Here is a 236,766-nt window from a genome sequence, read left to right on the forward strand (position 1 = left end):
CAGCAGCACCGGAAGTGGGGCTCCCAGCCTGCAGCCCTCTCAGCCAATGGCTGCGCGATGCGCCGGCCCACAGTGGTCCGCACCGCACCAGGTGGGAAAAGGCGGGCGGCCTCTGAGGCAGCAGAGGGCGCTGTCCCTCTGCGTTACTACGTGGGCAGTGTTGCCAGCGACAGGCGTCTCCATATCTCTTCTCACGATTAACCTCCCCAGTGCCTCCACACTAATGACCCGACACCAACCACAAACACACACACACACACCCACACCCACCCACCCACCACGGCTGCCCTCAGTAAAGATGGCTGACAGGCGCGAAGAAAAGGCCGGAAGTGGGCGGGGCTGGGAGGAGCCGGCAGCAGGCAGGGCGGGGCCTGGCTTGAGGCAGGGGCGGAGCCACCGCCTCCACCTGGGTTTGCTGTGTTTGGGGCGCACCCCCTGCCCCGCGGCGTCCTGGTCTTCTTCTGGAGGCGGGTCCGCCGTTGGCTCCGCCCCCTCTTAGGTGCCCACCTCCTAGAAGGTGCCGGCTAAGACTCACGTTTGGGTACGGTCCTGCTGACCTGCCGTCCCTCTGAGGCGGCCTCCAGCGGCGATGGCAGGCGCTCGGGAGGACACCCCTGAGTCTAGCTCCTCCGCTGCCGGATCCGAAGACCGTCCCGGCCCCGCCAGGCTCACCGAGGCGGTGCCTCCCGCGGAGTCAGAGGGCTGCGGTCGGCCCCTGGAGGAGGCTCCCAAGAAACTCTGTGGGTATTTAAGTAAGTTTGGCGGCAAAGGGCCCATCCGGAGTTGGAAGTCCCGCTGGTTCTTCTACGACGAGAGGAAATGCCACCTCTATTACTCGCGGACCGCGCAGGATGCTAATCCCTTGGACAGCATCGACCTCTCCAGTGCGGTGTTTGACTGCAAGGCAGACGCTGAAGAGGGGACTTTCGAAATCAGGACTCCCAGCCGGGTCATCACCCTGAAGGTAATGGAACGGTTTCCTGGGGCGAGTTCCCAGGCGCTTGGCCCTCGTTTCCTCATTCCTACAGGTCAGGATGAGGGACTCGTTTTTCTGGATCAAGAAACTGAGTCAGAAGGACCAAGTGAATGGCCCGAGGTTAGGCATTTAGAAAGGTGTAGTCCACCCTTGGAATCCTGTGGTCTTTCTACATCTCGGTGCTGTATCAAAATTTTTACGTTTGGAACCTGCGTGGTGGCACACTCCTTTAATCCCAGCCATTTGGGAGGCTGAGGCAGGAGGGTCTCAAGTTCAAGGCCAACCTCAGAAAATTAGGGAGACCCTGTCTGGAAATAAAATAAAAAGGGCTGAGGATGTAGCTTAGTGGTAGAGCACTCCTGGGTTCAATTCGCAGCACTGCTAGAAAGAAAAACTTTTACTTTTGGGTGTGCCTTACTACAAAGTTACCTAAATTTTCTTACTTGGGACTGAAGTATAGTCAAGATATTGTCCTGGCAATCATCAAGACCAGGCTTCTGATTCACTTCTTGATATTTTGGCCAACGGGAGTGAATGCTGACATTGGCAGGGATTGGGAGGATATACAGGTAGGTTTCACTGATAAGCCTAGATTGTTCTCCTAGACATGTCTAAACTAGTGGGTACTTAGTGTTTGTTGAGTGAACGCACATGCACACACAGGATGCTGGAACCAGGTAAGAATGCTCATGTCAAGAGGAGGAGTTCCATCACTTAATCAGAGAGACAGATCTGGGCTAAGAGATCTGTGGGCATCAGAGAAGATTGTGCAAGGAGAGAGGCTCCCTGCCCCATTCCTATCTCCCCACCCTCTCCACAGCCTCCAGCTAAGTAGGCATCAGTGGATGCCCACAGGTTTAGTTTTTTCTGGTGGGGTTTGGCTGGTGACCAGGCTTGGAGGCTCAGTTAAAATAATGGAAACTAGGAATTTCAGGCCAGGAAAGGCATTTTAGAGGTCATGTGATTCCCAGGTCATGTGTCTCCTTCCACATGTTGATTGCTGTGTACTGGGCCTTCTAACTCGTGGCATTTCCTATTCCATTGATCCACACATGTGCCTGGCTCTGTGCTAGGTTCTGGGGCATGGATCCATATCAGACCTGCCACCCAGTCCCCTGCCCACAACAGTGCCCAGACAACTTGAAGTATGGTGGGATAGACTGGCAGGGAAACTGGCAGACTTAGTAAATATGCCTTGGAGATACCCTGGTAAGTCTGTGTAAGAAAAGTGTTCTGACAGGTGGGGTCAGGAGCTGTCCAGAAAGGCATCACCTGAGGTTTGAAAGAAGAACTAGGTTTTTGACAAGCAGACAAGAGGAAGAATGGTTCTCCAGGCCAAGAGAGCCCCAGGAGCAAAGATCAGAAAACATGATGCAGCCACGAGTGTCCCGGCAAATCACAGGAGCTTGAGATACATGTGGGGACCCAAAAGATGGAGAGCAGAGGGAGGGCATTTGTGAGTTAGGCTCAGGAGCTTGGACTTTGTCCTGAAGGCTGTGGAAGCTGTCTAAGAGACTTAAGCAAGGAAGCACAGTGATATTCAAATGTTTAGAAAGCACGACCCCTGGGTAGAGAACAAATCAAGGGAAGGCAGGCTGATAGTCATGGAGCCCACAGCAGGTGACCAGGGAGGAATGATACCTGAGTCACATCTGTGGCCCTGGGGAGGGAGGCACATGGCAGTGGCCAGAGATGTTGGGAAAGTACAATGCAGGGGAGACATCAGGGATGGCTTGAGTAATTGGCTGGCTGCCTGGTTTCATCAGTCACTGACAAGAGGGGACTCAGAATGAGGAGGCTGCAGGACTTCCATATGTATGTTCTCTTTACAGGGACCCTAACTCTAGCACAGTCCTTGATGCATATCATAGCACCCAGGGGTACTTAACCACTGAGCCCCATCCCCATCCTTTTTTATATTTTATTTAAAAGACAGAGTCTTGCTGAGTTGCTTAGGGCCTCACTAAGTTGCTGAGGCTGGCTCTGAACTTGGGATCCTCCTGCCTCAGCCTCCTGAGCTGCTGGGATTATAGGTATGCACCACCATGCCTGGCACTAGGTGCTCAATATATATTTCACACACACATGTATATATATATGTCAAATGAATTATGTAATAAAACAGGGTATTTGGGTTTGGCTGGAGTTTATCAGCCTCAAGGTCATGATGAAGCCCTGAGAGGTCTGTCAGGAATGGTGTGTGGAAACAGAGGATTGGTGAGCACCATTTGATCTTAACCGTACCTGCACAACAGACTGAGGCCCCTTTCCTCGGTCCTGCCTCATCTGTGGTTTTCTCAAGAGGGAGCGCTTGTCCTGATTACCACCTAGCCTGCTGCATTCTCACGTGGCCTTGATTGCAGGTCTGTGAGGCTTACCACCCACTCCCAGCACACTGCCCATCCTCTGTGCCCACCCTACCAGATCTATGCCTTCACTGTATAAATCACAAATATCCTGGCCATAAATTACAACAAAGTTCTGGTCTGGAAGTGGAGTCCAAGAGTTCTACCACCACTCACCGGTGCCGCTTCAGAGCCTAGTGTCTCCATCTGTAGAAAGGACTGGTCACTCGTGCCTTGCCTCCCTCTTGGAGGATCCAGTGAATGAATAGATGTGAATGGATGTGGACTGTCAAGTGCTGGTTAATGACCAGCATCTGCCCTTAATTTATTTGGAGTGTTGGGACACATGAGGGTTGGTTGTCGTGTTGTCACAGTGTACATGTGGCTCTCCAGTTCCCATTCATGTCTATGATAGATACGTCTCCGTGGCAGGAGGGATCACCCCCATTCCACAAAACTGCAGCCGAGACTTAGAGATGTCACACAGGAGAGAATGATGGTACCGGCACCCACCCAAGGATGCCAGAGCCCTTTCCCCTCTCATAGCACCTGTGTTCCTCCATCTGGTGAGCACGTCTTGAGCACCTCCCCTGTCAGGTACCGTGCAAGGCACTTTATTTCCCTTATCTCGTTTCATACTCATAACCACTCCGTGATTTCATGGGTGTCACCATAGCACAGATGAGGAAACAGGACTAGAGAGGTTGAGAAACCTGAATGAAAGACCAGAGCTTGAGCTGTGGTCAGGAAGCATGTGATATTTCAGAAGTGGTGTCAACTCACAGAACCAATTTCTACCCCCTGCGAAAAAGAGTTTCCAAGCCTCCTCTTACCTTCCCTATATCACATGCCTGGTGCCACCCTGCAGGCACAGGCCTTGCCAACTAATCCTTGTGCTTCTCAGGCTGCCACCAAGGAAGTGATGCTGTACTGGCTGCAGCAGCTGCAGATGAAGCGCTGGGAGTTCCACAACAGCCCTCCTGTACTTCCTGCCGCCCCCGATGCCACCCTGGCTGGGAATGGGCCTGCCCTGCACCTCAAGCTAGGTATTGGATAGGCTGGCCTCCTGCCTCTGGTGGCCAAGCCTTTACCCTGTTGGGAATGAGTGGAAAGAGCCCTCTGCAGAGGAAGTAGAGCACCAGGATGTGATTTAGGATTAGTTAGGGCAGGAATATGGGCTCCAAGGCCAGCTGTGGGGGCGTGGATCCTAAGCCTGTGTGATTTTGAGCTAGTTGCTTAGCCTGACTGAGCTTCAGTTTCCTTCTCTATAAAATGAGATTAATCAATTATACCTACTTCCTGGGGCTGTTATGAAGAGTAAATGAGTCCATATACCAGAAATGGTTAGAACAATGCTGCACAATGTCAGAGCCCAATAATGTTAGCTAGTGTTATGATGAGACTTATGGGACATCTCAGGAAATGAAACTTGCCCAGAGTTACTGGGAGGAGGGTGGGCGAGAGAACGCGGGCTTAGCCTGGCTCCTCACACAAGTGCTTCTGTGCTGTGAGTTTTAATCAGCAGTTTTATCCCTGGTTCTTCCTTTGCTCCCTGGTGACCCAGAGATAAATGTCTTGACCCCAAATCCTAGAACATCCCAGCATGGGGGAGCCTGGGAGATCACACCTGACCACCCCACAGCTGGCCCTGCAGGAGCATGAAAGACCAGGTCTCGGTGCACAGCCACAGAGATCTGAAGTGCTGCATCCCCAGCTGATGGGGAAGCCAAGTAAGCAAGGGCAGGACTTATGGCCAAGCAACACCTGGATGCTTTGCATGTCCAAAACTGAGTGCCTCTCACTTGATCCCATCCTACACCCAGCTTTGCTTCTCTTGGTAGGAGGCCCTCTGTATCCATTGTTCCAGCACCTGCAAGTCACCCTCCACCCTTCCTCATTCTCAGACAGCTGGTGCAGCCAGGCACTGCACTGCCTGCTCTTGCCCTCTGACCCACACGTCAACCCCTGGTCTTCCTCACTGCCACCACCTGGTTTAGGGCTCATCTCTTAGCCAGAAAATCACAGCAGCCTCCACTGCAGGGTCCCCACTTCTATGCCTGTGCCTGAACCTGTCCTCTCACTGTGGCCTGAGAGAGCTTTCTAAAATAGAAACCTAAGCCTGTCACCCTCCTCCCTGGCTGCCCACCATGCTGGTCCATTCCAGCTCCTTGCATGGCACCCAGGGCTTGTCCCTCCTGATGACATTCCGCCAGACTCCCTGCCTTCCCCCCAGTGCCCACCTCGTGTTTACCCTCAGCAGCACCAGATGAGGCTCTGCTGGCAGATGTCTGCTTATTCTCTAAGGTGGAGTTCCAGTGTCACCTCATCTTGTCAGCCTCCTCTTAGACACACTCTGGGACTTTGCCTACTGGACTCTATGGACCCCAGTACTTTTTCCAAACATTTCCAAGGAGGCATGTCACACTGTATTCTGATTATCAGTGTCCTTGTTAGTCTCTGCCCACTAGCCCTTAAGTGTAGGGACCACTTCTTTGTCACCTGTGTCCTTGGTGCTCTGCTTGGCACCAAGATATTTGTGGAGTGAATATGGGTGAATATATTGAACTCTATGATTAAACAAAGGAAGGAATGTGAAGTCCATGGCATCAAGTCAGGCATCTAGTAAGTGCTCAGTACAAGGGAACTACTGTCCTAATACAATATATTACACTTTGTGAGGACGTATACACACGTACATACACATGCTATTATGGTCATGAGAACACACATGTAAACTACTGCTCTTATATTCACATGTGTACATAATAGTGCACACACATATATGCTATTACTATTATAATAACTGCTCCTTTGATTTTTTACTAATAATCATCAGTAATTCCTTCAGGCAGCCTTTTAAGGGGTTTCTTTGCCCCTGTACTTCTACTTAGGCCCCCCAGTCCTCCTCTGTCAAGAAGCCAGACAACCTTGGCTGCATAAAATGGCAGCCTGAGTTGACATAATGGCTGAAGTCAGCATCAGACTAGAAGTAAGGACAATCCTCCTTCCTGTGTGTCTTGAACTGAAATTTGAAGAACTAGATTGTCCCAAATGTGGCTCTGAGATCCTGAAGGCCTCTTCTACTGTGACAAACCTGGTCTAAGTTCTTTAGTTCTGTGGCTTTGCTTCAGCACACATGCCAGGCTTGCTCAGGGCCACCCCTGCTGAGGCCATAGGGCAGGGGATGTGGTTGCCATGATAACCAGGGCACTCACTGGTCTCCTGAGGAGGGTGTGGGTGTGGGACTAAGGACGCAGAGACTTGGGCTCCCCTTCTGAAGCCTTTCCTTATCCCCTCTCAAGCCTACACCCTCCTGGACGCAGGGCCTCAGTGGAAACCTTCCCCAGGAACCGCAGAGCGATGTTTCTGGAGTCTTGAGCAAGTTGGCAAGCCCTGGATTAGCTGTCAGAGCAGTCTGCCCTACCCCTTCCTGAGGAAACAGGGGCCACTCCCTGGCAGGAAGAACCTCCTGACCCACATCTGACTTTGAGTCACAGAAGCTCCATCTTGTAAAAATTCTTTAGTTGCTACTCTTGAGCAATCTGCAATTCCTGATCTCTACAGAATTTTAGTATTTACAACTTCCTTTTGTACTTCACCTAAACAGAGGTCTCCATAGAGCCAAGAAAGATCCTAAAGGGAAACCAATAGATTTATAATAATAACACATTGTCAAGGTAAGCTCCATTATGTAGATGACATTTATACATGTCTGTCATCATAAAAAATATGTATACCACTTTCTGATGCTGGTCTAACAGTTGACACGTATCTCATTACTAAGTTCTTACAAAAATTTCATGGGTGGCCTGGGGTGTGGCTCAGTTGGAGAGCACTTGCCTGGCATGCATGAGGCCCTGGATTTGATCCTCAGCACCACATAAAAAATAAATAAATAAAGGTTTTGTGGCCATCTCCAACTAAAAAAAAAATTTTAACCTCATGGGTGTTATTCATATTTTACAGAATCAGCAGCTAAAGCTCACTAGTTAGGAAATGTCTGCACTGAAATTTGAACCATACTCTGCAGACTCACAACCTCTCCCAAAGCTGAGGAGACACTCAACCATCTGTCAAGGACCCTCCAGGGAAGCAGTGACCTCCTGGACCCTTTCTTGTCTGGACAGTGACTTCTTCCCACTAGTGACAGGCAACTTCAAGGGCTCAGGCAATACTACTGAGTATGCATTATGTGGTCACCTTGCTGAGGGCATTTTTCTCCCTGAAGAAATGAGGCTAGAGGGGGCAAGGCCTTGAGTCATATGTTCTGTCTCCTATGGGAAGCGTTAACCTCAGCTGGGGCATGGCCACCATGTACGGCCTGTCCCTTACAGCCCTCTGCACTAGCTTTACCCTCCTGGGCAGCCCTTCCCGTTTGTATCAGGCTCTTCCCTGATGAGCCATACAACTTAGTGGGAAAAACAAAAGGAGGAACTGCACTTGAGTCCTCAACTCTCACCTGCTAGCTCTGACCTTGGCCATGAAGCTCATGTTTCTGAGCTACTCTTTCTTTATTGGTAAATTGGTGTAGTTATAAGAGAGCAGATATCAGCAGTTAGGGAAGTACTTGGTAAGATACTAAAATCTTAGGAAAACTAACTTTTTGTTTGCTCTGAATGAGGGAGAAGAAAGTGATTAAAGTATTGATAAACAACAACATTTTGAATCAGCTCAAAGTCTGGATTAAAGACTACTCTGAAAGATTTGGGTACACATTATGGAATTTTATCCTTTTCTAAATATGTCATGTACTGTAACTCTGAAGGAGACAAGGTGGAGAGTATCCTTCCTGCTTTTTTTTAAGGTGATTTCCAACCAGGTCACAGTGACCACCCCATGAAAATGGGTTGGCCTCAGATCTTTCCAACCAAAGCCTGACTTAGTACTTCAGGCTCCCTTGGGGCCTTTCAGACCTCTTAGCCACACCCCCTCCCATGTGACTTTCTCAACTTTATCTCTCCTTTGTCCCTATTTGCATGCTCAGCTCAGGTTCTGGAAACTTTTCCTGCTGCCTATATGTACCCTTTTTTTAAAAATATATTTTTTGTTGTAGATGGACACAATACCTTTATTTTATTTATTTTTATGTGGTGCTGAGGATCAAACCCAGTGCTGTGCACATGCTAGACAAGCTGTGCCACTGAGCTACAGCCCCAGCCCCATATGTATGCTTTGCACAGAGAGATCCTCCCCATTCCTTCAGCAGATTCAGATCAATTCCCGCCCCAAGTCCCATTTCCAGTGTTCCTTCTTCAGAACGTCTTCCCTGGCTCTAGTTGGAAGGGTTCTGCCTCCGCCTCACAGAACGGCCCCCTGCCCTGGCTCCAGTTCACCCACTGTGCCAGACATGTGTGCATTTTCCCCTTGCCTGCTTCTCAGGCTTGGAGCTTCCCGAAGCTATGATTCATCTCACTTTTTCAGCCACACCTGGAAACCTCAGGGTAGACACCGAGTCTAGATTTGATGACAGAGCGAATTGAAGGGAGGACCTCAAAAGAGTGGCCTTTGGTGTTTCCCAAGCCATCCAGTGGAGCCCATTGGGAATTAGCAAATGTATTATCCTCTGCTGTTTCAATGATTGCAGTTTTTCTTTAGTCAAACAACTCTCTCGGGGCTGGGGATGTAGCTCAGTTGATAGAGTGCTTGCCTTGCATGCCCAAGGCCCTGGGTCCAATCCCCAGCACCAAAAACAAACAAACAAACAAAACAAAACAAAAACCAAAAAAAAAAACCCAAAAACAACTCTCCCTGGCCTCCACAATTATACTTAAATTTTGTACCCATACCCTCTTTACAGATGTAATGCAAAAATAAATTTCCTTCACCCCTAAATTTTTCACCATCTCAAAGGACTCCAAATTAAAGATGTCAGCTGCCTGCCCTATAAATTTCTTAATTAGTCAAGATCATTCCAACTCGTAAGTGGTTCTAGTTCTTTTCCACATTTTGTAACACTCGAAATAAACTTCTAAACATGCCACCTCCTCTCTCTTATATTTCAAGTAATGTTTCCTCTGTCTGGAAATGTTCTTTATAATTAAAGATTTTGAAGTCACTCACTATAAAAGAATCCTCATTTAAGCAGACCATTTGGAAAACAGAAAAGCAGAAGAAAAAGTACTTGTAATTTTATCACTGAGAGACAACCAGCGTGGACATGATATTAGAACCTCCTGCCCCCCTTTTATTTAAATGTATTTTGGGTCATATAATAGCACAAAATGTCCTACTTTCCCAGGCACTATGGCACACACCTTTAATCCTAGTTACTCCGGAAACTGAGGCAGGAAGGTCACAAGTTTGAGACCAGCCTCAACAAAATAGCAAGACCTGGTCTCAAAATGAAAAATTTTAAAAGAGGGCCAGGATGTAGCTAATAGTGGAGCACCCCTGAGTTCAATCCCCAGTACTGCAAAACGTCCTACTTTGATTTTGGTACTTAAGATTGTGACCCCGGACCTGTGTTTTAAAATCTCTTTATAAACATTATCTTTTATGAATACATATTATTTTTTCTGTTTATAAAAGTAAGTTTACTGTACAAAATTTGAGAAAAAAATTAATGAGAGTAGCTCACTCCTAATAACATCTCGCAGCTCTACCCTCTGTTAAGAGTATAGAATATGTTTCTTTGAGACTTTTTCTCTACCATTTAGAGCATAATCTAATTCCAATTTTTTAAATTCATCTTTCTCCACTTAGTGTTTTTCATGCATGTTCCCTGTGTTCTTACACAATGCTCATTAATATCATTTAAGTCAAGTAATATTCCATTTTATGAAGACATAATGATTCGCTTAACCTGTTCCTGGGTGTTTTTTGGTTTGTTTGTTTTTGTTTTTGGTACCAGGGATTGAACCCAGGGGTGTTTAATCAGTGAGCCACATCTCCAGTCCTTTTTTGTATTTTACTTGGAGACAGGGTCTTGCTGAGTTGCTGAGGCTGGCTTTGAACTTCCAATCCTCCTGCCTTAGCCTCCTGAGTCACTGGGATTATAGGCGTGCGCCACTGCACCCAGCTGGTGTTTTGTTTTGTCTTGTTGGTTTGCAGTACTGGATCAAACCTAGGGTCTCATGCATTCTAGGTAAGCACTCTACTACTGAGATGCATCCCTAGCCTTTTTAAATTTTACTTTGAGACAGGACCTTGCTAAGTTGCTGAGGCTGTCCTTGAACTTGTGATCCTCCTACCTCAGCCTCCTGAGTCACTGGGAATACAGGCATGTAGAATTATTTAGTATGGATTCTCAGATGTAGAATTGTCTGCAGGTCTGTGTGTTTTTAAGGGGTATCCAGGAAGTTTTCCCCAACAAAATGACTGCAGAACATGCAGCACAAAGTGCTGCTTTTAACCTGCGGTGGAGACTTGCTGTCCAGCAGTTGCATACACCCTCCCTGATGTCACTCAGAGCTGAGCCATAGCCCTGGACTAAGTGTTTCCTAGTGCAGTGTCCTGGGGATTTATTTTCCTGTCCTTGGCTCCCCAGGGCAAGAGGAGGCAGAACTGGAGGAGTTCCTGTGCCCCGTGAAAACACCCACTGGGCTCGTGGGTGCAGCAGCTGCCCTGCAACCTGTCCCTGCCATGCCCTTGGCCCTTCAGAACATCTCCCTCAAGCACCTGGGAACTGAAATACAGTAAGTGCCAGTGGGTCACAGGGCCAGCCAATCCCCAGCAGCCCCTTTCTGTGGAGCCTAACCTGGGGATGTTTGCAAGGAAGTGTGGGGGATAGTCAAGGGCTTTGGTTTTAGTTATTGTATTACTTAGAATACTGCATTTGTTGTTCTGATCTGAAAAGAAGTACAGTTGGCCAAATTATACTGTTATATTGCATTCATGTACAAATATGTAACAACAAATCCCCTGTTATGTATAATTATAACGATTATAGTGCATCAATAAAAAAGGGATAAAATGTAGTACCTGTTCATTGCAGGAAATGAGAAACCTCTGGAAAGAAATAAATGAATAACTTACTCATAATCCTACAACCTAGACAGACATTCACAGCAATTGGTATCTCTATTTCTTCCACATTTTCTATAGACATACATGCAAAATTGAGGCGTTTTTGTTTCTCCCCCCCCACCACCCCATGGTACTGGGGATTGAACCCAGGGCTTTGCTCGTGCTAGGCAAGTTTTCTACCACTGAGCAGCATCCCCTGCCCTTTTTATTTTTTTATTTTGAGACAAGGTCTTGCTAAGTTGCCTCAGCTAACCTCAAACTTGAGATGCACTTGCCTCAGCCTCCCAAGTAGCTGGAACGACGATGTGATGGTTTCACTGTGTCTATGTCAAACACATCAAATTATTATTTTTTAACATGCAACTTACTGTATGTCAAGCAGATGTGAACTGCATTTTTCATTTAATACTGTATTGTATATACCCTTTCCCATTGTCAGGCTTTATTTTAAGCTGCATAAAAAGATAGCAGTATGGCCTGGGCCTGGGAGATGAAGTCACTGTGTTTGGATCCTGGATTGTCAATCATGGGCTGTACTGCCCTTGACAAGTTGTTTGCTTTCTCTGTGCTTTACTGACTTTGTTAGTTCACGTAAGCACAGCGGTGATTTCCTTGTAAGATCAGCGTGGGGGCTGAATGGGCGAATGCATGCAAACTGCTCTAGGACTGAACTTGACAATCACAGTGTGTCATAAAAACTGACTGTGGCTGCCGTAGTGGCTCTAGTTAAAGGAATGGAAACTTTCAGGAATGCAAACTATGCCCAGTGCTGATCCTGTTTGGGCGTCTATTTTCTCTGTGGACTCTGGACATACTGGGATCTCTTAGAAGGCAGAAGAGATTGCTCACTGGACTTGGATCAGGGGCCCGACTGTGTGTGACTCAGGCATGCAGTACATTCCCCGGCTGCTTCAGTGATTTGGGGGGACTTGAGAGGTGGTGATGCCCTTCCTAGGAGAGAAGCAGATGTTAGAGGAAAGATGATGAGTGTCCTTTGGTTCCTGCTGGCTGGAGGTAGAGCTACCCCAAAGGCATTTGGACAGGAGGCCCTGGAGCTTGAGGAGAGATCGGGGCTGGGGCTAGTGTCATGGGTCATGTGGGCCCCCAGATGTTTGGGCAAGGGGACCACCCCTCTGGAGAAGCTAAGAGAAACTGGGTGTACTGGGAGCATGCTGGGAAAAGAGGCCTGCCATCCAGCCAGTGTGCACCCTGGGCAGCTCACCAGGAGTAAGCTGGGCTCCAGCTGATGGAAGCCACAGCAACAGAAATGGCACGGAGAAAATACAGAGACCAAGAGGGAAGGAAATTTCAGAGCACCGCCCAGTCACTTCCCTCCTGTGACTTGTGATAGCCACAAGGTGTGAAGCAATGTCGCAAGAGCCTCGGCAGCCCTTGGATAAGACCCGAGATAAGTTCTGTTATAAGAGCCGAGCTGCCTTTGCCCTGGCAGGTTTTGGAGCTGGTTGTGGGTGCTGCGGCGAGCACAGGTCATGCTCCAGGAAGGGCTTAGGGAGCTTCCTGAGACTGCGCGGGATGCGTTGTGCTCTCATCGGGCTGTCTGGACAAATCTGTGCAGTGGTGTCATTACATGGTCAAGCTCTTGAGCCCTGGAGTTAGACATCCAGGTCTGATGCTCAGCCCCGCCACTTACCAGCTCTGTGGTTTGGATTGCCGTTCTCTTGAGATCTCAATTCTGCTTTGTCTAGTGGGACTGACCACAGTACTTACTTCACTGGGCTGCTTCACAGATGAAATGAGTGAAATGCATTGTAATGTTTTTGCTTAGAACCTGGCGCCTGAGGGGCCCAGCCAGTGTTTGTGGTGGTATGTTCATTGCCTGCTTGGTGACAAGCAAACAGAGGCTCAGAGAGGAAACTGACCTGCCCGGTGTTATCCCTTCTGTATCAACCTGTATGACCATCAGCCTGTGCTAGCCAGGCCCTTCAGAATGGAGCAGACTTGCTGCTCTGCGAATTGCTGCAAGTGAAGTTGGTCCAGGTATGAAACAGAGAGGTCTCCTCCAAGAACACCGGCTTAGAAGAGCGATGACCAGCAGGACTGCCAGAAGGTCGAGCGCTCCCATCCCAGGGAAACATTGCTAGGAAGGCCCGGAAGGTCCCTTGCTGCCCTAAAGTTGGGGGTTCTGTGCTTCCACACCCCAGAGATGACTAGTCACATGCTCTGGGACTTATTAGGGAGGCTGCAATTCCTAGGCAAGAGGAAATGTGGGAGCCGTGACAGTTTCTGCATGCTTCGATGCCTCTGGCTATGGAGATGTGCCCCTGGGTCTCTCTCCAATTTATGTGGTTTCTGGTTTGTGAAATTCACATAACAGGGCTCAGCACAAAGTGATGTGCTGTAAGTAGTAGCTCCCATCATGGTCATCATTATTCTCCATCCATCTCTCTTTTTTTCTTGAAACAGGGTCTCACTAAGTTGCTGAGGTTGCCCTTAAACTGTGGTCCTCCTGCCTTGACCTTCCAAGTGGCTGGGATTGCCGGTGTGCGCCATCGCACCCAGCATTATTATTCTTTTCAGTATGCCTGCCACACCTTTATTTTTAGATGGGGAAATTAAGAACTAGGAAGGGGAAGTAGCTAGCCTAAGGAGTCAGGGCCCCTTAGTAATATAAGGCAAAAGGAGTTTGAGACCAAATTCCAAGGTCAAGTACTAAGAGTGCTGAATTTTAATTTCTTTTCTGCTCATAATGAATTTTTCCTTCCATCAACCCATGAAAGTACAGTCTCATTCTATTTCTTATTCTGGATCCCACTATCCCTAAAACCTGGGTTTTTATCCCTTAAGTTTCAAATAGAATGGTTTTTCTTTGAAAAGATTAACAAAATTGACAAACCTTTAAATAGATGGACCAAGAAAAGGAAGAAAGCTCAAATTACTAAAGTCAGGAACAAAAGAGGGGGTGTTACATTGATTTTACAAAAATAAAAAGGAATATAAGGGAATTCTGTGAACTAGTGTATGCCAACAAAATTGGTAACTTGGATAAATGAATTCTTAGACACAAATTACCAGAACTGACTCAAAAAGAAACAGATTATCTACATAGACCAGTAAACAGAAAAGAGATTGAATTTATAATTTAAAAAAACTCCAGGCCAAGTATGGTGACACATGCCTATAATGCCAGCTTCTCAGGAGGCAGAGGCAGGTAGAATCAAAAGTTTGAGGCCAACCTGGGCAACTTAGATAGAATTATCTCAGAATTAAAAATCAAAGGATCTGGGGGCTGTAACTGAGTGTTAGAGCATTTACCTGGTATGTGTGAGGTCCTGTGCTCTCTGGGTTCTATCCCCAGTAACCACCCCCCCAAAACAAAACCTCAGGACCAGGGGGCTTCACTGGCAAATTCCACTGAACATCTAAAAAGGAGGGGGAAGTACTGTTCTCCTGTTGTGGTGTAGCGAGGGAGTTAATATTTGCAAAACAGCAATCTAATGTATACATTCATCTTCCTTTTTATTCCCACTGAAGTTTCAGGTCCTTGTGGGATTCCCCTTCCTTTTCCAGGACTTGAACTAAGTATTTTAAAACTTGGTTTTGTATTTATTCAGTATCTAGATATTTGTGGAATGAGAGCTTTTCAAAGTGATTCGCCTACCATATTGCTAGAAGTGTGTGTCACACACAGGGATGATAGAACAAAGTCAGGTCCCTCACCTGGCTCTGTAGACTCACGTCCTCTTCTTTGACCACTCTACTGCTGCCCACCTCGATCTCCTAGTGTGGTGTTTTTCAAACTGTTGACCAAGACCTCAGCAAGAAATGAATATTTTTAATACTGAGAATTGAACCCAAGGGGTGCTTTGCTACTCAGCTACATCCCCAGCCCTTTTTATTTTTTATTTTGAGACAGAGTCTCACTAAGTTGCTTAGTCTTGCTGAGCTGCTGAGGCTGGCCTTGGACTTGTGATCCTTCTGTCTTAGCCGCCTGAATCACTGGGATTACAGGTGTGCACCATGGTGCACCCATGCCTAACAGAAATGCATTTTTTTGTTATAGCTTGGTACACATATATGTAATTCACAAAATATAACTTACTAAGTGGAGTGCACTGCTGACATTTTTAAATTTCATTTTAAAAATTCTGGTCATGGCACTGAACTAATTTTATAATCCACCAACAGGGCACAACCTATAGTTTGAAAAACCTGATCTGGTCAACTCCCTTAATCACCTTTTTTCCTTTGCTGTCAGTTTTGGAATATATCTGCTTTTATCTTTTTTGCAAGGGAAAATAAACTCAGAACTGCCTTTTCTAGTGGCTGATTGTGAATTTCTGTGGATTATGCTCTCAGGCAGCCTTCAGTACTGCCTAGCTCCTTCCTAGAAGCCACTGAGCCTGAACTGTGGGCATACCCACCCCAGTGCCAGGTATTTAGTGCCAAGTTCTTAAGGTAATTGATACCATGGGGCATCAACCTAGACCAGTATGTGGCCAAAGCAAGAAACACAGTAAATTCCTTGGGGGCTGAGTCAGTAAAGGTGCAGAGAGGACAGATACAAGAGGAGAAGAGCAAAGGCGGAAGAATGCTGGGAGGTGCTTGCAATGGATCTTAGCAGAACTGGGAGCCATTGATGGTTTTTGAGCCAGGTAGTTCTGAGATCAGATGGAGGTTTCTGGAAAGTTAGTTTAGCAAGTCATTCAATATTCGTTCAACACTTATGTATGAAGCATTCTAGATCCACCTGTGAACGGAACAGGCAAGCATGGAGTGCGCAGTCCAGCTGCAGGGTTGGGGGAGAGGGGGCGGGGCTTATCTAAGTAATGCAGTGTGTGAAAGTGTGAGTGAGAAGGGGAGGGGGCTGGGAGTGGCATGTGTGGGCACACATCATGCGGGGTGCCTGGGGTCTGCGGATCAGTCAGGTGACTGGGGCTGAGGCCTGAGCTCCAGCAGGCACAGGAAGGGCTGTCAGCCTCACGCTCCTCACTTCTCCTTTCAGAAACACCATGCACAACATCCGCGGCAACAAGCAGGTGCTAGGAACAGGCCACGGACCTCCAGTGGAAGACTTTCCACAGAGTGCGGAGCCTCAGAGTGAGGAGCAGGCCTCAGCCCTGGATCCTAGCGCCCCAGGTGAGACTCTGGGTTGAAGCTGCTTTCAGAGACCAGGCCCTCTGGGGCCGGAATGAGATGAGTGTCCTCTCTCTTCCTTGCTAGGCATGTGTCTGACTTAGCCATAACAAAATTCCATAGACTGTGTGACTTTCTGGCACTTATTTCTCACAGTTGTATGGAGGCTGGAAGTCCAAGGTCAAGATGTGATGTCCGGTGAGGGCCCTCTTCCAGGCTGAAAGAGAAAACTCTGATCCCTTCCTCTTCTTCTAAGGGCACTAATCCTATCATGGGGTTCCACTAATCACTCGCAAAGGCCCTGCCTCCTAACACTGTCACATTGGGTATTAGGGCTTCAACATAGGAATCTGGGGGATACTAACATTCAGTACACCAGTGTGTGTCAAAGATAAAATTCTCTAGGTTTCCAGGGATTGAGGAACAGTGATCTATCTTTCTCTCTCTCTCCCGCTTCCTTCCTTCCTTTTTCTTTCTTCTTTTTCTTCTTTTTTCTTTTTTTTTGGTGATAAAGTATACATAGCAAGATTTTATCAGGTGCTGTGACACACACCTATACTCTCTGCTTCTCCAAAGGCCTTGGCAAGAGGATCACGAGTTCAAAGCCAGCCTCAGCAATTTAGCAAGACCCTAAGCAGCTCAGTGAGACCCTGTCTCTAAATAAAATACAAAAAGGGCTGCTATATAAATCAGTGATTTTTCAAACTAGAGGTGGTCCCTGACCTACAATGGTTCAACTTAGAATTCTCATCTTCACAGTAGGCCCAAAGCAATGTGAATTCAGTAGAAACTGGATCTTGAATTTTCTTTTTCCTTTGGAAGAACTGGGGATTGAACCCAGGGCCTTGTGCATGTTAGACAAGAGCTCTACCACCAAGCTACACCTCCAGCTCACAAATTTTGAATTTTGCTATCTTCCCTGGCTAGCAATATGCAGTCTGATACTGTCACTCAACACAGGGCAGTAGCAGTGAGCCCCAGCTCCTGGCCAGCCATATGATCATGAGGAAGCACAGTGCACTGTGTCACTAAGCTGGCATGTGCAGCTGGGATGTTCCCTAGGGCAGGTGAACTAAATGCATTTTCTGTATATGCTGTTTTCAGCTTAGGATGAGCTTATCAGGACATAACCCTATGCATAAATTGAGGAGTGTCTGTACATCTTTACTGCCATTACACTTGACCCCTAAATAAAATCTAATATAAAATGCAAAGTTGAAACGGGTGGGAATCTGGGTTCCTCTGCTCCTGCCACCCTGCCCCACCCTCCCAGTCACTCTAGGGCACTCCCACCAAATCCTAAGGCACTGATCCAAAACCACTGTCTGAGGCCTTGTTAACTCTGACCGCTCCCCAGCTTGTCGTCAGGGTTGTTGGACGGTAGTGTAGTCAGAGGGCCACAGGGCTGCAGGGCACCTCCCTGCTCCTGGACAGGAAAGAGAAGGAGGCACTGCAATCCTCTGAGCTCTGCGCTCTGCTTTGTACCTGGCACGGCTGAGTTTCTCTTAGATCTGGAACAAGATCACTCTCTTGAACCCAGTGAGGGAGGCCAAGAGGTGTGCGGTTCCTGTTACCTACAAAGAGTAATTCCTCATCGGCCTGCCCCCAGCCTGTCTCCAGAAGGACACGAAGACATTTAGTCCTTCCTCCAACCTCTGCCTGTCCCCTATCCTGGAGTCCCACACCACATCCTTATTTTTTTTAACATCTTTAGCACCTTAGTCCAGAAAGGATTGGTGATAGTTTATTAAAATACATATCAGGAGAAATAAATGAGTCATTTAGGCTGGGAAATTTAGGTAAGATCCAAATAAGATGCTAGAGAGCACCTAAGGGTGGGGAACAGATGTGGTGCTGAACTTCCCAGTCAACAAAGAGGAAAATGCAGATGGCTAGAGCGTTCCAGTGTCCCTAAGACAAAAGACGTATTTTCTTAAAAGAATCAAAAAAACTTTACCTGGCCCAGAGGGCTGAGGGGAATTTCTCTGCTCAGACTTCATAACAAGTAGTGACGTTTGTGTCCTGTGTGAACATGCCTTTTCCTGCCCCTTGACCACATAATTGGGCCACTGAATGTCTTGGGTGCAGGCCAGTGGCAAAGTCCCAAAGCATGGGAGTGTGTAGAATGGAACAGCCAATGGGAGTGATTCTTTGGTGTTTGATTTGATTCTAGAATACAATTTAGAGCCAGGTGTGGTGTCGTATACCTTTAATCTTAGCAACTCAGGAGGCTGAGGCACAAGGACCTCAAGTTCGAGGTTGACCTTGTCAATTTAATAAAAATAAAAAATAAAAAATGGCTAGGGGTGTAGCTCAGTGGTAGAGCACTTGATAGCATGCATGAGACCAGGGTTCAATCCTCCATACCTCTACCACCAAAAAAAAAAATGAATACAGGTTAGTGACTTAAAAACAGTCGTTGGCAAATGTTTTCTGTAAGGAGATCAACACTAAGTAGTTGAGGCTTGGTGGGCCATAGTGTCTCCATTGCAAGTGCTCAGCTTCCCTTTGTGAAGTGAAAGCAATGAAGGACAAATGTGACCAAAGGGCTTGGTCGTTTTCTATTACAACTTTATTTACCAAAGTAGGCCGTGGGCTGGATTGGCCGGTGGACTATAGATTGCTGGTGCCGGCTCTAGGAGAAATAAGAGGACGATGCAGGGCTGGGGCTGGGGCTCAGTGGTAGAGGCTTGCCTAGCACAAGTGAGGCACTGGGCTCCATCCTCAGCACCACATCAAAATAAATAAATAAAATAAAGGTATTGTATCCATCTACAACTAAAAAAATTTTTTTTAAAAAGGACTATGCCGCTTTGAGGCAATCAGCTGTGGGAACTGGTCTCCTAACTTAGCTTGCAATAAGAATCAAATGAATTTGAGCTACTGTCTGGGGCAAGAATGTAGAGTAGATGTTCATCCCCAGCTCCTTGCAACAAGTAGATCTGCTTTGAAAGTCACCCAGAGGGTAGAGGTGGGATCCTGCAAGGAGAAGCAAAACATTTTGCAAGGCCTGTGCCTGAGGACCTTGTCACCAGCAGATCCAGCAGGGTGGGATGACAGACCCATGAGGGTCGGGGTCAGAGGATAGGACCCAAGATGGGCAGAATGCCTCGGCCAACAGAGTGTAAATAATGTGTATATAGTCCAGTGCCCCAAGGTGCTGCTGACACCGACTCTTTTAAAACCAGTCCGCTCCTTCGAGAACAGTCTGCATGGAGCCTCACCTCAGCATTTCTCCTCTTGGACAGGGAAAGAGCCAGCGGATTCTCCAAAGCCTGCACCCAAGTCCTCCCTGACCACCTGTCTCACACAGAAAACCAAGCGCCAGAGCAACACCTTCCCTTTCTTTTCTGAAGGGCTACGGAACCGAACTGCCCAGGAGAAGGTGGTAGCCTTGGAGCAGCAGGTGATGGTGCTTACCAAGGAGTTGAAGTCCCAGAAGGTGAGCACAGCTGCCCTGCGGGCCCCCTGGGCTGGGCGCCTTGTGGAGATGGATAGCCTAAGGTGGTGCGCCAACCTGGTCAGTCTGTGGTCTTCAGAGGACCAGCTGCAGGAGGTTGAAAATGCTACCAGGGACATGCTGACACTCAAGCTAGGTGACAACAGGCCAGCAAGAGCAGGGGTCTCTGGACACCTACTTTACTAATGGTCTCTCAGACCACTCCTGGAGAGACAGGGGCATTCTGACCCAACCCCTGAGGAAGGGTGGTGTTTGGAGGGGGTGTTCTGGGTGCAGGGTCTTGGGAGGGGTCACTGACAGAACTGGGGGACCTTGGACCTGATCTGGCAGTGACCTCTGGATGCAGATATCTGAAGGACCATCAGAGGACAGAGAAAACTGGCAGGCTATGGCCCAGGGCTGAGCCAGGACCAACTATACAGTGACAAGGAGGAAGACTGAGACTTAACCTCGTGGAGGTATGAAGTCATGGAGAAGTTCATCACAGGAGTTACAGAAAGGAAGAGCTACAGGCCATTGTAGAAAAGAGATGGCTCACGTGCAGACACGCTCAAATTAGTCAGCAGTTCACCCCACAGTAAATTAAGTATGGGGGCTACTTCATGAAGGAGTGGGGGTCACATGGCAGGGGTACAGGGGGTCTGCAGCACTGGGCAGGAGCCTCTCATTAGCATGGTAAAAGCAATTCAGGGAGCACTGTTGTGACCCTAAATCCTAAGTGGGAGACCTGGGGGCCTCAGGAACTGCTTCACTGAGAACCCAGACTGATATCAATAATGTGTATATAGTCTGGTGCCCCAAGGTGCTGCTGACACGACTCTTTTAAAAACAGTCCACTGTTTTTGTTTGTGTTTGAACTTTGATTACCTCAAGTCTCTTGCTGCTTCACTTACTGAGTGTAGCTGCAGAGCACTCAGACTGGCGAGTTGGGAGAACGTATTTACTAACTGCTGAAATTTCTCTCCTGTATACATTTCTTCTTTTCCTCTCTGCTCTGATTTTTGAGAAAACGGTCCAGAAAAATGCTGTCTCTGCTCTCTTAGTTTTGACCCTTCTCAGCTTTTACTGCCTCAGAGCAGTGACCACTGTGAGCAGATCTCAGGGAAACTGACAGAGGCTTCATTCCTGGTAGGTCAGAGGTTACATTCAGTGAAGTAGCTGGCAGTGGGAGAGGGTCATTCCTGCATTCCCCATTCATCTGTTTATTCACCAGGTCTCTTCTGATGGCCTGTTATTGTGTGTGTAGTGTTCTGGGAAAGAACAGTGACCCAAGGACAGAGGCCCCACCTTTACAGGACCTGCATTTCCTAGCAGGGACAGGTGTTTAAACAAGTCAACACTCAAACACATAATTAGAGTTTGTGAAATCCCCTCTGACACCACTGTGGGCCGTGGCAGTGAAGTGGGAACTCGGGTCTTCCTTTAGCCTTGTCTGTCTTCTCCTCCCGCCATCTTGGTGTTTCTGTTGTGAGGCTGCTGGGTGCTTCTGAGAGCTGAGAGTACATCGAGCTGCCTGGTCCCAGAGCTAGTGTATGAAAGTCCCAAACCAGGACCTGGGAAGGAAGAGACTCGGGCTGCAAATGTTGCCTCTGCCTTCGCCACATCTCCCCTTACTCCTGGAGCACAGGGTGGGGGTGGCAGGTGCGCCGTGCTTGCCTAGCCTTTCCTTCTAAGGCTTGATGGGTTGTTAGATGTGGCCAGAAGACCCTGGCAGACTGGAGGCACTCAGGTTTGCCCCTGACTGCTGTCCTCCGGAAGACTCACCTTCCTTCCATAAATGAAGACAAGACTCTTGGGGTCTTAAGGGTTGTCCAGGCCGAGGACAACTCCCATACGTCAGAGGGAAAAGGTCATGAGGAAGTTGTTCAGGTCTTTTAAAAAATATCTGGATTTTTTTAAACTAGGTAACTTCCCAGTAAACCTCAGCTCTGTTCTGGGACAGGCGGTGGGGAGGGGAATGAGCTTTGGCGTGCCTTTGACTGAGGAGTGCTCTGCTCTCCTGCCCCTCCCGCACACGCTTCAGTCCAACTGGGGTTCTGACCTCTGTGAGATGGCACAGGCCGATTCTCGCCATGAGGCTGCAGCAGCCTCTGTGCTCTCGTGTGAATGGAGTCGAAGCCACATTTACTGGAGAACTTCGTGTCTGGATCAGGAGCCAGTGCCTGGCACCCCGCGGCTGCCCAGCAGAAGCAGGCTGTGGTCATTTGGGCTGTTACTGCATCCTTCCTGGTCCTCAGTGTTGATTCCTCCAGCCTTACAAGGAGTGGGATGCCCCGCTAAGGGGCCCTGAGAAGGTGGTAAAGTGAGCCCATGGGGCCTCCAGGAAGCGTGCCCACGGACCAGAACATGACGTGGGGGTTCGGGTCTTCATTCATTCCTGCCCCAGCAACTGGGCTTTCACTCGTAGCCCAGATGGCAAAGCCAAAGAGGAGAGCGGGAGCCTGGCTCATGCCCAGGGGCAGAGGAGCCGGCTCAACCTGGGTGTCCAGTGGCTGCTCAGACACTGTAAGTGCTGGGGGAGCTCAGGCCAGCTCCTCGGTGGGCACGCAGCCCCCAGCTTTCCCAGCGAGGTGATGGCCTGTGTGTCTGTGTAGGAAAGAAAGCACCGTCTCGTACCACTAGCTTCACGAAGATGGGTAGCAGGGGTCTTGACCTAGTTCAGTCAGTCAGGAGGCCCTTGCCAATGGTCTTAGTGACCCTAAGAATTTGTAGTTCAAAGCTGAGGCTGTAGAGGGCAAATGAGGATCAAATTCCTACCCTCGGGGACGTCACTGTTCAGTGGGGAAGAAACCATCTGAGCATAGTTACTGCTGGCATCGAGCGTGGTGCCAGCACAGTGCTGAGGCCTTCTGTGTGATCTCTAGTTCTCGCCACAGATACCGTCCTTTCCGGAAGAGGAGACTGAGGGTCTGAGAGCTTCTGCATGCCTGGGGCCTCCTGGGGGCTGAGTGAGGATTTGGACTCTGCTCTGTCTGCCTCTAGACTCCTGACCTTTCACCAAGCCACTCTTGAAAGTCTCAGAGAAGCTGGGTGACTTGCCTCAGGTCACCACAGGAAGAGCCAGAACTAGGGCCCTGGTCTTCTACTCTGAGTCCAGGGTGCCCCTCCCGAGCTCACTGCGTCCTTCCCCCCATGACTCATGGCCTGGGATCAGATACAAAGGACTGCTCTTTGGAAAAAATAAGTGCACTCCCGCGCCCCCCCTGTGTCACATGGAACCACGGCAACTCTGATACCCAGGAAGCCATTATCTATCCTGGCACCTGCAGTGCTGGCCCCACAGGAGGTTTAGACTGCAGGAGTCGGTGCCAGATGGCTAACTGGCCAGGTGACTAAAACCCTGACAGAACCGCACCCAGCCATCTGCTCTGGCAGGTGACCAGCTGTTGTCCAGTAGTGTTGGCCATCTGTTTGCTGCCAGGAAGGTTGAACCCTCTGGGACTCTGTGGGGCCACCTTCGCTCACTGGGATTACTTGGTAAACGCATGTAATTTAGGAAACTTGGTGGGGCGACATGTGGTCCCTTCCCTGGAACTCCAGCCAGAGACCTCAGAGTACATGTCCCTGGCTGTGGGCCCATGGAGGGAGGCTTGGGAAGTGCCTTGGCTGTTTCTGCTTGGTGAGGACACATTTTCTTTCTTATTCTTGAGGCAACTCTGCATGGAGTAGGGGGTCTTTATCACCAGCCTAGTTACAGGAAAACTGAGGTTCAGCCTGAGGCCACCCTTGTTAGATAAACCCTCATAGATCTGGAATGGGGACTGTGTTGGTCAGATTGGGTTTTGGTTTTTTGGAGTTTTTTTATACTAGGATGATACACCTGAGACAGGCTACTTTATAAAGGAGAGATTTATTTATTTGTTTACATGGCTGCAGAAGTACAAGGTCAAGGTGCCACATCTAGTGATGGCCTTTCTGGCTGGCAGAGTCCCAACCAATGCAGGGCATCTCATGGCAAGGGACAGGGAGCACTCACATGCATTTGTGTCTCTTTTGGTCTCCCTCCCTCTTATAAAGTCCCCTGGTTTCAATCACAGGGGCTCCACCCCAATCCTTGAGCTAATCCTATGCACCTCCAAAAGGTCCCATGTGGAAACACGATAGTCGGATTAAGTGCTCACCCTCTTAATACCTCACAGTGGGGATTAAATTTCAACACATGTTCCCTGGGGACACTCAGATCATATGTAGACCATAGCAGGATCTGAGATCATGTAACTCCAAAGCTGGTGACCCTTGGCCTGGTCTCTCTTGGACCCACCCACTTTAATTTTAGTGATGAAAATATCAATGCTTTAATGAAATAAAGGATTATTGTTTAAAGATAATTCATTGGCTTTTAAAAATGTAAATAAGGTCCTGGACTGAACTGAGTAACCCCAGCGCTGCCCTAGCTGGGCCATCAGGGCCCAGGCAGGTGCTGAAAATGAGAGATGCAGCCATGAGGGCAGAAATCTCCAGGTTCTTAAGACTGAGAGACCACTGCAGACGAGATGCTGCTAAATAAGCCCCTGGCTTCATAGTGTAATGTGGGGTCCTGTGCGGGAGAGCTTGCCCAAGGGTCGCCTTACATTTCCCAATTTAGGTCCAGGCCACCAATGGAAAAGAATCTCCCCGAAGGCGCAGGCCCCATCCGTGCATGTGCCTTTTGGGCATGTGGTACCTAAGGAGAAGTGGCTCGGGTCTCAGCTGGCACAGGGAATGCAAGGGAAAATTAAACTCGTTTGTGAGATGGCCTGACACCAGATTTTTATCTGTCCGGCAGATCCTGCATTCTTTATGTCACTGAAACTGATTTTGTGGCAGGAAATGGCTACAGAAAAAGACTTGTTCAAGTTAGAAATTCGGGTAACCTTCAAGGGATTATAGTAGTTGAAAAAACACAGATCAACGAGCAGTACTTCCCAGCCATACAGAAGATTACTGTACTGGACCTTGGGGTGCTGTTACTTCCAGTGGCCAACCAGATGGACACATCCTGCTCCATTGTTCAGTTAGTACAAGAGCAATCCAAAGAACCCAGTAAGAACCCTTTCCTCAGGAAGAAACGGGCTCTGCTCTCTGAGCCATACCTCCTTCGAACTGTGCAGCAGATCCCAGGAGTTGGAAAAGTTAAAGCTTCTTTTCTGCTTCAGAAGTTTCCAAGTATCCAGCATCTGAGTAATGCTTCTGTTCAAGAACCTGAGCCGGTAGTAGGACAAGTGGTAGCACAGCAAATCCACACCTTCTTCACCCCGTCCAGGTGACAGCTACCCTCATCTGCTGTTTTCTTTTGACCATGAACTACAGGATCTGGTTTTCATATTTAAAAGACAAGAAAAAACCAGGCACAGTGGCACATACCTCTAATCCCAGTGGCTGGAAGGCTGAGGCAAGAGGATCAAGTTCAAAGCCAGCCTCAGCAGTATAGCAAGATGCTGCCTCAAAATTTAAAAAAGGACTGGGAGTGTGGCACAGTGGTTAAGTGTCCCTGGGTTCAAACCCCCTCACCTCCAAAAAAAAAAAAAAGAAACCTAAGAAAATAGAGTATTTTACAGCATTTAGTGAAAGCTGAGGTAGGCCTAATGGAGCCTGTGGTTATGCTGTTTGGACATTTAAAGTTACCCTCAAGTGGCAATGCCCTCATTCTGCTAAGATGCGGGGGAGGGGGAGCCCAAATCTTCTTAAGAAAGTCAGGGACTCTCAGTAAAAAGCCAGTCAGGGCAGATTTTTGTGAGTGACCCTGGCCTGTATCTGTCATGGAATAGACTTTCAGGTGGTGGATATATCCAACTAAAGGAAATTGACCCACAGTGAAGCAGTGTGTATCAGAAGCCCCTTCCTTCTTCTTAGACTCAGAGCTCCTGTTCTTTAGGTCTGGTCCGCATATACCTATGCCAGTGTAAATAAACAAGTGCACAACAGTTTTTAAAAATGTAAATAAAATGACAACTTGTAACCAGGACAGTGGCACACACCTTAATCCCAGTGACTCAGGAAGCTGAGGGAGGAGGATCGCAAGTTCTAGGCCATCCTGGGCAACTTAGCAAGACCCTATCTCAACCCTGGCCACACCCCCAGCCCTTTTTGTTTTTATTCTGACACGTTCTCACTAAGTTGCCCAGGGCCTCACTACATTGCTGAGGCTGGCTCTGAACTTGTGTTCCTCGGGCCTCAGCTACCCAAGGTGCTGGTATTACAGGCGTGTGCCCCGCACCCCACTCACGTTGTTGCACTACAGGTCTGAAGAACCTTTCCATCTTGCAGACTGAAACTCTGAACCCATGAAACCATAACCTGCCGCTTCCCATTCCCATTCCTGCAGCCACTGGCCCCCACCATTTCACTCTCCATCTGTGGGGTGGAGACTCTAGTTACCTCACGCCAGTGGACTCATACAACGTTGGTCATTTTGTGACTGGCTCGTTTCACTTGGCATATTGTCCTCAGAGTTTCATTCATAATACAGCACATGTCGAAATATCCTTCCTTTTCAAGACTGAATACTATTCCCTTGTATGCACCACATTTTGTTCACCCATTCACACCTCAGTAAGCACTTGAGTTGTTCCCATCTCTTAGGTATTTTGATTAATGCTGCCATGTTCATGGGTTATTTTATTTTCCAAAAACAAAAAACATGAAAGAAGTATTTCACCACGGAATCCATGAACTACAGAGCATGGAGAAGCAAAGGCTTCTAGATTAGGAGTTGGACTTCTCACCTTTTTCCTGTCTGGGGTTTCAGGCACCCGTGTGACAGCGAGGCCACTGGACGAGAAGGTCCCCAGAGCCTTACTGGCCTCCTGCATCCATGATCCATTGCCACTCCTCATCTGCCAGGTCCTCCTGAGGTCCCCTCCCTCTCCCTTGGTTCCTTCCTTCCAGGCCTGTCTTTCTGGTGTAGGGTCCGCGGGGTGGTGTAGGTGTCCCACCTGGCTCCTACATTGTGAGAGCCCGGTGGGGACAAAGGAGAAAAGATACCCACCGGATCTGATCCAGAGCAAGTCCCAACAGCGGTGACAGTTGACCCACCAGGCAGTCACCCAGGAAATCTCCAGATCTCCACTGAACCAGAGAACGTTCTCAGCTGCCAGCCGTCCTGGAGCCACAGGAATGTTGATCTCTCTGCAGAGTCCTGGGAGGCTGGCTGCATTCCGAACATTCCAGACGTGCTGGTTTGGTGTGCAGTCCATCCACACCCCACCTCCCTGCCTCACGCAAGGGCTCCCACGACTGTGAAGCTGCTCTTCCATTTCTCGAAGCCTCTACTCCAGCTCACTGTGAGCTGTCAGGAGCCAAGCTGGAAAGTTAGCTGGCTAAATGGGATTGCATTTGAAAAGTTCCTCCCCCAGGCTGCTGACCTCTGACTCTCCTCCTCCAGGCGTGGTTGAAAGCGCTCTGCCTTCTGCAGAGTGTCTGAGTTTCCCACTCCCTGCTCTGGGCGCCCCTACATTCCTGCTCTCCTCTCTCGTAACAGATCATCCCATTGGTAGTTCCTCTTCTCTCTCACTCCCACCAGCCTTTGCAGTTCTTGGAGGTGGAAACTAAGCCCCTCCACCTGGCAACAGGGCATGGCACTGAGCACCTGCTTGAGAAAGGTTGGACTCATGGATGGGTGGTGGGTGGGTGGGAGGAAAAGAACCAGAGAAGGTCACCAGTAACGAGGCCTCAGAAGACTCAGCTAAGCTGGGCTGGTCGATAGTTTCTCAAAGAGTCATGATATTTGGCAGTTTTCCTCCAAATTTGAATTACTCTTGGCAAATAATCCTATCCAGCTGATCCATTTGTTTAAAGACTTTGGCACAGGTACAGTTGATGTGTCATTAGGAAAAGAGGATTTTCCAAATGAGGTTGTCACAGAGCTTGGCAGTGTGGCCTAAAAGGCCCTGCTCACTCCGTGGGCCTGGCTGTGGGCTGCCTGGCTTCTGGTATCCTGACCCTGGCCCTGGATGAATTCACAAGATAGGCCCGAGTCCTAGGGAGCTCAGGGCTTGAAGGCAGGGGAGGCCAGCAGACCCTGAGTTTCCATGAGAACAGAGAGTAAATTGAGGCCTGTTGTTTCTGAACTTTCTAGCACTTCCTTATACCAGCCTTGCGGGTGTCCTTTGGTGGGCTGAGGGTGCCAGTTACAAAAAAATTGAATGAGGCCCTCTGTGCGTGACTTTGTGTAGGGATTGCCAATGTATTTCCTCTGTAATGCTGTCTTGGTGACTGTTTGAATGCTGTATTAGAAGGATTCTGAGGCTTCAACGTGGCATTGCAGGAAGGAGTACCTAATTAACAATATCTGCCATAAGATGAGAGGGAAGAGTAATATTTTAAGAGTAATATTCTTGTGCCACCCCTGGTTTTATTACTGACTAAGCTTTAGGCTTTGGAGTCCTCATGATTCAAGATTGAATTTCACCCTACTCTCCTGGACCTCAGTTTTTATTCCTGAAATGAGTGTGTATAAGTCAGGGTGTGGGTTCAGCTGCTATAACAAAGAAAGCCATTAAGTATTGTGGCCCAAAACAAATTGAGAGTTCTTTCTCTCTTGCGTTGAAGAATGGAGAGATAGGTGACTGTTCTCATTCTTGCCATTTCCCAGCCAGAGGGAAAGAGAAGGGGCACTCACCCAGAGGAGCATGTATCTAGTGATTTCAAAGGTGACTCAGAAGTTGCCCACCTACCTCACTGCTCATTCCCCTTTTAGGCAGAATAATCACTTGCCACCTCCACCTGTGACCTCCTAGGAATATGGTGTGGAACTGGGGAGCTCTGTGCCCAGCTAGCAGTGTTGGACAGAGAAGAGGAGATGGGACAAGATGTCCAGGGAACTCTTCTGGGCACCTCTCGGGGTTGTTAGGATTGGTGACAGCACATGCCCACCTCTGGCACCTGATAAGCCTCCCCCAAGCTCACTGACGCCTCCCTCTCCCTGCCCAGGAGCTGGTGAAGATCCTGCACAAGGCGCTGGAGGCCGCCCAGCAGGAGAAGAGGGCATCCAGCGCGTACCTGGCAGCAGCCGAGGACAAGGACCGGCTGGAGCTGGTGCGGCACAAAGTGCGGCAGATCGCAGAGCTGGGCAGGCGGGTGGAGGCCCTGGAGCAGGAGCGCGAGAGCCTGCTGCACACGGCCAGCCTGCGGGAGCAGCGGGTGCAGGAGCTGCAGCAGCACGTGCAGCTGCTTATGGACAAGAACCAGGCCAAGCAGCAGGTCATCTGCAAGCTCTCGGAGAAGGTCACCCAGGACTTGGCACAGCCCCCCAACGCTGCTGACCGGGACTTCCTGAGCCAGCAGGAGAGGATGGAGCACCTGAAGGTAGGGCCTCCCTCCACTCCCTGGGCCCCAGGTTTTCAAGGTGGAGGAGGGCTCACCCTTCACCCTGGAGCGGCCATACCGGAAGTAGATGTTGGTGGAACTATTGCTCTTCATGCCTCACTTTCCTCACCAACACAGTTTGGCCCTGTCATGGTGTCCTGGGCTGCAGAAAAGCAAAAGTGTCTCTGTTACCAAATTAGAGGTGAAAAAGCCCAAGACCAGCCTCACCTGGATGGCCTTCTTTGGTGTCATTCTGATGCCCCATGAGCCCCAAGATGCCAGGGCCACCGTCTCCAGCACTCCTACACATGGTGCACATGGTGACCCACGCTGACCATGGCTTGCTCACGATATTGGCAGCAATCGCTGCTCCGCGATAGGGAATTGATGGCATTGTGTGCCTGGCTGTCTGCTCTACCTGCTCTCATTTTGTCCTTGCACCAGCCCTGTGAGGCAGGCACTCGTGCGCTCCCCACTTTACAGACAGGAAGGCAGAGGCCAAAAGTAAAGCAGCTTACCAGACTCCTGTTCTGAGATGGGGGAGCTCACGTCTGCTGACCGGTCTGCCTGCTCTGCCTCTCAGCTTCTCTGCCTCTTCTAGCTGATGCCACCTTCCCTGCCTTCCCCTGCTGTCGCTGTCCCTTTCCCCAGCTGTCCCAGCCTGCAGGGACCAGCCCTGCACTGGGGACAGGAACTTCATTTGAATTGTGATGCCTGCCGTGGGCTGTAGTCTCCTGTCTAGAGGGTGTGACAGGTGCCACCTGACCACCAGGAGCCTGAGACTCGGAACAGATGCTTCTAGCACCCACTGTTCCTAAAGGCAGCCATATGTAACCAGGGCCAGTCTTGCTGCCACTCAGAGCCACATGTACTTCCATCTCTGTAACCTTGGGAAGTCCCATGCTCCTGAATCAAGGAACTGCTGAATGGCAGGAGGTGGAGAAAGAAAGAAAAAGAAATCAGGAAGCTTCTAAGAGAAGCAGTGGGCAGTGTTGAACTGGCTCACTGCCCAGCTTTGAAATGACATGGCCTTGCATCTGAGTCCTGGCTCTGCCTCTTGCTTCCTGCATGGCCTGAGCAAGTTCTCTCACCTCCACAGGAAGTGAACTTGCAACCCAGGTTCCCTTCCCTGTTAGCAAAAACTGAAGAACCACATAACCAGCTAGTCCTGGAATCCCTTATAGTCTGAAATCAGATTCTTTGGGATTAAAACAAAACCAGAGCTTTCGAATGCACATGCAGCTGGACTGTGCACACAGTGAGTGTCCTCCACGCCCCGCCCCAGCTCAGGGTCGTTGCTGTCCATGTGCCCATGGGAGTCCACTATTCAAGACCCATGAAGCAGCACAGGGCTCAGAAGCAGATCAGCTGCATCGGGTCATCTCAGACGCACCTATGAACCTGAGTGTGTCCCTAAGGGCACATCTTAAGGAATTTAGTTAATCAGCGAGCCAGAGGCAACTGCACTGTGAGTCACATTAAAGTGATTGTAACATCTGCAAATCTTTGAGTTTGGCCACAGGGAGTATTTGCATTTCCTGCTTAAATTGTGATCAAGGATACCCCAACTTTGGGGAACTGTCCCCTTTGTTTTGACACTGTCATTTCAAGAATGACATTTTTTTTTTCTTTTTTTTTGGTACCAGGGATTGAACCCCAAGGGTGCTTAACTACTGAGCCACATCCCCAGCCCTCGTTTGTATTTTATTTAGAGACAGGGTCTCACCGAGTTGCTTAGGGCCTCACTAAGTTGCTGAGGCTGGCTTTGAACTCGTGATCATCCTGCTTCAGCCTCCAGAGCTGCTGGGATTAGAGGTGTGTGCCACCATGCCTGGCCAAGAATGACAGTATTGATGCTATGGCATACACCTAAAATCCCAGCCATTTGGGTGACTGGGCCTCACAAGTTCAAGGTCAACCTTGGCCATTTAGTGAGACCCTGTCTCAAAATTTGAAAGGACTGGGAAGGTGGCTCAGTGATAGAGTGCCCTTGGGTTCAATCCTCAGTGTGCCCCCAATCTTGGCCAAAAAAAAAAAAAACAAACAGTCTTGAATATCAAAGCTGGGAAATGGGGACAGTAACTGTACCACCTCTTGAATGTCAGAGCTGGGAAGACTCAGCAATCTAGTCTGCCCACTCATTTTCTGGTAGGGACAATGGAGTCACAGAGAGGTGAGAAGCGGCAGGCATGCAGTAGACCCAGGTGTCCCCTTGCTAGCATAAGGGCCTTGTCCACGAGCATTTCCTGGGGAGAATCCCCAGGTTCCTTCTCCCTGCAAAGGCAGCCAGGCTTTCTTCCCCCAGGCCTCGCTCCCCTCGCTTCGCTGGTGAGTCACGTGGCTTTTCTCTTCTCTGAGGTCTCTCTTTTTCCTCCCTACAGTTCTGAACCAAGAAGAACACTCAAGGTAGGGGCACGAGCTGAATGGGAGGGCGCTGCCCAGTCACCACCCCAACCGCTGCTCCAACAGGCGCTCACAGCCACCTGCCAACCCAGCACTCTCTGCCTTCCCTAGAGCCGGAAGTGGGGCACCTTATGTGACAAAAGCCCTATTTCCAAAGCCTTGAAAATACCTGTCAGCAACTCTAGACCTGGGATGAGGAAGGGAAGGTCTCAAGGAGGCTGGGAGGGACACTGGAAGCCATCCAGGCCACAGTGAAGACCCTCCCAGCAGAGGGCAAAGATCACCTGGGGGCTGCCCATGTGGCCTGTCTCTGAGGGTGAAGGGCCACAGGCCATGAGCAGTGCTGTTCCTGTCACGGTCACTCAGGGCCTGTCCAGGGTCAGCCCTGTAGCAGCACCTCCCCTACTGACCTAGCCCAGCATGCAGCCAGAGAGAGAGGGCTGGGCCACAGGAGTGCCTGGGACGTGTTAGCTGGCTGAGCGTGCGCAGTGTTGAATGGCTTCTGGAATGTCCTTCCTGGCAGAATAAAGACAGAACCACGGCTGCAGCGCAGGTCCCTGGGCAGACCCTCCCAAAACTTGCCCGCCTCTGGTACACCCCAGCAGAGGGCTCTCACTGCTTCCTCGGGACAGTGCGCAGAGGGAAACCGCTACGCTCAGAGCTGCTCCTCAGCTCAAAACACCCGGGGCCCAGATTTAAGAAACAACAACAAAAAAGGTTTATAAGTAAGTTATAGTGTGGTTGTCCATCATTAAAAATCATCCCTGGAGCTGGCAGGGTGGCACAGGCTGTTTGGGACATTGAGACAGAGGGATCATAACTACAAGGCCAGCCTGGACAACTTAGTGAGACCCTGTCTCTTATAAGAAAAAGAAGGGGGCTGGGATATGGCTCAGCGGTAAAGCACATGCTTAGCATGCTTAAGGCCCTGGGTTTGAGCCCAGCACTAAAAAAAAAAAAAAAGAAAAAGAAATTACTGGGAAACTTACATAGCGACATAGAACAATATTTACAGTGACACTTCTTAAAAAATTGTCCACAGCATGATCACAAATATTTGATAGAATGTATTACTTTTAAAAACAAATGCTGCCGGACATAATGGCCCACCTGTAATCCCAGTGGCTCAGGAGGCTGAGGCAGGAGGATCGTGAGTTCAAAGCCAGCCTCAGCAAAGGTACTAAGCAACTCAGTGAGACCCTGTCTCTAAATAAAATGCAAAACAGGGTTGGGGGTGTGGCTTAGTGATAGAGTGCCCTGAGTTCAATCCCTGGTACCAAAAACAAAAACAAATACTATGAGCACTTGCTGTATTCTGTCCCCATATTTGGCATTATCTGTATTACCATTTAGCATCCTAACTGCCCATACGGGTGGTATTTGCCCCTTTTACAGAGGAGGAAACAGAATGGTCAGGGACCTTCCCAAGGTGCAAGAGCCAGGACTTGAACTCCAGCGTCACACTCTTTACCACAGCATGCTGGGAGCAGAATAGCGAAGGAGGCTATGGGTAGTTGTCTTATTTCAGACTTCCTTTTTTTCTTTCTTTTTTTTTTTTTCCCCAGGCCTTTCTATTTTTCAGAAAATAGGGTCTCCTGAAGGGAGACAGGGTCTCCTGAAGTTGCTTAGGGCCTTGCTAAGTTGCTGAGGTTGGCCTCAAACTTGCAGACCTCCTGCCTCAGCCTCAGTCACTAGGATCACAGGCATGCGTCATCATGCACTGCTTAGATTTCCTTTTGGGATGACTCCTCAGGACCAAGAAGTATCTGTGGTCAACTCCTGAAATGCCTTGCTCTCTCCTCCAGGATGACATGGAAGCTTACCGGACCCAGAACCGCTTCCTCAACTCTGAGATTCACCAGGTCACCAAGATCTGGAGGAAGGTGGCTGAGAAGGAGAAGGCCCTGCTGACGAAGGTGCCAGGCGAGAGCTGTCTGACTGTCTCCATGTCCTGCCACGCTTCCAGTCCCCCTGCTGACCCTTCCACTCGTGCTCCTTACCCGGCTGCTCTTTCTCTGGACTGAGCCCCTTGGGAGCAGTGTGTTTCTCCTCCAGCCCCTGTGGTCTGGCTGAGCCACCCAGTCAGTGGTGCTTTGCTGGGCAGCTCTGGGGAAGGAACATCAAAACCAATAAGCTTGGTCACTGCCCCAAGGAGAGTGCAGACCAGTGAGGGAGTTGAACTCAGCTAAGGTGTTCTTGGACTCAGAGATTCTTAGGGCCAGAGATAGGAAGGAAAGTCAAGGTGGGCTTCCTGGAGGAGGTGTCCTCTGAGTTGTGCCCTAAAGGCACATTGGTGTTATCCAGCAGTGGAGAAAGGCCTCCCAAGAAAAGAGCATGTGTGGTAAAGACTTGTGGCCTGAGAGGCCTGAAGCAGAGCTGAGGAGGAGGAGGAGACAGGGCTGAGTAGATTTGAGCGGAGAGGTCCTGGCCCAGACTGATGTTCTGAGAAGACGGCTGTGGCTGCTGGGCAAAGGGTGGGCTTTTGGAGAGGACCTGGACGCAGGGAGGCCAGAATCTGTAGCAGAAGTCTCTGAGAAGGCTGCTGGTGCCAGAACACAGGAAGCAGCCTAGGGCCTGGGTGAGGGTGCAGCGGTGGGAGCCAGGGAGCAGGTAGGAGAGCAGGCTCCGGGAGGTGGGGGTTGGGCTTGGGCAAGTGCTCGGAGATGCCGACCTGGCAGGTATGCAGCGAAATCGGGGCCTTGGCCATGGGGCTCCATGGTGCTACTCTGGTCATGACAGTGCTCTGAGACAGATTTCTGCTGTCCCCATCTCATAGCAACAGAAAACAAGGTCCAGAAAGGTCACCCAACCTGCCCAGCACCATCTGGCTTGTACAAATAGAAACAAGGATTCAAGGCGAGGAGGATGTACAGAAAAGACTAGGTGGAAGGGTGCTGTGCGTTGGGGGAACAGAACCTGGTGGCACAGAGGGCACAGGGCGGCCTCCCAGCCACACAACCTGCAGAGAGGCCCTGGGGAGGCTTTGCGGATCAGCCCGACTCCTCCCTCCAGAACCTTGAGGCTCTTACCCACTGTGCATGTGAACAAGCTAAGGCGCAGCGAGGTTAAGGACTTGCCACCGGCCACACGGCTAAGGGGCTGACCCAGAGTGGGACTGCAGGCCATGCAGGGCCTGTGCCATCCCTGCCACGCCCCAGCCCTGGCCCTCCCTCGCTTCCCTAGCCTCCTCGGTACCCACTGGACTCAGGGCCCATCCTTCCCTACGTGTAGGTCCCACAGAGGGGGACCTGGAGAGGAGCCGCAGGGCTGTGCTGCCTGAGCCGAGCAGGGACCTGACCAGCTGCCCCTCCCCCTGCAGTGTGCCTACCTCCAAGCCAGGAACTGCCAGGTGGAGAGCAAGTACCTGGCTGGGCTGCGGAGGCTGCAGGAGGCCATGGGGCCGGAGGCCGGCGAGTGCTGGGAGCTGCTGCGGGAGCTCGTCCAGGAGGCGCTGCAGTGGGAAGCCAGCGAGGCCTCGGCTGACGGCGTGGAGCTGAGCCCTGTCAGGTGAGCCCAGCGGCCTTGGCGCCAGTCCTGCTGACTGCATGGGTGCCACGCGGTGGTCACCTCCTCTGGCTCCAGATACACCGTGCAAGCCAGCCCAGGAGAGCAGGCTCAGAGGAGCCACCCCTGGCCGGGGCTGCCAAGGGCATCGCTGCAGCTGACATAGGGCTCTGGCGGCAGCCCCACTTCCTCCCTGACATGTTTGTCAGAGACAAAAGGCGGGAGATAAGTCAGCTGCCTCCTCAAGCCAAGCCCTTGCTGAGCACTGGACATGGGCAGTTACATGTAACAGATGTGGGCGTGACTCTGCTTATGGGTCCCTGAGGCTGGGTGGCCCACTGACAGAAGCTGGGCTTTTGGGTCAGACATGGCTTTCATTTTTGGGGGGTTGTGGTGGTGAGGATTGATCCCAGGGTCAGTACCACTGAACTACATCCCAGCCCTTTTTCTTTTTGTAACAGACTTTAAGTTGCCCAGGCTGGTCTGGAACTTGCAGTCCTCCTGCCTCAGCCCCTGAGTCATGGGGATTGCAGGCATGTGCCACCACACCCAGCAGACCTGGCTCTCTTGCTGTGTGACCTTGGACAAGTCACTTTCTTTACCTTTCTGAGCCTTATACTCATTCCCTGTAAGGTGTGGGCTAAGACTTGCTTTGCAGGGTCATTAAGACTAACAGTGCTGGGCACAGTGGCACATGCCTGTAATCCCAGTCACTTGGGAGGCTGAGGCAGGAGGATTGCAAAACCAGCCTTAGCAATTTAGCGAGCCCCTAAGCAACTTAGCAACACCCTGTCTCAAAATTAAAAAAAAAAAAATTTTAAAGGGAGCTGGGGATGGCTCAATGGTTGAACCCTTCTGGTTTAATCCCCGATACCAAGAAAAAAAAAATTGACAGATAGCATATGTAGTGCACATAGTGGAGGCAAATAAATGTTGAATAAATGAGAGGCCATCTGGAATGGGCCCCCTACCTCCTCCTGTCATTGGTCAGTCTGCCCCCTCATCCCTGCGCTCACTGGCTGGTGAAGGGGTCTGCATCACCAGCGCAGCCTCCTTGGCCGCAGGCTCCTGAGGTAGTTAGAGGGCTGTGTCTTTGGACAGAGATTAATCACCTCCCGAGCACTATGTACCAGGCACTTCTAGGCTCCAGCAGTTTACAAGAGGACCTCACTGGGTCTTCAGGAGGCTGGGCGGGGCATTTTGGGAGAAGTGGAGGGGCCTGCCCTGCCCTGAAGGCTGAGCCTCGAAGGTGGGCAGGAACCTGGCCTGGCCGTCCTCCAGGGCCAGGCCCTGCAGGTGTGGCTAACACGGGCCTTTCTTGGCAGTGAGTATGATGAGTATGGCTTCCTGACGGTGCCCGACTACGAGGTGGAAGACCTGAGGCTGCTGGCCAGGATCCAGGTGCTGGAGGTGCGCTCCCACCACCTGCTGGCCCTCGAAGCTGTGGAGCGGCCGCTGCGGGAGCGCTGGGCAGCCCTGGACCAGCTCTCACCCTCGGCAGAGCTCAAGCAGCTGCTGCGGGCGGGAGTGCCCCGAGAACACCGGCCACGCGTCTGGAGGTGGCTGGTCCACCTCCGCGTCCAGCACCTGCACACTCCTAGCTGCTACCAGGAGCTTCTAAGGCGAGGCCAGGCCTGCGAGCACCCTGCTGCCCGCCAGATCGAGCTGGACCTGAACCGGACCTTCCCCAACAATAAGCACTTCACCTGTCCCACCTCCAACTTCCCCGACAAGCTCCGCCGGGTGCTGCTGGCCTTCTCCTGGCAGAACCCAGCCATCGGCTATTGCCAGGGCCTGAACAGGTGAGCCTCCATGCTCGGCGAGGGCACACCCTTGGCCTTTCAGAGCACTGCTGTCTTTTCAGGGCCTCCAGGAACCTGGAGACATAAGCCCAGGAGGCCTGGCCCCACTGGACAGATAGGGTCAGGCAGGTGAGAGGACATGTTTAAGACAGATGGGCCAGAGCCCCAGGTTCCCCTTCTGTGCTTCCTGATTTGTGCTTGGGAGGTGCCACTCAGAGAGCCATCAGGAGTGGTCCCCTGGAGTGTATGGCGAGGGCCCAGCTCACATATGACAGAACTGGCCTGGTCAGGGAGCATTTGCATTGGTGCAAAATCCACTCGGAGGAACCCAAGGAAGACAATTTATAAATGGTACAGGGAACTCAGGGAAGCCAGAGGGAGAAGACAGAGCTGAGGACCAGATGGCCCAGCAGGGCCGCAGTGCTGCAGAAGCCCAGGTTGGCATACGTGCTGCATTCCCTGGAATGCCACCCCAGAGGCAGTGTGGCACCACGCACTGCCCTGCAGCTGCGTGGCCTCTGGACCCTGCCTTACTCCACCATCTGCCCCACTTCTCTTGGCAGACCAGCCTCTGTTCACTCATTCTTTGGGCATTAACAGCCCATCGAAGTTGTCAGAGTGGAGCCCTGGAGTCGCGGGCTACAGCGAGGCTTCCCACCTCGCACCCTGTGTCCTTAACCCTCGTGCCCGGGTCCTGTATTCCAAAGAAGGAATCTGAATGGTGCCACCTGGATTACTTTCCACCTCTGGTCCAATCAGCAGGGGCGGAGAGGGGGACTGGGGATGAGGCTGGGGCTCCCTGGATCACAGGGCCATCCCCTCCAAAAGTGGAAGTGGGGCTTTCATGGACTCCCCATTATCTCTGTAGAAATCGCCTAGTCTTGAATATTTCCCAAAGCAAATTTTGACTCAGTTTCATTTAAACACACATATGTTTGAGTAAAATTTACAAAAGCCATTCTGCTCTTTTTTTCTGAATAGGTGGTGCGTGACATTTATTTAACCGAGAATTGACATTCGGCGTGTCCTTAACTCAAATTTGAATGTCTCCTAAGGGTACATATTTTCAATACTCTTATTTCCACCCTAAATTTAGATGAGATTGAGCATGTATACACACAATTACTGAGAATTCAGAGTTAAACTCTAACAGGAATGCCTCTCAGTTTAAGCCTGAGATTTCATGTTATTCTGCATGTCTGCTACAGGTGATGACTTAGAAATTCTACTCATTCACTATCAGCTGAAAAAAAGCCTGTCAATTGCTTATCTGCTTGAACATGTTAAAATCAAGAAGGAACAAAAATTGCAAAGCCTTTTTAAGAGCAGCTGTGAAGGGAGCTGAAAGCCATGGGATTAGTATAAGTAATGATTTTTCCATTTCTTAAAAAGGTCAGGTAGGAAGCAACACTTCCTGAGGGTGCTGAACATACCTGACATCCTTTAATCCTCATGAAACCCTATGAAGTGGGCACTGGTGCCCCCATCATCCAGGCAAGCCAGGGAAAGTCAGAGAAGCTGAGTAACCTGCCCAGAGCCTCACCATGCTTGGCATCTGGGCCAACTCCCAACCCTGGACACTCACACCAGACCTGCCCACCACCCACCCTCACTCAAAGTGGGAACCTTGGCAGGTGATGAGCTGATGCCACCCTGAAACCTTTTCTCCTGATCAGACGTGACCTCTCTGAGATGGAATCAGCCACATACAGGGCTATCGTGCTTTGGAGTGCAATTTGTGCCAAAGCAGGAAAAAGTCCAGTGGCCAGGGAGCCTTGAGATCAACCTCACAGAAGGAGAGAAGCTCCCTGAGTGGAAGGAGGTGGCACAGGCTGCTTCTAGAAGGCGGATGGGAACAAATGAGGCCAAAGGAGGGAGATACCCAGAGGGTACTTTTTACTATTTCTGTCTGCTATTTTTACCTAATTTGATATGCAAGCACAGATAATTGGTATTCAGGCAAACATCGTGCTATTGTTTTAAGTAGAAAGTTAAGTGTATTAGAAAGAGCCTGTTCTAATGTGGAAAGTGCAGTGTATTCTTTTGGAAGCCCTAATCCCAAACTGTACGCCCTTTACTCTTGCGTGAATTGCCATCTAGTGGCAGAAGTTGGAAATGCATGTGTTGTGCCACCACGCCCCACCCCCACCCCATGTCCCAAGATGACATCCTGCTTCTAAGGCAACAAATCCAGCCTGTTTAGATGGTGAAGATAGAACACCAATGATTTAAAACCAATGTAGAGCAAACATTTTAGAGTCATTTCCCTGTGAAAATATGTGGCATCCTTTCAAAGAGGCCTGTTCTTCCCCCTTCAACCCACTTCCCCTTTGCAGGCCTCCTTGGGCCCTGTATGCCTGAGGGTGGAGCCTGGCTGGAGCCTAAGCAGTGAGCAAGTGCAAGTGGGGACCAGCCTCAGGTAACTGGCCTTCTAATGTGTGCTGTGCAAAATTCTAAGCCAGCACTGGCAGCCAGCTCCTGGACTGACATTCTGAGGTTGTTCTATCATTGGCGGACTGCGTGCAATCTTGAGGCAGTCCCTTTTGCTTTCTGGGCTGTTTTCCTATCTGTGGGTAAGGAGATTGTCTTGACCAGAGGTAGCCAATAGGAAACAGCTGCCTGGAGGCCTATCTTGAGGCAGTGTCTTAAGTAGCCTCAACTCAGTGGAAAAGAGCACCATGATCAATTAGTTATGTCTGCTCTGGGCATAGGTAAGGAGAATGTTGCCATGATCTACTAGTTATGTCTGTCCTGGGCATAGATAAAGAGAATGGCGGCAGACATACCACACATTTGCTATCTTTTGAGTCTCAGTCATGACTCCAGAAGTTCTGAACCTCAAAAGAAGGTGGAAGTCATAAGTCCAGTCCAGTAAGAACCCAGAGAAGCATCACTCTCTGCATAGTGACATAGGCTCCATGACCCACAGTGTTACCCTGGGTTGGTTACAGTCACACAGGTTCTCCTTGGAGGATTTCCCAGAGGCTTTCTGAGGTAGTGTGCCTCTTAAGCCTCCAAAAGAGTCTGCAGCAGGCAGCATCCCCCAGGTGGCTTTGAATATGGGACCCTGTGTTTTCATAGCATCTTAGAGAGTAGGGTCCGTGGAGGATATTTGGGGAAATGCATACTTGGGTTGGCCCTGGATGTGGCCTGCCAGCAAAGGTGGAGAAGTAGAGAAAACAGTGCTTCTCCCAGGAAGACTTCCCTGCTCAGCCCCGGGGCTTGTCCCTGTTTCCCATGACCTCACTGGAGCCTCCTGAGACGGGGTGGTCCAGGAGAGAACTGTGTTGTGCGCTGGTTTGTGCCAGACAGCACCAAAGGTTGGCTTCTCAGTGCCTGATGACCCTGGAGGTGGGTATTCCCTCGCCTTACAGAGCCGAGACTGGGGCTCAGGGAGGGCGTGTACAGAGTCTCAGCTTGTGGACGTGGAGGTAGGACAGCTAACATGTATAGAGCTCGCAGTGCGCCAGGCACTGGGCCAGACGTCAACTGTGTACCTGTGTTCGTCCTTGCTCAGGCTGGCGGCTGTGGCTCTGCTGGTCCTGGAGGAGGAGGAGAGTGCCTTCTGGTGCCTGGTGGCCATCGTGGAGACCATCCTCCCAGCCGATTACTACAGCAAGACACTGACAGCATCCCAGGTGAGCCAGGAGGGAGGGGACGTGGCAGCCATGTAGGCCAGAGCCCTTGAGTTGCTCCTGTAAATCAGTGAATCCTGGGAGAGTTGGAAGTCTCCCAGGCCTCCATTTCTCTGACTGCACAGTGGGCCAGTAGCCCTTCTCTGGGATACTGGGAGGTTCTAGCAAGCTGTTGGCCTGAGGAATTTTGGGGACTCTGCCCAGAGAGTAGACTGCTGTTAGTCCAGTGGTGACATCATGTCACTGGGAGAGGTAGAAGCAGATCTTGTATCATTTGCCATCTTCCAGTCAAATTTCAGAACACAGCAGGGGTTGGTGGCACATGCCAGTGATCCCAGCCACTCCAGAGCCTGAGGAAGGAGGATTCCAAGTTAAAGGCCAGCAAGGGCAACTTAGCAAGACCCTCAGCAGTTTAGCAAGACCATGTCTTAAAATAAAAAATTTTAAAAAGGGCTGGGGATGTAGCTCAGTGGTTAAGTGCTTGCCTAGTATGTGCAAGGCACTGGGAGGCAGGCTGGAGGACGGGAGGTGATGGTGACCATTCCCGCTCATGTTTACTAGTGTCCACTGAGCAGCATGGCTACCTCCACTGTCCCAACACCCCTCTACTGCTCTCTGGCCCTGTGGTCAGACAGCGCAGGGTCCAGGGCCCTGCCCCTCTGCTGACCAGTTCTGTGGCCTTGGCACATGGTATCACCTCTCTGAACCCCAAGCTTGCCTGCTCTAGAATGGGAAGAAGGTTGCTTGTAGGGCTTATTAAGAGGCCTAAGTGCAAAGTCATTCCAGGCCTCCCCTCGCCTCCACCAGCCTTGCCTACTGCCCACCTCCAATCTGGACACTCTCTACTCGCCCTTCCTCTCCCTCCTCCTCGTAGACTGCCCACGCATGTGAAGGGCAAGACTTGGAGACTCAGGTGCAGCTCTGGGGAGAGGAGTGAGCCTGGGGAGTCAGCAGCGAGGAGGTGGGGATCAGGTAGGGGTTGCATGGGAGGGAAGCCGGCTCAGCTTTACCCTCCTCAGATAAAGGCAGGCTGGTTCTGCTCCTTGATGCCCTCCGGGGTCAGGCTCCTTCTAGATCCCTGTTCCGCCATCCCTGGCCTGGCCTAGGTGGAAGAAGCAGAAGGTGAACAGTGGAGCTGGCTCCCCTTCCGGCAGCTTCCACTTAGATCTCAAGTGGCCCTCACTGGGGCAGGGGCTGGGAATGTGCCACACCTCAGCATCTCGGAAACTAAGGCACATTGTGTCACCAGGGTCAAGTTTGCTCTTTCTTTTTAATTTCTTGTTATGGAGAATTTTCCACATTAAAAAAAAAAAAAAAAAAGTGAAAAGAATCCAGTGCACCCCGTGTGTCCAGGACCTGCTTCCCACAACCGTCAGCCCAGAGGCCAGCGTGGTCACTCTCCTCCACCCGCTCCTCCTGCTTTGACCGTCGTGGAGTAGACTTCAGCAGCATGCCAGTTCATCCGTAAATCCTCCAGTGGCTTCCATGGCATCTGCCCACTTTCTGGTTTGTTTGGTTGATGTTTTTGCCAGCCCAGGGATTGAACCCAGGGCCTCGCGCCTGCCAGGTTGGTATTCTCCCACCGGGCTACATCCCCGGTCTCCAAGGCGTCACACAGCCAGCTGGCAGATCTGAGCCGCACACTTGGCCTCAACTGCTGTTCCAGGGTGTGGCTCAGGAAAGGCAGAGCTGCTGAGTGTTTGCCATGGACACACCGAAGCCTGTGGGATCTTACCTGGGGTGAGGGCTGAGCAGCCACAGCCCCAGGCAAGGAGGAACAAGAGGCTCATCACAGAGCAGGCAGGGAACCGTAAAGAACCATGTCTTAGAGCCAGAGAAGAGCCAGTGCCAGGAGTGATCAACACCGTTCAGTGAACAAAGGACAGAGGCAGGACAGTGACTACCAGGGGAGGTCACTGCAGCCACCACCCTGCAGCATCCCACCTTGAAAAGATTCCTCGGTGTCCAGTGTAGCATTATGTGACATCATGGCTCCTGCCAATACCTGCCCCTGGACCTTGCCCCACACATCCACCAAGCACCTAAGGGTCAGGCCCAACAGTGTGGAGAAGCAGCTGCAGGTGTCAGCTGATACACGTTTAGGGACGAAGCTTCCATTTCACCAGGGCCTGTGTTCAGTTTCTCTGAACCACCAGGAGGATCAGCTGGATTGAGGTGGCCAAGAACTAGCCAGCCCGGGGACCTCCATTGTAAAGCCTGAGGCTCCAGCCTGGTGAGCTGGCCTGTGTTGGGAGCTGCAGGTGACATGCAGCTGCACCTGTGTCCCCACTCCCCAGGTGCTCCGCGCTGGGCAGAGCAGGACCCACTCGGCACTCCGGGCTTGCTGTGGACTGCCTGGTCTGAGGGGCAGGGAGGAAGGGCTGCAGGCCATGGGCCCTCTCGCTGCCTTCCAGGTGGACCAGCGGGTGCTGCAGGACCTCCTCTCAGAGAAGCTGCCCAGGCTGATGGCCCACTTGGGGCAGCACCGTGTCGACCTCTCCCTCATCACTTTCAACTGGTTCCTCGTGATCTTTGCGGACAGTCTCATCAGTGATATCCTCCTGCGGGTCTGGGATGCCTTTCTGTACGAGGGAACCAAGGTAGGGTGCTGCTGGGGCTCTGAGCTGGTTCCTTCACCCTCTGGCCTTGACTCTGCCCTTGGGAAAAAAAAAAGACAGTGTTCACCTGTCAGCTGTTGGGGACATCTGAGAGCGTGGCTTTGTAGTTGTAAAGGGCTGTGAGCACATGAGAGGAAGGGGCACTTCTGCCTCTGAAGATGCACCCTGAGGTTGCCCAATCTCATCTTCCTGGAGAGGGAGCCTCAGCATGACTGGGGATGTACATCCCCTGCCACAGTCACCCAGGCCCCTCCTTCCTTCCTCCTGTGGCCTGTGCAGTCCTGAGGGGGTGGCGCCTGGGTCTGGATGAAGCCCTGCCCTGACCTTGTTAGGAGACCCTGGGCAAATGCCCACCTCCCACAGACCCATGTAACAGCACGGTTTTGGGGTTTGTTTTATTGTTGGACTGGGGATTGAACCCAGGGGTACTTTACCACTAAGCTATATCCCCTGCTGTTTTCTATTTTTTATTTTGAGACAGGGCCTCCTTAAGTTGCTTAAGGTCTCACTAAGTTGCTGAGGCTGGCCTTGAACTTTTGATCCTCCTGCCTCAGTCCCCTGAGTCACTGGGATTACAGGCGTGGGCCACCACACCTACACCAGCACTACACCTGACAGGTCCAGCGGGGCAGTGCCTTGCCTCGTCATGGGAGAAGTCCAGGGGTAGAGCTGGAACTTCATCCAGTCCCTACATTGGCAGCTGTGCTCCGCTTGGAGTCCTCAGCCTCCCCCAATCCCTGTGTCTGCCCCCACATTATGCCCCAGGCCTCCCTCTCTGCAGCCTGCCCACGGACTCCAACTGCCCGGCCTCTTGGTTTCCTCCCTCTGGGGAATTCCCTCCACCCCATGCCACACCTGAGCCCCTGCTTTGCCCCCAGGTGGTGTTCCGCTATGCCTTGGCCATTTTCAAGTACAATGAGGAGGAGATCCTGCGGCTGCAGGACAGCCTGGAGATCTACCAGTACCTGCGCTTCTTCACCAAGACCATCTGCAATAGCCGGTGAGGCCTGCCTCTGCCCCGGGCCCTCTGCCCTCCCCGCAATACCACCCCCCAGGTGTGACTCTGATCCTCCCTCCTAGCCTTGGTGTCTGGAGGGCAGTCCTGCCCCTTTGTGATCCATCTGCCCCTTAATCCAGCATTCGAGTTCTCCGTGTAGTTTTAGGGTTTTTCATGTGTGTGCTGGGGATCGCCAAGCAAGCGCTCTTCCACTGAGCCCCAGCCCCACCCCAGTCTCGGTTCTTGCCCATCTGTCCCTCTCTGAGCACCCCTGGCCTGCGAATATGGAAGGCAGAATGTTTGAGTTTCTAGGACCACCCACCTGGTGGTCTTAGCCCTTGCAGTTGCTTCTGGTAGAATGCCTCTTCACACCTCCTCACCTCCTTACCACTCCTCACTTCCTACTCACCTCACCACTCCTCACCTCCTCACCACCTCATTACCTCCTCACCACTCCTCACCACTCCTCACCACCTCCTCACCACCCCTCACCACTCCTCACCTCCTCACCTCCTCGCAGCTCCTCACCACTCCTCACCTCCTCACCTCCTTGCCGCTCCTCACCACTCCTCACCTCCTCACCTCCTCACTGCTCCTCACAACTCCTCACCACTCCGCACCTCCTCACCTCCTCCTCACGTCCTCACCACCCCTCACCACCTCCTCACCACTCCTCACCTCCTCACCACCTCCTCACCTCCTCACCACCTCCTCATCACCCCTCACCATCCCTCACCACTCCTCACCACTCCTCACCACCTCATGACCTCACCACTCCTCACCACTCCTCACTGCTCCTCACCTCCTCGCCGCTCCTCACCACTCCTCACCACTCCTCACCACTCTGCACCTCCTCACCTCCTCACCACCTCCTCACCTCCTCACCACTCCTCACCTCCTCACCTCCTCACCTCACCACTCCTCACCACTCCTCACCACCTCCTGCCAACTCTCATTCGATCTTCAAAACTCAGCTCACCTGTCGCCTCTTCCTGGAAGGCTTCCCTGACCAACCCTTCCCTCCTGGGTTAGGTGCCCTTCTGAGAGCTCTCCCTGTGGCACAGATCCCTCTGCCTTGAAGTCCCACGCCCCAAGGGCAGAGCCAGGGCCCCTGTGGTTGGAAAAGCGTGTGGAAGGTGCCAGAAGCACAGGCACCCACCTGGGCTGACTGTGTGCTCCTCCAGGAAGCTGATGCACATCGCCTTCAGCGACATGAACCCCTTTCCCATGAAGCAGCTGCGGCAGCTGCGGGCAGCCCACCGGGAGCGACTGGAGGCAGAGCTGCGGGAGCTGGAGCAGCTGAAGGCCGAGTACTTGGAGAGACGGGCGTCCTGGGGCAGAGTGGTGACGGAGGGCTGCGCCAGTGAGGACGATGGGGACGGGGACGCCTGACCAGCCGCTCCCCTCCACGGAGGCCTGGCGTGGACCAGTGGTCCAGCTGCCCAGCCCCTCGCCATGTGACCCCTTTCATGGGTACTTACAGGGATGCCGTGCTCTTCTTGGCTCCCACGGAGCCGGCCAGCGGCGTGTCCTCACCTGCTGCCTCGGGCGTCCTCGAGCCACGTCTATAAACAGCGTCTGTGCTGGAAACCGCCTGCAGGCTTTGGAGTCGGCTCCTTCTCAGTGTCCATTTGTTCTTGGTGGGGACCCGGGACCAGGGTGTGCCACCACCAGGCCTTCCAGCTGCTGTTCTTGGGTGACCTTGCAGGGCCAGTCTCCTGGTTCCCGTGGAGCAGAGGCCCCGAGTCCTTAGGGCATCTGTCTTTCTTGACAGCAGCTCCCCTCCAGTGCCCACCAGCTGTGTCCATGCCACCCCTGATACCAGGGCCTGGTTCCAGAGCCTTGGGCCTGAACCCTTCTTTCTGCTTTTGGGGGCTCCCAGGGAAGAGCTCCTCTGACCACCATGGGGACCTGGCTGTAGGGCTGGGCAGAAGCCTGGGTCCGGCACCCACTCCAACCTGCCACTGCCCTGCAGCAGGCAGGACCAGGCAAGTGGGGTCAGCTCTCCTGAACCTGTGGCTGGCGGAGGCATGGGGGTGGCGGTGGTCCCTCAGGGCAGGGCCGGCCCCACACTGCTGACTACTGGACTCGGCTTCTCAGTGCTTTGTGGCACTTAGCATGTTTTCAGGTCTCTCAGCAGACAGAGCGGGCCCACCCGCCCCCCCCACACAGTCCCCACCCAAGGCAGGACAGAGACTGCACAAGTGATTGCAGCTCATTTCTCAGCAGCTCCTGTGACGGTGCAGGCAGACCCCTGAGTCCGCCTCTCCAGCAGGCAGGGGTGGGTCTCGCGTGGAAACCCCCACCCAGCTCTGAGGGAGGCTCCTGTTCAGGTGCATAGGGGGCCACACCCACTGGCAGGGGGGACGAGACCCAGCCCTTCAGCATACCCTCCTGTCACCCAGGGGTGTGCATGGGAGGGGCTGGCACACTCGGCACCCAGTTTCCCCACCCTGTAGCCCTGGGAGGGGCTCTCAGACCCCTCACCCCGCTGGCCCAGGGCACCCTACACCAAGCTTTGCCTGCCTTCCTCAGTTTTGATGATTTTTTACAACCGCTGAGGGTCTTTTACCACCAGTTTCCACGAAGTGTGCTGGTGGAGGAGAGGCGGAGGTCCTGGCAGCACCCTGCAGGTCGGGTCCTGCAACTGTACAGTTGGTCACCAGGCTGGTGAGGGAGCCAGAGGGCAAAGGAGGTGCTGCTGGTGTGCGCAGAGAGGAGCGCCCAGGGCAGCCAGCAGCCTCGCAGTGAAGGAAGAGCCCCGAGGCCCCGAGGCCCTCGTGCTCCGCTGACTCTGCTGGAACTCACGTTCCCTCTCCAGCAACAACTCACGCTTCTCCACCCCAGGGAAGACGGGAGCCACCAAAGCCTGAGCAGGACAGACTCACAGGACAGCACACACAGGTGCGGGTGGAATGCATAGGGACACTAGCTGCTCCATCATCCGGAGCCCAAAGGCCCACCCACGAGGACCATGTGCTGACCTTGCTGGAGTCAGGAGAGCTCAGGGGCTGCGCTGAATTTGCTGCCGGGCCCTGGGTGTCCACTTCTTGACCAATGGTCAACGATTGTGAAATAAAGCACTTGCATTTACATTAAAACACACATGTACACATGGAAAGCAGAGCAGGCAGTGGGCAGAGGCTGCTTCCTCCCCCTCCATCCCTCTGCCTTCCCATTCCCTCTCTTGCTTCTCCCAGGGTCCATTTCCCCTCCACCCTCTGCCCCTCTCCACTCCCAGCAGAGTCCGGACTCTGCAGAGCCAGGAACCCGAGCTGTTCCTCCCACCCTGGAAAGATGGGTGGTGCTCTGCATTGGGCCAGCTCCGGTACCTCCAGGTCCTCCCTGGCTGCATCTCAGAATCCCCTGAGTAGCTGGGACTGTGACTCAGTGGTAGAGCACTTGCCTAGCATGCACAAGGCCCTGGGTTCCACCTGAATTGCCACACACTAAACAAAAATTAAATCACAATATTGGTGCTGGACCCCAGATAGGCTGTTGCGGAGCCCGGTGTTCCAATACGCTGGAGCCTTGGGACCCCGGACAGTGAGGACCGCCGCTTCCTCCAGCCCTGGAGATGGGCACTGGGAGTGAGAACTGCCTGTTGTGCAGCACCTACTCACCCAGGCCACGCTCAGGCCATGGGGCACAGAGAAGCCAACCAACCCGTCCAAGTCACACAGCCAGCTCAGCCCTAGAGGCCCTGACTGCAAAGCCGGGGGTTGGGGGTTCTCCCGGCTCACCTGCCTTCTCTGGAAACTAGAACACCTCCCACAAGGACAGGGCGGGAGGCTAGCCTAGCCTCTGGCCTCCTGTGGGTGCACTCATGGGCCTTGCTCTGAGCAAAGGGGAAAGGAGGAAGAGCTTCTGAATTGTTACCCCAAGCAGGAATTTTGGCACTGTCCCTTAATCAGGGAGGAGCAAAGGGAGCAGACACCCACAGGACAGTGAGGATGCAGCAGGGAGGGTCCCCCTCCCAGCAAGTCTGAGCCCCATGCTCCCCTCCCCCTCCTCTTCCTGGAGGGTACTTGTGGCCCACCCCTGGTGTCAGGTTCCTGGCCCCGCACCACAGCTGTCCCCTTCCCCAGGGGCTGCTGCCTTCCAGGACTGGAGGATCAGATCCCCCAAAGCCCCTCCTTCCTACCCCAGGGATGGGACTTCCGAGCATCCCGCCCCCAGCAGGCCCCGTTCTACAAGGGAGGGGAGAGCTCCGGGGAGCATCCTGAACCATGGAGCGGGGCAAAGGAGGAGGGGGACTCGGAAAACCCCAAAGTAGGAGGTGCACACTTGCACAGATCACACCATCAGGGCTTCCATCCCCCAAGCAGAACCTCGCCCCAGACGCTGACGCCTCGCTTTTTCAGCTCCCTCCTCTGTGGACACAGTCACACTGTACAGGAAGCTCCATGAGAACAGATAGATGGAGAGCTGCCCCTTCCCCACATGCACCTGTCCTGGTCCCACACTAGCTGTTGATCAAGCAAAGCTGGCCAATACGGACACCCTGGGAGGGGAGGGCTCCTGGCCCCTCCCAGTCGGCACCGAGTTCCCCTGGAAAGTGCTGCTTTGGGAGTCAGACCCCCTCTGGTATTCTGACTAGGCAGGCCCCTGATGGGTCAAGGCTTGCTCAGGCCTTGGTTTCCCCAGGTACGTGATTCAGAGGATGGTGGGGACAGCCTTCGGCGTCTAGACCAGGGTTAGGGGAGGGCCCCCTGTTGCAAACCCCCACAGCAACCCTAGGAAGGGTCCCAGGTAGTGTCTTGCAGAGGCCTCCTCTCTGGCTTATGGTCCATATGCCACCATCCCCAGAGAGGACCCTGTCAAACCAGCCTTTCCCCAAACAGTGCGGGTCACCATCCATCATGGCACAGGCTGGGAAGAGGCTGATACAGGCTGGAAGGGCACATCCACAGCACATCCAGGAAGGCTGGGCAGGTCAGATGTGGACGAGTGGACAGGGAAGTAATGATGGCGGAAGACTTCCAGGTAGAGGCGATGGTTGAGCAGCTCAGAGATGTGGGTGCCAGGGCAGTGGCACTGAGGGAAGGAGGGAGGGCACCAGACCCTGCCAAGCCCTGCCTGAGGCCATGAAGACATTCAGAACCACCGCCTGGGAAAGGTTATGGGAGCCGCCCCAGGTGCAATACCAGGAAATTCCACACACAACCATGAATTTGCAGAATCCCCACATTCAGATTCCATCCACACGATTCTCTGAAACGTCCAGCGCTCAACTCATACTCGCTCACACCTGAAGGGTGCGCTGTCTGCCACCTGGCAGTCCACCTGCTGGACACCTACCTTGAGATGAGCCCCTCCAGCTCTGGACAGGGGAGTGGGCTGGTGAACTGAGTTCAAAGCCTGAGGCCTTGGCCCTGGCTGTCCTAAGATCATCAATAGACCCCACATCCCCACCTGCCAAATACTTAGCCATTCTGTCTCTATTTTCTCATCTACGAAATGGGAGTAACAATAATGGCTAAGTAGAAAGGTTGGTAGGATTGACAGTAATAATGTGTGTAAAGTAGCATAGCATACTCTCCTATTCATTAAACCACATACTGAGTGCCTACTATGTACCAGACACTGTTCTAGGCCTTCAAGATGTCCTATTGCACAAGAGCTCTTCTCAAGAGAGGTGGTGGGGTGAAATAGCTGCACTGCCTATTGGCTGTGTAATCTTAAGCTAGGTACCTAACCTCTCTGTGCCTTAGCTTCCTTGTCTGTAAAACAGGTAATAATATCAAACTTACAGGCGTGTATGTAATAAGTAATTCACATCACAGTGCCTAGTTCAATAAGTGTTAAGTAGTGTTATTATTAAAGGCAGGGCCTCCCATCTCCACCCCACCATTGCCTAGTGTCCTCATGGCTCGAAGTTGGCGAGGCTGAGCAGCAGCGCCCCCTTCTGGCTACGGGGGAAAGGAGTCTTCCCCGACGCTCAACGGCAGTCCAGCTCTCTTCCTCCCCGGGCGTGGAGAGCCTCGGGAGACCCTCCAGCAGTCCAGGTGCTGCAAGCGCCTGTCTCTGAGCACGCACGGTACCCGGCAGGGCTCTTCCGATCTAGTTCTCAACCGGCCTCTGAGGCAGACGCGGTTACTGCTTCCACTTCGCCACGGGGGAAACTGAGGCTCCGGGAGGTCGAGTCCCTGGCCCCACACCACGCAGCGAGAAGACTGCAGGCGGCTCTGACGGTTCCGGCCTCCGCAGGGTCTCGGGCAGCCAGCCCCAAGCACTGTGTCGCGTGCGCGCCGGGGCGCGCGCCTGCTTCGAGCGCGTGCGCGCCCGGAGACCAGCCCCGGGCCAGGAGCGCGGGCCGCGGCAGGCGAGGGGCGTGGCCTGGTCGGGACCCGCCTCGCCCCGCCCACCCGGCCCCGCCCGCTGGGCTGCAGGGGAGGCGGCGGGGCTGCGCGCGGGGACTCGGCGGGTGGCGCGGAGCGCGGAGCCGGAGCCGGACGCTGCTGCTGCCGCCGCCGCCGCCACCACCTGCGCGGCAGTCAGCAAGGTAGGGTGGCCCGCGCCGCTGGCCGGCCGCACCTCCGCCGTCCACGCGCAGGGGCGTCGGGCGGGACGTGCGCGATGCACCTCCGGCTGCAGCCCCGGGAGGGAGGGATGCTGGGCTCGGCTCACCGCTGGGGACTCGGCGGGACGCGGGGACCAGGCTACTAGCCTCTCGGCGTGACCTTGCACAAAGCCCTGCGCCTCTCCGGGCCTCAGTTTCCCCATCGAGATAGCGGACGCAAGGTGGCCCGCGCCCTGGCGGGCTGTTGGGAGCGGCCGCCCCAAGGTGCGGGTCCCGACGGCTTGCGGCCCGCACGGGCACGGTCTGCACCGCCCGCCGCTCCTCCCCGCCCTCCCGCGGTGAGGCGGCTCGCCCTGGGCGCGGCCAGCCGGTCCCAACAGGCCCCTGTTGTGGCCCGGGTGCCCCACAGAACCCATGTCGTGACCCTTCCTCTCTTGGCTGGATGACTGGGCCTTGGCTTCCCCGCACGGGAAACGGTGGGGGGATAAGACATCCCCAGGTCCCTGCCTCGCCGGCCTGGGAGTGCGGGTGGGGCGGGCAGAGTGCGTGCCAAGACTGGCTTCGTCGTCTGAGGCTGGAGGTGGCCAGACTCAGCCACAGAGCTGCCTGGTCCAGACCCACGCAGACACCCACCTGCCTGTAGGAAATGGTGTAGGATGAACTCCGTGCCCTGACCGTCTCCTGGAACCCAGTTCTGCCCGGGGCTGACCCGGCCACACCTGGACTCGGTGACAGCATAAGGAGTGCTGTGTCTGAGTGGGATTGAGGGGGAGAGCTCAGGACAGAGGGGCTGTGGTTCCAGGCTTTCTGGGTGTAGACCTCTGGCATGGTCCCAGCTCCTCTGGAAGGTTTTGCTGCTCTGTTGCACACTCCTGAGGATGGGGAGCTCATTATCTGCAAACTGAGCTGAGCTGTGCTTCCCAGTCACTGACCCTCCTGCTGGTCTTGCAAGGGGCCCAAAGACACCATCTGACCCCTCCCTCCTCACCAGGGGCAATGGTCGCAACCCTTAAATCCGCCCACTTCCAGGCTGAACAACCCAGGAGGAGCAGTGTCTGTGGTCAGAGGCAAAAGGAGCAAAGGCAAGAAGAGAGATCTGGGGTGCCTACTGTGCCCTGCAGACTGTTCTAACCCCCCTGTGCATCTGCATCCTGGAGTTTCTTGCACCTCCTGCGGATCTCTTGGAAAGGCTGGAGTGAGGAGAGGAGTCCAAGCCCCCTCCAGACCTTTCCAGCTGGCACATGGTCCTCCTCCCCATTTCTCTGATTTCTGAGAAATCAGAAATTTCTAGAAATCAGACTTCTGGTCTTTCCGGTCCCCTTCATGACCTGCCCCCCACCCAGGAGTCTTGAGGCCATAAAAAGGGAGGGGCGGCCTGCACAGGTGGTTTGAGGCTGGGTGGGCATTTTTAGGGGGCAGCAGGTTTCCTGGGCTGAAGTGCAGTGATCATGACTTTGCCTGCAGCCTCAGTGGAGCTGGACCCCGGATGAGTGTTATTATCCCCTTGTAAAAGCAGACTAAGTATACATGCCGTCGCAGGAGCCTCGCTCCAACGCACGGGCCTAAGTGCTACCTAGGTCTCCTGTTGTCTCAACACAAGTGTTTATCTGGGCCCCGTTTTCTTGCTAGGCTGGTTCAAGCCATTTTGTCTTGATTTGGAAGCATGGCAGATTCTGATTGTTGAAAAGTCATTCTATACTAATACTTTCGGTTGTTGTTGTTACTAAGGATTGACCCGGGGGCTCTCCACCACCCTGCTACATCCCCAACCCTTTTTCTTTTTTATTTTGAAACTGGGTCTGGCTAAATTGCCCAGCTGGCCTTGAACTTGTGCTCCTCCTGCCTCAGCCTCTGGAGTGGCGGGATCACAAGTGTGCACCACCTCACCCAGCTCTCTACTGATACCTTTTAAATGAACCACAGGAGAGCACACCTGAAGACAGCCCTAAGAAACCATCTCATTCAACCCCTTTATTTTAAAGATAAGCGTCCCTTGTCCCTGGAGCGGAGGTCCTTGGCCAAAGGTCTCACAACAAACCCTCCACTTAGTCCAGGGATCCTAATGTCAAGACTAGAGTGGTTTTAAAAAAAAAAATGTCTCATATAACAAATGAAAGCAGCCTGCATTTTTTTCTATGAAATTAGCAAAATATAAATGGATAACTGCCAATAAGGCTGTAGAGACTCACCAATGGCGTTTGGTTTTTGTTTTTTTTGTGGTGCTGGGGATTTGAACCCAGGGCCTTAGTGTGTGCTAGGCAAGCACTCTACCAACTGAGCTCTATCCCCAGCCCTGGCGTTTGGTTTTGTAGGGTAATCAGGCAGCCTGTTACAAAAGCCCATGAAAATGATCCTGCCCGCCCTTTGTTCCTAGGCTTCTACTTTAGGGACTTTACGCTGAGGAAGAAACTAGAGAGAGACAGATGTGGTACTCCTACCTGTAAGAAGTTGTCCTGCAGTGAAGTCACTCCCCATGTATCCTCTGAGGCTTCCTAAACATTTCCTTTGAAAAACAGCTTAAAAAGTAGCAAGACTACAGCTGAGCTTACCAGAGTCTGGCTGGCATAGAAGCAGTGTCATCCAGGGGAAAAGGCCCTAAGACTAAGCCCACAGACGAGATTCCAGGGTGGGCTCTCCCTTTCCCCGGCTGATAACCTTGGTTCAGTCCCTTCCTCTCTCTGGACCTCACTTCTCCCATCTGTGCAATGGGCGTACACTCAGCGATGGCTGAATCCAGGAGTTAACCTTAGTGAATATCTGTATCAGAGCCTTTTACTAAAGGGAGCAGCGAGCGGCGAGCAGGTGGCAACCAAGGACATCTAGCCTCCCTCCCGCATCACTAAGTGGATTCCCTCAAGAGTGGACAACTACTGCCCCCACCAGGAGTTCCAGCCTTAAACTTACTTTCTCTTTTTTTCTTTTGGTACCAGGGATTGAACTCAGGAGTGCTTAACCACTGAGCCACATCCCCAGCCCTTTTTATTCAGAGACAGGGTCTTGCTTAGTTGCTTAGGGCTTCACTAAGTTACTGAGGCTGACTTTGATCCTCCTACCTCAGCCTCCCGAGCCACTGGGATTACAGGTGTGCCCGGCAGTTTTGCTGCTTTCTAATGGCCAAGACCTGGCTCGGGGTACAGCGGGGTGCCATTCTCAAGAGCAGCCAGGATAATGCAGCCACAAGCCTTGTAGTTTTCCGACTGCAGCGGGTGCAGGAGGAGCCTTGCCGTCCGCCTGCTCTGAAGGGCCAGGTGACCTCACTCTGGTGGGCAGACATTTTTCTGGTGTCCCCTGTACCAGGCCGTAAGTGCCCCCTGGGGCCTGCACCGTGCTGGGGGGAGCCTGTTGGGTTAAACCAGTGAAACAGACAATATCTGACCATTTTTGACTTACAAAAAAAACAGCAATTTCACTTGGTTCAAGCTTAAGTGGAAAAAGATATAATTAAAGATGTAATGACGGTTTCTTGCTGTAATTGGGAGACGGGCGGGTGCGGCCAGGACTGGGAAGGTGTGATTACGAGCTGGGAAAAGTCAGGAGGGGCCTGGGGCCTGCCCGGGATCCGTGTGGGATGGTGCTGTCCATTCACTGAGCACCTCTGCCCCTGTCCCAGGGCTTCGCCCCACCCCTGAGCCATCCAGCCCTACTTCCTAAGCACCTCCATTGTGCTAGGAATTTGCTAGGTGCTGGGGGTAGGGGCGAAGGTCTGACGGTAAACAAAACAGCCGAGCAAAGCTCTTCCCTGCAGGCGCCTAAGATCAGATAACGGTGAAACGCAGACAGAGAACAATGAGTGCACAGACCTGGGGTGCGTGAGGTGGAGCAGGCGGAGGGCCTGGGGGAATGGAAAGAGGGGTTGCAGTGCGGTTTTCAACAGGGTGGGCTGGGGGGCTCTTTGAGAAGGTGCCTTGGGAGCGAAGGCTTACAGGAGTGAGCTGGGCTGATTTGGAGGGGAACAGTTTCAGGTGGAGGGAATAGCCAGTGCAAAAGCCCTGAGCTAGGAGGAAGGGAGGTGAGGTCAGAGAGGCCCCGGCTCAGATCATGGGAACCCCACCCAATGTACAGCATGGAATCCTACAGGGTTCTGAGGGAGGCACTATTTTTAGCCCTCCTTTTCAGTTAAGAAAGCAGGTACAGAGAGGTTAAGTAACTTGCTAAAACTGTCTCACAGAAGCTAGGACTTTGGTCCAGGGCAATGGGGAGCCATGGTAGGCTTTTGAACAAGGCGGGGGCATGACCATGCTTGGATGTTAGTGTGATTCCTCTGAGGTCGCTGCGGTCTGGATGTTTGTGTCCCCCTAAAACTTTGGCTGAAATCCTGAGCCCAGGGTGCCAGTGCTAGGAGGTGGGACCTGAGGGAGGTGATTAGGTCACAAAGGTGGATCCCTCGTGATGAGGTTAGTGCCTTTATAAAAGAGGTCCTAGAAGCCCTCACCCCTTCACCACATGAAGGCACGGGAGTCGGCCTCCTTCTGTGACCAGGAGGCAGGCCCTGACCAGACACAGAACCTGCTGTCCTGTCTTGGACTTCCGGCCTCCAGAACCATGAGAAATGCATTTCTGTTGTTTCGCAGCCACCGGTTTGTGGCATGTTGTCATAGCAGCCCTCGTGGACTGAGGCAGGAGCAGAGAGAAGGCTCTGGAATGGTCCCGCCCGGAGCAGTGCGGGTGGGCTCGGGTGGTGATCCTGGGGACAGGGGATCTGCTGAATCTGTTCTAGGGGAGCAGCTGGGGACCCCAGGTGGGCTGGGGAGGAGGGGGCGGCAGGCCGGCCCAGGGCTGTGCCCTCCACCTGAAGTCTGAGACCTTAACCCACGAATCCTCATGAAGCCTACAGGGCATATACTGCTATTTCTTACTGTTCCCTTTTTGAATGGGTGTATTATGTTGTCTATGAATTATATCTCAATAAAGTTGACTTATAAAGAAAGTATATCTGATTTTTTCGATGATAAATGGCAATACTGGAGAATTTTTAGAAAAAGATAAGAAAGCACAAAATAAATTTCCCATATCTTCTTTCCCCATCCCAGATAATCAGTATAAACACTGAAAGTGTTTTACTTGCGGTCTTTTTTTTCTACTCTTAGCCCCATTTGACAGATAAGGACACTGAGCCCCGGCTGGGCGGCCTGCCCAGGCGCCCACCTTTGCCCCCGTGTCATCTGTCCCCGGTGGCCCAGGATCTCGCACACTGGGCTTTGTTGACTGCAGGCAAACCTCGGAAGGTCGCCTCCCCCACCCACGCCCAGCCTCCTTTCCCAGGGAGGGACTGTGAGGCCCTGTGGCAGGTGGGGCCTTGCCCAGCACCTGTCGCCAGTCAGATGCGGGAGGTCGCAATCCAATAGGAAGAGATCAGGAGCCCAGAACTTGCGCCAGCTTAACTGACAGACGGTCCATCCTGGCCTCCAGCCGGGGCTTGTGGGGGCTGGCAGCCCGCATGCCCCTGCCCACAGGAAGTGCTAGGGATCCAGGGCAGCCTGGGTTCCCTGGCCCCAGAGTCCGCCCTCAGCCAGCCCTGGGAGGTGGCCAGGCCGCGGGGAGGGAGTGTCCGGGGCTTGGCCGAGGCCACCAGCCCGCTGGAGATGTCTCCTGTGCTCTGACTGCATTTACTCCTGGCTCCTGTGCTGGCAAACGCCTGGGGCCGCCTGCTTCCGGGGATGCGGCGCTGGCTTCCAGCCCCAGCTCAGCCGTGGCCCTGGCCGAGGCCCTCCCTGCCCACTGGCTCTGTGGCATCACAATGCGCCACCGCAGGGGAGTGAGGTGCTGGTCAGCGCCTGGGCGTGGCGCAGGGCAGCGCTCAACAAATGGGCAGCTCCTGTGGCTATTCCTGAGGCTGCCCCAGGTGTCCTGCTGGGGGACAGCCACCAGAGACAGAGCCTCTGCCCACCTCCCTCCACACCTGGCTGGACCAGGTAGGGCCGGCCAGTGCACGAGGAGACAGAAATGAACCTCAAGCAGAGGTTTGGAGTCCAAGATTGCAGACAAGGAGGGACACAGTGGAACGGAAGGACCCACCCTGCTACGGAAGGAGGCCCCCCCCTGCCACCAGCCTGCTCCCTTGGCAAGTCCTGTCCCTTCTTTATGCCTCAGTGTTCTCATCCGTAAAGTGGTAAAATGGGGAGGATACTTCCCGTCTTACTGATCATCTCCCAGCCTTCGAGGCTCCCTAGGGAGCTATAGTATGGTAGGGAAGCCCAGCAGCTGTGTCCTCTAGGAGGGGCATCCAGTCCGGGGCGTGGGGTCCAGGAAGGGTCCCTGCAGGACGTGATGCCTGGGGTTGTTTGTGGGATTTGTAGGCACACCTATGAAGGGGAGGAAAACAAGGACGGACATTGGGTACATTGCCCCACCTCTCTGACCTTCAGTCTCTTCCTCTATAAAATGGGGATAATGAATACCTGCTCTGCCTAATTTATCCGGTTGTCGTAGGGCTCAAAACTGGATAAAGGGCATGGCAGCATTTCATGAACTGTGAAATGCCGAGCACCTGTGCATCGCTATGGTTTCTGGAGCCCTTGAGGATGCGGGGAGGGAAGCACCAGGCCAGCTTCCGGGGCGGGGGGATCTTCCGATCTGTTGAAAGGCCTACACTCAGATTGGACAGGGACAGACAGCCGCCTCTAACCTCACGCCCCTGGGTTTAAGTGCTCCAGAGTATTTCTGAGCCAGGGTGTGGCTTTGCTCGAAGGGGACCAGGATGAGATCCAATCACAGATGGCAGATCTGCTGGGGCAGCGGGCAGTGTCCACCGACGCCCTCCAGGCCTGAAGCCCTGTGTCCCCGGGCTGTGGGCAGGTCTTGGGGACCTGAGTGGGACCTGACTGAAGGGGGCTGTGGGGTCGGGTCAGGTGAAGGCAGGGAGCATGTGGTGGGGGTGGTGGGTGATCAGGGGCCTAAGGAGAGGTCCCAGATATCAGGCTAAGTGGAAAGCAAGTAAAACCGCAGTCCGCGTGGCGGGAGCCTGTTTGGGTTGAAGTGAGAAGAGAACCTCCCCAGCACGTAGAGAAAGCGCTCGGCTGGGAGGCGGCAGCCAGCGGCGTTTTCCGCAGTCCTTGCTGTGTTGTGGGATTTCCAGGCACAGTAGACACTGTATTTCTGCAAAGAATGAGGCGCAGTGTATACAGGTGGCGTAGGTCACAGGCAGCTGCCCGGTGGCTGGCTTGGCTCTCAGGCCAGCCTGGGTCGCCAGGCCAGAGGGGAAGGAGGCAGGCACAGAGGGAGGACGGGGCAAGGCCCGGATGGCGTCCAGGGGACGTTGGGAGCAGAGTCCAGGGATGGTTTGAAGGAGCCACCCTGGAGGAGAGGTCAGGGCTCCCCGGGGATGGGTTCCAGGCTCCTCTTGCAGCAGCGTTTGGGGTTTAGGTGGGCTACACACACGGCCTTGTAAGAGTGCCCAGCCAGGACGCTCAGCATCCTGGGGAGCACAGGGTCGAAGCAAGAAGGCCAGGGTCTTGCTGGAGTTGGGGCCGCCCTCCGTGTGGGACTGGGGCAGATCCAGGTGGGCGCAGGCTGGGGAGGGGCCCAGCCTTTGGATTCTGTGGTGCTTCAGGGCCCCGGGTGATGTGCAGGGCAGGTCCTGGGGCTTAGATCCCCTGGGCTCTCACACCCTGTCCAGCCTCTGAGGAGGAAGTAAAGAAGCCAAGCTGCTGCCATAGTTCATGGAAGGCCGGGTTCTGGCTATGACTTTATAATCCATTAAGAAGGGAAAAGCAGCAGACAGATTGTAAATCACATCCCATTTTTCAGAGACGCCAGATGTAAAAGCTGTGGTTTGGAATCCCGTGACGTGTGGCAGGCCCCACCTAGACACTCAGGTGACTCCCCATGCCTTATCCTCACAGCGGCCTCCTGGTTGGAGATCTTGTTCTCTTTTTACAAGTGCGAAAGCAGGGGCCCAGAGAGGTTAAGTGATTTTTCAAAGGGTTACACGGCCCACAAGAGGCCAGGCTGGGCTTTGAACCTGTTCTCACTAGATTCCACCTCTTCTTCCCCATCTGACCTCACCCACCCCCCAAAAACAAAATTGCTTGCGTTTTGGCTGTTGGAAAGAAAAGACGCTCACACTGCAGAGCAGACGTGTGCCCGTTCAGAAATGCTCTGGTGGACTCGTGGTGAGCGGCAGGTCTGTGAGCCCCGAGAGGACGTGAGGAGGGCAGGGGGCTTGAGGAGGGCGGGCTCTCAGCAGCTTGTTGCAGGCACTCCCCAGAGTGACCTGGCCTCTGGCCTGCCCTGAAGAAAGTCCCAGAGATCCACCCCACACACCTTACCCTGGAACCTCACGCAGACTGGCCCATTCATTCATTCATTCCCCAAAACACTATCTTTCCATTTGACTTTTTGAATGAGACCTTGGTTCATGTATTGATCCCTTTCTGCATGTGAAGTACACACCCCCGTGCCAGAGGTACAGAGCAGAGCAGAGCAGCCCCCCTTCGTGGGCTTACAGGCCAGAGGGGACTTGGACAGGAATCGTCTCCCCACAAAACCTGGAGCAGAGAGGGGGTGAAGAGGGAGTGCAGAATAGATGCTTACCCAGGGTCAGAAGAGAAGGCTGTCCTAAGGAAGGAACTGTTGAGCTGAGCTCCGAAGGATGAGCAGGGAGTGAGCAGGTGAGGGCGAGGAGTGGGGCACCCTGGATAGAGTAAACAGCCTGTGCAAAGGCCCTGAGGCTGGAGGAAATGGACCTTCGAGGAATTAAAAGCCCCATGTGTCTGTAGCTCAGATTCCTGGGCAACAGGCCAGCCTGGAGAAGTAGAGCCCTGGCCAGGAAGTGGTTTGCTCAGATTTTCCTATTTTGAAAATATCTGGGGCAAGAGACTTGATGACTGAGACTGAGTGACCAAATAAGAGGGCATGGCCCAAGGAGCAGGGCTGGAGCTGGGTGGGTGGTCTGAAGAGTGGGAGGATAGGATTAGGGACAGGCTGGCTTTGGGCACAAAGAGAGGGACCACGTGGCACCCCTGGATCCCAGCTGGTCCGCAGGGCTCTTCACAGGCCTGACTTGCAGAGGGCGGCAGGTAGGGGAAGAGCTGCCGCCTCGGCAGAGTTTGGTTCTGGCCCCCCACCCAGCTCAGATACCCTGGTTCACCCAGCTCTGGGGTCTGAGGTGGAACACAGTGTGGAGAAGGGTCTGGGGTGTTGGTGAGAGCCAGCTGACGCAAGAAATGGGCACCGCCAGCAAGTGGGCGTCCCCTGGCCCAACACCCTCTCGGACCTGGCCTCCGAGACAGCGGAGCCCAGCAGGGTGGGGGAGTCGGGCTGCCTCAGGGACAGTCGTGCTGGAGGGTCCCGGGCCCTGTGTTAGGATCTGTCCTGGATGGTGATAAAGGGCTCACCCCACCTAGCAGGTGACAGGAGGCTGGAGGCGGGCGGGTGCTCAGGTCAGCGGGGGTCGGGGGCTTCCGTCAGTGACTCTGGAAGCAGGTGCAGCGTGTTTGCCTCAGGGTGGAGCCGAGAGAGGGGAGGGCCCGGGCAAGGGAAGGAAGCCATGTCTTCCCAGAAGTGAAACTCCGGCCAGAGAGGCAGCAGGACCTGGCCGAGATCACACAGCCTCCTGTGGTGTCTGTGCTGTGGGCTCCTTTCCTGAATTTTCCTATAAAGACAGAAATGAGAGGCCACACCTGGGGGTCAGGAGGCCTGGGAGAGAGTTGTGGAGTGAGGGGTAGGCAGGTGGGCCTGAGGGCTTCCTGGAAGAGGGAGCGTCGCCCTCGCCTGAGCCTTAGGCGCACCCAGCTCTGGAGGAGTCACTGCGAGGACGGGACGGGGAGGCGCACGGGGCCCATTTGGGGTGTGACGAGTGCACAGGCTGACGCAGCCCCACCTAAGGGGACAGGGCCTGGCGCCGGCCGACCCGAGGGCGGGAGGGAGTTCAGGCCGCCTGGCAGGCAGCAGTACTGTGCTTCTTTATTATTTATTTTTGATGCTAGGGATTGAACCCCAGGCCTCTCACATGCTAAGTACCCTCTGCACCACTGAGTCTCACCACGGCCCCCGGAGGGACCCTTTCTCCTGATGGCGCTTAGAATTGCAGATACCTCATAACAATGGAAAGTCAGATCCGTCAGTTTTGTTATTGGTTTGAAGTTCTCTGTAGAAAGGCAGAGAACCCAGGCTGACTGCTCGCCTCTCTGCTTGACGGAGGTGCTGTGGAAGGTTCTGGAATGGAACAGATGAACGCTGCCTTTTTTTTTTTTTTTTTTTTTTTTTTTTTTTGGCAGTACTGGGATTGAACCCAGGGGCCCTCTATCACTGAGTCGCATCCCCAACCCTTTTTAGTTTTTATGTCGAGACAAGGTCTCACTAAGTAAATTGCCCAGGCTGGCCTTGAACTTGCCATCCTCCTGCCTCAGCCTCCTGAGTCTCTGGGATCACAGGCGTGCGTCTCCATGCCTGGCATGGATGCTGCCATCTGACACAGGTGGGGGCTCAGCTTGGAGGAGTCGGGGAAACTGGAAGGGGGCGGGTTAGAGCCGGGGTTGTCAGCCTTGGAGACAGGAAGAGGATTTCAGGCTGCTGCTTTGTGAGGCCCAGGGCCACGTCCTCAGCTCCACACCACCTTGCCAGGCCTGGGGTGGCACACGCCGGGACCCCTGAGCTGCATGGGCTCAGTCCTGTAGGGTCCACTATTCCTTAGGTCCTAGGAGCACCGATACCCAGGTCTCAGACCCCCAAGCAGAAGCTTCCAGGGTGTAAGGAAGGGTTATTTCCAGACCCCATATGTCACTGGGACCTGAGGGCGCACCAGAGCAGCCCAGGAGCTGGGTTTGATTCGTCCCAATTTGCAGGTGAGGAAGCGGAGGCTTCACAGAGAGCCAGAGTGAGAGGCACCGAGAGAACAGTCGGGAGCTGGTCCTCGGCCAGACCCAGGGGCAGCCTGTTTTTGCATCTAGAACTTTCGTTTGTTTGGTTTCAGTACCGGGGATTGAGCCCGGGGGTGCTTAACCACTGAGCCACATCCCACCTCCCCTATTTTATTTAGAGACAGGGCCTCACCCAGTTGCTTAGTTGCCGAGGCTGGCTGTAAACTCGTGATCCTCCTGCCTCAGCCTCCCAGGCTGCTGGGATTACAGGCATGCGCCACCGCACCCAGCCCAGCACGGACCAGCAGGTGGCCGTGGACACGTGGCGCCCTTCTGGGGTCCTTACCCGTGAAGTGAGGGTGGACTGCTTGCTGTCTGCCCACTGCAGCTCGAACATTCCCACTCTCTGTTCCCAGAGTTCCCAGTGTGAGGTGTGCACAGTGCTGTCTGGGGTATGGGCACAACGTGACCCCCACAAACCAGAACAGACTTCCGCGTCACTCTGGTCGGTCAGGTGTGGGCAACTGACGCTCCCCAGTGAGAGATCAGGCAGCCATATCTCAGCTGGTCCAGAAGTCTCTGGGAAGAAGGGGAGACTCTAAGAAAAGGGGTGACGGGGACTCCTGCCTCCACCACGGGTTATCCCGATTAAGTAGCCTGGTTCCTGCATCCAGGGGAGCCCAGGCTAACCAGTCCAGGTGGGCTCTACAGGTTAATCGGCCCCTTGCGACCGTCCCGCACACAATGGACAGGGCGGCCTGCTGAAAACCCGCGGGTTGCTGGTCCCCACGGTGCTGGCCCCGTGGACGGGGATGCGGGAGAGTTGACGCTGGTTCTCCTGCTGGATCGCTTCACTGGCCACCAGAGAGGAGAAGAGTGAAGGGAAGGCAGCCTGAGATTGCGTCTTTTGGGGGGCTGGGGGGCGCTCTTTGAAGGACAGGTCGAGGGCCGCCTGGATAACGGTGCGTCTCGCCTGTGTCTTGAGGCTGCTGGTGGGGTCGTGCGTAGGTCATGGAAGATAACGTGGGGCCAGGGAGGGACACCCAGTTCTTTATTTCCCTTTGGAAGAAGTAAATGATCAAAAAAGTGGAGGGCCCCCTGCTCTGAGCTTCTGGCTTCTTCTTTGCTGCTGTTACCACCGTGACCGAGGTCCGACTTGGTTCCGGTGGGATGTGCCTTCTCCCCAGGTCCGGCAGAGGACTGGGAAGCAGAACAGACCTGGGTCTTGTCCCTCCTGACCCTCAGGAGCCCATCCGTCCAGCCCAAGCCACTCTCCGGGAAACAGTTCACCGTGCCCAGGTGTGAGGCTCGGGAGGCTGGGCAGGGCGTCCCAAGGCCTGCCTTCTCTTTCTGGCCACCCTTGGAATGTGTCCCTCCACAAACCAGATTCCACAGTTCAGCAACACAGATAAGGAACAGAATATTTGGTATGGAATCCAGGCAAAGATGAAAGGAAACCTTGTTCCGTGTCTGGAAGGCCCTGGGACTCCAGGCGGGAGACCTGCATCTTGTTCCAGGTTCTGCCCTGGGCACGTGACTCAGTTTCCCCTCCCGCACCCCACCTTCTCTTGGCGTCTGGTGTCCTTTGGGGCCCCGGCTCTGCTGAGGGCTTGAGGATGGTGGGGGATCCAGAGGAGGTGGGCGTGGAACCAGACGGAGATGGGAAGCGGAGCCATGCTGGGAACCCAAGGCCAGGGTCAGGTCTGCGAAGGGCTGTTATGGGGCAGGAGCAACCCAGGTGGCTGAGAGCTGAGGCCGGGAGGAGACCGGAAGGGGAAGAAGTTGGGCCTTCGGGCCCTTCTTCCCCAGAAGGGGTGAGTCCCTGTCACCAGCCAGACTCTGACTATTGAGATGGAAAGGGGACGGGGAGTTGGGCTGGGTGCCCACCTGGGTCCCTGGCCCCGGGCAGCTCTGGGGTATGGAATCGGGTTTTCGCTCCCAGATAGTTTGAGAGAGAAGACAAGCGGGTCGGACTGAAAATGGGGTTCCAGAAGGCTGGGGGCTCCGGGTGCTGCGTCAGCACGGAGGGCCGGCTGGGCCCGGGCTTTCTCTGCCCCGGGTTAAGGGGACACTGGTGCCTCCCCACCCCCTTCTTCAGGCCTTTTGGGCGGAGCGCTGCTTGGATGGGACTGAGGGAGCGTGGGCGCTGCCCTGTAAGCCCTGCTCGGAGCCGCGGCTGCTCCGCTAAGTGTCCCTTCCGCCCTGAGTGCAGGCGGTAGCTTCGGGCCGGCCTGGCTCGCGTGGGCACCCAGGGGAGTCACCGTCACGTCCGTGTTTTGAGTTTCGTTATTTACCAGGTATGTAGCTGGAGCTGCCCTGTGCCAGGCAGGGTTCCAGCGCTCGGCAGATGTTCACTCGTTTCCTGTCGCCGTCCCCAGGTGCACAGAGGAGAAAACCCAAGCTCTGCAGGTGTGTGAGCCCAGCAGGGAGGCCCTAGCCAGGTTCCTCAGCATTTCCAGGTGTCTCTCCCTCCGTGGGGTCACACCACGTCCTAAATCAAACTAGCATGTGGCCTGCATTGTCCCTAGAGCCACCCTGCAGCCAGCCCCAGGAGGGGCACAGGCGGGACGCTCCCATTCTATAGACTGGGGGACCTGGGGGCCCAGAAAGGGATACTGACTTGTGCAGGGTCACACAGCAAGTCGGGGCAGAGGTGACTGGAGCTGGACCCCTTCCTTCACCAAGAGGGAAGTCGGTGGCCACCCCTCTGCCTGGGTCTGTGGGAAGGTCACCCAGGCATGTCCTCAGAGGGAGGCGCCTCCCCTCCCAGGTCCCCCAACAGCCCAGAGTACTCGGGTGGGGGAATAAGCAGTCAGGGGCCCTGTCTCTACATAAAACATGAAGAAGGGCGGGGAGTGCGGCTCAGTGGTCAAGTGCCACTCCCCGCCTGTACAGCCACGCCAGGGACCAAGTCTAAGGCCAGGGCCAGGAAGGGGTGAAGAGTGGGAGCCCCCTAGGGAAGCAGGGGAAGGAGGGCCACGCTGCTGCCGCCTAGGACAGGAGAGCTGTGCCGGCACCGGGGCACTCTGCCACCTGCCTGCTGCCTGTGTGTCTGTGTTCCTCCCTCCCTCTCTCCCTTCCTCTCGGCTCCCTTCCTCTTCTCTCCTCCCCTCCTCTCTTCCTTTCCTGTACCAGGGATTGAGTCCAGGGGTGCTCTACCACTGAGCCACATCCCCGGCCCTTTTTATTTTTTATTTTGAGACAGGGTCTCACTAAGTTGCTGACACTGGCCTCCAACTTGTGATCCTCCTGCCTCAGCCTCCTGAGTCACTGGGATTACAGGTGTGGGACACCACGCCCCGCTGCCTCTTTTCTTTTTAAAATAATTTTTTATTGTGGTGAAATATACATAACAATTTAGCATTTTAGATCGGGTGAGGTGGCTCACACCTGTAATCCCAGTGACTGGGCGGGAGACTGAGGCAAGTTCAAGGCCAGCTTCAGCAACTTAGTGAGACCCTGCTTCAAAATAAAAATTAAAAAGAGCAGGATGTGGTGATGCACTCCTGTAATCCCAGCACCTCGGGAGGCTGGAGCAGGAGGATCACAAGATAGAGGCCAGTGTCAGCAACTTAGCCAGGACCTACCACTTAGCAAGACCCTGTCTCAAAATAAAAAACAGAAAGGGCTGGGGATGTGGCTCAGTGGTTAAGCACCCCTGGGCTCAATCCTTGGTACCAAAAAACTAACTAAAAAGGGCTGGTGATGGGGCTTAGTGGTAGCATGCCTCTGGGTTCAATCAGCAGTACTGAAAAAGTAAAATAAAAAATAAATAAGTTCACCAGTTTAGTGGCATAACCTGCATATGGTTGTGCATCCACCACCACCATGATTTTTGTATGTTAATGAGGAATTTGTGCTAGTGCTAAAATATGCAAAAAAGGACCAGGCCTAGGAGACTGACACACAGCTCTCCCCAGACCAGTTGTGGCACAAAGGTGTCTTCAATGAATAGATTCATCAATTTCACCTCCCCTGCAAGATAGGTTCGGTTATTGACCACATTTACAGATGGGTCAACTGAGGCACAGAAAGGTTTAGTAAAGATACAGCTCTGGAGGCTGAGGCAGGAGGATTGTGTGTTCAAAGCCAGCCTCAGCAACTCAGTGGGAACTTGTCTGCAAATAAAATATTCAAAAGGGTTGGGGATGTGGCTCAGTGGTTAAGCGCCTTTGGGTTCAATCTCCAGTACCAAAAAAAAAAGAGTCCGACCCAGTGGTGCACACCTGTAATCCCAGCTACTCAGGAAGCTAAGGCAGGGGGATTGCAAGTTGGAGGCCAGCCTGGGCAACTTAGTATAGACAGTCTCAAAATAGAATAAATAAGAGCTGGAGGTGTAGCTCAGTGGTAGAGCACTTGCCTAGCATGTTGAGACCCTGGGTTCAATTACCAGTGCCAGAAAAAAAGATACTCAGATCCTTCGTTGGCTTTGGGACTTACTGTTTGCTACCGTTTATTGAGAACTTACTATGTGGAAGGGCTGGGGCTCTAAGCTCCTTGTGCCCAGACCTCGAGGTGAGTCTGGATCTGTAGCCCGGTCTCTGACTGTGAAGCCCAGGTTTTAGGCACCCGCCTGCTGTTCACCCTGGGGATGCCCATCTCCGGCCGGAAGGGCTGCAGAGCTCTGGAGAAGGAGGACCGGACAGCCAGCTCTTGAGTGCAGGCCTGTGAGCAGGCAGTTTAGATACTAGGACAATGTTTGAAAGAAAGCAAGCCAAAATCAGCCCGAGGGCTCCCCAGTCAGCAGGCGGTTGTGTCCCGAGCATCTGGAGTCTGACAGTGGGGTCCAGCTGATCACAGGTTGCATGACCTCAGAAAAGTGACTCCACTCCTCTGGGGTCATGTCTTGAGCCGCGTCTGTGAAATGGGGATAAGGCTCCTCTCCCCAGGGTGCTTGTGAGGAGTCAACTGAGCCGTGAACAGAAAGGACTGTGCGAATCACAAGCAGGGCTGAAAAGCAGTGGCCCTCCGGGAGTGGTCCCGGGACCTGCTGCTTGCTGGACCCCTGGGAACTTGCTGGAAAACCCAGATCCTCAGGCCCTGCCCAGACCTGCTGAGCCAGAAGCTGTAGGGTGGTGTCTGATGAGGCAGGTGGTAATCAGCCGTCCCGGGGTCTCTGACCCTCTCAGACCCGATGCTGTAAAACATTAGCAGACACAGTGAGGGGCTGGCATCTGTCCCAGCGGCCAGTCCTGGGGCAGTCTTCCTGTGGGGCGCGGGGGCCCGGCACCTCTCCTCTACTCCTATCCCCATAACCCCTGGCTTCTGGCACTTAAAGTTTTAGGAGAATCATCGTGAGCCACTGCGCTCCCTGGCCTGCAGGCTTGGCCTGAGCCAGAGGTTTGGGTGGGCGGGGAAGGCTGGCGACTGGAGGAGGCCTCCCAGGGAACTGATTAAGGTTGAGCAGCGGCATTTATCTCCATGGTAATAAGCAGGTGAAAGAGGCAGAAGAGAATTTCCCATCATCCTCCTGTGTGGGCTGGCCCGGGAGATGGGGTGTTGCCTGTCTGGCCTCCGCAGGAGTGCGCAGGCCCTCAGTCCTGTCTGGGGACTCCAGTCCCGGCAGGCACACTCCTGCTCTCCAGAGGCCAGCCAAGGAAGCCTTCAGAATCCTCCTCCTCCTCCTCCTCCTCCTCCTCCTCCTCCTCCTCCCAGTGCTCCCGAGCACCTCCGGCCAGTCAGAGCCAGGCCCCAGATAAAACCCGTCATCTCTTCCTTAGATCCCAGCCCAAAACTGAAAAAAGAAAATCTTCCCTGGGCTCCTAAATGGCAAGGGCTGAACCCGTGTCTGCGCTGACCATGTTGCACCCCGCGTTCTGAACTCTGAGGACTCCGGCTGTCTCAGGTGCCAGCTCCTCGGCTGGCATTCAGAGCCCCTGCCCAGCCCCCTGTCCCGCTGCGGCCCTCACCCTGACGCCCAGCTTGCCACCCTCGCCCCCCACTCTGCAAGCCCCTCGCCCTCTCGGCACACCACCAATGGCCAGGCGGCTCCCTGGCTTCACTACTGGGCTCGCTCCACTCAGCCTTTGAGGCTTCCTCAAACATGCCCGGCCAGGGGTCCCCAGTGGCCCCCAGGTTTCCATCCCCTGCACAGATTCCAGCTCCGGTGGCTTAGCCCTGTTGTCCCTGCACTGAGCACGGGGTCCCTGCTGGCCTCTGGATTCCCTTGATCTCACCCTGTCTGGGTTGTCCTTGTCTCTGCCCCACAGTGCCCAGCATGGTGCCAGACTCAGGGCTCCAGTGAGCCTGGGGCAGCAGGGGGACTGACTCTGGGCTGCCAGCCCCTGAAACTGGCAGAGTGGGGGCTGATGTGTGGGTCCACCCAAGGCTGGAGCTGCAGGGCCTTAGCCCTGAGCTGGGTGCTCTCCCTCTCTGGACCTCAGTGCCTCTCCCTGTTCAGAGACAGGTCTGGGCCCTCTGTCCCAGGGAGTGCACGGGGAGCAGGAAGTGCAGCCTCCAGGTTGTCAGCTTCCTGGAGGAGCCCTGGGAACCCCCACCCCGCCCCCGTGACCCTTGTTGCTCGAAACTCCCAGATAAAGAGCTTGTGGGGCAATAAACCTGCATGGTGCTTGGGTCAGAGCGTCCTGTGGGGAATGAACAGGAAGAACTGCTGTGCTGGGTCTACAGAAGGCCCAGTAGGAAGGGGACCATCCCTCCAGGGGCAGGAACAACTGGCAGGTGGACAACTCTGCTGCCCCAGTGGGTCTCGGGAGGGTCTGGCCCGTGCAGGCTGCACATCATCATCCTAACAGGTGGGCAGGGGTGTTACCAATGTATGGATGGAAAACCAGAGAGGGCGTGAAATTTGCCCAAGGTCACAGGGCAAATTGGTGCCAGAATTAGGACACTCCAAGCTGCCGGGCCCCTGGTTTTCAGTGCCCAGGGGAGGGTTTGGGAGAGGTGGGTGGTGAGTGAGATCCAGCCGGGGGCAAGCTGGCCTCCTCCTGCGACCCGGAGTCTGTCTGTGGGAGAACAGAGCGGGTTTTGTCCTCCGGGTGGGAGGGTAGGTGGAGGAAGCAGCCAGACACGTGCGAGGTATCTTGCCACGTTATCTCACTTACTCCCCAGACCCCCAGGGAGATACCAAGCCCCCTTTTAAGATGCACATGCTGAGAGACAAATGGGGGCCACCGGACTTGAACCTGGGGCTTCTCTCCTGCCCTGGGCCACATCCCTGAATCTGAGGGTGGGGCCTTCAAGGGGCGGAGAGGCCCCTGGAGGTGGAGGAGAGGAAGGAGCACCCGAGGAGCCCGCCAAGTGCCAACCAAGGGCTTGGCCTGCGGGGTTCCAGCAGGGAGAGGCGCGTGGGGCGACGGGCACCTGGGAAGCTTGGTGACTGGCGGGCGTGTGGAGAGGGCGGGGGGGGAGGGGCGGCCGGGCCTCCAGACCCTGCTCAGCAAGCGCTTTACTCTGAACCTGGGCAGGGGACAAGATAGGAGGCCTGGGGCTGGTGGGGGACAAGCAGAGTCCCCAAGAGAGCCGGCCACTCAGACCCCTGCTTGAGGGGAGGTGGGGGGCGGGGACCAGCCGGCCTCGGAGCAGGTCATCCCGAGGTGCCAGCCCCAGGCCACTGGCTCTGGACAGTGTCAGACGTCAGGAGGAGGCCGCCAGGCCTAATCTCATCAGGGGGAGGCCTGCGCTTGGCGGCTGCCTGACCGGGTCTGTATTTGCCGTGGGCCTGCAGGGAGGCATCTGTGCTGGACCAGAGGAGGCAGGCGGGTGGAGGGGTGGGAGGCTGGCAGAGGCCCAGCCGCCTGGAGACAGGACTGGTGTCCTTTGCGGGCTGCAGGAAGGCGCTGCCTGCATGGTGACGTTTGAGGCAGTGGAGGGTCCTGGGCAGCTCTGCCTGGCCCCTGCCCGGGCTGCGCTAACGGAGAAGCCAGAGGGCTTCCCTACTCCGGCCCCCACTCAGGACAGAGCAGGGCACAGCAGAGCAGCCTGGTCCTCCGGATTCTCCTTCTCCTTTTTGTACCAGGGATTGAACCCAAGGGTACTAACCACTGAGCCACATCCCCAACCCTTTTTATTTATTTTATTTTTATTTAGAAACAGGGTCCACTAAGTTGCTTAGGGCCTCACTAAATTGCTGAGGCTGGCTTTGAACTCGCAATCCTCCTGCCTCAGCCTCCTGAGCCTCTGGCATATGCCACCACATGCTTGGCCCTCTGAGTACTTGATGGGCAGGGATGGTTAGCTCTCCGCCTGTGTGTCTGATCCTCACCGCGTGGTGAGCCCTGGGGCCAAAGCGATGGTGAGCTGCCTCGTACTTCTGATTTGGGATTTTTTACTCTGATCCCCCAAATGTTGGGCCATTAGCACGAAACCCTACCTGTCGTGTCCTAAATCCAGTCTGAGCATCCTGCAACCACTGGGACCACAAGCAGTCTTGCTGGCTAACATATGTTGAGCACTAAGTATGCACCAAGCATCCCCCCTTGTTTAATCGCCAGGGCGGCCTGGGGGAGAGTGGGGGCCTGACTGGACAGCTGGCCTTCACGTCCCAGCTGTGTGATGGTGGGCATGTTCCTTAACCTCTCTGTATTCTGGTTTCCTCATCTGTAAAAAATGGGGAGATGATTGTACTTGTGGGGCTGCGGTGAGGGTCGAGCTCACATTCGGAACCTCCTTAGCACACGTAGCTAATAAAAGTGGCGTGCGTTCTTCGTAGTCATCCTCACACCTGACGTTCCTGGTAAGGAAGCAGGCGTTAAGTAACTCACGGAATGTGACAGGAAGTGACAGTGGTGTTGTCCAGCAGCATCTGCTGCAGGGAGGACCATGGTCATACTGTACCCCGTGGCCACACGTGGCTGCTGAGCGCCGGGAGACGTGGCTGGTGCCCCTGAGGAGCTGGATTCTCACTTTTGCTTAGTTTTAATTGGTTTTGACTTTAGAAGGTGCGTGTGTCTAGAACCTTCTGTCTTGGGCAGAACAGGCTGAGGCCACGATGGGAGCCTTGCATTCAGGCCGCGGCACCTGGGCCACTTTGGGGTCCCCTGCCTCTTCCTGGTTCAGCCTTTTCCTGTGGAGACGCGCACACACAATCACAGGGACGCTGAGCAGCGCCTGCTGCCCTCTCTCCGGCACGGATCGCGGGCACCATGACGCTGAGCCCGTCCCTCGGAGAGGGGCTCTGGATCAGCACGGCCTTGGCACCACTGTCACCCGCGGGTGCGCAGCCCTTGGGCCTGGTTGGCTGTCCACCATGCACACCTACATGGGCCCACCCGTCCGCGGGCTGCTGGCCTCTTACCTGTCCGGTCTCTTCGCCTCTGCGATCCTTCCTTCTTTCCCTCGTCTGTGAAGAAACCAGACCTTCTTTTTAAAAACGTGTGTCATTGTGGTCGAATGTCCATGACAGTGGTGGTAGCCACTTCCGGCCTGCAGTTCAGTGGCATGAGGTACATTTGTGTCCTTGTGCAGTGATTGCCACCATCCTCCGGAACTTTCCCACTTGTAAAACGGAAACTCTAAACCACTAAGCCACAACTCCTCACTCGCCCCCACCCCCAGCTCCCGCAGCCTCTGTTGGACTGTCTGTCCCTATGACTCCGACTACCTTGAGAAAGTGGACTTCTGCAGTGTTTGTCTTTTCACGACTGGCTTATTTCACTTGGCATAATGTTCTCAGGGTCCACCCATCTTGTGACATGTTGCAGAATTTCCTTCCTTTTTACAGCTGACTAATATTCCGTGGTTTGTCTGTACTACCTCTTGCTTAATTACCCTTCCACCTCTTGATGGACACTGTTTGCATCCTTTTTTTTAGGTAGTACAGATAACTCTGTTAGGAACATGGGTATACTGATGGCTCTTCAAAATCCTTTTCTACTGGGCATGGTATTGCATGCCTATAATCTCAGTGAGTCAGGAGGTTGAGGCAGAAGGATCACAAGTTTGAGGTCAGCCTCAATAACTTAGCAAGATCCTGTCTCAAAATAAAAAATTAAAAGGGCTGGAATGGTAAATCACCCCTGGGTTCAATCCCCAGTACCTTAAAAAAAAAAAAAAAAAGCTTTACGTTTCTTTAGGATATATACCCAGAAGTGGAGGTGCTGGCTCATATGGTAACGTTATTTTTAGTTGTTTTGAAGAAGCTGAAGACTCCTTACCACAGTGGCTGTGCTGTTTCACGTTCCCAACAGCAGGGCACAAGGGTTCCAGTCTCTCCATATCTTCATCAACACCGGGATTTGCTGCTTTTTTGACAGCAGCCGTCCTGATGGGTGAGAGTAGGCACATCTCATTGTGATTTTTATTTGCTTCTCTCTAATGATTAGTGATGTTGAGCTTATTTCATGCTTAGCGGCCATTAGGACATCTTCTTTGGAGAAATAGCTCATCAAGTCCTTTGCCCTTTTCAGATTGTTTGGGTTTTTGTTGTTGAGTTTTAGGAGTGCCGTATATATTCTACTTATTAATACCTTATCAGAAATACTAATTGCAGGCCAGGCGCGGTGGCGTGTGCCTGTAATCCCAGCAGTTCAGGAGGCTGAGGCAGGAGGATTGCGAGTTCAAAGTCAACCTCAGTAACTTAGCGAGGCCCTAAGCAACTCAGTGAGACCCTGTCTCTAAATAAAATACAAAATAGGGCTGGGGATGTGGCTCAGTGGTTGAGTTCCCCCGGGTTCAATCCCCAGTACCAAAAAACAAAAAAAATCATTATTTGCAGATATTTCCTCCCATTCTGTAGGATGCCGATTTACTGTTATAATGTCCTTGATGCACAAAAGTCGTAATTTGCCCGAAGTCCAGCTCGTCTGCTTTTCATTTGTTGCCCGTGCCTACGCGTCAGGTCTGAGAGATGATTGCCAAATCCAGTGGCCTAAAGCTCTTTCCTTCCAGTGCTGAGGATCCAGCTCAGGCCTTGCAGGTGCCTGGCAAACACTCTGCCTCTGGGCTCCCCTGGCCGGTCAAAAGCTCTTGCCCTGTTTCTTTATAAGGGTTTTACCAGCTCAGCTCTTTGGCCCATTTTGAAGTAATGCTATTAACCAGAATTTGATGGAGAGGATTTTATTTTTTCAGTGTTGGTCATGGAACCCAGGGCCTTGCTCAGGCCAGGCAAGCGCTCTATCAGTGAGGTACCGCCCAGCCCCGATGGGTAGGATTTCCTGTGTTTTAGAGTTTGCCTGGCACATCCTTGTGGTTAGATACATTTCTCCGTATCCTGTATGCATGTCACATCCAAAGATTTGGTCAACATTGGGTTTAATTGTTTAGCAAGACCACTTCATAAATGGTGCTGTATTCTTTCCGTCGCTTCACGGACTGAGGCACATCACGAGAGGTCATCTCTTCTAGTGATGCTGAGGTTCGCCAAGGGGTTCAGGTGTTCCCGTCCCACCCACCCATTACGCTGCAGCTCAGGTTTGACCCCAGTGCCTCGGCACCAGAAAGATGGTGAAAACTGAGTGTGGGGGGCCCTGCCTGGGTTGGGGGTGTTGGAGGGGCTGAGAATTTGCACTTAAAAGAGGTGGCCAGGTGATGCTGCCCTGGGAGACTCCACTTTAAGAGTACCTTTAGAAGTTTCTGTTATCCATTAACCTGATGCACCTGGGGTCCCCAGGGAAGCTCTGGAGCGCCCCACACCCAGGGTTGTGATTTAAATGATTCCAATGTGCAAATTTGGCAAACCACCAAAGGCTCCCATCTCTTCCTGCACTTGGCCATTTCCCTGAGAGGAGCCCACACAGGGAGAGCCGCGACAGAATTGCTCATCCCACCCTCCAGACTTCACCCAGCCCCAGGCATGACACAGAATGAGGACAAGCCAACAGTGGAAGCTTGGTGATTGAACCAAATGATCGTCACCTCCCTCTACAAACCTGTTTGCACATTTAGGCTTTGAAGTGCTCTAATCTCTGGTTCAGGAGGTTGTTGTTCATTTAGTTTTGTTTTGCACGCTGAGGATTGAGCTCAGGGCTTCGCGCACGCTAGGCAAGTCCTCCACCACATCCCCAGCCCTTTTTATTTTATTTTGCACAGGCTGGCTTTGAACCTGCGATCCTCCTGCCCCAGCCTCCCAAGTACTGGGATTGCAGATGTGGGCCACCACACCCAGCTAGATGTTGGCCTCTTTAGAAAATCAGTTCTAGAACTTTCTCTTTCATCGTCAAAGTCAGGACTATTGGGGATTTAACAGAATCATTACATGTGGTGTGTGTCCCTGTTTTTCTGCGATGTTCCCGGTTTTAGCACTAAAATTCCTGTACTCAGGGAACCCCTCCACAATCCCAGGCAGACAGGAATGGGTGGCCACCCTCTTTGTTCAGAGCTGCTAGGCCTCTTCTTGAAGGAAGGAGGAAAATTAGCCCTGTGGAGAGCGAGCCTGAGTTCTGGCTCCCTGGATCCTACTGTGTCACTTTAGACCTTGTTGCTGGCCTGTGGTGGCCAAAGTAAAGACCCTCTGTGCCCAGGAGTTATGGTTGGCACCAGAGCCTGGCTTAGATCGACAGACCACTGTGGATAAGACCCTCACCGAGATTGGTCGTCTCTTTGTTCTGCTGGGGAGAAAGGAAGGCTCCATGAGAGGCTGTGGGGAAGTAGAGGGCTGGGCTCCAGCAGGGTGGCCTTGGCAATGAGCCAGCCACCTTGTCCACATGAGTCTTCAGAGGCCCTGTTCAGAATTCTGGTTTTGGTTTTGGTACTGGGGACTGAGCCCAAGGGCACTCTACCACTGAGCCACACCCCGCCTTTTCTGTTTTTTTTTTTTTTGTTGTTTTGTTTTTTTTTCAGACAGGGTCTCACTAAAGTGTCAAGGGTTTTGCTTAATTGCTGAGGCTGGCCTTGAATTTGCCATCCTCCTGTCTCAGCCTCCCAAATCACTGGGATTATAGGCGTGCGCCACCACACCCAGTTCCCGTCAGAATTCTGGATGAGTGAGAAAGGAGCTTTGCCATCAAGTTTGGGGTGAAGGTCAGGATCAGGATGAACTCTAGTCGGCCAAGGACCGGAGTCAAGGTGAGGGACCTGTGCCTAATTAGGTGTTGGCTGTATTAATTCATGGTCTCTGCAGATCTCTCTCAAGCCAAGTGCTACATTCCTGCTAACAGTAATCTCTTTTCGTTTTTAAAGCATCGGGGTAACTTGCGGTTTCTCATCTCCCTCTACAAACCTGGCCCATGACCTAACTGTGGTGGCTCAGAACCTCCCAGGAGGTACTTATGGGGCGGTTGTCTGGGCCTACGCCGTCCAATTTTAAAGGGGGCGGGGAGACTTCAAATATTAGATGTGCAACCACAAATTGACAGAGGGACAGTGGTAGCCAGCAGTGCCAGAGTCCTACCCAACCCACATGTTCAAAGACCAAATCAGGTAATGTCATTCTTACCCTGCGGCCCTGGGCGCTAAGGAATGATCTACTCTGCCGGTTTGTGCCACACCCAGTGTGGGTTCAGTTTCGGCCACCCTGTCACTGACCCTTGCCCTGCAGTAATGTGAGGCCCGGGTGGGGAAGAGGGGCCTTGGGGACAGGCAGGAAAATCTGTGTCTTCCTCTCCCTGGCACACACCCACCGCACCACCAACACGGGGAGCACGTGGCAGAGCAGGAAGAGCACCAGCCCGCCTCCACCCCCACGGCTCAGAACAGCCTCATTTCTGTCCCCGCACCTCAGCTTTCCCATCGTCGCCTGGGGACAGCAGCCCCCACCGACCTCACAGGAGAGTTGTAAAGTAGGGGACAGGCCAGAGCCGGCCATGACCCAGTGAGCTCTTGAGAAATAAGCCCCAGGCCAGGTTGAACCCCAAGATGAGGAGATCCTCTCTGGGGCGGGGAACTCGCAGCCCCCAGAGCCTAATCCCATGGCCTGAGGCCAGCGAGCGTGCCTAGGTGACCGCAGCAGAGTGGAGGCCACCCCTGTTCTGTGTGTGCCCCTCCCGGGAAGGCAGCCCTGGATCTGCTGGGACGCGCCGGGGTTGGGGACAAGTGCCTGCCTGTAGGGACGGGAAACTCCTGCTCTCTGAGTGGCTGAGTCATCAAAGTCTCGGGGCTCCGACCCTCCCCGCTGGAGCCCGGGCGCTGGGGCACAGGGGCCTCGCCTGCACACCCCAGACCGTGTGCGCACGGGAGAAGGCCGGCCTGGCACGGCGCCGCCTCCTCCCCCCTTCCCTGGCAGCAGGTCTGGAAGAACCTTGGCAGTGGAGATAAGGGCTGGGTGGGGCAGAGGGCATTCAGGCTGGCACTGGTCTGCCACCAGCTCCCTTTGCACAGGGGCCACGTAGCATCCTGCTGCTAATCTTCCTTCTCTGAAGGGGGTGCTGATGGTCAGGGCGTGTCCCCTGATGGGGGTAATGGTGTGCAGATGCTGTTGTGGTCATGGTCAGCGGTGGGCACCTGGGGCCGGTCTCCAGCAATGGGGCAGTCGTGCCGTTTCCTAGCGTGTGACCTACTTCCTTGCTTCACTGCCTGCGTCTGGGAAGCCGGGTGGCACCTAGTTGTGCTCGACAGGGAGAGCACTTGGCATGGGGCCTGGCACACAGTAAGTGCTCAAACACTGGCTCCTTGGTGCCAGGGAGGTGGCTGAGCTTCAGGAGAGCTGTGGCCCAGTTAGTGTGTGTGTGTGTGTGTGTGTGTGAGAGAGAGAGAGAGAGAGAGAGAGAGGGAGAGAGAGAGAGAGGAAGAGAGAGGGAGAGAGAGGGACAGAGGGAGAGAGAGGGACACCTTTTTCTTTTGCATATCTCCTTGATAATCTTACTAAATCCCATGTGGTTTCCCAAACTGCCCAAGTTCGCTGCTATCACAGGCCTTTGCCTCAGGCTCTTCCATCTGCCTGGGACAGCTCCCCACTCCTCCCAGGCCAGCTTCAAGTCATTGTTCCAGCCTTACTTCCCCTGGGAAGCCTTCCTGACTGCCGTGTTCAAACCCCGTGTTACCCATAGCTCTCTAGGTCCCGTGGCCCAGTGGTCCCCTAACAGCCTCACCCACAGGACCCTGGGCTCCTGGAAGGGCTGGGCTCCTGCCTGCTGCCTCCAAGCCCCCGGTGCCCAGCACGGGGCCTGGACACAGCACTGCCCAGTAAATACTGAGTGGACAGATGCAGCTGGACAAGGGCACAGGAGCCCAAGATGCCCAGATGATAATACAGGTCCAGCATTCCCAACCCAGAGTTGCCCGAAGTCTGAAATGCTCCAAAATCTGAGACACTTTGAGAACCAACACGATATCCCCAATGGAAAATTCCTTGTAATAAGCTGGAGTTAAAACACAGGCCCACTAAAAGTATCGTATACAATTACCTTCGGGGACTTGGGTTATAGGTCAGTTGGTAGAGTGCATGCCTGGCACACACAGGGCCCTGGGTTCAATCCCCACACACATGCCTTTGTGTATAAGGTGTACGTGAAACAACAGAATTTGGTGTGTAGAGTTGGGTCCCCTCCCCAAGATCTCTCATTATGGACATGCAGATATTCCAGAATCTGAGAAAATCCAGAATCTGAACCACTTCAGTTCTCAAGCACTTTGCATAAGGGACTCTCAACTTGAAATGGTAGCACTCTGCTACTGTCATCAAGGATCTGCCATGCACCAAGGGACCTAAATATGTCACCTGAGTCCTCAGGACAAGTCCTGAGGCAAGGGCTTTGGTTATCCCACTATATAGACAAGAAGACTGAGACTCCAGGGGTTAAGTCACTCACCCACTGGGTGGTTAGAGAGCTGGAGCTGGAGTCCAGGCGGGGTGGCTCCTGGGAGCACGGTGCTGCCCGCTCCGCCGAGCTGGACGGTGGGGCCGCGAGTTCTCTGCGGCTTCTCCGCCTTTTCCTGTTCACACTTGAAGAAACAAAAGCCGGTACCCTGCGGTCGGCAAGCAGCTCAGGGCCAGCCATGCACCGTCCCACCCCATCCACCGGAGAGGCAGGAACGCCTGCAGTCACAGCCCGGTCCCCTGGTCCTCTTCAGAGCGAGTCGCTGTCCAGCCAGAACCCAGCGCTCTGGCTGTGCCCTCTTGGGCCTGCTCGAGGTGCGAGCGCCGGGCCTCATGCCTTTTGTCCCGTTTGTCTCCTGCAGATGTCATGGCACCCCCAGTACCGGAGCTCCAAGTTCCGCCACGTCTTTGGCAAACCCGCCAGCAAGGAGAACTGCTACGACTCGGTGCCCATCACCCGCAGCGTCCACGACAACCACTTCTGTGCCGTGAACCCCCACTTCATCGCCGTTGTCACTGAGTGTGCGGGCGGGGGGGCCTTCCTCGTCATCCCCCTACACCAGGTAAGGACCCCCGGGGCCCGGACGGGGCTCAGGAGGCAGTGCCCGCAGAGGGACGCCAGCAGGAGCCCAGGTTCCTAGAACTCGAGAGCCGGCTCCCAGCACTGCCGCCTCCTAGCTGTGTGACCTTGGGCCAGTCGCTTTGCCTCTTTGAGCCTCCGCTTCCTTCTTGAGAAAAATACGCCTACCCTGGGATTTTAGCCCAGGACCGCCTCTCCTCCCTACAGGACAGGTCTGCACCTTGGTTCATCCCGAGCGAAATGGAACTTTTAGTGCTTTGCTGGACTCACATGAGACTGGGGAAATCTCCAAAGTCATCTTCCCCTGCAAAAATAAATAAATAAATAAGTAAGAGAGAAAACAAATGTCAGGCCAAAACCAGCCGAGGGGAGGTGAGCCGGAAGCAAGAGCGAGATCGGGCTTGCCCCCCAAGCGGACATTGACGGTACAGAGTGGACCATGGCTGATGTCCAGTGTTTCTCACCCCCAAAAGCAGCGGCTTCGTCCGTATCCCTCTAACAGCAGATCTTTTCGGGATAGCGATACTGAGTCTCGGCCTCCAGGCAGAAGGCCCGACGGGGCTGCAGGGCTCCCTGGTTGGAAGTGCTTCACGGCAGAGGCGGGTGTGAAGCCAGCTGGGGTCCACGCCTGTGATCCCAGCAGCTCGGGAGGCGGAGGCAGGAGGCTTGCAAGTTGGGGTGTTGGCAACTTAGGGAGACCCCATCTCAAAATCAAGAGCTGGGAATGTAGCTCAGTGGTAAAGTGGGTTCAATGTCCACTTCCAAAAAGAAAAATGAAACAGGCATGAAGACTCTCGGGGGAGGCAGATTAAAGTCAGGGAAATAGTGATTCACCAAGACCACGGTGCAGGTTTGCCACCATGAGTGACAGCTGAGCTGGGACACAGCAGACCTAGACCTCCAAGGGACTTCAGAGGTTAAAGTCAGGGCTGGGATAGAGTGCCTGCCTTGCATGCAGAAGGCCCTAGGTTCAAGCCAGCACCACACACAAGCAAACAAAAGGAAGTCATAAATGCAAATTAGAATCCCTTAGGCACAGAGTTTTTATCTGCCTGCTTGTTCTGTGGTCCTGGGGATTGAACAGGCCTTCCCATACCAGGTGAGCCCTCCAGCCCTTTTTAATTTTTGATTCAGGGTCTCACAAAGTTGCTAAGGCTGGCTTCAAACTTTTTTCGTGGTCCTGGGGATGGAACCCCGGACTCGTGCATGCTAGCCAAGCCCTCTACCACTGCGCTACCTCCCCAGCCCATCAAACTTGTGATCCTTCTGCTTATCCTCCTGAGTGGCCTGGATTACAGGCCTGTGCCACTATGCCAGACGACAGACCAAGTCTACTGATCACAAGCAATTGAGTTAGAAATTAATTAGCATTCAGTATTAAATTCTCACTCATTCCTGACCAGGTGTGGTGGCACACACCTGTAATCCCAGCTACTCCAGAGGCTGAGGCAGGAGGATCACAAGTTTAAGGCCAGCCTTATCAACAGAGTGAGACTCTGTTTTAAAATTTTAGAAGTGAAAAAGGACTGGGGATGTAGCTCAGTGGTAGAGTTCCCCTGGGTCAACCTCCACCTGAGGGGGAGTAAAAAATCAAAAAGATCAGGAAAAAAATCCAACACAATAAATCCAAAGAAAGAATAAAAAGAGGGTACAAATAACATCAGGAACCCAAAAGGCAAGATAGCAGCAGAGTTTCAAAATCTAAGAAGACAGTAAGGTGAGCAATTTCATGCCAATAAATTTGAAAATGTTCACAATATGGACAAATTCCTTTAAAAATATGTAACTTCTCAATACTAATTCAAGTAGAAATAGAAAGCCTAAATAGTTCTACAACTGTTTAATAAATTGAACAACAACAAAAAAAATTTCCTTAAAGAAAATAACAGAAAAGTCAAGTTATGAAATGGAAAAAGGTATCTGCAATTAACAGACAGAGAACACTTTTTTTTCTTTTTGACACTGGGGTTTGAACCCAGGGGTGCTTTACCACTGAACCACATCCCCAACCCTTTCTATTTTTTATTTTGAGACATGGCCTTACTAAGTTGCTGAGGCTGGTCTCCAACTTGCAGTCCTCCTGCCTCAGCCTCCCAAATCACTGAAATTACAGGCATGCACTACAGTGCCCAGTAGAACACATTTCTTGAATATATAAAATGAACCCTGCTACAGTCAGGATGCTAAATGACCCCGAAATCCCAGGTCTCCAGCCTGTGACACTGTTGGGAGTGGAAAAACTTTTAGGAGGTGGAGACTAGTGGGAAGAAGTTGGGTCATTGGGGGATGTGCTCCTGAAGGAGATAGTACAATCACAACTCCTTTCTCTTCCTTTCCCTGCTTCCTGGCCACTGGGAAGTTAGCTTTTGGTCATTCATTCTCTCCCCACCATTTTTCTACAGGCTCCAAAGCAATGGGTCCAATCTACCATGAACTGAAACCTCCAAAACTCTGAGACAAAATAAACCTCTTTCTTTTTAAGTTTATTTTCTCAAGTATTTTATCACAGTAATGGAAAGCTGCCTAAAAAATAAAACAAGACAAATAAAACAAAACTCAACTGAACAGGCACTTTGTAGTAGACAAAGTTCAAGTAGCTAAGAAACATTTGAAACATTCATTAGTATTAATGAATACTAATATTCATTAGTATGCCACAGTGAATTATAACTACAAGCCAGATTGTCAAAAATGTAAATGGTCTGACAATAGTTAAGTGATAGTAAAGACATGGAATGAGGGAAACTACCAAGCCAGCGGTGGTGGCCCCCTCCCAGTGACTTGGGAGGCTGAGGCAGGAGGATCACAAGTTGGAGGTCAGCCTCAGCCACTTAGCAAGGCCCTAAGTAACTTACTGAGAACTTGTCTCAAAATAAAAAGACTGGGGACTTAGTTCAGTGGTCATGCACCCCTGAGTTAAATCTCTGCTACAAAAAATAAATAAGTTAAATAAACAAACTACCAGATAGTTCTGATGGGTGTGTAAATCAGCATGCCTATTTTGGGGGAAAAAAAAAAAAGGAAAATACACATATTTATAACCCAGAAATTCCACTTTTAAGCATACACCAAGTAAAAATATGCTCATGTGCACTAGAACAGAAGTCTGGGGGCATTGTTCATATGCTTGCAAAACTAGAAAAACTGGGATGTTGAGAACTGAATAAATGAAGAGTGGTCTGTCCACACTACCGAATGTACACAACCCTGAAAAGGAACGAAGTATAGGGACATAAAGAACATAGTTTCATCTTACCCAGACTGAAACAAGTCAGACAAATTACAGCTGTGCCATCCCAGTCACCTCAGATTACAAACAGCCCATGTCAACTACACTGTAAGGGCTGCATAATCAATTAGTAAAATTTTAAAGAAAAGCAAGGAAGGAATATTATGAAAACCAGGTTAATAGCTTCCCCGTGAGGGAGGAGAGGTTATGATTGGAGGGTATCTTGTAGGGGGTCTCGGGTGCTAGTGAGGCTCGTGTCTTGACCCCAGAGGGGAGGTCCGTGTTCAACAGTTCCTTAGAACTTTACGTTGCAGGCACTCGTATTTTGCTTATTGGTTATATTTTACATAGTCATACACACAAGGCCTGCGCAGCTTTACAGGCAAATGTCACAAACCTTTCAAGGAAGAGATTACACACTTCTAAAAATAGGAAGAGGGATACTCCTTCCTCACTGTGTGGCCAGTGCGGCCTTGATACCCTCACCAGACAAGGACAGAACAAGAATAAGAAAGCGGAGGTCGGGCTGGGGATGTGGCTCAGTGAGGGAGGGTTGGCCCAGCCTGCAGGAGCGCTGCTGGCACCCCCAGCACCCCCCAAAAAAGGAAGAAAGACAAAGAAAAGAAAAATACAGAGCAATACACTCTTGAAGCTAGACGCAAAATTACTAGCAAAAAGAATGAAACGGAATAAGAAAAGATACATTAGGATCAAGTTGGGTTTATTCCAGAAAATGCAGGTGGTTTAATACTAGTCCATCAACAAAGGTACATTTCCATATTAACAAACGAAAGGAGACAATCCTGCCGTCATCTCCACAGGTGCAGAAAAAGCCCTTGTGAAAGCTCAGTACCCACCCATGAGAAGAATCCCAGCAAACGAGGTGTGTTAGTCCACTTTCTGTTCCTATAACAAATACCCGAGATGATGAACAGAAAGAGGAAAGGGTTGTTTTGGCTCACCGTTTCGGAGACTTCAGTCCATGGTCCATCGGCCCCCTCGCCTTTGGGCCTGTGGTGAGGCAGCACCTCATGGTAGGCCTGCATGGTGGAGTGAGACCATGACCTTATCACCAGAGGAGAAAAGAGGGAAAGGGCCACAGTCCCACAACCCCCTTCTAGGGCATGCTCCCAGGGACCTAAAGACCTCCCACGAGAGCCAGGCAGGGTAGTGCACGCCTGAAACCTCAGCAACTCAGGAGGCTGAGGCAGGAGGATTACATGGTTAAGGCCAGCCTTGGCAACTAAGTGAGATCCTGTCTCAAAATAAAAAACAAGGCCTGGGGTGTGAGAGGTGGAACAACCCTGATAACACACATACAAAACCTCCACGAAGCCCCACCTTCTAAAGACCCCACCACCTCCCAATAGCACCTCCTCCCTGGTAACTACATGTGCCTCTGTGGGACGTTCCAGATCCAAACTGCGGCACTAGGGATGGCAGGGGATCACACGGCCTATAGCAAACAGCATTTAATTTTTTTTTTTTTTTTATTTTAAGGTGATTTCAACCCTACAAAAATTTGCTAATATGGTTGAATGAATTCCTGGTTTTCTTTTATCTGATTCACCAGTTATTAACATTTTACCAAATTGTCATTGTGTGTGTGTGCATGTTTAGAAACAAGTTATAGATGGGATCCTCCACCTCTAATTACTTCTGTCTGTATCTTCTAAGGACAAGAACATTTTCTTATCTAACCATAATGTGACCACATTCTAAGTATTTAACATGATACAACGCTAATTGTAATATACAACCCAGATTCAAATTTTGGCAATTACTCCAATAGTGTCCTTTACGGCAATTTCTTTTGTCCTGAACTGTATTCAAATTCAGATCCACACATTGCATTTAGTGATGTCTCTTAGACATCTGTGTTTTGTGATGTTAACATTTTTGAGGAGTAAAGGTCAGTGTTTTGTGGAATGATTATAAGTTAGTATTTATCAGGTTGTTTCCTCATGATTGGATGCACTTATGTATTTTTGGCAAGAATGTCACATATTAGATGAAATGTCTTTTATGGTTCATTACATCATGGGACACATGATGTCAGTTTGTTCCATCATTGGTGGTATTAATTTTGGCCTCTTTTGCAAATATCATTTCTAAAGGAGGAATATTAAAAGCATCCTTTGTAAAACCAGGAATAAGAAGTCATGGCCTATACAATAAGACTAGAAAAACAAGTTGGAGGTATTAGGATGGAAAAGGAAGAAATTAAGCTGCTATTACTTACATATATGATCGTTCACATAGAAATCCAAAACATGTTGTCAAATTATTAGAAAAATAAGAGCATTTAGAAGGCCTCTGAATATAAAACTCAGAAAAGCAATTGCAATTCTATGTACCAGGAACATTTAGAAACTGTAATTAAACATTTACAGTGGAATAAAAGAAGGTTGGATGCCTATAAATATGCAAGACTTGGAGAAAATTACATAGCATTATTGAAAGATTAATATTAAAGGTGGGCTACCTAAATAGTAATGTGTACCATGTTCATAGATAAACACTGTTGCTTCCTCCAGATTTCTATAGCATTCTCCTTTCTCAGCCTATTCCTTACTCAGGGCACTGAGCCCTGACTACTTTGAATCGGAGTCATTTGGATTCTTCTGCTGGTACCTCTGAATGTACTTAGAATGGGGGAGGGGCACCAGGACTTTATTTACCTGTGTATTACATCATGGTTATAGTTGGAGTTCACGAATTTTCATGCACTGGAAATTGTTCACAAGTGTTCATCAACTGATTATCTAACAGTTGTTCATCCAGATAATCAGGGTGGGCACAGAAGTGAGGTGGTCTCACGTGGAATGTTCAGGGAACGTTGTAGAGAGCAGACTGGACAGATAGATAATCCTCTAAGGAGAGGAAGGGAAATATACCCTGGAGAAATAGCCTGGGCCAGCAGAGAAGGGTCTGTAACGCGAGGTGAGCTGTGTTCCAGGGAGAGGAAAACATACAGGCTGGGGAGAGAACGTGCAAAGTGAGACTTACAGAGAGCTCTGAAGTCAGAGCTGGAGGACCTCGAGAGTGGGCCTGCTGGTCTGCTTGTTTCTTCCAAGCTCTGGATGATTCTGTCCACCAAACAAACGCATCCTAATTAATTAAAAAATGAATTGATTGATTATCTTGATTTTGATACTCAGATTCTTTCATAACTGTCACAGTTTCCAACTCACTTGAATTACTCAGTGTAAAGAGGTACTAACAAGTGATATCAAGGAAATACATTGGTTTGATGAGATAAAGGGTGACATGGGTGGGGCAAAAGGCACTAGTTTAGACAGGATGGTCTGGGAAGACCTTTCTTGGGAGGTGGCCTCTTAAGTAGAGAACGATTTGAAGCTCTAGAGGGAGTGTTTTGGCAGAACAAATCACACGTGCAAAGGCCCTGAGGTGGAAGTGGATTTGGAATGTTCGTGCAGTCACTTGGCAAGAGGCTGGGAGATGAGGTCAGATGAGCAGGGCCTGGATTCTGAAGACTATTTAGGACACAGTCTGGACTCTTCTGAGTTCAGTGGAGGAGAGTTGGAACTCAGTTTTTCTGCACTGATTCTAGGTGAGATTCATGGTCCCCTTTGGCTTTTTGAAATCTCGTAAATAACCTGAAGACTCATGTTAATTCCTAACATCCCAGATGCCAAAGAATCCGGAGCAGGAGCTCAGAGCCACTGATCAGAGCCCCCGGTCCTTCAGTGTTTTTGTGCCGATTGTCTTTCAGTGGGTCCAGAGTGCAGCCAGAGAGTCTGCATTTCCAGCAGGTTCCCAGAGTGGCCAAGTCGGATTCAGCATGCCCAGTTAAATTTATTTCAGACAAACAAGTAATGTTTTCACTGTCAACTCTTTATTTCAATAACTACAGATTCACAAAGCAGTTGTAAGAAATAGTACAGTGTACCGTTCACCCCTGTAGTAAAGAGTAGATGTCACCCTGTGTCCCCCATAGTGACCTCTTACAGGAAAGCAGTACAGGGTCATCACCATGATGCTGACATCCATACAGTCAAGGCACAGAGTGTTTCCATCACCACAGAGACCTCTCCATCACACCTTGATGGCCACAGCCATCTCCCCCGCACCACCTCCCTCCACCCCTACTCCCTCCTTTGCCCCCTGACAACCACTAAAATTTCTCCATTTCTATACTATTGTCATTTCGAGAATGTTATATCAATGACTAACTGTGTGGGCAGTTGCACATTAGCATTGTTCACTGGGGGTTTATCCAGGTTGCAGTCTGTGTCAGTCATCTATTCCTTTTTACTGTTGTATAGTGTTCCACAGAACTGACGCAGCAATTTATTTAATCACTCACCACTTTAAAAGCCATCAGGCTGTTTCCAGTTTGGGGCTGTGAGGAATAAAACTGCAATAAACATTCACATATAGGTTGTTGTGAGAACATAAGGCAGTCTCCGTGTCCCTGGGATACATGCCCAGGAGTGCCATTACTGGGCCACAAGACACTTGCACATTTCACAAATGAATTTTAGTATAAATAAAATATTGCATGGGACTTATTTATACCAAGAAATTCTTTGTTAGCGATCTGAAATTTGAACACACCTGGGCAGCCTGTATTTTTATTTGCTAAATCTGGCTTCCTTGCTCCTGAGTGACGCCCAGGCCGTTGGTTTCAATCTCTGTTTTCAGAAGCAAGCCTCTCATCTAGTTCGTTTTCATAATTGTAGAAAAAAAATCTCGGATACAGAAGTAGACAAAAAGTGTCATGAACTCTTGTGTGTCCAGGTTCTGGAATTATCAAGAGTTTACCCTGTGACTTTCCCCCCCTGAAATATTTTAAAACAAATCCTGGTCATTTTGTCATTTTATCCCCACATACTTCAGGATACAATTCCCAAAAGTCAGGGCCACTTTCTGACATAACCACAATGCCAGAATCAGAGCATTAATAACTTAATGCAGCGAGGGTCCCAGTTCACATGGAAATGTCCCTGGTTGCCTCCTAAAAGCCTCCGTGTGGCTCCTTTGGCCTGCAGGGCCCACCGAGGTGCATGACTTGGGCTTGGGTGGCCTGTTTCCTGAGTGAGTGCATCCAGCTCACTCGGGACGGGAACCGGGAGGTGCACACCTGCCGTCCTTCCTGGAGGCTGGCCTTTATCAGGTGTGACCAGCGTCGGGCATTCACGCTGGGCCTCACCGACACCAGCGTTTCGTAGGGGCTGCCCCATTGTGGGGGTGAGGATGCTGAGGTTCTGGGGTGACTCCCCAGCACCCGGGTAGGAAGGCCAGGACCTGGAGGGGAGCCGGACCTGTGGCCACCAGGTCTGCACTCCAGCCAGGCCGAGCAGGGTCAGCAGTCAGGGCTGTGCAAAAGGAGAGGACGGCCGGCTCCTTCTCCAAGGAAGCGCGGCAGGTGGGCGGGCTGGGAGAAGCCGGAGGGGCTGCTTGTCCCTGGCGGTGTCTGCTGTCCCACGGGGAGTGGGGCCGCAGCCGGGCCTTCCTCCTGCACATCCTGACCCGTGAGCCCCAAGAGGCCGGAGGGCCGGTTTCCCCACCTGCGCCTGCAGCCTTGGCAACCAAGGTCTGTGCTCAGGCACCAGGCGGAGGGCAGGTCTGAGGAGGCCACCCCAAGCCTCAGGGACAGGCAGAGGGGGCTCCTGCCAGGGACAGAGCCACTCCCCACCCGCCAGGCCTGAGAAGTGGACTTTGCTGTGAGGTGTGGAGGGTGGAGAAGGGCCAGGCCAGGGAGCAGGGCCCGGGACATAGCTGGGGTGGACCAGGATGGCGAGCAGGGCCTGGGACATAGCTGGGGTAGACAGGACGGGGAGCAGGGCCCGGGACATAGCTGGGGTGGACCAGGCCATAGGGGGCTAGGGCCTGAGGGGCGGATGGACACTGTGGGTACTGGGAGGAGGAGGGGTACTTCCCCACTGGGCGCTCAGGCCACACTGACCCTCGAGCCTGCCTGGCCATGGGCACCCTGCTCAGACACCCCCGGGCTCCCACAGCCTGCGGGGAGTGACCACCTTCCTGCTCACGGTCTCCCAGGCAGCCAGGTCTGGGGCCTCAGGGCCTTCCGAGGCACCCACCTGCTCCCCTGCCGGATTCCCCGCCTGGAAATGCACGTGGGGCAGCCTGGAGGTTTTTGGAGTTTCTTCCTGTTCCAGGGCCTGTTCAGCCAGGAAAGGAACCTACTCAGAGTGGCCTCTCTGCCTTCAAATGCAAGGAGCTGGCCCAGGACAGGGGGCAGATGTGACTGAGGGTCCCCAGAGGGCCAGCAGCAGGGAGTGGGGCAGCGGGAGGGGCCTTAGAGAGGCCGCACAGGGCCTCACCTTCCACCTGAAAGTGGAATGAACCATTTTGGGAGAAGGTGAGCTCCCGTCCCCAGAGGTGGCCAAGCCGGCTAGCAGGTGACTTCCACGGTGCACTGCGGGGCCCTGTGGGTCGTGGTCCACCGCACACCCTCCGCGACCTCGTCTGTGGGCTTAGGGAGTGGAGGACCCATGACTCTGGGTGACGCTGTGCACTGAGTCCTCTGGAGACTGGTGTGGTGTGGTGGTGGGGATGAGGGAACCCTCCTGGCCCCTCCTCCACTCAACCACCGTCCCCAGCTGGCCGCCACCCTGCGTCTCGCCCTTGCAGCCTGGACATGGTGCCTCTTTCCTTTGGTCTGTCTGTCTGTGGGGTCCAGCCCTGAGCCCTGGGCAGAGCGAATGGTTCTATGCCCACGGCCCCACCCCACCTGCCTGGCCTCTCCTCCCACCTGCTCCGCCCACCTACCTTCCGCCTGGCCTCCTCTTTTAGATCCAATTTGAAAGCCGCCTCCTCCAGGAAGCCTTCTCTGACTTATTCCCTAGACCCCCTCTTTCCAAGTCCTGAATACATTGCATTTTTCTTCCCTCCAAGTTAGGCAGGGACCAGGAGTTACCCGTCTCTGTCACCACTTGCCAGCAGCGTGTGGCCTGGCACAGAGGAGGCGTGGTGAGGCCAGCAGGAGGGGGACCAGGGCCCCCGAGGAGGCATCCCCAGCTCTGGCTCCTCGTGAACTGGCTCTGTCCCCTTCTGCATGACTGTCACGCGCTCCGAGCCCCAGTTTCTGCACTTGGCGGGGCTGCTTGTACTGCTTCCTGGGGGTTTTTGGGACGTCAGCGATGCGGCCAGCACATGTCTGACTCCTAAAGAAAGACATTACAGATGTGGGGACGGGGCCAGTCCCGCTCTTGAGATGGTCCATTGGAATACGGGCAAGCCACGGGGTGGTCACCGGGGCCCCTGGAGCAGCTGCCCCCCAGCGCCGGGAGCGACGGGAGCCCCTCAGAGAAGAGGCTCGCCTCACGCCCAGTGGAACATACCAGCCACATTACGATCCGGGCTGGCGGGGGCGCAGCCCAGGGGGGTGCCCCTGCTCAGCACGGGTCGAGGCCACGGCTGTGACACTGTTACAGCAGTAGCCACGCTCCTGTTGTTATGGGGCGCAACTTAAGAACAGACCGCTCACCACTGAGAAGTCCAAATCTGAGGGTCTTTATTAAGCTGGCCAGCTGATTGTCTCACACAATGCCCCCAAAATGGCTGCTGGGAGAACAGCCCCGACCACAGGGTTGTAGGGGTTCTTATACCAAAAATCACATTAATCATAAGTGTCTGTTGCTATGATTTGAAGTTACAAACTAACACCATGAGATCATCAACAGAGGGGGAAGTGGGTTACCTAGTACAAACTAAAGAATGGTTACTGATAACCACACAGTTACCGTTCACATAGTACATGTTTAGGAGCAATAGGGATCAAAAGAGCAATTTTTTATTACATAAGAATTGTCATTTTGTATTGCTAACCATGTCACACTAAGTAACTGAGGATGGGCACAGAGGCGGGACGTCCCATGGGAAAAGCTTATTCCCTACGTAACATGGAGTCTCAGAGCAACATGGAGTCTGTCCAGTCATTTCCCCCATAGTCTGGCCTAGAACATTCTCAGATCTGTCAGCCCGTCACACTGCGAGTGCTCGGGGTCACCACAGTGGCCTCACAGCCTCCCCCCGCCTGGCAGCGGAGGCCTGTCCTCCACTACCCCCTCCGCCTGCCGCAGGGCAGCCCTCAGAGACTCGGCTGGCCCTCTCCCAGCAGGACCGCCAGCCCGGCACCCCAGCCAGGGTCCTCTGCAGCCTGCCAGGGAGCAGGTGTACCTTCCTTGATTTAGAGCCTGTGTCCCCATAAATCAGAGGCCTGTCCCTAGCTGAGTGCTGGCCTAATGGGCAGAAAGGTAGAAATGGCCTCCTGTTCATAAGTGTCCCTGCCCTGACAGGCTTTTAGCAGCTCAGTCAATAGCCATCAGACTGGCTCAGGTCCGCTGATGCCGGTGGTCTCAGGGGAGGCCGGCCATGCTTGTCTGCCGAGGAGGAGAAGCTGCCTGGGGCTGGGCTTCTGCTCTCGAGGCCTGGAAGGAGCCCTGGCCCCAGCTCAGCCCTCTGAGTTGCCGCTCCTCTGAGCCAGGCCTGGTCCTGGGACAGCTTCCCGCAGCCTGTGGCTCCCACTCAGCAGGACGAAGGAGGCAAGAGGTGTGGGGAGTTGCCTCCTGTCAGCCCAAGGCCAGCCTAACAATTAGTGCTTCCTGAGAAACCTGCAGGGCAGACATGAGGGCATGGCCCCGGGCCAGAAACTGGAGATAAGGCTCTGAGAGCAAACCAGGGCCCTTAGCAAAAGGTTCAGTACTGCTCGTGCCCTTTGACCCAGGAAGTGATCCAAGAAAAGGGAAAGGCTGAGTGTGGGAAGAGGGCCGGGAGGCTGACTCAGAAGGCACTCCCTGAGAGCACCGCTCTCCGAACACCAGAGAGAGGCTCAGGCGGAGAGGCCGGGGGCCCGGGCTGAAGCCTGGCTCTGGCTCCTCTCGGGCCCTCGCATTCCCAGTGACCTGGAGGCCAGTCCCTCCAGTCTGGCTTCCCCAGGTGTCAGAATGCTGTGATCCATTAGCGATTGCTGCCAGGGACGTGGGACGGGCGGGCTCAGCTGTGCGCTCACCTTCTCACCTTTCCTGGTCTCTGAGAGCCTTGGAGGTTTTTGTTGTTTTGTCTGTCTTGCTTAGTTGCCCCGACTGACCTCAAGCTCAGGATCCTTCCACCTCAGCCTCCTGGGATCTGGGCTTACAGTCGAGCACTCGGCTCCTTCTGGCTTATTGTGTGTGTGTGTGTGTGTGTGTGTGTGTGTGTGTGTGTGGTACTGGGCGGGCAGGGTTTGAAGCCACAGGAGGGCCCTGCCACGGAGCTACACCCCTAACCCTTTTTATTTTTTATTTTGAGACAGAGTCTCACTAAGTTGCTAAGTCTGACGTCAAACTTGTAATATTCCTGCCTCAGCCTCCTGAGTCACTGGGATGACAGGCGTGCACCACTGAGCCTGGCTATAGATTTTTTTGTTTTGTTTTATTTTTTGGCACCAGGGATTGAACCCAAGGGCATCTGACTCCTGAGCCACATCCCCAGCCCTTTTCGTATTTTATTCAGAGACAGGGTCTCACTAGGTTGCCTACAGCCTTGCTAAGTTGCTGAGGCCAGCTTTGAACTTGCGATCTTCCTGCCTCAGCTTCCCCATCGGCTGGGATTGCAGGCGTGTGCCACCACGCCCAGCTGTAGTTTTGTTTTTAAATACCTTTTTTGTTACCGAACTTATATAGCCAAAATTAGAGAAAAACAAGATGTCAGAAAACCACCCACATATCCCGCCATCTCGATAAGCCACAGTTAACATTGTGGTACATTTCCCTGTGTCCTCCTCAGCTCTGCTATGCAGACAGGCCCATGCGCACACTGCACCCGTGTTCCCCCCGTACCTGAGCACTCAGCACCTCGATCTTTGGCTTTTCAAATATAACATCTCACTTAACCTTCAACAATCTTGCAAGGAACAGATTATTTGCATTTTACAGAAGAGGAAGAGACTTGCAAGATTTGAACACGTGCTGGGTACGGTGGAAGAACCCTGTAAAAGAAGCGGACCGTTTGTCCATCTCACACATCAGGAAAAAATGACACAGGTCCAGAGTCTCTGAATGCGTGTGATCTTTTTCTCTCCTCCAGTGTGGGGCCCAGTCCAGGGTGAGGTGTCTGATGCCTTTTCCCTAGGGGAGAGCTGAGATGGGCAGTGTTTCCAGAGGAGCCCAGAATGGCCTCCTCTGCCTGCAAGCTACCAAGATGCATGCCCACCTAAACTTAGCCCGGTGAACCAGAGGCCCAGGGCTGCGTGTCCCAGTTTGCCCAAGGTGACCAAGAAGCCCTGTGGCCATTCTCACGGCAGCTGCCCACTTCACAGCCTCGTGAAGCAAGACCAGACACCACCTCTGCGTCATTTGCTCGGTCACAGTTGGACATGGTCTCTGGGGTGCCACACAGAAGCGCAGTGGTCAGCTGGGGGGTAGCTCAGCAGTAGAGCATAGGCTCAGCTGGGTTCAGTGCCCAGCCCCCCAAAAAGAAAGGAGTTTTTGCAAAGTCGGGAGGTGAGAGGACGAGGGGACATTCCCTGAGTCCACTCTGTTTTTGAAAGTTCCTGTGTGGGCGAGGGATGTGGCTCAGTGGTGAAGTGCTTACCTAGCATGCACAGGGCTCTGGGTTTGTCTCCATACAGCCAACTAAATAAATAAACAAGCAAACGTCTTTAAAAGAAAGTTCCTTTGGAGCCAGGCACGGTGGTGCACGCCAGCGACTCAGGAGGCTGCGGCAGGAGGATCGAAAGCTGTATTCCCACCGCAGCAACTTAGTGAGGCTGTGAGCAACTTAGAGAGTCCCTAAGCCACTTAGACCCTGTCTCGAAATATAAAATAAAACAAAAGGCTGGGAATGTGGCTTCATGGTAAAGCAACCCTGGGTTCAATATCCAGGATCAAAAATAAAAAAGAAACTTCCTTTATTAACAACTTGCGTCTGTCCCTTTGAATGGGGCCTAGCCCCTGGGCATATCAAGAGTGTTGGCTGGGTGGGTGGATGTGGGCCCACCTTCCTCCGCTGTCTCTTCCCCTATAAAGATGGTCAGGGGAACCTGAGGCTGGATGGTGGATGTGGGGGTGACTGCATTGGTGGACCAGGCCTGAGTCCTGGTCCGTGTGCTGTCACCGCCGCCCCGGGGTGCTGTGACTTTGCTGGCGTGGTGGTTCCTGGAGCCCAGGAAATCGGGGTCTGTGGGTGGGGTTGAAGGTCTGGGCTCAGGGCTGCAGGCCATGGGCTGCAGACCCGATTTCCTTCCTTGCACAGACGGGGAATTCTCAGCAGGAAAGGGGAGGGCGTGTTCTAAAGGAGATTCAGAGCGCACACTGTAGCCTTCACCATCGCAAAGCGAAGGAGGCGGTGGATCAGTGAATTCACAAAGCCGCGTGACCGTCAGCCTATCCAATTCCAAAATAATTGTATCGCTCCAAAAAGAAACCCCGTACTCACTAGAAATTCCCTACCCATCATCAGCTGCTGCCCCCCAGGGCAACCACTGATCTGCCCTCTGTCTCCGTGAATTTTTTTTCTTTGTACCAGGGGTTGAGCCCAGGGGCACTGAACCACTGAACCACAAACCAGCCCATTTTATTTTTTATTTTGTGACAGGTCTCACTCTAGTGCTTAGGACCTTGCTAAATTGCTGTGACGGGCTTTGAACTTTCCATCTTCCTGTCTCAGCCTCCTGAAGGCTGGGATTATGGATGTGGGCCACCGTGCCTGGCATTTTGGGGCTCAATTGATCATTCTGCCTCAGGCTTCTGAGTAGCTGGGACTACAGAAACACACCACAGTGCCTGGCATTTTATGTCTGTCTTTCTAATTTAGCACAGTGTTTTCAATATTCATCCATGTTGTACTGTGTATCACTACTTCACTCCTTTTTCTGGCTTGAATAATACTTCATTGTATGAATGCACAACATTATAGACAACCTTTCATTACTTGATGAGCATTTGTTTCCTCCTTTGGGGTATGTGTGTGTGATACTAGGGATTGAATCTAGGGCTTCATGCGTGCTAAGCAAGCACTCTTCCCCAAGCTATGTCCCCAGCCCTTTTTATTTAATTTTGAGATAGTGTCTTACTAAGTTGCTGAGGCTGGCCTTGAACTTGGAATCCTCCTGCCTCAGCCTCCCGAAGTGCTGGGATTACGGGCTTGCACCACTGCACCTGGCTAACATGGGAGGTTTTGTGGAGATCTGTTTGCATTTTTCTTGGAGATACACCTAGGGGTGGAGTTGCTGGGTCATATAGAAACTCCGTGTGTGACCTTTTGAGGAACTGCCAGTCTGTTTTCCCAAAGGGCTGCACCATGTTTCCCAGACCGGCCAGCAGGGTAGGAAGGGAAACTCCCTGCAGACCCCCGCCGCCGGTGCCCCTCTTCCACCCGCAGCGCTCGGATCCCCACACACACCGATTGTTCCCTCCACTTTACCCTGGAGGACACTGAGGCTCAGAGGTGTAGGAACTCCCCCGGGGTCCGCGCCCACACCTGTCCCTTCCACTCAGTGATTGCCGAGTGACCCACTGGCTCCTCTCCTTCTGGCCATTGTTTTACAGACAGGAAAGTTGGACCCCCACTACCCAAAGGTCTGTGGGCACCGAGGGAACGTCTTAGACATCAAGTGGAACCCTTTTGATGACTTTGAGATCGCCTCCTGTTCTGAAGACACCACGGTGAGCCTGGGCGCACGGGCTGCGAGGGCCTCCCTTGCCTGGCGGGGTGGGGCAGGCAGGCAGAGGGCATCCGCTCGGCTCCGGGCCGGCTCCTTCCGCACAGAGTGAGGTCACTGTAGGGAGCGGTGAGAGGCTGAAGCTCTGGGCACTTTGGGACTTGGGGACCACCCCTCCTCTCTGTGCCTGTTTCCCCACCTACGAAATGGGTTTACTAGCTGTGGCCCATCCAATGACGATCCAGGGAAAGTCGCAGCACAGTGGGAGAGCCCACCCTTGGGGGACTGCGGTGTGCTGCCAGGGACATTTTTATTGTGGTCAGAGAATAGTGTGCCACTCAGTGTCGCGGTCAGTGAGGAAGTGAACTACAAAATGATGGATGTGGGGGCCTTGTTGAATGTGGACTCCAGAAGGCCCGACGCGGCACAGGCCTGTGATCCCAGTGACTCGGGAGGCTGAGGCAGGAGGATTGGAAGTTCAAGGCCAGCCTCAGCAACTCATCAGGCCCTAAGCAACTCAGCAAGACGGGCTGGGGTTGCGGCTCCGGGGTTAAGTGCCCCTGGGTTCAATCCCTGGTACCAAAGACAAACAAAGAAACAAAGCCCAGAAAGCAAAGTAAAATATGGTCTCCAGAAACTTCCCAAAAGGTCTTCCACGATCCCAAAAGGTCAGTCCCACCAACTTTGTTTTCTTTTTTGAGACGGGGTCTTGCTAGGGTGCCCAGGCTGGCCTTGAACCCCAGGCTCTCCTGAGGCCTGCGACAAGACACCCAGCTTCCACCAGCTCTCTTGAGTTCCTGCTCTATACCAGAGACATCGTCCCTGTCCCCACGATGTTCCGTGGTTGTTTACTTAAAAGTCATCCGGTGGCTGCTCCTAAAATACAGAGGCTGTGGCTTAAAAGGCACAGACACAATCAGATGGTTAAAGTAAGGACGAGAGCTGTAGGTGTCATTTCCTGGGGCCCCCACGGCACTTTTAACTCTCAGGATACTGTGTCACTCAGTCTTCCCAATAACCGCACAGGGAGAATCTATTTCTGATGGACGAGCCCAGGATGGGCGAGGTGCAGCGCCTTGCCCAAGGTTACAGTGACAGGTCTGATTGACTCCAGAGCCCTTTCTCTGTCCATGAGCTGTGCCACTTTCCTCAGAGAGGCAGGTGGAGGAGACGGGGAAAGCCTAGAAACAGCTGTGCAGGCTGCAGCGGCCGAGTCCCCGGTTCAACTCGGCGCTGCCTGGCAGCCATGGCAAAAAGGGAAATAGGATGCCTTGCAGAAGCCTCACTGTTGGACCAGAGGAAACAGACCAGAGTATCTGGAAAGGAGGGCAGGACCTTCCAAGAGGCATGTACCATTTCCACATAGGACATTGCTGAGAAACGTAAGGGACAGTTTCACCAAAAGGGCAATCAGGGCCTATGACAGAGGGCCTTCTCCAGTGAGTGGGGTCTGCTGGCAGGATGTCGCTAGCTCAGCCCTCCCTCCCATAATCCCTTCCCTTCCCAAGCAGCCACTGTCACTCCCCAGGTGGCCCAGGGGCAGGCAGGGGGAACGGACTATTGGGATTGGGAGGGTTTGTTAGTCAGCTTTTTGTAGCTGTGACAAATACTTGAGAAAAACAATTTGGAGGAGAAAAGGTGTACTTTGGCTCCCGTTTTCAGAGGTTTCAGTCCATGCTGGCTCCCTTGCTCTAGGCTTGAGGTGGGGCAGAGCATCATAGCAGAAGAAAGCTGCTCATTCATGACAGCAAGAAAACAGAGGGACAGAGGGAGAGAGAAAGAGAGAGAGGGAGAGAGAGAGAGCGCCAGAGAGAGAGAGAGAGCCAGGGACAAGAAATGCCCACCTCAGGATGCACTTCCTCCAGCTGGGCCCCTCCTAAAGCTTCCACCGTCTCCTGCAAGGCCATCAAGCTGCTAACCCCTCCGTGGATTAATCCACTGACGTGGTCAGGGCCTCCTGGTCTCATCCCCGCCCTAAAGCCCCACCTCTCAACATGGCTGCCTTGGAGACCAAGCCTTCGAGAGCCTCTGGGGACACCTCTATCCAAGCCGTAGCAGAGGGGCAAGTGCACCCGTGGAAAGGGCTAGCTACCTCCTCCCTGCCCCCGGGCCCTGGGCTGGGCAGGTGGGATGGGCCACAGCAGATCTGCCCAGAGCCTGTGTCCCTGCCAAGTCCAGCCCTGCAGTGACAGCCCTCCCAGCCTGCTCTGCCCGAAGCCCGTGCTACTCCAGATGGAGTTCACTTCCTAGTTCAAATCCAAGGCCATCCGGAAATACATGTTAGCTGAAGCATTAAAAAAAAAATCTTCCACCTGAAAAAAGCATGTATCTCGAAGGGAACTATAATGCGTCACGTAGGGACCTGAGGACCTTGCGGGACAGTGAGGATGCCCCGGCTTCACCTCTGCAGCCTCCCCTGTACCTCGATTTGTATTCTCCAGGACGGGGGCTCCCCCTTCGCCGTGGCAGCGTCTTCTGTTCAGACAACACCACTCTAGAAGGAAGCCCTGGGCCCTCACCCGAAGCCCAGCCCCGACCCCACCCAGCCCAGCCTCCTGCCCGGTAGTCTTTCCTCCTCCAGGCCATCCACGCTTCCTCTCTAAATCAAGTTTGTCGCCACCCTGCCCTGCTCCAGAGTCTGCAGTTACTCCCTAGTGCCCTGAGATTACAGCCCAACCCCTTCATCTTGACATTTGAGACTCTACTCTGGGCCGATAGGGCAAAGAGAAGGAGGCTCACTACTCCGAGCAATGTTCCTAGGCTGGGAAGCAGATTTGCTCTGGCATCCAGCCTGGGAGACATGCCCGGAGTCCACACGCCTGCAAGATGCAGCCAGGCGTGGTGGAGCACACCTGTAGTCCCAGCACCTCAGGAGGCTGAGGCAGGAGGATCACAAGTTCAAGGCCAGCCTCAGCAATTTATTAAGGCTCTAAGTAACTTAAAGAGATCCTGTCTCAAAATAAGAAATAAAAAGGGCTGGGAAAGTAGCTCAGTGGTCAAGTACCCCAGGTTCGATCCCCAGTTCCGAAAATGAAAAAAAAAGGTGGCAAAGATTCCCTAGGGACCTATTTGGAAACAGACTCATCTCTGACCAAAGTCGGCCCCTGTTCTGGCTGGAGGACTAGGTGAAGCCCCTGTCCCTCCACTGAGTGAGGAGCGGCTACGGAGAGCCCCTCCCAACCTTCTGCTGGGCCCCGCCAGGATCTGTGGCTTAGGGTGGAAAGGTGCCAATGTGCCCTGGATGACACTCCCGGGACCATGTCTCCCTGCCAGATTAAGATCTGGGACATCCCTAAGCAGCTGCTGGCCAGGAACCTCACAGCCTACAAGAAGGAGCTGGTGGGCCACTCACGCAGGGTGGGCCTGGTGGAGTGGCACCCCACGGCCGCCAACATCCTCTTCAGCTCTGGCTACGACTACAAGGTGAGGCCACCGCTGGGTCCCTGCGGCTCCCCTGGCAGATCCCCCGAGCTGGGTGGTTCAGCCTCTCACGGTTCTGGAGACGAGAAATGGGGCATCGAGGTGCCCCCCACGGCTCCAGGGAGAATTCTTCAGTGCCTCTTCTGGCATCTGGGGGCTCCAGGTGTCCCGTGGCTGGTAGCCACATCATCCCAATCTCTGCCTCCGTTTTTACATGGCCACATCCCTGTGTATTCTCCCCTCTTCTTATAAGGACACCTGTCACTGGGTTTAGGGCCGGCCCCAATTTATTGTGACCTCATCTTAATTAACTATACCTGCAGAGACCCTATTTCCAAATAAGGTCACGTCTGAGGTTCTGGGTGGACAGGAGTGTTTTCAGGGGGACACTGTTCAGACCATTACTGCCTGCCTGGACGGTGCAGGCCGGACCCTCCACAGCTCCTCCTGCTCCCTTGACTGCCTGGCAAGCAGTTAATTGGGGCAGTTCACAGCACAGGAGACCTGGGTGTAATCCAACTTAGTCCCTGACCTGCAGTATGATCTAGGAATGTCCTTTTACCTTTCCTGGGCCTCAGTGTCTCAGTCTGTAGACCAGTAGGGTTGGAGAGACCATGGCAATGGTTTCCAATCCTCTAACTGTATTGGGGTTTACGGAGGCACTGCAGGGGCCTCTGTGGGGGGTAAGGAGGTGGCCGGCAGCCCTCGGAGGGTTCCGGGCCTTCCACAGCCCTCTGATCAGAAGTGGATTTCTGAAGTCAGGTGCGTGGTGTACACTGTAATCCCAGACATTCAGGAGGCTGAGGCAGGAGGATTCCAAGTTCGAGGCCAGTTGCTGCCACTTAGGGAGGCCCTTTCTCAAATCGAAAAATAGAAAGAGCTGGAGATGTCACTCAGTGATACAGTGAACCCGGGTTCAATGCCCAGTACTGAAAAAGAAAAAGGAAAAGGAAGCGCTTTTTAAAATCCGGGCAGGGTGTGTGCAGGCTGTCCTGCACGCAACTCCAGGGGGCGCTCTTCACATCCTAGGCTATGAGCGTGGGTTGCCTGGGGGCCTGCAGTGCCTCGCTCTCCCCATGGAGTGGAAATGCTGCTCACAACTCTGTGCACCCCCTAGATTGGCTGGTCCCCAGGTCCTCCCAGCATGCACGGTTTTCTTGCTCAAAGGCAGATGGCGTTTTCCTGTCACTGCCGGACCTCCCAGCTCCCCTCCTGCCACCGGCGTATGCCTCCTCCCCCTCTGTGCTGCTTGGCCAGGCTGCCAGCTGCGGCTTCCCTCCCGGGGATACCGGGTTTCACTGCAGCCTGGCCGACCAGCGGGCGCGTGCCGGTGGGGGCTGGGGCGAGGTGGCCTGAGCGCTCAGAGCCAGCACTCCGCCGTCAGGTGATGGTCTGGAACCTGGATACAAAGGAGTCTGTAATCGTCAGCCCCGTGAGGACGATCACCTGCCACCAAGATGTGATCCTCTCCATGTCCTTCAACACCAATGGCAGCCTGCTAGCCACGGCCTGCAAAGACCGCAAGATTCGGATTCTTGACCCCCGACTGGGAACTATCCTCCAGGTCAGTGCGGGGGCCAGGGTCTGGCTTGGAGTCCAAGAAGCAAGGGGCAGAGGGGGGCGGGGAGGCCTCCGAGAACAGCTGGCAGGGCCGTCAGCACCGGGCTGTCCCTGTGGGCAGCATCCCCATCTGGCCTCTCTGCATCACTGGGAACTAAGCATTTGGGGTCCGTTTTTCAGATGAGAAAACTGAAGCCAAAAAGCATGAAGCGTCTTTTGCACTTTATGAGCCAGGATTTGAACCTGGCCTAACTCCAAGACTGTGTGCCTCAGCTTGGTGACTGGCTGGGCTCGGGGCACCGCAGGAGTGAGCCCCGGCAAGCGCTTCTTACTCTCTGAGCCTCTCTGCTCATCGGCAACAGCAGGTGTTAGTCCTTCCTCTCAGAAGACAAAGTAGAACAACCGTGAGGCCAGCAGGCCCCCAGCCCCGGGCCTGGCTCACGTGGGCGCTCCGTACTCAGCAAGAATGTGCGGGCTTGCCTGTATCCTAGCTCTGAAAAATAGCGGGAGAATCTCAGCGTAGACGGGAGGGATCCAGGAAGGCTTCCTGGAGATGGTGCCCCGGGGGCTTCTCCAGCAACATCGGGGGCTCCTTCCAAGTGGGGCAGAAACCCAGCGCAGGGCCCAGGAGCCCCTCCCAGCATCTCCCCAGCACTGACCGTACCTTTCCCCCCAGGAAGCCAGCTACAAGGGGCATCGGGCCAACAAGGTGCTGTTTCTGGGGAACCTGAACAAGCTGCTGTCCACCGGCACATCCAGGTGGAACAACCGGCAGATGGCCCTGTGGGACCAGGTGGGCCTCAGGCACCCACCGCCCTCAGCTGAGGGCTGGGCTGCGGGCTGGCTTCCTTCACCCGTTGGTCTCTCACACATACTCGGCAGGGCCTGCCAGGGCTGGGGGTTCAGGGGTGAATAATGGGGATGTGCACTGGGCAAGGGCAGAGCTGGTGCAACTGGTGATTGAAGGAGTCGAGTGCCCCTGGGTTCCAGTGCCAATGCCAAAACAATACAATAAGCAGGGAAGGACAGGCAGCAGGGGAGCAGAGTGCGATCGGGTGTGCCAAAAGTGACTCAGTAACGACAAAGTGCTGACCAAACAGGCGGTGGGGGGTATCAGTGCTTTATGTCTTTATTGTGAGACTGGAGAATAGGCCCAGGGATGCTTAACCACTGAGCAACACCCCCAGCCCTTTTTATTTTTATTTTGGGAGGTTCTCACTAAGGTGCTTAGAGTCTTGCTAAATTTCTGAGGCTGGCCTCAAACTTGTGATCCTCCTGCCTCAGCCTCCTGAGTTGCTGGGATTACAGGTATGCACCACCACACCCAGCTTGTTTTTGTGCTTTAAAATGTTGTATCCACCTGAGAGTAGCCCACAAATTTGACCTGAATAACCAGGGACTTCTTACCCCAAAACGTACACACAAAGTCAGTATTCTCTCTTTCACATACACATGTGCACACACAGAGCATCATCCAAAAGATCCTAAGCTCAGAGCACCGCCCAGCCCCCCACGGGACTCGAGGACCTTCCTGGTCTCCCTTCCCTTGCAGGATAACCTCTCCGTGCCTCTCACAGAGGAGGACCTGGACGGCTCCTCAGGCGTGCTGTTTCCCTTCTATGACGTGGACACCAACATGCTCTACGTGGTGGGGAAGGTCAGCCTGGCACAGGAGGGAGTGGCCACCTGGACCCCTGAGGCAGAAGGCAGAGATGTCCAGACTTAGTCCCCCTGGTGCCCACCTAGGTCCTTGGGGGTGCAGGGCAGGGACAGGCAATAGCGACTGGCTACCCTTCCCCGAGGGAGGGCACCCTCTGCCACCTTCCTTGGTACCCTAGGAAACCCTGGGGCCAGAGCTTTACCGGACACCCCGCGCTTGTCCCTCCCCAACTCTGGGTCCAGGGGTTTCTCAGCAGGGCGCTCTGAAGTTTGGCAGAACAGGTCTCCACTGGGTAGGCCTGTCCCCCGTTGGGTATCTCGGGCCTCTTCTACCAGTGCCAGGATCGGGACTCCCCTCACCTCCAAGCCATATGACAACCAGAAAGGTCCCCCAGGGCTGAGGCCCCCAGGGTGTCTCTGAGGGCTCGCTGGTCTGACCCCGTGTGTGGCACTAGGGTGGACGTGGGATTCAGGCCCATCTCCCCAGAGCTTTGCCTGGCCTTGGAGGACTGAGTGGGGCTTTGGGTCATGGTTGGAGGACGCCCTCCTTCCTGCCTTGGCGAGGGGCCCAGCTCCCTGGTGCTCACTCTGAAAGCGGCCCGGCTGCCCGGCTGTGGGCTGAGTGTCACCTCCTCGGCCCCCAGGGAGACGGCAACATCCGCTACTATGAGGTGAGCGCCGAGAAGCCTCACCTGAACTACCTGACGGAGTACCGCTCCTACAACCCGCAGAAGGGCATTGGTGAGTGGGGCCAGAGCCGCTGGGGTGGTGGCGGCTGGAGCAGCGGCGGGAGGGCAGGCTCGGCGGCCCTGACCTGGGGGCCGTTGCCAGTAACACAATACTTACAACAGATGAGGTGCGTTTTGACGGGGTTCTCAAGGTCCAAGGTCGAGGGGCTGCATCTGGCGATGCTCTTCGCCCTGGCCCAGCCCCAGGGCAGCACCGGGCAGCACAGGATGAGTCAGGGACATGCATGTGTGTCGCTTTGGTCTCAGAAACCCCTGGGATTCAATCACCAGGACCCTTCCCTGATGCCCTTCTCCAATCCTGATCACCCCCGTCTCCCCACGCGGCAGTCGGATTGAGTTCCCAGCTCTTAACTCCTCACAGTGGAGATTGAATTTCAGTGTCTGAGGTCTTAGAGGACCCAGATATTGAAATGGGAACCTCCAGGGAGCAAGCTCCCTCCCCCTTTCTCTAGGGATTTAAGAAGATCCAACTTTTTATCCAGAAGAAAGCCACGTTAGCTGGACGTGGGAGCACATGACTCCAATCCCAGCTACTCAAGAGGCCGAGGCAGGAGGATGGCAAGTTGGAGGCCAGTGTGGGCAACTCAGTCAGATCCTGCTCAAAATGAAAACTAAAGAGGGCTGGGATGCGGCTCAGTGGTAGAGCACCCCCGGGGTCGACTCCCGGTACTGAAAAAAGAAAAAAGCTCACTTTAAACATGAAAACACAGGTGGATGAAGAGCGAGGTCTAGGGGACACGCACGCTGAGGCTGATCGAGGGCAAGCTGGAGTAGCCACGCTGGGAGCTTTGGGTGCCCGCGGTCCTGGGGCCGGCAGCGTCCGCGAGGCTGAGCAGAGCTGCCCTTGAGAGTTCACTGACGCGGTGGGGGGACCCCTGAAGGCAGAGGCAGAGTCCAGCGGTCCCAACCCCATTCTCCAGTGCAGGGCATTTGCTCGTGAGCTCTTTGCTGAGGGGAGGCAGCAGGAGGAGGGCAGTCTCCCTCCATGCCCAGCTGGGCAGCCTGGCCTTCCCCTCCTGCTGGTCCCTGTGACCAGCAGAACCTCTTAGCCCTTCCTGGCCTCTGTCCCCAGGTGCCATGCCAAAGAGAGGTCTCGACGTGTCCTCCTGCGAGATCTTCCGCTTCTACAAGCTGATCACAACCAAAAGCCTCATCGAGCCCATATCCATGATTGTACCCCGGCGGGTAAGCGTGGCGGGACCCTCTGGGAGGGAAGTGGGGGACCCTCCCGGAGAAGACAGACCCAGGGTTGTCAGGGCCCAGCCCCTCCAGCTCGTGCCTTGGCAGCAGGGGGCAGCTGAGCGCCGCTCCCGCAGGGGAAGGCCCTTCGCATGTCTGAGTGACATACCACTGAGGCCAGGAGCCCTGGGTCCCCCGCCTCAGCTCCTGAGCTGCTGTGTGCTTTGGGCAAGTCCCTCGCTCCCTGGGCCTGGGTTTCCTCCAGTCAGCGGGAGTGGTGGGTCCCGGGCTCCCGGCTTCCTCCTGACCAGCAGTCCACCCTTCTACCGCCCGCCCTGCGCCTCACCTGGACTTCTCCTGCAGTCGGAATCCTACCAAGAGGACATCTACCCGCCCACAGCGGGGGCCCAGCCCTCGCTGACTGCCCGGGAGTGGCTCAGCGGGATGAACAGAGGTGAGGAGCGGGGACCGGCCTGCGGTGGGAAAGCCGAGTCCCCGTGGCCCCACGTCACCGACAGCAGAAGGGCCTGTATTTTGGTTTTCCTGTGCCCTCAGAGGAGGGGCCCTGGACAGTCACACACATGACCAGGAAGGCAGGGGCTTGACCAAGTGGCTCAGAAGACTCCCTCCAGCTCCAGGCGTCTCCCCAGGGAGAACATCACACAGGACACCGCAGGGCCACTGAGCAGCCTCAGCCAGACTCCCCAGCCCGCCTCCTGGCTCTGTGGCTGCAGTTATTTGTCTCCTCTAGGCAGCAGCCCCCACCCAGGCCCACTCAGCCTGGCCTGCCTCTCTGTCCCCCTCCTGTCAGCGTGAGGGCCAGCCCAGCGGGAGGAGGGCTCTCCCTCCACGCCCAGCAGCTCCCTGTTCCGGCACTTTCTCCACCCCAGGTGAAGGGAGCCCCCTGGTGTCCTGGAAGAGCCTGGGCTGGGGGCTCAGAGGCCAGTGCCAAGGCCCAGTTCTTATAGCCCCTAGACAGGGCCTGCTCCTGCGCGGGCCTGTTTTCCTCCTCCATGTGCCTGAGGCCCACCTGTCCTGCTTCCCAGGACTGATGGGAGGACTAATGAACTTGGTGCTGGCAGAGTGCGACGTGGTGGACAGTCTTGATAGAGCCAGGACAGGCTTCGCTTGAGGAGCTCCTGGTGCTTCGGGGGGGGGCGCAGCCCAAACTGCGCTGTTCCCACAAACCAGCCTTCGCTTAGTCACACACGGGTATCCATATCCGGTCGTCCCATCCATCCATGGATTTGTGCCCATCTGCTGGTGGCTGGGCACAAATGCGCCTGTCGCATGTCCCTGCGTGTCTATGTCTGCCTGTGTCAGCGTCCCATGCCCATGTGTGGCTACCCAGTCCTCTTACAGCCCTTTGCTTCTCCCCTCCCAGAGCCAATCCTGGTGTCCCTGAGGCCTGGCTCCCAGCTGCTGAGCCCCCAGCCACAACCTCCAGAGAAACCCCCCCCCACCTCCATGGCCCGTACCTCACCCCTGCTCTTGGACCAACCGGCGAAGCGGTCTGCCGAAGATGGCCAGAGGCCCTTCCCCCAGCTGGAGGGGAAGGCACCGCGGTGGGCTGCAGAACACAGGCCCGAGGAGAAGAAGTCTTGGCTCACAAACGGCTTTGACATTTTCGAATGCCCCCCACCAAAGACAGAGAATGAGGTATGAAGCGGGTCTGCCGGGGGAGGGAGTCAGCGGAAGGGCCCAGAAGGAAGGAGGGAGTGAGGGGCGAGGCCGAGCTCACCGTTGGCTCCCCCAGTGGACCTGAGCACCAGCTGCTCTGTGAAGTGCACCAGCCTGACCTGCTGAGCACTAAAGTCCCTTCCAGGGCTGACCTTCTGGGGTTTTCTGGGCTTTTGGAGGCAACACCTGTTACAGTAGGGACTGTGCACCAGGTCCTGGGGCGGGGCTGGGTGAGCACATTCCCTCGGCAGCGTGAAGTCAGTGTGGAGGAACTAAAAGTGTAAGGGCAGGTGTCCCACGGAGGGCTCTGGTCGTGGCCTTGGAGCCAGGGGTTGAAAGTCTCTAAGCTTCAGTTTCCACATGTCCAGGGGGAGGCTACCAGCACTGCCCCCTCACAGCGATGTCATGAGGATTCAGGGGGATAATGAAGGCCCTTAGCCGACACCCAACATCTAATAGCTGTTCTCTACAGCAGCAACAAATGATGAGGTTAGTTTTCTAACCCCCCAGTTCCCCGAGGAGGAAACTGAAGCTCAGAGAGGATAGGTAAATGCCCAAGGTCACACAGTTAGCGATGGTGAAACACCAATCTTCATATTTCGGGGCCAGATATCCTTTGGTCCATCCCTTAGAGATCCAGGAAAGCAAAATATGTCTGAAACATCCCAGCCCTTTTTAATTTGTTGGGTAACTGAACAAGATTTTTGTATAAGATCCAGGCGACAGTTACCCTTCACTCATGTCATCACATCTACCTTTCTGAGTCTAAAGGGGGTAGTGTTTTGGCTTTTCTGCTGGGGACCTGCCCAGACCACGCAGGTGATCTTGCCCTCTGCCCTCTGCTTCCCCAGCTGCTGCAGATGTTCTATCGGCAACAGGAGGAGATCCGAAGGCTCCGGGAGCTGGTGACCCAGCGGGAAGTCCAAGCCAAACAGTTGGAACTGGAGATCAAAAACTTGCGGATGGGCTCCGAGTAGTTCTGAGCAGAGGCCTCTGCCATCCCCGCCCTCAGGGATGCCACTTGGCTCTGTGGGGAGGTCCAGAACCAAACCACAAGTCCCCCAAGAACAACCACTATTTCTATATTTTTTACCAGAAAACAAAACTTCTCAGTCACTGAAGGAGATTCCAGTGGGACGTGGTGCCGTTTCCTAATTTGTCTTGCAGCAGTGGCGTCTGCCTTGACTGTTCTTAGATGACGTCTTCTGTTGAAGTCTGTTTCTGAGGTCCACACGGAGCTGTAAGCTCCCGAGGGGAAGGAACGCTGTAGGCAGTTAGAGCCGGCAGAAGCTGGGAGGCCAGGCTGCCCTGATCTTCACGCTGTGGTCTGTAGCACGGGGGAGGCTGAGGCAGGAGGGCAGTGTCCACTCACCCCATTCCAACAGACAGCCCCTTCTGTTTCCTTGTCATATGTAATTCTGCTACTCAAAAACAAAGTTTTAGAAGTTTGAAAACCAGTGACCTGGCCCAACTCAATCAAGCTGAGAGAGAGGCAGGTGAGCCTGAGCTGAGCTCCCTGGTCTCCTGGCCTCCTGGGTCTATCTTTCTGCTGTTTCTGGTCCCCAGGGCAGGAATATGTCGGGTCTGGCCTCAACTGGGCCTTTACTGACTTACTGACCTCTTGCAAAGTCCTTCTTTCTCTTTTTCTCCAACTGGAGAAGGGGGACCCTGGAATGAGCGCCTCTTCACAGGATCTGTCACCAGAGACCTTGACCTGAGGAAAACCATGTGTGGGGCAATGACCTGAATTTGCTGCAGAAACTCACACTGACAAAGGGGTCAAGTTTAAGGTCAGGGAAATGAGTCACGATTTAGCCCAATTCTAGAACACAGACAGGCAGTTGAAACCTTCCTTTCCAGCCTGAATCAGCTGGATGTGAGTAGATACTGGCCCAGACGTGGGGATGCAGACCTTGGAGCTGTGTCCTTGACTGCTGACTACACAGCGCCTCCTGCAGGAGAATGTAGGCAAAAGAGCCCCCGCTCCCCAGGAAGTAGTGGGTCCCCAACACTGAGTACCAGCAGAGCCCTGTGGCCATCCACCCACGAGAGCTTCCAAAGAGGGATGAATACACCAGGTGAGAAAGAAGGACCAGGTGACCCTGAGGTTCCCTTCTGCCCCCAAAGTTTTCTGCATTCCTCCTTTGTGAATCTGTGTCCAGCAGCCAAGTCAGACTGGGGAAGATGAAAAGTAAAATCCATTCCTCCTTATCCAAGAGGAATGGACAATAAGTTTTCACCGTCACACCGGGTGACTCGAGCTCAGATGGGGACAGCAGGAGCTACCTAGCCTGATAGGCAGCACTGTACATTAGAATCCCCTTGGGAGCTCTCAGGAAATACAGATGCTCAGGCCTCACCCTGGACCCACGGAAGCTGACTTGAGGCCTGGCCCTCTGTATAAGCTGCCCAGGTGGTTCTGCAACTCGTCAAGGGTGGAGACCTGCCCCCATTAGTCCGTCAGTACCTATTTGCAGTAAGTGAGACTAGCGAGTGCCAGACTGGAGCCTGGGAATCAGCGCTCTAACTGTAGTCCCATCTGCCCCCGACCACCTGCTAGCTACAGCTGAGGTCCCCTGTCAGCACACACCAGAGTTCCACATTCCTTGTCTTGTTCTCTATTTCCTCAGTCACTGAGACTCACTCCCAGCCAAAGCAACAGCCAAGCTTGCCTTACTGTGCCGCAGAGCAAAAGCCAAGTCCCAGGCATGGTCAGAAAAGTAGAGTCCCAGGATAGAGTTACCATGTGCCCTTCATGTGTGGCCACTTCACAGTTTACACAGCCCCTTGTCCACTCACTGGCACATACTACTGGAACACAGGTCAGGCGAATATTATAATCCCCATGTCCAGAAGGGACGACCTAGCCTCAGAGAAGTGAAACCTTATGTCCGAGGTCATTGGCTGCCAAGCTGGTGGGGGCATGTGTGTGTGTGGGGGGGTGTTCAGGGAGCTTCTGAACATGACTGCCAGGTGCCATCCCTTCCCAAACTCTTCCCACCCCCGAGGGACCCAGACCACCCACCCAAAAAGAGGACACAGGCAGCTTTGAACAAACTTGTTTTCTCTCTTTTTTTTTTTTTTTTTTTTTTTAACATCTAGACTAAATTATTTAAATTATTTCACAGCAAGGGAGAGGGATAGGTAATTTTTATCAGATATTTTTTAAAACCACCTTTTTTTAAAAACTACATTTTTATGTTCTTGAGCTGATGGAGCAGAACATGCCCAGCACTGGACATGTCCTGCACTCAGACACTCTCCTTACTGCGGACCCCGGGAGCCCCCTTTCTGTTGACTCAGGAACTTTCCGAGGGTGAGGACAGTACTTGGAGATAAAGTTCGGCTGGTGTCCATCTTAGCTCTACAATAATTGTGCTTCCTGGAACAAAAGTCCAGTGGGTCATAGAGGAAACAGGAAGTCAGAAATCAATCTATGCTTTTAATATGAAACCGTGCCTGAAACAGTTTGAATGATTGTTTTAATGTTTCTCAAATTCCTTGTACCTTTGTAATAAAAAAAAAAAAAGAATAAAGAAATAAAAGCGAAAAGAGATGGAATTGTGCAAAGGAAAGAGTGTAACAAATAAACATCCGGCTAGACAGTTTAATACATGGAACTTTTCCTCTTCTTGATTTGTTTCACAAATGCCAAATAAGCAATTACTTTGGGTCCAGAAACAGGACTAGGAAACAGGTAGGACAGGTCCTAACACACGGACCCCACGTCTTTTCCTGGTGGCTGGGAGAATGGGGAGGCCCAAGCTGGGGGCAGTGCTGGCTGTTCTGGGCGGAGAAGCCGGGGAGGCTTCGTAGAGGAGGTGATAAGCCTAAACCCAAGGTTTTGTAAGCAGAAAAGAGGACATTTGGGGAGGTGAAGGGAACCCCAAGCAGTGAAAAAATGCATGTCCCCCAGTTTGGAAACAAGCAAATGTTCCGAGCGTCAATTCGGTAGGGACCCAAGGTCTTAAGAACCAAGGACCTTGTAAATTCTAGCCTGAGGATAACTGATCTTCGCCAGGAGACCAAGAAGCGATCCTAGGGGATTTCTTAAAATTATGGAAAGGGCTCTCCCAGAAAGTGAGTGTGGGTAATGCTCACTGTATGGAAAGGCTACACCAACTCTGGTTAAGGGAGAAGCCCATTTTCTTCCATCTATCCCAATAGGGGCGAGTCCCCTTTTCCGCGGTGGCCTCTTGCAGTCCAGGGCAGGCACAAGAAGTACCTGCTGGCAGGAGGACGCAGGGAGTCTCAGTCCTTGCCCAGGCCGGATGGTGCCGCAGCTTCGCGGCGGCCAGCGCCCTGCCAGACTGCCGCCCCGCCCCCGTCCCCGCCAGGTTTCGATTCCGCGGGAGCCGAGCGGTTCCGCACTGCCGGAGCTGAATGGAGGGCGCTGCGGCGCGGGGCGCGACGCCCGGGGAGCCCCGGCCCGCGGAGTCCGAAGAGGCGCGTGGCTGGCGTTGCCCAGAGCACAGCGACCGTCCCGTGGAGCTCTTCTGTCGCCGCTGCCGGCGATGCGTGTGCGCGCTCTGCCCCGTGCTGGGCGCGCACCGCGGCCACCCGGTCGGCCTGGCGCTTGAGGAAGCGGCGCGCGTGCAGGTGGGGGGCGCGAGTACGGGTGGGGAGCGCGCGTGCGGCTGGGGAGCGTGCGGCGCGCGGGGCCGGGGCGAACCCGGGTAACGGACGAGGAGAGCGCGCGCGCAGGGTCCCACGGTCAGTTCCCCGTTAGGAGCTGGAAAAGTGAAGCCGGCCCCAGAGGTCATCGAGGCGGTACAACTAAGAACCGAAGACTGAGGCCCGGGGAAGGGCAAAGGTGATCCCAGGTCACCTGTTCAGGGTTTAGGAGTGAGAACTTGGGAGCCCAGGCTGGTACCCAGATGCCCCGGCCTTGACCTCCATGACGGGGCCACCACACTGCGGTAGGCTATTAGAAAAGCTACTTCGTAGTTAACAGAAGTGAACCCCATCTACCCACAGCTGGAAAACAGCCGTGTGTGGCTCCAGAGAACCAACAGAAGTGAACCCCATCTACCCACAGCTGGAAAACAGCCGTGTGTGGCTCCAGAGAACCAACAGGCAGCTTTGGTTTACTCTATCTGGAGGTCACAGAAAGGACCGTGAACTGAGAATTGCACCATTGCCCTGGGAGCAGCCTCCAAGGCCCTCTACCTCCCTGGGTGTGCCCCTCCTCCCTCCATGCCTTGCTCCCAACAACCACAAGCCAGTTGTTATTAGTATAATAGTCATTTAACAGATAACAGAAGAAATGCTCTGGAGCTAAGGCAGGCCTTGAACCCAGGCCCCCACCAGCCTACAGCCCCCCACCCCAGAGAGATGATTTTCATCTTGACTCCCTCACTCTGCTGTAACACAGGTAATGGCCAGGGCCTCTGGGCTCCTGTTCCAGCCCTGTCCTGGACTCGCTTTGTGGCTCTGGTCAAATCCCTCCTCTGGACTCCCCAAAGGTCTGCGTAGCTCTTCAGTCTCTACAGACCTAAATTCTACCATGTCCGTCCCAAAGAAGTCCTCTGTGAGGAGCCCTGCCCCGGGAGAAACTTTTCCGTACCCAGCATGACTGAATACCAGCACATTGACAATCTTGGCATTCCAAGGCGAAACTGGACCCACGGAGGAGTCTGACTAGTGGAGTCCTGGGTTCAAGGCCTGCCAGAGCCTTCCTTTCGGCATCTATAAAATGACTGTGATGATAATACTTGCTCCTCTGAGCTATGTTATTCAGAGTTAAGAAGGATGCTTTCCAGAGATATGGTGCAGTGGTCCCTTTGTCCACCTGGCTGACCGCCTCTCTTTGCACATCCATGGTTGCTTCCACACGTCTACTCACTCACCTATCTATCTGTCCATCATCCATTCATCCATCACTTCTATTCACACCTCCTGCCATTGGTGTGTTGAGTCATTGATCTATCCTCCTCTTACCTGGAGGAGTTGCCTGACTGGTTGAGGGAGAGGAGGGGGTGAATACAGTGTGATGAGGACTTCGACTGGTGAGAACCAGACAGAAGAAAGAACTGGAGGCAGGATGCCCCAGAAGATTTATTTGGGAAGTTGTCATTGGAAGTGGCCTTGAAGGATGGGTCAGATCCCAAGACACCTGTGTCTGGAGGGAAGAGGCACCTGGAGGTTGGGGGTATTCTTGACCCATGACGGAAGGTGCTGGTCAGAAAACACAATGACTCTGGGTGCAATGATGCCTGCCTGTTATCCCAGCAACTTGGGAGGCTGAAGGAGGAGGATTGTAAATTTGAGGACAGCCTCCAACTTAGTTGAGACCCTGTCTCAAAATAAAGAATAAAAAGGGTGGGAGATGTAGCTCAGGGTAGAGCGCCCCTAGGTTCAATCCTCAATACCAAAAAAAGAACAGAACACACTAGGTCAGGATGTGCGTCTGAAAGTTGAAGTCAAGGCTTATACTTGGGTCATGACCTTACCACTGCCCCTTCTCACCCCTTACCTAGGATGACACTCCACACAGGAGAAATGCTTGTTGGATGTTAAAATGACAAAACTACCTGTATTGGGTGCTTCCTGTCTGCCAGGCACTCTGTGTAAATCTCATTTAGTCTCCATAACAGCCCTGCTTACAGGGACAGAGATGGAGGTTTAGAGAGGGAAGGTGCCCAGCTGGGCTCAGGCCTAGGTCACCCCCACTCTAGGCCTTGTGCTGGCAGCAGCCTGCTGGGACTCTCCACTTGAAATGGGCAGCCCCTGTAACGCCTTTTAATTCAGCAAACATTTCCAGGCCCTCCCCACGCTGTGCCTGTGGGGAGCCAGGAGTCAGGCCCAGTGGCTGTGTGTAAGGCCAGCTTCAAGGGAGGCTAAGGTGGAGCTAGGGTTATACCTGTGGGGCAGAGGGACCCAGTGCAGGCCTTTGGACAGATATCAATTTCAAGGGTTGGGGATGTAGCTCAGTGATAGAGCATTTGCCTAGTAGGTGTGAGGCCCAGGGTTCAGTCCCCAGTACCAAAAGGAAAAAGCAAGAATAAAGGAAAAATTAGCAATTTCATAAAGCAGAGCCCTGCAGGGTAGGAGGAGCAGGCCAGAGCTGAGGCTTGCCCGACGTGGCCTCTGAGGACCAGTGTGGCCCACCTCTCCACTCATCCTCCAACTTGCCACCAGACTTTGGGCCAGCCACCTCACCTTCCAGGTCTCAGATACCTCTGCTGACAGAGAGCACAGGCATGAGCAGAGATGAGGGCCTGCTATCTGAAGAGTGACCGTGTTTTGATTTTTTCCCTTCATTCCCTCACCTACAGAAACTCATCCAAGAATGTTTACAGCAGCTGGAGACCAAGAAGCAGCAGCACCTTGACAACATCACCTGGATAGAAGATGCAGCCGAGAAGCTCAAGGCAAGTGGACGCTTCTTCCCTCTTCCAGTGGACGTGTCCACATTTCCCCTCATGCGCTTGTCCCCTAGTGTGGCGTCATGTGGCGTCAAGGGAAATAAAGACCAACCTCAAAGGGGCAGTCAGGGTGGGTGGGCCTGGAGCTTCTGTAATTTAAGGCGCCTTCTTTGAGAAAAAGAGCACAAAATGACAGGCAGATTCAATGCAGAACCATGAAGGGGGACATGCAGTTGAGGCCCCAAGACTGCTGCAGCACCAGCCTTGGGGAGAATCTCCTGGGCACGCCCTGGCCCCCGCCACCGCCATGGCTCCATCTTGTAGCAGCCGCTCTTCCTCCTAGTCCTCCATCCCCCACACCCCAGATTGCCTTAAGTAGAGCAACACACAGTTTACTAGCTGGGCTTGGTGGCACACACCTATAATCCCAGCAGCTGGGGAGGCTGAGGCAGGAGGACCTCGAGTTCAAAGCCAGCCTCAGCAACTTATCGAGGCACTAATCAACCCAGTGAGACCCTGTCTCTAAATGAAGTATAATATAGGCCTGGGGATGTGGCTCAGTGGTTGAGTGCCCCTGGGTTCAATCCCCAGTAAAAGTTCAAAAAAAAGGATTCTTTTGAGGGCTTTTGGTGTGAGGTTGGGTCTGACACTGTGAGTTGCCACTTGGACTATGAAAATGTGGTGGCATCTTTAGGAGCCTTCTGTGAGAACTCAGGCGGTCCCCTTCCCTCTGCCTCAGCGGCTCCCTCCTCACAGTGAGGGCTGGGATGGGGGTGTCCTACAGGGGCCGGCCCCACAGAGTGACCCACACAAGGCAGAGAAGACTGGCTCCGGCCAGGGAGGCGGCTGGCATGGGGTCTTCCCGAGCCAGGCCCACCGCCGCGTGGAGCAGGGGTTGGAAACCACTCCTTTCTGAAGCACGGGCCAGGCCATGAACTGGACCCCGCCTTTGCCTGACATCCATTATCTGTCAGGTAGCTACATGCCCCAGTGTCCTGGGGACCTTGGTGGTTCATGTCTTTGGCCTCCGTTTAATTATTAATAGTGTCCCTCATGTCCTCAAGAGCAGGACACTGGGCTCAGGAAGATAAGTCTGTTCAAAGGGACTTGGTAAAAGAAAGTTGGCAGGTTGGAAAGTGGTTCCCCAAGAAGGATGGGAGGTACCCAGCTGCTCCTCCTGAAGGCGGTAGCCCAGGCGCAGGTGTGCCCGCGGCAGATGTCCCAGCAGATGTGCTGGGTGCCCCCAGGGAAAGACTTAGGATCAGCGTGGAGGGCCTAAGGGGTCCCGTGGTTTCAGCAACTGCTTTAACTTTTTACCTTAAAATAGTTATAGATCCACAGGAAACTGCAAAAATAGTACACAGAAGTTTCGTGTGCCTTCACCTAGTTTGCCTTAAAGAATTATGTACCTCTTACATACTTATAGTGCAATATCAAAATCAGGGAATCTTCGTGTCTGTTTCCCCAGCTGGCCTTGAACCCCGGGCTCAGGTGATCCTCCTGCCTGGCCAACCAGTAGCTGGGACCGCACGCTGTCTACCTCACACCTCCCTCTCACATCAGTATTAAAGGCAATATATTCCATTATTTGAACCTACCATGAATCATTAAGCCATTTTCTGAATGTTGAACAGTTAGATTACATCTGGTTTTTCCCTAATGCAAAATAGCAGTTCAGCAAACATTATTTTGGCACCTTGATTTGCTTCCTTAGGGACAAGATCCTAGAAGGGACGTGTTGCGCAGGCACAGCGTATGTGAGAATCCTGTCGCATTCTGTTGAGTCGCGGCAGGCGTGGTTTGTGGCAGCGAGGTCTGGGACAGCCATGCCTTACGCAGAGGCAGATGAGGGGAAAGACCATTCACATGGCAACAGCTCTGTAAACAGATCAGTAAAGTTTGTGCAAGGTCCGGAGTCTGTTGTACCGGAGCCAGTGATCAGGACTAACTACCCCCTTCCTTTTCAGGGCACGGTTGAAAAGAACTTGGTCATTAACCCCCAGTCAACACCCATTACATGATTACTTCCTTATCAACGGCTTTCCCCTTCCATCACGGCACCTTAGAGGCCAATATGTCCAGGTGCAGGGAAAATCTGACACTCGCCTGCAGCCCTCTCTACTCAAATGGGAATAGATGGCACTACATCTCTTCTGCCTGTGTTCTTCTTCCTGAATCTTCCAATTTACTTTTCTCAGTACTGATGATTGAAACCAGGACCTCACACATGCTAGGCAAATGCTCTACCACTGAGCTACATCCCCAGCCCTTTTCTGATTTTTAAATTTTGAGACAGAGTCTTGCTAAATTACCAGGGCTGGCCTCAAATTTGTGATATTTCTCTTGCTTCGGCCTCCCCAGTAGCTGGGATTACAAGACTGTGCCGCCACAGCTGGCCTGAATCTTCCAAATTGTCTGCAGTGAGCTTTTGATACTTTTAAAAATTAAAAGAATATGTGTGTGTTTAATTATTTTTAAAAAATTGATTACTATCAAATCCAGACATAGGCTAGGGATTTAGAATGTGTGTAGGCTAGCCAGGCACAGTGGCACACACCTATAATACCAGCTGCTCGGGAGGCTGAGGCAGGATGAGTCCAGTCTGAGCAATTTAGCAATAAAAAGGGCTGGGGATGTAGATCAGTGGCAGAGCACTTGCCTACCATGTGTAATGCCCTGAGTTCAACCCTCAGTATAGAAAAAAAGAAGAAGAAAACAAAAAAAGAGCATAGACTGTCAAAGCCAAAAGGCCCTTCTAGATGGGGCTCAGGCTGGGCATGGTGGCAGGTTCAGACTACTCAGGAGGCTGAGGTAGGAGGATCATTTGAGCCTAGGAGTTGAAGGCCAGCCTGATCAACATAGGGAGACCCTTCCTCAAAACAAAAAGAGAGGGCTGGGGAGATAGCTCAGTTGATAGAGTGCTTGCCTCGCAAGCACAAGGCCCTGGGTTCAATCCCCAGCACTGCAAAAAAAAGAAAAAAAAAAAAAAAAAAGGAAATAATGTCTCATTGGTCACATGGCAAGGTAGGACCTGGGCTACAGCTCTGTCCACCAAGTGAACCCAGAAAGAAACCACTCTGAGGGGTTCAGCCAGAGGGGATTTGCCCAGGGAACTGTGGCTCAAGGATGGAAGAGGCCAAGAAGTCAACCAGGGGTTGAGATACCACCGGTAGAAAGCCACCTGACCCCCGGGCCAGTGTCAGCAGAGTGCAGAGGCCAGGGCCTTCTGGGCAGGAGCTAGAACCAGAGCAGGCTGCCCTGAGGGGGCTGGAGGATGCAAGGGACCCGGGAGGCTGTCCCTCCTGGGGAGCCCACCTTGCCTGGCCCTCTGGTCTTGCTCTAGCTCCTCTTTCTATTGACCAAACCCTGAGGGAGGATTTTGGAAATTCAACCTACAGGGCTCAGCCCTCTGCCCCACAGAACAAAGCTGAGGCTGGAGCAGAAAGTGGACCTGAGCCAGCACAGTGGTGCTCACCTGCAATCCCAGCTGCTCAGGAGGCTGAAGCAGGAGGATCACAAGTTCAAAGCCAGGTTCAGAAACTTAACGTGGCCCTAAGCAACTTAGCGAGACCCTGTCTCTAAATAAAATATGTAAAGGGCTAGGGATGTGGCTCAGTGGTTGAGAGCGCCTGGGTTCAATTCCAGGACAAAAAAAAAAAAAAAAGTGGAGCTGAGGTACTTGGGCCCAGACTGGCATCCGACTCAGTAACTGCTGGGAGCTGGAATAAATAGCCTCAGTTCCTGCTCTGTACCTTTCCCTGTGACCCACCAAAGCTGCAGGAATGGAATCATAGCCTCCAAGCAGGGGGTGACATGAGCCAGCCTTGGCCAGACTGGAAATGGGAAGACGGGACTCTGCCAGGCCTTACTCCTGATGTCACTGGTCTCCACCACCCCTGCCGGCCCTGGTGACCCCCTCTGGCCCTGGCTATCCCTCCTTCTGCCAGCCACAGCCACCATGTCACAGTCGTGGGGGCTCCAAGGCTAAAGTGGCCTGGACAGGGTTGGCCATCCTGCCCTGGTGGCACAGTCCAGGAGAGGTGCCCACAGCAGGGCTATCCAAAGTCATACTTTTCAGAAAGGAAGCAGCTTTTTGTATTCTCCTCACAGGGCCCTTACTCTGCATGGGACTGAGTGGGACAGCACTCCATGGCAAAATCCCCTCCCTTCCCTGACCCGGGCTTCGAGGTTGGTCTTTCTCAGAGTCTGAAGGCTCATCTCAGCTGGACCCCATCAGGCTCTTACCAGCCACCAGCTGCACCCAGCTGTGTCTAAATCCCAGCCAGTTCAATCTGGGGACCATTTGCATTTCGAGGCAATGGGACCCAAAGCAGCACTTTCTTGTTTCATTATCAGCACTCTCCCCTCCCCCTCCCCCCTTCCCTCCCCTTCTCTCTTGAGTGTGTTGTGTAATCAGCCCTATCCACTTACTCAGGAAGTCTTCTGGGGTTTTCAACCTCCTGCACTGGGAGGTGTGGTGGCATGAAGCATCTGCTGTGTACTGCTGCGACCAAGCCGCCCGTAGCTGTTGGCGCAGCTTGGTTAGGAGGAGATAACCTGCTCTCTTGGTTTCTCCACAAGCATCCTCTGTCAACTCTGTGGCCTCTAACAGGTTCATCACTCCAAGGTTTGGAACATATTTTCTTTCCTTCTCCTGGTCATCCGATGAAGATGTATTCATGTTTAGGCACGTGGACCCACAGCAACTTTGCTATCAATGCTGACCAAGTCTCCGGCCATCGAGAGCCAGTGGAACCCATAAGGTCTGTGGGATGAGCTAGCCCAGGAGCCAAGCGCTGCCTGAAGCACTGTGCAGGAATCCCAGATGGGGAGCTGTCTCCTGTGTCTTACCAAACCACACACTAGTCCCACTAAGAAGAGAATGTCGGGGGCCTGCCCCAAGCCTGGCCAGCTGCAGGGGTCATTCTGCCATGGATGTTTGGGCTGAGAAAGGAGCTGGCCTGTGGTTTGGCGATTTTATTTTCCTGATTGATTTCTGTTTTCTTATTTTGCAAGTGAGATGACAAAGCGAGAGCCTGTCTTTGCCAGCTCTCCAAGCCACACCTCCCCCCCAAACAGGACCACTGCCCACGTTGCCATTGCACTAGTGAGCGTGCACAGGCAGGCGTGCCACCTAGTTTCTACTGTCTTATGGAGGTGCGCGGATTATTCTGACACTTGTTCCTTGCCACCGCACCAGTACACATGGCTCTACTGCATTCTTTTTTTATATTGTTTTCATGGTGGTAAAATACACATAACAGATTTCGCCAGTTTTAAGTGTTGGTTCAGGGACATTAGCTACAGTCCCAACGTTGTACAGCATCCCCATCCTTCCTGGGACCTTTTCATTACCCCAAGTAGAAGCTCTGAGCCCATTAAACAACCACTTCCCATTCCTCTTGCCCCAGCCCCTGGTAACCTCTACTCTCCTGTCTCTCTCTGTGAATTTGCTTGTTCTAGGCCTTCTATGTAAATCCAGTCATAACATTATTCTTCTGTGGCTGGTTTATTTCACTTAGGAAAATGTCTTCATGGTTCGTCCATGTTGTAGTGTATGTCGGAACAATGCATTCTTTTTGTTATAAATTATTTCTTTGTATGAATTATTTCTTTGTATGAATCAACATACGTGCATGTCCCGTATTGAAAACTGTCCTCAACTCCTCTCTGAGCTCTGTGTATAAATGCTATAGTGAGATCTCAGTGCACAGCTCTTCATGCTCACCGGAGCACATTTTCTAGGATCAATTCCTGCAAAAGGAAAACAGCGTCTTCACAGTAATGAATCTTTCCAGTCTAGGGTATTGTTTTTCTCTTCCATGCAGTTGGAGGTTTTGGGGTGTTTCAGTACAGTTTCACTGTTTTCTTTATCTGGGTGCTGGGAATCAAGCTCAGCGCCCTGCAGATGCTAGGCAAGTGCTCTGCCACTGAGCTACACTCCCAGCCCTTTTGCTTTTTTGTTAAGTTTGTTTTTTAGATATTTCGTTATTTCCATCTTTATTAGCCAGGTGCAATGGTGCAGGCCTGAAATCCCAGTGGCTTGGGAGGCTGAGGCAGGAGGATTCCGAATTCAAAGCCAGCCTCAGCAGTGAGACCCTGTCTCTAACTAAAATATAAAAAAGGGCTGGGGATGTGGCTCAGTGGTTGAATGCCCCTGGGTTCAATCCCCGGTACCCCAACAAAACAAAACAAAAGCATCTTGATTTCTCCATGCACTTTCCGATGGGAGCTGAGCAGTACTTACACAAGCTTTAGTTTTTTATGAGTTGATCTTGGATCTGACTGCCGCTTTGCTGAACTGACTTTGTAAATATTATATTTCTTTTCACATCAATTATTCTGGATCTCTTGATTGGCAGACTTATCATCTGCAACTGGTTTTCTTTTTAGGCTCATGCAGAGTCAAGTAAAACCTGGCTGACGGAGAAATTCACTGAACTCAGATTACTACTTGATGAAGAGGAAATGCTGGCCAAAAAATTCATCGATAAGAACATGCAGGTGGCCCACCAGGTGTACGGGGAGCAAGTTGAGTCTTGCCAGAAGCAGATTGACGGCATGCACCATCTCTCCAACAAGGTCTGGAGTATCGGCCAGGAGTCCAACCCTGTTCAGCTGCTGCAGGTAGGGCTGGGTCTCTGCTCTTGCTGCTGCTTGTGGCCCTGCACACAGTGTTTCTGCACCATGTAAAGGAATGGAGGTTCACTTGTCAGCATGTAAACTTTCTTGCCCCTGCACAAGAGTGCAGAGAGTACACGTCGCCAGAAAGATAATATACATCTTGGACTAATTAAACAGTATTAGCAAACACCATTTTCGAGGGCCTCTGTGTTTCAAGCATTTTACGTATCTTAGCTCTAATATTTACTAGAACTCTACAAACTGGACTTCTCATTCCGTCTTGCAAATGAGAATCTGAGTGGCTCACATAGCTGGTAGATCAGACCCAGATTTGTCTGAATTAACCCGCAAGGCATTTTTTCTTTTCTTTTCTTTTACTGTGCTGGGAATTGAACCCAGGGATGCTCTAACACTGAGCTAAGTCCGCAGCACTTTTTAGTTTTTATTTTGAGAAAGGGTCTCACTGAGTTGCAGAGGCTGGTCTCGAATCTGCAACCCTCCTGCCTCAGCCTCCTGAGTTGCTCAGATTATGGGTGTGATCCACTAGGCTCAGCTGCCCAGCTCTTTTCTCATTTTTATTTTGAGACAGCTGTCCAGGCTGGCCTTGAACTTGCACTCCTTCTGCCTCAGCCTCCTGAGTAGTTGGGAGTACAGGTGTACTTTCCTGGCTCTTACAGAGTGTTAAGACACCCCTCTCCCCGGGAGATTCTTGTACCATAAAATACAGCTTTGAGTTTTAGGCATCCCTTTCTTGTATTTTCTTGTGCCAAAGCTCCCGGTTTTAACCATTCGTCATTGCTCTCTTCTATCCTTTTATTCATGTATTCCTCAGATACACACTGAGCCGGGCCATCTGCTGAAAATGAGGAGCTCACAGTGGGGCAGAGAGACATGCTAAGAAACAGATATGTACAAAACAGCTCGAGCCAGTTAGCAAAAGAGTGTCCAAGAAATGTCTAACTCTGTGGGGGTGGGGGTCTGGTCAGGGAAGACTTCTAGGAGGAGGCCATGGTGGAGCTGGGAGTGAAAAGTGAGGGGGGACAATTCAGAGGGGACACCTGGGCAGGCAGGAAATATGGACCAGCGAGAGCCTGGCAGGCAGGAGGACTACCTGGGGTCTCCTGGCTTGAGGAGGGGCAGGTGTGAGGCAGGTGCTTTTGAGAGATGTGGCTGGGGGGGGAGGTCGGGGTCAATTGTGCCAAGCCAGCAGTTTAGACTTGGTCCTTTAAAGAGATGGCAGCCAGGGGCGTGTTTGGAACTGAGGAATGAAAGCATCGACTTGGTCAGGTTACTTAGGTGACAGGGTGGGAATGGACAGGGGTCCCACCAGGGGCAGAGGCTGGGTGGGAAGCTGGGGGAGCAGACCATGGTATCCAGGAGAGAGATGGTGGTGGCCTGGACCTCGTAGGGCAGAAGGGTGGGGAAAAGGCAGGTTCAGGGATGCAACAGGAGTGGAGATAGGAAGTGGGGGGAGGAGGCATCCCAGGTGGTGCTTGGGTTTCCCACTTGAGAGATGGCGGCGGGGTTTGGGGGTGCTATTCTCTGAGTCTGCAAAGGCAAAAGGCAGATGTGCTTGATTTCATTCATTTATTCCATCAAACGTATCTACTGAGAATCTACTGTGTATCGGGTCCTGTCAGACTCTGTGTTTGGGTTACCAGATGGTAGCATTTTGTCCTCTGTTGGCCCCCAGTCCCACCCCACCCACATGCCCTTTGGGCCAGCCTCCTACCTTCCCAGAGCTGCTTCCAGCCACCCCTGTCCCCCTGGCCAGCTCCACTTCAGCCCTGAGTGGGACCTCAGCCCTGGTTCCCACTAAAATGGGTATGGACCCTTGGCTTCCGAGGCCGGGTGAGACTTGGAGGCCATCCCTCCAGTCCCCGCCCAACACACAGGCTCCTGCGGGGGTGCTGACCTGCCTCCTCAGGCACCCGTCCGCCCAGTCCTGGGGTCACTCTGCCTGCTAGCTAGTCCTGGAGCCATCCGCCATCTTCCAACTCCTTGTCCAGGACCTTTAGAAAGTGCTGAGGACTCGCCTGAGAACCTGAGAATACAGATTCATAACTAATACAGGAAGGAACAGTTTTAAGCAAGAAAAGAGCGGATAAGCCAAGAGTGGTGGGGATGCCTGTGATCCCAGTTACCCTGAGGCTGAGGCAAGAGGATGGCAAGTTCAAGAGCAGCCTGGGCAATGTAGTGAAACCCTACGTCAAGATAAAAGATCAAAAGGGCTAGGATGTAACTCAGTGGTACGACATCCCTGGGTTGAGTCCCTAGTACCACAAAAACAACACTGAAGGGCTTATGAAAGAGAGAGTCAGGAGGGAAGACCACACCACATAGGGGGTTTGTGCCAGTGTAGACCCCACCCTGCTTCTGCTGGGCAAGACTGACCTCAGGCCTCCACCACCTCTGTCCCTGAAAGCCACATGCCACCATCACCACCTCCCCCCTCACTTCCAAATCCCGGACTTGGGTTGGAGGGATCTCATCTCGTGCCTGCACCCCAGTGCAGAGGGGGCTGAGAAGGAGTTGTCTGGCTTCTACTTAGTGAAGCCACACAACTAAGGGGGGGGTCAGCTGGAAAATGGGACACACCCTGGGTGGTGGCCACCCGCTCCCCAGTCAGCTCCCCAGCTGCGCCTTCCAGGGCCTTCAGTTTCCCTCCTGGGATATGGTTTCCTGCTCTACCCGGTGGACAAGCCCCAGGGGCTCCTTCTTCAGGAAGACTGACCTCTCTTTCTGGGCCCCTGTGCCTGAGGCAGACCCTTGTTCAGTGTCCACGAGGCTGAAAGCTCAGAGGGAGGGACCCCATGAGATGGTGAGCACCCTAAAGGCAGGTAGTCTGTGACTCCTGCCTCTGCTCCTCAGAGCTACCGTGGAGTAGGCCTCAGTGCACAGGGAAGGACAGGAGGGGAGGAGGGACTCTGCAGCACCAGCCCTGAAATGACCTCCACCTGCCTTCCACCTCAGGCCTGCTAGGCTGTCTCTGGGGCACTGCTCTGGGGACATGGCCTGGGCTAACCAGGGGGCTGGGGCAGGGTGGGGCCTGGCTGGCTGGCCTGGGTTTGTTGGCGGGTGCTGCAATGGAGGCTGAGATGCAGCCTGCAGCCCCCAGCGTCGCCCTGACCCCGTGCCCACCCACACAGGCATACATGGCCACTGAGCAGGAGATGAAGCAGCACATGAGCCTTGGGGAGCTGAGCCACCCCGTTCCTCTGTCCTTTGAGCCCATCAAGAGTTTCTTTAAGGGCCTCATGGAAGCCATGCGGAGTACGCTGCAGACACCACTAGACGTTCGCCTGAAGGAAAGTGAGTCACCATGTGACCAGTTTTGGGTCCATAAGTCCCAAGTGCCCTGCCACCCAGAGACACAATTGCCAGGGTTACCACCCTAAATCCTGTCTCCCACTCACACAGGCCCTTGTCTGGGCAGGCAAGGGCTCCTGGGCCTGGGGCCCAGCCCCCACTTATGACTCTGACATGACCTCCTTCCCTTCCTGAGATGGTGTCTGCCTCGCTCTCCCCAGCCACCACTCTGCTCTGTCCCAGCTGCTCCTACAACCCTGCCACACCTCAGCCTTGCCTGCTCTAGGCTTCCAGCAGGGATGGCCAGCCCTCACTCCTCTCCCCTTGCCCTCTGGGAACCACGTCCTTCCTGGGGTGTTGATTAGATGGATATAGGGCCTCATGTATGCCTGAAGGGCAGGGACCACTTTGGGTACAGCTCCAAGGTTCCCGCAGGTCCTGAGAGGCTCTTTCCTTGACTCCTTCCTTCACTCAGCGCCGTGTGATGCTTTGCTCAGAACACTGACAGAGCCCTCTGACGTGGCAGGCCCCATAGCCCCTGCTTTTGTGGGAGAAGGAAGGTTCCATTTTCTGAAATGGGGAGGGGCCTTGAGGATTGGAGGGAAGGACTAAGGACTGCCTGGACCTGCTGGGTGTGAGAAGTGCGAGCTACCATGTGGTGATGTCACCTAGGCAAGAGGATGGATGGTTCCAGAGTCTTGGGGAGAGGGGAGAGGCCTTCACCTAGAGGCTGGCCTCCCACAATCATCGGCAGGCCATGGGGACGAATGAGTGCCTGCTAGTGATGGATGGGGGTGGTGGGGGAGGGGAGTGCCTTTGAGGAGCTGGGGAGGTGGTGAACTCACCAAGGTGCCCCCCTGGATGCTTCTGGGGGGCCAGCCTCCCGCACTTTTCTTTCTGAGAACTGGATCCTTCCCAGGACTCAGCTCTAATTGTTTTGCACCTGCACCTGGAGGCGGCCTCCCATCCTGGAGTGCTGGATTCAGGAGCTGTTTCTCTCCCCCGCACCCCACACCCTCTCTGCTGGCCTGCCCCTGCCAGCTGCTTGTGGTCCTGGACTATCTGGGTCTCTGAATTTGCATTTCCTATTTCAATTTGCTTGTGGTTCTTGGGGAGCGTGTGCAAATTCTGAGCTCTGTTGTATTTTTTGTGTGTCGCGTTTTTCGTGTGTCGCGATCTTGCTGCCTGCAGGAGCTCTAGGCATCCACTTCTCCTTACAGACGTAAACTGCCAGCTCTCAGGCTCCTCCAGCACCAAGCTTGGGACCTTGCTGAAAACAAGCCCCTCACCAGAGAGATCGCTCTTCTTAAAATGTAAGCCCCCAGGAGTGGAGAGAGGGTGGAGGGGATGGGATGGACAGGTGTGGAGGACCAGGAAATGAGAGCCCTCCTTTTCTGTTAAAGAGACCCAACTTGTGTTTTGTTTTATTTTGAAAACTTTTACTAGTAGTCTTTTAATAATATATGTTCATTGTAGAAAAATCAGGAAACAAAAGGAAATTACTGAAAATCTTTCCCATAGATAACTATTTGTCCTTTTCCCTTTTTTCATTTTGCATAGCTCTTGTACATATAACGATGTATTTAATGTATCTTTTTTTCCCAAACATGTTATCATACTATACACACTTTTATAATCTGTGTTTTCATTTACTGATATATTGTGAATATCTTAGTTCCCTTAAAAATTACAGGTAGGAGGCTGGGGATGTCGCTCAGAGGTACTGTGTTTGCCTAGCGTACAGAGGCCCGGGATTGATTCCTCAGCACTGAAAGAAAGAAATAGGAAGAAAATAACAGAAATAAATCATGTCAGGAGTAGGAAGAGAACAGAAGTTCAGTGGATTAGAGGAAGGGAAATGAAGGACAGGGATGGGGATAGGAAAAGGAAAGAGAGTGGAATGAATCCGACACAACTTTCCTACGTACATTTATGAATATATCACAGTGAATCCCACCATCCTGTACATCTAAAAGACTGGGGTCCTAATTAGAATAAGATATATCCATGCTTGTATAATTATATCAAAATGGACTGTACTGTCATGTATAACTAAAAAGAACCAATAAATTCTTTAAAAAAATAAGAGAAAATTGTAAAGTCAAATCTTGAAGAAAATCGGAAATTACAGATGTACAAAGAGGTACTACCTCTCCCAGAGATAAATGCTGTTAATATTTTGGTGTATATTTTTTCAGACATTTCAAAACATACATGTATAGGTATTTGCCAATGGAAGCATATTCTTTTATATTTTATATTCTATTATATTCTTTTTTTTTTTTAATTTTGGTGGTAGATGGACACAATACCTTTATCTTATTTATTCATTTTTATGTGGTGCTGAGAATCAAACCCAGTGCCTCACACATGCTAGGTAAGTGCTCTACCACTGAGCTACAGCCCCAACCCCATATTCTACTATATTCTTTTAACATAACAGTATAGCTTTAATACTTTTCTACTTCAATAATATAAATATTATTATTCATGGCATTACATTGAATGGATCATATTTAACCACTCTCATATTGCTGAACATTTAGAGAGGTTTACATTTTCATTTCTATAAACAGTCCATTTTGTTCATGTTTGTTGAATTAATGAATGAGTGGACGAATATACCTTAGTTTATTTTCTGATTATTTTTTAGGAATAATTTCTCAAAATAGAATTATTAAACATACATCCTCCCCTCCCCTCCCTCCCCCTCCCCTCCCCTCCCCTCCCTCCCCTCCCCTCCCCTCCCTTCCCCTCCCCTCCCCTCCCTCCCCCTCCCCTCCCCCTCCCCTCCCCCTCCCCTCCCCTCCCTTCCCTTCTGTACTGGGGATTGAACCCAAGGCATTTAACCACTGAGCCTCACGCCCAGCCCATTTCATTATTATTTATTTTACTTTTAAAAATGTTGAGACAGGGTCTCACTGAGTTGCTTACGGCCTTGCCAGTTTGCCAAGGCTGATTTTGAACTTGCAGTCCTCCTGCCTCAGCCTCTGGAGCCACTGGAGATAATGTGAAATTTTTAAAATACACTATTTTCAGTAACATTTTCTTTAAAAGTAGGAATGAATCTAGTAGTTGATATGTAAAACCTCTCCACAGAGCTGGGGATATAGCTCAGTCAGTAGAGTGCTTGCCTTGTAAGCACAAGGCCCTGGGTTCAATCCCAAGCAACACCCCCCCCAAAAAAAAAACAAAAAAAAAAAACCCTCTCCACAGAAAACTCTGAAAACATTACTGAAGAATTTAAAGATTTAAAGACAGCTGAAATAAATGGAAGGATAGACCGTGGTTATGCAACAAGACAGTGTATTTCCTGTGGCTGCTGCAATGAAGTACCACAGACTTGGTAACTTAAAACAACACAAATTTGGGGCTGAGGGTGTAGCTCAGGGGTAGAGCACTTGCCTAGCATGCAAGAAGTCCTGGGTTCCATCCCCAGCCCTGCCCCCCCCAAATAAATATAATATTACAGTTCTGTATGATGTAAGTGCAACAAAATCTCACTGACGAAATCAAGGCCGGGCTTCTTTCTAGGAAAACCCTCACTTCCTTGCCTTTTCCTGCAACCAGCGTCTGCCTGAATTCCTTGGCTCTAGCAACTCCTTTCATCTTCCAAGTTAGCAAGGCTAGATCTCCTTGACTCTCGTATAAGCACATCTCCATCCAACTCTTCCCGCTTCTGCTTTAAGAACCCTGGTCATTGACTACACCGGCCCACCTAACCTAGGTGATGCCCACTGATTTCTCCACCGCGCCCGGCAAAATGTGCCCGTGAGAGTATATGATGTGGTAAAAAGTTCATCAATATATCAGTAAATTTTAAAAATCAGATTACCTAAGAGCTTGTGTAGTATGATACCAATATTAATAAAAACTCTAAAACGTCAAGTTAAGGACAGAAAAAGATTGCAAGGTTACACAGTGTTAACGGTATAGGATTAATTTAATGAGATTTTTTAGAAACTGGCAGTCAATTCCATGTTACAAAATCCAAAGTTAGAAGGGTGTAAAACGTTCCCTCCTGGCCCTTCCCCCAGCCGCAGAAGAAATCGGGGTAAAAGGGCGGCTTTCCCTCGCGCCTTTGGCAACTCGGGTGCTTTCCGGTTTTGCACTGCGCGCCTGTGCGGTGCGGGGGCGGGATGGGGGCGGGCCCGGAGCTGACCCCGCCCACCAGGCGTGCCCGTGTCCCCGCCCTCCGCAGACGCGCGCACGCCCACGCTGGATCCCGACACGATGCACGGGCGCCTGCGCTTGTCCGCCGACCGCCTGACGGTGCGCTGCAGCCTGCTGGGCCGCCTGGGTCCGACGCCCGCGATGCGCTTCGACGCGCTCTGGCAGGTGCTGGGTCACGACTGCTTCGCTGCGGGCCGCCACTACTGGGAAGTGGACGTGCAGGAGGCGGGCTCCGGCTGGTGGGTGGGTGCCGCCTACCCATCGCTGCGGCGCCGCGGGGACTCGGCCGCCGCCCGCCTGGGCTGCAACCGTCAGTCCTGGTGCCTCAAGCGCTACGACTTGGAGTACTGGGCCTTCCACGATTGCCAGCGCAGTCGCCTGAGGCCCCGCCATGACCCCGACCGGCTGGGCGTCTTCCTGGACTACGAGGCCGGCGTCCTCTCCTTCTACGACGTGACAGGTGGTATGAGCCACCTGCACACCTTCCGCGCCGCCTTCCAGGAGCCACTGTACCCGGCCCTGCGGCTCTGGGAAGGGGCCATCAGCATCCCCCGGCTTCCCTAAGGACCCAGAGCACAGTGAACCCCAGGCGCTCGTGTCCCAAGCGTGGCTACTTTCTAAGACCTTCTCCCAGCCCCAGCCCTCCCCCACCAGCGGGGCACTTTGAACCATTCCTCTTCCCAGGCTAGTTTCAAACGTGTCCCAAACAAGTCTGCTGCTGCCCTTTCCCCCACCACCGTGGCTTACACTATACTACTTTTAGTGCAGGTGAGCTTTAGCATTCTGAGCAGGTTGCCAGAGCAGGTTGTGCCCAGCCAGACCCTCCTGGCGCATAGTAGGCACACAGTAAATATCCGACTGAGAGTCCCATAGCTGAGGCTCTTCTGTTCCTTAAGCCCCTTTGATCTGCCTGCTCTCCACCTACTTCAGCTTGTCCATGTCACCTCCCTTCAGAGGAGCTGCCAGGGCTTCTTACTTTCTGGTCTGAACCCTTTCTCATCTTCCTCTTCTAACCCTAAAACCAGAGGGATCTGCCTAAAACGGGACTGAATCATTTAGAACTCTGAAGAGTCTCCCAGGAACTACAAAAACAGAAAACAAACACACTTTCCCTTAGCATTCAAGGCTTTTCTAGTCTGCCCTCCTGGGCTTACCCTCATGCAGCCCGGTTGCTCTTTTCAAAGAGGCTCCAGTGGGAACTTGTCAGTTCTACCTCTGCCTCTGTGCCACCCTCCTCCACCCACCCTCACCCCCCACCTCTGTGCAGGAAAAGCCTTTCTTCTCTTTGCCGGTCTCAGTCTTCCCAGCCCACAAGAATCTCTTTATTATAAGGCCCACAAATCTGGGACCTGTCTTTCCAGCTTGATTGGAAGCTTTCTAAGGGCAGCTGTGCCCTATACTCACCTGACCTGAAAAGTTCACAAAGTCCCTTCCCTCCTAGGCAATGAATGAATGACCAGCAGGCTTCTACCACTGACTCAGAATGGCCAAGCTGGGAGGCCCTCACAGATCACCCTGACCTCATTGTACATTTGGGGAGACTAAGGTTCTGAAAGCAAGAGCTGCCTTAAGTTACCCACAGTCACTTAGGTCTGGGCCAGTCCTGGAGCCCAGATCAAAACCCCACTCACCAGCCACTAGGCAAATCTGAAATTGTCCCTACCTAGCTCTTTAGGCCAAGCTTTCAACCTGGGAGATTTGACTGCTTTCTCAGGGGAAGAATCAGAAGGTAACTTGCTGAGCAACCACAGGTATTTTTCCCAATTGTCATAGGAGAAAATCTGAATGGGATTTGGGCAGTTCTAGGTATTCCAATACTCCATAGATCCCTTAAACCCAGATGGCCAAGGAAACCTCAAAAACTCAATTGGAACAAAATGACCAATAGAAAAGGTCAAAGGGCCAGGCCAGCTCCTCCAGCAGAGAAAGGTGGCATTGTCCCAGGGCCTGCTCCTGAGTTCTGGAGGCTCAGCATTGTGACCTATCAATTCCCTTGCTGGTTTTGCAGCTCTAGAGTACTAAAGCATCTTCTCTCACTTTTCACTTTGGAATGCAGAGCCTGATCCCCCCTCATGGTTTAAACGGACGATGTGCATTAGTTTGAACCATACAAAACAGCCAAGTTCCAATGATTTTTGGCTTTAAGATGGCACCTTCATATGTGGCAACATAAGTTGACTATAAGGCAGAAGGAATCAAAGTGCCTTCAGTTCTAACCAAATAACTGAAACCTCTACCTTCAGATGACAAAACACTGTGTTCTAGATATCTTGAGTAAAGGGAAAACCGATCATTGGAAATGGCCCAAGGCTGCATTCTGACAGGCAGACAACATTCCTGACAGGTGTATACTTCACATTTCCACCCATCCCTGAAGACCAGCATGTCTTCCCAGACCCACCACTGCAGGAGCCAAGCTGTGACAGCACTTTGACATGTAGCCTTTCAACTAAACTCATCTGAGCCTCACATCATTTGTGGGAGGCAGCAGTTATCCCATTTTGCACCTGACAGAACAAAGACAGAAGGAGTCACTTGCCCAAGGTCACAGAACTAGTGCTGGAGTGTGGGGGTCTGGGCTCCTGTCCACCAGGACGTGCCGTTCAGGGTGGATGCCGCTGGTGGTTCCAGCACCTGTCATTGCATTACTGACTGTGATGCTTTGCTTTTGCCTGGTTCTATGTGGGACCTGAGTCTGCCTTTGGATTACCTTCCTTGGGTTGAGATGAGGCTTTCAACCCCAAGGGTACTTGTTTTGAGAGTTTGGGATTCATGTAGCAGAGACAGAACTGGATTATAAACCAGAAAAGCAGGCTGTAGGCCAAGGCCTATACTAGTCAGAAAACTTCAGTGGCAGTCCATAATCAACCATGTGCCCTTGGGCCAGTCACTTTTTACTTCCTGTAGCCTTATCTGCAAAAGGGTATAATGACCCAAACTACCAGTGCTCTGGGCTCAAATGAAAGGTTATGATATTGCTTTAAAAATTGTGCAGTGCTGTATCATACTAGGACTTATTAGCACTTCCAGTGGGAACCTGTCGTCCCGTGTTGCAGTGCTGAGACAATGCAGGCCCGGCCACCACAAGGCAGCAGTCGGAGCCCTCTTGATATTCTCAGCACAGGAACAGTTTTCCTTGGGGTCCACATCCATAAGGGTGCTGATCATGTGCCTTAATCTCTCCCAGAGTTGAATCTGTAAAAATTTCCTTATTGTTGCAGCAGATTGCTTACAGTTTATCCTCCTGTGCTGGGGATCCAATCCAGACCCTCTCACAAATGCCAGGCAAGCACTGTCCCACTGAGCTACAACCCCAGCCTAGTGGATATTTTTAAATGACAGCAATTTTCTAATATGTGGTTTGTTTTAATAATCAATTTTTTTTTTCTTGGTGCTGGGGATCAAACCTAGGATCTGACACATGCTAGGCAAGTATTCTACCACTGAGTTATGGTGGTTTTGTTTAATAAAATCTGAATATTGTCCCTTGTAACTGTGGTCTTCATTGGAAGCTCATGTTGCTTCAATCAAGTATGTAGCACCCAGGCCTGGACAGGCCCTGGCTCACTTCCCATCCCCTTCACAACCAACTGTGGTCATCAACTGGTCTTTGATTGAACATCTCCAGTGATGGGGAGCTCACCCCTCCTGGAGATAACTCACTCAATTCTTGCTTCCATGGAAACAGACCCAGACTGCCAGCTGTTCCTAGCCCAGATAGTGTTATGGAGCTTTGCATGCCCTGCTCAGAAACTCCCTACTGCCCACAGAACAGAGCCCGACTGGCAGACCTTTAAGCCCGCCCTTCTGTCCCATGTGCCACTCCTGCTATTGTTAGTCCTTGGGCACAGCAGGGGCATTTCCCAAACCTGCACACGAATCCTCCCTCAGTCACTATGCAGCCTGCAAGCCTGAACTAGAGCGCCACCGCCTCTGGAAGTCTTTCCAGCCAGCGCCCCCTCTCCCACCTTGCTCCTGTCTCAACTCCCGCGACTCTCAGCAGTTCTTACACATGGGGCACCGTGTGTTTAGGGGTAGGGATCTCTCAGGATTACCTGCTGCCTCGTGGGGCTGCACTACACATTCCCGTGGCAGATGCTCAGGGATGTCTTCCAGACCTGAGCTTCCCCCCTGGAGCTGGCCAGAGGTGTGCCCAGATGTCAGTCCTTCAGCTCGGGGTACCCTGGTAAAGCGAGAGGCACCTTTTAAGCAGCCGTTACTGGTAGCTAGCATCCTCATAACTCACCCGCACATACTCCACATGCTGTCATCGTCTCTGCGTGCTACGATGGGAAGCAGTCTAGACAGAGGCCCTCCTTCATTCTCTCCAATGCAAGACACAGCCCTCAGAGGCAGGAACTGAGTCCTGTGGCCTCAGAGGCTCTTCTAATTCTCAGTTGCATCAATTCCTCCCCTTTGGAGAATCCAATTTGGTGTTTACAGAGCAACCTGGACCCTTCTGCCATCTAGGCTGCCAGCACCTAGAGGTGACCCACTTCTGCGTTAGAAACCAGCCTGCATATTCTCAGCTACAGTCCAGGCCCTTCCCTCCTTTTCTTCCGGACCCAGGCCCTGGAACACATCTCTCTTCTGCCACATTATGTCTCTTCTTGTTAGGGCATCTTGGGTATTTGCTTAAATGTCACTCTACTTCTGTGTGGGGAAAAAAAGGCTATCAAATCAAACTGGGTTTTTGTGTGTGTATACAGGACTTGGGACTGAACCCAGGGCACTCACAACTGAGCTGCATCCCCAGCCCTTTTATTTTGAGACAGGGTCTCACTAAATTGCCAAGGCTGGCCTTGAACTTGCCATCCTCCTACCTCACCCTCTGAAGTAGCTGGGATTACTGGCGTGCACCACTGTACCCAGAAGAAACTATTTACTAACCTCTGCTTCCAGGGAGAAATGAAGGTGCAGGGACACTAACCAGAAACTGATGCTGTCACACTTAGCACATCCATGAGCAGCTTCTCCTCTACCCAAGTACAGCCCGGGACTGACCTCACCCGGCCACAGACACAGCCCTCTCCAGACATTGTTTTGGGATCCACGGGAGGAGACCCCACACAAGTAAAGAAACTTCAAAAGGCTAATTATATGCATTTGAAAAGACACTCAAATACACTTTGAAATAAGAGGAGTTATATAGTAAAAGTCAAATAAATATAAACAGATTATGAATTTGAAAAGATATTTGAAAAGGATTAATCTCAGTATCAATTCAAGAGAGCAAAGGGAACTGTCTGTAAAAGGTTCACGCTGTGCTAGTTCAAGGAAGTAAAACAATGAGGAGCTGTGACAGCTGGGTTTGTAATTTTATGTGACATAAAATTATTTTGTTGATTGTGGAAGGACTCATCTCTGCATCACCCTCAGATCCAAACTTGCCAGCTCTGAGCCCCCTGCTGCCCATCCCTGTACACATCTGTTTTCTTCCCTTGTGCGCTTGCGCCCTCTGGTTTACTCGCTGTGCTCTGGCTTCTGCACCTGCCTGTCTGAGAACCAGTTCTATGAGGAAGGGACTGGGGCTGCTCACTGTTGTGTCCCTTGTACTCAGCAGAGCCCAGCAGAGAGCAAGTCCTGGGGATTTGCTGAAAGAAAGAGTGAGTGCCACTTCTGACTTGGCTCACTGCCTCCAAGCCACACAGCAGGCCCACTAATCCTCTCAGAGAAGTGGCAGCAGAGCGGTGGAATGGGCAGGCTGGAACTCAGGCAGCAAGTACAGGTCACGGGCTGTGCAGAGCCTGACAGGCAAGCACAGGCCTGAGGCACAAGTGAGCCAGGGTGCAATGACCTGTGGGGCCCCAGTGGTGCTGAAGGACAGGCTCGGTGCGGAGGCCTGTTCCACACAGCACAGCAGCCCCAGGCCCTGAGCATCCGCTATCTGCCAACCTCAACCTCCCTTGGAGTGGCAGGAAAACAGAAGTGGGCCAGACCCTAAAGGAGATTGCAGGGCTAACCAATAGCTTTTCCAAACCCTGATTAGCATAAATTTGGACCAGTAGCATTGACTCAAGTGCTGTATAAACCCCTAGACTAGCCCACTCAAGCAGCAACCCCTACTGGGTCCCCTCTCATCTGGCAGGGGTTCTGTTTCGATTCCTACTTGAATAAATCCTACTCTTACACTCACTCATCCGTGTGGGTGGATTTCACTCATGAGACAAGAACCTAGAAAGAAGCTGGGTGCGGTGGTGCACACCTGTCATCCCAGCGGCTCAGGAGGCTGAGGCAGGAGGATCACAAGTTCAAAGCCAGCCTCAGCAGCTTAGCAAGGCCCTAAGCAATTTAGTGAGACCCTATCTCTAAATAAAAAATAGAAAGGGCTGGGGATGTGGCTGAGTTGTTATGCATCCCTGGGTTCAATCCCTGGTACAAAAAAAACCCAAAAAGAAGAAATTGGCAGTGAGTTGCTGGGGTCTGCTGTGGCACTGGAGGGTACAGGCCACCATTAAGGGCTGCAATACGCCACTTAGTGGTAGTGGAGAAGAAATGGGCTTTCTGGGCTGCAGAGGCCTTTAGTTTACGCAGACCTCACCAGTCAGCAGAAGCAGAGAAGCTCGTTTCACTTCTGTCTTATTTGCTCAGAGATAGGAGCGCTTTCCTCGGCCCACAAGATGTTCTGACAAATCCCCAGTCCTTTCTCTAATGCCAAGTGACCACCACACAATGCTGACTGGATACCCCCAAGGGCAAGGAGGGGATAAGGGAAAAAGAGAGGAGAGGCAGCTGGAGGTCTGGTAGGAAGCAAGACCTCCGGTCACTCGGGTTTGGCTCTGCAGGACGAGCATGAAGGCTCAAAGAAAGCTCACACCTCCAAGTGGCCACAGAGACTGCAGGACATGTACTTGTCTTTGTCCTCTGGGACAGCCAGCTTGAAGCAGAGACTGCCTCATTTGCTCTTCTTGTGTCTCTCCTTTTTTTTTTTTTTTTTTTGGTACCGGGGATTGAACTCAGGGGCACTCATCCCCAGCCCTTTTTTGTATTTTATTTGGAGACAGGGTCTCACTGAGTTGCTTAGCACCTCACTGTTGCTGAGGCTGGCTTTGAACTCATGAGCCTCCTGCCTCGGCCTCCCGAGCTGCTGGGATACACGCGTATGCCACGGCGCCAGCTCTTTCTATCTTTTTAATGGACTAGACACTGGGCCTGGCCCAGAAATGTAAGGGGCTTGGGGTGGATGAAAGGCAGGTCCCCAGAGACCAGCACTCCTGCCCCAGCTCACCCAACACACTGCACAGTACAAGCGAGGCACTTGAGACTTCAGAGAATGGCACTTTATTTTAAGACTTGATTTTTTTGCCATGATTTTCTACTGATTCTTCCAAGATGGTATCGTCTTCTTCAATAGTGACCAGAACCTTCTTGCCCACCAGATTAAAAATGTCTTCAGGAGGATACCCTTTGGGCTCACCGACCTTCACAGTGAGCATGTCCAGTGTGAGAATGGTGCCTTCTGGAATTTTCACTTTGGCCACCACTGACTTGCCCAGCTGTGGACAACAAGAAGACTCAGTGACAGATTCACAGAAGGATCCCCTACACATTGCTCCACACCCAAGGTCCCTGATCAATCTCCACAGGCACCTTGAGAGCAAGGACTCGGTTGTCCCCACGATGCCCAGAACAATATTACACACTCAGGGCCTCAGCCAGTGTGGAATGACTTCACAGCCTCAGAAGAGGCCATTACAGTCTAGGATGCGGCTATGGAGCCAGAGTCAGGTCCGAGCCCCATCAGCGGGGATAAGAGTGTTCTAGTTTTGCTGAAAAATGGGAAAAAACAGTGCTTGTATCTTTTATTGTTTTGTTTTTTGCTGTATTGGGGATTGAACTCAGGCTAGACCCATTTTAATTATTATTTTGAGACAAGTCCTCACTAAATTGCCAAGGCTGGCCTTGAACCTGCCATCCTCCTGCCTCAGCCCCTGCGGAGTAGCTGGGATTCGTCAGTGCCGGTGCCTTGTGAGATGCTGTGAAGGCTAGGATGCAGAATGCTCTCAGTACGTGAACGCTACATCACTCTCGTCCTCACCTAGTTCAACGTCTCGCTGTAAACATGGGGATCTAAGGCCCACAAAGGACAGCGACTTGACCAAGGATGCAGACAGCCAGCACGAGAACCTGGAGGAGGGTGCTGACTCTGGGGACACATACACGATGGCTATTTTGATAAAAAAAAAAAAAAAAAAAAAACTACAATGGAGGTGGGGGCAGGGCTCACAAGTCAGGGAGAGTGACTATCATCTGAATGACAGGAAAGGGCTCCACAGGAAGGGGACAGGACAGGCAGGTGGGAGGAATGAAGGCTACCAGCTCATGACCAGCGTTTCTGCTCCACCAATGCTTCAAAATAATCCGTTATGTTACTCTACCTTCTCCAGGAAAGACCCCAAGAGATCAATTCTGTTTGGAATGTAGAGCCAGGAAAACATATCTGTCAACTGATGATTATCAAATTATGCACCTCACTGTGTTTCACTGTTTGCTCAGGAGCAAATCATGTGCTCAGCTGCTTCACTCCCTTCTGATTTCTGGTAGATTTCTCTCCCCTCTTCTCTACAAGTTAGCTTGTTTCCTTTTACTATTCATTTCCCATTATATGTGCACCTTTAATTTTGGGGTAGCAGCAGGTAGGCCCTGCTAGAATAAAATGTGACTGAGCTTCCCTACGTATGCCTGGCCTTTGACCTTTGACCTGACCCAGACAGCCTGCAGCAGACGAGGAGTGTTTGCATGCGTGGCAGCCCTGAGATGCCTGGCTCTATGACTGAGGCAGGAAAGTCCAGGCCACAGCTTCCAAGAAGTCCAGAGAGGGGTCAGGGTGCCAGGCAGCGTGCTCAGCCTCACCATCCCATCCAGGCTAATGCTGCCAAGGGACACCCGCACCACTGCCCACCAGCGCATTCAGCCATGCCTCCCGTGCTTAGAAATGCCACAGGCTTTGCCCTCCACAGGACCCCAGATTTGGCCCATCTCTTGGAGTCCAGCAGCACCAGGGCCTCAGGCTTCAGGGACTTTTAGTGGAAGACTCTAATGTGATCTGACCAGAGAAAAGGCCAGAGTTTTCCAGTGAGGAGCGCACTCCCCAGTTGTTCACATGAGCCTGAACGAAGTCAGAAAGGTTGGGGCAGCATTCCTTTATCCTTTCATGGATCTAGAAGGCTAGGGCTGGTAGAGACCCCACCTCTCAGGCACGTGCACTAGGTCCCCCTCAGAATGGCAGAGCCACGCAGGGCCGGGCAGCACCCACCTTCTCATTGCAGGCCATCTCACAGGGCAGCAGCTGCTTGGTTGGGGAGCCCAGCGCCCTCTCCACAAGGCGCACGGACCGCACCAGCTCAGCCAGTTCTCCAGGCTCCAGTGAGGCCGAATGGTCACTCCCCTTCCAGGTCTTGTCAAGAGTTATGTGACGTTCCAACACCTTGGCCCCCAGAGCCACTGCGGCCACAGATATTGCTATACCTGTTTCATGTCCAGAATACCCGATGGGAATGTCAGGAAAGAGCTTCTGATACTCCTTTAAAATAGAAAAGGAAGAAAAGGTCGCCCACTGTGGTGCTTTGTGCATAGTCCCTGGAGTCAGGCAGATCTGGGACAAGACCCAGTTTAGCCACTCACTAGCTGTCGAACCATGGGGGAGATACTTCCAGCCTCTGTTTCCTGAGAGGAATAATAGTACCTGTGAGGGGTTGCTCGCAGGCAGGAAAGGCACTCAGCGCATTGCAAATGCTCCAAAGCTATGGTCATCATTATCATTAAGAATGCATTTTGTAGCTAGGCGTGGTGGGCGGCTTGGGAGCCCAAGGCAGGAGGATTGGGAATTCAAAGTCAGCCTCAGCAACTTAGCAAGGCCCTAAGCAACTCAGTGAGACCCTGTCTCCAAATAAAATACAAAATAGGGCTGGGGGTGTGGCTCAGTGGTTGAGTGCCCCTGAGTTCAATCCCCAGTATCCCCATCACCACTGCCAAAAAAAGAATGCATTTTGTAGCTGGGTATGGTGGCAAGTGCCTATTAACCCAGTGCTTTGGGGGCTGAGGCAGGAGGATCTCAAGTTCAAAGCCAGCCTTAGCAATTTAGCCAGGCCCTAAGCAACTTAGCAAGACCCTGTCTCAAAATAAAATATAAAAAGGACTGGGGATGTGGCTCAATGATTAAATGCCCCTAGGTTCAATCCCTGGTACCAAGAATAAAATGAAATAAAATAAAAATAAAAATAAAAAATGTATTTTGTGGTAGAGCACTTGCCTAACATACACATCCCTGGGGTCAAATGCCTAGCATTACACACACACACACACAAATGCATTTGGAAGCTGAGGCAGGAGGATCACAAGTTTGAACTCAGCCTGACTTGAAATAAAATTGAAAAAAGGGCTGGGGATGTAGCTCAGTGGTAGAGCCCTTGCCTACCATGTGCAAGACTCTGGGGCTCCTTCCCCAGTACTGCAACAACAGTGCCAAGAAATGCTTTTTCAGAATGTTTCACCCTGCAAAAACCACCAGGAATAACAGCATAACTAAAACTGAATACCTACACTCATTCAAAACTCATTTGTCACATTTAATTAACCTGCACTGCAGAAAGCAAGAGTGCTATATGCACAAATATCATCAATAATATATACAGTCCAATTCCAAAGCAGTCTGTTGGTGAAAATGCTAAATAATTAATAAGATAGTTACAATTCACTGAATACAACAAGACATTCTCAGTGGGCAAGCCTTGTCAGTGAGGATGACCAGAAAGCTTAAGTACAGCAAGGAGAAAGACTCAGGCAGGGTTTCGTAAAAGATCAGGACAGTTGGGTGGCAAAGACCTGGGAAACCAAGCTTTGCGCAATGGAATGCAGGTTGCCAGGTCATGGAATTACCTATACATTTAAAGTCACTACAAGGTATTGATGATAAGTGCATGCGTGCACGCGCGCGCACACACACACACACACACATACACACACACACACATCCATTTCCAATTAGTTAAACTTCAGTCGTTAGTCAGAATATTGATTTCACAGTCCTAAGGGGAAGATGAGCACTTCCGCAAGAGGCTGCACAGTATGGCCCAGGCTGAATATCCCTAATCCAAGACAGCTGAGGCAATAAGAGACCAAGGCCTAGGAGGACTCAGCCCAAGCTGTGGTCCCAGCTTGGCCCCTAAGACTGGACTTTGTCATCTGTAAAACAATGAGTTGGAATAGACACAATCTTGGAAGAAAGTTCCCTTAAGTGGTCACTATCACAAGTTTGAGCATCAGGGATGTTCAGAATTAGACAATAACAGAGCCAGCAAATAGCACAGCAGCCAAGGCCAGGGTGTCAAGGTCTCCTGCAACTTAAAGTGAACAAAGACAGATGCCCGCCACCCATGTCCACCACAGCAACGTTCCCGCTATAGCCAAGAGTGGGACCCACCCTACGGCCATCGAAGGATGGGAGAGTAAACACAATGTGAACCCTAGAATCATATTCAGCCTTAAAATGCAAAATTGTGATACATGCATGAACTCTGAAGACACATTAAAGAAGACAGACACAGGAGGACAAACACTGTAGGATTCCAATCACATGAGGTTTCTAGTGTATTCATATTTAAAGAGACAGAAAGGGGAATGGTGATTGCCAGGATCCTGGGAGAGGGAGGAATGGGAAGTGAGTGTTTAATGGTGTCAAAGTTTCAGTTTGGGGTGACGAAAACATTCTGGAGATGGATGGGGGGATGGTGGCAAGGCACTGTGAACGTACTTAATGCTGTTTTTTTTGGGTTTTTTTGTATTTCTTTTTTTGGTACCCAGGGATTGAACTCAGGGGCACTCGACCACTGAACCACATCCCCAGCCCTATTTTGTATTTATTTAGAGACAGGGTCTCACTGAGTTGCTTAGCGACTCGCTTTTGCTGAGTCTGGCTTTGAACTCACAATTCTCCTGTCTCAGCCTCCCAAGTCCCTGGGATTACAGGTGTGCACCACCACACCCAACTAAAGAGTCTAATTTTTAAAAAAGGGCAATATACTAAGAAAGGATATGAGCCAGTAACTCACAGAAGAAGGACAATTATGAGGACTCCATTTTAAATTTTATAATGGGAGAAATTTAAGAAATTTATGACCAGGCACAATGGGGCACACCTGTAATCCCATCAGCTTGAGAGACTGAGGCAGGAGGAGCACTAGTTCAAAGCCAGCCTCAGCAACTTAGTGAGGCCCTAAGCAGCTCAGTGAGACCTTGTCTCAAAATAAAATAGAAAAAGGGGCTGGGGATGTGGCTCAGTGATTAAGTGCCCCTGGATTCAATCCCCAGTGCCAAAAAAAAAAAGAAATTTATAGCCAACCTCTTTAGAACACATGCACTTCGTCAACGACTTGGTTCTCATTTGATCTGCAACAGCGAGACTGTCAAAGGATGTTTAAATTACAAAGTACGCCACAGTTGGTTAGAACTCTGGTTATATAAAAGGTTCTATCTTCTCTACGTTCCCCACAGAAAAAAGCCATCACGCCATGGCCCCATCAGATGGCACCTTCCCTCCTGCTCACCAGGATGACGCGCAGGTTGGCGTCCTCGGGCTGGAGCGGGTAGGCGCTGGTGCACTGCAGGAAGCAGAAGTTAGGGTTGAGGGGCTTCACAATCTGGTAGACTTGCTTCATGGTGTCCATCGACTGCATCCCACTGGAGATCACCATCGGACGACCTGAGGAGCCCCGAACTGTCTTTTAAGGGTTTAGACTCCCACAGACGCATCCCAACTTCTGTGCTCGCCATTCAACTAAACCAACAAGCATTTCTAGCCACTTTGTGGGAACAGAGATGAGTGTGATGGGTTCTTGCCCTCGTCATAGGAAATGTAGGCTCCCCTTCAGCAAAGGGAATTAAATTAAGGGGATAGAGGAATGTCACAGTACTGAGAAGATGAGCATCTCAGCTGACGAAGAGGTCACACAGTGTGGTTATCTGAAAAGCTGAAATCTGAAATGCTCCAAAATCTGCAACACTTCTGCCCCCAGGCTTTTTGGATAAGGGACATTCAACCTGTAGCATGGTGGGGTGACCACCAACCCCCAATTCAAGAGCATAAAGCTGAGTGTGAGGGCCCAGAGCTTCTACTTCCAGCTGTGCCTGGGCACACCACTGTGCTTTGAGTTTACGATGTCTTGTCTATGAAATAAGTAGAAAGTGTCCGAGTAATTTGACCTGCTTCCATCCCAGGGTTATTATGAGGGTCAAATGAGATCAGTCATGCTATTACACCGCTTTATAAATTATCATGTATAGACAGTAGGTAGAATATGCCTACAGAATGTTTTTCAAATCAGTTTCCTCTAAAAAGTTTTCACATAGTGTCATACCCTTCATTTCCTATATAATTTTTTAATTGATCAAAAAATTGTGCATATTTATGGGGTACCATGTAATGTTTACACGCACACACACATGCACACACACATTTAAACTGTATATATATATATATATATATATTATGCAATGTTCAAATTAGGGCAGGTACGTCTCATCGAACATTGTTTCTTTGTCATGACAACTTTCAAAATCCTTTCTCCCAGTGTTTTTTAAATAATAAATGGTGGGGCTGTGGCTGTGGATCAGTAGTAGAGCACTTGACTAGCATGTGTGAGGCACTTAGGTTCAATTCTCAGCACCACATGCAAATAAATAAATAAAGGTTCATCAACAACTAATAAAATATTAAAAAAATAATAATAATAAATGGCACATTGCTACTATGCAATAAACACAAAAACTAATTTCTCTTATCTAACATAATTTAGTACACATTGAACAACCTGTCCCATCTCCCCGCTACCCTTCCCAGCCTCTGGCAACCATTGTTCTACTCTCAACTTCTAAAAGATCAGTTTTAAAAACATTTTTTTAATTAAAAAAAAATTCTTGGAAAACTACCATATCCTTACCTTGTTGCAGGTTAGCAATATTAAAACCTGGAAGTACACACTGACTGAAGAGGTGTCCAAAGTCTGTCTGCATGAGATCTACCTCAAAGTGGGCTGCTCTAGACGGGTTAAAAATACCAAGGTTGGACTCCCTCGGGTTTTATGACAAAACATGAAACTCACCTTTTTTGGCTGTCTTTTCCAGATAAGGAAAATTGTTAGTGTCCCCAGATCCAACTTTAAAAAACGGAACATTCAGCTCGTGCAGAAACTCAACTGCCATCTACAAAAATGAAAGAGGGAGCTCTTTTTCACTACTGTTCTAGAACAGTCCTATTCTCGAGGCAGGGGAGGGGTGAGGCAGGAATAGGAAAGCCTCTCCTCTGACCCAGAGGGACTCTCAACGACTTGACTGTTTTCTCAGTCACCTCATTCCAACTTGAACGTTCAGTCCTATCCACCCACCCATTTGTCCAACGCACACGTACTGCTGGAAGGAAGGGTCCTGGCCAGACCCTTCCTTCCCCAGGGGCCCAGGCCAGGGAATAAAAGTGAGAGGGTCAGGACCCGATCTTGACCCAGTAAACTTGACAGTGAGAAAGTGAATGACCCTCAAAAGCTTTCCCCTTCACTCAGGGCCAAGCAGCCGGGAAAGGAGGCCTTTTTAATCCTTGTCAAAAAGGGAAAATGGAGCATTTTGTGGTCCAGCCCTGAACCAGTGATCCATATCTGGCAGGCACCGTCAGGCCCAAGTCCCTTCAGACTTCAACCATGCTGCCCACAGAAAAGCAAGCCTCAGTCGTGTCCCGACACAACGTCCGTGCTTAAAGTTACCTATTTAGGGTCCTCCACATCCTTAGCTGGGATTCATCAGGAACACTGAGGATGTTGGGGTGTGAGACGCAGCTCAGTGGTGAACACTTGCCTAGCATGTGCAAGACCCTGGGTTCCAACCCCAGAATCACAAAAATAATAATAATAATAAAATTTTTAAAAATTCAGGAATTGGGAAATCTCAGCAAATGTTTGCTGGAGTGATCAGTGAATCATAGATATAAGAGTAAAATCTCAGATTGCTGTTAAATAACAATATCCCCAAAAAACTACTCTCATTAAAGTATATTTGGCATACCAAAAGCTGCATATAATATACATGGTTCCAAATATGGATGTTCTAACCTAAAATGCTGCTTGGAACTCAGAAGTAAGTTAGGACTTAATGAGCCAGATCGGTGTGTCTTACGATTTAATATGTGCATACAAATCTCCCAGGGATCTTGCTAATATGAAATGTAATTTTGATTCTGTTTGTCTACAGTATGGGGCCTGAAAGTCTGAATTTCTGTAAGTTCCTGGGTAATGCTAATGCTGCTGTCCATGAATCAGACTCTAAGTAGCAAGGAATCAGATAAACAAGCATAAAAGTCCAGAGGGTAGGAGGTGGTAAGAAACATCATGAGAAGGTCATTCTGCATGTAGCTCTTTAAATCAACCCACTGTGGCAGAACTTCATCCATCTTCCTAGCAGGCACAGAGCCACTGCAAACACTTGCTGCGTGCAGAGAAAACTGCTCCTCTGTACATCTTCTATTAACATACAAGTGAGCCAGGCATGGTGGTGCATTGCCTACAATCCTAGCAACTCAGGAAGCTGAGGCAGGAAGGTTCCAAGTTTGAGGCCACCCTCAGCAACTTAATGAGATCCTGTCTCGAAGTTAAAATTAAAAAACAAAACAAACAAAAAAAAAACGGCAGGAGATATAAAGCACCAATACTGCAAGCGAATAAATAAATAAATATAGTGCTGTGAAACTATGAATAGTGGTTACCAAGCCAGTTCAAATGCATTCTGTAACCCTCTTGGTCCAAGAGACACTGTACAGTATGAACAGAATGCCTGAACCACCTAAAATGCAGTTCATGCTGCTCATTCCTCTGCTTTGTTTTTTCTCTTTTCCTCCTTTTTTTTTTTTTTTTTTTTTTTTTTTTGTGGTGCTGGGGATCGAACCCAGGGCCTTGTGCTTGCAAGGCAAGCACTCTACCAACTAAGCTATCTCCCCAGCCCTCCAATATTTTTTTTTTAGTTGTGGATGGACACAATACCTTTATTTTATTATTTTTATGCGGTGCTGAGGATCGAACCCAGGGCCTCGCACATGCCAGGCGAGTGCTCTACCACTGAACCACAACTCCAGCCCCTCCCTTCCATATTTTTCTATCTCATTCTCTCCTATGTATGTGTCACACTTTTAGCCAACCCTAAAATGGAACCAAAAACTGGTTTTTGTTTGTTTGTTTTTGGGGTACTGTGGATTGAACTTGTGGGTGCTTTCCCACTGAACTATACCCCAAGTTCTTTTATTTTTTATTTTGAGACAGGGTCTTCCTAAGCTGCCGAGGCTGGCCTTGAACTTGAGATCTTCCTGCCTCAGCCTTCTGAGTTGCTGGGATTACGGGAATGTTAACACCACAACTGGTTAGTTTTTAATATATTGATTAAGCAAAGTCTAGTTTTCCCAGCCTTCTGACTGTACCTAGTGGCTGAAGAAGGTATTTTCTATGTAAAGAGGGAAAACCCTGTACTAAGTTTTCTTTTAGATAATGCTAATCTGGTGGGAAAGTGGCCCTCCTGGGCATGAACATCTAGGTGAACGAGCCAGCTCAAGAGAGGCGCTGAGTAAGCAGAGGTGGGGAGGCCAAATGCAGGAAAAATCGTGGCTCCGCTGTAGGGGCTGTGAGATCTGCATGGAATTCTCTAATTTTTAAGTGATGAAAAAGGGCCAATTCCTGCTGGGAGCGGAAGGGTGTGAACCATTTTGCTGCCCTCCTGGGGGAATCTGTCACCACCTAGTGGTCAGTTAGAAAACTGCTGCTTCGAATTCCTTACTCTGCAAAGGCTGCCAACTCACCAATCTGGAAGGTCCTACCTTCCAACCTGACGTGGCATTGCTGTGCACCCAGGGTCCCTTAGGGTGCATCAGAGCCTGGTGATCTCCTCTCCATGGACCCCATGGCTTCCCCCATCCTGTCTTTCCTGTTGTTGGGTCCCATTTCCATCCGGGACACAATGAAGCCAGGCAGCCTCATGAATTCTCCCTCCCTTCCTGTCTTCTAGGGTCTGTCTGAAAGGAAATCAAATCCTCCTCAGGCACCCACGTGGATTTAATGCACAGAAAAGCGTCCCCCCAACAGACTGGTTTGGGGAAAATGCCAAAACATTAGTTCCTTAGAGGGTCCCGGTAAATGGACTTATTAACTTTCAATCTAGTGTTAAAAAGTATTTAACTCTAAATCAATTTAACTTTTTAACTCTAAATCAATTAATTATTGAGAATTGACTATATGCCTACAAAACCTCCTTTTTGTGTTGTGTACTGAGAAACTTTGGGGACCACTGGTCTAAGGTACGGGTCATAGGAAAAGGGTAGTAAAGCCAGAGGCTCTAAATCCCCTTTCTCTCCCCATTTCTGAATCCTGTAGGAGAGGGGGGCAAGTCCATGGTGAGGAGCTGGGGGCAACCGGGGATGATGCTCCAGGGAGAGGGGGAAGCACAGAGCCAAAAAAGGGCGGGCTTGCTTCAACTCTTGGCTCATCCGAGTGCCCAGTGCCATCTGCCGCAGAGGCAAGGGAAGGAACAGAAGTGGAAGGAAAAGGCACTGCAGAGGCAGGTGAGGGAGGGAAGGGCAGCTGTCACCGTGTGAGGGAGGCGTGCCCGTCAGGGGCCCCTGCTACGGACGTGGCTTCCACCTGCTTCCTTGGAAGAACCACCTGCTCAGGCTGAAGACGCTGCTTCCTCCAGCTGAGTTGCACAGGTCTCAGCGCCCCTTTCAGTCAAGTGCCCAGATAGCTTTCTGGCCTTAATAAAACTCCGACACACCTTAACCTTTCCTTAGCACAAAGAGAACACCCTAGAACAGCACACAGGGTGGAGAAAACCGGCACTCCATAAATGTACTGTCTATAAGGAAGTCAGGGTGGGTAAATAGTGGGAGCCACTTACTGGGTAAACACAGAAGAAGGGACCAACGCACGACTCACTCCAACAGCTGGCCGGACAGGAAATGTTGGTGCAGCAAATCAAAGTCAATTAACTCTTGTAAAGGTTCTTAAGAATGCATTTTATTGAGTGCCCTGGATCCCAGGGGACCAGCTGGGAACAAACAGCATTCTGAGGACAGAGGAACCTCCCTGCCCAAACAGGCTGAAACAGGGAAATTCCAAGGGTTCCAGGGAACAGGGCGGCTATCACTGGTAAGAGGATGCTGACGTGGCACTGTCCTTGCCCCCAAAGACTCACCTTACTGAAGCCTCCCACAGCCCTCAGGGGGACACCTTTACAATCTCTGGGGCAGTAGCAGCTACAAGAGGTTCCAGGAGGAGCCCAAGTCAAACAGGAAGCCTCAGTACCAGGACCTGAGCTCAGAGTAGGGTGCCACGGCAGGTGTTCCAGACACAAGGGCTTGCAGGCGTGCAGAGGGAAAAGAACCAAGAAAACGGTGCCGGTAGAGGCAGCCAGCCTCTGCTACCAAACACCCAGGCTCCTCTCTGCCTCCCAACTGCTTCTGGTCCTCAACCAAAGTCACCTGGGGAGATGACCTACAGAAGTGCCTTTCCTCAGCAGTCACAGATGCAAGGAGGTGCCCTTCTCCTGCAGGGGCCTGGAAGAAAGTCCTCACCCCACATGTAAGCCATCTTGGGGCCATCTTCTCTGGTTCTTTGCTAACTGAGAAACAGGGTAGGGAAGCCCAGGGAACGCAGCCTGTCCACACACAGAAAAGGAAATGGAGGCCCCGGCAGGGAAACACCCAGATGTCCCAGATCTTAGCCTAACATTTGCTGAGCACTGACTATGTGCTGTGCTTTATGTCGGTGATCATATTTAATCCTCACAATGACCAGATGGCTTCTGCTACTAACCCCACTTTATAGCTGAAGAAAGAAGGCACAAAGAGGTAAAATAACTTCATGTGGACACACCAGTAATTTCAGGCAGAACCATATTCCAACTCAAAATGTGATCCCAGAGTCCACGTTTTTAGCCACAGGACCACACAGCCAGGGTATGGGCCACAGGGCAGAGGTGAGTACTGTACGGTAGAGATACACACTGGGTACTATACCTCACAGCAAAAGTACCACCATATGGCCAGGGAGTGTGCCACTCAGCCAGGACATGCACCAATTAGCTGCAGCACACGCCAAGCACCAGAGGTGTCCAGCACACGGCCGAGGCCTGTACCACACAGCAAGGGAGATCGCCACTCAGCATGGGGCCCAATTACTCTGATTTTTACATTCTTAAAAATTACTGAGGGCTCTAAAGAGGTTTTGTTTAAATGAATTATATCTATTCATATTTAATGAATTAAAAATTCAAACTGAGAAAATTTTAAGTTTTAATTTTTTTTATTTTTGGATAATTGTAGGTTGACACACATCTGTAAGAAATAATAGAGATCTTGTGTACGCTTTCCTCAATGGCAATATCTTGCTGAACTATGGTACAACAGCATAGCTGGGTGACCGACATTGATGAGTCCTCTGATCTTACTGAGATTTCACCATGTTTAAATATAGTCATTTTTGTGTGCCTGTATTTAATTCTATGTGATTTTACCATAGGCACAAATTCATGAGACCACAGCCACATAGAAGGTGCCATCGCTGCAAGGACCCCTCATGTCACCCTTCATAGCCACACTCCCTTCCCTGACTAATCTCACAGAACTACTCCTCTGTTCTCCATCTGCACAATTTTGTTATTTTGAGAATGTTGCACAAACAAAATCATATAGTATGCAACCTTCTGACACTGGCTTTTTGTTGCTGTTGTGGTCTTGCTATGTTGCCCAGCTGGCTTCAAACTTGCAATCCTCCTGTGTCAGACCCCCAAGTAGCTAGGATTACAGGTGCCACTGTGCCCAGCTGAGACTGGCTTTTATGCTCAGCGTTAATATTTTTTTTTTTTTTTTTTTTTGGTACAGTGATTGAACCCAATGGCGATTTACCACTAATGCTTTCATTTTTTATTTTGAGATGGGTCTTGCTTAGTTGCTTAAGGCCTCACTTAATTGCTGAGGTTGGCCTCAAACTTGTGATCCTCCTGCCTCAGCCTCCTGAGTTGCTGAGATTACAGGCATGTGACACCACACCTGGCTTAGCACTAATACTCTTGATAAGCATCCCGGCTGTTGTGTACATCAACAGTTCATTCCTTTTCATTGCTATCAGTACCATGTGGTATGGATGTAGCAGACTTTAACCATTCACCTGCTAAAGAATGCTTGGGTTGTTCTAGTTTTCGGCTACTATGAATAAAGGTTCTGTGGACATTCATGTATAGATTCTTGCTGTCAGTTTTTGCAATACCTAGGATTGAACCCAGGGCCTTGAGCATGCCAGACAAGCATTTTTCCCCTGATCACATCCTAGTCCTCATTTCTTTAGGAATAGTACCAAATGACAACTGGCAGTCCATATGATAAGCCCAATCTGATTTTAAAAGAAACTATCACTTTAAGTGGGTGAATTGTACAATATGTAAATTATTTCTCAATAAAGCTGTTTTAAAAAGAAAGAAATTATGCCGGATGTGGTGGTGCACACCTGTAATCCCAGTGGCCTGGAAGGCTGAGGCAGGAGGATCTCAAGTTCAAAGTCAGCCTCAGCACAAGTCAGGTGCTAAAGAACTCAGTGAGACCCTGTCTCTAAATAAAATACAAAATAGGGCTGGGGATGTGGCTCAGTGGTTGAGTGCACCTGAGTTCAACCTCTAGTACCCCCTCAAAAAATAAAAAATAAAAAGAAAGAAATTTTCATACTATTTTCTAGAGTCATTAGACCATTCTACATACCTTACCCCCAGCAGTGCATGAGTGATCCACTTTCTCTGCACCCTTGCCACCATCTGGTGTAATCATCTCTTGTTATTTAGCTATACTGATGACTGTACAGTGACAATTCAATGTGGTTTAAAACAGAGAAATTAAAGGACTGGGGATGTAGCTCAGTGGTAAAGCATTTGCCTAGCATGTACAAGACCCTGGGTTCAATATCAGACCTGGAAAAACTTTAAATCATAAGACTAGACAAGCACAAAAGAAAAAATTGGATTTTGTGTTTGATCTTTGAAGGATACCATCAAGTAAGTGAAAAAAACCTATAGGATAGGAAAAAAATGTTGGTACTTATTTATCTAAGAATTTGCATTTAGAATAAATAAATATAACTTTTTTCTCCAAAGAGGATATATGTACAACCAATATGCACAAGAAAAGATGTTCATCGTTAGCGCAGGGAAATGCACTACCATAATGAGCTAGGACTTCACACCCAATGGGATGGTTCGAATCAAGACAGAAATAAAATGTTGGTGAGGATGTGGAAAAATTGGAATGCTCAGACATGGCTGGTGGGAATATAAAAGGATGCAGCCACTCCGGAAAATAGTGTCAGTTCCTCAAAAAAGTTAAACATAAAGTCACCACGTGATCCAGCAATTCCACTCCCACACATGCCCAAGAGAAATGAAAACATCCATACAAAACTTGTATGTGAATGTTTATGGCAGAATTATTCATGACAGCCCAAAGCAGAAACAACCCAAATGTACATCAACTGATAAAAGAATAAATGAAATATGGACTATCCATAACACTGGCTACTATTCAGCCATAAAAAGGAGTGAAGCAGTATTGACACATGCTGCAATACAGATGAACTTTGAAAACATGTTACATGAAAGGAGCCCAACTCAAAGGGCCACACGTGGTATGATCAAGTTATCTGCACTGTCCAGAAGAGTCAAGTTTACAGAGACATGAGTAGGTCAGTGGTTGCCCAAGGCTGGGAAAACTGGAGGTGGGGGCAGGGCAGGAACGACTAAAGATCAGCAATATGTCTAAGCAACATCTATGGGTAGATTTTCCTAAAATGAAGAACAAAACAACAACAAAAAAACCTGTCCCCTTCCCCCTAAGGCAGCTCCTGGGTCAAGTCTCCTGAACATCAGACTTCAGCCAGTATCAAGGGTGGGGAAGAGCAGGGGAAGCCCAGAGACTGTGATGAGCTTTCAGATATTTACTGCCTGAGTCTACAACTCTGGAGCCCAGAGTGACGCAGAGGGCAGGTGAGCAGACTGCACTAGGCAGATGTGCTGCCTTCAAGACCCATTTCCTGGCATCTAACACTGAACAAACTTCCTGGTTCCTTTGACCCTTCATTTTTTCATCTGTAAAATGGGGTACTGTAGGGATAAGATATATTACTGTAGGTGAAAATGCTCTGTAAACTATGAAGTATACTTTGCTTACGTATTTAATGGTCCTGGGGATCAAACCCAGGGCCTTGTGCATGCTAGGCAAGTGCTCTACCACTAAGCTACATCCTCAGACCCAGAAATGAGTATTAGATGGGACCTACAAATGCCAGGGGTGGTGGCAAAAGCCTGTCATTATCAGCAACTTGGGAGGCAGAAGTAGGAGGATCACAAGTTTGAGGCCAGTCCAGGCAACTTGGTGAGACACTGTCTCAAAAAATAAAAAGGACTAGGGGTGTAGGAAAGTGACCCTGGGTTTAAGGACATTAAGGTGTTCATCTTTCTGAATGTGGGCACAGCCTGGGAGTTTCTAAGATTCTCCATGGTATCACTAAAAAAAATAGGAATGTTTTCAACAGACAAATCACAGCATTTTGCCCCATAGTTAAATACTGTTCTTTCAAAACACTGTTGGGAGGATTGCAGGATGCACCACCACCACCAAGAAGACAAAACTTAAGAATATTTTTATGTCACGGTGCACATGGGACCCAGAACCTGGTACCAGCTGGATCCTTCCAGGATGTAAGCACGGCAAAGTCAGAACCTACCTGTCACCAGCCTGTGAGACACTCCCTTCTGAGTGATGCCAATGCCACCTTACTAAGCCAGACACTCTCCAGCAACATGTTCTGGAGCCCAATCTAGGCCACTTTCCACTGGGAGAACCTAGCCCAGCTGGGGTGTACCATGAACTTGAGGGACCCTGGGGGTGCAGTGTGGCTGTTGCCTATTTCCAGAGACAACTTGTTTTTTAAACTATAGTAGCCTTCTCACCAACTTCACTGGGCCTTTGCACCTGCTGGCTTCCCACTTAGCTGGGCACAGTAAAGGTGGCTGGAGCTGGCTCTAAGCCAAAAGACACCACACTGCCTGCTCTCCCCTGGGTCTGCTAAAGTGGCATGTGACAGAGGGGCAGGGGGCTCACCTCATCCATGCCAGAAGCAGTGAAGAAGATGCCGACCTCCTCTGCATATCGCTGCAGCTCCCGGTACTGGTCGTGGCTGAACTCCAGGTGGCGTTTGTGCTCCCCATACGTCTTCCCCCACGAATGCTTGGAAGTGTATGGCCTCTCTAGGGCTTTCCGATTAAACTTGAATTCCAGCTCACTCTTCTGGAACTTGGCACAATCGGCTCCACACTCCTACAACACACAGTAGGACACCTGTCCACGACCTGTTGTGCATTCTCAGCAGAAATGCTGGGGCAACTGTGATGACAACTTTTTTTTTAAAGACAATGTAAATTGACAGAGACAAAAAGGAATGGGGGTGGGAACTGCTTCCAAGTTGCTGGGATTTCAGGTGTGCACCCCTACGCCCAGCTAATGCCAGTTCTTTAGGAAGCTGAGACAGGAGGATTCCAAGTTGGAGCAATTTAGGGAGACCCTGCCTGAAAAAAAAAAAAAATGTGCCAGGGATGCAGCTCAAGGTAGAGTGCTCACCTTGTATGCACACAGTCCTGGGTTCAATCCCTAGTGCCACCAAAACCAAAAACAAAGCTGGACCATCTGACTTTAAAAGCTGAAGCTGTATTATAAATCTGCCTCCCATCGCCCAAGATTGTTTCAAAAAACTACTCAAAAGAAAGCTTAGGCAAGACCCTCTAAAGTCTCAGCTTACTGCCATCTCTGTAGACACAGAGGTATTCATGCTGTTGAGAACCTCTCGGGCCCAGAATCATCAATGGACTCCCACTCCTGGAAAAAAATTAAAATCACAAGATAGCACAGTCAGGATTTGAGACTGGAAAGAAGGTGAAAGAATGTTAGAACTGCAAGTGACCCTGGTAAAAGACTTCTCATTGTCCAGATGTAGACCACAAGGCCCAAAGCCTCGGTTGTATGAGAAGAAAGTAGCTTCCTCCTCTTCTATTCTAAACATGAGCAATTTCTTTAGCTGGTCAATGCTATGTGAACTCTAGGTTCAGAAAATAGTCACTGTTGCTGTTTTACTAGAATGTTGAAAGTTTCTTCATTTGAGGTGTTATTGCTGCTCTGATGACAAAACCAAGAATCAAGGGCTGGGGATGTGGCACAGTGGTAGAACGAACAAGTGCAAGACCTTGGGTTCAATCCCCAGTACTACAAAAAACAAACAAATAAAAACCAAAAAAACAAGCATCAGAAGTCCACCATGAGCAAAGGGCGTGATATTTTATTTGCACCCAAATCTACACATCATCATAATATATTTTATTATAATAAAATAAAACTAAGTGAAAAAAGCTATTTTTAGCGTTGCAAACAGGGTGAGGGCAGTAGCTCAGTAGAAGAGCATACACAAGGCCCAGGGTTTGATCCCCAGTCCTGGGGAAGTAGAGAAAAGAAAAAAAAAAGAATTGCAAGTCAGCATGTACATAACTATGGGTAACTAGGCTTGCAAATGTGACTCTATTTACAAATGGCAACAAAGTCCAAATAAATAAATCTGGAAATAAAAGGATTTCAAGAAATTCCACTGTGTTAATTTTTAAACAAAGTACCTATACATATTGTAAACCAAGAAAAACTGAGACATAGAGAAGAAAAGTCACCAGCTCAAGATGACTGAGCCAGTAAATGGTGTACTGATTCTAGTCCAGAGCTCTCTGCACCATAATATAGCCCCAATCCCATCATTCTTTTCCCCCAGGAGAACTATCTTACAAAATTAAGAGAGAAACTATGAAGAAAAACTATGTTTCCATGGCTTCCTTATCTCTAGGTATTTTTACAACTTCAGCATGCAAAGAGGTCACACCTTAGAAAAACAGACTGCTCCTCTAAATTAAAAGCACTCATTTCCCCTAGAAAATAACTTTATAGTACAAAAGGTTGGAGCCCTGAGGTTAAGAACAATTTGATGTTGTTGTTGTTGTTGTTTGTTTGTTTGTTCCTTTAAAACCACTTTTTGCTAGTTGTGTGCCCTTAGGCGAGTCATTTATCTTCTTTGAGTCTTTAAAATGAAATCAATAATGGTTGGGGATGTAGCTCAGTGGCAGAGCCCTTGCCTAGCATGCTAGAGGCCCTGGGTTTAATCCTTAGATCCCCAGCACCACATAAATAAGTAAAATAAAATCCACAGCTTCCAGGCCTGGGGTTGTTATGGGAATTATGTGAGATGGTGAATTTAGAGCATTTGGGTCAGTGTGAGAAGCCCAAAATTGTAAAGTACTTAGATGATTCAGTGGTTAGGCTTCCATAAAAGCAGTTAGTTCTGAAAGAAGAAAAAGAAAAAACCTAATCAAAAATGATATGAAATCAGGTGACCAGCACTGAAGAAGGAAAAGGAAAGATGGCATGTGCTACCTCTAAACCAAGCAATCAGAGTGCAGACCTTATCACAATCCTCAAGGGGGTTTCCTGGTCTAACGGAGAAAGAGGCATAAACGACAACACAATGCAATACCCAGGACTGGGGTTGCGGGGAGAGGTGATGGGAGAAGAGGGAGAAATCATCCAAGTCGTCCTGAACGTAAGTGGAAATTTACTAAGAGAAGAGGAAGCACGAATATTCATAAACATCATATCCCTAATAGCTGACATTTATGGAGTCCTATGTGCCAAGCACCAATGCCAAGAGTTTACGTGAGTTACTTCACTTCATTCTCCCAACAACTCTATGAAGTACTACTATTTATCAAGCTGGGTTTTCAAATGAGGAAACGGAGGCTCAGAGAAGTTTAGAAACTGGCAGAATTTGAACTCAGAGCCCGGGTTTTTAACCACTTCGCACTCCAAACACAGGGAGTGGCAGGGGAGAGAGACCACAGCAACTCCCAGGGACTTTAATTTCCTGGAAGTCAGTCAGTGTCGCAGGAGGATGTCAGACGAAATACGATAGGCAGGAAGTGGCAGGGCCACTAAGATCTCGGGCTACGAAGGGAGCCACTGACGGTGGTAGACAAGGCTGAGATCTGATCAAGTCTGAATCGGGAGATGATTCCAGCACCAGAGGGGAAGGTAAGAGGTGGGGTTAGGAGGCAGCTGCTGAAGGCAGACACGTCAGGGGGGAGGCGGAAGGGGTGAGGGAGAGAGGTGGGAACGACTCAGAAAAAGGAAAAGGCGAGAGGGAGGACAGGCGGGATGCAGGGCACGGAGAGGGGAAGGTGTCCTGGGGTCCGGCGGCCGCGCCCCTCACCTTGGCCGTGCGGATCATGCACTTGGCCACTTCTAGGTCGCCCTGGTGGTTCTGGCCGATCTCGGCGATGATGAAGCACGGGTGCTGCCCGCCCACCCAGCGCCCGGGACACAGCTCCAGCTCCAGCGGCATCGCGGCGGCTCGCGCTCCCGCACCTCACCGCCAGCGTGGGCCCGGCGCCGCCGCCGCCTCACTCTGCGGAGGGCGCAGCCCAGCCAGCCCGCACTCCGGCCTCTCCACGTCAGCCCGCGGCCGCCGCGCAGCCAATCTCTGGGCCCCGCCTCGCTCCCGGTAGCCAATCGGAGCTGGGGGCGGGGCCTCCAGCGGCAGAGTCGTGGGGCGGGCGGAGGAAGTCCTGCTCCTCTTGAGCGGGGAGTGTGACTGCTTTCCTGTAAGCGCGAACTCTGACTGCTCCCGGGTCCTTGCAGACCTCAGAAGGAGGCTGACGGTCACCTGCGCAGGGCTTAGTCTGTGTCCAGTTCCGAAGGGCGTAAGCAGAGCGCGCCCTACGGGGTAATGGAAAAAACAGGGAATGCGGAGTCGAAATCCGAGGACTGGTTGAATCCAGCTCTTCATGAATATGCTGGTCTTCCTGAGCGATTTTTTTTTTCCCCGTTTTATCTGACGCTGGAAAATAATATAGAAACCCCTAATCACAGTACTTGGTGTAGTAAGTTTTCAGTTAGTGGGTGGCCGTTCCAATTAAATCAGAGGCAACCAGATCACAAAACTCCACTGACTTGTCCAGTGCCACCCAGAAAGAGTAGAGGTGAGACTGGGACTATGGACTGTCTCCCATCCCCGGGCTCCTGCAATACATTTGATTGGATTTCAAACCAAGTTGAGAAATGAGTTAATTGATTGCCTGTTTGACTTAGCAGAACTGATGAGCAAAGTAGCAAGATGGCAAGGAGGGAGGGTAGGTTTTGGCCATGTCGGCATAAATGTGCAGTTGAAATTGCCCAACAGGAAGGAGGACAGGCAGCTCTAAAGCTCAAAGTGGACATTAGGACCCGAGAGAAATCTGGGAGCCAATGAGGAAAAGACTGAGGATATAGGCCAGATTGCTGAAGGAGAAAGCCAGGGAAGGGCTGAGCAACGTGGAGGAAGCCTCCTGCAGCTGCCTGGGAAGAAACAGAAAAGAGACCAGAAACCATCCACAGAGAACCAAAGAGGGGAGATGCACAGGTGGGCCAAAGGCCAACAGCAATCCAGGAGACTGAGGATCAAGAAGATATTAGTGGCTGGGGTGGTCGTGCATACCTGTAAGCCCAGTGGCTCTGGAGGCTGAGGCAGGTGAGTTCAAAGTCAGCCTCAGCAACTTAGCGAGGCCCTAGGCAACTCAGAAAGACCCTGTCTCTAAATAAAATATATAAAAGGGCTGGGGATGTGAACTCTGGGTACCCCTGAGTTCAATCCCTGGTACAAAATAAATAAATAAATAAATAAGATTTAGAGATCAAACAGGCACTGGAGACAGCAGATTTGGTAGCAAAGGGGAGGTGAGGAAACAGAAGGGCAAAAGTAGAACTTTTTATTTATTTTTGGGTGCTGGGGATCGAACGCAGGGCCTTGTGCTTACAAGGCAAGCACTCTACCGACTGAGCTATCTCCCTAGCCCAAAAGTAGAACTTTTATTGGAAAGGCTCAGTTGTTACAGGAGGTAGGAAATGCACCCTGGGCTGGAGGGGGGTCCCAGCTTGAGTGTTTCTGAGGAAGTTTGTGTTTGGAGATCAATAGGAAGCAGCAAAGGAAAGAAGGAGATTGCAAGCAGAGAGATGGAAGTGGGACTCATTCTTGCTTTTGTGGGTGTGCTGCATTAGCTGGCAGGGGCTTTCTGTCTCAAGTTTAAATGGGAAACAGCAGACCCTGATCACAGGGAAAATGAAATCCAGCATTACAGTAACTCAGTCACTTTTAGCTGAGGAAAACCATTGTGGTTTTGTATGATTTGTGAATAAATGGAAATCAAGTCTAAAGGGGAAAAAGATATGACACTTAAAAATAGTTATCCCACAAGAAATGATTAGACTGAAGTTATTGGTATCTAAATAAGAACTTTCAGTAACTCGAAGTTCACCTTACTACAGTAAGGAGGAAAAGATGCAAATATCATTCCATTCTTGGTCTTGTGTTTAAAGTCAGTTTCTGGTACTATTTGTGGCTTTTTCTGCTTACTTAATGAAACAATATTTAACATGTCAAAATGGATGAGAGTGAGTGGGGAGGTCATTTAAAACACATTAAAACCAACAGGGAACTCTTTCCTGTTATTGGCAGAAGAGGGTGAGGAGGAACTTCATTTTGGAGAAACATAGAGTACCCAGTGTGCTGAGTCATGGGGTTGAGAGTGAGGATTGGAGTCCAGTTTCCACATTGGGTTCTCTGGGGTCTGAGGTACCAGGGGTCACCCAGCTGTGGAAGTCCCTCCTGAAGCTGGTTGTGGCAGTTTTCCTCCAACTAGGACTCCTACCTAATTTTTTTACCACTCTGCTCTACCTACACTGAAATATTTTGAGTCACCCTAAAGGATCATGTCTGTCACCTCCGGACCTTGGCACAGACTTTCCTGTGAGTATTCACTTCCTACTCCTCCACCCCCATCATACTGAGCCTCCTCTGGCCACTTCCTGCAGGTCCTTTAGCAGAGCATTTACTTCCTCTAGCTCCTTCTCTAATCTCCCCATGGAACCCTCTCCTTTGCCCACTTCTTACCCTTCAAGGTAGCTGCCTCTTCTCTTGACTGGTCTCTGAGCTCATTCAGGTCAGGAGTCATCCGGGCCACCTACTCAGCCTCAATCCAGGGCAAACTCCTAGGGATGTGTGGTGCCCAGAAGCAGCAGAGGCCTGCTCTGCCTTAGGTTGGGCAGAGCCTTGTAGTCTAACTGTGTCCTGCAGGGCCAGGACCTCCTTTAGAGCAGGTCCCGGATCATGTCTTGCTGTGTGCCCAGCATGAGGCACAGAACTGCTAGTAGATGCCAATAAACACTATTTGAATGAGTAAGTATGGAAAAGATGAAATGAGGGTGAGACTGAGGCACGACTGACTCCATCTGTCTACGCCTCAGGCCTCATTCAGCCTCTTGGGTGAACATGACTGTTCTGAGATCTTACTGAAGCCAGCTTTCTGGCCAGTTCCCCTGAGGAAGAAATGAGGGATCAAGCCACTCATACCCTCCAACCCAAGCTGCCGGGAACCTGCCTGGATATCAAGTGGCCAGAATCTGATTCACCCTAGGTTATTAACTGCCCACACCTGCTTCCTGCTTCTTCAACCCTGAACCTCACCCCTGTCACAGGAGTACCACTTTAAATCTCTGCTGTCCCTGAAAGAATAAACCCCATCACACCTGTGGAGGTGAAAGTCTCCCTTGAAGGATTTTTGACCTGTGACATACTTGCCTGCCCCCATTTCCGCAATGTACCCCCTCATACACCCAGCAAATCATTCCTGAGTACCTGCTGTTTGCCAGGGACCACATCAGCACTGGGAACAGACTGGGGGACAGAGAGCCATGGTCTTTTCCCTGTAAACTCTAGTTTTCAATAAAAGTGTTTAAAATAAAGGTAAACTATATTCACACATAAATACATGATAAATATATGTCCTTGTTGTTAGAAGGACAACAAAAATGTAAACTAAGTGCCATGTGAGAAAGGAATGCAGGGACCTCTTTGGATCTGTGCTCAGTAAGGTGCTTTCTGAAGAGTCAACTTTCAGGCTGAGACCCTCCCCCACTACACCCCAAATTCCCTCCAAATGATAATAATCTCTTCCTGCACTGGGTCCCCACAGGATGCAGAAACAGCACAGTGTCCTCAAAAAAGGACAAGATCTGGGATAAGTCAGGCCTAAGTTCCCCTCCCAGCTGCGGACCTTCTTAACGTCCTCCTCTGCGAATGGGGACAACCGCCACAAGAGGGCAGTGGTGAGTCGGCTTGAGAAGAGGAAAGGAAGCCACCGGCGACAGCCCGGACCTGCCCAGCATTTAGAGAGTGTCTCAATTCCTCCTGCTCCCTGTGGCCTGCCCCACCTCCCCACCCTCGGACCTCATCCTGACAGTTATGCCTGTCACTGACCTCATTCCCAGTTGGGCTGGGCTTGCCCCTCCCTGCAGTCCAGTCGGGACAGTGAGTCCATGAGGTGTCTGCACCTCCTCCTCTCACCCTTCACTTCAGAGTCCCCAAAGCTTACACCACTTTCACTTTTCTTCCCGCCTGCTGTCCTTGGGAACCTTGACCATGCACCAGGCTTCAAGATCTGCATCCTGACGGGCGAGTCCCGCCTTTCACCACCAGCCTGCTCACTCACAGCCTTCTCTGGAAACCGCTGCAGGACACCAGAACTCTCGGGGGCAACCTGGTCTCAGCCATGTGATGCTGCCAACCCGAGGCTGACCAGATTGATGTAGACAATATTTAGGCCAATAAGCAGATCGACATCATTAGCTAGCAGGAAATGCAAAGCAAAACCACAAGATACCACTTCACACTTGCTAGGAATTCTAAAATGGGAAAGATAGATAACAAGAATGTCGGTCTTTGGATGTCCCTCCAAAGCTGTTCCAACCAGGTCCTCACTTTCCAAGGTCTTCCCCAGAGCCTGGTGATCACCAGGAACGGCAGGGGCATGCACTTCTGCCAACTGGGGTGTGCAGAGTTGCTCAGCTCCACTTTATAGAAACCCCCTTGGATTCTCTGACTCAGCCTGGTAACATCCCAGTAAGCCACAAGGATCCCTCAGTTTGTTTTTGTCTATTGATACCTACTTCCCTCCAGCTCTGCCCCCTTTTAAAACCCTGGTAAACTTTGCTACAATTGTGTTGTTTCAAAATGTTAAAGAGGGCTAAGGATGTGACTCAGTGGTGGAGCACTTGCCTGGCATGTGTGAGGCCCTGGGTTTGATCCCTAGCACCAAAACAAAACGAACAAAAATGTTGTAAGTGGAACTTTATGGGTAACCTTTTGGAATGGGCTTTTCCCACTGTGTGTAATTCTTTGGGGGAGGTGGGGTTCATCCAGTTCATCAACACTTACTGCACATGTCAAGTGTTTCTTTGCTTTGCTGCATAGTACTCCACAGAATGAATGTGGCACAATTTATTTAACCACTTACCCTGTTGGAGGACATTTGGTTGTTTCCTGTTGGGGCTGATCATGAATGAAGTTGCTTTACACATTCGTGTACTTATTTTGTGGGTGGACAAAGTGTTCATTTCTCTGAAATAATGACCAAGAGTGCAATATCTGGGTCATATGGTAGTTGCACATTTAGTTTTATAAGAAAGTGCCAGAGTGCCACTGTTTTCCAGAGTGGCTGTACCTTTTTCATTCTTACCAGCAACACATAAGTGACCCAGTTTCTTTGCATTCTCACTAGCATTCTATGTCATCGCTATTTTTTATTCTGATAGGCGTGTAGTGATCTTTCATTGTAGTTTTAATCTGCATTTCTCAAATGGCTAAGGATGTTGGACATCTTTTCTTGCTTGCCTTCTGTATAACACCTTCAAGGAAATATTTTCATGTCTTTTGCCCATTTTCTAATTGGGTTTTTGTTTTGTTTTTGTACTGGGGATTGAACCCAGGGCCTCATGCACACAAGGCAAGTGCTGCACCAAGGAGCTACATCTCCAGCCCTTCTTAATTTTATTTCGAGATGGGGGTCTCATTAATTTGCATGTGTTGGCCTTTCACTTGCAATCCTGCTTCTTCTGCTTCCGAGTAACTGGGACTGCAAGTGTGTGCCACCACACCAGCAAGAATTTAAACCTTGGGCCGGGGCTGTGGCTCAGTGGTAGAGCACTTGCTTAGCATGTGTGAGGCATTGGGTTCGATTCTCAGCACAGCATATAAATGAATGAATAAAAGAAAGGTCCATTGACATTATAGTATTTATCTTTATTTTGTTTTAGTTATAGGTGGACACAATACCTTTATTTTTATTTGTATGTGGTGCTGAGGATCGAACCCAGGGCCTCATGCATGCTAGGCAAGCACTCTACCACTAAGCCACAACCCCAGCCCTGATAGTACAATCTTTAAAAAAAAGAACTTAAATCTTTGGAAGGTGCCTCAGCCTAATGTTTTCCAGCACCCCCGTGTGGGCTAGGATCCGCTTCAGGGCTCCCACGAGCACTATTCATTCCACCTTACTCTGGAGAGATCTTTCCACTGCTTCACATTTTTACCTTTTATTCTTTTTTTCTTCCCCTCTCTCTTCATATCTAACCTAAATCCTCTTTCAATTTCCAAGCATCAGTCTTAGTTCTGCATCACGAGGCTTTGGAAAAAACTCTTCTATGGTCTATCTCCTGCGTATCCGTATATTCAACCTCCTCTTTTCAGCCAGCATTTTCCATGGGCACTGAAGCCCGCAGTGAGGTTGCCCCCACCTGGGCTCATCACGTCCAGTATGTCCCCAGTTCTCTTCTGCCTGGCCTCCCTGCCCACCTGGACCCTCACATTGCTCTTGGATAGAGCAGCTAGGACGCATCTCAGTCTTACCTTACTTGCTTGGAAGTGTGGACGCATGAGACCCTCAGCCTTCTGGGGACATCGTCATCCGCGTCACCTGAACCCTCAGTGGCGAGGCTCTCCTAGTGTCTTCTGACGGCTCTGGCTCCATCTTGTCGGGTTGCCCTGCAGGTTCCAGCTCTGCTGTCCTCCCTTGAACTCTGGGGTGCGTCAGGATTCTGTTCAGGATGGTTTTTCTTCTCATTCTACACACCCTCCCTGGGTGGTCTGTCTGCTGACCTCCCCATGGCCACGTTGTGCTGATGGATCCCAAATTCACATTCAGGAGTTGGCACAGAGGAGGTGCTCAGTCGGTGTCTCTGGAGTAAGGAAGCGATGGAACCTGGGACGCCAGCCAACCCCAGACGCCCCAGGAGCCAGGCTTCGCCGTGTTCTCCTGCCCTGTCTGCAGCCGCTCCGCCTCTCGTTTCCTGTCCTGGGTCCTCGTGCAGGGGGTGCTGGGGCCAGACCTGAGTATCACTGTCACTTTCCCCTCCCCCTAAGATTAAAGCACGACTGAAATAATAGCTGTTTGTACTTTGGCTGCTGCAGGAGCCATTTTAGGTGAGGTACTGGAAGCCTGCGGGGTAGACTCTACTGCCTCAGCTCCACACCCCTAGATGGGAAGACACACAACATGACAAAACAAGGGAACAAAGTGCCTCGAACAAAGATGTTCCAGTGACAGAATCTAAAGACAGCCAAGTAGAAGAAATGTCAGAGACGGAGTTTAGAAAATACATCGGTCTTCCAAATAAAGGATGGTATTAGAGAAAATGAAGCGAAAGATCACTGCAATAAAGAGGCAGAGATTATGAAATGGAATCAAGCAGAAATCCTTAAAATGAAGGAAACAATAAACCAAATTAAAAATTCAGTGGAGAGCATCACCAATAGACTAGACCACTTAGAAGACAGAACCCCAGACAATGAAGATAAAATGTATACTCTTGAAAATAAAGTTGGCTACATGGAGGAGATTGTAAGAAACCACAAACAGAACTTCCAAGAAATATGGGATAACATATTTAGTCTGATAAATTTAAGATTTATCAGAATAGACGAAGGTATGGAGATACAAACCAAAGGAATGTACAATCTTTTCAATGACATAATATCAGAAAACTTCCCAAATCTAAAGAATGAAATGGAAAATCAACTACAAGAGGATTATAGGACCCCAAGTGTACAAAATTACAGCAGACCCACACCAAGGCACATTATAATGAGAATACCTAATGTACAGAATAAGAATAGAATTTTAAAGACTGCGAGAGAAAAAAATTAAATTACATATGGAGGAAACCACTGATTTTATAATTCAGACCCTCAACGCCAGGAGGTCCTGGAATAATATACATCAAGCTCTGGAAGAAAATGGATGCCAACCCAGAATTTTATATCCAGCAAAATTAAGCTTCAGATTTAAAGATGAAATAAAAACCTTCCGTGATGAACAAAGTTAAAAGAATTCACAACTAGAAAGCCTGCATTATATAACATTCTCAGCAAAATATTCCATGAGGAGGAAATGAAAAAAAAAAAAAAAATGAAAACCATCAAAGGGAGAAACTGCACTAAAGAAAAGGTCAATCAAAGGAGAAAATAAGTCAAAAACCAAACATAAACCAAAATGACCAGACATACAAATCATATATCAATAATAACCCTGAATGTTAATGGCCTAAACTCATCAAACAAAAGACACAGACTGGCAGATTGGATTTAGAAAAAAGGCCCAACAATATGCTATCTTCAAGAGACTCACCTCCTAGGAAAAGACATCCATAATCTGAAGGTGAAAGCTTGGAAAAACCATATCACTCACATGGACTGCATAAACAAGCAGTGAGTTCCATCCTCATATCAGATAAAATAGACTTCAAACCAAAGTTAGAAGGGATAAAGGAGGACATTTCGTACTGTTTAAGGGAATCATACACCAGTAAGACATAACAATTATAAATATATATGCCCCAAACAATGGAGCATCTATGTACATCAAACAAACCCTTCTCAATTTCAAGAATCAAATAAACCACAACACAATAATACTGGGTGACTTTAACACACCTCTCTCACCACTGGATAGATCTTCCAAACAAAAACTAAACAAAGAAATTATAAAATTAAGTGATATAATCAATGATTAGACTTAACAGACACATATAGAGTATTTCATCCATAATTGAATACACTTTCTTCTCAGCAGTACATGGATCCTTCTCCAAAACAGACAATGTGTTATGCCACAAAGCAACTCTCAGCAAATACAAAAAACAGAAATCCTACCCTGCTTTCTATCAGATCGTAATGGAATGAAATTAGATATCAACATTAGAAACTACTCCAACACCTGGAGACTAAATAGCATGCTACTGAATGATGGATGGATAAAAGAAGAAATCAAAGAGGAAATAAAAAAAATACTTAGAGGTAAATGAGAACACCAGTACAACATATCAAAATCTCTGGAACACTATGAAGGTAGTGCTAAAAGGAAAGTTCATTGCATTGAGTTCATACATTAAAAGAATAAAAAGTCAATAAATGAATGACCTAAAATTACATCTCAAAGACCTAGAAAAAGAACAAATCAACATCAAAAGCAGTAGAAGACAGTAAATAATTTAAATCAGAGCTAAAATCAATGAAGCTGAAACAAAAGAAACAATTCAAAAAATTGACAAAATAAAAAGTTGGTTCTTTGAAAAAATAAATAAAATTGATAAACCATTAGCCACCCTAACAAAAAGAAAGAGAGGGAAAACTCCAATTACTAAAACTCATGATGAAAAAGGAAATATCATGACAGATACTACTGAAATACAGAAGATAATTAGAAACTATTTTGAAAATTTGTACTCAAATAAAACAGAAAAACTTGAGACATTGACAAATGTCTATACCCAAACTGATGCAGGAGAACATACACAATTTAATCAGATCAATTTCAAACAATGAAATAGAAGATGCCATCAAAAATCCTACCAACCAAGAAAAGTCCAGGACTAGATGGATTCTCAGCCGAGTTCTACAAGACCTTCAAAGAAGAATTAACACCAATACTCCTCAAATTATTCCGTGAAATAGAAAAGGAGGGAACCCTTCCAGATTCATTCCATGAGGCTAGTATCACCCTAATATCAAAACCAGACAAAGACACATCGGAAAGAAAACTTCAGACCAATATCCCTGATGAACATAGATGCAAAAATTCTCAATAAAATTCTGGTGAATTGCATATAAAAACATATTAAAAAGACAGTGCATCACAATCAAGTGGAGTTCATCCCTGGAATGCAAAGTTGGTTCAACATATGGAAATCAATAAACATAATACACCACATCAACAGGCTTAAGGACAAGAATCATATGATTATCTTAATAGATGCAGAGAAAGCATTTGACAAAATACATATTCAAAACACTAGAAAAACTAGGAACATACCTCAACATTGAAAAAGCTATCTATGCTAAGCCCAAGGCCAACATCATTCTAAATGGAGAAAAATTGAAAGCATTCCCTCTAAAAACCAGAACAAGATAGGGAAGCCTCCTTTCACCACTTCTATTCAACATCGTCCTTGAATCAGACAGACTAAAGAAATTAAAGGGATAAAAATAGGAAAATAAGAACTCGAACTATCACTATTTGCCAACAACATGATTCTAAATGTAGAAGACCCAAAAAATTCCACCAGAAAACTTCTAGAACTCATAAATGAATTCAGTGAAGTAGCAGGATATAAAACCAATACCCATAAATCAAATGCATTTCTATTCATAAGTGATGAATCCTCTGAAAGTGAAATTATGAAAACCACTCCATTCACAATAGCCTCAACAAAAATAAAATACTTGGGAGTCAATCTAACAAAAGAGCTGAAAGACCTCTACAATGAAAACTACAGAACACTAAAGAAAGAAATTGAAGATGATCTTAGAAGATGGAAAGATCTCCCATGTTCTTGGATAGGCAGAACTAATATTGTCAAAATGGCCATACTACCAAAGGTGTTATACATTTCCTATTAAAATCCCAATTACATTCTTCATACAAATAGAAAAATCAGTCATGAAATTCATTTGGAAAAATAAGAGACCCAGAATAGCCAAGCAATCCTTAGCAAGAAGAGTGAAGCAGGAGGCATCACAATATCAGAACTTAAACTATACTACAGTGCAATAGTAACAAAAACAGCATGGTATTTGCACCAAAATAGACATGTAGACCAATGGTACAAAATAGAAGACACAGAGACAAACCCACATAAATACAGTTATCTCATACTAGACAAAGGTGCCAAAAATATACATAGGAGAAAAGATAGCCTATTTGACAAATGGTGCTGGGAAAACTGGAAATCCATATGTAACAAAATGAAATTAAACCTCTATCTCTCACCCTGCACAAAAGTTAACTCAAAGTGGATCAAAGACTTAGGTATTAAAACAGAGAGCCTGGTACCTATTAGAAGAAAAAGTAGGCCCAAATCTTCATCATGTAGGCTTAGGACCTGACTTACTTAACAAGACTCCTAAAGTGCATAAAGTAAAATTAAGAATCAATAAATGGGATGGATACAAACTAAAAAGCTTCTTCACAGCAAACAATCAATAATTTGAAGAGAGAACCTACAGAATGGGAGAAAATCTTTACCACACACACCTCAGACAGATCACTAATCTCAATATATATTAAGAAAAAAAAACTTAACACCAAAAAAACAAATAACCTAATCAACAAATGGGCTAAGGAACTGAACAGATATTTCACAGAAGAAGGAATACAACTGATAACAAACATATGAAAAAATGTTCATTATCTCTTGGAATTAGAGAAATGCAAATCAAAACTGCTCTAAGATTTCATCTCACTCTAATCAGAATGGCAATTATCAAAAATACAAACATTGGGCTGGGTATATAGCTCAGTTGGTAGAGTGCTTGCTTTGCAAGCACAAGGCCCTGGGTTCAATCCCCAGCACTGCAAAAAACAAAAACAAACAAACAAAAATACAAACAATAATAGTGTTGGCAAGGATGTGGGGGAAAAGGTACACTCATACATTGTTGTGGGACTGCAGATTGGTGCAACCACTTTTGAAAACAATATGGATATTCCTAAGAAAACTTGTAATAGAATCATCATTTGACCCAGCTATCCCACTCCTCAGTTTATATCCAAAGGCTTTAAAATCAGTACACTACAGTGATGCAGACACACCACATCAATGTTTGTAGCAGTTCAATTCATGATAGCAAAACTATGGAACCAATCTAGATGCCCTTCAACAGATGAATGGATAAAGAAAATGTGGTACATATACACAATGGAATATTACTCAGCCTTAAAGACGAATGAAATGATGGCATTTGCAGGTAAATGGATGGAACTGGAGAATATCATGTCAAGTGAAATAAGCCAATCCCCCAAAACCAAAGGCCGAATGTTTTCTCTGATAAACGTATGCTGATCCATAGTGGGAGGTGAGTAGGGAAGAATGAAGGAGTGAGGGGAGAGGTGGAGCAGGTGGGGATGGGAAGGATGGTAGATTGAGATAGACATTATTACCCTGTATACATTTATGAAAAAAATTTCAATAAAAATTAAAAAAAGAAAAAAGGCACTACTTGTCTCTTGCTGTCCAGTTCCTTCTGTAGATCAGAACCTGTTTTAATTAGCTTTTTTTGCCACTGTGACTAAAAGGACCCAACCAGAACAAGTGTAGAGGAGGAAAAGTTGATTTGAAGGCTCAGGGTTCCAGAGGTCTTAGTCTACAGAAGGCTGGCTCCATTCCTCGGGGCTTGGGGTGAGGCAGGACATCATGGCAGAAGAGTGTGCAGAGAGAAGCAGCTCACAGGATGAGCAGGGAGCAGGGAGAGGCTCCACCCTCCAGATTCAAATATGTACCCCCGAGCCACGCCCCTAAGGACCACTTCCTGCAGCCACACTCCACCTGCTTCCACTCACCACCCAGTTAATCCCATCAGGGATCTATTCGCTGATTAGTTAAGGTTATGGTCCAATCCTTTCTCCTCCAAACCTTCTTGCATTGTCTCACATGTGAGTTTTGGGGGGACGCCTCACTTCCAAACCAAAACAGACCCCTTTGTTCCTATCTTGACTGCTGTGTCTGCTGTCCTGAAAGTCTCCTGCTCCAACCTGCTCCTTCCCCAAACCATCTCTACACAGCTCTACATACAATTTCACTGTTTATTTTTATGTAATTGCTTTGCCCACTCGCCTGCAAGTGCCGGGCGGGCAGGACTGTTTCTGTCCATTCCCCTACATGACTGCTCACCTGAGGACATTTGAGCCCTTCCGTGATCCAAATAAACAACAGGTAACACAGAACCGTGCACAAAGCACACGCTCAATTATCTGAGTGAGTGAGTGAGTGCAGGGGCCGCTCCTGGGTGAGGACAGTGGCAGTTCTCACAGCTGCAGAGGCGGCCCCTGCTCTGGAACAGTTCGGTCCAAGGATCAGCGTCTACACCAGGAAGCAGTGCCATTCCAGGTGTGACCTTTGGGAACATGCTGTCCTCCCTTTCACAAAGAGATGCCCACACCCAACAGATGTGAGGGATGGGACCTGGGTCATCCAAACAGGCCCTCCTTGCTTATTGTGCAGAGTGGCCTCCAGAGAAGTCCTAACAGGGAAAACCAACGTAAAACTGAAAAAACTTGCTGGGCAAGGTGGCGCAGACCTGTAATCTTGGTGTGCTGAGGCAGGAGGAGGCAAGAGTTCAAAGCCATCCTCAGAAACTTAAGAGACGCTCTCTCTAAATAGCTAAATAAAAAATAAAAAGGGCTGGGGATGTGGCTCAGTGGTCAAGCACCCCTGGGTCCAATCCCTGGTACAACAAAGAAACAAACAAAAACTAAACTAAAAAAACTCGCTGGAGCCTATGTCACCAGTCCAGGTCCAGGGCAGGGAGGGTTGGGGACAAGGCTGAGCCCCGCCGGCACATGGCACTCACAGGAGGTGTCGGTGGACTGAATGGTGGTGGTGTCAAGGGTTCTGGAAGCCAGGGTCACATCAATAGGGATATAATGTCTAAAACAAGGGACAGGATACTCCTGATGGCCTTTAGACTATCCTTTGGCCTCACACTTTAACGAGGACACTTAGCTAATAAGGAAAGTGAACCTAACACAAGTATTCAATAGTTGAAGGCTTCCAGAATATTCAAGAGGGATACATTGGTGGTTGGAGGCGCCATGATGGATATCATTAAATACTTGAAGGACACCATTTAAAAGATGGCATTGGACTCCCCACCCCTTTGCCTCCACGGGGTAGAGTCAGATCCAAGGGTCCTGTGGGAAATTGGCCAAATAAAACCTCTTTATCTATTTGGGGGCTCTGGGGATGGAAACTGGGACCTCATGCTTGTTAGCCAAGCACTCCACCCACTGAGCTAAACCTCCAGCCCTAAAAGGTTTCTAAAAAGTTTATTAACAGCAGGGTCCATGATAATTAAGAAAATGCTAAAGCTGCTTTACAATTCCAGACATAAAGAATTGTTTTTTCTTTTTGGTACCAGGGATTGAACTCAGGAGCACTCAGCCATTGAGCCACATCTCCAGACCTTTTTTGTACTTTATTTAGAGACGGGTTCTCACTGAGTTGCTTAGCACCTGGCCTTTGCTGAGGCTGGCTTTGAACTCATGATCCTCCTGCCTCAGCCTCCCAAGTCACTTGGATTACAGGTGTGTGCCACTGAGCCACAACTTTTCAAAGATGGATACAGCTCTAGGGAGTAAGCTTCCCATCACAAGGCATCCAACAAAAATCAGACAGGTGTGTCACATTAGCATTAGCAGAGGGACTAAAGGGATCTGGTTTTCTCCAGCTGGAGGAGGTCTGGCTTTCACCATGTGGAACTGTGATATATATTTTGGTTTTTGTCCACATTCCTGGCTCATAGCTTTCTCCCCAAAGCAGGCCACAGAAAGTAGAATTTCTCTTGCCCAAAAGAGGTCATATGCTCCAAAAGCTCCGCACCCCTTCTCAGACTGCCCTATGCAACTCTCCTTCTGTATCGTATGTAACATCCTTCACAGTAGACTAAATCTGAAGCATTGCCAAGAATCCTGTGAACTGCTCTAGCAAAACAACTGACCTGTGGACGGGATTGTGGGAAATTTGATTGATCACAGATGGTCAAAGCCCAGGTGAACCCACCTAAGTTGGAGGTGATCTTGTGGAACTGAGCCCTCAAATCGAGGGATCTGACACCATCTCCAGGTATTTAGTATCAATGTTAAACAACTTAACAATCACTCACAACCTGCGGACCAACTGAAGTATTTAGTGTCAGAAGAAAATTGAATTAGAGGACACCCCAGCTGGTGTCCACCACCGAATTGCTCGGCAGGTGAAGAAAACACCCACATCTGCTGTCCGAATGGATCTGTTCCGAGTATAGTAGGAGAAATGGGGGTGAGTTGGTTCTTCCTACTTCCTACTCTGCACGTTTAAATTTCCTGGGTGTCTGGGGACACCAAATTTGTGAGCTCCAGATTGGTGGGTTCTGACTTTAGGGACTCCGGACTCCCTTGAATCATCTACTACCATTTTAACCCTCTGCTCATCAAATAAAATAATTCTTTTGTGGGGTTGGGAAGGGCACATGAGCATTAAAGTGGGTTAATACAGACTGAAAGAGGAGCGATTGGAACAATTGAATTACAAGCTCGAAACTGACAGAGCAAGCCAGGCCTGGACCCCACTCAGCACACCCGAGCTCCCAAGGCCTCATCACAGCACGTTGATGTCCAAACACTGAAGGGGGCGGGGGTAGTGGGATCTGAGCACTTGACTCCTGTTCCCTGTCCTGAGGCTTTTGCAATTCATATTTGGTTAGGGGTTGAACTGTGTCCTTCCAAAATTCTCATGTTGAAGTTCTGATTCCCAGTACCCCAGAATGTCTCTACTTGAAAACAGGATCATGGCAGATAGTCAAGGCCTGGTGATTAGGGTGGGCACCAATCCAAGACGACTGGTGTCCTTTAAAAATGGGAAGTCTGGATGCAGGTGTGCATGTGCGCGCGCGCGCGCGCGCACGCACACACACACACACACACACACACACACATGGAGACACAAGTTGTCATCTACAAGCCAAGGGCAGAGGCTTGAACAGCTCTTAGAAGAGGACAATACTGCCGGACTGGACCCTGGGTTTCCCTCTTCCAGCCTCCAGAACTGAGGTAACACGCTTCTGTCGTTGAAGCTTCCCAGGGTGGTCCACTAGGGCAGCCCCAGGAAACCACTGCATCTGGACACAGAGGAAAGGCTCCAGAGTGCCCGTGTACAAGACTTGTGGAAGGAGCCAGACACGTGGCCCAGAGCCCTATCTGCCAGGGGAGATAAGACAGGGAACAGCATGTGCCAGGGTCATGAGGTCATCAAGTGAGGAACCCATGGAAGGAAGCCTGTGGGTCAGGCCACGTCTGGGGTTAATGTCTCTGTGTCTGTGCTGATTTTTGCAAACGGACTCTGTGTGGATGGAGGGAGTGTCTGAGTCATAGTCCATGTGAATGTGCAGGAATGTACAGAGCCACGCAGGGCATATGGGGGCAAGTGGAAGAAAGGAAGGCTGGGAAGGCAGGTTGGGAGTGACTACTGGGGAGGGGGTCTTGATGCCTGGAGTGTTTTGCTTTGTGGGCACCGGAAGTCACTGAACACTCCCGGGCAGAGCTGCACAGGAGAGCCACATGGAAAGGCAGGGATGGTGATGCTGGCCCTGAGGGCCCAGGGGATGTCGCTAGGAACCTGGATTTCCTCAGCCTTGCTGTCTTCCACTTGCCAAACCACCTGCTCTGTAGAGCGCTCCGGGGTGCTGAGTGAACTTGTCCCAGCAGTCTTGATAGCTCCCTCCCCGCCAGGGTTCTCCCAGTGAATGGCACAGGGCAGAAGTCAGGAGGTCGCCGTGGCTCTGCATGCTGGGACCTTGCACATCACCTTCTTGCTTCCTCATCTAAGAGGGTCAGACTCTTCACACTGCCGCTGAAGAGATGAGTGTGAAAGAGCCACGTAAACCACAGCGCGCCACCGACACACCAGGAGCCATCAGTACTTTGATCAGAGGCAGGGCTTGACGCAGGAGTGGTGGCCTCCGTCCCTACTCCCCGCTACTCCCGAGACTGAAGCAGCACCGCTTGAGCTCATGAGTTTGAAGCCAGCCCAGTAACAGAGGCCTTGTCTCAAAACAAATTAATTCAGGAAAAGGCGGCTTGGGACAGGTCAGACTGCAGCAGGTGCTGCATGGCAGGGTGAGTGCAGGCAGGATTTGGGCAGGCAGCCATGGAAGCACGGATGGCTACATAAGCAGGGGGACAGTGTCCTGCAGGAGGCAGCCGATGGCCGATCAGCCCTGACCCACTCACTGGACTGGCTCTTTTGACAAGTTCCCCCTGGAGTGTATAGCCCTGTGGCACTCACTAGCTTACCAGAGCAGGCAGGGCACTCCCAATTTACAGAGGGAACAGTTCCAAGAAGCAACAGGTCTTTTCTAAGTTTGCAAAAGGGTATATGGCAGGGCTGCCTCCCACAAGGCCAAGTTTTGCCCACTGTCTGCCTGCATCCTAAGCGTCTTACGGTTCCAACTCGGAAAACTTAGCTGTTCTCACCCTCCTGAACCTTTGGAGCCAACAAGGTCTTGTTGACTAGTGCGTACTTTGCTCCCAGAGAAAGAAATCGGTCACTAACTTCCTCATGAGAACTCAGCCCCGAGTCAGGGACCCTAGCAACCAGAGACAAAACAGGAGCAGCTTGGGATTCAGGCAGAGCTGGGCTGGAATTCCATTGCCGACTGTTAGCCAGCTGCTCTGTGGATTTGCATAAGGCACTTGGGCTCTAAACCCTTTCAGTTACCTACCCTGAAAAGGGGGTTAGTTTATTGCTTTACAGGGAAGTTGAGGACTAAAAGGGAATCTTAATTAAGTGGTTACCTGCTTTCTCCTTCCGCTGGAAGTGGCCCCTAGCCCCCTAGTTAGTGACAGATGTTTCATGCTCATGCTACTAGAAACTTACCAGTGCTCCCCACTGACCTTTCTGGAAGACACCCTCACACACCCAGGGTCAGTGCTGGGGATGCAGCCCTCATCGGGCCCTTTCTCCCCGACTAGCTGAGAGCACATCAGACCTCTCCCACCAAACAACCCTGACCGGCTCTTAGGGAGGGTAGCTGGGAATAGAAGCATGAGGAAGTACTGACTGGCACTCTATGGCTGACAGAACCCATGGGTGTACTACACTGGGACTTGGACAGCTACAATGACCTGCAAGCTCACTAGCTTGGCACCCAGAGGAGCAGCTGGAGGCCCACAGAGGGGCAGAGGCTTTAGAAGATCCAATACACCCAGTGGCCAAAACACAGGGCTCAGGACTGTTTGAACCTACCCCATCACACCTGCATCCCGGCTCCCCAGGGCTGAAGTCAGGGCAGTGATGTCACAAACACACACCCCAACTCCTCCTGGCCAGGGGCCACGTCCCCTTAATCAGACAGAACTCTTAAGGGCAAATTTCTCTTCTCTTCTATGTCCTTCCAACACCTCTGGACAAGTTATAAAACACCCAGTTCATTCAGATCACTGAGCTGACCTAACTGGCTCTGGGAAGAGCTTCCACACTCGCTGCAGTCTGGTGGCTTCCCTGAGAACAACTGTTTGGCTGGCTGAAATCTGCCAGTAACTCGACTCCCTTTTTAAACTGTCAACACAGCTGTATCATCAGCCTCATTAAAATTGATGTCAGCACGACACGGCTGGGGAAAGCGGAAGGTCACAGAAAAGGGTTGATAGGACCTTCTTTGTGGTCCTGTCCCACCCTGCTCTGGCAGTAGACAGGTACAGTAGCTAGCAGGAGTGCCAGACATAGAAAGGAAGGCACTTTCCTGTGCCTAACCTGGGGTGGGCACCAGGCAGGACGGTGGAGGAGATGCGGGCAGGAGCAGGATGCTAGTACCTTCTACAAGACAGCCTGCATTTCAAAGTCAACAAGTGTCATCACATTTAGGGCCTGGATCCCTGTGGCAAGAATGAACTGAAGTTGAGCACAAGGTCACATGGTTTCCAGGCTCGGTTCCTTCAGTTCTTCCCTGGTCACAGTGGGCCAGTCCTGGGCCCCCTCTCTCTGGCCTTTCTCCCATCTGTATGAGCAATGGCTTTGACCACTCAGAGCACCGGAGCGTGGCATACCGACATCATATACGCAGGTGTGCCTGTTAACACGCCTCCACAGACCCCGCAGCCCATCACAGCTCCTATCCAGCTTTGACATTTTGTAACCCAGGTATTTGCTGCAAAAGTTGGAAGCAAACCCACTGAACGAAGTTCTTCACATGGCAGACAACTGTAGAAATACGGTCTGTGCTGTGCCCTCGTCACCAGGAAAGTTTGCCTCTCCGAATTTTATTCTTTAGCCAAGGGTAGCTGAACCTTCAGCCTGCCTCTTTTTGAGGGAGAATCATGTTAAATGCTTCTGGTAAGTCTAATTTTAAAAGAAAAACATAATAGCAATAAAATCAGGGTTGGCAATTCCCTAAGCATCTCACTAGTACATGTGCAAGACCAAGCCAACATTTTATATAGTAAATGCACAAGAACCTACAAGGTCATCTGGAAGGGTCCAACTGCTTTTCCAGTCTCACCTTCTATTTGCTTATTCTTTTTCCTTCTTTAGTCAAATCTGCCCGTTCTTCTAGAAACTTCCCTGAAAGTATGCCACCTAGAGGCACCACCTCTCCGGTCTCTGCACTACACTAACCCACCTGGACCTCTTGTCCCTAGCTAGGTCCTAGTAAGGAAGGGTGGGTCACTCATGTGCTAATGTCTTCTCTTCCTGCTATGAGCACCAAAGGCTGGTCATCTCTGTACTTCAATCCCTCTCCCTCTGCCCGGCCAATGAGCCTGGCACATCCTAGGGGCACAGTAGATACTGGAAAGTTCTGAAAACTGATAAAAGCAAGAAAAATAATCATCCAGACTTACTGTGTTTGGTATCTGACAACAAATGCAAAACTTGGAGGCACCTGGGCTACAGAAAAAAAAAAAAAAAAAAAAATTTTATAACACACTGAAGGTTTGCCAAGTGGCAGGTGAGGCCTCAAGGTTGAGAAGAGTCATATAGGTTAAACCAGAAAACAAGTTCAATTTCTTTTGCAAAAATTAAACATTTTTAAAACACATGGGAGAGACGTGAATTTTATAAGTACAAAATTTGGGGGCTCCATGAAGACTATGTCACCTTTCTTAATTATAAATTCAAATGAGATTTTAATCTTTCACACTGTCTTTACACACATTCCAGTAAACACAGCTATGGTTTACTTACTTTAACTCTCAAATTTTCCACTATAGAACACTATTAGTGACACTCAGTCATATATCTAGTTTCACTAAATGGTTGAACCACCACAGGATATAGACAACAAACTACCTCCCCTCCCCCGAATCCCCTTGATTGGCAAGAGAGAATTTCCACCTTCTGGCATAGCCTTGCTGACCTTGGGCAGCCACGTCCATTCCTGGGAGAGGCTTTCGGCATGCTGTTCCTCCTCAGCACGCCTGTCTTGGAAACAAACCATGCTCTGTTCACCTGTCAGTCAAACCATCTGTGTCACAGCCTTGGTGTGAAGCCACTTTGTCCTCCAGACCTTCTTGTCAGTGAGGGTCACAGAACCTCAGTGCTGCAAGAGACTTTAGAAGTCATTTCGTCCCACCCCTTCAATTTTAGACTGGGAAGGAACGCAGAGGCCAACACAAGGTCACACAGAAACGAGTGGGAGAGACGTAACTAGAATCCAGATCTCTCAGGACTCTGGTGAAGGCTTTTTTCTTTACATCATCCTTTTTTAATTCATGTATTACTCAACATTATGTCAGGGGCCCCAGAGCATTCAATTCCAAACATTTCTCCCCCCTAGGGCTGGGAACTGAATTCTGGGCCTTGCATGTACTAGGTAAGTGCTCTATCACTGAGTTATACACCCAGCCCCTGACCGGTTTTTTATTTTTATTTTTAAAGGCTATCTCTTGTACTCCTGCAGTCAACAAGAACGAGGACTAGATGCTCAAAGACCCTATATATACTTGTGCACTTTCCCATAACCACTCACTGAACAATGTCAAAAATTATCCTGTTCTTTAGTGTTTTAACATGAGCTTACAATTATAGCCAGATTTAAAAATGTAAGCATACAACTAGGCTTTACCAAAGAGTAATGTGTTTATTTCACTTAAAGTCTTAAAAATACTTTTCTTTTCCCCAGGCAGTTGTCACACACAAAATGACCTAACTTTGGGGGAGGGGGGAGTCATTAAAAAGAAGAGCATAAAAAAAAAAAAAAAACAGACCCAAAATGTTAAGATTTTATTTACAAAGCTTTTTTGTTGTACAGAAAGTAAAAATGCTGTTACAATCTTGGTGTAACTGGTAGCCACGGACAGTTGACTCACCAATCACAGCTATCCACGCTACAGCAAGAGTCTTACACAAAAAACCTAACAACGCATACAATTTTGTTGGGGCAAAGTCCCCAAGCTTGGTGGTGGATTACCAAGAGGGACTAAAAGGAAGAAGGTGGAATGTCACAGGAACTATTCTTTGGCTCTTTGGGTGGGTGGGTGTCCTGGGGTTTGTATCACAGCTACCTTTTTTTTTTTTTAAACAGCTATCAAATCCATGAGCAGTCCAACCAATACTGAACAGTTCTGTTTTTGCAGTTTATCTGGGGTCTTAATCATCTTCTCCTTCATCATCTGTTTCTCTCTTCCTTTTTTCACCTTTCCCGCTTTCTTCTTCCTCTGTACAATAACAAAAATTGACTTTGAGACCGATCATTGGAAAGGCATTTCCCTAGGATGCTGCTAATGGAGGCAATTTTTTGTTGGACTAAAAAAATGTAAACTTGACCGCATTCACACATTATTGATTAAAAGGCATTAATTAAAAGGAAATTTAGCGACTATAGAACCAACATGGGCAAAATGCACAGCAGCACCTCAACCACACAGCAAAGCTAACCTAGTTTTTTCAACCTTAAATTGTTTTCTTCCGAGTATTTATTTTTTTATTTCCCAGTTTTGGAGAATGAACCGAGGGGTGCTCGTCCACTGAGCTGTATCTCTAGTCCTTTTAAGTTTTATTTTGAGACAAGCTCTCACCAGATTGCCCAGGCTGCCCTCAAGCTTGGAATTCTCTTGCCTCCATCTCCCAAGTCACTGGAATTACAGGAGTGCGCTCAACTGTTTCACACAACTCTAGTCCCAGTTACTCAGGAGTCTGAGATACAGGATCCCTTCAGCCCAAGAGTTGGGGCCCGCCTAAGAAAGCGGCGAAATTGAGCCTCAAAAGTAAATAAAAGTAAATCTTAGAATATCAGAGACAGAGGCATATAGAGTCCTGGTTTATCAACTAATAAAAATTCATGGCTAATTTAATGAAATTAATTAAATCTATTTAAATCATGTCCCTAAAAGCTCCTTGAAGGCAGTGAGCAGGTCCTACCCACCGTCATACTTAGTGTTCAGTTTAGTCCAATGCTTGGCATAGAGAGGGTGCTGAGCAAGTCTGAACAAATGGAAAGTACAGCAACAACCTGGCTGAGACCTCAGCCACTTTTCCTTCCTCCCCTCTTCTTTCTCCCAGCAGTACTGGGGACTGAAGCCAAGGGTGCTCTGTCACTGAGTTAGATCCCCACTCTTCAAAAAATTTGAACTTTTAACCAGTTGCTGAGGCTGGCCTTGAACTTGTGATTTTCTGCCTCAGCCTCCCAGTCTGGAATTACAGGTGTGCACCACTGTGTCTGGCTGAGAGCCTGTACTTTAGATCAGTATTAAATAAGTAACTGCCAACTCACTTGTCTTGGTTGTGGTGGGAAAAGGAGGAACAATGACAAAACTGAAAAGGTGCCAATTACACATCCTGAAAAATTATGATCCAATTTAAATAAGCCTTTTTAATGGAAGAACTCCCCACACAGAAAAATCTTATGCTTAGCAGTAAACCAAATAATGGTGTCTGAAAACGTTTAAAAGGATGTTTTCATCTAATTTTTAGTTGAGGACCCACCTTCATCCTCATCCTCATCCTCATCCTCTTCATCTTCATCTACCTCTCCATCATGCCCAAATTCTTCTTCCTAAAGTATGGTAAACAGTGTGACATTATTAGATTGACAAACTGATGAGACAGCGATAAACTCAGTACATCCCAGAGGAAACCATCCCAGATGAAAATGTTATTTTCATCTACTTTGCTGTACTGAGAGCTGTTGATTTTCCTTAATAAGCTTAATTTAATTTAAAACACTTTTCTTAAAAACAACTAGTAGTCAGAAATAAGCAGTTTCTTTGCCAGAAAGGTTTTCATTAGTACATAACTTAAAACAGAAAATTCAAGAAATGATTTTAAAATCTTGATTTCAAAGCAGGTTTCGGGCCAGGGATGAGAGCAGGGCTCACATGCCAGGCAAGTGCTCTACCACCGAGCTGCCTCCGTCCCAGACACACCAACACTCCCACTCCTACACGACGCTCGCTCCAAGGTCTGAAGTCATCATAGAATGCTCTCCTTTCACAAGAGCATGCCTACTGGGACAACTCATGTTCTCTGCCTATTTTCAAACTTCCTTGAAGGTCACAGCTGAGCCACTCTTTTGTCCTGTCCTTCTACCAGGTTCTCGGGGACACTGTATTACCGGGCACCCCACATAGTAGACCGCCTGCTCTTTCAGGACAGGACCACACTCTTGCTTCACTCAACACCCTGACTCTTAACACAGCAGGCACACACCACGTTGATTCAATCAAACCGAATATGGCGTTTAGACTTGGGAAACACACTTCCAGCAATACAACAAAGGAACCCACATACTATCAATTCTCAGATTCATTTTTCTACTCTACTGAATACTCGACCCTTTTCAGTCAAAGGGCCAAAGCTTACCCTGCAGGGTCAAACACCATGCCTAACTAGAAATCAGTAGGCATTTCACTTAGTATTTAAAGAGGGACAAGAGCTGAATTCATCACATTATTCGTTTATTCAGGAGGCCTTTTCCTGGTCTTTCTTCTTCACCCACACGTTTGCCTTCACTACAGACAGAAAGCAGGGCAGGAAATAGGTGCATGGACTGACCTCCCCGCTGACTTCATCTTCATCATCTTCTCCTTCTACATCTTCATCTTCGTCTTCGTCTTCTTCTTCATCAAACTCTTCCTCCTCACCGTCCTCGTCCTCCTCGTCTTCCTCATCTTCTCCTTCTGAAAACAGTCCAAAACAGAGTTAATCAGATACCCTTGCTGCTCCACGGGTGCACCTGTAAAGACACATGGGCACCACAGGGTGGCCCACAGGATGCCAGTGCAGCCCAGCATTTGTTCATTGTACCAATGTCCAAAAAGGCTTGCAGCCACCATCTGTCCACCAGGAGGTACAGTTTAGTCTTCTGGTCCAAGTTGAAAGGCTCAAAGTCCTGGTGAACTGATGTATACAATTCTTATGGAAACGATAGGTCTAGGATTTGCTATAGAACACAGGAGGGGGACACAGGTAGAGGCATGCGTTTGTAAGACAACGGCAGATACAACCAATCACTGCTAAAGTTGAGCATTAGGAACACAGGGATGGAATCTAGGAGTGTTCTGCCACTAAGCTACATCCTAACCCTTTTTGAGATAGGGCCTTGCTAAATTGCCCAGGTTGGCCTCAAACTTGTTATCTTCCTGCCTCAGCCTCCCAAGTAGCTGGGATAGGTGTGTATCACCATGCCCAGCTAATATCTACAATTTCCTACTATAAAAACAATTTTTGTATTTTAAAGCAATCTCCTTCTCTTGGGTAATGATACCTCAAAGCCAGCCTCTCCAATCAGGAACAACTTGCTGTCCTGTCTCCTGTTTACAGGGTAACCTGGTCACCTGTACCTCTGCCCCCTCCGTGCTGACCTCTAGGAGAGCAGCAGCTCCTTCCTGCCTCCTGCACGCTCTGCCCTTTCTTCCCTGCTTGCCTGACTCTGACCAACCTCCATGTCTCAGTTCCATCACTTCCTCCGGCAGGCTAGTCAGACTCTGAACACCAGGCTATGGGCTCTCCCTGGAGCTTCTCCATCACAGCTCACTTGTAACTATTATTTGTCAATGATCAATTTTAAAATTCTCCTCAGCAGGCAGGAAGATCCAAGGGGATGGCAATCATGCCTTTTGGCTTTGGAATCACTATTTCCACAATGTCTGGCACACAGAAGGTACTCAAATATTTGCTGCTTGGTGAGGGCTGCAGCTCGGTGGGAGAGCATGTCCTTATTAGCAGCACGCTCGAGGCCCTGAATTCAGTCCTCAGTGCCCTTACCACCGTCTCTGAAACTTGCAGCCTCAGTGATCTTTGCTTTCAGGAATTAACCTCCACTCTCTCTGAGTTTCCTTTACAAGCACCTGCATGTGTGACGGGCCCACCAGTTTAAGGTAAACTCAGATAACAAGAAACATCAATGTTTTAGAAGTAACTGAAAACCCTGAAGTGAAAGGACATAAACATTTGAAACTAGGCAAAATGTCCTACTCTACCCATTTACCACCTTGTATGCCAATAACTTTTGCCTGTCTCAATCTATTATAAAACAAAACTATAAAAAATGCTTTCAGATCCTATACCATACTGGCACCCACTGATGTTTTTCCTCCTCCTCCTCCTCCTCCTCCATTTTAGCTTTACCTCTGAGCCACATCCCCAGCCCTTATTTATTTATTTTTTAAATTTTGAAACAGGGTCTTGCTAAGTTGCTGAGGCTGGCTTTGAACTTGTGCTCCTTCTGCCTCAGTTTCCTGAGCCACTGGGATTATAGGTGTGAACCACTGTGCCCAGCTACTTTGTGATTTTTAAAGAAGACATGTATTTTTTTTTTTTAATGCTTCAAAATGTAACAGTAGTGTGAACTCCAGCAACACCAGAATTCTGAGACCAAATTTTCTTCATGCTGACTGATGTGAAAACAAATCCCTCTACCTCTTCTTTTACTCTTGAGGGTAACTCTGAGTGAACAAGACTGAGTACGAGGAAAACAAGCTCATCAGGAGGGATATTTTGGGTAGAAAATATGTAAAAAGATTCTTAAAGATACTTAGAATGTAAAAAAAACTATGATGCCAAAAATATTTAAAGTATGCTTTAATTCTACATTATGACCACAGATTATTTTCCTTATTAATGAAAAGTGGGATTTCCCATAGGGTACGTTAAAATCATTATCTTCTTAAACTCCAATCAGTATATCAAAGGGAAGAAAGCTATTTTATTTTTATTTGGCTGTAACATACAGGCATGGAATACCCACCAAGCGCCAGCTTCTGTAGGAAAGGAGAAAAGACAGTCTCTGTTCCAAAAGATGCTGGTGCACAACAAACAGGAAGACAATACTACCTACTGGCAAGCCTGTGAGGTCAGCAGGGGGAGGTCTCAGGCACAGAGGAAGCTCACCTAGCTTGTAGGTCAAGGAATATTTCCAGCAGGTGCTAACGAAGCTGAGCTTGTAAGGACACACAGACAGTAACCAAGGTGACAGCCAGGAGGAAGGCATGGAGACAGGAGACTGATTCTTGAGGTACACTACAAGTGTATCAGGGAGTTTTGTGGTGCAGTCAACAATCTCTAGGCTCCAAATTTAAAAAGACCATTTGCTAACAAACCATTTTTATTTTGAGTCATTTTAAGGCTTCAAATGTCCTAAAAGATTTTTAAGTTAAAAAGAGGTCCAAGGAGCTGGGGTTGTAGCTGTGTCAGAGTGCTTGCCTAGCATGTGTGAGGCACTAGGATCAATCCTCAGCAGCACCACACTAAGATAAATAAATAAAAGTATTCTGTCCATCTACAACAAAAAATTAAAAAGGAGGTCCGAGCTGGGTGTTGTGGTGCACGCCTATTATCCCAGCAGCTCAGGAGGCTGAGGCAGGAAGATCTCAAATTCAAAGCCAGCCTCAGCAAAAGCAAGGTGCTGAGCAACTCAGTGAGACCCTGCCTTTAAATAAAATACAAAATAGAGCTGGGGATGTGGCTCAGTGGTCGAGTGTTCCTGAGTTCAACTCCCTGCGCACCCTCCATGCAAAAACAAAACAAAACAAAAAAAGAGATCCAAGCTCCAAATGTCATGGCATGCCCACGTGCATAGATATAAATAATTTTCCTCAACAGTTGCAACATTCAGTAGCTTTCATCTGGACCTTTCAAAGGCAGAAGTCAGGGTCACCAGATGCAGAACCCACTTACCTTCATCCTCCTCCTCTTCATCCACACCATCCACCTCCGCATCTGAGTCGGGGGCTTCCCCATCTTCTCGATCGTAGCCGTCCAGGTAGGTCAGCTGGGGCAGGAGCCTGAACACACTCTCTCGGTAGTCATTCAGATTAGTGACCTCACAGTTAAATAGATCCAGGCTTTTCAGACAATCCAACTTTTTCTGAAGGATAGGATCAAAAAACACAACTCCTAAACTTTACCTGAAGAGGCAAAATTCTAGGTTTTCAATCAGCTGCTACCCACTCAGTCTTCTACACAAGAAAAAAATTATCAAGCCCCGTGCCACCTTTATATTAGCATACTAGGTTCAATCCCTCCTTTCCTACAACTATTTTCTCAGAACTGTCTTTTTCTGGCAGCATTTAGTCTAAAGAAATATAAATTTGAATGAAGTTTTAAAAACAGATCTCTTCATAGCATGAAACAATCAGACTTTGATAAACTTAGTTCAAACCTTAGCACAGGAAAACATTCAGAGATTTGTATGACAAAGTCCTCAATCTCAAAGTGCTTAAATTCTACTTGGGGATAGAGATGTGACATATGAGGTTTAGCAAAGCAGAATTGTCAGGGAAGACAGGGGTTAATACAGGGTGGGAGGAAAAGGAAGGGAACTCAAGAGTTCAAATTTCAGAAATACAGAGAAACATATACCTTTCTTCTTTAAAAGTTCTGGGGGAAAGACTGACACAATAATCAGACTTTTCTAATGTAAATTCTCGATTTTGCCATACCTTGAAATTTTGCTGCAGTACTTTACATTTTTTGGAACCATCCATTTCATCTATCTAAAACAGCAAAGATCTAAAAATTTGGCCCAAGGAAAATTTTTCTGAGTGGCCAAAGTGAGTATGAAAAATATCCCATGCATCTTACTTAGTCTTCATTTGTTATATTATAACACTGCACAAGTGTTTCAATCCCAGATCTGTTAAATTTCAATTAAGGGTGAATTAAGAGATTGAAGGCTATTATAGGCAAGCCAGGAGACAGTAATAGAAAGTGACAGCAAACCCTCCTAAGTGAGAGAAGAGGGAGCAGCACATAAAAAGCAAATGCAAAAATGTATCATGGTACCCATTCTGGTGCTTCCATAACAGGTCAATAAGCCTGCAGTGCATTTAACTGTATAGTTTCATAAACATCAACTTCTAATGTTCCGAGTCAAGAGAAAAGGCTTGGTATTCTCTAAGAAACTTACACCAAAAAAGCCTCAAACAAACATTAAGAGGATATCTGCATGAAATAAACTAAAAAAGTTGGTACTTAAAAGACACTGATGCTTTACTTGGAAACATTCACAAGGACCTGGGAAGAAATGCAGACAAAACAAAACCTTGTCTTCAGGATTTGAGGAATCCTTGTGATTATTTCTGGGGAGATACAAAATGATTTGAAAATCCGTTCTGGAGCAGGGTTAGCAAACCACAGATCACCAGCCAATTCTGGCTCACCACCTGTTTTTGTAAAATAAAGTTTCCTTGGAATGCAGCCACATTTGTTCATGTATTATGCATGGCTCCTTCTGTGCTACAATGGCAGAGGTGAGCAGTGTGACAGGGACTGTGCAGTCCACAAAGCCTCCTATATTGATTGTCCGGCCCCTTAGAGGACAGAGCTGCTGACCCGAACACCAAGGACTTTGATGTCCCTGATCAGGAAGACACTCCCATGTGGGCGTAGTCTTGGAGAGGCCTTAAGAACTAAAAGCCAGGGAGGACACAGAGCAGGGTAACAGCCACGGGCAAGCAGTGTACCCCTCAAATACAAAGGTACAACGATTTCAGAGTTTGTGGATCAAATAATGTGCTTATATAAGCTAGCCCTGCTATCTTAAGAAAGCTATCCCTGGCTTTTCTAGTCCTCAGGAGAGCTGCTTTTGTATTGAGTAGCTTGCAGATTAGGTTTCACGCTGGGCGGGCCCTGACCTCCAGAAGCCAGGTACGACTTCTTGCCAGAGGAAAAACTGCTACAAAGCCACCCCAGACAAATAACCAGCATACACCAGCTTTCTCTTCTTCCAGTCTGACTCTACATCAACTAAGAGACAACCATAAATAAATTTAGGCAGCTTTCCCAAAGAGGTTTATTATAAAAATTCTTTAAATGAGCCATTTACATCTCAAAATTATTTCCTAGGAATGGGTGCATAAAAACACATACATCCTCTTGATATTTATCTAATGCTTTACAATGTTCAAACTCTTTTAGCTTTGTTGACTATTTCATACAAAGGGCCACCAAGGCTCTTGTTTCTGAGATTTTTGACTATTCCTGGCAAAGCACCTGTCATCAAATAATCTGGACATGCCAAAAAGTATGCTAGAAAAATGCAACAAAAGCAAGTAAACAATAAATCCCAAATAACTATAGAACTCTAGCTAGAATTGTTTAAAGGTAGCAAAATTGTGCTTTAAGGCCCAACGCGGACAAAATACACAAATTATCAGGATCCCAATGTAATGTGTAAATACTGCTAAAAAAAAAAAAAAAAAAAAAAAAAAAAAAAAAAAAATCACAACTCTACCATACTACAAATTTGACCTAAGCTAACAGGCTAGCCATAATAAACAGTAAACATTTTATTAACAATAATTTTGCTTGCCTTCTTAGAATTTAGAAGGGCTTTGGGGGATGGTTTGGATGGCCCAGGTCTCTTAAAAAAGGTGTCCAAGGACGTTTGAATTGATGCCTTCTTTGTCTCTCGATTAATGTCCCTGTAGCAAGCAGAGGCATTCACAATCATTGCAATGACTGTTAAGAACTGGGCTCAACGTAGTGTTCACAATGTATGTGGTTAATGAGGATGAGGATGGTGTTTTCCCCACTGAAGAACACCTGCAGAAGCCAAATGAACCCAACATCTCCCCCCTTCATTTGTTCCACAGATTGGCTTTATTACAAGTTAGAACCTCAGGAGACCAGCCTAGCACCCCCAAGAATCTGAATACCAAGTATAGTAGGAACCAAGTATTTGGTTTTTTTCAAATAGTCCTGGTATAGAACACCGTGGTTCTGCCATAGAGCATGCGACTCTGGACAAGAGATTCAGCCTCATCCAAGACTTAGCTCTCTCAATGTAAAACAAGAGCCAGGCTATTTCTGTCTACTCAGCAGAATGCTTTTTGACAATTACTGATACATGCATCCCAGTACAGTACATGGTATGGGCATAGCAGATCTTTCTCATCCTTCACTGTCCTGGGGGACTGAGACTATCATAGCCACTTTCACAAAGCTCTCATACATTCCAGACCAGATCAGAACACTCAAGCAAATAACTCCCACACAATATTTGCTTCCGCTCTGTATCTGTGTGCTGGAACACTGACACAGGCTCCTGATAATCGGAGAGGACTCAGGTTGCCATGAGAATGAGGCAGCAGCCAGTCATCTAGCATGAAGAGGTACTGCCTGGTACTCTGCTGAAAAAGAACAGGGAGGGGCTGTTCCTACACTCACAGTGAGCCAGAATTGAGAAGTCCATCATTCATTAATAACAAAAAGTTCAGGGTAGCCCATTTCACTGGGGAGCACTTAATTTAGTGCTCCTGTCAGAATCCCCAACCCATCTGGGTATGGAATAAACTTAAAGGTAGAAAGAGCAACAGGTGCCAAGGGCAATGGCATGTCCAGTGAACCTAGATTTGAATCGTGCCCCTGCCATTTACACCTAGGAATTATTTAATCTCTCTAAGTTCAGTTTTTTCTTCTCTAAAGGACATTCCTGCTTCTCTGGGTTACACAAAGATTCAATGGACAAATGTTAATGTCCTTGGACACAGGGAAATTCAATAAACATCTGTTTAACAATGGGAGTTGCTTTGGAGGGGAAAAAAAAACAACTAGTAAAAACAAGGGAATAAGTGTCTGGACATATCTAACAAAAAAGGGCAAAATTTGCAGAATAAGGGTAAGAAATAGGCTGTCAACATTTATGAGAAATATAAGCTCTAAAATACATCCTATGTAATGAAATGTAAAAATTAAGGGATTCAGTAAAAGGTAATTAAATCTGTATTGCAGCAGTCTTAATTATTGATTGGGAGGGGAAAGACCCTATAACTGTGGCACTAAAACATCTCCATTAAAAGAAGCCACAATTTAATGGTCTTGTCCTGAAATATCAATAAAGCATTCTTTACAAATTATGTTAAATTCACATATTTAAAAATATTCTATCAGAAAAAAAAAGACAATGTCTTATTCTCTTGGCTTCATTCTTCTGGATCCTGAAAGAGCTCTGACCTGCTGGCAGAGCACAGCTGTGGGGCTGCCCCTCACAACCTCCAACACAGACTGAGTTTGCAACTAGACAGTTTTCCAAACAAAAAAATGAAATAAACCCATTATCCCTCCAGCCTCTATGGAAGGCAGGGATTACTGTCTTCCCTGCTTCATCAATGAGGAAACTGGGACCAGAGAGAAGTCATCTGCCCAAGGTCACACAGCAATTCAAAAACCCATGTGGCACTTAAACTCAGCTTTCCATAACTTAATCCCCATCTATAAGACTAAGGAAGACCTCAGGGTTTCCACGCAAAACTTTAGGCAACAGAGATCCAGTATAGCACAAAATCAAGACGTAGAAGATCTAAAACTTGTCCTTAATTGTTTAAATCTATAATTAGACTGCCACTCAGTGTTAATTATTTTCTATTATAATAAGCATAGAATAACTTAGCCAGTCTGGGGGAAAATATTAAGAAACATGTTTGAGGCTTCTAAGTATGATTTTGTAAAAGGACAAAAATAAAACCCACATAGGATACTGTTAATTAGCTCTGATTTTTAAAACTGGGATCCTACAGAAAGTAAAATGCCATCACTTTCTTGATTAGTTATTCTTCCCAATCATTTCCCCCACTATAAATATGAAAATGAAAATGACTAGTAATTCCCAGTTTCCAAATTCTCAATTACTTACCAAAGGTTCCAAGGTGCTGATGTCTTTCAGTTTATTTCCACTTAAATTTAGATGTGTGAGATTTGGAAGTTTTTCTGCTAACATATCCAGACCTCCAAAGATTCTATTGTCACTGAGCTCAAGCTGTAAAAGAAAATGCAAACAGCACACACAAGTATACATCAAAGCCAGGTGTGATGACGCGTGCCTGTAATCCCAGTGACTTGGGAGTCTGAGGCATGAAGACTGCAAATTCAAAACCAGTCTCAGCTGGGAATGTGGCTCAGTGGTTAAGTGCCACTGGTTTCAATCCCTGGTACAAAACAAAAACAAAAAAACAGAACAACAACAAAAAGCCCCACATCATTAAGGTATTTATTTTTATTATTTTTTTTGGGGGGGGGGTTGGTAGCGGGGACAGCCGAGTAGGCAGCATGGTGCTGCGGTTGAACCCAGGACTTTTAAATGTTAGGTAAGCACTAAGCGACATCTTCAGTCCTTTTTGTTTTCGAGACAGGGTCTCATTAAGTTGCTGAGACTGGCCTCAAACTTGTGATTCACCTGCCTCAGCCTCCTGAGTAACTGGGATTACAGGTGCATGACACCACACTCCATTCGTCAAGAACAAATGACCCTTATTTCTATTAAGGCATATTTATTCATCTTATTTAAGTCCAAGTAAGTCCAGATCCCAGCAACATTTGGTGTTGGACTAGGTAAGAAATGCTGTTTTCTTCATAAGCTACTAATAACAAACAGTGTGCTTAAGAACTGACCTCTACCATCAGTGAATACATGCTCTAGCCTAAAAAGCAGGTGGAAACAAACTAGAATTCTTTAAGCTGTAATACTCTACACCTGTCAGAAAGAGCAATGGTCTGTGCATTCTGAGCAGTTTATTTTGTGTGCCAAGGAAAGTTTGCAATGCCTATTTGAAACAACGTGGTTCTGGACAATACTAACCACATTATGGAAGACACTGGGACAGGCCCCAGAAATGAGCCCATAAAGACGCTCAAGAGGTCTTGCACTCTGGATGCTGCAAGGAACTCTGCACGTGGTATTGGCCACAGCCTGCGGCGCAGCACGGTGATGCGATTCCGTCTCCCTGTGGGCCCTGATATCTGAAGCGGGGAATAATGGCAGCGGGCGGCGCCACCCCAGAAGTAACCGCCGTCTCCCCCAGCAAGCGGGCCCGGCCTGCAGAGGAGGGCGGCTTGCGGCTCCGCTTTGTACGGCTCTCGGAGCACGCCACGGCCCCGACCCGAGGGTCCAAGCGGGCCGCGGGCTATGACCTGTACAGTGCCTATGATTATATAGTACCACCTATGGAGAAAGCCCTTGTGAAAACAGACATTCAGATAGCTCTTCCTTCTGGGTGCTATGGAAGAATAGCTCCACGTTCTGGCTTGGCTGCAAAACACTTCATAGATGTAGGAGCTGGTGTCATAGATGAAGATTACAGAGGAAATGTTGGTGTTGTGCTATTTAATTTTGGCAAAGAAAAGTTTGAAGTAAAAAAGGGTGATCGAATAGCACAGCTCATTTGTGAATGGATTTTTTATCCAGATATAGAAGAAGTTCAAGTGTTGAATGACACTGAAAGGGGTTCAGGAGGTTTTGGTTCTACTGGACAGAATTAAAATTTAGGTCAAGTATAGAAAATGAAAATGTTACTTTTTTCTTAAAACTAAAGACTTTCCTGCTTAAAGTGTGTTAGTATTTTGCATGTTTGTAAAGTTAGGTTTAGCTTCTAAAAATTAACCATAAAAATGTAACTGGCCTAAAAAAATCACACAGCTATTACAATGGTGGCCCCATGATTCAGTCAGGCAGGCCAGCTTCCTAAGAATCCATGCCCTCCCCACTATGCTACTGTACTGGTGTACTACATATGAAAACTTCATGTAAAGAAGTCTTCGGCATGCAATGGAATACATACATTATGCAGTATAGAGAACTTTTAAAAATCAACTATGGTCTGGGATCTAAAAATAGTAGTCCAGCTGGGCGTAGTGATACATGCCTGATATTTCAGCTTTTTGGGAGTTTGAGCCAGGAGGATAGCAAGCTCAAGGTCAGCCTGGGCAAGTTAACAAGACCCTTTCTCAAAATAAAATCCAAAAAAAGATTGAAGATGTAGTTCAATGTAGAGCACTTGACTAACAGGCATGAGGCCCCGAGTTTGATACCCAATGTGTACGTCTCTCTCTCTCTCTCTCTTACATACACACATATGTCTGTAATAAATACAATTGTGAGGGCTGGGGAGATAGCTCAGTCCGTAGAGGGCTTGCCTTGCAAGCACAAGGCCCTGGGTTCGATCCCCAGCACCGCAAAAAAAAAAAAAAAAAAAAAAAAACCAATTGTGAGCTTTATTGACTTTAAGAAAGCAAAATAAAAACCAAATCACTTTTCTTGGTCTGTGTTTAGGACATGAGGTTAGAACATCACATTCATGTACTAGTCACATCTTTCCAACATGAACATCTTATGGAGTAGGACAACAAGGCCATCTACCACAGCATTTACTAGTGTATTAATTTTGAAATGAAATAAATGTGTAAATCTAGGAAATCTGTGACATAATTTACTTGAGTACTTGTTTCTTGTTATAACAGTCTGTTCTGTGGGGTGTCTACTAGCTATGAGAGAACACTCAAACTGTCTTTAAGTAAGAGATCTACTCATTTTCCACAAGTAACTAATATTTAAAAATTTCAGAAAGATTTGATAAAATCCCTGTATAAATAATTACTGATAGGTTGACTTTCTAATATACCTGAAAATACACAGACCAAAGTAATTCAGGAAAACTTACCAGGGTGCTAAGAAAACAGAATAGAATATAAAACACTAACGATCTGCTGCAACAAGGTTATGCTAAACAAAAGTTTAAGCAGGCTGAGTTTCTGGTGTCATTGATAACCCATGCAAATGCAACAGGATTATACTTGAATCTCTGCAGTAGATACTTAGAAGGAGAAATTCTTTTTCATCGGTCACCTAGAAATCACAAGACTGAACGTGTATGACCTAACATCTAACAAGCAAGGCAAATAAGATGGGGCTGGGGCGCACACTTCTAGTTTTTTAAATTCATGTATTTAACAACGAAAACAACCCAAATAGCTTATGTGTTCTTTACCTAAAAATGATTATAAAATTTCTTTCTTTCTTTCCTTTTTTTTTGTTCCAGGAATTGAGCCCAGGGATGCTTTACCACTGAGCCACATCCCTGGCACTTTTTAATCTTTGAGCAGGGTCTTGCCAAGTTACTCCAGGCCCCACTAAGTTGTTGAGGCTGGTTTTGAACTTGCCATCCTCCTGCCTCGGCCTCCTATAAAACTTCTTTCGTGTGTGCTTTTGTTTAAAATAAAAATTCAACAAAAGTTCTTTAAAAAAGTGAATACTGGAACAGTGGTGAATTCTGCAAAACTTTATATAACCATACATCTTTTCCTATTAATGGAACGGGTTCTAGGTTAGGAGGAATGGGTTCTAATTTTGGCTCCAACACTAATCACTTTTGTGGGAAGCAAATTGCTGTCCCTTTCTGGGCCTGTTGCTGTGCTTATAAGTTAAGGGGGAAGAACTGGAGGGGAGTAGACAAGCGGATTGGTAGAGTACAAACAATGAATGGGCCATCAACTAGGATAGGGAAATGATTTTTGCTAATCAACACACTTCAAACCTCCTAGTCATGAAGAATCATGTAATGGGCTGAATTACAATGGACTATAAACCTGCAAGTTTTGACTTACGCTCACCCTTAATCAACACAGAACACCAAGAATGGAGGCTCTGTGGTTCGTGAACTACAGTATACTAGAACAAAACCTAGTTAACATTATAAAAAACTCAACAATAAATCACTTAAAAAATAATTCTTTATAAGTACTATTAAACATCCAACATGAATGACTTCCAAATATCACTGCAATTCTGCAAGTTCAAATGGTATCCTAGATTCCAACTAAAGAAATTGAGCCTGGGAGATGAAGGAACCTGTAGGAGATCACCCATCGATCCCAGCCCCAAAGGCCACGTGCTTTCTGCTGCACTGCTTCCTTACAGGCAAAATCATACAGTTTCCCCTTCCTAGGTCAGTTCTCTTTTACTTAAAGAAAAAATACTTACCTTTTTCAATTTAGGTAGCTTGGGGAGATTTGAAACTGAAATCAAGCCTACGTTTATTAAACTGAGGAACTCTAAGTTCACAAATTCAGCAGTTAAGCCCTCGATTTTTCCATCATTTGATTTGCAATTGTCCAAGACAAGTTCTCGAACCTGTGAATGACAAAAGGGGGACAAGCTTTCAAGATCATATAAAAAAATAAAAAAAGAACAATCAGAAAACTCCAACCATAAATACCCTCAAAAACACCCATATATGCCTGTAATCCCAGGAACTTGGGAGGAGGAGGCAGGGAAGATTGCCAAGTTTGAGACCAGCTCCAGCAACTCAGGTAGACCCTAACCAACTTAGTGAACCATGTCTCAGTGGCTCAGTGTCAGTGGCTAAGTGTCCCTGGTTCAATTCCCAATACAGAAAAAAAAAAAAAATCTATTTAAGAGCAGTGTTTTATTTAGACCGAGATCACAGTTACAAATGAATGAAAAAACCCTTAGATCGTCATTAGCAATGTACTAATAAGCTCAAAGATGGAAAGTTATTCCATGGTCTCCATTTTTTACAAACAGAAATTCCAGTTCTCAAAGAAAGTATGTCTTTTCCCAAGTCTGATGCTCAAGGAGGGCTTTATCCAAGTCCAAGTGCAGAGGTAATGTCTCCCTTTTGGCCTGACCCGACCACAAGGGAAAGAGGAGAGCTTTACTGCTCCTATCAAGATCGCTAACGAGCTGCGGCTAAAGGTTTCTTCATTAGCACACTTCAAACTCTGGACTTATTACTCTTTACCAACACTATCTCGGTGCTGGAAGACATTAAGATAGAAAAATCCTGAATTCAAAGTAAAGAACCATCTGGGTTACAAGTGAGGAAGATCTATCTTTCTCAGGTAGAGAACTATGTTACATCAGTTTCCTTTTTCCAGGCCTTTTAAATTCTCCTTTTCTCATAATCCCTATAGCTTTTCTTGCTCTAGGGCTGACTCGGAAACTTGCAACTTTAACACCCTTTGGTCTACTTACAGTGATGCAAATTACAGTTTTAACTGCCCCACAAAGGCATTCTTGCGTGAATCTACCATGTTTAATAGCATTAAATGAGCATGCACATGGAAGAGAGATGCTGAGAATCTAAAGAGAAGAGGAGCAAGGAACAATGTCTTTATCTTCCCATACAAAATCTAAGGCTGCTACTCTAGTCTATTAATTGCTGTCAATTATGGAGTGCTTATTCTTTTGTTATGCTTTGTACAAGCACTCCATTCCACTCATTTACAAAGGAAAGAGATTCAGAGTCAGCAATTCCCACATTATCATAAATGCCTTGCCACCTCTTTCTACCATGACTACTTTCCTCTTCATAATTCTTGACTTCAGGATGCGCTCAGGCCTATTGTACCTTTTACTTCTTCCTTTCCTTCCTTCCACTTTTGATACCTTTGCATTCTTCTATCCTTTGACAAGGAATCAGCACATCTAAAAACTCAAGGTCAACTGTGACCAAAGCTGGGTTCTGGAGATAAATACCTGGGGTCAAATCCTGGTTCTGCCCCTTAGAAGCTGTGTGATTCTGGGCAAGTCGCTTAACCTCTCTGTAACTTAGTTTTCTTTAGATAATAATACCTATACCTCATGAAGCTGTCATAGCATAGCACAGAAATGTTCAGAAATAACTGCTGGGGAAAGGGACTGGGCAGAATGTCAGGGACCTCTGTTTACTTTATCCATCTGTACTATCTATGTATTGTGGGGGACAGCTAGGTGTGAAGACACATGTCCATAATCCCAGCTACTCGAGCATGAGACAGGAGGATCACCAAGTTGGAGGTTGCCCTGAGCAACTTTGTGAGACCCTGTCAGGAGTGTTACTCCAAAGCTAACACAGTAGTTTCAAACACCTGGAAGTTTATAACACAAATGTAGTTTGAATAAATTCATGTTGAAACCTAAAATACCCAAAGATATAGAATTAAGTGGTGGGGTCTTTGGGAAGTGATGAAAACAGAGAGCTCTGTCTCATTAATGGGATTTAGTGACCTTATTAAAGAGGCTGAATGGAGTGCACACCTGTCCCTGTTTCTTGCATAGCAAAAAAAAAGGCACTATCTTTTTTTTGGTACCAGGATTGAACCCACGGGTGCTTAGCCACTGAGCCACATCCCCAGCCCTTTCATTATGTGTTTTGAGACAGGGTCTCACTAAGCTGTGTAGGGCTAAGTTGCTAAGGCTGGCTTTGAACTCACAATCCTCCTGCCTCAGCCTCCTGAAGCCCTGCGATTATAGGCATGTGCCACAGTGCCCAGCTAAGAGGCACTATCTTTGAAGAAGAGAAAAGCCCTCCCTAGACACTGAATCCCATGTGCCTAGATCATAAATTTCCCAGACTCCAGAACTGTAAGCAATAAAATTTCTATCATTTACAAGATACCCAATCTAAGGCATTTTATTATAGTAGCTCAAAAGGACTAAAATATGGCACAAGAACTCACTAGGTAAAAAAGAGAAAAAAAAAAAAGATGAAAAAAATTAGGAAACAAAATACTCATCAAAATGGGACTCATTTTCTGAACACATGCTCAGATAAACAATGTATAAAATACATGTATAACATGATTAAAATGTATGAAACAGATCATTTTTATTCATATGCATACAAGAACTCTCAGTAATAATGCCCACAGTATAGGAAAAGTAAGACGTGAAAAGACTTTTCCATATAACTTAATTTCAACAATGAACTTTTAATTTATTCAAAAAGTACAATTTTTTAAAAAGTCACTCTGGGCTGGGGTGTAGAGCAACTGCTTTCTATGTGCAAGGTCCCAAGTTCCTCCATTCTCAGCACTGCCCCCACCAAAAGCTACCCATTAATGCCACCATTAATACATTCACATACATATTTACTTTAGTTTTTGTGCATTCAAAATCATATAACTTGGAGTACTTTAAAATAACTTTACAGCCAGGCATGGTGACCTATGCCTATAATCCCAGTAACTCAGGAGACTGATGTAGGAGGATCACAAGTTCAAGGCCAGTCTCAGCAACTTAAATCCTGTGCCAAAATTAAAAAATGGGCAGGTGATGTAGCTAGCTCTGTGGTGAAGTTCTTGTGTAGCCATGTGTGAGCCCTGGTTTTAATCCCCTAGTACCACAAAAATAAAACTGCAAATATTTTGCGGATGAAAGAAATCTGTGTATGAATATACCATAAATCATCTTCCAACCTTCCCTGCCATCTTTTTACATAAAATTCCTTCTCTATTTGGGATTTTTCCCTTCAGAATCCATCAGTAGGTAAAAGAACATAAGCATTTGGATATGTGTTCTTAAGAGTTCTTTATTTAAAAATGTCAACCCCTCTTTTAACACTTTTTTTTGAGGTGCTGGGGAGTGAACCCAGGGCATTGTGCACTGGAGGTAAGCACTACCAACTGAGCTACATCCCCAGCCCTAACACACTTATTGCAAATTTCTCTTCCATTAAAAAAATATATACATAGGCAATAAACATAAAAATTGTTCAGCTACAAGTTAAAAAAAAAAAACAAACGAAACAAACCCCTGCATTAGCTGGGCGCAGTGGCACATGCCTGAGCCAGGAGCAGGATCACGGAGTTCAAAGCCAGCCTCAGCAACTTACTAAGGCAATAAGCAACTGAGCAAGACCCTCTCTCTGAATAAGATACAAGAAAGGGCTGGGAATGCGGTTCAGAGGTTAAGTGACCTTGGATTCAATCCCTGGTACCAAAAATAAATAAATGCACATTAACAACGTGATGCTGCTGTATACTACGCTGCACTTCTCCTTGAAACAGAGAAGGCCAGAATGAGTGCAGATGTGCAAGTCAGTCTCAAAGTGGGAGAGTGAGAAATTCAGGCAATATACAAGTGAGATCTCTTTCTCCACCAGTAGAAAACAACAGAATTTACTGAGATGAGTAGGGCAGGAAGTTATGTGGTAAATGCCTTGACTCTCTCAGGGGGGCTAAGAATGTAAAGAACTGCACCTCCCCCGGAGCAGAGCTCAAGAGGCAGCAGTAAGCTGATGAGCCACTGGGGAATAAGCAGAGAAGAGCAGGAAGTGCTGCATAAAGCAGAGACCAGGGCAGGGCTTCGTTTAGGGCTGCGTTAAAGGTAACAGGCCTGGAAGCCCCACCAGCAGCCTGTGAGTCCGTCTGATGTTTTAGACAGAATGCTGGCAAAAACAGTCCTGCTCTCAGATTCTGTTCCAGCAACAGAGAAGCAGCATTTATGGTGGAGGGAGAAAAACACCCTTATGTTCAGTAAACTAATCTGACAAATGTACAGAAAATAAGGCACACTCATGAATGCACCACGCGATCAAACGCAACTACATACTGATGAAGAACGCAGAGGGGCGAGAACTGGGGGCTTATCTACCTGGCTTAGGAGAGGAAAGACAAGGGAGAGAAATCCTTAGTAAAGGCAAATGGGACTTTTAGGGGAACAAAAGGGAAATTAAAAAGTTTATGATAATGTCATCTACACAGAAGTATGAGCGGTCTGTGTCTTAGTCTGTCTCTATTTAGAGTCACAAACTACTCTAGAAAGGGGTTTTCACTGTAGCTTGCTCTTGGTCTCCCCAGGGAGAAGGCACCCCAAAGAGAAAATTTATGCTGTCATTTCTCAGAAGTGTTTGAAGTCAGATAAGCTCCAAGTAGGTTCCTTTCTTTTATCTGTTGAATCTCTAATGTCTTCAATTTAAAATAATCTTTATACCAAACTCTGAGGTTCAGAGTGGGTCCTCACAATAGTAGCTAAGCTTCCCCTCATTCTTTCTTGGGCAAGGGAAGGAAGAGGGTGCTGGAGACAGGGTGGGGCATAATCTAGATCCAGAATAAACCAGAGGTTCTAATCCAAGGAGAAAAGGGCCTCCTTTCTCCTTGTAGTGTCCCAAATTCTCTCAGGGCTATTACTTCAGGAGGAAGGGTTGGGCAGGCACTTATACATCTATGCATACAAGTCAGGGAGCTATTTGGTCCAAGACACTTAGCTGTTATTCTGCTCAAAGGACCATTTAATTTGGGGGCCAAATTCTTCTTATCTCTTCTTCTCCAATTAAACTTGCTTTTTCTTAAACACCAATTTACAGTAGACATTTAAAAACTAAACACAAACCATGTTACTTTAATTCTGCTTTCCACAGTTATTAGTAATAATTACTTTTTCACTGAAAAACCTCAACTATATTGTAGTCACAGACTTTCAAAAAATTGTTTTTGCAGCTGGCACAATGGTGCCCAACTGTCATTTCAGCAACTTGGGAGTCTGAGGCAGGAGGACCACAAGTTTGAGGCTAGCCTCAGCAACTCAGGGAGACCCTGTATCAAAATAAAAAATAAAAAGGGCTGGGGACTACCTCAGTGGTAGAGTGACCCAGGGTTCGATCCATGATACCACAAAAAATTAAAATGTCTTTGTAATTCTGGGGATTGAATTCAGAGCTTCCCACATGCTAGGCCAAGCGTTCTACCTACCATGAGCTGCATCTCTGTCTGCCCCCCACTTTTTTGCAGTGCTGGGGATTGAACCCAGGGCCTCGTGCTTGCAAGGCAAGTACTCTACCAACTGAGCTATCTCCCCAGTCCATCTCTGTTCCCTTTAAAAAAAAAATTATTAGACAGGGTCTCACTAAGTTGCCAGACAGTCTCCAACTTGGGATCCTCCTGCCTCAGACTCCCCAGAAGCAGCACTCACCCAACTGGCCTGGGCATTCCCTCTCATCCTGTGCAACCTGCCCTCATTTCCTACTTCCCCAGCTACGGTCTGAAAAAAGACCAGTCTCACTAAGTGGTTGGTGATCTTCTAAATTACATTATGCTTCTGTCACAGAAGAAGATATGGAGGAATTAAATACTATTGAGTTATCTTCTCCTCTAATTAGAAAATACACAATTATTACAGTTAAGTAAAAGAATACAAAATAAAGAAAAAGCAATTCCTACAGCCCTTACCAGTTTCCATCCTTTTGAGTTAACCAATATTCAAACTTTCTATCATATTATTTTAAAAGAATGTTTTCAAGTGGGGAGAGGTGGTGGTATAAAGCCTGTAATCCCCGGGCCTGGGCAGTGACTGGGCAGGATGATGGAAAGTTCAGGGTCAACCTCAGCAACTTAGGGAGACCCGGACTCAAAAAACTTAAAAAGGGTGGAGGCTGTAGCTCTGTGGTAGAGAGCCCCTGGGTACAATAACCAGTGCCCCCACCCCCCAAAAAGTTTTCATAATGACAATACAGCATATTCACATTGGTGTTTCAGTGGCAGGACCGTTGGCTTCAGGGAAAGAAACACCCATATCCTCCTGGTGGGTATATAAAGGGAGGGATTCTGAAAAGCAATTTGGCAGAAAAATTTGGCAAGCAACCTAAAGGGATAGTTAAATTTTGATCTTTTGAGACATTAATAAAGAGGTTGTGAAACATTAAAAAGTGATAAAGATATTCACTGCAGTACTTTTTTTGAGGTAACAAGAAAGTATATACATTGATAATATGATCTAAATTTGGAAAAAAAATTAAACATTCTGTAGACTACACCAAAACGAATACAGATGGTAGAATGGGCATGTGCAATTTGTTTTCTTCTTTTTGCTTATCTATATCTACTATCTTTTGGTTTATTTGTATCTAATTTTTCTTCAACAAAGATGTATTAGTTACACAAGGAAAAAAGTTCAATTAGTTGTTATACAACCAATTAGAATACCTGATTGAGCTCAAAACTGCATGGTAGTACACAACGAAAGATGTTGTGGGCCAAAAAAGGAAGATGCAGGTTAAGGAAAAATCTAAACCCCCAACTCAACTAAGACTACCCACTAGAAGCCTATGGCAAGTCACAGTTCAGCATATAGCACACCATTAATTTCATAGGGCAGAGATTTTTAAATCTCAGGAAGGAACTACTTGGTTTTCTAAGTGAAAAAATTAAACAGCAAATGTAAAGTCTAGCTGACGCCAGAGATGCAGGGTTAATAGGTGCTCATAACAAATGAGTGACTTGTTCACATAATGGAACACAGCTAAATGTGGTTTACATCTTGCTATTCCATGTCAATATCTTCTCACCTTATAGACAATACTATCAATTTTTGTGGTATATACATATACATGCTCTAGCACTATGACTTATTCCTTATTTGTTCTTTTAAAAATACACATGACAGCAGAGTATATTTCGACATATCACACACACAGAGTATAATCTCCCATTCTTGTGGTTCTACAAGATGTAAAGTTACATTGGTCATGTATTCATATATAAACATAGTAAAGTTATGTCCAAACAATTTGTTCTTAATGAACTGTTTTATAGAAAACATTTCCTAGGGAATGGGCCCTGGATTTAGGCCCTCAGCACCAAAAAATATTTCCTCTTCTTGCCTATTTTTTTTTTAACACGGTTAAGAGTTCCTTATGAAGATTATTTTAAAATATCATCTTGGGCCATTTTTTCCCACCATGAGAACATACAGACATAAGAGCTGTTTGGACTTAGAAAAAAAATTAATTCCCTTGGAGAAATGAGCATACCCATGTTTATAAGAAATAGGGACATAGTAATATGTGACCTGAACTTACTATCTTGTGCACTCTTGGCAAAAAACAAAATCACAGGAAAAGTTAACTTGTGTGTTATCTGGGTCTCCTTCAAGTCCTAAAATTAAAATGAAAATGACATATACACAAAGTCCACCTGGTCTTAACATGACATTTTTGTAATCAAGTAATCAAGTCCCCACTCACTCCCCTCAAACAGTTAGATCTCACTTGACTGAAATCATTACAGGCAACCATGAAAACACTTCCATATTTCAGAGCACCCTGACCATACTGTAATAGTACCCTCCATGCTGGAGTAGGATCTTCATGTTTCTCCAAATGACCAGCCAGAATCTGCAAGGGCCCAGAAGTCAAGCCTAACTTCCTAATAGCTGACAATACCAACTGTGTTCTAGCACATCATACATGAGGTGCCATGTGACTATTTGATTTTAAAGGGGTCATTTTGGAACTTTTCATTTGCCTAAAGGATAATGCCTATAATCCCATCCACTCAGGAGGCTGAAGCAAAAGGATTCCAAGTTTCAGGCCAGTTCCAGCAAATTAGCAAGACCCCCATCCCAAAACAAAAAAGGGCTGGGGATACAGGTCAGTGGTAGAGAGTCACTGGATTCAATTCCCAGTATCAACCGCCCCCTAAATTCTTCAAAAATCTACAGATTTTCTCTTGAGAAGTCTTCAGCTCTCCCAATTGCCACTGGTTTCAGTATTCCTGTAAGAGTGCCTAGGAAACTCCTTTCTACCCTCAAATTTTGCCTGCCTCCCAAGGCACTCATTCCAAGGTCCCTCTGAGAACCCACCAAAGTACAACGGGCATTAGTGTGTCCCCCAGAGTCTAAGGCTTCCAGAGGGCAGGGTGATTTCCAGTCTAGTTCACAATGGTTTCCCAGGACCTAGCACACTGTGGGTAGTCACATATTTAATAAACTAGTGGGCTCTGGAAGTCAGTATCGTCCTATGCAGTATTCACTAGCCACTTGTTGCTTTGGCGCTCTCCAAAGGTGTGTAGTATAACCCATAAACTGACTTTTAAAATCTCTATTAAACAGTCACAGGATGCTGGCCTGTTTCTGGCAAGAGCTAAGGCTTAATTGGAGGGAAAAAAAAAAAAAATCAGCACCTACACATACACACACGTTCGCTTTTAAACAATATATTAATTCACATATACAAAAACACCACATAGTGGGAGCAGGCCACCTCTAGTCCCCAAAGGGAACACAAGCACTGTAAAGGTCTCTAGCTTTAAGAACACCTCAAAGAATTTAAATTCTAGATCTTAAAGCGATCTGCAGTCCCACGCATGTATTTTCCTTCCGGGAACTTTGGCTAAATTTCCTTAGTCCACATTGGATTAACGTGCATGGAAGGGTCTGGGATGAAGCCTCAGGGAGGGCACACACCTCTCCTCGTTGTGCCAGAGGACGTTCGACCATTCACCCCACCAGCACGTGGCAGGCACAAAATGTCTGCTGCTGGACGGAAGGACCGCGTGCCGGTGGAACCCGACTCCCGCGACCTCCCAGCCGCGGGGCGAGGCTGCAGCGCCTCGAGCACGCCGGCAGGCCGCCCCACCAGTCGGCCACTTGTTAACCACAGCCACCTGCGTGCGCCAGACGCGGCCCGCCAGCCCCGGGCGGGCGGAGGCTCTCGGGCTCCCCTCGGCTGGAGAACGCCACTCACCGCCGAGGGGTCGGCCGCGCCAGCTCGGCGGAGAGGATCCAGGAGCCCGAGCCGCCGTGGCAATAGCTCCGCGGCCGAATGGCGCGCGACCGGCCGCACAGGCCGCACCGAGCACGTGCGGGGTGAAGGCCGCTGATCCCCGGGCCGGTGGAGGCGGCGGCCGCCGTTGCCCTTTTAAGAAGGGGGAGGGGGTCGGCAGCGCGCCCGCGAGGGGATGAGTCGGCGGCCGCCGAGCGCGCGGCTCCCGCCAGTGGAAGCCGAGCCGCAGCGGGGCGGGGGGCGGCCCGAGGGCTCGGCCCGGGGGCCCGCGGCGCGGGCGGGCAGGCAGGGCCGGCTCACCGGCGGAGGAAGACGGCGCCCGCCAACATGGCGCTGTGGCGCGCCCGAGCTGGCGCGAGGAGCCGCCGCCCGCCCACACCGAGGGGCCAGCCTCCCCGGGCAGGGGCCGCGGGCTGCGACCCCGCGCCGCGGGGGGGAGGGCGGAGCCGCCGCCACGACGGTGCTCAGCGCCGCCCGAGGAGACCGGCCTGGGGGAGGCCGCGGGCGTATCGAGAGCGAGGCAAATGGCGAAGAAAGTTTTATTTTTAGGCTTGAAAAATGGCGGGAACCGCGTCCTTTTTTCAAACTTGGCCCCGGGAGGGGCGGCGGTTGCGCCACCTCCGCCGCCCGGACTCGCCCCTCCCCCGCTCCGAGCGCCAGGCCGCGCCCGCCCAGGCCCCTGGCGCCCGAGGGGGCTCCGCGCCTTCAAAGGAACCGAGTCCCCTTCGCGCCTGCGGCCCTGCCTCTACCCGGCCGGAACGGCCCGCGAGGCCCGGCCCCAGGACCAGCCCGCGCCGCTCCCCACCAGCCGGGTCGCGCAGGAGCCCGGCCTGGCGGGCAGCGGGCCCAGCCGGTGCTGGCGGCAAGGCTCTTCGGCAGGCCGGGCCTCCACCCGGCCCCGCATCCCAGGAGGCTGCAAACATGGCTCCCAGCGTTACACAACCCCCGCTCCCTCCCTCGCCGCCGGCCACACGCACACGCTCCCTCCGGGAGAGAACCTGGGCGGCGAGCAAGCAGCTCCAAGTTTGCTTTTCCCCACCCGCTGCCTTCCCCGGCGGGCGCCAAAGAGTTAATGCCCGCGCGCTCGCTCCCCCCTCCGCGCCCGCCCGCCTTCCCCGTCCGAGCCCGCGAGCTGCGCCCTTCCCCGCGCCGCGCCGCGGCCAGCGAACCCGCGGCCCGCGCCCCGCAGGTGGCCACCATTACGTGCAAGTCATTGGGGGGCACGGGCGCCCGAAGGGGCTCTGCTTACAGCTGCTGGGGTCCTGTTCCTCAGCTCCAGGTGGATCCTCCTCTTCATGTCCATGTTTCCCTCGTCCCCCCTCTTCAAACTTAACTTTCCGCGGCGGGGCGGAGGGGGGAGAGGCGTCCCGGCCTGCGCGGCGAGGGCCGTCGGAGGGGGTCTGCTCGCGGCAGCGGCCAGCAGCGCAGTCCCGTGCGGCGTGCGAGCGGGCGGGCGAGCGGAGCCCCCGGAGCCAAGTTACTCGCGGGAGCGGAGAGAAACCATGGAGGGAAAAGGGGGCTGGAGCGCAGCGTTGGCCTCACTACCGCCGCCCCCGGCCGCGGCCCCGCACTGCGCTTAAACCGGCGACGCGGCGCGGCTGCTGCTCGGCTCCACTCGGCCCCGCGCGGCGCCGCTCGGCTCGGCGGCCGCGGCTGCACCAAGCACTGGCGGGGAGGCGCGCGGCGGGAGGGCGGGGCGGGGCGGAGGCCGGGAAAGGCGCAGCCGGGGAGCGCGGCGGCTGCCTCCCTCCTCGCCCTCTCCCAGCGGCCGCACGTGGGCGGGCTGATGTAAGACCTTCCCCGGGGCTTCCCCGCCCGCGGCCCCTCCGCGCCCTGCCCGGGTGATGTGTCGGGCCTGTGCAGGGACGTGTGCGGGAGAGGGTAGGGGAGACCACCGTGCGGCTTCGGGGGACCCTGAGGACAAGTTCGTCTGCGGAGGTTCCCGACGCCCGCGGAGGCGCGAGCTGGGAAGACAGCCCTGGGCAGGGACTTCGGGGTTCACCCCCGCCGGCGCAGCCTGGGGAGAACAGCCTGATCCCCGCGGTCCCCTTGGTGAAGTGATGTCGAAAGTGCCTTCGAGGACTCACGGCCGACCCGAGTTGTACCGCGTGGCACCGGGCGGAGTCGGCGGGGACAGGGACAGCCGAAGCCACGGAGCAGCCCAGCGTCTCCTGGTGCAGGAGATTCTGCCTCCGTTGTTTTGGTTTTCAGTATTTTAATATGAGTTGGCGAAGGAACAATTAACATTTCTAATGGGGCCACAGTTTTTTCGGCAGACATTCATCTCATTCCTTAGGGCACCTCGGTGAAGTGTGTGAATTCCTGATGGTCTCCGATTGGGTGAAACCTGGCAGGCAGCCTTTGTCATGGTCAGACTCAGGGGGTCCCGCGAGTTAGAGCACCAGCTCAGGATGAGAGTTTTGCAGACCACTGGGGAGTAACGTTAAGTTCTGCTTAAAATAAGTAAATACAGTGTGTCAAAACAGACACCTGATTTCTAGTGTAGACAAGAGGCACCAAAGCCTAAGGTCGAATTTATTAGAGAAAAACTAAAATCCTATTTATTAACCTAAAGTTTTATGGAAGTTAGGAAAGCTTCCCCCGCTTTCCTATTTTGCTTTAATGGCTACCAAACAGCCCAAACTTAGTTTTAAACCAATTATATATTAGTTTTTTAAATGCCGAATAAATTCAGAAGAAGAAATTTTGGAAGGATGGGAAAAGGCCGATACTTCCCTGTCTTTTGCTTGCTGGCTCCTGTTGCATACTTAGGAGAAGAGTGTGCTCTTCATGGTGTTACCAGAAGTCTGTAACTATATGTTCTGGGAACCACAGGGCTATACGTTGAGAATTTTACAAAAAACAAAACATCTGTCCAGTTACTTTTAGAGGCTTGGCATATTCTTTCTCATTTAATGCCCAGACAGCACTATGAAATAGGTGTTATTTTAATCATCGTACAGATGAGGAACTGAGACTCAGTCTCCCAAAGTGGGAGTGCCAACAAAAGGTGGAGCTACGGTTCAAATCCATGTGGATCTGGCTCCAAAGGCCACCATCCTTCCACACCACCAGCAGTGGATCTAGACTGGAATCATAGCATGAGGTGCGGGGACTGTTTTGGTGCAATAGGTTGAGAATGGTTGCAAAGAGCCTTTAATTATAAACTGCATGCAGGTGTCCTCTCCCAGGTAAAGGTGAGTTGCTGAAGGAGCCCTGAACTGTGGTAGGTACAATTCTACAGAAAGTGATAACCTGGGGTGGGAGAGGTGGTATGGGTGTTCGGGAGGAACAGGGTTAATCTTGAGACCCTGTCCTCTCTTTATGGCCAACTCTAGGGTATGAAGGACTCTTTCCCCACGGTACATTGCTCACAGGATAAATGTGTATTTTATGAGATTAAGCTACAAAGTAATTCATAAACATAGCCACAATGTGCAGCAAATAAAAAGAAAGCAGAAGAGCCAAAGGGGAGACTACAGACACCGCACTGTGCCTTCTCACACAGCCGGGGCTGGCATGCACCTTGTGAACAAAGAGCATGTGTTCCAGTGACATGCCTCTTTGTCAGGGGCTTCACTGCCAGAGGCATAAATAACACAGGCAGAACAGGGTGTGTCTCATTGCCCTGCCAACATCTACGGGGACTGTCAGTCCCACAGGCCTGAAGGGGCTGTTGTCCCAACTTTTAAATATTGCTGTATTTAACATCTTCTGTGTATGCATCTGTGTGTGAGAAAGATGTGTGTGTGTGTATATATATATATATATATATATATATATATATATACACACAATTATATACATATATATAATATGCATATATATAATTGTATCTAATCTTTAATTACTATTATTTACAATTACTATTACTGAACTATTACAATTACTATTACTAGTTCCGTCAATTACTATTATTGAATAAGTGCTGAGAGGGAAGAAGGAAAAGTGAAAACAGCTTAGTTTATTAAGGAGATAGAACTTTGGATTTCTTTTTTACTTCCATAGGCATTAATATTTGTCCAATAAGTAATAAAAATATGAAGTAATGCCAAGCTTTGGCACCCTTTTGAATCTTTTTTTTTCCCCTCTAAATCTTAAAACTTCCCATTAATCAGAATGTGTGTGTGTTCCAATAAACTCTAAATGTCTGAGAACATTCTGAGCTAGTTTGTTCCCCTGGACCTGCTTCCCACCTCAAATCATCAGATGTTCAGAACCTTCCACAAACTTTGTGGCTGAAGGTGAGAGGAACAGCCCCAGCCCCATTCAGGCATTGGCTTAGCTGGCTTGAAACCAGTTTAACAGAAAGGGCACATTTTCTCTTCAGTAAAGAGCATATGAAGCTGAGGTACGGAAGTCTTTACTCTTTGAATACTAAATGCTTTCATTCTCCCCCTCCTTTCCCATACAATGTCCTTCCACTGGTGAGAGTGAATTTCCCAGACTTTCTTTTTTTATATATATATTTTTAAGTTGTCAGTGGACCTTTATTTTATTTATTTATATGTGGTGCTGAGAACTGAACCCAGTGCCTTGCACATGCTAGGCAAGTGCTCTACCACTGAGCCACAGCCCTAGCCCCCTCTCCCCGACTTTCTAGAACATTGTGTGTGTGTGTCTGTTATAGCAGTTGAGCAACAAGTGGTAGTCCTTGAAAGATCTAACTTTTCAGCCAGACTGAACTCATACAAATAGTTCTTGGTGATAAGAATAGTGAGGAAGGTTAGCACAGTGGCCTACCCCTGTAATTGCAGTGACTGGGGAGGCTGAGGCAGGAGGATTGCATGTTTGAGTCCAGCCTCAGCAACTTTGAGAGACCGTGTCTCAAATGTCTAAAAATAAAAAAGGGCTGGGAGTAGCTCAGTGGTAGAGCATCCTGGATTCAATTGCCAGTACTGGGGGAAAAAAAAAAAAAAGCTTACATCATCTTTAGAATGTAGTAGATGTTTTGCCAATGTGTGTTAGGTTGAAAATAATGACACATGTACAATATCATATAGGCAGTGTAGACTGTTGAGTAGAGAGAGACAAACAGGATAAAATGAGGTCCTATGAATCTCCACAAGGTGAAAACAGCAAATGGAGGATCAGGTGTGCAGGCAACTCTGGGTGCTTGAAAGGGTCCCTGCCAAGGGAACCAGGTTCCCTGTTGCTCCATGAAACCCACTAGGGTGCCAGCCCTTCCTGGGGCAGCAAGGCAGAGCTATGCCTACCAAGAGTGAGGTCTGCTAGTCGTTAAGAACAGTCCCTGGGCCAAGTACTGTGCTTGGGAACTTGGAGAATACTGCCTCTCAGTCCATCATGGCAACAGCTCCCTGGCATAGGATGGTGATCCACTTTTTTTTAGTGTTTAGGAAACCAAGAAGGTTTTGCTGAAACTCACATAGCTAGTAAGGAGCTGGGTTTTCCGAGTTACTTTGATCCCCTACTCCTCACAGCTGCTTCTGAAATAAGGCTTTTTGTTTTTCTTTTCCTGCTCTAAGATTTACATGCTCATTATATGCGTATGGTGGGGGGAGTGATAAAGAGCAGACAATAAAATATAAAAATTAAATTTCCACCATTGAGATATAACCATATTTGTGTGTGTGTGTTACTGAGAATTGAACCCATGGATATTTAACCACTGAGTCACACCTCCAGCCCTTTTATTTTGAGACAGGGTCTCATTAAGTTGTTGAGGCTGGCCTTGAACTTGAGATCCTCCTGCCTCAGCCTCCTGAGTTGTTGGAATTACAGGAATGGGCCACTGCACCTGTCTGTAGCACTGTCAAGGTATATATATACACATATATCCTTGCAGCTCTGCACCCCCATACCATGAGTATTTTTTTTTAATGTTGGGGATCATTGACGAGATCAAAGTGTTTTCAGAAACATTATTCCGCCTACCATTATGATAAATCTGTTTTCCTGGTTTGAGAGGACTCCAGTGAGACAAGAATTCCATTCCATTGTGTACCCGCTGTGTGCTTTTGGACAAACCCCATAACCTCTCTGGGCCCCAGGCTGCTCATTTCAGGACTGCCATGAGGTTTAGCCATGATCATGTGGATGAAGCCTCTCCCTGGCCGAGTGCCTGGCAGCCCCCTCTGCACCCAGCCACAGTCTACAGGGAGCTCCTCCCTTACCCTGAGCAGTCCCAGAGCTTGCCAGCTTTCTCTGAGGTTAAGAACCACTGTGGCCATTGGCACTCCACCTCTGCCCAGCTACCCTACCCCTGTGGCAGAGGGGAAAAAGCTCAACTCAAATCAATGTAAGTTTTTGACTCTCAAAAGGATCAGTCTCATTTTCTGTTTCACACGGGCCTTGTGTGCTCCTGCATCCCCTTGTCCCATACTAGGAATGGAACCAAGGCCTTAGCACACTGAGCCACACACACCCTCAGCCCTTGTTTTATTCTATTATTATTATTGGTACTGGTGATTGAAACCAGGGACCCTTAACCCTGAGTTAAATCTCAGACTTTTTTTTTTTTTGAAGCAGGGTTCCACTGAATTGCCCAGGTGAGCCTTGAACTTGTGATCTTCCTGCCTCAGCCTTCTGAGTCACGGGGATTACAGGTTTGTGCCACCACACCCAGCTCCTTGGTCTCTTTTGAGGAACTCAGAACATGTCCCTGAGCTAGACTGGAAAATAGATGAGTACCCCCTCCTCCTCAATTAGCCAGCATCCCCACCATCTGGACCCTCTCATACCCCACAGGGCTCTCCTTGTCCCCAGGGAACGAGAGCTGATCTGAGTCCAGCTCCTGCTGACTTGAGTCTGCCATCTGCTCTCCAGTCGCCTGCCCTGCCCAGCCCAGCCAGGAGCTTGTTGGTTGGCATGCAGGTTGGTCCTCCCTCATTCTGGACCCAGGTGCCACAGAGGTGGCTTACATGGTTCTTAATTTGGTAGTCTCTTGTTTGATAAAGGTCAAATTCCTCAGTACCCTCACATTCTGATTCTCTGAAAACCAGGGCAGCCAGGATCCCTGTTTCTTTTTGTGCTTATCTGTGCATGTACTATTGCAAAATTGGAAACTATGGTTAAACAAAAGGAAGAAAATAAAACTGTCTGTCCTGGACTAAGCACTGTTCACATTTTGGTGTCTATCCCTCTAGTCTTTTTTTCTGCACACCTATGGCACTTCCTCAAGTCTCAGATTGTGAGCAGCATTGCCTTGTTAATAACAACTTTCAGAAAACAGAGCGGTGGTGGGGGGACCCACTACATTAAATGGTCATATCAATTATGAGACATCCTCGTTTCATAAGTAATAAGAGAAAAAAGTACCACAGTACATAAAAAATGCTGTACATGTGACATTTTTTTCAATTATTTATTTATCTATTTATTGGTGGGATTAAACTCAGGGGTGCTTAACAACTGAGCACATCCCCAGCTCTATTTATTTATTTATTTATTTATTTATTTATTTATTTATTTATTTATTACCAGGGATTGAACTCAGGGGCACTCAACCACTGAGCTATACCCTCAGCCCTCTTCTATATTTTATTTAGAGACAGGGTCTCACTGAGTTGCTTAGTGCCTCACTTTTGCTGAGGCTGGCTTTGGACTCATGATCCTCCTGCCTCAGCCTCCCAAACTGCTGGGATTACAGGCGTGTACCACTGCACCAGGCTATTTTTATTTTTGAGACAGGGTCTCACTAAGTCTCACTGAGTTGTTTAAGGCCTCGATTTTGTTTAGAGACAGAGTCTCACTGAGTTACTTAGTGCCTCACTTTTGCTGAGGCAGGCTTTGAACTCACAATTCTCCTACCTCAGCCTCTCAAGTCACTAGAATTACAACTGCACCACAGTGCTCAGCTTGAAATTTTTTTATCAATTAGTTTTCAAAAAGGGTGTAAAGATAATTTAATAGGGGAAAGAACAGTCTTTGCAAAAAACAAATCGTGGTGACAATTAGATATCCGCATCCAAAAGAATGAAATTGGATTCTGTATCTCACTCCGCTTACAAAATTTACTCAAAAAGTGCTTAGCATGGTAGTGCATTCCTGCACTAAACACTCAGGAAGCTGAGGCAGGAGGATCTTAAGTTCAAGACTGGCCTCAGCAGTTTAGTGAGGCCCTAAGCAATTTAGGGACACCCTGTCTCAGAATAAAAAATAAAAAGGGTTGGATATTTGACTCAGTGGTAAAGGACTTCTGGGCTCAATCCCCAGTACTTAAAAAAAAAAAAGAAAAAAAAACTTACTCAGATTGGATTATAGACCTACATATAAGAGTGAAAACTGTTAAACTAGGAAGAAATCACAGGAATATGTCTTTGTCACCTGGGATTAGGCAAAACCTTCTTAGATAACAAAAGCACAACAAACCAAAGGAAAATAGATAAATTAAACTTCATCAAAATGAAACCTTTTGTGTTTCAAATGACAACCTCAAGCCTGCAATCCCAACAACTCAGGAGGCTGAGGCAGGAGGCTCAAAAGTTCAAAGCCAGTCTCACAATTTAGTGACGCCTAGGTAACTTATCGAGACCCTGTCTCAAAATAAAACATAAAAACGGGCTAGGGATGTGCCTCAGTGGTTAAGTGTCCCTGGGTTCAATCCCTGGTACCACAAACAAACAAAAACCCAAGAACAACCTCAAGAAAGCAAAAAGGAATGCATAGAATGGGAAAAAGTGTTTACAGCCCAGTGTGGGGGAGCACACTGTGATCCTGTAATCCCAGCAGGTAAGAAGGCTGAGGCAGGAGGATCGTGAGTTCAAAGCCAGCCTCAGCAACTTAGTGAGGCGATAAGCAACTCAGGGAGACCCCGTCTCTAAAAAAATATATATATAACAGTGCTGGGGATGTGACTCAGAGGTTAAATGCGCTGGGTTCAATCCCTGGTACAAAAGAAAAAAAATGTATTTACAAATCATATATCTGACAAGGGATTTCTATTCAGAATATATAAAAAACTATTTCAACTCAACAGTAAAGAGACTAAGAACCCAATTTAGAATGGGTAAGACAAGCCCAGAGGTGAATGCCTCTAGACCCAGTCACTAGCTCAGGAGACTGAGGAGGGAAGATCTTGAGTTCAGGAACTCAATACCAGCCTGGGCAACACAGTGAAACCCTGAGAACCAGAAGGAAGGAAGAATAAGGAAAAGAAAGAAAGAGGAAGGGAGGGAAATTTGCAAAGGATTTGAATACACATTTCTCCAAAGTAAGATACATGAATGGTCAATAAACATATGAAAATAGGCTCAACATCATTATCCCCTAGGGAAATGTAAATCAAAACCACAAAGAGATACCACCTCGCACCTTTGTGCATTGCTGGCAGGAATGTGAAATGGTGTAGTTGCTTTAGAAGAGTTTGGCAGTCCCTCAAAACATTAAGCATAGATTTACCATATGAGCCAGCAATTTCACTCCTAGAGTATACCCAAGGAAATGAAGCTATGTCTACACAAAATTTGTACACAAATGCTTATAGCAACGTTACCTCTAATAATAAAATGGAAACAACCCAAACGCCCATCAACTGATAAGCAAATGTGGTACATCCATACAAGGGAATATTTGGTCACAAAAATTAATGAAGTACTGACACATGATACAGCAGAGAAGAGCCTTTAAAATAGTATGCCAAGTGAAACATCCGATACAAAAGACCACATAGTGTATGATTCCATTTATATGAAAAGTCCAAAATAGGCAAATGCACAGAGGCAGTAATAGAGGGGTGGTTGCCGGGGGCTGGAGGAATGGGCACTGACTGCTAAGGATGATGGGGTTTTCTAACCATAGTAGAAATGCTCTGGAATTTGGTAGTGGTGATCACTGCACAGTATTAACACTGAATTGTAGACTATAAAGGAAAGAACTTTATGGCATGTAAACTGTATCTCAACGAATCTGTAAAAAAAAAAAAAAAAAAAAAAAAAAAAAAACTCTGCCAATTATGTTCTTTTTTCTTTTTCTATCTTTTTTGTTTTGTTTGTTTTTTGGTACTGGGGAATTGAACCCAGGGGCCCTTAACCACTGAACCACATCCCCAGTTCTTTTTTATATTTTATTTAGAGACAGGGTCTTGCTGAGTTGCTGAGGCTGGTTTTGAACTCACAATCCTCCTGTCTCAGCCTCCCCAGCCATTGGAATTATAGGCGCATGCCACCACTCCCAGCTAATCATGGTGTTTAGATAAAAGGAGACAAACACCAGAATCCACTGCTAAAATAGCTGAAATTACTGTCTGTGGAGAATGGGGGGTGAGATGGGAAGCGCTGAGGCAGGAGACATGATTTTTTTTTTTTCTCTGTGAAGGGGAGAACAACTTTATTTTTTTTTTAATTTATTTTTATTGTAAACAAATGGGATACCTGTTGTTCCTCTGTTTGTACATGAAGTAGAGGCATACCATTTGTGTAATCATACATTTACATAGGGCAATAGTATTTGATTCATTTTATTGTTTTTTCCTTCCCCCCTCGAGACTGATGATTTTGGTAACCAACTTTGTAGTAGTCCCATTTGACATTTATAGACTATGTTCATGTATTACTTTGAAAGTAATGGAATTTGGGCTGGGGTTGTGGCTCAGCAGTAGAGTGCTCACCTAGCATGCGTGAGGCATGGGGTTCGGTTCTCAGCACCACATATAAATAAGTGAAGTAACTTAAATATATAAAATAAAGTAATGGAATTTAAGTTTAACAGCAGGCGGCTGGCAGAGGAATCCCTGGTGGTGCCTATGGATGCTGGGACAGGGTGCTCTGCTGTCTCTCAGAGATTTGCTCTGCAGGGCTGGTGTCTCACAGCAGCAGGGGATAGACTGAGGTGGGACTGGAGGGCAGCAGGGCATCCCTACCTCTTCCCAGGCAGCCCACTTATGGGACAAAAGTAGATGTGGTACAAACTCAAAATGGGGTCAGTTTTTCTTAATACAGTACAACATACTACTTAAGAGAAAGAAGGTGCTGCCAAGATTCTAACATCGGACCTCTGTCTGATTTTTTTATGGTGTGGGGGATTTTTGATTTTTCCATTTCTTCAGATGCTTTTTAAAGTGCAAAGCTGGAGGAGATCAAGGCACTCCTACTACTGGCAAGTCACTGTTTGTCATTGGACATCCAGGTGTTTTCTATAACAACCTGAGCAGGCCTGTCCCTCTCTCATTTAAATGTTGGAATGGCCAAGGCAAAACGCCCGGGTCTCAGGCTACAGTTATGATCGCTGACAAAGGTGCAACCCGGGGGTCACACCCCCTTTATCCCTTCCAGTGCTCCATCAGAGACGGCCCTTCTTCTAGATTTTATTCCCATAGATTATTTTGCCTCTGTTGAACTTCACATGAATGGAATCCTATCGCGTGTATGTGTTCTCCTGTGTCTAACTTCATTCACTTAGCATGATGTTTGGATTGGGTGCTTCAGTCCTCTCTTCTCCCTCTTCTCCACCTCTTTTTTTTTTTTCCTGGTACTAGGGATTGAACCCAGGGGCCCTTAACCACTGAGCCACATCCCCAGTCCTTTTTTATAGTTTATTTAGAGACAGGGTCTCACTGAGTTGCTTAGGGCTCTGCTAAATTGCTTAGGCTGGCTTGCCTTAGCTACTGGGATTATAGGCCTGTGCCACCACACCCAGGTCTTCATTCTGCTTCTAGTATCTAGGCCTAACCATACACGAAAGTCTCTTTAAAGGTATGGTGACATTATCTGAATAATACAGAATTGCAACTTGGTAACTTTTCTTTCTTTTGTGGTACTAGGGATTGAGTCCAGGGCTGCTCCACTACTCAGCCATATCCCCAGACATTTTTTAAAATTTTTTATTTTGAGACAGGACCTTGCTAAATTGCTGAGGCTGCCCTTGAACTTGTGATTATCCTGCCTCAGCCTCCCAAGTCACTGGGATTACAGACGGTGCCACTGTACTTGGCAGGACTTGGTTAATTTTTCATTTTTTCTCTTGGAGGCTAAGTCTCTGTATCCCCACTCTATCAGATTGTTTTGAGAATCAGATTGATTTCAAATTTATTGTAGTGACACATATAAAACTAATAAGTCACATACAGGAGAGGGTAGAAGGGATGGAGAAGTGGGAGTGAAGCATTTTGGTGCATAACATTTTTTTTGTTTTGTACCAGGGATTGAACCCAGGGGCACCTGACCACTGAACCACATCCCCAGCCCTTTTTACATTTTATTTTGAGACAGGGTCTCCCTAAATTGCTTAGGACCTAGCTAAGTTTCTGAGACTAACTTTGAACTCCTCCTGCCTCAGTCTCCCAAGCCCCTGGGATTATAAGCATGTGCCACTGCACACAGCCAGTGCATAACTTTTTATACTTAAATTTTTAAAATTTATTTTTTTAATTTTTTGCAACCTGGGAATGGAACCCAGGGACTCGCACGTTGTAGGCAAGTGTCCTATCACACTGTGCTACCTCCCCAGCCTCACTTAAAAACCTTTGAACCACATGAACATATTACTTTTTCCAAAAAAAATTTTTTTTTTTTGTCTAAAACCTGAGCAGAATCTGGGCATGATGGCGCATGCCTGTATCTTTGCTTGAATCCAGAAGTTTGAGACCAGCCTGAGCAACATAGTGAGATCCCATTTAAACAATTCGTGAGCAGAATAAAATAAAATGTGTTGTAAAGGGTTAGGGCTAGGCATTCTAGGCTGCCATTAGCCAGATGTCCTCTTACTTCAAGATGGCTGGACAATGGGGGATTATTTCTGCTTTATGGCGGGGGAAAGAGACCCTCTTTTCTTTTCTTATGGGGAGTAAGAGAGACCTGGGTCCAGGTCCTGGTGGGACTGGGTGACTTACGTGGGTCCCTTCTCTCCATGTCTTTTATCAACTGAGGAAATAGGACCGCATGGTCTTTCAGACTCTTCCAGCTCTGATTTGCCAGAATATGACACTAGTTTCTAGGTAGCAGAGATTGTCACAATATAGTATCTGCTAGTGGCATTTTTACATGTAAGCAAGAGGAGGCCAAAGAATAACATGGTTATATTTTCATCTGTTTTTTCCTTTGATATAGAGTGATATCTGGAGGTGATGAGTCAAGTGCAGGGATGTGGACTTAAGGAAGAAGCTGAACTGCTATTTCCGTAGCACATCCGGGCATCTCAGTGTTGTTTGCTACTGGTAATTGGGTATCTGGTTAATAGTATATCAGTTATGTTAGAAATATCCAGCACTCTACATGGATATCAATAACTAGGATCTCAAAGATGGTGCAAATTGTCACAAGGCGTAAAAACGAATTTAAAACCAAGAAATTCACCTCCTCTCAAGGAGTTTCTTTTTTGTTGTTGTTGTTGTTTTGTGGTGCTGGGGATTGATCTCAGGGCCTCACATATGCTAGGCAAGTGCTCTACCACTGAGCTACATCCCCAACCTAAATCTTTGCTTCATCTAACTTTCAGTTCTAGCTTTGCTCTCAGAGGTTTCAAACTCTATCTATGTTCACTCTGGCCAAGAATGTAAACTGCTGATCTTCAGGTCACATTTGGACCATATCTTGTTAACGTCTCAAAATGTTTAAAAATTTCTCAGTCTAGTTTCCAACATTAAAACTTCTTGAATTTTTTTTTTTTTTTTTCTTTTAGCACTGGGGATTGAACCCAGGGGCACTTTACCACTGAGCTACCTCTTCAGTCCTCTTTATTTTTTATTTTGAGACAGTCTTACTAAGTTGAGAGTCTTGCTACGTTGCTGAGACTGGCCTTAAACTTGCAATCCTCCTGACTCAGTCTCCCAAGTCTCTGGGATTACAGACATGTGCCACTTCACCTGGTTGATTTTTTTTTTTAATATAAACTAAGTGTCTTTTCTTGAAAAATCTAAAGCGCTCGTAGTTACCTCCTCAATATGATTCTTCTTCTTCTTTTCTTTTTTATTAATAATTCAGTTTTGTTCTAGTTGCCCTTTTCCCAGGCTCAGGCTATGCCTTGGGAGAGACTAAGTCCACCCTGATTCTAGGCTGGCCCACACAAAGTAATCATTCATACACACAGTCCACCTCTCCTCACATATGTTGATTTAGAAGTGAGAACTGTCTTAGTAGTCTTGTGTGGTGCTGGAGATCAAAACCAGAACCTTGTGCATGCCAGGCCTGCACTCCTGCCACTGAACCACACCCCCAACCTGAGTTTTAGATTGAATTCCCTGGAAACAGAATTTAAGATGGAGCTGCAGGCAGGAGGTTTATTGAGGAATGGTCTCAGGACATACACTTTTTAAAATTTAATTTAACTTTTTATTTTGTAGTTGCAGAGAGACAGAATGCCTTTATTTGTTTATTTTTAAACAAATAAATTTGTTTATGTGGCGCTAAGGATCAAACCCAGTGCCTCACACATGCTAGGTAAGGTCTCTGCCACTGAGCCACATCCCCAGCCCAGGACATTCACATTTGGAAAGCTAGAGTTCAGAAGTTGACCAGAGAAGTCATTGTAGTGTAATTAAAACCAAAGAGTTTGGAGCTGGGATAGATCCCAGAGTGATCCCAGAGTGAAGTGCGATCCCATACCACCCAGTCACTGGCCTCCAATTGCACCTTGGGTGGGGCTGAAGTGGCTGCCTGATACTGAAAGCAGAGTATCTCCAGCTAATGGGGATGGGTTTGTTTGTAGGGAAAAAAGGATCTGGACCAGACTCACAGTATCCACTATAGACCCAATTTAGGTTAACAAAGGTTCACTAGGAGCTCTTAAGAAAGAAGTTTCTAGAAGTTCTCTTCTAGAAGTTTTTTTTTGTTTTTGTTGTTGTTTGTTTTGTTTTGTTTTTTGTGGTGCTGGGGATTGAACCCAGGGCCTTGTGCTTGCAAGACAAACACTCTACCAACTGAGCTATCTCCCCAGCCCTATGAAAGTTTTATACAAGGATTTATATAGCTCTGGGAATGATTGCCAGCCAACTCATATCAAAGTCAGGTTTAATGACATTGGTGATCATTGGTAATTAATTAATTGGTACTAAGGATTGTACCCAGGGTTGGTGTACCTCTGAACCACATCCCCAGCCCTTTTTAATTTTACCTTGAGACAGGGTTTCCCAAAGTTGCCCCTGCTGGCTTTGAACTTGTGAGCCTCCTCCCAAATAGCTGGGATGACAGGTGTTCATTTCTGCACACAGCTACCGGTGACATATATTTTCACTGATGCAGTCTGCCAATATGGAGCTACAGTCCCTACAACAATCTGCTGAGTAGAAGCTGCCTGTCTTTCAGATGGTCACTTGTCTTCAAGTTCACTAGTACCCACCTGACTTTTAAGGGGCAATAGGAGAGAACTAAGTTCTAATCTTGTAATAATAGGTCAGTAGATAACGTCTACAATGGGCAAAAAACCCCAAGAAATAGCAACAGAAGCATGTGTTTATAAATACGTAGGTAAACACCAGAAGGAAAAGCTAACAGGGTTCACAGTTGCTGCCTTCTGGGGAGTTCTGTCCGGGTGGGTGGGACAAGGGACCATGAGTGGTTTTGTGGTTAAGCCTTATGTGCTCTTGGGCTTGGAAACGGGTGTATCTCATGTTGAGAATGCATGCTCTGGGCATCTCGCCCGGCTCTGGAACTCCTCATCTTCTAGATTTCCTGCCTTCTTCAGGAACTCCTTACCTTCTAGATTCCCTGCCTTCTTCAGGTCTTTTTTCTGGATAGGGGTTTCCAACGTGCCAGCTGAGTGATTTTTTTTTTTTTTTTTTATATTGGGGGATTGAACTCAGGGATGCTTTACAACTGAGACACATTCCAGCCCTTTTTATTTTTTGAGACGGGGTCTTACTAAGTTGCATAGGGCCTCACTAAGTTGCTCAGGCTGGTCTTGAATTTGTGATCCTCCTGCCTCTGCCTCCTAGTTGCTAGGACTACAGGCATGTGCCACCAGGTCAGCTGAACGATCTTCTGAAGCTGCTCTTTCTCTCTTGACAAACTCTGGCACTTTCTCCACTTCTGAGAACTTCTTTCCTTCCCCCTGTTGCCTCCCCTTTGTTACCAGGTCCCCATTTCTTCTATAGGATTGCCCTGGGGCTTCCCTGCCCTCTCTAACTTGCACAGGTGATGGTCAAGGTCCCTAAGAGATCAAACACTCCAAGAAGTCTGAAAAATATATGGAACAGGCTGGGGATATAGCTCAGTTGGTAGAGTGTTTGCCTCCCATGCACAAGGCCCTGGGTTCAATATTTATATATGGAAATGTCTTCCTAAATATTACCGAACGAGAAGGGAGCTGGATCTTTTTCATTTGTTCACTCTTATGAATCATTTGTTCCTTCGTCAGAAGAAAGAGGCATTTATTGATTATCAGCCCTGTGTCAAGTTTGACACCAAATGCTTTCACAGGTTTGGGGCTGTGTTTTTGCTTTGCGTGTGTGTGTGGTGGGGTGTGCGCCATGCTCATATTGCCGAGGTTGGAACCCAGGACCTGGTGAATGCTAATCAGGTGCTATATCACTGAGCTACACTCTCAGTCTTAGTTTTGCTCTTTTAGATTCTTTTTCAGTGCTGGGGTTCAAACCAGAGCCTCATGGATGCTTGGCCAGTATTCAACCATGGAGCTATATCTCCAGCTCAGTTTTGCTGTTTTAACATCTCTGTTACCTGAAATTTTCTGTTTCCTCAGTTGAATCATATATAGAATGTATATAAGGTAATAAGGATTAAATGCATCAATGTTTGTAAAGTCTCTACAAAAGTGCCTAATATACAATTATTAATTGGAATGTGTGTGCGTGTGTGTGTGCTGGGCTTAAGGGATAATAAGATAATTCTCCTGCTCTTAAGACACCTTTCGGGGAGACAGACACATTGACAAAAAGTGATATGTTCTGCGTGTGATACCGTGTGACCAGGTCTCGCATCAGGGGTATGATATGAGGAATAAGACTGAAGTACTGTAGGACTGGAGAGGGGGAAGGGCTCAATTCTTCCTGAGGTGTGTTTGGGGCTGGGGTGTAGCCCAAGATTTCACCAAAGGGTTGTCATTTGAGATGGGCTTTGAAGGACAAGTAGAAATATTCCAGACTAACAGGAAAAATATCTCCGGGAGAGAGACTAACAAAAGCAGAGTGAGCAGGGGGTTTTGTTTGTTTGTTTGTTTTTGTGGTGCTGGCATGGGACCTGGGCCTTGTACATAAGGTAAGTGCTACTACTGAGCTGCGCCCTCCCCACCCACCCCATCAAAGAAGTGGCTTTAAAGAACCTAGCATATTGAGGAAACAAGGAAATGCTTCCTCCCTTTTAGATGTGTGGCCGTGGAAAGCCCTGTGGCCAGGACTTCCAAAATTAGAGAACCCTCAAGAAGCTTCTATTCTAGATGGAAGAATCTCTCATGAGATACAATGTTTTGCTTTTTTCGTGTGTGGTAAAATTGACATAACCATTTCAAAATGCACAGTTCAGTGGCATTATGTACCTTCAGGATGTTGTGTTTTGCCAAAGTGTGTGCCAATGTTACCTAGTTCCTGGACATTTTCACTACAACAGAAGGAATCCCTAGGCCCAGGAAGAGTCACTCCATAGTCTGGCCTCCCCTCTCAAAATTATGAATCTGTTTCTGTCTTTGTGAATTTTCTTATTTTGGACATTTCATACAAATGGAATTGCACAATGTGTAGTCTTTTTTAAATTTTTTACGGACTGCATTTTGATTCATTGTACACAAATGGGGTACATCATTTTGTTTCTGTGGTTGTGCACGATGAAGATTCAAACCATTCGTGTAATCAGACATGTATGTAGGGTAATGACGTCTGTCTCATTCCACCATCTTTCATACCCCCGTCCCCTCCTCCCTCTCATTTCCCTCTAGGAAATCTAAAGTTCCTCCATTCTCCTACCCACCCCACCCACATTGAGTATCATCAACCACTTATCAGGGAAAACATTCAGCCTTTGGGTTTTGGGGGTTGGCTTATTTCACTTAGCATGATATTCTTCAGTTCCATTCATTTATCTGCAAATGCCATAATATTTTTCTTCTTTAGAACACTGAAAAGGTCAAATAACATCTTTTATTTTCCAGTACTGGGAATGGAACCTAGGGTCTTGCCTATGCCAGGCAAGCACTCTACCCCTGAGCTACATTCCCAGCTCCTTTAATATTATTATGAAAATATGTTTGAATGTACAGACATGTTGAGAATATCAAGATTCCCAAGAGCTATACAGACTATACTTGAGAACTGCTGGTCTAGGTCATTCGAGGCCTGAGGCTCCTTATGTCTGGGTGTCCAACCTGAGGTCTCCTTATCTCAGTCTCTCATCTCTGGTCAGAGAAAGGCAGCCAATTCTACAAACTTGAGATGAATCATACAATAGGGCCATAATTTTAACTTGTCCGAAGGAATTGAAAAACCAAATGGTGACTCATTCTTAGTAACAAATCTGAATATGTTTTTTTAAAAGTTGTACCACAAAATTATTTCCAACAAAATTCTGATCACTATCTGCTGCCATCATTACATTTTTATAATCACAATAATTCCCTTTTCCCTGTGATGAGAGCCGTCATGTACTTCTGAATACCAAGCAGCAGCCCATGACATCAATTGCTAACCCCTTTCTCCTCTAATGATCACAGCTTATTTTATTCTTCAAGTATTCTTCTCTTCTATAATTAGCATGCTTATTATACAGCATATTCAAATGTTAATGTGCACACTGTACTGATGCTACTGTGAGACTCATTTTGCTCAGGAGCTAAAATTATGTTGCCATTCTGCTTGGTGCTAGGGGTTCTGTGCCTGAAACCTGTTTGCCACATGCAAGAGCCAAGGTTATTTAATTAGGACGCTGAGCTACATGACATTCATATAGAACCTGTAAACTAAGGGGTCAGTAAGTATAGGTTTCCACACTTTGAATTAGCTATCCATCACTGTGGAGACAAGCCATATTTGAGCAGGCTGGCTTGGGGGCATGTTTGACATTGGCCCTCCAGGGTCTCTACTAAACTCTGCATCTGCGCAGGTGAGGCCTCCAGAAATCAGAGATTCTGGTTGTTGGAAATATTTTTTCTGGAACTGAGCTGAAATCTGCTCAAGTTTTCACTTGTTTTGTTCTGTCTTCTGGAGCCCTGTGACTGCCCTTCAGAGACAGGGGACAGGGACTGTTTCACTGTATCTCTGCTCACATGTTTCACATCCTTACGTAGCAGATTATCATTCCTTTTACCACAGTGAAGTCCCCTCACAGTTTGTCAATGCTCCCACTTTTTAAAAAAAAGAGGTGCTCAGAATCTGAAATGAGAATCCAGGTGTGGTCTACTCAGTGTGGAAGCCGGCAGGCCAACCAGACCCTGGTTGAATGCTGTTCTATTGGTGCATCAAAGTGTGTATTAAAGCCAGGTGTGGTGGCGCACATCTGTAATCCCAGCAGCTCAGGAGGCTAAGGCAGGAGGATCACAAGTTCAAAGCCAGCCTCAGCAGAAGTGAGGTGCTAAGCAACTCAGTGAGACCCTGTCTCTAAATGAAATACAAAATAGGGCTGGGGATGTGGCTCAGTGGTTGAGTGCCCCTGAGTTCAATCCCCAGTAACCCCCACCAAAGAAAGTGCATATAATTTTGTTCATGTTCAACTGAAACCACCACCAAGTGTTCTAAATCATATATCACCACTTGGAACAAAAACCAGGATTGGAAATTTGTCTTCATGTCATTCTGTTAAACCTGGCCTACTGCTTTGGCCTGTCAAGAAATTTTTCTATCCCAAATCCATCTTTTCCATCTACAAATGTAATCCATCCATCAATATTGCCATTTTTATATAAATCAAAGTTCAAAACTCCTGACAGAAAGGGCTTCAGAGGATGGAAACTTTCTCCTTCCACCAGAAATCTCAAATCAAAGTATTCATACAGCCAGCTACACACACACACACACACACACACACACACACCACCCCAATACACACACACCTCCATCTTAATTGTCCCATCCTTTAATTCAGTTTCTCAGGGAGAAAAAAGAATAGTCCAGGTTTCTAGCCAGTTGGCCACCAGAGCCAAGAAAACAGCAGGGACAGTGAATAAAGTCTCCTGCATGGCTAAACATGGCAGCTCAGAGACTGTGGAGGCACTTTATTGAGGCTACACACTGGCCCACTTTGGGAGGTAGCTCAGTTAAAGGGAAGCTAGTTCAGGGTTCTGACGTGATTTCAGAGAGGAAATCAATAGCCTGGAAATACAGCCAATGCTGGAAGCTGGAAGGTAGCCAATTAGTGCGTCAAAGTGGAGGGAAGAGGCAGAGGAGGACAGAGGCAGGCAAGGATCACCAGGAGAACAAAGCCAGAAGCGAGCATGCAAAACTGGAGATGAGAAGTGAGCTCTAGAGCTGCAGGGTCTAATATGGTAGCCACCAGCTACAATGGCTATTTAAACTTCAATTAGGGCTGAGGGTGTAGCTCAGGGAGAGAGCACTTGCCTAGCATGTGGAAAGCCCTGGGTTCCATCTCTAGCACTGCAAGGTAGTAATAAATAATGAACTTAAAGTAAAATAAGATATGAAGTTTTCAGCCACGTTAGCCACCCTCCAAATGCCAAATAGCCATGTGTGACTAATGTCTACTATATTGGATAGTACAGAATATTTCTATCATTATAGAAAGTTCTGTTGGACAGTATTGCTCTAGAGTATTCTAGAAAAAAGGCCAAACCAGGCAGGATATCACTTTAATGTACTTATTTTTCCTTTTCTTTCCTCTAAGACCGAGCTCAATTCTTCAGGGGACTCTTGGTGTACAGTATGTGCCACAGGAGCAGAACATTCTGGATTAACACAGTTGTTGGTGATGCTTGGACCTAGAGAGAACTTACTGTGGGGATCCTCACACAGCCTTTGGCCATCCTTAACCTTCCTCTGTTTGGGAATGACATCCTCCTTAGCAAAGTGATTAATTTGGGGGCTATGTCTGTAGGGTAGGATCGAGGTGGTAGGTTGGGGAGGAACTGGCCAAGCCAGACAGATCTGCCAAATCACCTGCCTTGCTTAGCTGTAAAATGCTTTGTAATAATAGTTTTTGACCTACCATCCATAGCCATTACATGGGTGACCTTAGGCAGGCAGTCAAGAAGTTAAAATCAAGGTCTGATTTGTTTGATACAAGGTATCTTGGCATCATACCTGTGGGCCCTCACTGAATTTCCAGTCTGCCTTCTTTCTCTTTTAATTTCCTGTCCTAGAAGTTCTTAGAATTTCTAATATGATCTCTCATTCGATCTTCTAAATCTCTCTAGAATCTGTCCCTTCCTTTAAGGACCTTAGTTCATTTCTCGTCTTTCTCTTCCCACCCAGCCCCCATACCGCTACCTCAATGCTGTAAGAGTCTTACCTGCCCATGACAGTCTTCCCCCTAAACCTTTCAGGGGCTCCTCATGACATCATAAAGGCCAGGATCCTTGTTCCCCAACTTCCTCTCCTGATCCAGGTCTTTGCACTACCTGACATGTAGTAGATACTCTGGCCTCCGGTCCCTTGTTCCAGAATCAGACGCCCTTCTGTGTCTCTGTGCCTTTGTACAGCTCTCCCTGTCTGAAATGCCCCTTCCCCTTTATTCCCTGGTGACCTTCTTCACTTCTTCTCTTCCTTCCTCTCTCTTTAATTTTGAGACAGGGTCTCACTAAATTGCTGAGGCTGGCCTCAGACTTGCAAGTAGCTGGGATTATAGGCATGTGCCACCACGCCCAGTTCTCCGATGAATTTCTACACACCAGTGAAGGTCCAGGTTAAGTCTCATCTCTTCTGAAAAGCCTTCCCTGAGTCCTCAGACAGACTTCGGCAATCTAATCAGCTGCCCCAAGAGACTACAGACCTTGGTCGTCATGCATTCTGTGTGGTGACATCCCTGAGTCTGTTTCTCCCAGTAAACTGTGAGGTCTCAAGGGCAGGCAGCACGTCTGACTCATCTCTCATTCCCGGTGGCTAACACAGGACCTTAGGTCATAATCCACACTAACTGCCCAGTCACATGAACAACAATCTGTGCCATTCTGAGCTTCCACTGTGACTGCACTGAAGACCATGAGAATCCTGTGTGGCTTGCAATCTCCTTGGACTTCACCCATGCTGATGGAGGCCATGGACCAGTGACCCTGGTGGTTGAGCATGTTGGGCCAAGAGCAAGAGGCCTGCAGCTGTTCCTGCTGAAAGCCTCTCTGTCTGCTAGCTGTCACTCTGCAGACGGCGCGGCAGGCACAAGCCCATTCCTTGTCTTTCGTGGAACAACACTGGACCCCTTGAAGAACGCTCTTGTAGGGACATCTGTGGCTACCCCTGCAGGGAATTATCGGCAAGGGGGAGAAACCCCTTATGGAACAGGGAGGGATGAAACTTTGCTCCTTTTACATAGCACGGAATGTCTGGTTAGGGACTGTGGGAGCTAATGACAACACTTTCTATTTTGATTGTTAATAAAATACTTAAAAATCAGAAACCTTTTCTAGTAAATTAAGTCTGTAGGAGGAGTTCGATCATCTCTCTGGAAATTTGACTAGATGACATTAAAGATTTCTTAAAATCTATGAAATTTGGTATTTAGTATGTCTCAAGATAAGTAACTCTAGAAATGCTCAGTCTGCAAGTAATTTTAAAAAAGAATAGCTATCTCCTGGCTGGGCATAGTGGAAAAGGCCTTCATCCCAGGACCACACCCCTTAATCCCTACTGGGAGGCTGAGGTAGGAGGATCACAAGTTCTAGTTCAGCCTGGCCAATTTAACAAGACCCTGTCTCAAAATAAAAAGAAAAAAGAGGAGCTGGGGATATGGCTTAGTGATAGAGCGCCCCAGGGTTCAATCCCCAGTACCATGAACAACCACAGGAGCACCACCCACAAACTAGCTCTCCTGCCCAACCCTACGTCCACACCTGGCTTCTTACTGAAGAGTCTCAAGTGCATTGTTTACTTTCCTACCACACACTTATTTATCTAGTTTTCCAATTCCTGCTACCCACATCATGGCAACGCTACCACTCAATCAATTGTCCTCCTCCTCTATCAATGATAACCAGGATTTATAATGATATCTGATACAGAGCGGATGTAGCCATGCATTATTGAGATCTTTATTTAGTTTCCATTAAGTGGGAATTAAACCTACTGGATTAACGATGGTTCATTTTGTTCATTCCTTTCAAGGGATGAATAAACCCAATAGAGTGCCATATTTGATATTGGATATGAGAAGGGAGTTCTTTTCCCCCTCTATTCCTGGGGATTGGACCAAAGGTCTAACTCTACACTGAGCTACATTCCTAACACTTTAAACTTTTTTTAATAAAAAAAATCTTTTTGAGACAGGGTCTTGTTAAATTTCCCAGGCTGGCCTCAAAATTGTGATCCTCTTGCCTCAGTCTCCTGAGTCACTGGGATTACAGGCATGTGCCACCACATCCAGCAAGGAGAAAGTTTTGATAATTCAGTGCATGATTTCCTGTAAGAGACAGTCTGCCTTGGCTCTGTGGACCAAGTTATTTAGGATCTGCCTGACAAGCTTCTCCCAAGCTTGTTTTGCATGAGAACAAAGTACTGTGCATTCATCTGAACTGGGTAAAACCAGAAGTTAGTAGCAGCATGGTGGAAACTGATACCCTGTCTTCCGATTCAAGAGTGCAGTCTCTATCCACTGTACCACGTACTCTTCGAGTGTTAATGGCTCCTATTAGTTAATATTCCCTGAGAAGTGAAATGCAGTCTCCAAGTTCAATGATGAATATATCAATTATGATATCCAACATCCTATTTTTATTTCATCAAGAAGATAGAAGAATTAGGAGCAGTGCTAGGTGTTCCTGGCAGTCTTTGAGGATGGCTATTCTGTCGGGGTTTGTTTTGATCTCTCTCTTGATTACCAAGAACACTCTGACATTTAAACATAAGAATAAGATGTGCTTCTTGCTGATGGGGGACCCTCATTACGAAGTCTGGGTAGGCCTGCCACTCCTCCACTTCCCGTGGAGCAAGAGTGCATGTGATTCCCGCTCGGGTGTCTGCCATGGCTGAGCACAACCGGCCTCTTTAAAGTGAGGTCAGAGTGCTGACAATAAAGGGGTGGCAATCGGAACGTAGATAGGCACAAAGGGATTCTTCATCCTCACATCAAATTTCCCCACGATATATGCTGATAACACCAAATCAGGTCAGATCAGATCAGATCAGATCCTGAACTCCGGCTGGCAAAAGTACTCCCAGATGCTTAGGAAAATGTCAGGTCAGAAAGACCTGGTCATATGTTTCCTGCCTGCTGAAGTCATTCCTTCTCTTCCCACTCCGACCTGGCTAAAAATATAACCAAAGTGTCACTAAAAAATAACAAAATGCAAACCCCTGTTAACATTTGTTGAGCAGATTGCAATGGAATATCAATTAGCAAAGTGTTTGGTATGGAAACATCCTCAGCTTAATTAACTCACAGGAGGACTTGGAAGGAGGGGGGCCAGAGTGTCAGAGAATCAGGGAGCAAGGCAGGTGACCTCCAGGGGAAAATGCTGGAGCCAGAACTCACAGCCCAGGTGACAGGTCAGTCTGATGCAATTGCCATTCAGATCCACCTAGTGGCAGCAGTTCTAGCCACCTGTACCTCAGTACCACTGAATGTGTATCATATACCACGTTCCAGACCCCTGGCAGGCACTGGGAGCGAACCATTCAGAAAGTTGCTATGTGCCAGTGGCAGTCCCTTTGGGGCAGGGGCTGACTCTAAACTCTAAGACCAGGGGACAGAATCTGCTGGAAGGAGGATGCTGAAGTTTCCAGACAAACAGGGATATACATCATGCTAGGTTCTAAGACATTTTCTATGCAGGGAAGCTGAAATTCCAAGGGGTGAAGAAATTAACTAAGATAAGAGGCACATTTGCAATGAGATCCCTAGCAGAGAGTCACTGATATGTAGAACAGTGAGTTGGAAGCAGACCAGGAAGTGGGTTGTGCCTTTACTCTGTCCCTTCCAAGTATAAACCAGCTTTGCAAAGGAAAGTTTGGTTTTAGGATAGGTTTGGACACAGAAAAAAGTTATTGTGAAAATAAAATAATTCATTGATTAATTACATATGTTGGTGTTAAGATGTGTGATGTATATCACTTGGGGCAGTGTGGATAATTTTAGATGAAATATCTTTTAATGCCTTAGAGGAAATATCATTTGTTATACTATACACCTGTGATTTCCCAGATGATGTTGCTGGTTTTCTATTTATAGTGGTGATTTAAAATTTCACTTTAAATGTTTATAGTAAAAATGAGTTTATTTAAAGAAAAGTATTAAGTAATGACAAAAATCATAAAGATGGCATGCTAACAATCAGAAAGTTTGGGAACTGCTTCACTAAGCCTGGGGATAAGGTGGACTAACAGACAAGTGAGTAGAATGTCATCAGGCAAAGAGAAAACAGAACTGTCAGAGGTTCCGGGTTCCAGTTCCAACTACCGTTAAGCCTATGTGAGATTGGTGTCTTTCTCTCATGCGCTCTCTCTCTCTGGGTCTCCATTTCCTTATCTATAAAAAGAGCTCTAATGCTCTGCTTAGTTTTGTTATTAGGTGTTCTTAGTATTGAGATTATGTACGACCAGAACAGCCTGTGCAGTAAGGCACTGTGATGGATGCTTTCCATAAGTCACTCTATTAATTGGCCTAAGAGTCTTAAAAGGTAGGTATTAAAATGCCCAGTCTGTATCTAAGGCAGTTAAACCAGTGTTTGTTCCCCTTAACCTTGCTGTGTCCTAGTAGTTAATTCCTACTCACCCCTCAAAACTATGGTCAAGATCATTTCCTCCAGGAAGACTTCTTTGACTCCATCTCATCTGTCTAGATGTACCTCTCCCATGTTCCCTCAATTTTATTTTCTTCTTCTTCTTTTTTCTTTTTTAATCTTTTGGTGGTACTAGGGTTGAACCTATGGGCACTTTACCAGTGAGTTACATCTCCAGTCCTTTTTATTTTTATTTTGAGACAGGGTCTTGTTAAGTTGCTAAGGTTGGCCTCAAACTCGAGATCCTCCTGCCTCAGCCTCCCGAGTGACTGGGATTACAGGGGTGAGCTACCACGCCCATCTATGTTCCCTCAATTTTCTATGTATGGTTTTATATATGTATATATGATGTATATGTATATATATGTATATATGTATATATATATACACATGTGTGTGTATGTGTATATATATGTATGGCTATATATATATATATATATATATATATATATATACACACACACACACATACACACATTTATTTGCCTTTGTGTCCTCAGCACTCTACATAGTAGGTAGTCAGCAAATGATTGCAGAATAAGAGTGTGAAGGAGAGGGAGAAAGGAAAGAGATGAGGGAGAGAGGATTAGAAAAGAAAATATGTTGTGCCCTTCTGTTTTTTAATAGTAAAGGAATAAGAGGCAGGGGAGCAAGTTGGTTGAGCAAATGACCCCTCAATCAACATTGTCCACTTACTAGAGGTGTGACTTAGGGCACAGGTTTAATTCATGTGTTTCAGTGGCTTCCTCTACAAAATAGATATCTTCAAATTGCCTGCCTTAAAGGATGTAGAGGCTGAATGAGTTCTGGTACATAAAGTACTAAGAACAGTGCCTAGGATATGGTGAAGGAGTGCTTAATACATGTTAGTTGTTATTATTTCTGTGAAATAAATAAAAGTGAAAAAATATTATTATGAAGTGAAAAAATGAGACACTCTTATATGCATATAGAACACCATCTTCCCAGTTCTAATTGTTGACTAATGTCAGGGTCATTTCAAGTAGTTATTGATAAAGATAATTATTGCCACAGGGTGTAAAATAATATCCTTATCTTTCCAATTCCATGGCAGCATCAAGTCCTCCATCTCTAACCCCAGAACATTTAAAGGCATTTATATTAAAATTATCACAGTGAATTATATTCCAAATCCAAGTAAATTTGGATTTACACTATGAGGTCCTTGACTGAAGGCTCCATTTGATTTCTCTGCCTCCAATTCCTAGCAAAGAGGTTGACAAAAATAAATGCTCAATAAATGTTTCATGAACGAGTATATCATAAAAGATGTGTATACATGAACAATAAAAATATCGCTGGGGACTGGGGTTGTAGCTCAGTTGGTAGAGTGCTTGCCTCACATGCACAAGGCCCTGGGTTCAATCCCCAGTACCACAAAAAAGAAAAAAAAAAAAATATATATATATATATATATATATATTGCTGGACACAGTGGTTCCAGAGGCTGAAGCAAGAAGATTGCAAGTTCAAGGTCAGACTCAGCAAGTTAGCAAGGCCTTAAGCAACTTAGAGAAACTCTGTCTTAAAATTAAAATAAATAAAAAATAAAGGACTAGGGATGTAGCTCAGTCATAGAATAAACTCTGGGAGCAATCCTCAGCACCCCCCCAAATATTATTTGGTGCCATTTACCACAGAAGAGGCTCAGATAAATATGGTCATAGCTCAGAAAGGAAAGAAAGATGGTGTTGAGGTAGGAAAAGGCAGGAGGAAATAATGGTTAAATCTATGAACTTTAGAGTGAGACAGTCTTGATTTTAAACCCTAACTCTGTCACTAGGCACTTCTGTGATTGAGGAATGTCACCTAATCTCTTTAAACTGCAGTTTCCTTGTCCACGGAGGGGACTAAGTGAGATAATGCATGTAAGTGCTGGGTTGCTCATCAGGAGTCTGTGGAGCGGCTACCATCTCATCACTCATCATCTCCTGCATAATCAAAGGCTTTGTGATGGAGGCACTTGCTGCTCGGATGGCCAAGGACAGGGAAGAGCACTGAACAACTAGGAGGCATGAGAAAAGGTACTGTGTGGGCTTTCAAAAGATTTAAGGCAAAACAAGAAGGGCAAGTGCTGCTCTAATGGAGACCCTGCATGGTTTCAGGGACGTAACGGGAGGTAGCATTGGGAGGGTGGGCTTAAAGGCCAGACTAAGAAGTTTAGTTTTTGTTGTTGTTCTGTTTTTGTTTTTGTTTATTTTCTTTTTCTTTTTCCAGTCCTGGGGCTTGAACCTAGGGGTGCTCTGCTGCTGACCTACATCCCTGATCTTTTTATTTTTCATTTTTCATTTTGAGACAGGTCCTCACTAAGTTGCCCAGGCTGACCTTGAACTTGGGGTCCTCCTGCCTCAGACTCCCATGTAGCAGGAATTATAGGTGTGTGCCACCATGCTTGGTGAGGTTTCTTCTTTATTCTGCAGGCAATACTGAGACCATAATGACTAGTTCAGAACCAGTGAGGGGAGGAATGTTCTGGCTCTTTGTGCAGGGAGGGAGGGTAAGAGGAGGTGGAAGTAGATAAACCACTAAGGAAACTTTTCCAGTAAACTCCAATGAGAAGTTCAGGTTGCCCTTTGCAGCAATGGTATTAGAAAGGGAAAGAGGGAACAAGCATGAGGGACATCGAGAACAATAAACTAATGGCCAGGAACACAGTTATCCCAACAGAAATAAAACACAGAGGAGCCTGGGATGGAGAGTTGGAAATAATGGTTAAATATTTGAAGTTTAGAGTGTTGGCTCCAAACCTACCAAGAAATCAAGAGCATAGGAACTTTGGGGAAGATAAATTTACTTTAGCTATGCTCAGCCTGAGGTCCCATGAGACCTCCAGGGAATGAATGACAACCAGGAGACACTAGAGCATGTGCTCTTAATCCTCACACAAATATTTTGTTTAGAAGATAAGTGCATAGATGTTGCAGCTAAAGATTTACAGTTGGATCAATGAAGGAGGAGAGTAGAAAGATACAGACCAAATACTCATCTTCCTCCATCTAAGGGAGTGAAAGAGAAACCCCCGAGGAGGAGGAGGGAGAGGTGAAGAACGCACCTCCGTAGAAACCAAGAGGTTCGAGGATAGAGGTGCTCAGACAAATCATGAGCTGCAGAGAAATCAGAAGGAATGAACTGAGAAGGACCACTGAGTCTGGTCATTAGGAAATTGTTGATGACGTATGAGAAAATAATGCCGACCAGACACTACATTGATGTACAAGAATGAAGTGGTAGGGGAAAAGGAGACACTGAGGATGTATTGTTAGTTCAAGAAGTTAGCAATGAAAGACAGAGATGTGGTGGTGGCTCAAGGCAAACAGAAAGGTCCTTCCCCATGTAAACATCCACTCACCAATGGTTATGCAGAGATAGTTATTTGTCTATGTTGTGCTACAAGGAAATATTGGTTGAAAGAGGCCAGAAGAAGGGTTTGGGGACCAACTAGATGGAAGTGAGGCTGCAGCTCTTCTAAAGTCACAGAACACATTATCTGTGTGTATAGCAGCGTCTGTTTGAGCAGAGACAGAACTTGTTTATCACACATCAACAGACAGAGAGGGAAACAAGAAACTCTCCTTCCCCACCTAGGAAAACAAGGCTCCATCCAGTCTCTGAAAAGTATTTCAAAAACTTTGAAAAAAATATTTCAACAAGGAAGAAATGCTAAGAAAAACAAGGGTACATGCTGGCATGGTGGTGCATGTCTAATCCCAGCAGCTCAGGAGGTTGAGGCAGGAGGATTGCAATTTCAAGGCCAACAACACTTAGTAAGGCTCTAAGCACCTTAGTGAGACCCTGCTCAAAATAAAAAATAAATAGGGCTGGGGATGTGGCTCAGTGGTAAAACATTCCTAGATTCAACCTTGGATTCCAAAACAAAACAAAACAAACAACAAAAACCAAGTGTATGAGCCTTCTATCTAAATGTACTGTAAGAAAGTGCTCAGGTGTATCATTAATGATACTATTAACATTGTCCAAGTCTTAAGGGACTTAACATCTGCATGGTGACTTTCATTTTATAAAATCCTTTCTCGATCTCTTTAATCCTCACAGAATCCCTGTTAGGAATTACTTTCCTCTGCTTTACAAGGCAAGAAATTGAAGATCAGAAAGAATTAAGTGGTTTCCCCCAAATTACCCAGCCAGGAAAAGACAGAGCCCTATACCCCTTGCTCTTTCCAGTACATGTTTTCAAATACCCTTCACATGGTCTTCATGGATGATGTTCTCAGCTGTGGTGTGAGAAATTAAAACGTAACAAGACTCTCCTCACCCTGGTTTGGGGGCTCTAAAATTCTATCAGCATAACCTAAAATGACATTAGCTTTGAGCTATCAGTTGATGTTGATGATTTCACTGTATCTACTCCACAGTTATTCTTCCTATGCTCCTTCATTATCTCCATCATAAAGAGCAGGGGGTCTTAGCTATGTGTTTCCTTTCCTCCCATCTGCTCAGTTCAATCAGGCCTGTGAGATGCATGGACAGGTCCTCACTCCTTTCTCTTGCTCCAGATGGTCAGGAGGCAGGAGAGCAACTCTCTCCCCCAATCCCTAGTTTGGTCTAGTAGAAGGGGGCCAGACTTGGAGACTGAAGACCCAACTACCAATCTAACTGTGACCTTACTTATAACACTCCATACACTCAGCACCCGTTTCTTGCTCTGACAAATGAGGGTAATAACAGCTACTTTGTAAGTTTGCTCCAGGGATCCAGAGGACCACTTTAAAAGTAGGGCCCTGTGCTGGGCTTAATTTTCCATCGTAGCTGTCTTGAAATATTTAATAATTTTAGAAAGAGAAGTCCTACATTTTCATTTTGCACTGGGTCTCAGCAAATTATGTAGCTGGTCTAACCTGGATGCCCTCGCCAAAGCTACCTTTTACCTCTCTGGGCACCACAGTCTGTAATTAATTGAATTGAATTGGATTGTTAGAAAATGCATTTAAGGACAATTCCCAATTCTCCTTTACTTCACCTATTAGCAAAAATTTTTTAAAAATATTTTTTTGTAGATGATCTTTTATTTATTTATTTTTATGTGGTGCTGAGGACTGAACCCAGTGCCTCACACATGCTAGGCAAGTGCTCTACCACTGAGCCACAACCCCAGCCCCAGCTGTTAGCAAAATTTGACAGAATTGACCAGTCTGCCCTCCTTAAAACATTTTTTTCCATGTGGCTTCTAGAAGATAATATTTTCTGGATTTCCTCTGGCCCACTGGCTGCTCCTTTGCTGTGTTCTCCCTGATCCAATAGCACATCCAAGCTACATGATCTCTCCATTATCCTGACCCTCTCCTCCCAGTCTGCCCCATCTGGTAATGGTAACTCCATCCTTCCAGTTGCTCAGAATCTCTATCTCTCAACCTGTTTCCAACTTATAAAGCAATCCAGAACCTCATCACCCTTCACCACTACCATCGCAGTTCAAGCCATAGCCATCTCTCACCTGGATTGTCACAATGGGCTTCTCATTGTCTCCCTTCCACTTCTTCTGCTGTCCCACACAGTGACCAGAAAAATCCTTTAAATATGTAAGTCACGTTGCATCACTCTGGGTTTCAAAACCATCCCGCGATTATCCACATTGCTCAGGACAGAAATATCCCTACAAGGGCCAAGAAGCTGCTCTCTGGTCCCACCTCCTTGCCAACTGCTTTCCTCAGGTCATTTCTGGTAGCCTTCCTTCCTAGATTTCAAAACAGATGGCCTCTCTCCCTGTTCCGTTCTACCTTACCTGACTACACTATTAAAAGTGCAGGTCAGGGGCTGGGGTTGTGGCTCAGTGGTAGAGCACTTGCCTAGCATGTGTGAGGCACTGGCTTTGATTCTCAGCACTGCATATAAATAAATGAATAAAATAAAGGTCTATTAACAACTAATATATATATATATGTTATTTTTAAAAATATGTATATATTAAAAAAAGAAGTGCAGGTCAGGTGCAGTGGTGCACACCTGTAGTCCCAGCTTCTTGGAAGGCTGAGGCAAGAGAATCACCTGAGCAGAGTTTGAGAACAGCCTGGGTAACATAATGAGACCTCATCACAAAAAAAAAAAAAAAAAAAAAAAAAAAAAGGAGCAGACCATCAACCTCCCGTCATGTCTCATTCTATCATTCTCGGCTCAGTTTTCTCCCATGGATTTATTCCCATCTGAAACATTTATATTTATTTACTTGCTTATTGTTTATCTGTCCCCCTCCCTGAGAGGACTTTGGCTTTTAACTGCTAGATCTCCAGCACATAGGACAGTGCTGGGTACAGAATGGATGACAGTAGAAAGAACTGGAAGGATGATGGTCCTGCCATGAGGCAGTCCCAGCAGCAGCCCCTTGGAGTGCAGGAACTACCTTCCCAGCCTGCATGACCAAGAAACTGGCCTGGCATCCAGGGAGTGAGGGCATTTATGGGGACAACTGTGGGCCATGTTGCTCACAAGATCAAACTGTGGAAAAGAGAAGGTGAATCAGGAGCTGCAACTGCCCTCCAGGAGTTTATGGCCTCGAGGGAGGTTTTAGGTACATATGCACATAACTCTAGAACAAGGTGGCATTTGTTAAAAATATCTGGCTTGAATGCCTAACATCTCACATTCTGGTAATAATTCTAAGTTTTGAACAGAGAGAAGGAACCATTTACCGTGGCTTGTAAAGTTATCGTGTGACTATTTCTGTCCCCAATTCCCGCCCTAGTCTGCTTATCACATCACAGACACCTTGCCTGACTTCCAATCTAGTTTGCTCCAAAGTATCTCCAGTCGCTGCCTCCACCCACTATTGACTCTAATTTGCTGTTAACTTGAAACCCACCCTCTCCTAGGCCTTCCACATTCTGCCTCTAGGTGCAGGGAACATGGGGCAGGGGTGGAATCAACTTAGGAAGTTGTCACAGGGTATGGAGACTCGAAAGTCCTTACAGTAAAGATGTGTGTACTCTCTCCTCCATGAACCCAGGGACTGCAGTCTCCAGCTCTGTGACCCGGCAGCCTTGTACCGCAGGTGGCACAGAGTGGGCATTCAGTTTACTGAATTGTTGAACAGGGCGATGTAAGCTCTAAGGACAATCCTGTTTAAGAAGTCCTTTTGCATCCTCTGAGGGTATTCTAGAAGGATCTATGAGGTTATTTTATGAAACTATCATAATATAAGAAACAACCTAACAAGAATTAAAACGGGCTGGTTCAGTGATGGAGCACTTGCCTAGCACGTGTGAGGCACTGGGTTCAATCCCTGGCACCACATACAAATAAATAAGTAAAATAAAGGTATTGTGTCCATCTCAAAAAAAAAAAACTTAAAACAATCCAAAGGAACCAATGTTCAAACCGTTGGCTTAGATTACAAAGTACTGTTTTATAATCTTCAGTCACTTTGAGTTATTTAAATCCCATATCTGAGAATCCAAACTTTTCCAGAGACAGATTACACAGCGTGCAGGGACTCACTGAGTTATCTGAATTTTTAGATTCAGAGATTTACTTATGGCAAAAATTGGGGAACTGAGAAACAGAGCTCACCATTACGATTTGGTCATCAAAACCCAAGTTAACTTTCGGTGGCAAGTAAGCAGGTTTTTGTTATGTCACTCTCAGTACTTTCTAGTGTGTTGGAAAACTCATTTCTCTCCTACCTTCACATCCACACACATATTTTCAAACCCAGGCAGAATCAAGCATAAAAAAGATGATCCATCTGAGAATCAGAAGTGCTGCTTGCAATAAATTAAAAAATACTGGGTAGGTAAACCCTTTCCCTCCTTGTTTCCCAGTTTCTTCTTATTTAAAAAATGGGGAGAGAAACAAAAAATCACTGAAATAATTTATGACTTGGGGATTTTTGAGTCATGAAAGGTTAGACAGTTCTTGCTAACTGCAGATTTGTAAAGAAAAAATTTTCAAGTTTTCTTATTATTATTTAATGGTTGTGTTATTTAAAAATATCTTTGGTACATATGGAATTTATCATGGTATATGAGGTAAGGCAGGGATATTACTTTACTAATCCCTATAACATTTATTGACTACTTCTTTTCCCAGTGATTTGAGATGATGTCCTCTTTATACATTCAATTTCTATATGTGTCTGAGTGTACTTACTTCTGGGAATTCTGTTTTGCTAATAGACCAGTGTGATACTCTTAAATTATTTAGGCTTTTAAAAATGTCTTAATGTGTTTTAATGCTGGTCCCACTTCTATGTTTATTTTTTTTTCATTAAATTTAGCATCAGGCGATATAACTTAAAACTGTTAAGTTTTCATTGAGATTTTGTTAAACTTACAAATTAATTTACACAATAATATGGTCCTTCAATTTGTAGAAAGGCTATTTTTTTGCTTCAGTGGTATTTTGATTTTTATTTTTGATAGATCTCACATTTTTATTGACAAATGTATTAATATATTTTTTCTTACTGTTATACACAAAATATTTTCTTCCATTAAATCTTCCAAAAGATTGTTTGAATATATGTAAACTACTGATTGTTGTGAACCATGCCTTCACAAGTGGGGTGACCATTTGGAGATAGAAGGGCTCCTTTAAGCCATCAACTTAATTTCTGGGATATAACATGTTGATATTTAATTAAGAAATGCCTTTTGACCTTCCCCTGGATTAGTTACTGTGGAATTCACTAGTTATTTGGATGAAAGTCTAGGTGAGCAAAAAGGGCATAAATTTGCTTCGAATTTCTAATTTGGTTCTTTGTCTATTATCTAACAATATATAGACCAAGATTTCACCTACCTACCTCTCTTCCTTCCTTCCTTCCTTTCTTTCTTTGCAATAGATTAAGGTGGAAAAAGGCCATATCCAGGAAAAAATTGGTAAGATTAATTTTACATATATAGAGTACAGTTTCTAATTTTTATTTTCCCCATTTTCACTTTTTTTTGTAGTGCTGGGGATGGAAGCCAGGGCCTTACACATGCTAAGCAAGTGCTCCACCACTGAGCTACACCCCCAGCCCGCCTCATTTTCACTTTCAAAAGAACTGTATGAAATATGCAAGACAGGGATTATTTGCCCATTTTGCAAATAAGGAAGAGAGTCGCAGAAAAGAGAAGTGACTTGTGCTGGACCAGCGAGCTGGTTGGAATCTAGACCCAGTGTTCCTTCTATAGTAGGCTACCTCTGTGCTTGAAAAGCAATCCCTCCAGCCATAGCCTGGTGTGGCATAGCCTGCAGTACAGTCGTTTGGTGTCCCAAAAAGGAATTCAGACACTTGCTGGCAGATGGAACCAAATGACTGCTGTACTGGAGGCTGTGTGAGCTGGGCAGTGCTAGAGGGGTTCCCTGTACAGGCAGTAGCCTATGGTGGAACACAGGGACCCAGCACCAACACGGCCCTGGCTCACACCTGCACAGTGTGATAAAGAAAGCAGAACTTGCCTGCAGTTCTGTTCCATCCTGATACAACTTTTAGGCGGGAAGTCAAGTGACAAGTAAATGTGTGCGTGTGGTTTCTTTCTTTTTTTCTTACTTTTTTTAAGTGTTAGTTGTTTTTGATATTTTCAAAAAGCTTTTAGGTGGCTTGTGGAAGTCAGACCAAATACCAGGAACGTACTGCAGCAAGATGGACTCAGGAAAGGAGCAATCTCATTTGAATCTCCATCAAACACCTGATCTTCATCCAGGTAATGAAAGAGACCTTTGCAGGTGGTGGCTGTTAGGAAAGACTGGGGCTATGAGTATATCCTTCTTCTTTGTGGATCTGGCAAAAAAAAAAAAAAAAAAGGTATATATGAGTACATTCATGTCAAACCTTAGTTAGCAAGAACTGGGCTGAATAAACTTTGTGGTGCCTTTTAGTACTAAGATTCTAATAAACCAGAGGAACACAAAGTAATAATAAATTATTAATAAGAAGCCTGCTTTAGCAAGTGTGAGTGGAAATGATCAATACTGGACGTTCATGATAAAAGGAGTATGTCCCTACACTTCTGTGGTGGTGCAAATTTGGTATAATTTTTGGAAAAAGATATGGCAACAGGTAGCAAGAGCTATTATAGTACTTATTCTTTTCACTTCTAATCTCATGCTTTGGATCTGTCTTATAGCAGTGTTTCTCAAAATGTTTTGTAGAACTCTGGGCCTTGAAATATCCTAGGACAATGTTTTGAAAGTTTTTGTTTGATGGATCTTTTTTGGCAATCTAATGAACCTCTAGATCCCTTCTTAGAGTAAACACTTTAAATACATAAAATTAAATATATAGGATTATAAAAGAAGCAATAATATTAAGTTATGAAAATTTAGAAATTGTGATTTAGTAACATGTACTTATTATATATGCATTAAATAACAAGATATATCAATGGGTCTAATAAGCATAGTATCAAATCCAGCAAACTATATGCAATAAATGATATTTTCAGGCACCAGCAACAACTGCAATGTAACATGAACAAATTTTTGTGTGTGTGATTTCTTTTAGTGACCAAGCCACACACTATCAAAACTACCATGGCATGTTACCTAACATTCACAATTGAAGGCAATGTGATTTTAATTAGAGGTTGGAAAAGATGACTATATAGTATAATTTTTCCCACGAAGAATTCTTGTCCTAGGAACAAAAGATACTGTGGTCCACAGGGCACACTCTACCTGTTGGAGGTCCAGGGCAGATCTACATCCCTCCATAGGCTCGAGAAGTTCTACTTTAAAGACCCATTAACTTTCCTCAAACAGGAGAAACTCTAATAATACTCTTAATATTCCAAAGAACTTGAAGAAACACTGACCTGAGAGAAAAAAAATTTAAAAAGCTCTATGCAATGAATTATATATTATAGTTTGATATACAAGGCAGAACAAAAACAAACCAAACCTCATGATAACCTAAATGCTCAATACAAGCAGAATGAGTGGGTAAATGAGAAAGCATCAGCTAGATTATGTACCATGTCATCATTAAAATTATAGTTATGGAGAATATGTCATGGAAAATCTTCTGATATAATGTTAGGTTAACAAAAAGATAAAATCATGGGTATGCTATTATTACAACCTTGTGTCTAGGATCTGGAGAGAAATGAGGAGTAAAATGGAAACAGGCTATTATGTTAAAGATGGCAAAACATGGCTGACTTTTTTCCTTTTTTTATTTGTACAACATGTAAAATTATTTTGGCTGGGCCTGGTGACAAATGCCTGTGGTCCCAACTACTCAGGAGGCTGAGGGGAGCCGGGTGAAGGATAGCTTGAGCTCACAAATTCAAGATCAGCTTGGGCACCATAACAAGACCCCATGTCAAAAAAATTTTTTTGTTTTAGGTTGGTAGCACACTTATGTGCAAATACTATTTCTGAATAGGTGTTTGATCTTTTAGCTCAAAACTGTTTACTGAATGTCTGCTTCCAGGCTCTGTCTGGAGGGACAACTATAAGATATGGCCCCTTTAAAAATCTGGGAGGGAAACCCAGCGTAGGGGTTTTACCACTTTGCAATAAGGTTTTTCTTTTCTTTTCTTTTCTTTTTTTTTTGGTCTTGAGTAATGAACCCACGGGCTCTCTACTGAGCCATATCTCCAGTCCTTTTACTTTATGTTGAGTCAAGATCTCATTAATTTGCATAGGCTGACCTCAGACCTGCCATCCTCCTTGCCTTAAGTCTCCTGAGTAGCTGGGGTTACAGGTGTCTGCTCCACCACACTGACCAATGCCACGTGTCACCACCCTCTTCAGTAACTTCCATTTTCATCCTACAGATGTCATTGGAACTTGGAGTTTGCGCAACAGAGAACAGCTCAGAAAAAGAAAAGCTGAAGCCCAAGAAAAGCAAATTTCACAATGGCTACTTGGGTATGTCTTGTGAGGAGGGAAAAGTAACTGTTTGTTGAGCATATGTCACATGGGAAGAAGCTAGGCACACTCCTACTCTATATTTCCAACAATCTGTCAATCAGGTGCTCCCTCCCCATTCTACAAAAATGGGAAACTAGTCTCCAACGGGTTAAATCTTTTGCCTTGAGTCACACCGTAAAGTTGTGGCAGTAGAATCTTATCCCTGTCTCTGCTTTTTATTAAAACACTGAGCAGCCAAATTATATCATAGAGAAGCTGGTGTTTGGCTGTGCTGGTAATAGAAACACGGGAGCATCTTGTCCTTGGAAGCAGAGACCATGGAGGAGATCTCTGCTACTAAAAGGCTTGCGGAGGGAGTTTGATGAACTCTCCTCGGTAAACCCAAACCTTGTGCACAAGTGACAGAGTTTAGGGGTTCTAAATCTCCCCTCAAAGTACTCAGGGAGGAAGGAGAGGAACATGATAAATCAGGCAGCATTGAACTGCAACCATTTAGAACATGACTGTGACCATAGGAGACTGGCTTGCTTGCAGAAAGAAAAGGGGAGCCCAAAGAGCTCAAGATACAGCCTCCATCTAAGCCAGAGCTCTGAGGCAGCACTATTGATGCCATGGGCAGGATCACTGTTTGTGGTGGAAGGTTGTCCTGTGCGTTCTAGATGCTTGGTAGCCTTTTCTGGCCTGTATGTGCCAATGGCACCTCCTCCCTCCCACCAGAGCTGTGAGAGGCAAAATGTCTCTAGACGTTGTCAAATGTTTCTGGGCAGGGCGGGGTGGGGAGGAGGCGGCAAAAATCACTCCCGGTTGAGAACCACTGATCTAAGCAAAGCATTCCTTAAGAAAGGGCATTTGTCACTCCCCCCAGAACCCTGCTGGCTGCTTGGCTACCACAGATGTTCCCATAACGCCAATTAGCTTACATATGATTGGCAAATAGGGAGATGATGTCAGTATAACGTGGAAGTTGCGTTGGCTCATTTCTCCTTGTCAGAGGAGTCAGAACAGTGGGAACAGAACGGAAACCTTCAGCAGGAAGGGAAGGCTGCGGCTGGGCTGCCTGGAAGGCAGGAGCCTCTTCAGCCCGCGCCAGGACTTCCCTCCCAGAGAGGCACACACTCTGGGCCTTGCACGTTCTGCTCTCCACCATGTGGCAGCTTGTGCTTGTTCCTGTGCCCAGCTTGGTGGCTCAGAGCTCAGGTCTCAGCAACTGTGAGCCTGAAATGGTGCTGCTGCCTTTTCACATTCTTACCTGAGGCAGCCTCCAGTTATTCTAAGCTGCCTGTCTGGACCAACCAAGGTATCTCCCCTGGTACCAGTTGTTGTTTCTGTTAGTGTTACAAAGTTGCATAGGTTTTGCATGGTTTATCCCAAGTCTCCTCCCCACTCCTCTCCCCATAAACACTTTTTTTGTTTTTGGTTTTTTTTTGGTACCGGGGATTGAACCCAGGGGCCTTAATCACTGAGCCACATCTCCAGCCCTTTTTAATATACTTTATTAGAGACAGGGTCACTGAGTTGCTTAGGTCTTCGCTAGGTTGCTGAGGCTGACTTTGAACTTGTGATCCTCCTGTCTCAGCTCCAGAGCTGCTGGGATTACAGGCATGTGCCACTGAGCCCAGTCAGTGTTACTTTTTGTGCATGTTTTTTGCAGAAAGTGAGGGCTTTCAGGAATGCACACATAATTTTATAGCAGAAACTCTGTATCTGGGTCCTGATGCAGGTGCCTCTGTTGAAGATTTTCCAATTAGCTCCCCACACCCACTGACAACCTCCTGGTCATTACTTGGTTTCCCAAGGACTCCAGAGAAAGAATGCATCTGTTTACCTTGCACTTGGCAGTCAGTCCGAGAATTCTCTGTTGTATAGCTTTGTACTACTCAATGTTCATTTAAAAATTGGTCTTTAAGTTTATCTATCCATCTCTCTGAGCCTGGTTGATGAGCTCTGCCCCTGATAAATGGAGCTAGTGTCACTGTGCTGACAGAGTTGGTTTTTTGAGCTTAATGCACTGAGAGGACAAAGCTGAGGAACTCACTGAAGTAGACAGTGCCAAGCTTGGGGAGCCTCTTGGCACCTGGCTAGACTTGCTCTGATGGCACTCTCCATGATACGCCCTTTTCTCACCATAAGGTACAGTGGAGTCTTAACTGATTTCAGAGGAAGGCAGCAGAGGGTAATGGTTAAGAGTCTGACTGATGAGCCAGAACAACTAGACTTGAAGCCTGACTCCCCCACTTCCTAGCTGTTGAACTTGGTCAAGTTACTCCTCTGTGCTTCAGTTTTGTCATCTGCAAAACAGAGATAATAGTATCCACCACCAGGCTGATGTGAAGATTATGTGAAATAAGAGAAGAAGTAAATTCCTTAGGACACTGCTAGACACAGAGGAAGGACTATAAGTGTTTCCTACATTAGCATGAGAGTACAATTTGTACTGTATTTGAATGACTCATTCATGTACGTTATTATATGTA

At 49.0% G+C, this 236,766-nt stretch overlaps 7 protein-coding genes and 1 pseudogene across 13 annotated transcripts in view; 6 read left to right on the forward strand and 2 right to left on the reverse strand.

Annotated features, from left to right (window-relative positions):
- Nucleotides 1-432: 432 nt before the first annotated feature.
- Tbc1d2 (TBC1 domain family member 2) lies at nucleotides 433-47,149 on the forward strand. Of its 6 annotated transcripts, none has more exons than XM_047525503.1 (13): nucleotides 433-964; nucleotides 4,226-4,367; nucleotides 10,808-10,955; nucleotides 16,250-16,383; nucleotides 19,737-19,822; nucleotides 28,751-29,125; nucleotides 33,334-33,444; nucleotides 34,848-35,035; nucleotides 36,358-36,834; nucleotides 40,352-40,472; nucleotides 42,884-43,069; nucleotides 43,966-44,087; nucleotides 45,269-47,149. In XM_047525503.1, the coding sequence occupies exons 1-13, from the start codon at nucleotides 590-592 to the stop codon at nucleotides 45,474-45,476; spliced, it is 2,673 nt and encodes an 890-aa protein (XP_047381459.1). In that variant the 5' UTR covers nucleotides 433-589; the 3' UTR covers nucleotides 45,477-47,149. The 6 variants fall into 6 exon arrangements, with proteins under 6 accessions (XP_047381459.1, XP_047381458.1, XP_047381460.1 ...); XM_047525502.1 differs by having other exon boundaries at nucleotides 434-964; nucleotides 19,629-19,822; XM_047525504.1 differs by lacking the exon at nucleotides 4,226-4,367 and having other exon boundaries at nucleotides 826-964; nucleotides 19,629-19,822.
- On the forward strand, nucleotides 24,439-25,181 carry LOC124964837 (Fanconi anemia core complex-associated protein 24-like; annotated as a pseudogene).
- A 2,912-nt stretch (nucleotides 47,150-50,061) lies between the features above and the next one.
- Nucleotides 50,062-107,312, forward strand: Coro2a (coronin 2A). Of its 2 annotated transcripts, none has more exons than XM_047524917.1 (12): nucleotides 50,062-50,589; nucleotides 77,418-77,618; nucleotides 93,383-93,499; nucleotides 96,769-96,918; nucleotides 98,300-98,479; nucleotides 99,152-99,268; nucleotides 100,028-100,132; nucleotides 100,779-100,875; nucleotides 101,956-102,068; nucleotides 102,426-102,516; nucleotides 103,447-103,721; nucleotides 104,594-107,312. In XM_047524917.1, the coding sequence occupies exons 2-12, from the start codon at nucleotides 77,418-77,420 to the stop codon at nucleotides 104,717-104,719; spliced, it is 1,572 nt and encodes a 523-aa protein (XP_047380873.1). In that variant the 5' UTR covers nucleotides 50,062-50,589; the 3' UTR covers nucleotides 104,720-107,312. The 2 variants fall into 2 exon arrangements, with proteins under 2 accessions (XP_047380873.1, XP_047380874.1); XM_047524918.1 differs by lacking the exon at nucleotides 50,062-50,589 and adding an exon at nucleotides 75,505-75,525.
- Nucleotides 107,313-108,038: 726 nt separating this feature from the next.
- Trim14 (tripartite motif containing 14) lies at nucleotides 108,039-128,705 on the forward strand. Its single transcript, XM_047524919.1, has 6 exons — nucleotides 108,039-108,341; nucleotides 111,020-111,115; nucleotides 117,503-117,736; nucleotides 120,883-121,045; nucleotides 122,263-122,355; nucleotides 125,244-128,705. Exons 1-6 carry the CDS (start codon nucleotides 108,126-108,128, stop codon nucleotides 125,777-125,779), a joined length of 1,338 nt encoding a protein of 445 aa, XP_047380875.1. The 5' UTR covers nucleotides 108,039-108,125; the 3' UTR covers nucleotides 125,780-128,705.
- A 3,768-nt stretch (nucleotides 128,706-132,473) lies between these two features.
- On the reverse strand, nucleotides 132,474-151,788 carry Nans (N-acetylneuraminate synthase). The gene is made up of 6 exons (XM_047525676.1): nucleotides 151,570-151,788; nucleotides 148,377-148,592; nucleotides 139,315-139,414; nucleotides 137,761-137,915; nucleotides 134,472-134,738; nucleotides 132,474-132,711 (listed from the first exon to the last, which is right to left on the reverse strand). Exons 1-6 carry the CDS (start codon nucleotides 151,699-151,701, stop codon nucleotides 132,502-132,504), a joined length of 1,080 nt encoding a protein of 359 aa, XP_047381632.1. The 5' UTR covers nucleotides 151,702-151,788; the 3' UTR covers nucleotides 132,474-132,501.
- A 20,928-nt stretch (nucleotides 151,789-172,716) lies between these two features.
- Nucleotides 172,717-198,403, reverse strand: Anp32b (acidic nuclear phosphoprotein 32 family member B). The gene is made up of 7 exons (XM_047524899.1): nucleotides 197,994-198,403; nucleotides 187,444-187,593; nucleotides 183,325-183,447; nucleotides 178,368-178,557; nucleotides 175,245-175,369; nucleotides 174,177-174,246; nucleotides 172,717-172,909 (listed from the first exon to the last, which is right to left on the reverse strand). The coding sequence occupies exons 1-7, from the start codon at nucleotides 198,045-198,047 to the stop codon at nucleotides 172,842-172,844; spliced, it is 780 nt and encodes a 259-aa protein (XP_047380855.1). The 5' UTR covers nucleotides 198,048-198,403; the 3' UTR covers nucleotides 172,717-172,841.
- Nucleotides 184,419-185,017, forward strand: LOC124964503 (deoxyuridine 5'-triphosphate nucleotidohydrolase, mitochondrial-like). Its single transcript, XM_047524900.1, has one exon. It carries the CDS (start codon nucleotides 184,443-184,445, stop codon nucleotides 184,944-184,946), a length of 504 nt encoding a protein of 167 aa, XP_047380856.1. The 5' UTR covers nucleotides 184,419-184,442; the 3' UTR covers nucleotides 184,947-185,017.
- Nucleotides 198,404-232,036: 33,633 nt separating the features above from the next.
- Hemgn (hemogen) overlaps nucleotides 232,037-236,766 on the forward strand; it is a 10,442-nt gene continuing 5,712 nt past the window's right edge. The window contains exons 1-2 of the mRNA XM_047525574.1: nucleotides 232,037-232,119; nucleotides 234,196-234,289. Coding sequence (XP_047381530.1) covers nucleotides 232,059-232,119; nucleotides 234,196-234,289 — 155 coding nt within the window. The 5' untranslated portion in view covers nucleotides 232,037-232,058. The remainder of the gene's footprint in view (nucleotides 232,120-234,195; nucleotides 234,290-236,766) is intronic.

This window comes from Sciurus carolinensis, chromosome 14 (genome assembly GCF_902686445.1).
Source record: "Sciurus carolinensis chromosome 14, mSciCar1.2, whole genome shotgun sequence".
Taxonomy (NCBI): Eukaryota; Metazoa; Chordata; class Mammalia; order Rodentia; family Sciuridae; genus Sciurus; species Sciurus carolinensis.

Bases quoted from the DNA above. Each gene is read 5' to 3' on its own strand.
- Tbc1d2 (XM_047525502.1), top strand. From the start codon at position 590: ATGGCAGGCGCTCGGGAGGACACCCCTGAGTCTAGCTCCTCCGCTGCC. The intron at 4,368-10,807 runs GTATTGGATAGG...TTGGCTCCCCAG, and splicing joins TGCCCTGCACCTCAAGCTAG to GGCAAGAGGAGGCAGAACTG. The intron at 43,070-43,965 runs GTAGGGTGCTGC...CTTTGCCCCCAG, and splicing joins TTCTGTACGAGGGAACCAAG to GTGGTGTTCCGCTATGCCTT.
- Coro2a (XM_047524917.1), top strand. From the start codon at position 77,418: ATGTCATGGCACCCCCAGTACCGGAGCTCCAAGTTCCGCCACGTCTTT. The intron at 98,480-99,151 runs GTCAGTGCGGGG...CTTTCCCCCCAG, and splicing joins GACTGGGAACTATCCTCCAG to GAAGCCAGCTACAAGGGGCA. The intron at 100,133-100,778 runs GTCAGCCTGGCA...CTCGGCCCCCAG, and splicing joins TGCTCTACGTGGTGGGGAAG to GGAGACGGCAACATCCGCTA.
- Trim14 (XM_047524919.1), top strand. From the start codon at position 108,126: ATGGAGGGCGCTGCGGCGCGGGGCGCGACGCCCGGGGAGCCCCGGCCC. The intron at 117,737-120,882 runs GTAGGGCTGGGT...CCACCCACACAG, and splicing joins ACCCTGTTCAGCTGCTGCAG to GCATACATGGCCACTGAGCA. The intron at 122,356-125,243 runs GTAAGCCCCCAG...CGCCCTCCGCAG, and splicing joins GAGATCGCTCTTCTTAAAAT to ACGCGCGCACGCCCACGCTG.
- Nans (XM_047525676.1), bottom strand. From the start codon at position 151,701: ATGCCGCTGGAGCTGGAGCTGTGTCCCGGGCGCTGGGTGGGCGGGCAG. The intron at 137,916-139,314 runs GTGAGTTTCATG...GGGGCTCCTCAG, and splicing joins GGAAAAGACAGCCAAAAAAG to GTCGTCCGATGGTGATCTCC. The intron at 132,712-134,471 runs GTGGGTGCTGCC...TGTTGTCCACAG, and splicing joins AGATGGCCTGCAATGAGAAG to CTGGGCAAGTCAGTGGTGGC.
- LOC124964503 (XM_047524900.1), top strand. From the start codon at position 184,443: ATGGCAGCGGGCGGCGCCACCCCAGAAGTAACCGCCGTCTCCCCCAGC.
- Anp32b (XM_047524899.1), bottom strand. From the start codon at position 198,047: ATGGACATGAAGAGGAGGATCCACCTGGAGCTGAGGAACAGGACCCCA. The intron at 178,558-183,324 runs GTAAGTAATTGA...CCTATCCTTCAG, and splicing joins TCAGCACCTTGGAACCTTTG to AAAAAGTTGGATTGTCTGAA. The intron at 174,247-175,244 runs GTCAGTCCATGC...ACCATACTTTAG, and splicing joins AAGATGAAGTCAGCGGGGAG to GAAGAAGAATTTGGGCATGA.